Here is a 288,358-nt window from a genome sequence, read left to right on the forward strand (position 1 = left end):
GCCCACACCCTGTGCTGCCGTAGGGTCCCTGGCAGCCCCCTCCAGCACCTGTATCGTGCACTTTCCCTTTGAGTATCATGTGCCAAGGAAGTGTGACATTATATAACAAATAAAAACCATGACAGGCAGAAAGATAGACCACAGAAGAAAAAAAATGGTTTGCTATTTTAGGACCTTCTTCACTTTTCTCTTTTTTCTCAAACAAGTTGTTCCACACTTTCATTTTACTCTGGGCCCTTGGCAAATTATTTTACCAAATGAAAATCCTTCAACCTCCTTCACCCTTTGTGTCCCTCTTAGCTCCTCAGCAACCTGGCAAATAAAATGCAAATAAAATGCAGGTGCTTTAGCCCGGTATCAATTGACTCCCTGCTCTGGACTGGTGAGCATCTCCAAATTCAGTTTGTTCTGTCTCTTTCCTTAATCCCTAGAGTTTCCCTTGCTCATGCCCAGCCTCCAGCAGCCCCACCCGCTTCTGCCTACCAGCATCCCATTTCTCCTCCAGCCTGGTTAAGCTCCACCTCCATGAAATCTCCCTGACTTCCCAGTGATGTTCTCTCTCTCGGAATTCCTCTATGGCTCCCAGACGTTCGGCAATTTCATTTCCCTTATATCGTGTGTTATTTGTTATAGGTTTCTAATCTTTCTTACTACATCATAAACTCTTGAGGGAAGCACCTGGATCTTAAGAATACTCGGGTTGTCTGGATTTTAAGCACAGTCTTGCACACAATACTCAGGGAAGGAATGCTGGCTCCTTGCTGGAACATATATAAAAGACAGGGCAATCCAAGCCAGGTATACAGGTGAGATTGAGCAGAAAGGAAAAGCAGGAGGGTGAAAGAAGAGGAAGCAGAAACTCGTGAAGAAGTGGCTGCGTTAGAAACGAGTCACACATCACTGTATCTAACTACCGTGTCAGAATGGTTCTTGAATCCTCAGCACAATTTTGCATTCCCACTCCAGTGGCCTCCGGTGCTGTTTTCATACATTGATCTCCTTAATTGTATCTCACTGCTCCTCTGAAATGTGATTTGCAAATCCAGCCCACTATTTCACAGCCCAAGTCCGGGTGACTGTCTGCTAAAGAGACAGACCTGAGGCTTCATGGAAAGACTCTCCCTCCACCCCATGCTGCTGGCGCTGGTCTCAGCAAGATGCCAGCCTGTGGCAGGGGGGCTTCGTGCTCCTGTTTTACCATAATATTTTAGGTGCAATTTTTAGGTGCAATTTTCAGTTGCCTTTTCATGATTCCAGCCAGCCTGAAAAGATCTGAGCTCAGTGTGAGAGAAAGGGCAGAGGAGCTGTAATTTTCCTTAAAATGGTTCTTGGCCAGAACCCTGGTCTAATTTGTATGATGCATCACACGACAATCTTAGGGAACACCACGCTGGCCTCCGGGGCTAATTTATGGAAATTACAAGCATGCGTGGAGGGGATCTTGTTTTCATACTATAAAATGGTTTGATGGTTTGAATTTGTGTTGGCTTTTTAGTCTCAAAGGGATGAGTGAGCCCAGAAACTTCCTAACATTCCCATACATCAGAATCATGCAATTTTGGAGGTCTCTGAGTCCAGAGGCAGCAGAGCTTTTGAAAAATACCTCCTACGTCCTGTTTCACATTGCATTTCAAAGTTTCTTTCTGATGATTTTGTTTTTGTGTTACCTTCAGAGTTCTGTTTGTGAGTTGGTTATTTTGTTCGCCTCGCTTCACATTTCGCTAACATCTCAATAGATAAGATTTTCAGCCCAAAGGACCCTGAACTCCTGTCAGTGAAATCCTTAATGACAACACAGCCTTCGGGCTCTGACTTCAATCAACAGAAACATGTTGCGACTGCAAAAGATTTTAATTGAAAGGATTTTTTTTTTTCCAAAATATATGTAATCATCTGATCTTGAGGCCGAAATACATTCAGCACCACAAAACCCAAGGTTATCTTTATAATGAAACAAATAGCTACTGATTTGCTTCGCTTTGATGATAAATTCCATTTTTCTGGACACTCGATAAACTATTAATGATTTGCCTACCAGGAAGTAAGGATGCTACAGTGTGTTTGTCTTGATTTAATATGTGAGTAATTGCTATTTGAGATAATATTTACATGAGTCTTAGATAAAGTAACCTGTCATCATTTTTTTGTTTAAATCAAGAAGATTAATAAATAATAAAAATAAGATATTCACCTCCTTTAATAGAGCCCTTCTCTGATTTTAGAGAGCACAGAAACATAAAACAAAAGCAAAAGTGTTTCTTAAAATCATGTATTATTCTCTCACCTTCTTCTTTAAAAAAACATCAATCAATTCCTTTCCTAGAATCTTCCTGTAATTAAGGCACAGAATGTCTACTTTTTATTCATTCATTCATACAACAGACATCTTCCCTAGGAATTCTCATTTCCCTGTTCCAATTTTGGCTTTGCAAGCAAGCCTGCTATTTATTTCTGGGACTGATCGATGTCTCTCAGCTTAATCCTCAAATAATTCTATTCAAACACCCAAAGAGCACAAATGTTTAACTCAAATTCTAAACCACTAGTTATTCACGTTAATGGTGATAATGAGTTTTTAAAGCATATATTATCATTCTTTATTGTACCAGAAAGGACTTCAGTGGTTTTTTTCTCACTAAATTTCAAAATTCGCTGGCATTAAATCTATGCAAAACCATTTGGGCTGACCTGTGGGTATCACAGGGCAACTGTTGACTCCTTCCCACCTCCCCACCGCCTTTCTCCTTTGGTGGCAGCTTACATTACAGCGTCAGCAGCCACAGTGGATCAAATGAACTATGTACATTTTCCATGTTCTTCTGCAAATAGCTGCAACTTGTGCCTATACTGCAGCAGGTTTAATTGGCCAGATTGTAAAGGTGATGACTGCTTTCAAAGAGGGGAGGGCTCACAGCCGTGGAGACATGCTCTGTGCAGTCCACACACACACACACACACACACACACACACACACACACAACACAATGCACATGCACACCTGTGAACAGCAACTACTCTCTGATCTCTGGCTCTGATGTAGTAGCCCCGGCTTTTTATCTGAACCAGTAGAAGAAATATGTAGGTTCACTCTGCCGCAATTCAGCTCATGAGAGAATGAAAGAGTGGAAGTTAGAACTCAATGTTTGTCTTTGAGCTCCTCCCCGAAAAAATCCCAATGGCAGCCCTGTCACCAGGCTCTGACCCTCCCCTCTACCCATCCCCATCTGCCTGCCTCATCCAAGTCATTTCCAAACCATCAGGCCATGAGAACACAGTGTGGGGCACCACAAATCAGGGCCAGGGGCTCAGCCCAGTGGGGGAGCCCCAGGCATGAGGCTCCAGTCACAGTTTCAGAGGGTCATCTCACCCTAGCCAACTGCTTATCTTTCACTCACTCTCACACTCGCGTTTGCTCTCTCTGTCTCCAGCCAGGGCTCCTGTATACTTGTCCTGGAGTGCCAAGCCTCTGATTTCATTTAGACTGTTTATCTGCCATCTGTTCCCACCTACTGCTTCAGGAATCTCTCCTACTTCTGTTTTTGGCCTTGCAGAATCCACCTTGTGGATTCATCCCAGTGAATCTTCTCCTAAATTTCTGGTCTGCACAGTGGCAACTACACCTGTTACTCTGGGAAGAATCCCTATGTAAAATGTCTCTTCAACTCGGAGCAATAGCAGCGGCAGGCTATTTTGTGAAAGAGGCTCTGGTGAGGATCATCATGACACATTTTATCTCATCATGTGGCCACTTGGATGTCTCCTTCTGTCTAACTCCAGGCAAACACATGAAGTAAGCCCATAGAGCCAACTTTCCCAATATTAAGTCTTCTGTCAAAGATCTACCAGGTCCAGGCTTTGGTCATGTCAGGTTTTCCCTTTCACCTCGCTTACCTTCTCAAGATATCGTCTCTGAGCTAGACACTAGAACTGAGATTTCCACTCATTCAGAAAGAGCTGCCCTGCTTGCCTGGCCACCAAGGACTCAGTGGGAGTTCTTTCTGTCAATGACAGAAGGTCTTCAGGAGGCTCCTGTGGCTAAATCAAATGACATTCCCAAAAAGGGCTCCTCTGGCACTGTCACAGAGGCCAGATTTGGCATTCACCAGCACAAAGACTTCATTCCCCTTCCTTGCCAACTGGAGGCATCTCTATAGCTGCAAAGGACAAGAATAGACAGTAACTGCCAAGACTAAATGAATCAGTCCCCAAAAGCCGTAGTAAAAATTATGAGGGACATAAGAAGCCAAGAACATCCCGTGCAAAACCAGCGTCATTTTAAGTGTAAATTTCACAGTCTTTAAGTTATGAAAGGAACAAACAAGAGCTTAGACCCAAAGAAATTCATCTGGAATTTAGAAACGAAGTGGGACAAATAAATTCAAAGGTTTTAACAAAAATTGCTATTTTTATCCAAAGCACAAGTCTTGTGTTTTGTTAAACTTGTGTTTTGTTCAACTTCTTCTCCTTAAAAGATCAAAAATGTTCCGTTATGAATGTCATGGAAACTTGATGATCTATTGTTTTTGGCTTATTTGCAAGAAAGCAATAAAGGTGCCTTTTCTTGGCTGTTGTCTAGATTGTTGTCATCATCCATGACTTTGCATGAACCTATACAGTGTTATCTTTAATTTGGTTTTTGCCAACTGATAGTCATAAGAAAATCTCCTCTTTTCCATTTGGCAAGTTATTTCGTTTTCAGCCCCTCCCTTGGTATAAATTCAGCTCTGTGGGAAAAAAGGGTTGAGAAACTCAGGAGACTGGCAAGGGCAAAGTGTCAATGGAGACATGATAAAGCCCTGGTAAATCTGTAAAAAGTATTTGTTTAAATATCTTAAGCACCATTAGCACTCAAAATCTGCATTAGCGTGATACAAGTAATGAGGAAATTCCAAGATGTTGGGCAGTTTAATGGACATTTCCATTCCTCTTGTCACCCAGCATTTTTGTCAGCCAGGCCTGGGAAACTGACCTTGCCCATGTAACCAACTATTGTATGGGTTCATAGTATCCCATGTGGATGACTGGCCTGTCATCTGGAGAGAAGGGTTTGGGCCAAAGTGGCTAAATATAGTTCTCATAAGCCTGCCTCATATTTTAAGAAATGCACCCTTTAACGTCCCAATACTTACCTTGGAATCCCAAGGTCAGGCGCTCCAGAGTCTGGCCTGAGCTGTCTGCTCGGGGGATATTGGCCAAAGAACAAAGTGAGGCTCATGATGGCAAGAAAAGGAGAAACGATTATTAAAAACATTTCAAGAGTTTGAATTACATGCAAGAAGAGATGATAGCTCTGAAGCCATAAAAGGAGACAGCTTCATGTCTGTCCTAGAAAAGCATCCCAATGGAGAAGCTATGTGCAGAGCCTAAGGTAAAGTTAAGGCAGAAAATCACCAGGACCTGTGAGGCTGCAGATCAAGAAAAGAGGCAGGAGAAGAATTGAAGGAAAACACTAGTACAGAGAGGTCTGGTCTTCTGGGTCCTTCAGCTTGATGAGTAGGGCTGCTCCCAACCTCGGTCTTCCCTTCATCAGTCAGGGGTCTCCTTCTTAGAGTAGCTCATTTTAGTTAAAATCTTAAAACCAAGAGACCCATTTCACTAAATAGAGAGACCTTCTCTCACTAACAGTTTCACCTGTGAAATAAGACTCCTGCCCCTTCATGGTCCCAGAGGACGCTAAGGGATTGGTGGTAGGAGCTCATAAATTGAGACTAGTACTGGGTGAGGTTTTGCTTGAAATGGACCAGAAATCATGAAATTTGACTCTAACTTTACAAACAAGGAGGGAAGGAGATTAGTTCCCCATCGCAGGGATACCAGAAGAACCCAGGTCTTTTGACTCTCCATTACAGAGCACCACTTCTCCAGAACTCACATTTCTGAGGAAGAGTGAGGCTATTGGAATTAGACAAGCCATAGCCTAATTTCTCGTTCCTCAATGAGACCAGGAGGGGAAACAGGAAATCAGGACATGTATGACAACAAGACAGGGTCAGAGGAGACGAGGGGAGACGGGTTTGTGCTGATGCTCTCAGTAAGGCCACACGTGTCCAAGCCTGGGGGTCTGCAGAGGGGTATGGGAAGGGCTGAGTTCACAGCAGGCCTAAAGGAAAGGTCACAGGCCTCCACCACAGCTAGGGAGACCAAACTGGCACCAGACACAGATTATACACTTATCCTTGATCCAAGGCTTTTCCTGTCTTCAGTTGTGTGGAAAAACAAGAAAGCATGTCCTGATTTGGGGTTGGTCCTGGAGAGAGCCTGTGCCTCATCGGTGCTGATAAATACTGCCTAGAGCAAATACTGGGCACAGGCTTCTCTGAATGAGGGTTTTGAGAATCAAGTAGATGTTGCCTTTATAAGCAATTAAACCATGTTTAATTATTGAGAAGAATGTATGTATGTATCCGCTGGGTCTTTGGATACAAGTATAGAAACTAATTAGAGCTATTCTTCATCCAAAAAGGGGGATAAAGGGAAATATACTATCACAGGCTTGGGCCAGACTCTCCATTTGTGTCTCAGTTCTGCTTTGTAGTGTGGATCTGCATCCCTGCTGCCTCTCCCCAGCAGTCCACTGGGACAAAAGGTGGCCACCCCATTGTCCCCAAGTCCCCAGGTCACAGAGCAGCCATAGCAGATTCTGAGTGGGAGAGCCTCAGACCTAATGCTAAAAACTCAGAAAGGAGAAAATGTCCCTTCCAACCATTCCCACGTCCACCCATGGCCTGAAGAGCTCTGGCCAGGTGGCAGAGATGGGGCTGAGAGGAGGGCAGATAGTTTCCACAAGAGAGGTGCTGAAAGACTGTGGAGAACAGTAGGTGCTCACCGGAGGAATTCAAGGCTGGGATCTTGAAGATCTTCTAGGCCAAACCAAGCATTCTGTAAATAAAGAATCTGAGGCTCCAAGAAGTGAAAACTTGCCCCAGTTTCCCAAATTTGTAAATAGCAGAGCTGGAATTAAATTAAGGTCCTCCAATTCCATCCCTCTTTGATGACTTACAGCTAGATATTCTTCCACACGGCAGGCCCTTGGCTAAGGACTGGAAATGTGCCTGTGCTGTAAACCAGATGAGGTCTCCACCCTCTTGGACCTGCAGGTCTGGGGGGCCAGATCACACAAATAAATAGAAAAATGTAATCCTGATAAGTGCTGAGAAAAACATATATTGTCAATCCCCAGTTTGCTATTATTTAGTGTTATTAGCCAGGTCAACAGTGTAGGTCTGAGCACTGGAGACTCAAAAGAAAGAGGAATTGCATCCAAAGTAAGTTTGACACTTTATAATTTTGGTCTGTCAACATAGCATACGTAAATACAGGATGCCATTCTAGAATCTTGAGGAATGGTTTAAAAGCATCTGTAGCTGTGTCCCAGTCCCCAAACTGTGAATTGTTCACCACCTAACAGCTTTTTATCAATGGACCTTTACTTTGTGTAATCAACATTGGCTAAACCTTTAAAAACGATGGAGATCTTTTGTCAACTCAAAATATACTGCCTTTTTCGAAGATCGTTAGAATGCAACGATCCTAGATATTTCTTTTTCAAGCATTTGTGACTCTTCAACTAAGATGCCATCAAAAATGGAAATGCCTATGAAAAATTAAAATGGCTTTGCTTTGGCTGTGACCCTCAGCTGGAATGCCATCACACATCTTCACCTCTCTTGTGCATATGGAATTGGACCTTGGGGGGAATTTTTTTTTCTGTTTTTCTTCTCAATTTCCAAGTCCCCAGCTGCCTTTCTTCTTAAGGAGGTACTTTTGATTTTCATATGTCATTGTTCTCTCCTGTTATAATGCAGTAGGCTCCTTCTCCAAACAAGAGGCCTTTGGAATCTTTTCTTCCATTCCATGAAACACAAATTGAATTGGAAAAAAAAAAATCCAAAATAGCACCCTTCTATTTTTACAGTTTTATATGATTATAATAAGCTAGAAATGTCACTATAATTATAGCAACAAATTATTTCAACAATCCTCTCAAATGATGCTATTTATAGAAAATCTGAAAAGTTTATAGGGGAGGAATCCACCCTAGCAGAAAACCTGCTAATGGCTGTGGGAGCCAAGGTACCCAGGACACTAGGTGATCAGATGTATCCTGTTTGGAAACAAAAGGTTCAGGGAGTCTTCACTCAAATGTAGAACATGCCAAATGGAATGATAAAAGAGGACCTTTAATGATTTAGACTTGGCATTTACTGTGCATTCCTAGTGTGTCGAGTATTATGTAAAAAACTACAATCTCTGCTTAACTCTTCCTCAGAATATAAAACTGACTGCCCTACTAAACCTGCAGGTTCAGAGAGAATGAATATCAAGAGAGTAATGTTTAGATCAGGGAAAAAATTACATATATGTGTGTGTGCATGTATATATATGTGTGCGTGTGTGTGTTATATAAATGTCATAAACATTTATATACTATTAAAACTGGAAAAACATACAATTCAATCAGTTATTATGTGCCATGCTCACTTTTTTTATTTCATTTTGAGTAGGGTAAAAGAATTGGCTGGAATGGCTTGTTTGTTATTGGTTTTTACTTTTTTTTTTTTTTAGTCTTTCATTTTATGGTTTTTATGTAGTTTTGCTTAACAAAGCTGTAAATTCAGGGAGAGAATAAATTTCACAGTGGCTCTTTAACCTCCACTGCTAGGATGCATTTGCAAAAACTACAATTTATCACAGAATTAGGCTTGGGATGGGCTTCACAGAAGAAAGAAATCACTTAACCATTAGCCCCTCAGTAAATTCCAATTGGCTTCCAAATTATCTGTATTTTTGCATATTGGTGGATGCAACTGATGGCCTGGGTCACTGATTAGAGTTGACAGTGCTGCATTCTGAGGACAATGGGTAAGTAACTCACCACCTCTGCCCCGGAAGCTGATCACAGGGTCCTGGGAAACCTCCCACCAAGTGTGAGCACAGCCTTGATGCTGATGCTGACAATGGAATGTTTGATTATTTTCAGCTAACAAAAAAGAAGTCCCTAACCATCCTAACCTCTTTGTGAATCCCTGCCTCTGTGTCATTAGATGTTCAACCTACCTTATTTCTGATCCAATCAGAGATTGTTTTTCCCCCCTAGCTATATTTTTCTCGTGTGGATTATTGCCTTGAGTCTCTAAGGGTGGCTCTAACATTAATTGGCTGTCACTAAGTCATGAGAGCAAATGTGCAGGGTGATGCATAATGCAAGACACAAAGCTGAGCTCCAATGATTGATGCCTGGTACCCAGAGATGACCGGAAGACACACCTCACAGGTAAGTGGTGAGGGCTGAGAGGTGCCTCAAAGGCAGAGGACAAAGATCTCTGGAGTTAATTGCCAGTCGTTTCTTCTGATCCACATGGAGAACCAACCTGGAGAGGAAAACTAACAACAGCAAAACAACCCCAAAAGCATGTATGCAGCAGGGACTGTAGCCGGAGCTCATTTGGAGTGAATAAACATGTGTTAATCATTAGAGTTTGAAATGGATCCCAGAGCATGTTGCATTAGAGCTACAGATGTGAAAAATGAGGCATTGCAAAGAAAATAGCTGTAAATACTTAGATGGTGACCAAGCCAGCCCTCAGTTTGTGGAGTTCAGGATGGGCTGGGGAGGATGACGAGATGTCCTGGGTCACATTTAAGGAAAGAGGAAATGAATTTTCTTCGGAGGCAGCAGGATGTTCTCTGGCAAGCAAGCTAGCAGCTTTGTGAGGGAGCTCCAGATGGGTGCTGAGAGTAAGATACTAAACACAGCCACGACATACGAGTTGGACAGCTACCTGACAGCACTGGAAGAAACCTGCAGAAAGGGCCCCCTTAGTTAAGCTAATAATACACTGGCTTATGTGGTTAACTGAAGCCAAGGGCTGGGGATAATTTTACAAAAGGAAAAAATTTAGCTGCCATGGCAACCTGGACAACGACAGATCTTTTGGATGTGACAAGATTCCAGTCTGAATTACACAAAGTCACCATAAGCCCAGAAAGCAAAGTGGATTTAATTAGTTGGTTAAATCTGCAACACAGGAAAGATGGCACCATTTGTCCTTTCTTCTCTTTCCAAACTAGCAAAGCATTGCTAGTTCCTAGAAAAGGGACATTTTTTAAGCTCGGCTTCAGATGGGAAATCCCCAAATTTAAATTCCCTCAAAATTCCAGAAAATGCTCCAGATCCAAATTAGCCATGACTGCTTGACGGCATAGAGAGCAAGCTTCATTATTTGTCATTTTTAAACATCAGGTTTTCAGATATCCCTTCCCTAGCTGCAGATGCCAAGACTGCCATTGTCTAATTTTAACAGTCTATTAAGATAATTTTAGTACAGGAATCTTCTTCATCTTAATAATCAAAATATATTTGGTAAGTCCATATGGCATTGTATTGAGAATTAAATGTAGCAAATTTCAATGGCGCAGACTCCTGGGGAGACAAGTATTTATTATCCAAGTTAACATCCACGTCATCATAGACAAATCTGTGGAGGGATATTAGGGGCCCTGAAAATTATTCTAAAATAGGGGATTTTTAGGGCTTTTGCACACTTATTTTTGCAATCCTTTTATCCTCATTTCCTAGGTGTCCTGACTGTGTTTAGACTATTATCAGCATCTGCTTTATTTTCTGATTTTTAAATTTTTCTCTGTCTTTTTACTTGCCTCCACCCCATCGACCAGCCACTCCTGGGTCACATTTGTTAACTCCTCTTCTTTAGTCTCTAATGCAATCCATATTATAGGTTGAATTTTATGTTCCAAAAAGGCACATTCCAGCCCTAATCTCTGATTCTGTGAATATGACCTAGAAACAGGGTCTTTGAAGGTGTGATTGGTTAAATTGAGGCCAAACTGGATTAGGGTGGACTCTAATCCAGTGTGACTGGTGACCTTATAAGAAGGAATTTGGACCCAAACAAAGACGTGGGGGAGAAAACCCTGTGACAACGGAGGCAGAGACTGAAGTACTACAGCTGCAAGCCAAGAAACGCCAAGAATGGTCGGCCAACTTCAGAAACCAGGAAGGATTTTTCTCTACAGGTTTCAGAGGGAGCATGGCCCTGCTAAACCTTGATTTAGGACATCTGTCCTCCAGAGACATGGAATGATACATTTCTGTTGTTTTAAGCTACCCAGTTGATGGCACCCTGTTATAGCAACTCCAGGAAACTGATTGTCCTTGCACTCACCTTTCTCCAACTTAGCAATTTGATGTTTTCATGCTGCCAGAGTCATTTCACATAGTCTAAAATCGAATTCTTGTCTCCTTTTCATGGATTTCCCTAGTTTTATTTCAATGCCACCAGCATTTTGGGGGGACTTCCAAGCTTGAGACCTCACAATTGTTTATGTCCCGTATCTAATCTGTCACCATGTCCTGGTAGTTCTTCCTTCTGATGTTCCCTCAACCCTACATACATCTTTTACCCTTCAGCAAGTGCTTTATTCAAACATCATTAGGTAATAAACAATAGAAACTAAAAACTATTCACAATAAGGGAGGATTGATTGTACAGATTCAAAAGAACCTCATAGAACTCAAGGCAGGAAGTAAAATCCAGCTCCAGGACTGGAGCTGAGGATGAGAAAATGTCAGGAACCAAGACGGTATTTCTGTTTTCCCAGTGGAGGCTGCATTCTTTTGCTTGGCTTGAAGGCCAGCTCTCTCTGGATATTGACAACATGCAAATGGCCTCCAGGCATCAAGACATGACTTCTCCACTTTTTGTTACCACTTGGCAACAAGCCTGGGTTTCTACATTTAACTTCTCAGGAGAAAGAGTTGACCAGGCCAACACACCTGTGTACCAAGACCATGAATGTCTTTAGTTATTGGACCATTGGTTGGTTGCCTTTGGGTCAGGTACCAGGTACGCAGCCCTTATTCAATCATCCTGGCTCAGGAAGTGGGAATGATTAAGGACTGCTACTGTGTTTAGAGATGGTGGGTAGAATTAGTCCTTACAAGGCCCCATGGGGAGGACAGGTTATGAAATGATTCTCATCAAAAGTATTTCCCTACCCATCCACTCAGAGCACCCTTCCTCTTCATTCTTCAAAACCCAGAAAGAGTCACTCTTTTGTTCCACATTTCACTCATTTTGTTCAGCTCCCCTAACCAAAAACAATCACACTCTGCTCTACATTTTTACTTTCTTGAGTTCATTCCATGTCCATAAATCAGTAAATGGTAATTCCTTATTTGCATGGATGGTTCCCCTACTAGACCATGAGTCTCTTAAGGTTAGGTTTTGAATTTTAGACTTCTCAATATTCCCAATATTGAGCACAGTGTCTGGTAATGAATGAGTGCTCAACAAATGTCTTGTTGACTGAATTGATCTCAGCATGCTAATTGCTTAATTAATATTTATGAATGATGCCTCCCAAGTCTGCCCCTTCCTTTAGGGAATGTATTGTATATAACAGAAAGGGCAGAAGTTGCAGTTAAAGACAAAGAATTAGAAGCACACACAAAAACATGGTTGTATCATTCAAATATAGTCCTAAGTGAAAAAAGGAAGGAAGAAAATGGGATAATCAATATCATTTACCTACATTAAAAATATATGCACACAAAATACTCATACTTATCTTTCAAGAACATGTAAAAAAACCAAATACACATCAAACACACACAGAATTGTTGCCTATGAGATGAGGGTAATGGAAAGGGTATGGGGATCCTAAAAAGGGATAAAAACCAATAAAACAAGACAAGGGCCTTGAAGAGATTAAAGATTATAGTATGCCTTGACCTGAGGAGAATGATTAGTTCAACCATCTATGTTTGATGTCAAAAAATGATAAAGCAGGTGAGCTTTAGTGTTATAAAGTTCTAGATTTATATTCCAGTTTTTATTTGTTAGGGAATTCGTACTTGGAAAGTTACTTAAATTTGTTTCTACATGAGTTTCTTCATTTATAAAATCAGGATATTATTATCAACTTCATGGTGTTGCCTTGAAATTAAATTATAAAATAAATAGAGAACAGGTCACATAGTAACTCAAGTAATGTTAATATAAATGGATTTCTACATAGTCTCTGCTTGCATTTGTCTATGGGTTCTTCCAGTTCAAATATAGCCACTACCAAATCAATCTTTCAAAGACATTATGCCCCTGCTTCAAATTTTTCCATTGGTCCTCTCTTCTTATCATATCAATTTCCCAATTTATTGGGAGTTCCGTGGATGGTGGTGGCAAGATGGTGGTCTCTTTGGTCTTGTTATTTGTGAGTTTAATACAAAGTGGGTAGGGGCAGCTGAGGAAGATGTCTGGAGAAGGCAGGGACAATGTGTCTGGTCTCAAGGGATCCATGGTGTTGACTCTGGAACATCGAAACTTCTTCCACCATTTGAGGAATAACCTCAGCTGTCACCTGGTGATCCAATGGCCAATGCTTAGCAACTCAAAACCATTCTTAGCTTCCATTCACAAACCTTTAGCTCTAGATAAAGTCATCCTGTTATAATCCTCTCTTTAGGAGCCTTATGATTCCCTAGATCTGCAACTGTACTGAAGATGCTCCACATTTGTAGTGTCTTTTCCTCTTGTCCTCTATATCAATAGTAACCATTCTTAAGGGCCCAGCTACAACCCCAACTTCTGGAGGAAGCTACCATAGATCACTACCAACTCAAAGTAATCTCCCCTTGGACACTATCACACTTATTTGGTATTACATACTAACTTATATGTTGGAGTCATCAATTCTATGTGAATTATAGCTATAAATGTGCAGACTTTTATTTTTATGGTAGCTTTGTGCTTAGACAGTGATTTTTACATAGCAAACCTTCAAGAAAATACTGTTTACTGAAGAAGCTGGTTCAATAATTTATAATGATGTCATATTCAGGTGAATTAATTGAGGACTAAAATCTCAACTTGCCCTATCAGATAGGAGAGAGAGGACAGAGGAGATAACTAGTACATCTGTGAGTAAATGGAAAAATTGTTCCCTTTAATTTTGGGTTTCCCTCTCTGTCCTTTTCTTATTCTATAGAGGTTTGGAGGTGGGGGTGGGGCGGTGTGCAGCATTATCTTGGGATAAATAGCAACTACACGGACCTTAGTTTCACCATTTGCAAAATGAAAGTGTCCAACTAGAACTTTCTTCATCTAAAATCCTAAATGGAAACCCAATGTGTAATGCAGGAAAAAAATGCAAACTGCAATGACTGAAGTGGGAGAGGAACTGGGATTCCCACCTTATCACAGTTGCTGATTCTATGAATTCAGGCAACTAAACACACTCTTGCTTCTTTCGTATCATCTTTTCCATCAGCCTGGCTTTCAGCATAGTACAGATTACTTAGTAGGCTGTTCAAAGTGGTAGGTGCCTCTTGACTCTCCCAAGGTTTGGTGAAGATCAGCTAAAATAACATGGGTTAAAATGGTTATAAACAATGAATCGCAACAGAAGGGAAAAGTGGTATTCTGTGTACTTAGGTGGTGATGGTTGTTGTTTTACTATTTTTGTTGCTACTTTGAAGCACTATTTAGAGATGATTATTATTAGTTTCACTTAAAGATGAGGAAATGAGGCTCAAAAAATGTTAGTCCAAGCCAGGCAAATTAAAAGCAGTGAGGAGAAATTCAAATTGCAAGGTATTCTTACTCCAAAGTTCATGATATTTTCACAACACATGCTGCCTCAAGCTGAATTAAGAAAGGCTACCTGTAATAATAGATGATTTTTCAAAATCATATTTAAAATTGCATAGCTGCCTTATTACGTTGTCCTCCAATGGCAATACTGGCTACCATAGGCAGCATTGGGTGATGGAGTAAGAAATTCTACATGAATCTTTCAATAAAAGATGTCACAGGTGAGCAAAGACCACCCAGTGGGATTTACCAAACAATTTATCACCTGGATTTTTTCACTGATTCTTTTTTTAAAATATTTTTATTGTAAACAGCAAACCAATATACAAACATTCTTGACATGGTTACAATCGATGTCTCAAAAAATCATCACATAGTTGTGCATTCATCACCATGATCATTTTCTTGAACATTTGCAGCTCTCCAGAAAAAGAAATAAAAAAGAAAGAACTCATACATGCCATACCCCTTACCCCTCCTTCTCATTGGCCACTAGTATTTCAATCTACTCAATTTATTTTAACCTTTGTTCCCCCCCCATTATTTGCTTATTTCTTATCCATATTTTTTACTCATCTGTCCATACCATAGATAAAAGGAGCATCAGACACAAGGTTTTCACAATCACACAGTCACATTGCGAAAGTTATATCATTATTCAATCATCTTCAAGAAACATGGCTACTAGAACACAGCTCTACAGTTTCAGGTACTTGCCTCTAGCCACTCTAATAAACCATAAACTAAAAGGGGATATCTATATAATGTGTAAGAATATTCTCCAGGATAACCTCTCGAGTCTGTTTTTTTTCACTGATTCTTGATCCTCATCTTCCACTTTTGATTATAGCTTGACGTATTTGTATGTTTGCTTTCTAGGCACTTCCAAGCAAATGCCAATAAACTTAATCTTTGCTTCTCCTAGACCTCCGAAGAATACCTCTCACAGAACAGATACAATCCACACACATTCACATACTTATTCATTACTTTTTAGTATCAAACATGTATGCTTTTTGTTTTTTATTCTGCCAACTCAAGGCCCACCAGTTATGAGAGAGACATGGCAATAATTATGCCTACATTACTGAGATGAAATGACTAGGCCAACATCATGCAAACATGGTCAAATTTAGGATCCTGACTCCAAATCCACTGCCTCATCACTGCAGAGTTTTTGGACAAAGCATTAAAAACCAGTCTGCATGTTACGGTATTGCCATCTGATCCCATTAGCGACATATGGGTTGGGGGAAATACACCATGTTCCTCCTCAGAAGTCATTTGAACCTCATATAATCAAACACTGAAAACGTTATGTTACGTGTCCTCATCATCCATATATGCTGTGATGGAAATGCAGCATGAAGGCTTGTTTGCTTTTAAGAAATATCTATATGAAGAGGGAAGGGGAGAAGGGCATTGGCTTTGCTTAATGTGTATGACCCTTTGTTTTCTTTCTTTCATGAGTTCTTTAAAGTAATTGATCATGCCCAATAAATGACCCTTTCTCTTATTCTTCCTGGACTCATATTTCCAGATCCTCCTCTGGTTTCCAACAATCCATTCATAGATAAGAACCTCAGAGATATAGAGGAGTCTGAGCTTGGGGGAAGGTCTTCAATATGTATCCTCTTATGTGGTACATAATAGTTCTGTAACCTTACTTCCAGGAGGTGCTGGGACTAGAATTCAGACTCGGAAAAGAAATTCCAAAATCTAGACTCACAACTCTCCTTTACTCCTTTCAGTTAATCTAGTTCACTCATCTAAGGTTTAATTTACTTGAGTCCAATACTTCAAACAGAGATGTGTTTTCAACATCCCTCCCGAAAGCCAATTACATTTGATAAATTATTAGTGATTAAATTTTAGTTCAACGAGATTTGAACCCAAAATCATTAGGCGATTTCCACTTAGAATTTATATTAATTATTCCTATTTAGTCTGAAACAAGTATAAAATATACTTACAGTTCAGCAAATTTAAATCTTGTACTTCAATTCAGGAGGAGAAACAGGGAAGGAAGAGGAATAAAATTATTACTGTTCTAAATCTCTAAAAATGTTCAACCCCATTTTGTTGTGTGTGTGTGTTTTAAATCTTGGTTTTTCATTTCATTCAAATCAGTGTAGGAACTGAGAATAAAATTTTAGAATTTAGACAGAAGGTCTGTGAAGCATAAATTATAGGTGCTTTCCCAACTGGTTTGTATGGAAGAACTGTTAGAATAGAAAAGTTTAATTCACTAAAATTCAATTCTTTGCAAAAATAAACAACTTGGCTTGAAGAGTGGCACTCATTCATTTAAGAAATTTGCTCTGGGTACCTAGGTTGTGCCAAGCATTGAGTTTAGCACCATGGAATATACAAGTGTATATAAAACATACTCTCTGATATTAACAAGCACACAGCCTAGCAACCTGTTTGGTATTACTTGAAGACGAAAAGGAGAAAGATGGAAAGATATATCTACTACATTGGAAATGTTGGGAAATCTGGTTTTTGTAAACATGATATATGTTGAGTTGTCTCTGTATGTATTGGTTCTATGTGCCCTACCTATAAAACAAATATTGGTCCAGTGTTTAAGCCTTAAGAAAGATTTAGTGATGGATAATCCATAATCTCTGCCCTCAAGGAGTTTACAAAATCTTGAAAGCATTTTGGTAAGTAAGTAGTTCTGTAGCAAAAGAGGAGGTCTCTCTGGCCTCCCAAAGCAAGAACGGATGATCCTGAACAGAGGAATTGAGGAGAGAAAAGCACAAGGCAACATCTGGGTTGGATATGGTAGAAACAGGATGACATTAAAGAGGTTCACAATTGACTTTTGAGAGACAAGCTCAATACAGAAGAAAAACAGACTACAGGTGGCCAATCCCAAGCCCCATGGCCAAGAACAGCCTCTCTATCTGTACAAAGCTGGATACTCATCTATACTAGGTGCCTGAATTTTGTTAGTAAGGACCTCATACCCCTATCTAGTTCATAATAACATTGAAAAAGAGGTTCAGAGGTGAAAGATTGCATCTCAGAAGCAGGAACCACAGGATCCACTTCCATACCACCCACCCAACCATACCCCATCTTCAGCCCAGCAGCACAGCCTCTGTCCTCAGCACTGAAAGCAGCAACACTGGGCCACTGGAAGGACTACATCAGCAGCAGCAGTAACTGCCACAACCAACTTAAACCCCTAAAGAGTGTCATCTGTACTTTTCCACTTATGCAGAATATAGACAAAATAACAAATACATCAGAGATGAGGTAAGTGAGAAATCAAAATCATAAACTTGGACTCTAGAGACTGTATACCTTGGTGAAACTTTTAAACCTTAGCATTGGAGATTGTCTATTCATAACATAAAACTAGGACACCAGTAAACTTTTTAAAATTCTAGATCAAAATTTTCTTCATGTTAATGGAAGCTGTCACAAAGGACCCTCTGAAAACCTGGGAATCGCTTAGTGAAGACTCTTCTAGAACCATTAGAATCTCAAGGTTGGAGAGGACTTAGGAGGTCCTGGCCATAACTGATTAATGGAATTCTCCTGTGGAGTCTCTACTTGGGAGGACCCACTTTATTGATGGTTCTGTACTGGAGATTGAAAGTTAGCTACCCTTCTATATTTCCTAACAATCATTCTTGGCAATATCTGCTGGTATAGGAAGATATGCTCCTCACATCTCTTGACCTAATTTGCAAATGCAATTCTATGCTTGCCTCCAATAGACAGGACAAGGTAATTTTAACAAAGAACACATTTTAATTTTAACTAGGAAATACATGAGACAATCTGGCCAGCCAAAGCAGCAAAAGAAACGATGCCAAAGGAGATTTCTCTTTCACTTAGTTTGGACAAACACTTGAACTTCTGGGATAACTTGTTTATTCTTTCACTTCTTATGACCCACAGTCCCTTCTTACCTTTTTCTGTTTTACTGTGTGTGGTAGTTAGATTCAGTTGTCAACTTGGCCAGGTGAATGTACCTAGTTTTGTTGCTGCGGACATGAGCCAATGGTACGTGAACCTCATCTGTTGGTAATTACATCAGCAGTCGGCTAGGAGGTGTGTCTGCTGCAATGAGTGACATTTGACTTAATTGGCTGGTGCTTAAATGAGAAAGCGCAATGTAGCACAGCCTAAGCAGCTTGGCATTCCTCATCTCAGCACTCGAAGCTCAGCCCAGGCCTTTGGAGATGCAGAAAGAAGTCACCCTGGGGAAAGTTGTTGGAACCCAGGGGCCTGGAGAGAAGACCAGCAGAGACCATCCTGTGCCTTCCACGTAAGAAAGAACCTCAGTGGAAAGTTAGCTGCTTTTCCTCTGAAGAACTAGCAAAATAAATCCCCTTTTATTAAAAGCCAATCCGTCTCTGGTGTGTTGGTGTTGCATTCTGGCAGCTAGCAAACTAGAACACTGTGTTTCTTAAATATCAAGTTATTCTAGTGCCTATTCTCCCTTCTTAAAGCTCAACATGGCTTTAAGTAATTTGTTCAAAAAGTAATTTGTTCTAAATAGAAATAAAATTTGGATGGCATATACCAAAAAAATTTCTAACTTTTATGAATCAGATATGTGAAAAGTAAAGAAGTTAGTACCTTGCTTGAGGTTTTATACGCAAGTACATCAAAAAACCAGGATTCCACAGGGAATCCCCTAATACTGTGTCAAACTTTAGGGACACCCAAATCAATAAGCCATGCCCTCGATCATGAGGCTTACTCTTGTGAAGCTTATATAGGTAGTGGAGAAGCTTAGACTACCTATAAGCATGCCTAAGAGTTACTTCTGGAGAACCTCTGTTGTTGCTCAGATGTGGCCTCAGTCTCCCTAAGCCCAACTCTGCAAGTGAGATCATTGCCCTCCCGACTACGTGGGACATGACATCCAGGGGTGAAAGTCTGGGAGATGACTCCCAGGGATGAATCCAGACTTGGCACCATGGGATCAACAATTACATCCTGACCAAAAGGGGGAAAAGAAGTATAATTAATAAAGTATCAGTGGCAGAGAGAATTCAAAAAAGTCAAGAGGCTACTCTGGAGGTTGCTCTTACACAAGCTTCAGGTAGACCTTGCTATCTATCATAACCTACCAACCCACAACCAAGACCATTGCAGCCAATCCTAAAGGTATCTTATATACCTAGGGCAATATATAAGATTCCACAAGGGTTTGAGGCACTAGAATAACTTTCCAGAAACCTACAACCTCCAGATGGGTCTCTGGTCCAGATAAGTCCTGAAACCTAACCCATCCTCTCCAGAACATCAGATAGTTCCATCTCCCTACCCCATATTAGTGACAGACTCTTCCATATCAAAAATTTTGAATTGCCATAGCCCAAACAACTCCAAACAGAGGTATAGAAACAGCAAATGTGATAGTGGAATTAGATATAGAAGATAGGACTTAACAAATGAATATGAATGCTGAATCGATAAATTGATATCTCATTTTGTCTTTAATATTTTAGAGTAGCTAGAAGTAAAAACCTAAAATTGTGAAATTGTAACCCATGTCAAAAGTCTGAAGTATGTTCTACAACTAATTGTGGTGCTGTGCTTTGAAATTTATAGCTTTTTTGTATATATGTTACTTTTCACAAAAAAGAAGGAAAAAAGTCGATTATGATGATGAAAAATATATCTAAGCCCTCTAGCCTCCTATATTCTGGAGCAGCTAGAAAGAAAAGTATGAGAGGATCATATGGTAGCCCATGACAAACACTGGGATCTGTCCTATAACCACTTGTTGAGGAGTACTTTAAAAACTATTGTTTTTTTTATTTCTTTGCTTTGTATATATGTTGTACTAGACAATTTAAAAAGTTAAAAAAAACACAAAAATAGGGTTCCAGCTTTTAGGAAGATAGACATTAACTCTGGGACACAGTAATGAGATTATCATTATAAAGAACTTAGTTCCAAACCTGTTATATTATAAATACCTTAAAGAGCATCATTATAAGTTTCTGTCCTCAAAGACCTCAGAGTGATAAATGATATGAAGACAGTAAAATAAGTTTAAGGGAATGGGAGGTGTTGAGCATTGGAGGGCTACTAATTTCATATAGTGTGGATCCTATCACAGTAACCCACTTCCTGACCCCTTGACCAGCCCTTTGATTTAAATAATTTTCAGCCTTATTTCTTTTGCTTCCTCTACTTCTCTTGAGACTAAACACTGAGTATCCATTAGCATCAAAAATATCAACTGCACACTCAATAAAGAGGGAGGCGAGTGACAGGGATACACAAACTGCTTCAGAAGGCTTCATGGAATTTAGTCTAATTTTTGTCAAATGCAAAAGGCAAAAATATTTTCAAATTAAAAAAAAAGGCATGCAAGAATATACAAAACAACTAAACTTGCAGATTCTCTAGGCTGTGCTCACAGATCTTTCGTTTGTCTCTGTAGAGTTCCAGGAGGATGAAATCCATTCAAAGACCTGACACCACCTCCAAGCCCATCTGCCAACAACTGGTTAGCCTCCTCCTCTTTCAGTTGAGAATGATCTTCCATAATCTGGATCTTCCTTCTGGAAGATCTCAGTAAACCTAAGATGGCAGGATGAAGTAATGGGGAAAGCTCTGCCATCAGACACTGGAGGAAAAACAAACAAGCTCAGTTTCCTACTGCCAAGTAGACCAAATCATCCATAATTTCCTATGTGATCTTTTAAATAAAGAAATTTCTCATCCTTCCAGATCTCAATTTCCTCATCTACAAGATTCTGGGGTTACACCAACTTTAGAATTTTGTGAAACAATGTGAATATTTGTCATCAATTCCATTTCCTAAATATCTCTCTGTGCTGGTTTGAAAGGAAGTATGCCCCCTAAAAAAGCCATGTTTTAATCAAAATTCCATTTCATAAAGGTAGAATAATCCCTATTCAATACTGTATGTTTGAAACTGTAATCAGATCATCTCCTTGGATGATGTGATTTAGTCAAGCGTGGTTGTTAAACTAGATTACGTGATGACATGTCTCCACCCATTTGGGTGGGTCTTGATTGGTTTATTGGAGTCCTATAAAAGAGAAAACATTTTGGAGAATGAAAGAGATTCAGAGAGAGCAGCACCACAAAGCAGAGAGTACACGAGCCAGTGACCTTTGGAGATAAAGAAGGAAAACGCCTCCCGGGGAGCTTCATGAAACAGAAAGTCAGGAGAGAAAGCTAGCAGATGATTCCGTGTTCACCATGTGCCCTTCCAGCTGAGAGAGAAACTCTGACTGTGTTCTCCATGTGCCCTTCCACTTGAGAAAGAAACTGTGAACTTCACTGGCCTTCTTGAACCAAGGTATCTTTCCCTGGAGGCCTTTGATTGGACATTTCTATAGACTTGTAATTGGGACACTTTCTTGGCCTTAGAACTGTAAACTAGCAACTTATTAAATTCCCCTTTTTAAAAGCCATTCTGTTTCTGGTATATTGCATTCTGGCAGCTAGCAAACTAGAACACACTCCTATGTTGCCCTCTGTCCCAATCTAACATATTCTCCCAACATTATCCACCTCATAAATGAAAAGACAATTCACCGTGGTGCTCAGACATAAAACCTGGAAGATATTTTTCATGCCTTTCTTTCTCTCATACCCCACATTTAGTCTATTAGTAAATTCCCTGAGCCCTACTTTCAAACCGTATCTTGAGTTGGACTCTTTCTCTTTCTACACTATTATAGTTTTGTTCCAAGCCATCTCACTTTACCTTCTCTCATAACTTATTTCTCTGCTTCAACTTTTGCTCTTTTAAGTTTTAATTCTGTACACAGAAGCCAGAGCAATCCACTTAAAACAAATGAAATCCTGTCACTTCCCAGAAAAAAAAACCATCCAGTCTTAGGATAAACTGTAAAATTCATACCACAGTCTACAATAGTCTTTGTGACTTAGATTCTGGCCATTTTGCCAACTACATCAACTTTGCTTACTAGTCCCCAGCCACAATGGCCCTCCTATTGTCCTGTAAATATGTCATGCATGCTCCACCCAGGGCCTGTTCCATGCTGCTCCATCTGGCTGGAATACTTTCCCCCAATGCCCGCCTGGTTCACTACCACATCTCATTGGTCTTTAATCCAATGTCAACTGCTGGTTTGAAACTGTTATGTACATGTTCTAAAGCAATCTTGAGGTGCAGTCCTACTGTGGGAGGGACCATTCAACTGTGTTGTTGCCATGGAGATGTGACCTAACCAATTCAAGTTGGTCTTAATCCTTTCCTCGAGCCCTTTACGAAAGAGAACCAAGAGCAGCTAAGTGAGAAAGAAAATGCCCCAGGAGAAACAGAAAGATCACAGGAGCTGAGAGAACCATTTTGAACCAACCCAGGAGAGAAGGACCGGCAGACATCGCCATGCCCTTCCCATGTGACAGAGGAACCCCAGACACCATCAGTCTTTCTTCAGTGAAGGTATCCTCTTGTTGATGCCTTAGTTTGGACATTTTCATGGCCTTAGGACTGTAAATTTGCAACCTAATCAACCCCCTTTGTAAAATCTAACCCATTTCTAGTATATTGCATTCCGGCAGTGTTAGCAAACAGAAATACCATGTATCACACTCTTTGCAGCCACACCCATAAGTAGACCCTCCTACATTGTCTCTGGGCATCACCATATCACTTTCTTTGGCTTTAACATGCCCTGATGCAAACGGAGGCCTGGTAAACGTTCTTTGGTGCTCGCTGCCATGGAACTCGGAGAAACTCCCACCTCTGGGAAGGGAGATCACGTGGACAGAAGGGTTCAACAACCTTGAGTTGAAAACGGCTGCATGAGGGAACCCAGGTGAGACCATGAGAGGAACCATCTGGCTAGCCCACAGAATTGTGAGAAAGAATAGACAGTTGCTGCTTTAGGCGCTCCATCTACAGTGGTTTATTTTAACCAGGACAGTCTCATAGCATACACTTTCATTTCTGTTATCTACCCATTGCAATGTAAACTCCATGAAGCTTAGGGACTTGATTTTTTCCCATTGTTGTAATCCTATATCCTCCTGTTTGGAGCCATGCCTGGCACTGAGCATATCTTCAATAAATATTTGTCAAATGAATGGATGGATGTGAACTTCAGAGTCAACAAATGAATATGCTGCTTAGCCCAAGCAACCTTTCTCATAGAAAGAGGGATAAAGATAATTTCATTTTCCTGTGGTCTTTTTTTTTTTTTTTTTGCTCTTCTTCTCATAATTAACCCTTCATGAAAATGGAAGTTTTCTTCATGGAGTCCCTTGGAATCTGGGATTTCAACAGCCCATTCCTGACCTTTGCACTCAACCCCACTGACCTTTAGGGACTCTTTCAGTTGGTTTGTGACTTCAAGGTATGTGCCTGCAAATATCTGGTTAACATATAACTGAAACAAGTGTTTAGCTGGAAAGCTTTCCTCTGCACACTGTAATAAATATCAAAGTAAGCTGTCATGGAGGGTGGCCAGGAAAGAGAGGGAAGGTCTGAGCAGGTGAGCACGTCCAGAAGGAAAGCAGGCGATGGTGAGAAGTGCCCTACATTTTAGTTCGTTCACACACTGGAGGCCCCCAGCCAAAGGCACTGCTGCACCAATGCAATCTCCCTGGTGAGCCAGGCAGAGTGAGCTGAACGCTTGGCTTGCTGCATTATCGATTTCAAAAATGACCCATTGCTGAGCCTCTAGGTCCATGTACAAAGAATACACCTTTTAAGTAACAGTTGTTTTCTATGGGGTTTAATTATAGTTATAAACCTGCCATTTCTCCCACGCCACTAGAAAAATACCTTTCCTACACTCGGCAGCTTCAGGCCCTGACGAGTGGGGATGGTTATGTACTTTTGAGAGCTCATTAAATTATATTGGTGAGAAAGGAATGCAGATTCTGGAGGCCAAACCTAACATCCCAGACCCTGCACAGTGGGCTTCGGCTCCGCCTATTCCCAATGAGACCAAGAAAGATGGAACCAACCCTAGAAATGAGGCACCAGAGTTGTAAGTAGAACCTTTAGGTGAGCCTCAAATGAATGGAGTCTGAACAGGCAGCAGATAGGAGGTGTCATTTGTTTTGTACAACACTACCCCTAGGAAGAGAGCCTTGGGTCACCAAAGGCAGACTTACCAACTGGGAGCTGGCCTGCTTGGCAGCTGCTCTTGACTCTGTCCTACACTGGCGGTACAGCCAGGAGCAAGTTCATTCAGCTGTCAGGATTGCAGTTTTCTTATCTGGAAGAGGAGGACATTCATTGTACAAAATGAGCTCTAAGGTTGTTTCAGCCTTAGAATTGTTCAGGCCTGCATTGCTAGCACGAGAAATGTACCTGTTTCCTCTACCACAAAAGGTGAGCCTTGAGATCCTACCAATGTTAAACACAAATGAATGGTATTACAAAGCAAGTATCTTTTGTTTATGAATTTGGCTTCTAGGTGTTCTGTTATATTTGTCTCCAAAGCCAACATCATGAATTGGTCTGTTCAGCAAATAGTTTCTGAATACTGCTTTACGTGTCACCCAGCACTGGGACTGCACAGAGGACAAGGCAAGTGAGGTCCCTGCCACTGGGACAGCACCGAGGACAAGGCCAGTAAGGTCCCTGCCCCCTGTGCTGCAGCTGTATTGTAGAGGGTCTTGCATTCCAGGCCAAGGAGTCTGTATTTGTGTCTGTAGGCAATGAGACGCTGAAGAGTTTAAAGCAGGGACTTACTGCTCAGGCTGATTCAGAGGAAGCTTTTTCCTGCTGGCAGGATAACTGGAGGGAGAGGAGGCTAGTGGTAGGGAAGTCAACAAGGAAGTTGCTACCATAGGGTGAGGAGACCTCTGTGAATCGGCCAATCTAGGCTAGCAGTTGTAATAAATGGAGGCAAGCACATAATAGTTCAACACACAGACGGTTAATATGGACAGAGAAGAGGGTGCCCTGTATGCATTCATTCAGAGGTCCAGGCCCTTCCATCTGTGACTCCACCACCCCACAGGGCCTCATCACCACCAGCACTGAGCTGGCAGAAGATGAAAGAGCATAGAGGAGTGTGCGTGGCAGATTTTGTGGACCAAGCCTGGAGTGGACACAGACCATTTCTCTTCTCTTTGCATTGTTATGGCCACATGGACTATGATAGGACCTGGGGGGGAATATGTGCTCAGGAGAGCCCAGGAAGACAAACAGAATGGATTTTGGAGAACAGTTGGAAGTTTCCATCACAAGACCTAAGCTAAGTGGATAGCTGAGAGGATGAAGATGATGGGATGGTATTGGGAGACTTTTCTGAAGTGTAAGTGTGGGATATGGTGACAATCTGGAAGAGGAATAGGAGATGAAAGGAAGTCTGCTCATGACCCTGAGTTTTCTATCTTGGAAAACTGAAATTTTAAATTTTGCAAATAAGTTATAGCTATTTTGGAGGGAAATTTGGTGTTATCTATCACAATTTCTAATGGAGCACACTTTTCACACATTCAACTCCAGAAACATATCCTACAGGAAAATTGACACAATAAATATGCAAAGACACTGGCTGCAGCATTGCAGGGATGAAAAATGGAAAAGTACAAATGTCTATCAAGAGGAAGCACTATAATAAATGATAATATAGACACATAACAGTAAAGCATTAAAAATTGTAAGACAGTTCTATAGGTACTTTCATGGAAAAATGTCTAAGTTATACTGTCACATTTAAGAAGCAAATTGCAGAGTGATATGTATAACTGTATTTTGGAATACACATAAGTGTATATGCATGCATCGAAGATAAATTCTAAAACTATATGCCAAAAACAATTAGTGACTATTTGTGGAATTACTCACTGTTTTAACTCTGATGCTAGCTCCTCATATGTAATAGTGTGTGTGTGAGTGTAAGGGCACCACCATTGTTTTTGTTTTTTCCAAAAAACTTTGTAGCTTCAGCAGTTTTTCCATTTTTAAAAAGGAGAAAGCAGAAGCTCAAAGAAGCTAATGTTTTTTCTCCAAAAACACAAACACCTACAGGAGCTTTACTCGGGCATCATATGAAATAGAGTTTCCTGGGGCTGCTGTAACAAAGTGCCAGCAACATGGTGGCTCCAAACAACAGATATTTATTGTCGCACAGCTCTGGAGACCAGAAGCCTGAAATCAAGGTGTCAGCAGGGCCGTGCTCCCTCTGAAACCTGCAGGAGAGAAACTTCCAAGCCTTCTCTTGGCTTCTGGTGGTTTCTCGACAAACCATGGCTTGCAGGCACAGCACTTGAAGCCCTGCCACCGTGGTTCCACCTCTGTCCCCTCCTTATGTGGATTCCACTCGTGTTGATAATTTTAGGAGGTCCACCCTGCACCAACACGCCCTCATTTTAAGTTATCTAATTCCATCTGCAGTGGCCCTATTTCTAAATAAAGTCACATCCACAGGTACCAGGGATTAGGACTTCACTGTATCTTTTGGAGAGACAGACCCTCCTTCTGCCACCATTTCACTACAGCCTCCAACAGTGAGGCATTGGTGGTGGCACGGTGGGCTGCGAAGTGGGCAGCAGTGGCAGGGAGGGGAAGACACTGAAGGAAACAGGAGGGGCTGTGTCTCTTTTCCAAAGAACATGTGGACTGTCAGCTCAAACAAAACCCTCATCTATCTCCACTTTGCCCCTTCCCTCTTATTGACATCAGAGTAGGAGGGACAGTGAGGAAAGAGCACATCCAAATCAAGACACGTTTCAGTGGTTTTCTATATTGAACAAATGGAGTCATGGTTTTTTTAGGTTTTTGTTTGTTTTTTAGTCACAAACACTTGAGAGACAAAGACTGTCGTTTTGGTTATTTGGTGCCAAGATAGAGTCATGCCCATACAACTCTACTATTAAGTTTATGATCAAAGGTAACATTTGAGAAATACATGGCAATTGTGGACATTTTAAAAATTATATCTTGACGCTAGTAGCAAATTTATGTTTTTCTTTCTTTTCTTTTTCTATCGAGTCATCTTTCTCAAATGCATTGAGCAAAACAAAGTAACAGATGTAAATTTATTTCTAAACGTTTTGTCTATTGTCTTATTTTTTGGTGAATCATGAAAGGATTCATAGTAAAGAATCTAAAAGGTATTTTATTTGTAGGAGATTTCATATTTGTATAAGCTCACAGAGACGTGCTATTTCCGTGTAATAAACTACACATGAAATCTTTATATTCACTAGATGTGAGCACACATATACATATGGAAATGTGCTTTATCAAACATCACGATCTAATACCAGTATTATTGCAATTTTGCCCTTATATTGTTTTATTCGTAAAACTAAATGTAAGCATATGTTTAAGTAAGAGGATATTTTGCATTTAACGTAACAATGAGTTTTGTTATAAAGATGATTATTGGAATGCAGATGGTGATACTTCATTTCTAAACAAATTAACCATGATTACTGAGAATGACTTAATAGTTCTTTTTGTAATAAATATAAATAATAAGCTTCAATCTCTGCATGTGTTGCATGTGTTTGTATGAAGCAGGCTTAATATAGATGACCTCGAAGTTATTGCAGTGTATTCGGAAGAAAAGAAAATAGGTATGATATTTAAATCTGTAATAAAAATTCCTGCAATATTATATTAAAAGAATATTATTGTATGTGAATATTTTAAATGGTTATCATTTTTATGCTTTTCTTCAACTCTCTCTGCCCTCAAGAACATCAAATAAATTAGACTAGACCAGAGATTAATTGGTTACTAAGATTCATTTCTGTAAAAATAATACTGGAGTTGTAAATGACCATAAAGAGACTAACTGCAAAGTGGTTTAAGTTATTATGATGATAATTTAATTGTTCAAAACAATTTTCCCTTAGGATTATTTTTTCTCAGTCATTTATTTTACTTTACCAAATGACCTTTTAAGAAGTTCTAGAATCAGTATACTTGGTCAGGACATGATAGAAAATGTGCAGATACAGAGGCATGGTTAGCTTTCTTTCCATTCTTTGTTTCTTTTTTTCATTATGAAAATCATGTGCTTATTATTAAAACAATTCTAATTATATAGGTACTTCTAAAGTAAAAACCAAAAGTTCCACCCAATTCCGACACGTTAGCTTAGCTTTATATGAAAACTGAAAAACTATTTTGAAGTAGTATACTGAATGTTTAATATGAAAAAGAATATTAAAGAATTTAGATCTATTATATAATATAAATGTTATCTGAAATACAATATATCATATACTGTAAGATATACAGTATGAATAGATATTTGGTTTTTTTTGCACAAAGTTTAATTTTGAGTTCATTGTAGCATTTTTAATTTATAGTCTCATTAAAGGAAATATTTGACAACCCTGGAAAATGACTCTTTACACTGAGCACAATTTGTAAAGTTTAGTTTTTGTGTACTAACTGGTACCCAAGTGTTTCAATCATCCAAATATATACAGAAAAAGAAATTTAACAAAGTATATTTGCATTGGCCTCATGAAAAGTTATATTAGTTAGCTTCTGAGTCTGCAAGACTGAGATGAGGATTAGAGACTAACAGTCTAGCTTTGCCTCCTCTACTTGCTATCCATATCTTGAGCCAGAATCCATTGAATCAATACCAAAATATGAAACATTTGACCTGCCAATCTTATGAACTTGAAAAAAGTAGTAAAGGTGTCAAACAGAGAGGGATTCACCACAAACAAACTACACATTCTTTAATGGCTAGAAACTGTGTGTATTTAAATCACAATTCACCCTGAACTCTATTCATGTAAAAGTTTCACCTACATAAAATAAAGCAAGAAAAACACAGGATTTTCTTTTAAATCAAGTCTCACCTTGAGCTCTGATTCTCATGTAGTATAAGGAGTCTTCTACCAAAGAGATAGAAAGCAAAGCGTGGTCAGCTTGCATGGCATGTATTAACTACTCTATAAATATATGGAGCCATGGTGTAGTATGGAAGGGATGACAGGAAGTAGAAGGGAGGCAAAGGAAAGGGTTTAAAACATATTTCTATTCATGCCAATGATAGATGAATGCAAAGGAAAAGGTGGAAGGCATGAGAGAGGACTGATAACTAAGGGAATGAGGTCCCAGGAGAGCCTAGAAGTTACAGGATCCAGAACACTGGTGGCTTCCATGAAATAGACTAATTGCTCTAGAATCCTGTAGACATTGGCTTAGAGAATCTAATGTGCATTTGGACTTTTGGTAAGTACACTATCTTAAAAACAGTCCCAAAGATATGCCTTTTCCCTTTTATCTTAGAAAAAGAAATGACCTCCCTTCTTTCCCAAAACTAAATCTTCCAATGCTACTCAGGATTTCAAAACTTCTCACCACCTGACAACCTCTGGGTCTTGTTCTCTTAATTACCTTCCCAGCTGTGCTTCTTTTTGAGCTCCCTCTCCCACTGGTGTCCAGTCCATGTCCCCTGTGCTCCAGTCTGGCATTTTCCAGTCTCTGACAACTCATGAAACCCTTTTCATACTAATCTTGCAAATCATTTCCCTTAAAATTTTTTCCTGGTATAAAATGAAGTCATTTTAAGTTAAAAAATTATGTTTTTTAAAAAAATTTTAGGTCAGTGTTTTATTAAAGATCATAATACAAAATTCATTTTAATGTAATATTCTATAATGTTCATTTTATGCAAAAATTTTTTAGCCTTTTCCCATTTATCATGTGACAACATATCATTTGATTTACTTTAATTATGTAAGAGGATAGGATGGCTTAATAAATTTCAAAATGATAATGTGTGTGATTTGGGACTAATGTATATTAAAATATAGATTAAAATTTAATTACATGTTACATCATCAGGATTTGACTCACGTTACTTCAGCAGCTGATGTTTAGAATTCCTGCATTCTGTAGTTTTAAAAATTAGCTGGTTCATTTTTTATAATTGTTCCGTCCTAATGATATGAAAGGAGTTTTCAGGCTATTATTCACAAGTACTTTCCAAATAACATATTTTTATTAGATAAAAACTAGATATGATTATTACTTTTTCTGTTTATTTTTTCAACATTGGAGACATCTGTATGAGCTTTCTAGAAACTTTTACAAATGACTTATGGATCTGATTGAGATCGCCTTGAGGCAAATTTGCAGAAATATCATTATCATGCGCTTCTCAGTAACTTGTATTCTAACACCAGCATTGCTTACTCCTTGAATCAATATTTGACTTAAAAAAACCCATTAAAACCTATGATTATTGAAACCAGTGGTGTTCAAGTCAAGATCATCCTCATTCTAATGTCCACCAACTGTCACCCCTGCTTTTTGGGTGTGCCTTGGGGACTCTTGAATTGCTCTTTTGTGGTTGCCTCATGAATCCCTTGGAGCATCTTTGTGAAACTCTGGATGTTCGTCAGTTAGACCCATGGCCCTCAGATTAAACTGACCATCAGAATCAGCTGGAGAGGGGTTGTTAAAACACTGATTGCTGGGTCCCAACCCACAGAACCCTCTGAGTCAGTAAATCTGGCATGTTCACTCAGCATGCACACAATAAGCACAAAGTAGGGGCTAGTCTCTCACAGAATGCCCAAGATGCAAAGATGTGTAGCCTGCAGATCTTGCCTTTGAGAAGAATCCACTTGGGCTTCTCATTCATTCGCTGAATTGAAAACTCTTTGATTGTGAAAACTGTACCTTATTAATCTTTACACCCCTAAGAGTCTGGTACACATTTAGGCACATAAAAGGTTACTTCTTTTTTTAATTGACTCATTAAAAATATTTACATATTCAACAAATATTTATTAGATGTGCCACGATGAACGAACCAAACCTGATCCTGGTCTTCTTCATTGTAGTGACAATTCTGATGATCACTGGAGCTTATTCCTTGCCAGGCACTATTCTAGTGCTTTACATTTATCAGTGCATTTAAACCTCAAAGCAAGTCTGTATGGCGGTCACTGTTATCGCCCTAGTTTTATATTGTGAAAATCTAATTGTTCTACTCAACTTCCAACAGCTGTAAGAAAAGGCATTAGAATTGTGAACCTGGGATATCTGACCTCTGGAACTGTGCCCTTTGCAGCAAACACTACAGCTAATGAAGCTTATGTTCCAGCAGGGGAGATGGACATTGAAGATGAAGGATTAGTGAACTTCTAATATGTCCTGTGAAAGAGAATCCTAGGACATTATGACACTGTATGATGAAAGGGGTGAACCCAGTCTTGTGGGGAGAAGAGATGGCAGGGGAGGCTCCTTGGGAAACTGATTGCCAAGCTAAGATGTGAAAGATTAGCAAGTACTATGGAGGCAAAAAGGAAAGGCAAAAACTGGCATTACCCAGAAAGGAAATAGCATGTGTTTAGTTGGAAAGAGGTGTGAAATGTTTAAGGAACTGAAGTAATACTTATGTAGTGAAAGATGCAGCTGGAGAGAAATGTTGGAGCCAGATTATTCAGGCACTTAAAGATCTTGTTGACTTTTATGAATTGAATCATATCCCCTCAAAGACATGTTCAACTCCTAAACCTTGCTTCTGTGAATGCAACCTTATTTGAAAATAGGGTCTTTGAAGATGTGATTAGTCAAGATAAGAACAAATGAGATTATGGTGGGTCCTAATCCAATATGACTGTTGTCCTTTAAAGGAGAGGAAAAGTTGCACAAGGATGCAGACACAGGCACAAGCACAAGGGGAAAGGATATGTGATGATGGAGACAGAGATTAAACAGCTGCAGCCACAAGCCAAGGAATGACAAGAAGTGCTGGCAAACTACCAGAGGCTAGAAAGGGGCAAGAATTCTTCCCTACTGGTTCCAGAATGAGCATGGCCCTGCCCACACCTGGAGGCTCTCAGCTTCCCGAACAGTACAATAAATTTCTGTGGTGCTTTGTTATAGCAGCCCTAGGAAACTAATGCAGTAGGGATCCTAAGATTCCTCCTAAGAGCACTGGAAAGGCATTGAAGTGGTCTAAGCAAGACACTGATGTAAGATATACACAGATTAGAAGGGAGCAAGTATGAATGTGTGGAGGCAGATTGGGAGGCTACTGCAATAGTCTAAGCTAGAGAAGAAGGTGGCTTATATTAGGGTGCTAGCAGTGGAAATAGAGAGGATAGGAAGGTTATTAACTAGATTAAGGAGAAAATATAAACAGAGCTTGTTTAATTGGAGTGGGGGCTGAGAGAGATGCCAAAAAATTATCCCCATTTCTATCATGAAGAGAGATGCGATAGCAACCCCTGTATTTTTAAAAACTGACTGATAAAGAAAACCAGCCATGGAGAAATTTAGGAGGGGAATTGTAGGCAGAAAAAAAAAATCAAGTCCTTAATTAAGTCCTGATTTGGGAACGAACTTGATGTGTGGTGGGATGCAAAGGAGGAGAGGAGAGTGCAGGAGGAGGCAGGGCCCGGTTCAGAGAGCTTGTCAGCCAGTGCAGAGAGTTCCCAATTATTTTAAGTGAAATGGGGGGGCCACTGGGGAGTTTTCAACAAGACAGAGACATAAAATGTGTGTGCTTAAATATTGTGTTAGCTGCTATGTAGAAAATCAATTATAGAGAAATAAGAGTTTACTTGGAAGATATGCAGGAAACTGCTACCTTAGCCAGGTGAGGGACACTGGTGGCTTCAACTGGAACCACAGCAAGGGCAGCAGAGGGAAGGAAATGAAATGAGATTATTTCAGAGATACAGTTGGTGGGACTTGCTGATGGATTATGTTTGGTAGTTAAGAGAATGAGGAGGTTATATTTAGGCTTGAACTGGTGGATGGTGGTGCTTGCTATTTACTGAGATGGGAAATGCTGGGAAAGAACAGTTCAGATGGGGTGAACGTCAAGAGTTCTGTACTTTATGTGTGAAGTTTGAACTCCTACTAGACTTCCAAGTGAAGACCTACACTGACAAATAGATATATGAATCCAGAGCTCAGGATCAGGGCTAGGGGTGTAAGTTTGGGAATCTTACTTAAAGCCAAGTGGTTGGATACAATCATCTAGTGAAAAAGTGGCAGGAGAAGAAGGCATAAAACCAGGCTCCTGGGTACTTGAACTTTTAGAGGTTGAATTAGGTACCCCAGAAAACAATATGTTCTTAATCTTAATCCATTTCTTTGAGCCTCTTTTAGTTTGTAAAAGCTGCCAGAATGAAATATATGAAAAACAGAATGGCTTTTAAAAAGCAAATTTATTAAATTGCAAGTTTACAGTTCTAAGCCTATAAAAATGTCCAAACTAAGGCATCCAGGGGTATATACCTTGATTCAAGAAAGGCCAATGGGTCAAGAATACCCCTGTCAGCTGAAAAGGCACATGGCAATGTTTGCTGGGGTCTCTGGCTTCTTGTTTCAAATGGCTTCCCCAGAGACTTTTCTTTCTTCATCTTCAAAGAGTGTGGGCTCTGTTGGGTCTGCTGGCTCTTTCCCAAATGGTTCCCTCTTAAAGGTGCAGTGGGGACCACTTAAAAGGCTCTAATAAGCAACCCCACCTTGAATGGGTAGAGACACATCTCCATGGAAACCATCTAATCAAATGTTACCACTCACAATTGGGTGTGTCACAACTCTATGGAAACAATCAAGAAGATCCCATCTAGCAATATTGAATGAGAATTAAAGGACATGGCTTTTTTTGGGTATACCACAGATTCAACTGGTACAGGACCTGATCTCATAAATAGGAACTCTTGAAGAACTTTTTTGTCAAGGTATGGCCCAACTGAATGACATTTGACCTTAATCTTATTACTGGAGATTCTGTGAAGACAAAACCAGGTGAAGGAGCAGAAACTGGAGTCAACATAACCTGAAAGAGAAACGAGAAGACACTAGAATGTGATGGAAAAGCCAAGGACCCCCTCCCCCAAGGATCACCAGCAGCCAACCCCAGAACACCACAGTCTTTGGGGAGAAAGCATTACTTTGCTGACAGCTCAATTTCAGACCTGTCCTAGCCTCGAAACTATGAGGCCATAAGCTCCCATTGTTTAAGCCAACTCATTCCATGGTATTTGTGGTCATAGCCAAGAAACTAAGATAGAAGGCAACAAAGGAAGTGAGAAAAAAATAACCGGGAAGGTCAGGAAAAAGAATCTGAAGATGATATTGTCACAGAGAAGAGAAGAAAGCACTCCCAGGAGAGAGGGGCCAAATGTGTGACAATCAAAGGTTAGGATGAGGCCAGGGAAATGACACTGTACATGGTCACTAGTGGGCTTGACAAAAGCAATTTTAGTGCTTTGGTGGCAATGATGGTCTGATGGAATTGGAATGAGGAGACATGAAGGAAGTTGTGATGACTTTTTTAAAAGCTGTACTTTGAAAAGCAGGAAAAAAAGTATGATCCATGGACACGATACAGAAATGCCATAGCATATTTGGGTGCAGGTGGGAAATAGTCAATAAACTGATGATGTAAAGAAAGGGAGAGGGAGAAAAATTACAGGAGAAATACTTGAGAAGGTCAAAGGGGCTGACATAAGTGGAAGAAGAGCATCTGATAGGAACAGGGATAGAGAGAAGGAATTCTATATGGGCACAGGTTAGGCTGTAACCTGTGGTTAGGCTGGTAGATTTGGTGGGCAAATTAATTAGTATTAATTTCTGCCCCAATTTTTTCAATAAAGTATGAGTTGAGGTCATTAGTTGAGCAGAATAAATAATTCTATACAGACATTTTAATGAGAAGATTAGAAGATATGGCATAAGTCATATAAGCAAACAGCAAAGAGAACTCCCAGGGAAATAAAGCAGGGCTGAACAGCACTGTCCACTAGAGATTATGGTTAGCAATGGTAAGCAAGACCAGTCAGCACAATTATGTGATTTTTCCAGCAACATCCAGCTGTTCTGGTGAAGGCCTGGAGTAGATGGATAATTGGTTGAAACAGGGTCAGAGATCTCCCAGGCAACGCACTGAGAGCAGAGTGAGAGTTCCAGCCATCTTCCACTCACCCCATGGGTGAAGCAGGCAGCCACCGCTGCCAAGTGTACAAGAGGGTCTAATGTACTGGGCAGGTGAGACTGGCAGCACTTTGTTAGTCACGCATACCCACAGCCCGGGGGTAGGATACCACACTCAATTCAGGGCCATACAGGGGCTGCACTCGGGAGAGAGCAGACTAGCAGGGGCTGTGGGAGGCAGGCTTCATAGTGACATTGGGGAAGGATGCGCGTGGCTTGCCTGAACAACTCTGTGGGTTGGCAGGGAAGTGAGCCCCGTTAGGCTGAGGACCGGATGGGGTCCAGTTGGCCCCAGCTGGTGGGGAGCCTTTTCCTCGGTGGGGGCCACATCTGATGAGAGCAGGGGCACTCCCAGTTAGTCCTCAGCGGTCATGGGAGACTCTTAAGGATGTCGAAGCAGCACATGAATTCCAAACATTAAATACAAGGGGCGAGAAAATGAAAAAAGTGATTGCAATGATAGGCTATGGAGTCAAGAGTGGGGAAGAAGGGAAGAGAGGGAGATTTCTAGATGAGATTCAGATAACATTTAAGAATCATTGCTGGGAGCATCCTAGAGTACGTAAGCCAGAGGGATAGGATTGCCATGGTTAGAGATGGTGCTTGAAGTCAAGTTGTATTTGCCACAATCACTTATTCAAAGCCCCTTTGACCAGATATGTTCTCAATTCAGAATGTTTCAAATTTCACAAAAGAACTATGGTCTATGTGCCTATACTACATAACATCATTTGGGAGTGGATCCGGGCAGGACCCTGTAGGCAAACACATTATTATTTCCATAGCAAACTATGAATTTTCATACTAAGTAGGATAAATAAAGACTATAAATAGCCTTGCAACAAGTCAGGTCAGATTTTCTTGCCAAGTGAGTTTCAATCTCTGTAAAGTTTTGCCTCCCAAGGAGTGGCCAATACATAAATAAACCGATGTTTCAGAACAATTTGAGTTTGAGGATTGCAGATAGGAGGTTGTGAATACAATCTGCAAACCTGCAGTTTCCACCATAGTCTGTGCCCCAAGTGGTTTGATTATTTTGATTATTTCTTTTCTCTTCTTCTGCAGAAACATCACACAATCTAACAGCACCAGCCCTGAGAAAGAGAGTGACAACGCTCAAACAATAGGCAAAATTTTCATATACAATTTCTCTGAATGTCACACATGGGCCATTGCACATGCCATGAAATTAAAGTCCACTTCCAAATTTTACACACAGTCCATGAAACAACGTTCTATAAAAATATGTGAACAATAGTAGAATTGCTTCTGTGAGGATGGGAAGAGGGGGGCATTATCCCAGAAAGTGCCAGCTCTGGAGAGGCCCTGGTCAGCCCCAGCCCTGGTTGCCATTTGTGAGGAGGATCCGCCCCACAGCTGTGTTTCAGTCATCTTTAGAGATTGTCTCTCCCCGCACTGAAGTTACTGAATTGTAATCAAAAAAACAGTTGAATGTGCTGTGAAGTATACATCATGCTCCATTGTGCAACTGTGTAATTACTATACATACTGGACCCAGATTGACTGAAAACTAGGGAATTAGGCAAAGTTGTGGCTAGTCCTGGACCAAATCCAATTGCAGATGAGCAAGATCCACCTGACATTTTGCCAAGGTCAGGCCAGTAGGTAACTGAAAGAGGCAAGGAGAAATTGAAGGAATTATTTGAGTGAAAGTTGAAATTAGGAGGCTGATGAGAGTGGGGAGTTTTTCAGAACGATCCTTAGTTTTGTTCATTTGTTCGAAACAAACGAAGAAGCAAACAATAAACCAATTTCAGTATCCTTATGCTTTTAGGATATCCTTATGCTTTTAGCAGGGTTTCTAAGGAGTTGATAAGCGTACCAACCTTTTCCTTTTGTTTAATTTTATTTAATTTTAGTTGTTTTTTTTAAGATAATTTTTCTAACCCAAGTCTCCCTAACCAGGCAGAGAGCTACAGAGTTTACACTGAAGGTTCATTAAGTATTTAATTTTCCCCAAAACTTAGGACAATCATGTATTTAATTATGATGAGGCTAAGCAAGCTAATGACAATTTCATGAATATTCTTGACAAAGTACATTCCAGGTGGGAGAAAGAGCGTGAGCAAAGGTTTAGAAGTAGGAAGATGCATATGTCCAGAGTGTCACAGGTCCAGCTGGGCAGAGACAGGAGGTGGAGGGAAAGGGACAGAAATAAATATTGCTGCCCAGTCTTGAGGCAACTAAACACCACCAGGCTGAGGAGTGGGAATTTTTAACGTTTACAAAAACAATGCTATTGAAGGGTTTTGTTTCAGTTTGCTAAGCTGCCTGAATGCAATATGCCAGAAATGGATTGGCTTTTATAAAGGGGATTTGTTATGTTACAAGTTTACAGTTCTAAGGCCATCAAACTGTCCACACTAAGGCATCCTGAGAAAGATACCTTAACTTCAAAGAATGGCTGGTGTCTGTTACATGGGAAGGCACGGGGTTGGCATATGGTGTCCTTGCTTCCAGCTTCTGATTCCAGTGGCTTTCTCTCCTAGGGTCTGTGGGTCCTCACTCAGCTGCTCTGAGCAAAACTCTGGGTTTCATCTTTTAGCTTAGCATCTCCTGGGGCTGGAGATTTTTTCTCCACAAGCATCTGTGTCCGAGTTTCATAGGGCATCTGTAAGCATCTCTGTCAGCCCTCCTAGCATCTCTATGTGTCTGTGTCTAAGCTTTCTCCAAAATGTTTCCCCTTTTAAAGAATACCAATAAACTAATCATGACCTGCTTTGAATGAGTGGGGCCACAGTTCCCTGTAAATAGACTAATCAAAAGGACACACCTACATTTGAGTATGTCATATATCCATGGAAACAACCTAATCAAAAGGTTCCACCCTAAACAATAGGTCTGTCCCTACAACATTGGATCGGAATTAAAAGAATAAGGCTCTTCTAAGTTACATAACAGTTTCAAATCAGCACAGAATTTAAATAGGAAAATGGTATTTTAATATTTATATTGCTTGTTCCATAGAACTCAAACCATTTTAGGTTGGGTGGAGTCATTATATAGTCTATGGCTTTAGAGTAACATCAAGTTAACTTGAGTCTTAATCCTATTTTTTTCTGACTCCCAAGACTTGGAATCTATAAATTCGAGTTTGCCAGAGATTCAAACACTCTGCACTTCATTTTATTTATATGTAAGTAGAGGTAATAGAATTAATCTTACAAAGCAATGATGAGGATCCAATGTAAGAATATATAAGCCACACTGCATAATACATGACCCAACATAGAAGCTCATTAAAAATCAGTTCTCCTTTTTTCTCTATTATCATTTTATTTAATTTTCCGTTGTCTTTTTGTTTCTTTTTCTAAATCGATGCAAATGTACTAGGAAATGATGAATATGCAACTATGTGATGATGTTGAGAGTTACTGATTGTATATGTAGAATGGAATGATTTCTAAATGTTTTGTTTGTTAATTTTTTTAATTAATAAAAAAAAAATCAGTTCTCCTATCTTCCAATCATTAAAATATCAGGAAGAAAACATATCTCATGAAAATCTTTTCATTATTCCTTTTTTTAACTTAACAACTTTTATGTGACAATGTTCTGGACCCAAGAACACAAAGAGAAATAAGACAAGCCCCTCTTCTCAAGGATTTCATAACCTAGTAAAGGAGGCAGAAACACATCAGCAACTAGAAAATCATGTAAGGAGAATTAACAAAATACTGGGGACCATAGAGGAAGGGAGAGCAATCCTGGTCAATTGTGCCTGGGAAAACCTCACAGGGAGTTAGTATTTGAGATGGGTTTCAAAGCATGAGGAGGTGGAAGTTTGAGCAAATCTCAGAGGCATGTATGTGGGAGTTCTTAAAGCAAAAGGGTAAACATAGTGAACTAGCACAACGTGAGCCTAGAAAATATATGAGGCCAGATTAGTAGAATTGTTTTTATCCTACTATAAGCGCACTTTAGTACTTTATTTTGCACACAAGGAGAAGAAACCAAAGGCAGAGTTAATATTATAGACAGTGGTAAAATATGGCAGGTTAGAGATGGAAAGAGAGGAGAGAGATGGCAGAGCAAGGAAATTAATAAAGAGGTCACAAAAAAAACAGTCCTGATAAGCCACACAAAAAGCTAAAACTTGATCAACCATTGGGAATGGGCATGAAACAAGCTAAAAGTAGAACAGGTCTTAGAGGTCAGAAAAGGAAGGAGGAAGATCCACAGATGCCTCTAAGATCCCCAGCTTTGGTGATTCAATAGATGGAAGTTTTAATGAGGCAAAGAGCCCTATAAGGAGAAAAGTTGGGTTAAGTAGACTGAGAAAAGTAATGTTTTGAAGCTGTATGTACCCCAGAAAAGATCACATTTTTAAAAATCCATTCCTGTGGGTGCAGACCAATTGTAAGTGGGACCTTCTGATTAGGTTATTTCAATTGAGAGGTGATCCACCTCATTCAAGGTATGTCTTAATCCTCTTACTAGAGTCCTTTATAAAAAGGTAAAGGGCTGATAGAAAAAGAAACACACAGAGAAGTTGAGGGAGGAAGCTACTGAAGCCAGAAGCTGAAAGCAATGAAACCCAGGAGAGAAGGACCAGCAGATGTCACATGTGCCTTGCTATCTGACAGAGGAGCCCAAGCTCACTAGTAGCCATTTTTCAGGGACAAACCATCACCTTTTGATGTTTTGTGGGCATTTTTATAGCCTAAGAACTGTAAGCTTGTAAGTTATTAAATCCCAACTGTAAAAGCCAACCCATTTCTGGTATATTGCATTTCATCAGCTTTAGCAAACTAAAGCAATGAGTGAAATGAGATTATTTGGGAGCCCTTGGATTTGAACTGGTTGTTCAATCCAGATGAAAATAGGGGTCTGAAGTTCAGTGGAGAGATCACAATGGATTTGAGGTACCAAAGTTTATAGATGATGATTGAAGTCCAGGATGTGACCAGGTTCAACCATGAAAAATTGTAACATGAAAGAAATAGGGCCAAGGATGGAATTATAGGGATCCATGAGGAGCATAGTATGAAAAATATCAAAGGAGCAATATCAGTAATATAGATAGAAAGAGAACTAGGAAAAGGGTTGTTTGGGAAGTCAAGGGAGAAGGCCAGAAAAGACCAGCTATACTTTAAGCATAAAGAAGATCAAAACATGTTTAGGGGGGAAAGCACATTCTTTTAATGGCATTTTAAAAATAAGATGAAAAGCTTGTCTGAAATGTTATTCCCCATGTCTCATTGTGCAATGGCTTCCAAATAGAAAAAAAAATTCCTGAAGACAATACTGGATTCCCCCATTCTCAGATTATCTCAATGCCACCATTTAGACTTCCTGTCATCAATTCTCTTTGTAATAAATCAATCCCACTTAATGACATAAAATACATTTTCCTGAAACTCTATCAAACATGCTATTTCCTACTCAAAGAAGCTTGAGTACTCCCCCTTGTTTACAGAATAAAGTACAAATCCCCTTTCCTTGGTATTAAAGGCCTTCCATATGCAAGCTACAATTCTATGAGTTACTCTCTCACGTGAATCTTCTCTTTCTTGTCTGCTTACTGTCAGCGAACAAATCTTGCACATTTCTGCCATTAATAATTTGTCAATTTGTGATATAATTCCCTCTGCTCTCCAAACAGAAACAAACAGAAACTCTGCTATATAATTCCTATACATTCTTGAAGGCTCAGCTCAAATTCCTTTGCTAATGAAGTCCTCCCTGTCTTCCTAGACCTCTTAAAGTTCAGACCAGAGCCCAATAGGCTTGAGCTGAATCCCCACATGATTGTGGGACCTTTGGAAATGTCTTTGGCCCTCAGTTTCCTCCTCTTTAAAATGAGGTAGTTTCTAAAGTGTGCGCACAGCTGAAGGCATAGAAGTCTCTAAAACAGAAGGAAGTGAATCAAAACCAAGACATGGACACACACATATGCACACAAAAAATAATCCAGTGAGAAATGAAACTGGAATTCTTCCAAAGAAATGAATGTGCTAACAATTAGCACTTCACCAAACTAGGATTTGGGGAAAAACATACTTAGGAGAGTATGGTAAAATAGGTATGGACCAATTCAAGTATTTCACAAAACTGGAAGTTAAAGTCCAAAACAAACTTAAGTTTCTGGGAAAAATAAGTCAATAAATGGACTGAAGGTTCCTATTACCTGATTTCAGTAGAAATCTTGAGATTCAGCTCATATCACTCCCTCTACCCCCCTGCCCCAAGGTATATGGCTTCATCTTGAGGTGTAATAGCTTATCAAATCTTTCTGAGGATACTAATTATAGTTGTGTGCATTTTAAATTTCCTCATCTTTCCTGAATTATCTCTCTTTCCTTTGGGGTCAATTTTCTTTTCTGGGGTTTCTCTTTAATGCTGCAGATTTTTCTCAAATGCCTAGTGACCCATGGTTGGTCTTTCACACTTAAGAACGAGGGAAGAAGAAAGCTGTTTATATGTCTGCCTTTCTACTGTACAATGAGCTCTTTGAGAGAAAGTGCTGTGTTTTGTTGACCATTTTTGCTAAAATACCCTTGCAAACTTGGGATACAGTATTAAATGTTTCATACTTAGAACATGGTAATTGATCTACTCTTTTCTACCCATCCAGTATTCGGAGCAAGCATGACATTCAAAACCAAAGGAGGACTTGATCAGTTAGGAAATCATATTCTGTGACTAATAATTTTCAAATCACTTACCTTTGTATTGCAGATTGCAAGTCACAGACTATAAGAACAAATGGAGTGGTTTCACCTGGAAAAGAACAGGCAGAAGAAAACAGAAGGGATGATATGTGAAAGGTATATTCAAATATTTGAATGGTTATTGTGAAAATACTATCTAACATTATGGCCACTTACCCAACTATACTAGACACTCTTCTTAAAAAACTAAATATGCAAATCTCTCAACCGTGTAATTGGGAATAAGTACTACATTTTCCTCTGTTTCCACTCCCATTTTACTAATGTGAAAGCTGAAAGACAAAACTATTAAGTAAATTACCTAATGTTACACTGTCAATATTGGTAAAGCCAAGATTTATATGCATGCTGGTTATTTCTAGAACAGCTATTTAATGTCTATAGATCACTCATGCATTCAAGGCTTTAGGATTTAGAAATGTGTGAAATTTATGAACAATTAGAGTTTCCCGGTGGTGGACTTACGGGATCAAATGGCAGAAATGTCAAGAGGGTATGTTTGTAACGATTGAGAAGTTAGATTATGAAGATCTCCAAATTCAAAAGTCTCAGATGGCATTTTAAGTATGTATATTTATCTACTCTCTCTAAAAGGAATTGATAATGCCTTATATTTTTCAATGTTCTCCCCTCCATACTGTTCCATGTACATAGGAAGCACAAATATTTGTTGGTTGACTTTGGGATACTTTCCACTGGCTAGGCTTTTAGAGCAGGGTCGATTATCTCTTCTCTGTGATGTTTAGCATGAAGGCAACAGAACAGATTGATGACTTCTAAGGCTCCCTTCCAGGGCTATGATTTGGTAGAGGACAAAAATAGACAGGAAAAAGCACCAACATCCTTATGTCCTCCTGTGGCACAGTTGGAGAGTGCTATGCCAGAGTTTCTGATTTTAAAGGTTGCTTTAAAAAAAGATAAAATGGAGTTCTGAGTAATTCTTAAAATGGTTTATTGATCATATCACCCAGGTTTCCTCAACTCCACCCTAGACATACAAGAAATATCAAATTGGTGTTGGGAAAAGGAACCAGCCTTTCTGATGGCCTCAAGTACATGCCAGGCTTAACAGCAAGCTATACAAATATTTCTGGACTACAAGATTCAAAGACAAGTGGAGCAATCATGAAGATTTTGCCAAACAACTGTCAGCAATATGAACAAATCTGAAAAATTATAGCCCCACTCTAGATAGTTGAAACCATTTCGAAGTGCTCATTTTGTCTCCAAACAGTTTCAATCTGATATTATAATTAGCACAATGTAATAATTTTGAAGCTAAAGCTACTGGGGTCACTTTGCAATTGACCTTATGCTTGGGTATATTATTGTTCTGTTTTTTAATGTTAAATGAAAAAGTAAAAAAAGTTATTAAGAATTGTGAAAGGAAGGTGGACAACGGTGGCTCAGTGGCAGAGCTCTTGCCTGCCATGCTGGAGACCTGGGTTCGCTTCCCAGTGCCTGCCTATGTAATTAAAAAAACAAAAAGGAGAAGAATTATGAAAGAAAAGGAGTAGAGGGAAATCATAATAAGCATCCAAATCTACTCTTGAAAATGTAAAAATACTACACTATACGCAATCATTTTCATCCAAACAGCAAAAACATACCAGCATTGTTTGAGGAAAGAGAAACATATGCCCTGGCTTTAAGACAAAGTGCTGAGAGCACATCAAGTCTTTGAGAACATCAAATGATGCAGTAATAGTGGAATATGGTTAATTTGAAAGTTGTAATTATGCCCATATTGAATAAGACAGCCCCTAACTTCCAAAGAAGTTTACAAATAAAGCCCAGTTTTGCCCCTTACTTGCCGCCTGCTCTTTACCACAAAGCCATCCCGGATCCACTGTTGATACCCTTTCTCCCTGATCCTCTTCTTGAAATTGATGAGCTCAGCTCTGAGGATCCCTCCTTCCAGCAGCTATGAATGCTATTAAAACCCCAACCTAGCCACACTTAATAGCCCCACTCTCTAGGGCCTTCCCTTTGCAATCCCGCAAATGCAACACACCTGCCAAAGCCAGGCTTTCGCTAGTCTACCCCTATTAGTACCCCTTGTACTTATCTTCCTTTACTCTCTTCAAAAAAAAAAAAATTAAAACAGGGCTTACGGCTCTGTCTTAAGTTATGAGGGGCCTCAAGGCTCAGAGGTACCACTAATGACAGTTCAGCTATGTGTGAGTTTAGACTATCTCAGTGGACTGCCCTATGATATCGCTTCCATGGGCAACCGTGAGGAATCCTAGCCAACTAATTCTGAAACAGATACTTAGAGCATAACCCATTCTTGGGCTGTGGACCACACATGATAATAATCACCCAAAATAAGCAGCAAGAGCCAAAATTACAGAAGTAAAAATATTCCACGAGGGAAAGAAGAGGAACTAAAATATTGAGAACATATTTTTAATGGTTATAGCTAGAGAAAGAGAGGGTCCATTGGAAAGAAAGAAAAAAAAAAAAACCCAGCACATTAAGAAGGCTTTTAGGTGAAACCACTAGCTGTGTAGGAATGTCATCAAGGGAACACCTGTGAAATGCTGCCAGTCAGTCGAACAGATCCCAGAATCCTCTACCAGTTTAGGGAATCAAGTTATTGGAAGTACAGCATCTTTGGGGTTTAGACTATCCTTTCTGCTTTCTATTAAAAAGTGTGTCAGCAGCAGATGTTACCAATAACCAAAAGGAAAGAAAAGAAACAAACAGAATCCTCTTAGTTCTTCTTGTAAAAGTTAGTTCACACGCACAAAAAATAACGAGGTTAGGGCTAGTGCCGATTTAGCTGGAATTGAGAGCCCCATGAAAGGTCACAATTGTGTTGAACATGTGATCTCAAGACCAAGAGGATTTGGAAGCCATTCAGCTCCGACTTTATACTGTGAAAGTGTTTGCACTTAATTACCAAAGCTCTTGGGGGCTCTTCCTCTTCTCTTTCCAATGTGGGGAGTCATCAGTAATGGAAATTACCTGGTTGTGAGATTAAAAAAGACAATAGGTTGGACCCCAACCAGGGAACCAACATGGTTCTCACAAATGACAACCTAGCCTCGGTTTAGGGCAGCAGGAGCTCACTCTGGGGGATTTTTTTTCTATCAGCCAAAGTATACCCACCTGGATCTTTGTAGATGTGACCTTCAATTAAGGCAATGATTTCCTCATTACCCATTTTCCACAGGCTTATTTTACAGAGCTACTCCCAGGGAGCATGAAATGGGAAAACTCAGAAGGAGAAAGAAAAGGGATTTTAAAATCAGGAGAGTCTTTACAGCCTCGGGGGGAGGGGGGTGCAGGGCGGAAGGTGGAATGTTCAGGAGCCATTGCAACTTTATTTTATTTACTTTGTATTCCAAGGACAGCCTTTGCTAAGGGAGTGGGTTGTCAAAATTGTGGCAAATCTATGTTCTCTTAGATGAAGGAGCTCCTCTTGCTTTGGATCAGCAGGCCACTGAGGCATGCTTTTATGTTAGCAACAAAAGCTATCTCCTGGATTTCATAATATTGAGAATGTTTGCTGGAACCATGGCTTCATCTGTATGAGCCCATCCAATATCTTTATGAATAACTGAAAATTGCCCCCAGAAACCTTCTCTGTCAAAAGCTCGGTACTCTGTAGGTAGAGCTCCCAACGCATGAGAAGGTCTATTAATTCAAGCCTGGTCTGAGCAAAATCAGGACAGAAAAACCTCTAAAAAAAATAACATACCCCTGGTGCCGAAACTGGAGATGCCATAAAAGGAGATGCATGATCAAAATATGCTACTGTCTCCCATTTTGCTTAGTACCAGCAGCCCTCAATCCCGAACCCCTCATTAGAAGTGGCATGAAGGGGCAGAACTCCAGTTTGCTGCAAGTGCTGTTTGCATTAACAAGGATATCTAGAATGGCGGAATGTTTGCAAAAAACCTGAAGAGAAACAGGCACAGGTTTGACCCACGTTTTCTCAATAAATCATGTCCTTTCTTTTTTATTTAGTTAACTCGCAAAGGGCTTTCATGATGAATATTCCCATTCCCAGCTGAATAAGAATAGTGACTTCGCCTACACTTACCAGAACTCAGAGAATGCTTTCTGTGGTGCGTGCACATGCATACAGATATGTGTTTTGCAGTTTTCTTGCTTCGCTTTGCTTTGTGTTTTTGGTTATCTCCTGCCGTTCTCCTGATAGTCCTTCATTTCATTTTCTTAGTTGTTATTGAGAACGGACAGTAGGTCCCAGATAGACATAGGGCATGATTTCCACTTCAGAGTTTCATGGTCCAACTTAGGAACACAAACAACTTAAAAGAAAATATACTGAGAAGGTTTCAAATAGCAGGTATGCAAAGAAACCAATATTAGCATAAGCTCCTTCATGGGATGTCCTGGCACAGCACCCCAGACATTCGAATCCTTACACAATACAGGATGATGACAAGCCCATTCTAAAGCTTTAATAATCCAGGCTTATCAAAAGAGTAGAATCATTCAGTTTTACAACTGAGGAAGTCCTGAGAGATCACTCGCGTCAATGTCCCTATTTTACAGCTGAAAACACTGAAGGCCTAGCAAGTTGAAGTCATGTCTTCCAAATTGCGTGGGTGGCAGGGGTGTAAACCTCCCTGGCAACATGGGACAGAAATCCTGGGATGAGCTGGGACTTGGCATCAAGGGATTGAGAAAATCTTCTAAAACAAAGGGGGAAGAGAGAAATGAGACAAAATAAAGTGTCAATGGCTAAGAGATTTCAGAGTTGAGAGGTTATCCTGGAGGTTATTCTTACACATTATATAGATATCCCCTTTTTAGTTTATGGTGTATTAGAGTGGCTAGAGGGAAGTACCTGAAACTGTAGAGCTGTGTTTCAGTGACCATGTTTCTTGAAAGTGATTGTATAATGATACAGCTTTCTCAATGTGACCATGTGATTGTGAAAACCTTGTTCCTGATGCTCCTTTTATCTAGGATATGGACAGATGAGTAAAAAATATGGATAAGAAATTAAAAAAATAATAGGGGGAACAAAGGTTAAAGTAAATTGAGTAAATTGACATACTAGTGGTCCATGAGAACATTTGCTGGAGAGTTGCAAATGTTCAAAAAAATGATTATGGTGATTAACACACAACTATGTGATGATATTGTGAGCCATTGATTGTAACCATGTCAAGAATGTTTGTATGTCACGAATGTTTGTATCTTTGTTTGATGTTTACAATAAAAATATTTAAAAAAAAAAAAAGGGAATGGCATGGGTGGGTAGAGTTGGGTGGGACTGGACTCCCAGTCCAGTGCTCTGACATTGAGTTGTGTTTTCTGTTACATGCTTTAATACTTGGGACTCCTCCTAACACTGTTTCCAGCCATTATCCAGAATGTATTTTAACATTTTAAAAATGGGTAACATTTTGTAAAAGAATAAGCTGGCACCACAGACACATGTGTGCCTGTTCCAAGTGTATTTCAATATACTCACCCAACTCTTTTGTTCCAAGAGGCTTAACATATTTCAAGAAAACATACCACAGAAGATTTGCTAAAGAGCATGCTGTTCCAAGCCTTTTCTTTGACGATGCAATAGCTGCTAGATTACAAACTCCACTCTTGGAGACCACCAATCAAGACACCTTAAAAAGTTTTCATTTGCTGGAAATGACAAGGAAACTTGTCATTTTGTAAGTGATTCTTAGAGTGTATCTTTATGGCAATCATCCCAAATAAAACATCTCATTTTCCCCGTCAAAGGCAACTTAAAATCTCTGAACCCGAAGCATTCTACTTGGAAACTGTTATCCGTAGGCACATGTTTCCTATTCAGTATCTCCTATAGGATATCCTGGAAGCCCCTCTGCCCCCTCAAAACCCTGCTGCCCCAGTTGAATGGCATGGGGCACCTGCAACCTCACCATTCTGTAGGTTCAATATTGTGCAGTCATATATTTCTCAAAAGGCAACTAGCCCGTGTGAGGGAATACTCTTGAGAATGACAATGAAGGACATACATCAAAAAAGAAGATGGATTTAAAAATGAACTCTTTCACCTGCTCTATAATTTTACGCACAGCTGACCTTTGATGTAGCACTAGCCTCAGATTGTGATGTTAAAACTATAGATGTGTGTTATCTGCCAAAGTTGTACATGTAGATCTAAAACTAAAAGCAAAGAAAAACAAAGCAAAGAAAACACACTACCAACCATAACAAAAACTAAGAATGGAAAATTTCATAAGCTGTCACTTGAAAGCAACTAGCATTATTCAGAACTGCTAAGCTGTGCAGTTTTGTGGCTTTTGACAGCTTGACACCCCTTTTTTTCTGGTCCCAGAATCCAGAGACCTTCTTTTCCTCTTAGAGATGGGCTCTCTGTATTGTGTCTATCAAGTGGCTTCACACCATAGCAGGGGGCGAGCCTCCCAGGCTGGCTAATAAGGGTAGCCCATGTCCCTTGACAAGTGACTGTTCCAGGAATGGACACATGACCCAAGAGGAGCCAACTGGAATTTTATTAAAGGCGGCCATGTAGCCTCTGTGATCACAACTTCTAAGGATCATTAAGCCTGGAATTGCCATATGCCATGTTTGACACAGTAGAAAGGGCTTGCTTGACAATGAAGTCAACTCAGATGAAAACCCAGAAGGTATCCTGTTGGTGGGCATCAGTTCAGCCTTTAGTTCCACAGAGCCTAGGTCCACTTTTTGATTTCCCAATTATAACCATTAGATCAGTGTTTTAATTCAGATTGTGTTTCTTGACGTGAAACTGAAAAGCACTCACTACTGAATTATAGCTCAGATACACATTCATATGAGATGGTTTCTGTTATCAGCGAAGGGAAAATGTACATCTCATATCTATACAATAAAATACATTCACTTGACATAATTGAAACTAATATCAGATACATTGATATCACGGTTGACCTGCTTAAGACAGATAACTGTTTTGAAAGTCAGGGCAAATGTTCTCAAACTAAGGTCCAAAGAACCTTTAAAATCAATGAGACAGGAGTTTGCTTTAGAAGACAACTGTGGTAGTTTGAAGCTGTTGTGTAACCCAGAAAGTCATGTCGTTAAATTAATCCATTCCTGTGGATGTCGACCTATTGTAGGTGGAATTTTCTGTTCAGGTTATTGCAACTGAGATATCGAGGTCCTTTATAAAAGAATAAAAAACAGAAGCTAAGAGACACACTAGCTGAGAGATGAAATTAAGAGAAGCTCATGGAAAAAGCCCCAGAGAAGTTAAGCAACAAGGACACACCTGCAGAAGCTGAGAGAAGATGCCACTGAAGTCAGAAGCTGGCAGCAAGGAAACCCAGGAGAGAAAGACCAGCAGACATTGTCCTGTCCTGACTATGTGATAGAAGCATCCAGAGTGCCAGCAGCCTTTCTTCAGGAAGAAGTCACTATCTTCTTGATGCCTTAATTTGGATACTTTCACATTCTTAGAATTGTAATTTGTAAGCTGTGCCGGTTTGAGACTATTGTATACCCCAGAAAAGTCATGTTCTTTAATCCTCAGTGAATAATGTTGGGTTGGATCTTTTTGATTAAGTTGTTCCCACGGAGATGTGACCCACCCAATTGTGGGTGGGACCTTTTGATTAGGTTTCCATGGATACATGTCTCTACCCATTTAAGTGTGGATGCTTACCAGAGTCCTTTAAGACAGAACCATTTTGGAAAAAGCTGCAGAGTTGACACAGACAAGAGAACTTTGTAGATGCAGAAGGAAAACACCCCTGGGAAAGCCTTATGAAATGAGAAGCCAGGAGAGAAAATTAGTAGATGTCTCCACATGCCTTCATAGCTGACAGAGGTGTTCTGCACCCATTGGCCTTTCTTGAGTATTTCTTGAGTATTTTTCCCTGGATGCCTTAGTTTGAACATTTTATAGCCTTAGAACTGTACCCTTGCAACTTAATAAATTCCCCTTTTTAAAATTCGTTCCATTTCTGGTACATTACATTCCAGCTGCTTTAGCAAAGCAAAACATAAGCTATTAAGTTCCCATTGTTGAAAGCCAATCCATTTCTGATATATTGCATTTTCTTCAGCGTTAGCAAACCAAAACAACATTAAATTGGAGTGTTTTTTTACTACACCTAGGCCATGCCCCCAACATAACTCTTAAGATGGTGAAAAGACAAAGGGGGTTAAAAATCTAGAAAAAAGAACTCTGGTGAAGATATGTACCTTTGCACATTGGGGTAGAGAAAAATAGCACATTATGAATTTAAGGCAGCTATTTGATCATATGAAATGTAGAATAATGGAAATTCCTATGAATTTTCAAATGAATAAATCAATTGTGATTTTTTTTTTGTATGCTATATGGCAGAGGTCATATTTCATTCTGCTTCCATGTGAGTATCCCATTACTGCAGCAGCATTTGTTGAAAATTTTTTGTTTTTGGAAGTTTGATCTTTTTTGGAATCGAACCAGGGTCTCCCACATGGCAGGTGAGAATTCTACCACTGAACTATCATCACACCCCCAATTGAGTTTTTTTTTAAATAAACTATATTTTTGAGCAGTTTTAGGTTTACAGAAAAAGTGCACAAAAAGTATGGAGTTCCCATATGCCTCCTGGCAAATACATTGTCCCAATTATTAAATCTTGCTTTGGGGTGGTACACTTGTTACAACTGATGAACCGATGTTGATACACTATTAGTAACTAAAGTTCCTCCTTTACATTAGGCGTCCACTCTTTGTGTGTACAGTCTTATGGGTTTTGACAAATGTCACGTATATAATTGTGATGTTTACCTTTATTACACATTTTTATTTCCACCTTCTTTAGGATACAGATTCAAAACATCAATTTTCCATGTTATATTGCCTCATAGACTTGCTGCATTAACTTTTTCTTCTTTGTACTTTATCCTCCTAGAGATGGCCAAGGAGAATTTGAACTTCCAAAGTGCCTCAGTTTCTCCACCTGTGGAGTGAGGGTGAGAAGTAACACTTTCAGGGGATGTTAATATCAGTGTCACTTTGGACTCTATGAAAGCAGTTTGTAATTAGAAAGTCCAAATGTGTGCTTGCTTTTTTGCTTTGTGTTTCAAAGTACAAGCCTAACTGTCCTGATTTATAAGCTATCACTTTACTATTTTGCTGTCTCAACTTTCACATTTCTATTATTTCCCTTTTCTAACAACTAAAACTCTGGGAAAATTAAGAAGACAAAGTCCAGGAGTAGCTCTTCGCAAATATTTGTCCTTTCTGTCTACACTGGTATTTATTGTCTCTGGTTTATAGCATTTGAACAAGAGGAAAATGTGCCTGTGCAAAAGGCAACTTGTTGAACTGTTATGCTAAAGATTTTCTTAAAATATGAAAATTCCAAAAAGGCCCGTCCTGTTGTGCGTGACTTCCCTGTGTCACAGAAGCTTATCTGCGGCATTAGGACAAGTTCAAGGGGACAGTGTATTTTATAGCTGAAAGTCAACTGAGGAGTATTAATTTGTCACCTCCTGTGAGCGAGGTACATTGACAGTCTGATACTCTCACATAGTAAATTGAGAAAGAAGGTGTTGTTGAAACTAATGCCCTTTGACAAATAGTCTAGTGTTTTACTATTATCAAATGTGTAACTGAACTTCAAGGCAGGAAATTATGTAACAATTCAGAACAAGAAAAAAAAAACACATGCATACCTATGAGAAATATGTGCAATATTGATTTTAAATATTGACTTTATAGAACTAAAGAAACATTTCAGTTGTATGTCACATGGATTATCCAAATCAGCCAGTCTATGGACGTCTCATATAGTCTGTAAATGAAAATTTTAAATGCTTCTTTGGCCATCTTTAGGAGAATAGGGCACATGGAAGAAAATGGAGGAAAAAGGAAAAACATTATTTCCGAGGGTTATTTGTGGTGTTACTTTTCCTGTACAACAACAGACACACTCAATAATTTGTTGCAAACAATGGTTAGAAATATTGCTTCCTGAGAACCTCCTCTGAGCCACTAGAGTTGATATAATACCATTAACTCTATAATTACTACTTAGCTATGAGTTAAGCAGATCTTTGTGTTTCATGAAAACTAGTTAATTTTTCTAGGAAAATGTATTTATAGTGAAACCATTGCAACACAATGGTAACGCTTACTTATTATTATAACTTGGGCCCCTTATCTTGACCTCCCCCTGTGGCTTCCCTGTGACTTGGGCCCCTTATTGTCAATCTCTCCTAGCCCCAACTAGTCCTAATCAAGTCTCAGGGGCTCCCCAAGATGAAACTGTCAGCATACTAGAGCACTTTTCCACTCTGCTCCATCACTCCCTTCTGAGCCACCCAAAGCAGGCAGAACCTTGCCAGATTGGCGCTGGACTCTTAATCCTTAATCATTGTTGTAACAGGTCACTTCCCAGACCTCCCTATCACCTCCCCTCTCTATGGCCTTCCTGTGACCTGAGCCCCTATAAGCAGTCTACTCCAATTCCAATGATTTAGACTCCCCGAGACCACGCATGCACACTTCCCATTATGTGACCAAAAATAACCCATTAAAAATATCTGCCCTGATAATCTCCACCTCCTCATTATGCTAAAGATGCTCTTTCTAGTCATGAGATGTATGAAATAACATGATGCCCATCTATTCATGTTCCTTACTTTCATACCCAAACTAGGATCTTCCATTCTCCTGATCAAGTGTTTAGGAGACAACTGATCAGGATATGTCAATCCATATTTCATTACTCTCCCCACCTCCCTTTGTCCCAATCCCTTAAAACTTCCCGAAAGTTTCACATTGGTGAGACAGACTTGAGCACCACTCCTGTCTCTTTGTCAGTCGACCACACAATAAAAGTCTTTTCTCAAAATCCTGGGCTCACAGCATTGACTCTGTGCACATCGGGCGATGAATCTTCTTGCTCGGCAACACTAGCTCAAATTTTCAAATTATAAAATGATCACAACAACAACAATTAAAGCTTCTCTGGTCAGCTTGTCTTCCATTTCACCTTGCACTGATATCTGCAAACTTCTAGCACGTCTATCTTCACTTGACTGTGTGATCTACTTCACAGAGAACGTGGAAGAGAGTAGACAGAAAGTCCCTCCTTTCACTACAAAACACCTACTTTCAACAACACACACAAGCTCCTCTTTTCCTATTTTGTATAATGGAGGAGTTAGCCTGCTCCCAATCTAGGGTATACCTGTCCATCTAGGCTCTAGATTACTTCCCCCCACCCCTTTTCAGGCAATTTACACCTAGATTACTTTTTCTCTGCTTTAATCTCACATTTTCCCTCAATACTTGATCCTACCCAGGGACAATTAACAATGTTAATGAGGGCCTCCTCTTAAAAGCAAACAAAAAGAAAGGGAACCAATCAACCCCCTTAGGCCCCTCTTCCTCCTAGAACTGTTATTCTTTCTCTTACCCATCAAAGGCATTTTCAGTGAGAATGATCTTTACCCACTGTCTGTCCCCATTTCCTAGCCTTCCATTCACGCCCAGCCCACTCCAACCTGGGGTCTAATCTGCCCTTCCACCACTCTGCTAAAATGGCTTTTGCTGAAATCGACTCTGAGTAGCCACCATGGCACTAAATCCAACCACTTTCATCCTCAGCCAACCTGAATTCTCGGCAGCATTCAATGCTGTTGTCCTTTTGGAAAGAGCCTTTCTACTTGACTTTTATGAGAAGACACTCTGCTGATTTTCTTCCTACCTCTCCAGCTGCTCGTTCTCAAGGTTTGCTCTTGAAGCAACTGCTTGAAATTTCCAGTGTCCTGTCCTGGACCTCCTTCTCCACACTACATATCTTCCCTAGGCAATTTCATCCATTTCTTTCCCCAGATGATCTTTATTTACATTCAGTGACTTACAAATTTGCATTTCTAACCCTAGGCCCCCCTCTAATTTCTAACTTCATATGGTTCTCTCAAAGAGACTTGAATCTGAACCTAGACCAAATCAAATTCATGATCTTCCTTCCAAACTAGTCTTCTTTAATCTTCCTTGCATGTGAAAGCTATGACTACCTGTCCATGATGGAAGCTAGAAATTCAAGAACCAACCTTGTCAATGCCCACTTTTCACTGGCATATTCAATTTACCATCTGTCCTGTTGGCCATACTTTCTAAATATACCTTGAATACACCTTTTAACTAAGGCCCTAATTTCTACCACCAACAAACATTTTGAATCCCCAACATAATTGAAAATTTAACATTTCATAAGTGCATGGACTGTATTTTTTTTTAATTTTTTTCTTTTGTATGCTATGTGGTGGGGGTCATATCTCATTCTTTCTCCATGTGAATATCCCATTATTGCAGCACCATTTGTTGAATTTTTGTTTGTTTGTTTGCTTATGGGCCGAAAATTGAACCCAGGTCTCCGGCATGGTAGATGAGAATTCTACCACTAAACTACCCATGCACCCACTGCATGGACTGTGTATTTAAAACACTTGGTTTGGTGGCTTTATTTCAAAACTTTAGAAGGGTATCTCCTTCAATATTTGAAGAATTTTCAAGATAACTTTTTAAAGGCCAAGAATCATTAACTATAGAGTAAAGGCTCTTTCTTAAAAATTTTTTCTTTCTCTTTCAATTCAAATTAAGGAGACATGTATAAGTGAGATACAAAAGATAGCTCCTGCATGACAGAGACATTTGATATAGGTGCCATTTTTAATAGTTATTTTAAATTATTATTTTATTAATTTAATTAATTTAAATTCCAATTAGTGAGATACAAAAGATACCTCCTGCATGATAGAGACATTTGACATAGGTGCCATTTTTAACAGAGTTATTTAAAATTATTATTTAATTAATTTAAATTCCAATTTTGGATCTTTTTCCAGTTTCCCTTCTTCCATTCTTACGTCTCAAACATAGAGTAGATCCTACTAAACATGTATTGTTTTACCGCTCTTCTGAAATATATGGGTTTGATAACTCTAAAAAACTTAGCTAAGATAGATCTGACAATTCCGAAATAACAACTTGAATCTCCATATTGCATCAACCTGGAATACTTTGAGGAAGTTAGTGACTCAAATGGCCTTCTGGGAGCAATGAATCTCATCTTACTTCTGACAAATCGATAAGAGTTTGATGAAAGGAACCAAGCATTTACCACCCAGTCTATTCTTAAGGCTGCACCAGCCTAGAAGCTTATCCCAGCAGCGGCTCCTGGGTGGGAGTCCATGGGGCTGGATTTTGCTGACTGAGCCTCAGCACTGCATCGTGGCGTGCGGTGGCTGAATCTTCCTCTCAGTGCAACTGGGTCCTCTCTAGTCTGGGGATATGTGGTGTCAGGGAAGAATGATGTGTCCGTGAGACCAAAATAAAATCAACCTTGGAACCCTGCCAAATTCTTCCCCTATCATTTATTCTTATATAAAGGTTAGTCTGTCTCCCTTGCCGGAGAATTGCAGAAATCTAAAACTGGCCCTTTTCTGCACTTAGTGGAAGGTAACAGTAGAGGAAAGAGGTTGTTAGCAGGGACAATTTACTCTGTACCAATCCACTAGCCCGCAATTGTCAATCAGCGTGGTAAGGCTCTGTTATCTGAACTGTGTTGGAAACCAAGGAGTCTAGAAAAGCCTCGAATCAGCTAAGACCAGGAAAATTAGTGGCAGTACTTAAATATGGTATTTTCCCCAGTGTGCATACTGCTGCCTTATTAGGTGGTTGAAGAAAGCAAAAGTGCTCAGCTGGTGAGCAAGGAAGGAGACCGACGTTTTCTGTGCACTGACCCGCTGGAAGGGCCTCCCCGTGGGAAGGCAGGAGGGAGCCCGCAGGGCTGCAGTCGCCAGAGCCCAGAGGGGGACAGGTCGGGGTGGGGGACAGTCTCTCCCAGAGTGCACGAACCGGTGGCTGTATTTGTTGGCCTGGCGAATCCACGCTGGGAAATGCACACTCAGCAGGGAAAGGGGAAGAGAGACTGGCGGCAGTTTTCTAAAGAACAACACAGCTCAAGTGTCCCGCGAGTGCCCCCTCGCTCACCCCGCCGAAGCTCAGACTGTCAGGACAGACTCCCCGGAGCGCGCTCGGCCACCGGCGTCCTGTTCGGAAGAAGGCGATTCTCTGTGATTCCGGGACGGCCCCGGCTGCTGCACCCGCCCAATTCCCCTTCTCTGTCAGCCTGCCAGGTCCTACGAGCCGCCTCTCCCGGCGATCTTAGGACTGAGGTCGCTGGGGGTCACCCCAAATCTGTTGACGCTGACCCTGATCAGCTGGGAACTGGCTGGCTGAGCCTAGCGGCGAGAGGAAGGCGGGGACGCGGCAACGCGCTGCAGTCGCAGCCCAGCGCCCAGGGTTACCTCCGCGCGAGCGCGCCCTCCGGGGGGTCTGCGCTGGGCGCGGTCGCTCGCCGCTCCCCCTCCCCTCCTCCCCTGGCCGCGTCCTCCCTCCCTCTCCTCGCTCCTTTCCTCCCAACGCCCGCCCCAGGGGCGCAGTTGCTCTCGGGTCCTGCCACTGCCCCTTCCACTGGACCATGCTTTTGACTCCCGGTCGGGTGCCACCATCCCACCCCATGCCTCCCTGGGAGCGCACACTTCATCCCCGCTCCCAGGGATCTGGAAGTCGAGAACAAGGCAACTGGCCAGGGGAAGGAGGCGCCCTGGGCGCTGGGCTGCTTCGGGGCGCCGGGAGGGCTCCGTCTGCAGAATTGCCGCTGGGGTCCCGTGGGCGGAGTGAAAAAAGAATCTTGACCCGTAGTGGCGAGCACCCGGCGTTACCCACCAGTGCTAGAGCCGCGGGGCGCATATCAGAGCCGGCTAGGGGTCCGCCTGCACCTCGAGGGCGCGCGGCGGGGCGCCCCGCCGTAACCCCCCCCCCCCCGCTTGAAACCCTTGGCCGGGGGCCAAAGAGCCGGGGTTGCCTTTCTCCCAGCGCGCCCCAAGCTCTTCCGCCAAAACCTCTGACCAGAGTCTCCTTCCAAACATTCCTAAATCTTCTTTGCCAGCTCTTTGGACCAGGTAGGAATTAGGCTCTGATTTCGGGGTGTATAAATAAACGCCAATTCCCAGACGGTACAATGACCTTTTCACCTTCCCCCACCAACCCCTTGGGAGGGAGCCAGCTGGCATTCACCCTCTAAAGGGCGGATCCCTGGCCGCAACCTGTTTCTCCGAAATGTCCTTGCTTTTCCTATCCGCAGACGCACTCGGACCGCAGTTCTGAAAGCCCTGGGGGTTGGGGGTGGGGTGGGGGTGGGGTGGAACTGGGAAGCTTCCAACCCGTAGTGAGGACGCGCCTTCGCGGTGGGAGGGGGGGAAGGTGGGGAGGGAGTGGTGGGCACGAAGCTAGAGGACCTGCGTGTACCATTGCCTGTTGCCGGGAGCCGGGAGCGCCCTGTCAAAAGTCGCCCTTTCCTATCCCCCCACTCCCACGTCCCACCTTTCCCGGGATGCAGAGAAACAGGGGCCACTGGACCCTTAATTTCCAAACCACCAAGCGCCTGGACACGGAGACAACGCGCTGGGCGGGGTTGGGCGACGGCTGCCCCCTAGCTGGAAGGCACATCACCTCTCACCCTCCAGTGTCCCCGGTGTCCCAGAGAAGAGGTCACCAAATCTCGGGAAACAATGGAGGCCGGCGGCTCGCGGAGGGCACCCGGGCACCCAGGAGCGACTGGAACCCGGCGGCGCACCCTGGTGCCGGGGCGCGAGGTCGGGAGGACAGCAGCCGGGCCTCGCATACCCGGGCGCGTTGCCTCGGTTTTACGTGGCACCTTCGAGACCGCCCCTCGCTCGGCTTTGCGGGGGCGTCTCCCCACTCCAGCCGAGTTGTCCACCCCGTGCCCTCTAGCCCTGGGCCCGAGCGTCCAGCGAGCGCCCGGCTGCTCCGGGCCACAGGTCTCGGGGCCCGCGAGGTGGGCAGCTGGACGCGGAGAAGCCGCGCTCCTCGCCGCCGCCGGCTCCTGCACGGGGATTCCGAGTTGCAAGTGGCAGCCGCCACCTCCCGGGCGCTCGCCACTGCTCCGCCACCGGGGTCCTCGCCGCCCCGGAGCGGGCCCGGCTCTCACCCCGGGGGTTCAGGAGCTAGGCCCGCCGAGGTAGGCTAACCCTACCCTGGCCTTGGCACCGACCTCGACACCCCCTCCCGAAACGCACACGAGCCCTTGGCGCAGAGCCTCCAGCGCCTCCCTTCTCCTGGAGAGCTCTGCAGGGCTTCCAGAGAGACAGACAGACGGAGGGGGAAAGCACACGGAGGCAAACTTGTTCCTCCCCGTCTCCTGTCAGGCAATTACTGGCCAGCTAGTGCGGGGAGAGGGGAGGGAGGAAGCGAGGGAAGGGCTCAAGAAGGGGAGGGGAGGACGGAAGGAGGTGGGGGAGGCGGGGGTGCAGTTGGTGAAACTCCTTCGTCTCCGCTCATCTTTTCATTGCTTGCTCCTCTCCTTCCCGCAGACACTCCGGACCTCCCCTGGGCGCCAGCTTCTCGGCTCCATCGGGTCCAGAAACAATCCGGATTTTTTTTTTTTCTTTCTGGAGATTGGCTTTGCTGTGTTTCCCTCCCTCCCTCCCTCCCTCCTCCCCCGCCCAGCCCCCACTTTTTTTTTTTTTTTTTTGAGACATGGCCCGAGCAGTGGCTCCTGGAAGAGGAACAAGTGTGGGAAAAGGGAGAGGAAACCGGAGCTAAATGACAGGATGCAGACGACTTGAGACACAAAAAGAGAAGCGTTTCTCTCGGATGCAGGCATTGCCTCGCCGCTTTCCTTTCTCCAAGACCGGCTGGAGGATTTTACGGTTCTAAGCGGAGTTGGAGCACTTTGGGTTTTTTAGATCACGCCCTTCGCTGGGTTTTCCTCGCACGTTCTCGTTCTCCCGCATCTGCCTGGGGGTCCGGCGAAGGGAGAATGGAGAAGGGGCTGCCTCTGGTCTGCGCCGCGCTTGCCTTCGCCCTGGCCGGCGCTTCTCGCAACGGTAAGTGACAGGCGGAGGCGCGTCTGACAGCGCCGCGTCCCCGTCCGCCCGCGCGCTTCCAGCCGGGGCTTCGCTGCTGGGAGCAACGGCGAGCGGGCATTGCCCCGGGCGAAGGAAACTTTTATCCCGGCGCAGAAATTAGGAAATATAAACAGTCTGTTTGAGGCAGGAGGATTTCCAACCCGCAGGCTCCCTCCCGAAGTTGGTTGTTTGCTTGTGGGGGTTTTCCCACCTCTGTGACAAGGCAGAGCCTCCAACCTTCCCAGATCAGCACACCAATTATCTTAATAATGTTTCCTCCCAAAGGCAATTAGACGAGACTCCCTTTCAAAAATCTGATGGCAGATGAAAGTTAATGAACACTTTACCAGGAGAACTTCCTGGTTCTCTTGCAGCTCCCCCGAACTATTTCCTCTGCCTGGTGCCTGCTGGAGATACCGGTTTCTAGGTTTAAGGAGCCCCCTCCTACGCCTTTGTAAATCGTCCCTAATCCAGCTGGAGTTTGAATGAAAGTTGCGTAGTGTCAATAAAGGAATCTGATATATACAATGTAAGACACCCGGAGATGTGAAAATCCTTAGTCTACTTGCAGTTTCCACTTTGCTTTTAAAGCCACTCATTGTTAAGTAAATGAAAGACTGTGAGAGGGGATAAACAGTACCATGTAACATAAATAACGTGTTATATAATGTGATCTGACCGTTAGGCATGTTTGACTTCCACTGTAGAGTAAGTGAAGGCAAGGGATATCAAATTATCTTTACAGTGAATCTTCAGCAATTATTATTAACTAATGAGCAAATATTTACTTTCATCTGGCTTAGATTTCAAGCAAAGTAATTAGAAGAAAAGGACATCCACTACTTACTGTTGTATACCGTTCGAATAAGAGACCACAAGTGGTCTCTTATTCACTCCAAGAGCAATTTTAATCACATCTTTATGATGAAAGTTAATCTCTCTAATACGTTTTTGGAGGTTTTACATTTAAGCAAGCCGTTCCCTCAACAGCTACCAAGGAGAGTTAAGGAGAGTTCTAAAAGACACGCTTGGAAATAAATAGAACACACGTACAAACTGTGAATGTGGAGTTTACCTTGCTGATGAACCTGAGTTGGCCTCTTTCTACGCTCTGGCAAGGAACGAAATCATGTTCCTCTCCAACTCAAAGGGCTCAAATGATTAGGCTTTAGGAATCAGTGTAACCCGCCCACGGCCCTCCACAACTCCTGAGAATAAATCAGCAGGGAAGATGTTCCCAAGATGCATTTGAAACCTGATGGAAAACGCTTTCAGACTTCAAGTTGTGAATTCCATAAATTATATACATATGTATGTCAATTTCTTAATTTTCTTAGTGAAATCTGGGGGAGGAGACCCTAGCTCTGCCAGCAAGCTTGACTAGCTTATAGCTATGGTGCTATGATTGGAGGACCCAGAGCTGGTAAATGCCACTGTTGCACAGCAGACCTCTGAAAGCCATGTCCACCTCCTCTTAGTACCAGTGTCTGCTAAATTAATTCATTAGCCTTATTTAGGACTAATGGTCCAGAGTCATTAGAAATTGTTCTTTCTTAATCAACTGTTAGAGAGATTTAACAGAGTCAGGGAGTCTAGCCGTCCACATTATCTTATTACACTGTCACTTTCTCAGAAGTCACAGATTAAAGAGCTCTGGTGTGGTACTGAATCCACCTAAATGTCTTCTGAAGTGACTCTGTTGAGTGACTAGAAGCAGCGCTGTTTTCTTTCACTCCTCTAACAGATGCCAGACACTGCCATGTTTGAACAGAGCTGGAGGAGACTTAATGAGACAGGGGCACTTTCCAAGTTTTCTGCACCTTTAAAATAATGCAAGAGTCTCCACAGGATCACATAACGGAGTCCAGTATGATCATTAGCTGAGATTCTGGACTCCAGTTGCAACATCATTTCTTCTTGGCAAATCTCAAGCTTTTGAAAGCCAAGGCAAAGGAAACCAGCATAAGACTACTCTGATCTAAGAAGCATAGTCAGAAACCTCCAGCAATTGAGAAAATACAGTATAATTTATATTGTGTCTTTTTGATTTATGGGAAATGATTTCTGTAATGCATGTAGCTTTATGCATTTTTGATGTGCACTTCATCTTTCATTTCCATTTGACCTGGTTTTCCTGTAATAAAATTCTGTAGATTTATAAATTCACGCTGAGAGCAAAGAATGCCATTCACTTTCCACAGGGAATCTATTAGATGCAATATTAAAATCTATATATACCATTACTGAAACTTTGTGATTGATAGGCTTATATATTTCACTATTTTCATACCTGTTCCTCTTACATAGTTTATGCACTGACTTTTTATTGCTCAAAATTAAGCATCAATAAATGTGGCGGCATTGCAGACTAAGGCTCTCCAGTAGGAAATCCGTCATAAAAAGTGACAATGAGAATCCATGCTGAACAATAAAGCAGCCCAGAGCCGGGTTTATTTGGCACTCAGCGAATCGCTTTAGCTTTTTGGGTTTCTCGAAATGAAAGCTCAAAACTGGTAGGCTCACCTTTCCCAGGATGTGAGAATGTGGCTTGCCATATGTGACACCCGGGCCTCAATGTGGCAAAATTTTTTTTCAAAATTTAAGGTAATTAGAATTAATGCTGGGTGACTGTTTATTTTCCTTTCTGCCCCCCAGCCCCACCCTGTGGCTTTGATCTGGTCTCCAAGCCTGAGCAACCAGAGAAGTAAATCAGAATTATTTCTGCTTCACCAAATATACTCTGTTCTCTGTTGATCAGCCTCACAAGAAGAGAGATAACTCAAAATTACTTAGATTTGGGGGGAGATAAAACAACAACAACAAAAAGTTTGGGCTTTAAGTCAGTTGAGGTCTTGGAAGACAATCCCTGCTAATCAATGACACAGACCAGGTTTATCATCAAAAAGCGACACAAGGGGTCAAACAGCATCTTTTAGTCACCTTCCACTTAGAACTTGCTGCTTAATGCGATTACACTTCTTGGGGCTAATTAAGTCTAGCAGAGGCTCCCCAGGGACCATGTTAACATCAATTCAGGGGATTTAATGTTTTTTAATGCTGGAAGACCTTTTTCTTGGGAAGGAACTTTAAGTGGGATGAAACAATCCCCTCAGATCTCAATTTGATGTGTAAATGCTATGAGATCAAAGAGTGGCCCTTGGAAGGGTGTTGCTATCAGTTTCACCTGAAGGACCTGCGGGTTCCTCTCTGAGGTCCCTTTAAAAAGTTACGGAATGTTTAATAACTGCAAATTTTTATATAAAACTAGAATACTAACTGGGGTGTGAGGGAAAAGAGCTACTAAAATGCTATTTTCATTGCAGATAAATGTGGCGATGTTATAAAAATCGAAAGCCCCGGGTACCTTACGTCTCCTGGTTATCCTCATTATTATAACCCAAGTGAAAAATGTGAATGGCTGATTCAGGCTCCAGACCCATACCAGAGAATCATGATCAACTTCAACCCCCACTTCGATCTGGAGGACAGAGACTGCAAGTAAGTGAGAATGTCTTTGAACAGGGCACCACAGCACCATCTAGTGGTCATAGACGGCTATGGTGGAAAGTCATGTGTGTACAATACGTGGGGTATAAATGGATCCAGAAGGGATTCAAATCTAGGCCAGATCATATGTCAGTGGCATGGAAATTAAATTATGTTAAGTGATTTCTGAGTTGCCCAAACTAGGAAGGTTATATTGAAATATGCAATCTCTCATACTCTTTTTCCTGTTAACACTTTGGTTTAGGAACTCTTGTTACGCAACATTATATATATATATATATATATATATTATATTTTCTGGAAGGGGAAGAACTAGAAACCTAAAGTCTCCCTTGCTTTTTCATGAAATAATGTGGGCCGCTAACATATATTGCATACACAGACAGTTAGGTTGGATATTTGTTTAAAACTTTGTAGCACATGTCATGATTTAAGACTGTATCTATCTTACTGGATTTGACATGGAAAATGCAAATTGTCATTGAATAAAAGTGAGGCATATGAGGGTGACTCAGATGAAGCTTTTTATAGTAGATTAATGCTTGCAAAACTCTTATGAGAAATGCTAAAGAATAATTTTTAAATGCACAATGAATACAAAGGGAACTCAGATATGAACGAGTTGTTTGTCCACCTATCTTTAATCTTACTATCACCTACTATTGTTAAGCTACTAAGCATCAAATTATACCAGATTTCATTATTATGAAAACATTCTCACCATAGAGACAATCTAAATACCATTACTTCACCTTGTATGAAAGAACCAGGGTGTGGGTTTTGCTTTCCACAATAGTGGAAAGTACATTTTAACATAAAGTGCGGTGGTCCACTCAGACCCCAGTTTATTCTTCTCTCTTGGATGCCTGTCAGGCCATCTGTCTCTGCTTTTCCCCATAAACCCATTCTATTCCACAGTACCCGTTGTAGTCTCCAGAGAGCTGAGCCTACATATCAATCTTGTATAAAATTTAGATATATAAATCATTTTATCAAAGGAAAATAATCTATTTAAATGCCAATTCTAATAATTTATTTCTCATGAAATGATGTTTTCCCAAGTTCTAAAGTGGGCCAATTTGATGTAATTGTATACTATTATATAGAATGTATATAGGCTACTACTTTTGTTGGATATAAATGTTATTATGCATGCATATCCATTATTAAAGATATTCTGTTTACACATACATGCCTTTTAGGGAAGGACAGAAAAATATGAAAATGTACCCACCTGTAGGAAGAAACTCAACAACCTGTTGAGTTGGTGGAGTTTTTCAAGTTCAGGGAAATGAGATCATCTGATGAATTCAACACCCTGGTTCCTAGAGAATCAGCATAAATCTATATACTAGTGCCCAATTTCCAAATAATCAGCATATACTGCTCTGCAACATGATTATGCCGATTCCAGTCTAGTCTTTGGTCTGTGATTCAGAATACTTCAGGGCATTATATTGACTTTTTAATCTTGTGTGGAATTAATGGAGTGTTCCAGTGACTGTTAGGAAACAGGGAGTTCATTATATGGTGATTGTTGGTTTTGGGGATTTGGGGGCCACTCTTCTGTATGGTGGTTATTTTAGTGTCAATCACCTCTCTTTTATTTTAATTTACTTTTTTATCTTTTGCCTTTTAATAATACCTCAACTGCTATAGGAGATATTTTAAGGAACTCTGATAAAACGTACTCAAGTAATAGCATTGTTCCAGAAAAGAAGGTGCTATTTCAATCAACTCATATTCACTAATTATTAATCTGTAAATTATTACAGTGTATATGGGTAGTATAATAGCTAAAGAATCCAAAGCAGTTGCTAGCTATTAGCAGTGATGTGCTGATAATTATCGACTGGCTTTCTTGAGTGTAGGGATAAAGTCCTTATTTGTATCATTTTCCACTTTCTGTGGTGTAAATATTCCCTCTGTGGCTGATTTTAAACTGCCAACCTGATGTCACTGTGCACAGAGTTGGGAAGAGATGGCACAAATGGCTTTTTGAGCTGGTCCAGATCTGGAGTAGAAGTTTAAGAAAGGGATGACAACTGAATGCATTAATATATTACAACAGTGCCTGGCACACAGTAAACCCTAAATAATCCTTTGCCATAGGATGGTGTGAGTTGATGGGTTTGGTAGATTACCTTCTTGGTTAGTTTTTGTTCTCGTGGTTGTTGTTGTTTTAAGATGATGAAGAAAAGGAAGATTACAATTTATAGGAAGGGACAATTTAGTGAGATCAGCAAGGTATTTGGGAAACTGATATTCCTAGGAAGATTGATTCTGTAATTATGACAGCAAGATTTATTTTTTAATGCTACTGAGTAAGATGACTTCTTAGTTGTAGCAACTGAGGGTTTGTTCTCTCTGAAGTTTGTTCTCTCTTTGAAAAACTGATATATTTATCCTGATTAAATCAATGAGATTGTGCCAGTGGAAAACATCTTTCTGCCATGTTTTGAAGTGCTGCCACCTGATCTTTTTATCAGTGAAAAAATCCCAAAAGATATTGCAAGGCCAATTTAAGACATTGCCATAGCTATCTCTCCAGTCTGGCCACGTGAAAAGATATTCCTGGTCATGGTCAAAGACTGCAGTTGAGACTCTACAAATGCAGCACAAGTTTTACCTTCTTTTGTAAATTAACAGTTTTAAAATCTAAAGTTGGTGGGTGGGCCACAGTGGTTCAACAGGTAGAGTTCTCGCTTGCCATGCCCGAGACCCAGGTTCAATTCCTGGTGCCTGCCCACGCAAAATAAATAAATAAATAAAAATTAAAATCTGGAGGTGGTTAGGAGTCCCTAGAAAAAATTTTTAAATGCTGGAAATTTTTTTTGAATTTTTCTGAAGTTTTGAATGCTCTTCAAAAGACAAATTCATAAACTTTACATGCTTACATTAGATGCCCTCAAAACATACATAGCAGGCAGGCCATGGTGGCTCAGCGGGTAAGAGTGCTTGCCTGCCATGCCCAAGGACCCGGGTTCAATTCCCGATGCCTGCCCATGTAAAAAGAAAAAAAATACATAGCTTTTTATTTTATCTTGGGGGGAGGAGTTTTTTTTCTTGCTTTTTGCTTTTTTGCAATTTTTATTATACTACTTCCAAACACGGATTAGAGATGACACAAAACTAGGTATAGTAAGCCACCTTCTGAAAGCTGGTACGCTTTTAGTTATCACTCCCGATACATGCAGTCTGTATGTCTGAAGACATTTAATATCTTTCCATGATTCAGATATATTTATCACCTGTCTAATGACAGTAAAAGTACTTGTCTTACTTACAAAATAGGATTGCTGTTAGTATAACAGGAGGTAATGAATATGAAAGTCTTTTGAAAATTTGAAAACTTCTTAAAATAAATTATCATATTATGATATTTTTAACAACTTGATCATTGTTCAAACATTTGGAAATATGAAACTAAACATATATCAAACTAAATATATTGATCCAGGAATGGAATGATCTTCATAGAAAGCTCCATGTATTTTTCACTTGAATGTCAATATTTGCAGTCAAGTTTCAACATATGAAAGTTCAAGAAATCAACTTCTTAGCACATCTGCTGCTTGAGAAACATTCTTGAGACCCAAGTAAGCAATCTTCTTTAGTAGGGTATGATAGATAAATAATTAAACAGATCAGCCAAATAATTCTGGTAGGAAAAATTTATTTAAGTTTTATTTTCTTTATAAATAGGCAAAAATATTTTCATAAATTCAGCAATATGATAAGATGCATACAATCACAACTTTTCATGTGAATAGCACTAAGATGGACTTGTTTTGTAAGTAAACTATGAACCTCACTTCACAAAAATGGATGTACAGTTTTTAGGGTGGGTATCAATGGGGTTATTTTCTTAGGAAAAATAAAGATGTAAGTTGTACTTGATAGTTTTAAAATGCAAAAGTCTATGTTTATTTCACCACTGAACTTTGCTTTGTTACAAATAAGCATTAAAAGCATACTACTATAATCTCTCTGATTCTTTCATTGAACAATGTGTGGTATAAATCAATCAATCTATAGAACAGTAGAACATTTGTTTGCAGGGCTAACATCGGGCTGGGATTTCCAGCTGGTTATACTGCCTGTTTTTATTGTTTTGTTGATATAAGAGAGGAGTCTAAAGAATGTTCTGAGAGGAGAAGATGCTGAGTGTGTGGAAGGAATGAATGATTTTTCTTTTTTTTTACACCATCAAAATCGAACATGTTCATGGAGTGTAGAAGCACAGCTAAAGGTAGAAGAGAAAAAAGAAGTACCCTGCTGAGGGTAGTTCAGAAAACAAGGTTCATTGTACCTTGCAAATGCTTTTTGGTATTTACAATGAGTTAGCTGGATCCACTCAAGTTTCTTTTGGTGGAAAGGTAGACATCTTGAATCTCATAAAACTTTATACCTGTATAATAAACAAGAATGTCATTGATACAGTAGTTAGAATTTATGGAACTTTTCCGGTTTCCCAGCAATGCAAACTATCAGCATGATAATTTATAATGTTTTGTGACAAATACTGCTGAGCAAAGAGGTGTGTGGTTACATTCAGATCAGATGTCCTCATCTGGGGAGCAATAAAAATTTCACAGACATTGGGTTAAAAACATTAAGAGAATGAATGTGAAGCTCCAGAAAAAGAGTCTAAGAAGTGGTAGTGTTGGGGGAGAAAGTCCAGGAGAGGTCTTTCTATTGACAAGTTCCTGACTTCAAGGCCTGATTTGATGAGGCTGTTTTATAGGATTTAACTAAGAAAGCTCACTTAGCCTAATGCTTTTCTCTTTATAATTAAGATTTCTAAACTCTTCTTTGTGGCGTTAATATAGGTATGTATTTTTTCCTAAGTAAATGCATCCACAGGAAGATTTTGCTCCTGCAACTTCCCATGAAGTTCAATCACAGTGAAATTATGATTAAATAGAGATGATACCCAAGATTTGGGATTCTGGTTGGAATAAGTCACACACTGTTTCTTTAGTGCTACTTTGAAAATTACCTAAGTGATTGCGAACTCTGAAAAAGTCCTCATCCCATTCATTTTTGTGGGGTATAAACTCACTGAATGAAAATTAATCTGCCCTAAATTTCTCAAATCTGGCTATTCCCACTAATAATGGCTATTTAGTAGTTTATTGGCAATTTTTGGAATATGTGCTCCGTTTTTGGTTTCCCTGAGTGATAAAAATTCTGCTTTGATCCTTTCTTTATTAAAAATTTCACTGTTCAGTTCATCATGGATTTTTCTACATTCATTTTTATTTTTTTTTAAATATTGCATTAAAATACTATTTATCTTGATGACTGAGTTTTTGTCACTTAAATCTGGTGCTCAAAGTGAGTGCCTTTGCTTGCCTTACCCCTTCAGGCTTGTGCTTTAGACCATAATTTAGACAAAATAAAGAAAAACAAATGCTCTTGTTTTATGGAAGACAATGGGTGTTTTAAGCCAAAATATTTTTCATTTTCTCTATGAAATATAGAAATACTTGTACTTTTAATTAAAGTATAATATGTATCTAGAAAAACACACAAGCTGTTGAAGTGTGAAGTTTGATAAATTTTCACAAGGTGAACACATCCATGCAACCAACACTCAATCAAGAATAAAATATTTCTAATTTCCTTGAAGGCCCCTTTTGTCTCTTTCCATCACTAACCTTTCCCCTCAAGGATTACTGCTATCCTGTCTTGTGTGATTCCATTTTCATAAATTTCACCATCAGACTAAACATAGTGATAGAAAGAAGTCTTTAACCTTTAAATATAGAAAGGAAAACTTCTTGGAATGGAGGTAGAAGAATATGTCTTGTTCCTTTTCTAATCCAAAAGCAAAGTCTCCCTGAAGCAATTCCTGATTTTTTTTTCCAATAGTGACTATAGAAATAAATTTGTCCCATGTACTATAGTTATATTAAAATAAACCCAGACTTTTCAATCCGGTGCCTGCTTACATGCAAGACAAATTTTTAAAATATACATCTTCTCTTGCTTTATTTTTTCTAATATTTACATTCTCAGTTTTGATCTCGGGTGAATTCTCAAAATAGGCAATATGAGAGGAGCCCTGGCCAAGCCCAGTTTAATTAAAAAATTATTGGGTAGGTAAGAATGAGCTCTTCTTAGAACCACTGTTGACCATAGTTGCTGCTCTCACAGGCAGCATCTGTGGTTACTACTCAGGCAGATAATTATCTACTTTCTTCCTTTTGATTTTTTTCCATTAGCACTGATTTAATTTGAACAGAACCCTGTGTTTAATAACATTAATTTTCTTTATTATTTCTTGCTATAAGCAATCACATTTAAGTATAGTGAATTTTGAGTATGCAAGGTTATTTTGTTTTGGGTGTTTCTGTTATTTAAAAATATATAAAATAAAACAGGCTTCATAAGAAACTGAAGTTGATGTTGGTTGAAATCTTAGCAAATTGAATCAACATGTGTGTGGCATTTCCAATCAGATTTCATTTTGGGAAGCAGGCACTTAAACATTGATCCAAAGGGGACATATGCCTTCAGCTGAAATGCATGCTCTCGGCTCCATTCTTTCCAGCATAAAATGTGATACTTTCATGCATGCTGATATACTTGAGCAGAAGTGCACAGACAAACACATATGTGCATGTGTGTGTGTGTGTGTGTGTTTGTAAAGAAGGCTCAAAAATAAGCTCAACTAATTGCAGTTGGAGTGTTCGTCTAAGACTGATAATTAAGCCTGAAGAAGAACAAGAGACAAGATTAGTGTTCATATCAGGTTCCAAATGCCTCTTAATTGGGTGTTTGTAATCAATCCTGATTGTAGGAGCCTGCAACTTGGCAGGAAGTAGCACCTCCAAAGAAGGTTCTTCTTGCTAGTCTCTGGTCAACTGACCCGTGCCTAGCATTTAGGCCAGTTGGGGATGGCAGGAGGTCAGCGGTCTAACTCTCAAATTGGCCATGAAGAATGGCATACCCATTATGTTGTTATGAATTAAACCATTTAGAGCCTTTACAGATAACACAAAGTGAACAATCTTCATTTAGAACTCTACTAAACTCTGCAGGAGAGAAGCAGTGATAAAAGATGACCACTCTTTGGCTTCCATCCACTCAATTCCTTAAAAGGGCTTCAGTTCACCTAGGAGACCTGATAACATGGATTTCTTCCTGGTCAAGCCAGGGCCTATCTATACTGCCCTATCTTACTCTGTCCTTTAATTTGAATAATTAGAGGGTGTTTAGAAGGGAATGATCATGGCTGACTTTTACCATTTGCCTCTCAGCCTCTGCTAATCTGAGCACTCCGGGTGCATGATGTCACTTAATCTTCCTATCATCCCATTTTACAGATGACACTACCGAGGTTAAATGAACCCAGCCCAAACACTCAGCTGCTAAGCGAAATGCCTTTCCACCTTTGTGATCATAGGGACCTGCGATGTACCTTTCGAATGAGAACAGTCTTATAGAAGGTTGTCTCTTGTTTTTATTCAGGTAGTCATTTTCTTCCATAAATGCCTCACACAGAAGTTTCAAAATAAAACAACTAATTCTGAGGAAGGACTTGATTTTTCAATTTCTGGTTCAGATTAAATTAAGTACTTGTGCAAAGTGCACAGAAACTTCCGACCAGTCTGTGATTTTTTTTTTTTAATTCAGTCAAAACTTGCCTTAATTGGGAATGGAAATCCTGGGAAAGAAATATCTAAATTCTCAGTTGATTCATGAACTCAATTGCTTTGTGGAGTTTGAAATCACAAAGCACATTGTAAATACAATATTTATTTGAAGGCTGATAATCAGGCAGCACTTGGGTTTGATTTATAAAACTAGTTAAAGGGACATGTGAGATAACAGTTGCACCCAGCACCTAAACTGGGTTCTCTTCCAAGCACTCATTTAGTTAATCTCAGGCAAACATCAGGAAAGATTTCTCTCTCCTATAGCTCCCCCATTTGTGAAAGTTTGACAATTGTATTTGCCACAGAGGCTCTGTAAAGGTTAAAGGGAGGATATTCCCTCGGGTGCTGGGTTCCAATGAGAAATGTAAGGGTGTTTTTTGAGAAGAAACAGATGCTACAGAGTATTTTGTTTTTATCTAGGCAGATACTTTGTACAAGCAGCCGACCAGGTTTGAGGTGATTGCTTGCTTGCTTCTGTAATAGATTGGACGTGTCACAGAAGGGCTTCCAGTCTGGGGGTGAAAGAGGATGCTAAATGCCACATTTTTCAAGTTCTTAAATTCCTTTAAAGCAGCCAGAAATGGCAAAGGCCAGTCAATATAATCACAACTCCAACTCCTTGTCTGATTTCCCAGCCAACAGCTGCCACTATCAGGATAGCTATTCTGTAAGACATAAGCAATGGAAGAAATGGCATGTAAAAAATTAAGATGTGCTCAAACTCTTAGTATTAGATAAGCCAAAAAAACAAAGAACCAAATTTCTAAATTTAAAGCAAAAAAATATACACTCAAACCAAATTTTTAAGAAAGGCACAAAACCCAATAATTTTGATAGCCCTGAAGTTGACTTGGTCTGATTTGTGATTGTTGTGTTTTAATTGTAATAGCTGTGATTTGATTAGAGCCCCTATTTGCCTTTTATCTTTGTTTCATACCCGTCCATCCATTCTTGAAAAACTTGAGAGGATTGGTCATTTATTGGTCATTAATGTGGTCACTGCAAAGATGATTAAAATAAATTTATACTTCAATTTCTGGGTCAATCCATTCTTGAAAAAAATGGCAGCCAGTAAAAATTCCTTAGATGAATAAACCCAAATAATTTTACAGTTTGCCATCTCCCTCCTCTTCCCCTCTATTTGCATCTCTGTTCTAACACCCAGCTCCTTTGCTTCTTCATCCTATTTGTATGAGTAAATGTTTGTTTTCCCACTGGGTAGTGAGCTCCATGAGGGCAGACACCATGTCTTCCTTATATTTCTACCCTCCACAATCCAAAAGTATGCTTTGCATTTATTAGGCCGTAATGTAACTAAACATCTGACAGTTTATTGAAATTGAAATCTGGTTTATGGCAAGTAGAGGTGAAAAAACATATAACATTTACCTGAGTGGAGTCCATGACTCCCAGTAAGCAAACTGGAGAGGAGCCTAGGAGAATTCAGTGGAGAGCGAAAGGAGTGATTATGATGACCTCTCAATGGGACAACTTTTCAGAAAGGACTCGGAGCAGCAACGACCCCTCCACAGACATGGAGGTGGTAGCTGTGGTTATGCATTCAAGGGATCTGGCCAGCATTTTCCCTCCCCTTCTGTCTCCACCTCCGCCTCCAGTCTGGTCAGAGGCATCAGAACTTGGGTTGTGGAACTTCCGGCACCCAGCAGCACAGGTGAGGGCTCTAGGTTTCTTGGAGAGGTGGCAGAGCAGTAGGGACAGGCTCTGACACACACAGCCTGGCCCCCATCTTCCACTGTGTGCATGCGAGATTAGGTCATCAGCCTTGCCTCGGATGCTTGGAACATAGTTCAACCCTGGGAGGACCCCCTGGCTTCAGCCAACCCATCCCAGCAGCTTCCTCACTTCTATAAAAGGGCAGCCCGTAACTTTACTTTTCATGAAGGCTAACAGAAGGCTGAGGAAACAGTGCGTTTTTTAAGCACTGATAGGAATTTACTTTTTAACAAGAAAAAAAAAAAACTTTGTGTTTCCCTTATCCTTTATTCCAGTGCCAATAGCTAAATCCATAGCTGGGGACACTATGGAGTAACTGCTAGAATATATTGGTTCGGTCCTTCAAGACACCGTCATTTTCGTCTTCAGCTGTTCTAGCACCAAACCTCATGTATGCATTAAGTTCATTAAAGCAAGCTGGGGATTTCTGGTTGTCAGGGGACTGCGTTAGCAGCTCCCTGTGAAAAAGTATGCTGATGAGAATTAGGGACATAGGTTATAATTGCCCCTCTGCCACTCATCCCCATCTGTGAAGGAGCCAGGTCAAGGGGGCTGGATCTCAGTGTGTGAAGGGCGTGATTATGACCGTGTTAATGCTTGACTTTGCCCGTGTGCAGTGAGGAAGATGATAGCAAGACAAGGTTGCCTGCATCAGGGGCTGGTTGATCAGCATCATCTAGCCACAGCTTTAACTCATCTTTCTCCCTTCTCATTCTGAAGACAAAAAAATGTCCTTCCTTCCTCTACCTATCTTAGTACCACTGTGTTGATGAGATAATGTAGGTGGAAGTATCTTATGAATACAAGAGAAATAAATTAAATAAAGCCTAGGTATTACTCTAACAGGAAGTGCATCCGCAGGTTTTGTTCCTTAAAATAAGTTCAGACTGTAAACAATAATGTCTGCATCCTTGGGAGGAGGCATTTATAAATATTTCAAAAGCACTGCACATATCCACGAGAGAGAGAGAATATAATGCTCAGCAGCATGTATTCAGCCAACAAGAATTCCTGAATGCTCTCAGATTAAGTTCATGGGCTAAGCCTGTTATAATTGGGGTCTTCTAAAAATCTGCATGGGTGGAGTTTCTGGAAAATCTCATGGAAGTTGCCATCTCGATGTTTGAACATCAACCATTAATGGCTTTAAAAAAACAATCATTATTTCCCCAAGTGTGCCTGAGGACTTATAACCATGCTTAGTTCATTCAGAACATAAATCAGCCCATACTCAAATAGTGAAGCTGGAAACAATATCGGGGTACTTGTTGCAGCTGTAATATCAGTTCTTCCCATCAGTGGAACCAAGAAGTACCATTATTTTCATTTTCAAAAAAGAGTTAACCACACTGACTGTGCAGCAGAAATTCTCAGGCAAAATCAACTGGGGAAATAAACATTTTAAAACTGATAATTCATTCCATTCTCATGCCAGATTCCTTACACTTGCCTTCTCTTTCCCCCACTTCCCAGTACTTGAGAGGGGATTCTTAATAGGGATGCCCACAGGGAGATTTGCAGGAAGGGTCTTGGGATACTGGCAGGGAAGAGGTTACTGCTTTAGTTCCCCCTGCCCTGGCCCCATGAATGGCCTTATGCCATAAATTATATCTTCAGTCCTTCGAAAGTACACTCAACTCTCTTCTCATTGGAAAACATCCCAGACGTACCTGGGAAATCCAGTAGAAGAGATTTTCTTTCCTTCTGGTAAGACCATCGAGGGCCTCCAGGTGTCAGATATTTTCTGTAGACTTTCCCATTCATGAGTAAATGAGATCCACCTTGAATCTTGTTACCCTTCAGATGAAGATCTCCTCTTTCCTGCTACTGCCAAATTTACTGAAAAGTGGCATCTGCACTCCAGACCTCCTCTTTCTCATTTAATCCATTTTAGCATAATTTCTCTCCCCTCAAGCTGATAGAAACTGCTTGCGTGAATATTATACTCCAGTTAATCTTTGAATACCCCCAGCCATTGGCCTCTTCTTGGCCCTAATTTCTTCAACCCTGGTACAACACTATCCACGATTTGCTCTCCGCTTATCAGAACTTCCTTCTCTCCTGCATCTCGTGATTCTGCACCATCTTGGGTTTTCTCCCTACTTTTGTGACCACTTCATTATTTTTTTTGCTAGTTTCTCTTTCTTCTCCAACTTGAAACTACAAGCATTTGCTCAGGTTTGCCTTTACCCTGAATCTCTTTTCCATGAACAAGCTCTCCTTTTCTCTTTCATCTTTGCTACTCCTTCTCACTTTTTTGTAGGTAAATCCCAGATTTCTCTGGCCAACGTGTTGCATTCACACTTCCCTATTCTTTCTTAATGGTGTTAACCTAGATGATTGAATATTGTCTCAAGTGAAACATAAAACTTTTCACCTTTCCTACAAACTGACCTCTCTTTTCACTTTCTTTTATTGATTCCTTTCCTATTTATCTAGACTTTAGACTCTGGAATGTCTCCTGATTCCTGTTTGTCCCACAAATCTAATTAGTGTAAGGATCCCAAATCTTATCAGTTTGAAGTCCTCTAATTTCCATATCTACAACATCCCTCCTATCTGTCTCTTCTGATGCATTTATTGCTACCACCCTCACTGGAACACTTTTCACTCTCTCCCCGAGAGCTATTGCATTAGGCCCCTAAAAGGGCTTCTTCATTCTTACCCTTTGCTCTAGATTAATCTTGAGAAAATGTAACTCTGAGCCTGCCACCTCTCGGCTTTGAAAAGCTGAGAAGTCCCCAATTCCTTTTTATTTCTGTCCATACTTCTCAGTTCCACAAGGCTGCTCCCTCCCATCTCCCTCACCTTATCACCTTTCCCTTTTATGTTTTAACCAAAATGGTTGCTTTGTGGTTATTCAAACTGCCCCCTGCTTTCCCGCACCAGGCCTATCTTTATGCAATTTCCTTCATCTAAAGACCCTTCACCCTCTTGTGTCTCTCTGGCAAACATCACCACACATCTGCTGAATTCCATCTGAAAGGATGCTTTCTCAGTAAGCCAGTTCTGGTTGCCAGCTAGCTACCAATTACCTGTGATATCTCTCCCTCTTCTCCCTCCCCTCTCTCGCTCTCTCCCCAGTATCCCCAAAAACCATGTCTATGCCTCACTCCTGAGCAAGTGTTCCGTATCGCATCATAATTAGTAGTATTCTTCTACTGTTCACCCAGCTAAGTCATAAGATACTCAAGAACAGGAATTGGCTACTGCTTTCCACCACTTGAAAAGCCTCGCATAGTGCTTGCATTTAGTAGGTGTTCAACTAATATCTGTTGAATTGAATCGACCATTTCTCTTGTCCCGTGTGTTCCACAAGCACAGGAGGACCAAGCCAGCTCTTTGGGGAATGTTTTTAACTTAACCAGACTATTAAAATGCACATTTATACTTCTCATTTCCATGGTAAACCCTTTGTTTTCCTGGGTAGTGGAGTCAGACTTACAATTTTCCTTTAAAAGCCTCTAATTTAAAAAACCTAATATTTCTAAATGTAAGTAGCTTTAGCTAAATCTCTAAAAATATGCAGAGGTAGCATTTGACTGAAAGCTTCTCTTTCTGTTTCATAGTCATCTGCAGAATCTGTTTTGGAGTTTGAGGCATAAAATGTATTAACACTGTAGGCATATGTCCTGATTGTGGAGTGTTTTCTGACATCCCCACAACTCTCAGGACTTTGTGTCACAATTCTGTAAACTTTGTCTATTGTATATTCATATCTGGGCTCACGTCCAAACCACCTTTACATAAGTTTAACACAAATAATTTAGATCTTTCTTCCGCTACAGCTGGCAACCCCAATAAATGCATATGTTAACTTCCAAGCAGGTTTGCCACAAGAAGACTTTAAAGTGAACTTCATTGTAGAAGTTCACACAGGATGTGTGCCCTGCAGAATGGGATAAATCTGCTAAGCCATATGGCCAGATAAATAACAAGCCCTACTTTTTAGTGCAACTAAATGAAGATGCTACTCAAGAGAAGAGGCAGACCTAGCTAGCCTGGGATTACTGGGGTGTGGCGCTTTCTGAAGTGCACCAAAGCTGAATTTCACTATGGGCCAGCTTTCGACCCAAGAGGAAAGGGATAAAAAACTAGCAGGTGGATTGTGCACAGAGGGAATAGCAAGGAAGCCCAGCCACCATACATACTTTTTAAAAAATCTTTCTTTCTAGCTCTATAGGCTATTCCCAAATGTTTCTGTTATCTATTCTAGAAACCCATAGTATTCCCTATTGTCACATCCTTAGTTTGTCAGCAGCCAGAGAACAGGATCACATAGATGACAAACTCTTCCATTTACATGGAGGTGAAATTCACTGGGGCCGAGGCAGAAGTGTTACCCAATCATAGCCTCCATTTATTCTACTTTGTGCTGGTCTTGTTTCAACCTTGATGTTTGATGTCTGCAGGACCTCAGTGTGATCTGACTTCTAGAAGTGACTTGGCATTTGATTAGCTGTGAAATCAAGTATTTATCTTTTGGGACCTAAGTTTCCACATTTGTGAAATGAGTTAGATGACTCCGCTCTAGTAGAATAGGATTCGACTTGTCCAGTGGTGGGGTGGGGGTGGTGGTCCTGTTACCATAAAAACAAATTCCAGAGATGTTTCCTCTGTTGGTTTAGCCTGTCCTGATCCATGGACCTTTCTTTGACCTTTGACGAGGGCCCCTGCCTTTTCTTTCTTCTTTCCTAGATCTAAGCTCCCCCATCCAAACCCAGACACTCCCTACCTTTTTGCAACACAGTTCCTTTCCGCCTTTCTAATCTTTCACCAAAACAAACATTTTTTGACAATTTTCTACCCTTCAATTCTTAGACTCTATTTTGGGTTCAGTTTATTCTGAGGAATTGTTCACTGGTTCGCCAAGATTTCCATCTCACCCATGAATAGATACATTTTATACCTAATCAGTATTTAGAAGAACTGGGAATGTGATGTGATCCACAAAATCACTCAGGTATGGTTCTGCTGCTGGATTATAGCATTCGTAGTCAGTGGAAATTCCATACAGAAATGAGATGTTTGGCCTTGAAACAAGATGAGCTGCAAGCCAGTATGAGGTATAATTTAACTGCAGCTGATAACCTGAATATTAACCCAATACATCTAACACAAAAGTAGGTTTTACCTTATCTTTCTGTTCAACATAACTTGCTAAAATTAGATTTTGAAGAATAAGAACTACATTGAAAAAAAATACAAAAGATTGACAACAGCAATTTTGTTAATGAATCCCACCTCACTCTTTATGTCTCAAAGGCAGTGTAAGTTATGTAATAAGCTATGCATCTATTTTGTACAGCAGTCTCGAATTTAGGAGCTTGTTCACATGTCATTGTAAAAAGAATTTTCTGAAATTGTGGTCTATCAACAGGAAATAAGATGATACTTCATTGTCACCTGTGGAGGCCCATTATGAATATTCTATTTGAGAAGCAAATCACCCTGTAAATAAAATGTTCAGATTCACTGATTCCCACAATAGCATTTTTGCAAAGGTGCAATTTCATAATTTGGCTTGGCATTGTTAGCACATCATCATTTCAAAGTTCTTTATAACCATAGGTTATTTCACACATCCTTGGGAAATTCTTTATTTGTGCCAGACCCATTTCTAAATGAAATAACCTAAATGTGTAAAGATAAAGCAATTTGCCAAAGGCTAAACAGGGACAGGGATGTGACTGAAACTTGCTGTTCTTCCACATCTATGTCCTATAAACATCTGACTATGCATTTCTGACCACTTTCAATGCAAAAATGTGACCCTTAAAGATGAAAGAGCCATATTAATGATTCTATTACAAGCAGGCAACTTGGTTTTTAAAAATAATAGCAAGTCCTTCAAGATGCAAATGTCAAAAAGACCTGAAATGACAAACACATTAATTGTGGTTTTCTCCTATGTGGTCCTTCTGAGCCATCATTTTCTTAGAGTTAATGATCAGTGGTGGACAAATGTCTAAAGTATTTGGCTTATTCCCAGAATTAATAGGAAGAATGTCCCGTTTTTCTAAACATTAGGATAAAAAAGAACTTGAACTGCCAACTCACATCATTTTTGTCATTGCATCTTTCCAGAGGCTCACCTTGAAAATTAAGCTATTCATGTTTCTTGTCAATGTCATTTTAGGGTTTGGTTTATATATTGAATATTTACAGGCCCTGGAATTGATGGTGAACATGAACTCACTGTTAAACATGCACTGCAACATATATTTAGAAAAAACATATACAGAGTAATAAATTCAGAGCTCACTGACTTGGAAGTTGGGCACCAAAATATAGAAAATTCTTTTAATTGTAGTCCCCATTCATAAACAAATTGTTAATTGTGGTGACATACATGCAACATAATAGTTTCCTTTTTAATCATCTTCAGACCTACAATTCTGTGGCATTACTTGCATTCACAATGTTGGGCAACCATCGCCACCCTCCATTACCAAAACTTTTCCATTAGCCTAAATAGAAGCTCTGCATCCATTAAGTATTGTCTCCCTATTCCTTCCCCTGCTATATCCCTCCAACCCTGGTAACTATAGTCTACTTTGTCTTTTGAATTTACCTGTTCTACATGTAAATTCTACACATAAATCATACAATTTCTGTCCTTTTGTGCTTGAGCATAATGTCTTCAAGGTTTATCCATGTTGTAGCATGTATCAGAACTTCATTCTTTCTTATGGCTGAATAATATTCCAATGTCTGTATATGCCACATTTTGTTTATCCATTCATTTATTGATGGATGCTTGGGTTGCTTCCACTTTTTGGTTCTTGATTCATTAAGTACTTATTGACTATCTTACAAAACAGTATATGCTGATTATTGTTTTGATGGTAGAGAAGGGAATAAAACAGGCATCAATACCTGCCCTCATGGGTGCATGCATTCTATAAGGCTGCATGCAAAAACAAAAGAAATCTGCAACTTCTGGAGCTACCTTTGTGCTCCCTCTGCCCCCTTCCAGCCTCCCAATCCTCATTATCTCTACCTGCAGGTTCCAAGCAGACCCACTTGGGACCTGGCTCTTGTCCTAAACAAGACACATATACTGGGTGAGGCAATTGTTGGCTGAGGGTCAAGTTTGTTCCTGGTGAATGCTCTATACTTAGAATCTTCTGTTGGGGTCCAAGACCCTCTAGAACTGAGTTCTTGACTGGGTTTTGGACCTCATACAGAGTATAAGCCACATTGCTTCTAAAATGCCTCTTCTGTATCTTCTAATCTACCCATCTACTCTTGTTTCTCAAGTGCACCGTAAGACCTGAATCCAAATACTTGATCAGCAGGTGCTCCATGCCCCATGCTCACTGGCTAGTTCTGATTTCACTTCTTTTCTTCTTTGCTTTTATTGGTCCTAGTCACCCCTCATACCCTCCAGCCTAAGGCAGCCCCAGGCTCCAGAGTGACAAGCCTCAGTAAGCAGTAGCCCCAGACAGAGTGAAAACAGGGCTTCCGAAGCTTCCCATGGTGGTTTTGGGTCACTTTAAAATATATCTTGGTCTGAAGCCAACTCAGTAGGGGTACTGAGATGTGGCTTCTGGGTGATTCATATATAGGATTCTCTCAGTAGGAGACTGACCAGAGTCAGCTGTGACTTTTTGGAGTTGGTTTATAGTCACAGCAGCCATTTTACTGGCTTTTTAAGTGGCACAGATTTACCAGAAAGGATAATAAGAAACTCTAGGAAATCTTTTCTCCCTAGCTAGAGTCTAAAAATAATCGTTCTTTGATAAATATTAATGATTAAATAAATGAATGGAGTGCTTTATCATACCATTCCATATTCATCTCTTCCCTCTATGAGGCCCCAGCTACTCCCTGAAAATGGCCAGAGACAAGTAAACTAGGAAGAAAGAGACTTTTTCAAGGAGCCATGGACAGTGACAGGATTTGGGAGGAGATGGATGCTGGGACCTTCATGATTATACAGGTGACTCCCACTCCAGGTCTGAGAATAGTGGTATTAGTACATTAGTCACACAAATAACAAAACGGAAGGCTATTAGTCCCATTTTGGCAGCCTAAGATACTTTTGAACCTTTTATGTAAAGATGTCCAAAAAAGGAACTTGGAAATGGGAAACTGGACACAGATGGATATAGAGATCTGGGAATTGTCTGATTGCTGAAGCTGTAGAAGGGGACATCTCTCAGAAAGACAAGGAGATAAAAGAAAAGAAATGAGGGGCTTGGGAAAGAGCACCCTGCATGTCATGGGGTAAGTGTGGGAGGGTGCAAAGAGGAAGGAAAGTAGTTAGAAGGGAGGTGTTAAGGTTAGAATAGGGTCTCGCTACAAAAAGTTGCTGAGGGGAAACTTTCACAAAGGGTAACGTGGTTCAGTATATCAAGTACTACAGAGAAATAAAAGAAATTATGTACATGGACTATGCAATAACTTGAAGTATGGAAGAAGCAGTTTCACTCAACTCTTGGCATTAGTCCTGACACAGGGAATCAAGCATTGAATACATATGAGGAAGTAGAAAGCATGCATGGAAATCTTTCTTTGTTCTTTTGGGTTTGGGAGAAATATGCAAACTATTCCATCAACTTTCAAAGTAAGATGGTCAAGTTCAATGCGGATGAAAATGGGCTCCCTATTTAGTCTTAAGGGAAAGAGGACAACTAGAATTATTATCTCACCAAAGCTGTCACATAGCTATGTCAATGATGATAACTATATTTGCTATCATATCTTAACTCTGATTGATTAGTGGTGGCTGTCTGTCATACAGTTAAGAAAACTTTTGGGAAAGAAGTGGCCTAATAGATTGCAATGCCTGCCTTGGGCTAGAGAAAAACTGGCAACACACATGCCAAAAACAAGCCATCTCTAATCCATACGCATGAATGGCATCCTTTGGAAATAGGCTAGCCATAGAATAGTAGAAGAGAGCTTTATTTGAAACAAAAAACTTCTGTTAATTTCATTAAATTGCTTATACATTTGTTTTTCTTGAGCACAGACTGATCAGAAATAAAGTTTAAAATTTATCTGCTATATGAAACCAATGACAATTTTTTAATTTATTTTTTGTTGTCATTTTCAATAAAATCTAAATTATGTGTTCTATAGAACAACACGGGTCTCCACTATTGCAGGCGAGAACTCTGCCTGCTGAGCCACCATGGCCCGCCCTAGAACTTTTTAAAGCTCAAAAGTTTGTGGATTCTCATTTTTTTAATTACTAAAATTTTTACAGTTCTGAATAAAAATGTCCTCTGCAATTTGGTAAATCCCATATCTATTTTGCAAGTAAGCCTTTTATTTAGGCCATGCTGAGGTTTTATGTATCTGATGGAACCATACTGCATCTTTTCTTTAAACAAATATTTAAAAAGTACAAGAAAACAAAGAAGAAATAAGTTATCCATGATCCTACCACCCAGAGATAAAAGCTATCTATGTTTTGCTGTTTCTTTTATTTAGCCTACTGTCTTTGCATTCCAAAATATGCATCTATAATGAAGTAGAGATGATAATCTTTTATCCAATCATTTTCTCTTACAATTACATATATATAGTTTTATATCATTGTCCTATATAGAGTTAAGCAGTTTTATGTCTATTGTAGATCTTGTCTTTCCAAATCAATAAATTTTATGCAAACTTTTTCATATTTAGGTTGTTTCTAATTATTCAAAATTGTAAATAATTGTAAACAATGCTGGGCTGGGCATCCATGAGCATAAGTCTTTTGTATCTTTGAGAATGTCTTTAGGAGTGAGCTCTAGAAGTTGGGTTCCTGAGCCAAAGACTAAGGACAGTGGTAGACTTTTGATACGTATTAACAACTTGCTTTATTTTATTTTATTATTTTTTTTTTGGCATGTGCAGACTCCGGGAATTGAACCCGGGCCTCTGGCATGGCAGGTGAGAATTCTGTCACTGAGCCACTGTTGCACCACCCCCAACTTGATTTAGAAAGCAATTTGAAGGGCTGAGTGGAGCAGGTGAAGTTTCCTATAAAACCACATCTACATTCTCAAAGAAAAACACTTTTTTTCTGCATAGCATAAAGTGATCAGTAAACTTTCTTAGAAAAAGGACAGACAGCAAATATTCTAGGTTTTGCAGGCCAGTCAATATTTATCTTAACAGTTCAACTCTTCTCTGTAGCGTAACTGCAGCCATAAACATGTAAAAGAATGAGCGTGGCTGTGTTCCAATAAAACTTTACTCACAAAACAAGCAGAGGGCCAAAATTTCTTTCATGGGCCATAGTTTTCTAACCTTGGTCTTAAATGATGGAAAATTTTGCTGCTGTGTGAAAAAGGCTGAATTTGTGGCTGTCAAGAACTGGAAGGCCTGTTTTACAGTGTTCTCTGTACTGAGATTTGAGCTTGTGGGATCCTGAATTCCCCCTATAATTTACAGAAGAATATAAATCCGCTTTTGTTGCACACGAACTGGAAAATATGCATGGAAGCTATGAATCACCCTGCTGTTTTAACATTAAGTAGAATATGGAGATGTCTGTAAAGTTAGGTGTCTGTTTGACTCTATCAGGAACCTGTAGTTCTGCCTTTCATCTTTTCTTAGTGTGCTTTCTTGGAAAATTCACTCCATCACCTACAAAAGTAGTCCCATCAATGTTATATAAACCAAATCCACCCTAGATTGATACAATCAAAGACTCTAACACTCATTAATTCTAGCATTTCTACACAATTCCTAGGAAAGCAAAGCTGGAAGCTGGACCTAAAAAAAATCTGAGAAATAGCTTTCTCTTGAAATCTGCCCAACAGGGAATATTTTTCCCAGATGTTATGCATGCAACTGCTTTTCCTTAGATGACCCTGTATAGAAGCTAAAAATTAGTATTGACTATCTTCAACAAAAGTAAACAACTGAAAAGAAATAAAGTAAACTTTAGTTTCCCAAACAATGCCATTGTCTCATAAATAATTAGCAATGATCTGTCAAGGAAACCTGTAAACTGACCACAGAGATGAAATATGTTTTATCATATTATTTTCATGGTTGCCTGTCCTCCTTTCTTATTGCTTCTCAAGGTACTTTAAATTCAGAATCTTTGTGGCAAATCTGAGCCTGAATGAAGTTGCTTTCAATGACTGTGGGCTCTTATGTAGTTATTGAATTTTACGTGCATGCATGCACCCTGCTACCCACGGGATGCACAAGCATCTGCCTTGGTAAATACCACATCTAAGTCCACCAGTGGGTTTATGCTTATTGTCCTTGTCACTTTTATTTATGCTGGAGAAACAGTGTGAGCTGGATATGGACAGCTCTCCTCCAGTTATAGAACTGTGTTTGCAGGCTAGCCTAAGTAATGATGAGTTGAAAAAAAATGGATTTGACCTTAGCAAATTAATATAAAGAATAACTTTTCAACACACACACACACACAGCACATGTATAGCAGCTGGAGTTAAATTTTTGGTTATAAATACTTTTTCAATAAAGGGCTCCAAATTGTGTCCCCATCGTAAGTTTATCGTAGGCATAGTGCATGTTTAAAAAATGTTTATGAAATTTTATAAACATAGACATACTGTTTGGCAGCTAGCTGCAAAGATAACTCTAGATTTGTATTCTGACCCTGCTGTTTCATGGATGAAGAAATTGAAATAGACAGTGTATGACTTACTCAAGGGGCGGGTCTAGGATGAAAGCTCATTTCTCCTGATTCCCTAGACAGTTATCTTCTTGCCACATCACACGTCATCTTAGGCCATATTGCTTTCCTTACTTCAGTTGTTTGTTCCAGATAGTACATATTCATGATTTGGTGTTTGGGATACGTATATCCCCTTTGCAGCTAGTCCTTCAGGGATGTTGGAACTTATTTTGTGCCATCCCAAAGGGTAGAACAGGAATCAATAAGTAGAAATTATAGTCATAATATACCATAAAAACTTTCTAACTTCCATAAAATATTGGGTATCTGGGATACTCAAGCTCAATAACGAGCTATTTTAGCTCTAAAGGTGCACACATTTTAAAAAATGGTGTTAGTAAACTATATGTTTACAATTCAGCATGTTAAAGTAGTCTCTGTCTACTTAAACACAAAAATGGCAGAGTGCCTTCAGATCTGAGTTACTGGCAAGCTCCCCCAACATCGTTGATTTACTCTACTCTCCTTATGTGCTGTGGATGAGTCCATTGTAATTTGTAGCCTTGTACAACATAACACAACACTCTATAGTAATTACAAATATTGATTTTTTTTCATTATTTTAAATCAGCCTGTTTGTAGGGATGATTTTGCTTATGGGGTTTTCATTGCTGAGACTCAGGTTTACTGCTCTCTTAGAACTTTCTGGTGATGGAACAGACTGCTTTGAAACACAATGAGCAACCCTTCCCCAGAAGTTTTCAAGCCCTGGTCAGACAGCGTCTGTGAGGTGGGTGGTGCACGAGACTCCTGCATTGGTTGGGAGGCCAAGTGAGGAAGCCTTAAGAGTCCCATTTAACTCTTCCATATGTCTCTGGTTTGTCCCATATTTATGAATCCTGTGTCAGAAAGCATATTGTTTCTGCACGAACACCAATGCGTGTACCTACCCATCTCGTCCTAAGTACACCCCAAGTGCTGTTTGGGCTCTTCCCACTAATGTGGCATCTTGGAGCCTGCACTTGGAAGGATTTCAACCCAGACTGAGTGGGAACCATGAACAAATGGGGGTGAGCAGATTACTGAGTGCCAACCATATTATGGCCATTGGTTTAGATGGAGTCATTTTCCTTTCACTCCCCAGAGCACATAATGAAAGGCATAGCTTAGCTCAAAGTTCAATTTCTATAGGATAATGGCATCAGGATGGCTGCTAGGGGACAGTTGCAGTGCATTAGGCTCCTCGGTGACCCTGGGTGCTAAAGAACAGAGAGACTGGTGAGGCAATCATTGGTTTAAAAATAGTAAGGTCCTTCCTGCCAACAGGGGTCTTCTAGAGCTGGGCAGAGATGGCTGACATAGGCTGCCATAGGAGACAAAATGCTACCAAGGCTCTCTCCTGGTGATGTTTGTTTCTTCCCCATTCTATTCTTAGCCTCTCTCTGCGGTGATGACATATCTCCCAGGGTTGGGGGGAGATGGAGAGGTAAAAATTCTTTTCAAATAGAAGAAAAGTAAATCTGTGAAGGAAGAAGGGATGGAGACCAAAAAAATAGAAAGGGTTTTAGTGAAAACATGTCTTGGGTCCACTCCTAAATTAATTATTTTGATGTGTTTCAATTATTTTCAAATGTTTGGCTTTTGTTTATGAATTAAGCAAATTACCTTTAATCATTTTCCAATAGCCATTAATTATCACACAGGAAATACTTGCCCTCTCATGTGATTTGGTTGAATTTCCCATTTTTACTTTAAAGGAAAAACAGATTCTCAAAATTTAAAAAAGATCAGAATCTGCCATTTCCTTCTTTCTCATCACCACGCCAATATTATTTGATCTTACTCATTGCAAAAAATTTTTGGTTTGACATACCACAGTGCATACTGGAGATAGAAAGATGAATATTAATAGCATACTTATGGTCCTTGAAGGGGTTACAGTCCATCAATGGGGGAGATGGGATTTATAAATTAAGCCAGATATTTTACAACTGCTGTATGTAAGTGTAAATCAAATATTTTGTACGTTGGTGCCCAGTTAGGTTGTGTGGACAAAGCTTCACTTTCCTTCTGCCACCAGCATCATGTTTAAGGTTTTACTTGCTGCCCATTGACCCCCAGCCTGATTTAGAGGCCCTGAAACTGAGCATTCAATCTCACTGACATGTTTTGGCCTCATCACTTCTTGCCCCTCGTATAATGAAATGAAGCCCTGGTCATTGCCAGTTGGAAATGAAATAAAGTACAGCTTAAACATGAAAGAGTTATTGATCTGCTACCCATCTATGGATGTGAAAGAAGAGACGAAAGAGTGATACTAAAATTCCCTGGAATTGAAAAGTTCATAAACTATTTCAGAAGATGAGTTTACATAAATAACGAGAAAGCAAATGAAACAAGGCAGTGTATAAATGCCAGCTGAGTGGGAGAGAGAAAAGTGTGATAAGCATTCAAAGCATCCCTTTTTCTTGTCAGGTAATTAAAAAAGAAGGATGAGTTCCATAGATAAGAGCTCTAAGGAAAGAAGGTCTTCTAAAAATGTTTGTTTGTTGTGGTACTTTGATCTATTCGCCCAACTTGGAAGGGAGTTAAAGGATAGCTTTGATTGCTCTCCCTCTCATTTAACTCTTACTTGATGGTGAGGTTCACAGTCAGAACGTGGAGACACTGTTCACTAGAAAAGAATGCAAAATATTGTGACTGTTGTGCAGATTTTGCCTGAATTCGATAGATTGTGGTGAAATCAGGGAGAGGAGATTCGTGGTCTTGGACACGTATATACCCAATTTTGAAAATACTCACTGTGATCTTAAAGTAAAAAAGTTGACTCTAAAAACAAATGTTACCGGAACTCTTATATGGAAATGGTATCTCCAGCTAATAAATCCTTGACTATGCCTCCATTGTTCAAAAACTGTCTTGAAGTGGCCTCAGGTCATCTACTAGCCACAAGGATAAAACCAATCGATCTTGTTTATAGTCATTATTCTTATTTGCAAAATTTGGGATATTTTCCTCAAGGTGACCAAGGACCTCGCCGGCTCTGCTCTTTCTCCACATTCTAAGCTGGAGCATGATCAACTTGCCCTGCCTGGCCGTTAACCAGGAGGGGTCCCCAAGCCTCAGGCCCTCGCTTGGAATAAATCTTTGTGTTCCTCCAGGCCCACCGCCTCATTAGCCGACAGGCTAACTTCGCCTTATACTTCCTGCGGCTTGTGTGTGGTCACGAAACCCCTGGAGAGATGGCGGACCTGCTGTGCCCTCCAAGAGAGCATCTGATCTGGAAAGGGCTAATGGCTGAAAACTGAGGGGAAGTTCTTATCCAAGAGGTATCTTCAGATCAGGGAGGGGCCCAGAGCCTCAGAGGAAATCTTTCCTGTTTACAGACTTCTGGGCCTTTGAAAACCCCTGGCAGGTCGTGATCAGGCTCCTGAGCTTTTACGCAAAGGGGCCAAACAGGAAGAGACCAGGATAGAAATTGTATATCATAGGAACCCAGAAGGGCAGGATGTAGCAACATAAGAAGGAACTCTTGATTACAAGTATAATTGTAAACGTTTGTTGGGAGGGTAGGCGATAATGACATTAAAATATGTCTAGTCTTTGTGTATGTTTGTAACGAGAAACCATCAGCTTAACCTTTTTCTCGTTCCATTGTGTCCTCCATCACATTATCCTCCACTTTGGAGAAATCCAAAATAATTTTTCTACATACAGATTCAATGCAAAATCTATTTGGGAGAAAAACAATCAAAACTTAGCCCTTTCTGTTTTTTTGTGTGTGTGTTTTTTTTTAATTCTCTATATGAAATTGAGCCTGGGAAAAGATCACGTTTTCCTTTGCAGAATTAATGATTCTAGAAGCAATAATTAGGAGATTAAAAATTACAGAAGTGAGTGAAGGGTGAAGTCGAGTTCAGTATGCTCTTTTTATGCTCTTATTCCCCACAATGTTTGGGAACCTTTAAATAATAAAGGTTCAAGCGAGGAGGCATGACTCTGAACAGAACAACTTTTGCTGCTTCAGAGCTCTTTGTGTGTGCGTGTGTGGCAGTCACTGTTGCAATCTCCCATGTGGACTGGGGATCTCCAGAAAACAACATCTAATTTTTTAGTTCCTCTCCTGATGCCACGCAGGATGCAGGTGGTGGGTCGGGCCACGCCCACTGGGTCCTATATCCACGCTGTAGGGTTAACCATGAACATCTGTTTCCAGACAGAAGTCAGTAGTAACATGTTTTATAATTGTAGGCCTATGCCAACTAGACAATAAATCGTCACTACCAGATGGTTCAGTGTTGCAGAAAATGTGTTAGCACAGAATTCTCTGCATCGGCTTCCTTGACTTCCACCCAGCAGGTGATATTTATGGACTGTTTACAAGTTGCTCACATATGGCATTCTAAAGAGGTTTGTAAGTTTTATATGCTGTCATCCAGTTTATTTATTTTATGAAAATCCCACACCAAAGGTCAGCCTTGTTCCGCCCACCTCCCTAACTTCGGGCTCCAGGAAAAAAACGCTGAATATAATCTTAGGACAGAGGAACTCAATCAACCGGGTTTCTGAGGACTCTCAATTGAGCGCTCCCCACGCGAGACCGGCCGCCTCCGCTTGTCTTGACTGGAGGCGTAATCCAAATGAGAACTGAGCCGAGCGTCTTTCTTATTCAAATGATACAACATTCATGTGCTTTTGTGGGGAAGCGTCTGCCTGCTTTGGACCTTGTTCAATTCACACGGAGGAGAGCATGGAGGGAAGGGCAGAAATCCCACGGAAAGGAAGCGTGGTCTGCGCGGAGGTGGAGCCAGGCGCGCCCGGGAAAACCAGCCGCAACTTCCACAGTCCCGCACGCGCGTGTGGGCCCGGGGCAGCCAGGCCGGCGGGCAGGAGCTCTTGGCTGTGCACTTCTGGCCGCGGTCCAAAGCTCGGTGTCTGAGCTCCCCACCTGCAACAGTGAGGGATCTGGACCTCAGGAAAGTTCTTTCCAAGGCCAGTGCTGGGTGTTGGTAGTCCTTTGCATCTCGGCCTTGTGTCCGTTCTTCCCGGTGGAAGCGTGCAGGAACTTCATCCAGGTTGGAAAGCCAGTGAGAGAAGGAGAGGTGGTATTTTCTTTGAAAGCTGTGTCAAGGAGTGACCTTCTTTGGTAATTGAAAACCCTTCAATAGCAGAGGTTTGAAGGGGAATTCTGGTGGAAATGAACTCAGGGGGCATCTGTGACCGTGAAAAATATCGGGAAAAGGAAGCCGAGTTTTTAATCTCGATTTCATTGAAATAGGTGTGAGCAAAAAAGTTCAGAGTTTAGAACATGAACTTTTCCAAGTGACTTTTTTCAGGTCGCATAAGTGATCTTTGCCCCTTTCACAGCCTTCTCTTTAGACAAGTGGACAGCATTTGATAATCTGGAGTTCAGTTGGGGAGAGGGGAGAGGCCCAGTGATTTTCTCAAGCTCTGTGCTTGACATCGAGGTGCTGTGTCTCAGCGGAGTGCACCCCTCAGAAGCATTTGTCAGGAGCGATTTTCAAAAGATATCTAGAACCAGGCGTGCTCATCCTGAAATAAAATCCCAGGGGTGAGGCTCAGGCAAAGTTCACAGGCAGTTGCGATGGGCACGCCAGGTGGAGACCTCATGTGTGGGCCCCCAGGCCCACACACTCAGAGGCTGGTGTGCTGTGTGCAGCCTGCAGGGCTGGCCACCTCTCAGGAAAGCTAGTGGGTAGGAGGAGGGCTGATTTCAATGGAAGAGGGAGGCATATTTTCGTGGCCAGAGCCGGGATGGAGTGTTCAGATTCAGCTCATTCTCTAGAAAGAGGTGTGGCATGGTTTGAAGAGCCGTCATTTTGGGTCAGACCGACCCAGGATCAGCCACTTACTCTGTGATCTTGGGCAAGTAATCTCATTAAACCTTATTTCTTGCAACCACAAACTGGTGTTAAACATAGTATGTATCTCATGGGGTTATTGGATTATGAAATGAGATAGTGCCAGGAAAGTACCTAGGAAAGTTCTTGGAGCAATTAAATGCTCACTGATTGGTAGCTAATAGTAGTGAGAGTGGGGGTGGGGCGGGGGAGTGTTTTGATTAGTGGGAAGAATACGAGATTGACATTCTGATAACATTCCAGCATAGGCCTTAAATAATAGCAGCTACAGTGGGTGAATGTTCACTGTATATCTGGTGGTGGTGTGCGTGTGTGTGTACAAGTGTGTATCAGTCATTTTTGCTCCTCACAAGCACAGTGCAAGATATTTTCATCCTCAGATTACAAAAAAAAAGTATTAAAAGGTTGAAAGATCTGACTAAGACTACAGAACTTTGAGTGGCAGAGCCAGCATTTGAAGCGACGTCCGTCCATGCAGAAACTACCGCATATTTTTTATGATGCCTGACCAATTGCTAAACTGTTGGAGCTTGTCTTCCCCAAGCAGCTAAATGGAGCTTACAGGGTCGCTGCCTGCATGGTTGGGTTACTATGGTTGTTTCCTAGGTAGTAAGCGAAAAGCACTTGGGGATCATGGGACTTAAGGCACTGTGTTATGGTTAAGACATTACGTGGGCTCTATTCTCAAGCTTAGAAGGTGAAAATTCATGAGGCATTTCTCAGGGTAAAGAGCGGCCAAGAAGAAAGGATCAGAGGGAGCAGGGAAGGACAGGAACCAGTCGTGTGCACCATCCGTTCTCTCATTCCACAAGCCTCTCTTCAGTGCAGACAGTAAGCCACCAATGAAACAGAGGTCAGAGGAGGGGCCCCTTGCATTTCTGCCCAGTGAGTGAGTCCCTGGCTGTCCAGGCTACAAAGAAGTTTAATGGCCCTTTGACGTGCTGCTCCTAGGGTGAGTGCTGAAAATAGCATGCCCTCTTGCAAGTTTCCTTCCACCAACTGAAAAAAAAAAAAAAAAAAAAAAAAAAACGACTTCTGCCTCCCCCCGCCCCGCCCCCAGATCTTGGAAAATCTGGCTCCATAAAAACATATCCATTTTTGTGCCTGCCAGAGTGAGCAAGACTAACAGAATAACTGAATTTTGATTGTGAACTGAAGTTGATAAGCACATTATCAACAGGAAAATGTGGTCCTGGTTTTCAGAGGACAGTGCAACTCCATGACAATTATTTTCTTAGGACGGCATCCGAGGGTCTGATTTTCTAGGGCTATGAGGCCCTGTCCCATTTGACTCCCAGTAAATCACCAAGGGGATGGGTAACTGTTCTTCCCCACCCTTCCCTTCACCTTTAGGATCTGTGTGATTTATGATGGTAAATTCCACTTTTAAGCCCCAAAGGGTTTGAAGGCAAAGCAGCATCCTCGGAACCAGGTATACTCTGACCACATGAGATTTAGGGTAGGAAGTAACGTTTGCAGAAGACCCAGCAATAATATTTCAGAACCTTGATATTCCATTTAAATCTAGAGAAACTGAGAAATCCAAACCAATGGCTTCCAGGAACATCTTTGAATAAAGAGTTAACTCATAGGTTACAAACAACATATTTTCTCTTCAAATATGATAATAAACTAAATCTGCCATAAATTATCTGCCATGCAGTATGGATGGCGTCATTTTAGTGTTTAGTTTGGGCTATGGATTGCACGGACTGCCAATTTGTGATATATAATCAGTTTGTAGAGTATTTGAAATTGTGCTGAATGAAAAGATTTTTTCTTTGTTTAAATTGGATTATTGAGATTAAAATGCTAAACCCCTCTGGGCTCTGGTGGTCCAGTGCTTTCCGGGGAATTGAACCCTGGAACACCAGCTGCTAGCCTGTCTTTTTTCCGTCTCACTGCTCAAGCTCTAGGGTCTGAATGGGGCCTTGTGCCACCAGTGGGGCAGTTATTGCTTGAGATCAACTGTCCCAAGTGCTCTGTCTGCATCTAGACCCATTTAGGGTCCAGAGACGCCTTGTCCTTCTCATCAAAGAATCACTGATTCTGCATATCCCAGATGGCTCTGGGCTGGCTTGGGTGTACGAGCAGAAATATGGTGAAAACAGCTCTTTTTCTTAAGTCTACTTACAGTAAACTAAAAAGAAGAACAGAGAATTCCAGAACAATTAAACTCTTCGGAGAGGTCTGGGGAACAGGAGGCAGCGTGGCTTAAAACAGACCTTCCTGTCTGGCTGCGAGTTTCCTGCCCTTATTGAAAGGCCCAAGGAGACAGCTGAAAGAAAAGGAACGTGTTTCTCAAAGTTAAGGAATAGAATGATCCCCTTTTAAATGAAAAAAATTTTCCAAGGACGATTTAGTGTTGGAGAATTATTTTTTTTGTAATCTTACTTCCTATATATGTACAAGAATTATTCCTACATTACTTATGCTTAGGGCTCCCATGTAACAAGTAAAGCACAGCAAGTTTACACATCCCAACATAGGTACAAAACCAAGACACTCGGATAGCAGCATTAATTTGATGTGATCAGTGAATGGCATTTTGCAGAAACAACCTCCTTGTTACTAGGTAACTAATAGAAGAGCATATTTGCACTTCAATGCTCTACTTATTATTAACCTAATTCCCTTCAGTTTGGGCATGATGGACAACCCTTTTGGCTATTATCACTATCTTTGTTGCTATGTTTTCCCCGATTTTTTTCCCTTTTGATTGGTTGATTTAATTGGTTAGTTGGTTAACATGCCAATCAATTTAATAGCAGATTCCAAAATACGATATTGAAAAAAAATCATTTAATGAAAAGTTCTTCATTGCCTATTTACCTGTAGTGACTAATGAGGAACTATTGTTTGTGAGTCTCCTAAATGCTTGAAAATGGTGCCAGCAGTAAGAACACAGGTTCTTTTAGCTTCCCCTCAATGGTTTTCCTGTGTTCTGAAGTGATGATTCATTTATCTGACTGCTTGTCTCTGAACTACTAGAGAACTTTGTCCTTAAGGACAGCCATGCTGTCCTCCGACTTTCATTTGAAACTCTTTTTCTCATGAACCCAAATATGCATGTGTTTCAAAAAAGGCTCCCTTATTTGGTGGTTATCCAGGTGATCCAGAAACATGTTTCCATACCAGATCTTACAACGCAATCATCAAAATGAAAATCTAAAATTTTAAAATTATTTTATAACTGTTTGACACTTGAAGAGTGCCTGGTTTGAGACTCACTGCCCAAATACAAGGCTCTACCACTGACCTTGCATAAAGCAGAAGGAGATATCGGGATAAGTCAGAGACAGGCCGGGGGCTAATGCGATTATGAAATCAGAGCATGACGTGACAGTGTTTGAGTGACTGTGCGTCATTAATGGAAAGAACCTTCAGCCTCTTCTCTGGCAGTCCCCTTACATTGTGGATTAGGAAACAAAGGCTCAGAGAGGAAAAGTGACTTAGCATCAACCTACTCTTTAGGGGGCGAGTGTGATTTGGAACTCTTCCCATCTGATTTCTTGGCCAAGACCATCGCCATCTCTCAGTTGCTTCATCTGGACATTGAACAGATTGGCTGCTGTGGCTCTGAAAAAAATGGTACTAGTTTAATATCATTATTGAAGTTTAGATGAAAAATGGTGGCTGGTACCTCTCCCAGGTTCATTGGGCACCTTAGTTCTTTTCTTCCTCGTTAACTTTCAGATTCTCTTCTGGACCCTGTCTCTCTCAGTCCAGTTCCTAGAAATAGGTTTTGCTGAAGCATTATTCTGTAAAAAGATGAGGTCATGTGAAGGGGAGTGATCCTCATTCCGAGGAAGCCAAATGCCACATTAGGCATTTGTCACGTTCTTGAACGTTCTGAGAGCTCACCCTCAAATCTGATACACCCTGAAGCATTTTTGTTATGTAAGCTTCACCACTACATAACGTTGAACATATAAATAAAAAGCAGCAAGTGATCAACATCTGATATTGAAAGAAAAACACTGATTTTACCTTGATAACCTCACTCCAATTTTACATAAACAATGTCCACTCTGTGGAACTCTGTTTGCATATGGTATTTTTCAACAGCCACAGGAAATAAATAATATCTTTAACTGGTGTAAGTAACTAGTTCAGGTTACCCTAGAGTTAATTCTGAAGAACATTATTCCCATTACAACTGTGATAGAGCAAAGAATATACGTTGGGTAAGGATGAGTGAAATTTGTTCATTCATGTGGACTTGCAAAAATTGATAACTCCATAGTGTGCTAATAGTGCCATACCCTTATTTTGCAAATAAGCCATGACTGGGGAACTTCTCTGGGCTTTGAGTGCATGTGTGCTGTGTTTTTGTGTACGCACAGGTGTGTTTTTAGCAGATATCAAGCATTCTTCCTTTGAAGAAAGCGAGCATGCTTTCTGTTTTCCTGTCTTTGCTAAATTCTAGATTAGTGTGTTTAGATAGAAGCAGCATTGGATTTGGCAGGGGGATTCCAGACCCCTGGACTGATTCTGTTGCAGACTGAGTCCAGAGACCTCTGAAAAACCACATGAGTTACTGGGGGCTGCTTCCTTATCAGGAACATTCAGAGGTCAGAGAAGATGCCCTCTAAATTCCCGCCTGTGATTTTGGTTCATTATAGTTCTCTTTGTTCCAAGGACAGTAACATTCATTTGCTGTGACCGAATGCATGAAAAGAAGTTCACCCATTCAAAGCACTAATGGGTTGTAAAATTCTGGGGAAGTACCTGTTTCTGTTTTCCTCTGCCTTAGGTGCTAGGATTTGTACTAAAGATGCGAGAATCAAAGGTTGCTGGGGAAAAAAGTCCCTGTCTGGATTACTGTGCTAAAGTTTATGTTTTATATATGTTTCTTACCTCATCTGATAAAAAATAGAGACTCTAAGTATTCTGAAATAAAAATAGAATGTTATTTTAGTATATGTGCATATGTATATTTAAGTAAATTCAGAGAAACAAGAAGAAATTGTCGCAAACTAAAGCAAGGCATGGTGGAAACTCTTCTAAATTTTTCTGGAAAGTAGGGTTTATGGTATACAGGAATAAATATTAGGAAGACTGGAATTTCTTTCTCTGGGAGGTTTTAAAAACAAGGTAGATGCAATTCTCTTCCTCTCCCTAACCTGGATTAGGTTGGACAAATTAACTCTTAAGGATCCTTCAAGCCCTACAACGTTATGACCCACCAAAATGCTCAGATGCTTCTCTCTCACCTATTGGGGTTCAGTCTCAAAGTCAACACCTCGGCAAATGCTTATGAAACACCTTTGAGAAGGTATTTATTTATTTATTTATTTATTTTAATTTTTTATTTTTTTTTACATGGGCAGGCACCAGGAACCGAACCCGGGTCCTCTGGCATGGCAGGCAAGCATTCTTGCCTGCTGAGCCACCGTGGCCCGCCCGGAAGGTATTTATTTTAATCACTCTATCTTTCCAAAATATTCTAGAAATATAAGAGGGAGCCCCAGACCAAAAGATCGCCATTGTTGAATCCCATTCTTCAAAGAAATTAGGAAGAAGTCTATTATCAAAGGTGATTTGCATTCTTAACCAATGAAAACAGAAAAAATAGATATGAGATGCCTATGGGAAAACATTGGATAAGAAGTCAGAATACCTGTGTCTTCTTGACACGAAACCGAAGCCCATGATCCTGGATAACTTGCTCACTCTGACCGTCAGTTTCCATATTTTAAAATAAGGAGCTTGAACCAGACAATTTTCATGTTCATTTCCAGGCCTACCAATCTTCTAATTCTTTCCCTTGTTTAATTGACACTTTGCTTGCAGAAAATACTTTGTAACCTGCGTCTTAAATGTTTATTCAACGAGTTTGCGGGTTCTTCGAGTATTTTCTAGAAATTGTGCCAATGCCATCTCTTTGGAAAATTGTCTGTTGGTATCCCCTGTATGTTCTCCTACTGATTTCTTACTGCATTCCTGGTTTCCATGACACGGTTCTGTTTCGTAACATGTTATGGTTGCTGTTATTTGTCGCCGTCTGGAAAAGCCTTGTCTCCAAATTACAGTGGCTCTCTTTTTCTTGCCCTGAAGCAACAGATGATGGGAGAAATATGTGTTTGTTTCTATTCTTCAGTCACAGCTCCTTACAGTGCAAAATTCTTAACCCTCTAGCTTAACCCAAATGCAATGAGTCACAAAGTAAATGCAAACTATGGGCTGCATATCATGGGGATGGTGTAAGTTAAATTCATTTTTAGAACCAGATTGTATGAGTTAAACCTGAGATCCTAATTTGTGCCGGCAAAATTGTCAAATCAGCCTACCAAGGAGCCTTAGACCTATTGCCCAGATAATAGCTGAAAAGTTGAACTTAGCAGGTTTATGGATTAGTTTGTGTCTAAAAAGCAGGCAGCTCTTAAAAGCCCCAAATAAAGGTTGCTTTCTGTGGACACCTACGGCGTGACTATTTATAAAAGTACCCAATCATTTTCCCCCTCCTAAAAGTGCAATTGGCAGAATAAGACTTGGTATTTAATCCATAACCTGCTAGGCACAGCACCCTACAGAGGCAGAGAACACACAGCGCCAGAAGAAAGAGATCAAAAAAGCATTAAAAATGTCAGGCCACAAGACTGTGTTAAATTATTAGGTGAGATGCTGCTGGTTCTCCCCAATGTACACCTCGAGGGTCAGCTTCCTCTCCACTTGCTGCTTCGATGGGTTATTGCAAATCTGTTCAGAAATCAAATTTCAGTTGGTTTCAGTAGCATTTTCCAGTAAATACGAGGGACTTTGGTATCACGTTTGTGAATCTTGATGTGATAATCAGAGGTAATTGAAGCATGCATGAGCCGCTGAGTCTTATGACATGTTTCTAAACACGTATTGACTGATATGAAACTGATTTTGCAAAAACTGGAAATCGGAGAGCTCTGAGAAGTGATGCGTCGAATACAGAGTTTGTTGACATTGTGCCATTTGGCTTTAAGAAATTGCATTTTCAAGTCTTCTTACCTTCCCTAAAGGGGTTTGGGTGCGAGTTATTGACAGTCAAGGTTGTGGCCCGATGACTAGAGCTAAACATCCAACGACTGGAGTTAATCATTTGTCAGTCCTGAGGTTTGGATTAACCAGGGTCAGTCATCCTCTCCTGCCTCGGGGGTCCCCATGGATAAGAAAGCTGCTTGGTCACAGACACACAAAATCAGCTCAAAATGCAAATATTTTGCATTCACTGACATAGATTTGGGATTCTTTTTTTTAAAGATTTTTTTTTTTTATAGGCTGTGTGGCGGGGTCACATTTCATTATTTTTCCATGTGAGTATCCCATTATGCAGCACCATTTGTTGAATATTTGTTTGTTTTACTTGTTAGATTTGGAATCTTTTTATTTTGTAAATTCATTTTCTTTAGACGGATAGAATTGTAATAGTTTATATTTATGCTCACACATAATCAAATATATGCGGATTGAAATATATTCCCTATAAGGCATTATATGCATCCTTACCTTGTAAAGTACTTGCTGGACTTGTATCCAATTTTAATGGAAGTTGGATAATAAAATGGAGAAATAAAAGAACAAAGCCTGGCATTTACATCTCTAAGCCGTACATCTCTAAGCCGTTCAAGAGACAGAGCTTTATTGTGGCAGGTTGCACTAACCTCCCAAGGCTCTGGATCTAAAGAGGGCAGATGAATTTGTGGATAAGAATTTAAAATTGAAATGATGTAAAAAAAAATAAAAATGGTCATTTTAAAATGTGGCTTCCACAGATGCTGACTGTAAGTACAAATGACAGTGACATTTAAAATAAAATAAAATAAAATTTAAAAACATGTACTAAGGAAAAGGAGATGAATCGTGTGTAGTGCACTCATGATGAGTGGTAAAGATAAGGCATATGAAACCCTTCCATGCTTGGCACCACACTGAAGGAAGGAGAAGAGACTGAGAATACAGACAAGGAAAATAACAGGGAAAAAAATAATTAACAGCATCATTAGGCAACACTTAGCATTTGTGTGCATTTCTAACATATACTAGTGACAGTTGGATTGAAACTTCATGTGGAGCAAATTTCTTTACAAGAATAATGAATTACAGCTCTCCAGCATATACTTTGAAATGTGTAAATGTCACCCTTATTCATAATAGTAGCAGGGATTGGCAGAAAAGTTGCAGCTCTGAACATTTTATTTTTCTAAACAGAAAGCTTGAAAGCGTGGCCCTCGTTAGAACTGTCATTCCACCTGTGGAAACTGAAACAGATAGGATTGACATAAATGTCTAGGGATTTACAGACGTAATACTTATTATCGCTAATAGGAGTTCTGTACCTAAATCCCAGAACGTCTAGATGAGATTATGCCCCTAAGAATTTGGTGTGTTCTTCTGAAGAGATGTTATTGTAACAGTAGTTATTTTTAAAAAGTCTAATGTAATTGGAACATAGGGTAAGACTCAGCGTCGTAAGTTTTCCCAAACGTGATTTGCAGAAAAAATTTCTGAAAGTATAAGATGTTTTCTTCCAAAATCATTCACTATGAATTGCAGAAGATTCCATTTAAATGTTACTAAAAGCATAAATATCAAATGGTTTGCCTACCTGACTATATTTATTCTAGTTTTCTTGTATATTCATTCATCTCCTCAATGAACATTGACTTATTTCCAGGGAAACTATTGTTTTTGTGTCTCATAAAAATACAAGGTAAATAGATATGTTTTCTGCATACAAGAAGTATAAACTTCTCAGGGAAATATAGAAGGCATTATTCCTGAAAACAGCTGGAAAACAATCTCAGTGCAACCTTTGGCAAATTCATAATTATTTGGTCCATACCATCAAAGTAAGGGTCTCAGAAATCCAAGTGAAGAAACCATTCAAAGATAAGTGAATATAAGAAAAGCTTCACAATGAGCCTTCAGTTGTGCTTTAAAAAGAATGGGATTTGAATGAGCAAAAACAAGAAAAGAGAAACTTCTAAGAAAGAGATGCAAAAACAGCTCTGTGCAGTTCTCCTTGGGTGAGGGACATCAGGGCAGTTGCCCTGACCTTCAGAAAACCTAATACTTTCTCAGGGATGGCGACTGGGCAGGATCTTGGGACAGAGACCCACTGACTCCCCAGGGGATGACCCCTCTATGTGCTTTAAGTTGAAAACCATGTCTCTAGTACCTGGATGTGCATTTGAACTCCAAAGACCCATTCTAACTTGCTTTTTACTCTGCCATTTAGCTACTAGGATGCATTTTTACCTCTCTCCTTTTTTTTTTTTTTTAAGGCTATCATCAAAATTCATTTTAACCAGACTTAAGCATAGCTTTTAAAAGTATGGGTTAGTCAAAATTTATATTTTGATTAGTGCATTTCCTAATGTAACTTATGTAGATTGTTGGATTGAACACCATAAGTACTTGGAATCTCAGGTAGGACATGAGATTTTGTTGATTTGTCCAGAGTGATGCCCCGATGAATCCCAGAGTGATTCGATCAGTGAGTGGAAAAGTATTTGCTAAGCCCCTTTCGGGGAATGGTGAGAACGGGGAGAAATTCAACTTCCCCAAGTTGAATTCTTGATATTCTCACAAGCACAAAAAAAAAAAAAAAAAAGTTTGGGTTAGAGTACAAAGGAGCAGCACCATGTGGTTTGCAACCCCTAGAAAAGTCTGGGCTTCTACCTTGCCTTGGAATGGCTCTAAAATTGGGAGTGAGCAGGACACGCTCAGGACACAATGGCAAACATGCTGCTGTGCAAATGCTCTCAAATGATTGTCAGCTGGCACAGCTGCTATGTTCTTCTATCCTCTGTTTACTGTTCAGCCCGGTACTTGGTACTTACGCGGCTGATCCACTTCCTGCTCACTGACATTGGGGTCCAGAGTGAAGGATGAGGACCTTGCTGTCTGTACCGCTCACTCTAACTTTAATCCCCTTCTAGTCTCTTCTGTGGGACTCTGGGTTAGGAAACCAGGAGTTGAATCAATCGATTTGTCAATTCAGTAAACAATTGCCTGTGAAGCCCATGGTTCTGCAAAATCTTCTACCTGGTCCAAGAGCCATGTGACACAGCAGTTCCAGTTCGCTCTCTTTGAAAACCTATGAAATAATGATGAGCAGAAAAACTCTCAGCTCTCAGAAAAGAATGCACTTATAAAAATAAGCTACTACTCCTTTTTTTCACCAATACCTGCATTTTATAAATATCGCACATGCTAAGCATATTTTCCTCCTTGATTGCAGAGCATAATAGGAGTACAAATAGAAGCTTTTGCTAATAGTCTTTTACCATTTGTGTGGAAACTTTCCACTGAAGAGATCAGTATTATTACTGTTCAAACATTTACTCAGCCTGTGTTTAACATGTCTGTCATGTATCGGGGGAAAGTATTTTCTCAAGACATTGGGTTTTAAAGAGGAAAAATTAGAAAAACATGAAGTTGAAGTTATTACTTTTAATGACTGTCAAATATCAAACATTAGTCTGCCTCAGTAGGATTTGAACTTCTTAACCTATGTTTCTGAGTGTGTATTCATCAGAAAATAATTAGGGGGAATGTCTTTTGTAAGTAATTGATGTAAAGACCACTTGACTTCTAAATTTACAAAAGCCCATTTTAAGGTTGAAAAGAATTATGAAGGTTATGTTTGTATTTAATTAGTGGAAATGTGTGTTTTGCCTATGTCTGGGAAGGAGAATTGTTACAATCTGAGTCATTAAAGAGAGTATCCTGAATCAATGACATTTTTACAGTGCTGCAATAATCATACTATATTACACCAAAGATGTAAAGGAACTATAGGATTTAGCATGAAATTACACGGAAGTGTGAGGAGGGAGGGAGTAAGAGAAAATTCATATTAAATTGACAAAAATAGGAATGTTCTCTGTTCAGAGGTTAGAGTTCTTGGCTGGCATGCCTGGTTTGTAGAAGAAAAATCAGCAGAATAAATTCATTTCTTTTTTTGGCATCAGAAAGCCAACGTAGATACCTCATAGTAGATGTGGAAACTGCATGTGTTCACTTGTCACCCAGGCACTTCCTTGGCCTTCTGGCTCCTGGGGGAGAACAGGTCCATCCTTCCTTCTTCCCTACACTACTCTCCACTTCCTGGATCCTTGCCCCAAAGATCTGATCCTTCATTCCATAATAAGACCCTAGCTCTAGTTCACCTAGTTCAAGAAGGACAGAAGGACGGAGGGTGTAGGAATGGAGGGAGAAGGTCGATATAAGAAGGCTTTGGAAGAGAGAGAATGGATGTCTAGCTATCCATTCTGCCCTCCTCGGCACAGCTACCTGCCCACGTTCCCAAAACATGGTTATGGAGTCTGTGAAATACATCTACTCTTTTCAAAGTTCTTGCCATCCTTGTCTTTCTAAAATAATTATGCCTCAAGAACCTTCAAGCAGTTCGAGACGCGGTTTGTGTACTCATCTGTGTTTGTGTCTGTTTTTTTAATGGCGGTCTAAGAAACAGGTTCTTTACATTTTTCTCCTCTTGAAATACTAAAAAAGTTGGAGACTCTTGATGAAGAAGTAAAATGTAACAGCGTGGACAGTGATCATCAGTTCACTGAAGAGCTGTCAGGAAAAAGAGGGATGAAATATGGTCTTAGGATCAATGGGGAGAAGCTACATTAAATGCTGGGGAAACAGCTGTTGAATTCCAGCTGTTTGCCAGAGGGGACAGATCCAAGGCACAGGAAAGATGGACTTGGATAATCACCAAAGGCAGTCAATGATGGAATGAGCTCCCTGCCTGGACTCAGTGAGTTTCTCTTCTTGTAGGTCTTTGAGCATAGGCGGAGCAAACCTTGGTAGGATTTTCAAACTCGGGGAAGACACTGAACATCTCAGAGACTCATCATCAGGGCCTAAGGAATGAGATGGAATGATTTGTCTTTTATCACAATGCAATGGCAAGTCCTGATTCTTCTAGGAGGGTGTGAAGTATCATTCAGTCACTTAAACTTCCTGGGCTTCAGTTTTCTCATCAAATGCAATGTTGGTCTATTTTCGCTTGGCTCTCTTCTCACTGAAAACTTGTGCTTTGTTCCCCCCATGGTGGTCACCTTAACTCTAAGTCATGAAAACAGGATATTTTGGATCCCAATTCTCAGAAACACAAATTAGAGGAAACTGTGCTAAGTGCATCCATCAGCTAAGCCCATTTTACCAAAGAGAGGTGCAGTTCTAAGTTTCGGCATGGTACTTGCTTAGCCAGAAACAATTGCTAAAATAGTTTTTCACATCACTGATTCAAATTCAGTTCCTAACATTTAAGATAGATTAGGAGAAGGAATGAGTTGCCAAACTCATCTCCATCTTCTCAAATGTATTTCATCATTTGCAAAGTGGATTCCTCCCCTGAATTTTTTATTGCTTCTGACTTGTGGCTACTGTGCAAAGTAAATGGCTTGCACACACTGCCCTTAAGAAATACTTTCTGAAGAACACTAGTCCCGCAGGCTTTTGTGTAAAAAGGTCTTGTGATCAATTGGGATATGTGGTTTAAACCAAGTCAAATCAAGATTTCATAACTGTGTGACTATTTACTATTTACTACACTGTTATAAATCGGGAATATTCACAATAGGAACATTATGTACGGCATTTCTCTAATGAATTGACGTAAAATCATTTTTGCCATGAAGCATTTCATCAGACTAGTATTCTGAACAATATATTTTAGGAAATCCAGTTCTCTGCTATTTCTACTTCATACTAAAAAAATAAAATAAAATAAGAGTAAACACAACGGATTAGAAACTGATGAAAACGATAATAAAGTGAACTCAGATATTTAGCAAAACTAGAGGAAAAGGCAATCAGAATTAATGAAACATCTGAAATATGGGGTATTTTAAAAGAAAAACAACATTTTCAAGAGCCTGCAGTGTTTTAAATAAGTTCCACCTGAAGGGATTCCCAAAGGGCCTGCTTTAATGTACGTTTGTATGTGAGCAGGTATTTGCCCAAAAAATAATTCAAGGACTAAAGTGCCGAAAAACTGGATTGCTGTTTGCTCTCCCTGTGACTTTATCTACACTATCAATTATCTTAATAAACTTTTCTTCACAGAGTGCAGTAAAATTTAGCTCTCTGCATTAGAAGAATTCAAGAAAATTAGGCTGCAATATAATGAAATGTTAAATCATTGTGTATTCTGGTTTTGAGTGAAAATAAAATCCTCTTCCCTTATGGAATAATTAGTCAAAAGAAGGAAGGTAAAACACAACATTTCTTCTCCTTTGCTTACCTGTCTTGTTTTTACAGCTGAGTCTTCAGTATCATCAAGGGGATCTTTTCAGACCTTCCTCCAGCTTACAGTGTACTTAGGAGAAGAGTGCCTTTGGAAATGTTCGCTTTATCCTACATTTTATTTTTGCTAACTTGACCGTATTTCCTTTTCCTCTCTGTTAAGCTTCCCATAAAGATACCTTGGGACTGGGGAGTCTTTAGATGGTGGAATGGGGGCTGTGGGTCCTCACGGTTGAGTGAAACCCATGCTCTGACCACAGAGTCCTTTCCTCTGTGCCGGCTTTTTATTGGTCATATGGTTAAACTTAGCTAACAAGGTGCTTCTGCTTTTAGGCTACCACTGATGTTTACAGCCACTGCTTACCTTCCTTCTAAACACATACTTACTCCTTAAAGTACGTGTAAATCATGAGGCCACCTAGGTCATTAAAACCCTTTCTTCTCTCCATGAGCTTGTCCCTAATACAGAGATAGTAAATGGCTTGCACTACCTCAGCCAATTACTCAGTCTGTAAGGCAAGTCAGTGAAAATCAACTCGTGTAAACGAGCGGTTAGTCCAGATCCCCAACGATTCTCCCTATAGCTTGTCTTTCAACTGGCTTGTGTGCTGTCACATAGAAACAGCTCTAGTTGACACTGAAGTATTTTGCATCCCAGGTGATATAAATTCACTGCGTTACAAATTGATTTTGGTTACAAAACATATGCCAAGGGTAGTAAGACTTCCAGTGACCTGCCAAATAATGCCAAAACAGGGCAAAGAACAAATAGTCCGCGTGTAAACACATCAGACGCTTAAGGTGACTTGCAGCAAACAGCATGTTGCTTTCAATAAACGTCAGGGATCAAGGAAAAGGGAAATCTCACTATGATACTATCTATTTTTGTCATGTGTATTTCATTCTAGTATCAGGAAAACATTAGTCCCATATCTAAAAGATTCATGTTTCTCACTTGTGGTTAGCTTTGTCATTTGAACTTGAAGAAAACCCTAAAGCGCAACTGAACAAAATAGCACAATTTTTGCCTGGGATTTGTGCCACTGCCCATTCTGGAATTGAGCCAACCGTTTTTTTTTTCTTTTTAACCACTGGTGTCACTAAAAGGAAGAGACATCTAATCGATGATCACTGGCTTCGTTTTTTTTTGCTTTCCATTTTTTCAGAAAAATTAGTGACTGTTTCAGTATAAGGGACTGCCCTATTCCAGCATAAATAATCTCACCTACTTGATGAAGAAAATATTTTCCTGTAATTACTGGGGGGGAGGAGGAATCTTTAAACCACAAGTATTTGCCAACTTTATTTTCTGCAGCTCTGATTAGCAAAATACCTACGTCCCCATGGAATAATTACTAATTAACCAGGAGGGTTTTTTTTTTTAATTCTTAAAATGAGTACATTAGGGTCTGTAATCTAAAAGATAATTATTGTTCTATTTCTATTTTCCAAAGAATTAAAAAGGAAACTTGAGGATTAGGGTGCCATGATGCTGTAAGGCAGACGGCGCCTTCTCAGAATTGGAAGTTGCACCCCAGTGCTTCCACCAGGCCAAGTAAGGGGGCTTTTTGAGCAAATTCAGCACTGCTTGCTAATAGCACTAAACCAACTGCAGATCATTAAATCAGTAGGGTACATCAATGGAAACACTTAACGGATTTAGTGATTTTTTTAAAAAATACCATGTTATACATAAATTACTTTTCTTTTCATTACTGAAAATTGCCTTAATTGGTTGATTTTGGCCCTTAGTTCTGGGGCACGACCTGCTGTCATTCTAAAGAGTATTTTTCAGAATACAGTTACAGCTGTATTCTGACAGTCGTTGTCTTCTGACTGATAGATGGCCCTGGGAGAGACGATGGCTCAATGCCCGTAGTACCTGGACTAGAGCTGAGAGCTGGCTAGTGCCCATTCTGAAAAACAAGTCAAGTCCTTACTTGGTTTAGTTTTCTACATATCTGACTTTTTCCATCTCCCTGCATTCCAAACTCAATTAGGAAGGTACGCTCAAGCTCCTACAACGGCCATTGCGTATGTTATTTCACTTAATTCTCTCTATTATACTTAGAGTTAATTATCACCTAGTCTGTTTCTGTTGAAGCAACTGAGGCTCACAGGGGTTACTAATAACCTACCAAAGGCACCCAGGTGGTCAGAGGTAAAGGGTGTGAAGATGAAATGGCTCTGGTCACCCTTGTCCCGTTCTGGCTAATGGATCATCAGACAGATGCTACCTCCTTCCCTCTGTTCCCTTTGATGCTTTGTGGGCTGTCAAGAGATGGTGAACTTTCTTGATAGAGAATACATCTTTTTGATCAAAGGCATGGAAATATCCCCCAAGGTAAAAAGCAGGGACTAGAACCCAGATCTTACATCTTCAACTCTCTTTCCACTGGACCATGTTAAAAGAGACTCAGTTAACTTTAATTTAAAACAAACAAAACAAAACTGAGCTATCCCTTTTGGAAAGAAGAGGGGAGAGAAGCAGAGAGAAGAAAAAGTATGTTTTAAAGACAAAAGAAAGAAGCTTAAATATGTAAGGATTTAAAGTAAATGAGAAGGAAGTCACCATGTACAGTGGTCCCACTGTCACTTCCTGATGGTTTGACATGCTATATAAACCTATCTTGAGACAATCCATAAAAGCTGTTCTTTTTTTTTTCCTGGAGAACAGTGGAAAGTTGGCAAGAAGTAAAAATGTTCTATGAAATAGGGAGGTGAACAAGTTGTAAATGATGTTAATATCTTCCAGATGGCACAGTTTTGCTTGGGAACCAAACTGAAAGTAATTAAAGGCATGTGAATTTTCTATAAATACTGAACTTTGCATGTCTAACACTGGAAAACTCCATCTCTTCTGAACCATCATTGTTTTGAAGGAGGCTCTCTTTCCCTTCCATTTAAAATGCACCATTGAGTTAAATCAAACAACTATTTTCCCATGCATAGGTGTTTTATTTTCCGTGGTGATAAGCCTTAATTATGATTTGAAATCCTCCAAAATAAGAAATGGAGACTCCAAACATTTTACATCGAGGTTATATACTTTCACCATTACTCTACCCCATATATCTTGAATTCTCTTGTATATTTATTTTTGAATTAAGCCATTTTCATTTTCCTATCTCTAGGTGTTGAACAGTCTTGGATTTTCTGGTTTTTGCTTTAGTCGGGGGAGTATGTGTTCCTCCTGACCGTGCCTTCCTTTTCTGTGTGAGTCATGCCCTGGGACTCAGGGCTCCCAAACCCATCCACCATTGATTCAGTTTCCCAATGCTGCCCAGGAAACCCTGAACCTGGATCCTTCCACTCTTGGCTCTGTCAGGTGATGTAAGTGGATGACACCTCCTGCTCTCAATACCTACTCCCACCTCATCCTCCATCTCTTCCACCAGAGCTTGGTCTGGGAAGTAGACAGAATTCTAAGATGGTCCTGAAGATTCCCATCCCCTGGTATACAAACTCTTCTTTCCACTTAATCAAACACAAATCAAGGTGCTGCTGAAAGAGGATTTTGCAGATTTAATTAAGGTCCCAAATCAGTTCACCTCAAGAAAGGAAGATTATCTGGATGAGCCTGACCTAAGCAGGAGAGTCCCTACCAGAGGTGCAATAGAAGTGTGAGAAGAATTTGATGCAAGGGAGATTCTCTTTTGCTAGTTTTGAAGCTGCAAAGAGCCATGTGGCAAGGAATTCAGGTGGCTTCTAGGTTTCGTGAGTAGCCCTCAGCCGACAATCCTCCAGGAAATGAGTGCTACAGTCCTGCATCTTCAAGGAAATGAACTCTGCCACGTTGATACTAAGATCAAAATGACAAAGAAGCCCCATCGACACCTCTATTTCAGTCTTGTGACCCCTTGAACAGAGAACCCAGCCCGGCCAGAATTTCTGACCTTTAGAACCATGAGCTAATAAATTTGTGTTGTTTTAAGCCACTAACTTTGGGATAATTTGTAATGCAGCAATAGGAAACTGACATTGTGTATCCCTGCTGGATGTTTATCATCTCAGTTTCTCTCCTGCCTTATTGGTCCTGACCAGCCATGTCCCATTGCAGCACTCAGTTCCCCGGTGCAATCAGGTCTCCTTTACACAGTGAAAGCCTTTTAATATCTCTTTTTATTCAACTCCAGTAAAACCCTTTTCTTTAATATTTACTTTGTCACTTTTATAATACCTTCCTGGGACTGTAAACTCTTCCCAACATGTGATTATCTAGCCTATTAATCATTAATTTTCTATAACTGCAATAAAATTACTGATATTTGTTATTATGACCCTGAGGCATTACAAAAGCTTAAAGATGACGTGTTTAGTGTCTGATATTAGCTTGGTGAATTTTACTGTATTCTGATCATTTGGGTCTTGGTAATTTGAATACCATATATGGACACCTCACTAGACTCAATCAAGAGGACCCACATTCTGGGAAAGATGGTAGATGGATTGATCATATGGTTTTAGGATTCTCTGGAAGAGAATTATCCGGAAGTCTGTGGACAATCATAAGGGTTACACAGTTTGGGCCTTTGAGGAGGAGGATGACATAACAAAAGACAAAAGCTTTGGAAAAAAAAAATTGCTCCAGTAGTGGCGAGGAGTTTGTGTGCCATTTACAATCAATGGGTTAGTTGCAGAGAGATGGTTTGGCGAAGTGCATTCAGCAGCCTCTTAGCAAATTGCTCTGGTCTCTTGAACATCATGCTGTACTGCAAGAGCCCCACAAGCTGCAGGCATAATCCCTGCACTTTGGAATATGTGCTCATTTGGAAGCTATGCAGGCAGCAAAAACTTCAGCCCCTCAGTATGGGTGATAAAGTTAGTGAGGGAACACAATGGTGGGAAAACAGAAACGCTACCAAAATAATCATTCCCCTACTCGAATGGGCATACCATCGGTCCTTGATAGTTGCCCCCAGGGAGAAAATGGCATCACACACCCTGACAGTGTCCATAGCATACTGCTTGGTGCAAAGACAACATAAACATATTACAAGTTTAGAACTAGGAATCTTACCCATCAGAAGTGATAGCACGGGGGGGTATTAAAGAGACTACTAAAACAGCAGTCAGAAAAACTGAGTTTTAAAAAATGTTTTAACAAGTAAAATTGAGCCCCAGACCCAAGGTCCATATCTTACAACCCTGCTAATCACACAGAATGTATATAGGAAATACATATATATATATATATATATATATATATATATATATACACACATATATATGTATTTATGTAAATATAAATTTATATTATATATTATATAAATTAGCATTATACTATATATAATTTAGTATACTATACTATATATTATAGTATAGTATATAGTAGTCATAGTAATTATAGTGTATATTATACTATAGTAGAGTATAAATATATAACTTTATATAAATAAATAAAGTTTGGAAACAAATTTTAAGGGGTATATGGCAACCTGATAGAGCAATATTCTCTTAATAGTGCAAATTTTATAATTTTTTACAGCTTTCAAATGGGTTTCATTGAAATTTGCCGTTTGCCCACAGGCTGGGAGTTGGCTTCTTTGGTGCCCTGCAGGGGTCCTTGGGATTCTCTGGCAGTACCCCACGCTTGGGCCCACTACCCGGTCTGAATGTGGGGCTCTTCAGCTGCTGGAGGGGCGCACCCTGCTGGCTCAGCCCTGGCAGTGGCCGGGGGGCTGCCCTTGCCCCTCTCTCATCGTGGGGAGGGGGATTCTCCATGAATAGGCTCTGCCCTGCCTCCCCACCCCAGATCAGGCCCAGGATGCTGCCACCAGGAAGAAGACAAAGTGTCCGCAACACTGGTCAGCACCCCTGCAGTGTCCACCTCATTTCCTCCCTACTCCCCGTGGCCCAGGGCAGGCCTGGGTGCTAGACACGGGGTCCCTGAACCCCCAGCCAGAGCTCGAGGCCCGGCCCAGCCCAAGCACTAGGCCCATGCACTGGGCAACACTGCAGCGTGAGAACTCCTCAGCCCAAGCTCTCTCTGTCGCTCTCTCTCGCACAGAACCTCACACACATGATCACACATGCACACTCACGTCTACCCATACCCTTGCACATGCCAATGCGTTTATTTGCCCAACCCAAAGAACACAGTTAAAGAAAAATCAGTGCGATGTCAGTTGAGCGGCACTTTTCTAGCAACAACAAACAATTGAAAAAGAGAACAACCTAAAAAATTAAGGCCAAACCCACGGTCAGCCATCCCAGTGAAAAAAATTATAAAGAGGAGTAACAAGGACAGTTATTGGAATCAAATGTGCAAAAGCAGGCAACATTGAGAGGCTGCAAATTACCTGGTGTGTGTCTTTCACCCCCTGCTTCCCTTTTCTAGAACGATGCTGCCCAATCACCACCTCCTATAAAAGCTAAATAGCACATGTGACAGATAGCACGCTGTTTGGAACCTGGAAATTACTGTGTACATATATCACTGCCAGCATTTCAGAAAGTATGAGAGCAAATCCATTTTATTTTAATTTTCTAGCACTAAAAAAACTCAGAGACTCATTGATTTTTTAATATTTAAAAAACATAAAAGCAAAGCTTTTGATTTGCTTCCAAATAAAACATAGTATTTTCTACCAATATTTAAAAAAATTGTATCTTAGGCAAACCGATATTGATTTGCTAATATATATAAACCAGGTTTTATGAAATATAGTTTATATATATGATCTTATATATGTTAGTTAATGCTTTACAAAATAATTTTTATCTGATTATAAAGAAACACTGTACAACTTTTCAAAAATACAGACATGAATAAATAACCTAATCTTACTACCCAGAGATAACCACTATTAACAGCTTGGCATATTTCTTTCTGATTCCTTTTCTGCATATGCATAAGAATTGAGAATATACTCTATAGAGTTTTATATTCTGATTTTTTACTTCTTCTATCTTAAGCATTTTTCCTAATTTATAGAAACATTTTTTGCTGAACATGATTTTTGATGGCTATATAATATTCCACTGCATAAATGTACCCAATTTCCTTAACCATTCTTTCTCACTTCCTTCCTTTCTTCCTTATTACCTTCTTTTTTGATTATTATAAACAGATCTCCAGGCCATACTTTTCACACACAAAAAGGTTTAACTTTATTGCAGAGTATTCCCTTAGAATAGGTTCCTAAAAAAAACAAAAGTGCAATTACTAAATGAGAAGCTATGAACATTGTAAAGCTTTTCGTACATCTTGGTTAGAACACTGAAAACAAGCCAGAAGTGTATGAGGGTGCATCTCATGTAAAATAACCCAGAAACACAGATGCAGACTAATCCTTCTAGCACCATCATTGCATATTTTTATTTCCAAATCTTCTTTCTAAGACTTTGGGGGGAAAAATCTGTTCTCTTTTGGGGGATATGTAAGATAATTCTTGGACAGGAGCAGACTAATCATTTACAGGTTGTTCAGTTGGAATAGCTATGAATGCCTTGTGCAAAATAAACCAAAGTTCCAAAGAAACACATTTTTACAGGCGAAAATTATGTTAGCCAGTATAATTTCTCACTCTGGTTTATGATGTCAGGTATCATGTTTCTCCATTATTAATGTATTTTATGCACGTGGGGGTAGAGCCTCCTGGAAAGAGATTAAAAAGACGCCACCAGGTAAAATCCCCCTTCCTAATAATGCAAGAATATCCAGAAGCCTTAAGGGGGTGGAACAGTAGCTCAAGCTATCAGACAACTACTCTGCAAGGGATTAACTTTCTTTCCATTAACAGTTCCACCATAGAGAGTCAGGGGCCATTTGTACTCACGGGAGAAAACCTGACTTAAGTAAAGTACGTGATTCCTCTATTCTGCATTGCATACCTATAAAGCCTCTCTTTAGTGACTGGATGCATTTCTCATTTTCCCATCACTTTCCCTCTACTTGGCCATTTTCCTAAAACCATAATTCAGACTTTCCAAAACCAAAAGAATTCCTCTCAAGAATCCTTTAGAAGGAACTCTTTATTCTTTTATAACTCTTATGGGGAACCTAACTCGTGATGAGTTTAAGGATTCAACATGTTTTCACCACCCACATATACCTTAGGTGGGGTGAGGCCTGGGGAATAGGTAAGCAAGATGTCTTGTGATATAAAAGACATGGCTCTTTAGCTTAAGAAGCTCAGATTCTAAAGCCAAGGATGTGGGTAAAAAGAGCAGTACAAACATATTACTCCCTAAAAACAAAACCATTTTAATTGCAAAAGGGTTAGGTAGTGAGCTATCTGTGCATTACTTCCCAGGAAATGTATACCCACTTTCCCATTATTGGTGCAGAAAGGGAAAGCATGAAGGTACAAGATTTAAGAAAAGACATTGGAGTCGAGCTTGGTTGTCCTCTGAATATTTTTTCAAACCCACATTGCATTTAAATTCCCAGGATTATAAATGGGGAAGGCGAGGCACGGGAAGGACCTTTATCTCCCTGTGGGCAAGGAGAGAGGCCCAGCTCCACCGACCCAGCCACCTTGTCACCTGGAGTAGGTGTCACCTCCCACTTGCAAGAATCAGATTCCTCTAGATGTGATTCCCCCCACCCCCACACACTCTCCGCTACACGAGGAGTCGAACAAGTGCCTTGGCGCTCCCCTTTGCCTGCCTCTGCTCTCGCTGCTAGGGGACTCTTGACATCTCCGGAAATGCAGCGTCGGCCCCACTGGCAGCAGTTACCTCAGGATGCGCAGCAGGCTGGGGGATGGAAATTTGCAAACTCAGTATCCTAGGCCTCGGGCCAATGCAGGCTGGGTGCGTTGCTGTGGTGACACATTGAGTCTCCAGAGACGGAGGCTGGCACACCAGCTGCATTCCTGGCTTCTTGGCACCACGTTTGCCAGTGAGAAACTTACGGAGTGGAACTGGTATCAACTCCAGAGGGAGGTGCAAGCTGCCTTCTTAACTTCTTTGGCAATACCACCCTTTGCACTCTGCGTGCACACACCCTCCTGAATATTTACAAGAACTGCTATTTGTGATACTCTTTGGGGCCCTATTGGATGGCACTTTGAAGGAAAGTGCTAAAATGATAGCAGCATTCCAGTTTACAAATGTAAGCTATTGTATCTTCTGAATAATTCAATTTCCTAAAATTGGCGCTTAACGATGCAATGACTTATCTCTTGCTGGGAAGGAATTCTAATCCTTCTCCCCCTTTTAAAAATAGCTTTCGCTGTTGCCAAGAGGAGAGCCTAATATTTACCATTGGAGAATACGTGAATTCAAATACTAGCTTCTTTACCCATTGCAATCACCGCCACTATATTAACTGAGTTCTATTATACCTGCGAGAAAGGTCTCCTCGCCGAAATGTCCTTGGCTCTTCAGAATGTCTGACCCACCTCTTATTTGTGACTGGAAGGCAAAATGCACTAGGATTTGACCACTTAGTATTCAGACCATGTCAGGATTCAAGTAAAAAGCCTATATGGCAAGGCTGGATGCACAGCAGCCAAAACAGTCAACAGTTCAAATCCCTTTGAAATGATAAGGCAGTGTAGGGCAAAACCCGCAGACCTGTCCTGTCCCAGGAGCAGTGAAGATAAAAGGAATTTACTACATAAATGCCAACTTCTGAGGCTTTCATGGATACAGCCATACTGTTCTTTCAGCTGCCCCGGGTTGAATGCAAGAGGCTAGTTAGGATTTTGAATGTAGTGCTTCCTTCATCATCCTCCTCCTCATCTCTTACTTCCCTCCTCCTCCTCCTCCTTCATTTAACATGCAAAGCATCTTCCAAGGTATTAAGAAATGAACAATTCCTCTGCGCATTTCCATAGTTTAGAAAAGGGACAGAGATGCTAGCGGGCTGAGCGGTTCCTACTGGAAACATCAGATGCACCGGAGGAAATGCAGTTAATACAGTAATTCACATATGCTAATGCTTAGCTCCATCAATGTCAGCTTTATTTTCTTCTTGATATACACAAAGCTGGCACACAATTTTAACTGATGAGGTAATGTCATTTTTAATTTAAAGAGCCCTAAGCTGTCCACTCTAACTAGTGATATCATCTTTGCCATTGTCTCTTGAGACTTTCTGTAAACATTACTAATATGCCCTGGACAGTTTGGAAAGGGATTGTTTAAGATGACACTGGTCATCAGGAAGATTTCCCCCACTTTGATCTCTTTTAAATTGCCAAATACTGTTTATGTTACTGCTATATTTTAGCCAATCCTGAAATTAATATATCCCAGGACTTTTGAACCACGTTAAACACAGAAATAAAATAAAGGTTTCAGATGAATGGCTTGTAATGTTGTCATGTCAGTTCTAGAAGAAAAATGGAAGTCAAATCAGATTATCTGGCTCCTAGGTAACTTGGTAAATAAATGAGAGGAAAGAGCAAGATACTAAGATACGTATCACACCAGAGAAATGAAAAACTTCCTATTTTCCAGGGGACCCTCATTGTTAGTGATGATTTTGCACTTGTAGGGATAAAGTCTGAGTGTATCTGTCACCTCAGTGCAATCTTTAGAGTAATATTGTCCCTTCACTTATCATTTGCATCCTTAGTGTATCACTATTAAGCTTGAATTTTTTTTTTCATCACATCATTTTGACAATTTCCAGTGTGTCATTTTCCTTTGTCAAACAGGATATTCCTTTCATAATTCAGGCTGGTGGGTGCAAACAAAGTTCCTTTCTATTTTTAAATAAACTTTTTTCTTTGGAGAAATTATGTGCTATTATCCAAGAGTCGTTTGGGGGAACACGGTCTGTGTTTTAAGGATGGGATGTGGACACCGAGAGAGTCTTTTTCTAAGAAGTCTGGAGTTTGCGGAATTCAGTTAAATAGTAAAGAATCTGTTTATTATTCCGTGGCCATATGTTCAGAGGGTCGCTCGCAGAAATCAAAGTATTGTTCATGGAGCGCCCCAGCCAAGGAGACATTTTGAATTCATAAAAGAACTTCACAGTTTGAAAAGAATGCATAGCATTATGTATCGACGCCCCACCGCCCTAGACAAAGGAATACAATTTAATAGTAGAGAATTGTGCTCATGAGATTTTCTTTTTCTTGTTAATTGGTTACTTTAACTGACATTGTCTGCAAGTATAATGGACATCATTATTCTTAGTAGTTCTGTGTTGCCAGATGATGTGGGCAGACATGATGCAGTCCATTTTAATGATTTCGTTCTGCTAGATTTTTTTTTCCCTCTGTGTAAGGCAGTGGTCAATGTAGATGGGCCCTTTTTGTCCCTGACAGGCTATGCTGGAGCATGTGGTTGCTAAATGATTGAAATTAAAAGAACTTTTCTCACCCAGCTAATGCTTCCTTCGCCTTCGTGTGCTAGGTATGACTACGTGGAAGTCGTCGATGGAGACAGTGCAAACGGACGCTTATGGGGAAAGTTCTGCGGAAAGATCGCTCCTTCTCCCATCGTGTCTTCCGGGCCATTTCTTTTTATCAGATTTGTCTCTGATTATGAGACACATGGTGCAGGATTTTCCATTCGCTATGAAATTTTCAAGAGAGGTGAGTAAGCAACTTAGAACAAATCTGGCTCAATGTTCACTACCTTATTTGAGCTCACAAAAGACAAAGTGAAAAGAAAGACTGGGGACAGTGCATTCCTCTTTTCATTATATATATAGTCCCATTGTGAAATGACTGAAAGTATGTATTGTATGGGGAAAGAATGCTTATTTTCTAGGGTCAGACCCAGTGAGGAGGCTTAAGATGTGAATGCATCGTCCTTGGATATAGAAGGCACATGTGTGTTTGGTTTTTTTTTTGGTTTGGTTTTGATTTTGGGTTTTTTTTTGGCATTGGGCAGGCTCTGGGAATCGAACCCAGGCCTCTGGCATGGCAGGTGAGAACTCTGCCACTGAACCACCATTGCACCGCCCAGAGGAGGTTTTTCCTTTCTTTTCGGCATGAGCAGGCTCCAGGAATTGAACCTGGGTCTCCCGCTTGTCAGATGAGAATTCCACCATGGAGCTACCCTTCCCCCGGCCTCCACATTTGTTCTTTGATAAGAAAAACTCTAGCCACACCAATTACAAAAGTCTAAGGCCTTCTAGGTTGGCAACATCTAAGAATAAAGAAAAGGAGAAAAGAAGCGCCATTAGGAACAACTTCTGGGAGCATTAGTACAACCTCTTTATATGTCAAAGAAATCTCTCCCTATCCCCTATAAATGTGGATAAATTGAGAGAACATTCCTCAAAAATGCTCTAAATTCATACTTACAACACCTTTAATATGAATAATAATGTACATATGGCATCATATATACAGATAGTAATATATGTACATAATTTCCTGCGTTGAAAGCTGTTTGACATGTTATAGAATCACATTATACTCATATGTATATATGTGCATTTATACATCTAAGTTTGCCTACAGGCAGCACAATATTAAAAAAAAGGTGTCAGAAAGGGGTTCGTAGCCTTTCGTTTTCAATGTTTCTCAAAGATTGAAGATGTTCAAAAGAGAGAGAGCTCTGGCACTAAGACATTAAAAATTCTCTGTCTTCCTTCCAAATAAACTCAGCTCCCTCCATCTCTGTTAGTCTCAGAAATACCACAATCATCCCACCCTACTTTCCAGCGTCATCCTTGAGACTTGAAGTCTTGTTTTGTTCTCTTGCTTCTTGACTCCCTGTAACTGAAATGGCCTGTACATCATTCAGATTTCCACCTGAAGGTCTCACAGAGTCACAGCTTCCTTTCTATACACACTGTACTCACCCAATACCCCCAGTTGCAGTTGTCCCCATGTTACTTTACTCTACACAGCTTTACCAGTCATAAGGCACTGTCCTAATGCCCAGAGCATGTCTCTATGGCCTCGTGTGACAAGCCACAGTGGCCCAGCCGAGGCTTGACATCTAATTGCTCCCTGCACTTCTCCAGCCTCAGCTCCCAGCGCTGCACAGCCTGCACCCCCGACTTCGCCCCCAACTCAGAATAATGCACTTAGAGTCCAGTAGACTGGATTTGCATCTTAATTCTGCCCCTGCCTACCGTGTAGATGTTCAGAGTCTGTCTCCTCATCTGGAAAATGGATAACAATATGCCTTGTCCCAAGATCCATTGAAATGAAAACACAAAACACATGTAGTGTGCACCTGTCACCGCAGATGAGTTCCACAGACAATAGCTGTTCCGATTACCTTGGATCATGCAGGCGCCTTCAGATGTCATAGCGCTTGCTCCCTTCCAGTTTACATCCCTTACCTCCTTGGAAACCTGGCTCTAAATGTATTCTTCTCAGGAACCTCCTCCTAGTTAATCTGCTTGTATTTTTTCTATACTATATCAAGTTGTGCATAAATCAGCACACACATATATACAATTGTGTACAACAGTGTTCATACACACATGTACATATCCCACTTGCCAATATGTTCTCCCTTAATATTTTCAAATTTCTTCATGTGCACATGTTTCATTTCCCAGTTATGTGGGAACCACCTGAAAGATGCAAAGAATGCATATTTTATTTTTATTTCCATTGCTGTACATACTACAGTCTCCACTGATACTTCATAAATTAGTCATTACCTAACTAATGTAGTATATGTGGGCATGCAGATACATACAGGCTCGTAAACTTTTTCCTCAAAAGCCAATTAACGATACTCTATACCCCATGAACTGATGTTCTTCTGAGAATACAGCACTTTTAAGTTTTTAAGCTGAGAATGCAGCAATTTTAAGTTTTCTCAAAACACATGAATGATACCAAATTTCATTTCAAACAACCAGAAAATTAATCTTTCCCTCATGGACCTCCAGGTTTTCAGGTACTAGCTTACAGTTCTAAGGAAGCTTGGATGATTTCTGCATCCCTGGGGCTCCACTTCTAGAGAACTCTCTGTGTCTGAGACCAGCAGATCCAGTTCTCCACCTTGTCCGGCTCTTCCTGGGGCCACCCTAATGCCCTTCCCAGGCACCCACTTTCCCGTCTACGTGTCTCTTCTCAGACGCTGAAACCAGGGGCCTTTAGCCTGAAAGCTCTTCCCATTCATTTAAGGAACTCTCTCTGGGAAATCCAAGCCTCCCCACCTACAACTCCCCCCTTCCCCTCCCTTTCGCCTAGAATATCCAGGCCCAAATCCAAGTGCTGGAATAAGCTGTCGCAGTTTTCTGTGGGTCTCAGGGCAGGCAGTTATGGAGAGCAGAATTGGTGACTTGCTACATGACAGTTGAATAAGAGTCTTTACATTTAATGATAATTCCAAATAGAGTATTTATTACTATTATCAGTCCTTATTGTCATTCACAACTAACATTGCATTCTGCCAGCCACACAAGTTTCTCTCGGTCTCACAAACAGCTTCAAAGGCCCAAAGTTCACCAGCTCCCAGGGCTCGTGTGTGCAGCTGTCATGCCAGGAGCTTGCTCACTCCACTCACACGGGGCCAGGAAGCCCTCACCTCTGCTCATCGCTGGGTCCTCACCATGGAATTCCTTAACCCTTCCCAGCCACTGGCCTTTTGAGGAGGTGCCCATTCCAATTCAGTACTAAGGAAGCAAAATATTAAAGCCAATTTTGGTAGTTTGTGAATGAAATAGGAAATTACAAAATTTTGAAGTCAGAAAGGATCGGTTTTGAAACCCTAATGCCCAGCTCCCACTCCTTATACCCAGAATCTGAAGACCAGTTTAAGAACACTCCCCAGGTAATGCAGCAAGCTAGTGGAAAGGGAGGGCGAGAATTCCAACCTGGATGCTCAGTCAGGTCTCATTCTATTACCCCATGAATTTGCTTTCCAAAACCCCATGTTTTCTCAAAACTCATTAGAGAGCTTGGTCAAACTTCCAAAGGTATTTTACATGATAAGGATATGGTGAAAGCTTGGAAATTCATTTCTACTTTGAAATTATGCTTATATTTCCTATCATTTCTCTCCTCCCCACTTTCAGTAAGTCTTAATCTCACCTGGGCAACTACATTTTTTTGTTTTTCAAGAGAAAGTATTCTTCTGTGCAGTAAGCCACACTGCGTGCTTTGCCTTGCAAGGATACGCTCAAACAATTTTTTCCTCCAGGGACAGGATTGGGTGTCTCCGATATGGCTGCTCCTACATTTTTGGAAATAAAATCCTAAAGGTTCCTGATATCATATATTTTCCATTGGGTCCTGAGGACTTCAACTGGCATAGTAACTACCATCTTGGAAACCAGCAGAGTAACTCAGAAGCAGATGATAAACTATGAAGCACATTGCAGAATCCCTTTTCCTGGAATTGATGTGGCAAAACACCACATTACTAACTTTTTAACCAGGACTGAGTCAATAAGTATTTGAGGACATTCCAGCGAGAGAGGAAAGAGTCATAAAAGTGGGCAAAACCTCCATTTAATGGCCGAGAAAAAGAATCATTCCACCGCACATCCCCAAGTTTGCTCCTGCCATCCAAAACGTTCAAGTCATCTCTGATTCACGCAGAGTTTTGAATTTAGATATTTGAAAATCATGGCAGCTGCAGCGGCAGTGGAGGGGTGGTGGTGGGGCTGAGCTGATGTGCCTGGGAGCCCACGTGGGTCAGCGTATCTCAGTTGTGAAGTGAATACTGTCCTTTTAGGAGCCTCATACCATGAATTGAAATTGTGGCCATTCACACGGCCATGAAGTCACGTTGCAGTAGGTGTCTTCCGTTGGCCAATGACAAATTGCAACTCGTGACAGTCTGCAAAGCCCTACAACACTGAACAGTCATTAGAATTATATACGCTATAAACATATGCACTACCTATACCTACATGGGTGCTTTGTAACTCTTCCTGACAGCATCTCCACAGTGAGTGATTTTAGAATGGCCTACCGTAGAGTGGCAGACACTACCGTAGAGTGGGGAAGGTTGAGGTGTCAACAATGATATGAGGTGGCTTCCAGGGACACAGGCTGTAATCACACCGCTAACAGCACACTTTCCCGGCACACCTGTGTCAACACCACTCGGAATGAGTCACTCACCCTCCGTACATGTGCGAATTACCTTTCACATTTAGTTTGTCAAAGAGCCATAGGTCACATCTGGCAGAGTTCCTGAGTCGCTGGTGGAGGAATCTGAAACCCACACTCCCTCCACTGAATTCACCCGCTCGCTTTTGTAAATGTTCTATTTCACCAATAAAGGCCTGTCAGCTTTAAGATTTAAAGATGTAAGCTTGAAGGGGCTATAATTATTTCTCTAGGGCTCTGTCGAGATTTCTGCAGCTTACTCATTCATTGTTCCCACATGATTTTATATTTGTCAGATTTTCCCCCCTTGCCACAGCAGAAGTTTTTTTAATTGCTCCACACAAATGGAAAACGAGGATGAACACAATACATCTGAAGTTGATTTTCTGTACCTATCACTAATACGAAAAGGCTGAATGCTGAGTGATTCGGACAGCGATTCAAACGGCTGGCTTTTCTGGGAAAGATGTATTGTCTTTGGTCAAGGTATTTCTTGGTGAAGTCATCTGAGCAGAGTTTTCACTTTGTTCCTTTTCTCTTTTACTCATAGGTCCTGAATGCTCCCAGAACTACACAACACCTAGTGGGATGATAAAGTCCCCGGGATTCCCTGAGAAATATCCCAACAGCCTGGAATGTACTTACATTATCTTTGCACCAAAAATGTCCGAGATCATCCTGGAATTTGAAAGCTTTGACCTGGAGCCGGACTCAAATCCTCCGGGGGGGATGTTCTGTCGCTATGACCGGCTAGAAATCTGGGATGGATTCCCTGATGGTAAGAACGACAGGAAGCGTCCCCAAAAAGGGATGGCCTGCAGGAAGGGCACTGAGATTCTTTTACAAGCTCCGAGATTCATGCATCATTAAAAAAAAAAAGCAATAGCTTCAAAAAACAACTATCTTTATACAGAGCAGGGATAAAAAGCTTGCTCTCAAGAGGATTTTAGCAATTATCTAGTCCTAGTCCTTCATTGTATAGATAAGGAAGCTGAGGCCAGGAAAGAATATGTGAGGTCTCATGCCTAGTTTTGGGACAGAATTGGGACCAAAACTTAGATTTCTCTGCTGAAGTATTTTTGCTCATTTCACTGACCTGCCTACTTATCATTAATTGATAGTCTGTCAGAGGATGAGATTTTAGAGAGCAATATAAATCAACCCTCCTATTTTACAAATGCAGAGACTATAAAGACCAGAAAGGATAAGCACTGGATAAAATTCAAAGGGCTAAATATGCATCCATTATATGCTGCCAAGAAGTTTAGAAATCTAGGAAAAGAGTGAATATGTTTGGACATTCCTAATTTAGATAGATTCCTGGTCTGCCCTGTAGGGGATTTTCATCTTTGACAATGTAAACCATCTCAGTGGATATTTATATTCATGTTCGTACAATCGAAATTCCATGATACATTTTAAAATGTATATTAATAGTATATTATTTATATATTAATATATCAGACACTCTTCTAAGCACTTATAAACAACCCCCCCAAAAAGAAAAAAATCAGCCAGGGGATATCAGACAATACAAATACTCGTTAGAAATAAGTGAATTATGTAGACATAGAATGTTGCGTGGTGAGGAGTGCTTTCTTAAAAAAGTAGAGCAGGGTAAAAAGTTGAGAAGTGGTAGAGTTAGAGGAAGGGGGTATTTGGGTTGAAATTTAAAATAGGATGCTCAGGTTAAGAAAGTGACCATTTGAGCAAAGATTTGAAGGAGAAGAGGGAAGGAGCCACGTGGACATCTAAACAAAACTTTTCTGTTCAATCTTTGTGAATCATAAGGTGAATAGCAAAAATATACCTGCAAATTTTGAACAGAGGGAGACAGTATCAAATAATCTGTTGTAGCTGCATTGCTTGTCTTATGTTTAGTCTGCTTTAATATTAAGATTTCTCTAGAGAACACATGCTACCCAGATCAGAAAGGGTGGTTTGGAAATTCTTATGAATCCTGTAGTTAGAGATGTATAACCATCTATTAAAATAACGTCATGTATTATTATCAAATAGGAAGAATTTAAAATAAATGTGAAATGAATAACAAGTATAACAGGAAAGAGATCGCCTTGGTCTTTGAATTGACTTTGAAATTATCAATGTAATTCAATTGAGTGTGCTCCTCAATAGTAAACATTACTAGAGAGAAACTTGGTTTAGAGAAAGCTTATATTGTCATCAGGGTAACTGGATGAGTGAATGTCAGTTTAATTTCTTCCTTGCTCTTTTACAATATAAATAGAGTGATGATGATCTTATCGAAACGCCTTCATTAAGTAATGAGATGTGCCCAAACAGAATGCTGATTGACTTCCAAATATTCAATCTGATAATTACAAAAACAACATTTTAATAATATTGTAACAATAGTTGAGACATATAATAATGGGTTTATTTGTTCACCACCCAAATTTTCAGCCTTCCCATCTAGAACTTTCATTTAAATTGACATCTGAAAGGAGGTCCAATCAACCAACTTATTTAGGATTTTCAGAAAGAAGCACATTGTTATTAATGTCAAGGGTTTTTCAAAGCTGTAATTTTCTGGTTCTAGAAAAGCACTGAGTTGAAGCAAGGAACAATTAACAATGAGAATTATCAACCTTGCAATTCACCATGTTTTAAACCATGGTGCATTTGACTTACTCCCAGAGAAAGCTGGCTTTGGAATATGAAAAAATGCATTGGTATATTTGTTCTTATTTACCTGACCTCATCCAGCCTACGCCAGTGTCACAGGTTTCTCTGTTTGGGGCAAAATGAGAGGCTGCATTCCCCTGGGTTTTTTGTCCATGGCACTAGAAGCATTTTTGTCATAGTAGTTCATTGCCTTCAGTTCCTCTGCCAGCAAAATTGCTTTTAGTCTTTGATATCCTTTCCAAAAACAACAACCAGAAGGCGCTGAAGGCTTTTAACCATCAAGTGATTTGATGTTGCCATTTTATCATAAACATTGAATTAAATGACTATGTAATTGAAAGCTACCCATTGATTCAGATTGACTTTGAAGAAAAGCAGTTTACTCCAAAACACAAAATACAAGGCATGCATGTTTGAATCGCAAGACTCCATCCGTCACTTGCTTTGAAGATCTATGGATTCTCAAGTAGCAACTCTGAAGTAATTTGTGGAAGTTTACACATGGTCTGGCAGCCGTGCGCTTAGCACGGCTGCCCTGGTCGATACGACAAGCGCTTGGGCTGGAGTATGGAGCCAAACGTGAATGTTTCACTCACACCCTGCTGCATAGATGAAGTCACCCCTCCATCCAGGCTGGGGGTGGGGTTTGAACTGCAGCCGCTATCTACACTCCAAAAATTGCAAACTGTCGCTAGTTTAAGTTTCATAAAAGCTAGGTCGAGTTCTATTTGTCTTGTATTTACTGGAATACTAAAATTAGGCTTTTGAAACCACAGGGAGAGATATAAATATGCAATTTGGGAGTGGGGGGGTGGGAAATAGAAACGTTTATTTTTGGAACTCTAGGAACACTCCACCAAAATGTTTATTTATTTAAGCCAAGTATACATGGTCTATCTCATATCTTTGAAATGATTCCCTTTTTTGTGTCTGCAAAATATCTCATTTTCAAAGTAGCTTTTTTATAGTGGATTGCTGCTTACACACACACACACACACACACACACACACACACACACATGCACACACACAAATACATGTGTGGCTGAGAGCCTAAATGTCTAATTATGAGGTCAGACTATAACTATTGGAGAGATTAGTGGGAAATTAATGCTATCACCATTCCCTATTGCAGATATATTTTTAAATATATAAATATATATTCTATGACCTTCACACCTGAGAAGATATAGTCATTCTAATCCTACTCTCCTCCAAGTCATGACTTGGCATATGCTGCTTAAATGCTCCACACACTTAAATTATTCCTCAGTTCTTGTGGCATTTTTCATTCATCTCTGGTCCGCAATAGCAGAAATAGGAAACCTAGTAGTAGTGTTCATGTAAATACACAAACGTGCGCAAACAGGAAGGATACCCACCCTTCACCCAGAAGATACAGATCAATATTGCATTAGCTTGCTCGGCTAAGGTCTCACTGTTGTTCAGGAAAATTCAATGCATCTTTGTATTAGAGCGGAAAAGCCTTTTGCTCTCGTATCTTGAGGGCTCCTAAAGAGAGTAGCATGCTGCTGTCCGCAGGCAATGTTCTAAAGGACAGAAGGCAGATTTACCAAGCATGTCTTCAACATTATAAACCAGTGAGTCATGGAGACTCTCTAAATTATGAGTCTGCATTAGACAAGTTCTCTTCTGTTTGCTCTTTCAAAGAGTCTCCCCTCCCCATCCTCCTCAAAGGAACTGGGTGACAGTGGAGGGGACATGGCAGCCTGAGCTTGAGCAGGGCCATCATAGCTTTCCTTCCTCACTTACATTCTTGAGAAGGTCAGCAGCTGTGATGATCAGAGAATGATCCCAAGGATTAGAAAGACGATGAAACCAAAATAATGGAATTTAAATGGGGGGAGCAGGAATATGAATGGATTCTAAGCCTCCCACTTCAGATTACAGACCCAAAGAGTGATCCTTTTTGAAGAAAGGAAAGACTCAAGTTTATGACTCTAGAAGGATATTTTCATGCATGTGCTATGCTATAGGATAAAAGTATTCAACTGGCGATGGAGAATGAAGAAAATACAGCAAAGAACTAGAAGAATCTGAGGTCAGGATTAAAGCTGAAGAGAAAAATAACAACAAGAATTCCATCTTCTGAGATGTCTTCCTCTGCCAACTGAGAAGCCTAATATAGCAAAATTCCCTTCCCATAATGCAAAGTTATTATCCATTACAATGTGATGCCCTTCAGCCAATCTGTATCAATTCTACACACACAAATGTTTGGATTCTGGACAGTGAGGCATGGCAGGAGAGAGAAAAATCTTCAGATTCAGCCAAATCAGTTCCTTTGAACAAGAAATTACCAGTTAAATGCAAAGTTACTAGTTGTCATGAGCTGAAATATGTCCCTCAGAATGATATGTTCAAGTCCTAACTCTTTCTTACCCATGAAAATGACCCTATTTGGAAACAGGGTCTTTGAAGATATGATTATTAGTTATGACGAGGCCAAAACAGGTTAGAGTTGGTCCTGATCCAATAAGACTGGTGTCCCTACAAGAAGGGGAGAGGAGACACAGACAGACAGGCATAGGGGAGAAGGCCAAATGAAGACGGAGGCCTCAGAGATGGCAGAGATGCATCCACAAGCCAAGGAAAGCCACAGAAGCTAGAAGAGGCAAGGAAGGATTCTCTCTTTCAGGTTTCACATGGCGCGTGTCCCAGCTGACACCTTCAGTTTGGACTTCCAGCCTCCAGAACTGTTGTTTTGGACCATCGAGTTTATGGCACTTTGTTGCAGTGGCCCTAGGGAACTAAGAAATCAGATGTTCCAAGTAAACCATTTTGCACTCATTCAAATGTGTAAACCACTTTGGTTTAGTTACATTTTAGTTGAAATTTTCTTTTTTTAAAGATGACTGCCCAAGAGCTGAAAATCTGTAGCTAAGAATCTGTGCACTCTTAAAATCAGAGTGCTAGGATTAGCTGCCTCCTGGGAACTCAGCTCATACATGAGGCTCCAGAGAGATCAGTTCTCGGGTCAGTCCTCGTGGGGTTCACTTTTTTATACACCTGGAGCTTCTGCTAACCCTTATGGGCTGCCTTTTGAATCCGAGCTGCACACGCAGACTTTGGAATGCTCTGAGGAGGACCCTGTCCAAGGTTCATCCCTCCAGGGAAAGGTCTACCTACTGGGCTTTCTTTCACAAAGCAGTAACTCTTAGTTGGAATGCAGAGAACCATGGATTTCTTGGAGGGGAAAACAGTTCACACCAGATTGTCCTTTGAAGCCCAAACCATCTGGTGTGTTTTCACCATATGTGTAATGAAAAAAAGCCTAAGGAAAAGGGGACTTCTTTTTTCTTTAGCTATTGATCTGGGCAAGGAAATCCAAAGATTTTCCAAGCCCAGGAGGTTTCTAAAAAAAAAAAAGAGAGAGATAAAATTTACAATTACGAATTGCCAAAGTTTGCCTAAAAGTACACAACAAAGGTGTGACTGGTTTAAACCTAACAATGATTGGACACTAGCACAAATTTGTCAGAGTTCCAAATGGTCTACCTTCTCAATAACTATTATATTACCAGCATGCAATGTCAGATGACTGTTTTGGGCCATCCCTTGGCCACTGGACACGTGTAATGCCGTCACATCTCTTAGGTTTGGGAGCCATTCTCAAAAAAAAAAAACAGAAAATTGGGACAGAAATCAGAAAGAGGCATTTTCATTTCGTTTTGATTGCAAATTTCCATTATGTGTAAATTACTGGCATCTGTGGTCTCTAAACATTTTTAATTGTTACAATTAGTCCTCAGCTTAAAGTCTGACTAAGAAATGATCCACTGTCCTCTATGAAACTCTATGATGCTTAACATAAGAGTCCAGGACTCAGTGAAGGAATGAGGGGAGATTGAGTTTACCCAGTGCTTGGTCAGAGTTTTGCTACTTCTGTGGTTACTAGGTTATCAGCCTTCCTCACAATCTCTCCTTGGGCAGGTTAATCCCAGAGGATGTGGTGCCCACAGCATAGCTGGGGTCATTTGTCCCTGGGCTACGTGCACAGTTTTTCCACGGAGATGAATGCCAAGGTGCCACTTGAGAGCCCAAATCTCATTCTTTGCAACTGAATCAAGCATTTTGACTCTGTTCCTGAAAACCATCGTGCTCTCGGGGCATGCGGTTATGCCCGTCACTGCCCTTCTGAGCACACTTTAAAATCCTGCCTGCAAATCTGGTTCAATCTGTTCACTGCAAAAACCAGTTAACTGGGGGGAGACTTGCTTTAGGGTGGAAAATGCTTCTGGGTTCTGCTGGGACTCATGTTTGCAAATGGTTATTCTTGCACCTGCTGTAGGGGAAAAGCCATTTGATGTCGTCTGCATTTTTTTCCTTTCCAGTTGGTCCCCACATTGGGCGTTACTGTGGACAAAAGACACCAGGTCGGATCCGTTCTTCATCGGGCATTCTATCGATGGTTTTTTATACTGACAGCGCAATCGCAAAAGAAGGCTTCTCAGCAAACTACAGCGTCTTGCAGAGCAGCGTCTCAGAAGGTCAGTTCTTTTGTCATCTTACAAAGCCTAATGGGAAACCCTGATTTCCTCCTCACACACCTGCGCCACGTGAAATGCTGTAGGAATATTTGGTGATGGAGGTACCAAGTGGTGCTTTTCTCTTTTAAAATGGCTTTTATGAATGTCAATAGGAAAAACAATTTAGTGTGCTTTCTCGATAAGTTTGTGGATGAGAGGGCTGATAGTAAGCCTATAAAATTAGGGGAGGAAACAGTTCCTTGAAATGATAAAATATGGCCAGGCCATCCACCTTGCTCTCGTGAATATGTAATAGGTTGAGAATCATAAAAAGAAAAAGCACTGAAGCTGGATGACAAGGATAAATCTGCAGGGAGTTCATTGACATGGCAGTCACACAGAACGCACGGAGCATGGTGGCTTAGTCTGCTGAGAGACCTTGGAGAGAGCCATTTGCGTGTTTTCTTACATGGATGGAAATGGATCTTCATGTAAAAAAAGCACATTTTAATTTCTGTTATCCCTTACCATAAAATAAAAAAAAAAGCAATGTATTTTTGGATCCTAACAAAATATTCAACTAATAACACTTTCTCCAGGCTTATGTAGTCTCTGGTTCTTTTAAGGGCTTGAGGAAAAATAGAAACTGAAAGAACAAAGAATATATTTTTTGTGTTTTATCAGTTCTAGCTGCCAGGTTGCAAAGTAACACAGGGAGAGGAGAAGGGGTGCTTGACAGACCTGTTCCTTGGATATTCTAGTATCTTCTCTACCAGATTGTATGGGGTAGGGGATAGACCAATTAAATTTCAAAACCTTATTTGTAATTAATTTAATTTAATTTTGTAATATAAATACTTCTGTTTTTTCTTTTGCATGGGCAGGCACCAGGAATTGAACCCAGGTCTCCGCCATGGCAGGCGAGAGCTCTGCCATTGCACCATCATTGCCCGCCCAATATAAATACTTTTTATATTACAAGTAGCAAACCTAAGCTGAAAAGTATGTCGCCAATGGAAGGAAAATTTTTTATACCATAAAGCTTTATCTATTATGATAGAAAATTCAAACAAGTTTTCATTTTGGTTACATGTGCTTTTCTAGATGGTTGAGACTTCCATTTAATCTCTAAATCTTTTTTTCATTTTAGCTACTTTGGATTGATATTTTCCTAAAACTGATTACTCATTTCCCAGGATTGTCAGCTTGAGTATGCTGGGCCTAATGGATTACATGTTTGGATGATTCATGGTTCTCATTGTGAGAATTATAATTTTATGCTGAAAATCTGTGATGCTTATAGGGGCCATGTGATACCACAGCTTAAGCCTGGTGGATACTTTTTGCTCTGGTCCAATAAACTGATGATATCAACAACAATAGCCAGGCCAGGGGTATGAGGTATGAGCAGAGGGAGTTAGGGACAAGTAGTCTAAGTTCCATTCGAAGGGAATCTGAAATGCAGAGGGCTAAGACCTACTGTCCACTGACTATGAATTGTAAACAGACATAGAAGAAGTCACTAAAATCTTATATTTTATTGAAGTATAACATTTGATGGGCACCCATATGGCATTCCTCTATACAAACACCTTTGAAAATAAATCAGAATTTCCCTCATTTCCTGATCAATTTCACATGGTACTTCTGCTAAACAGTTGGGAAAATCATCATTGGGTTCTGTTGGGAAGATGGTCAATCATTGGGATGATTTTTTAAAATGATCACCATGAAAATGCAAGTACTAGTGCTATGTTCCAATACTTTGTCATCTTTTTTAAGACTCTGAGTGAACTTTGGGATGAACTCTTTAGTTTGACAGTGTGGAAGGGAAAACGCACCTCAGTCTTAATGATTTGGGACCATTTCTCCCCCTTTCAGATTTCACGTGTATGGAAGCCCTGGGCCTGGAGTCAGGAGAGATTCACTCTGACCAGATCTCAGCTTCTTCCCAGTACAGCACCAACTGGTCAGCAGAACGGTCCCGCCTGAACTACCCCGAGAACGGGTGGACGCCAGGAGAAGATTCCTATCGAGAGTGGATACAGGTATGTAGCTAAGGCCTGGTGTCTTCAGTGCCGAAGAAGATTTTGATCATCTAGAAAAGGTTGTTGGCGAGAAGCAGGGCCATGCCACGTGCCCGCAAAGGAGAGAAGGAGGAACATCAGGCACCAAGCGTAACCACTGCGGGACAAGTAAGAGAAAGGCAGGCCTGCAGGAGGTCCCCCCAGATCCATTCATTTCTCAGACACTTATGTCCTACTCTTCCCAGAATGGAGCGGCAGGTGTCTCATTTTTAACTAAAGACCTGGATTTTCCTCAACAACTACACATTTTCTTTTGAGATAACAACTACTTCAACATAGTTTACTTTCCTTGATGAAATATATGAACCCTATGTATAGACCTTCATGAGACCATCGATTCCCAGTGTAGGGTTTTTTGTTTGTTTGTTCAAATTAGGAGAAGGGAAAGACAAGGTTGGGGTTTACTGTTCCATACAGGTCTGTATGGCAAACACCAAAGAAGGGGCTTAATTGATGGCACTGGCCTTGTCAATTATGTATATACATTTGTGTATGAATGTACATGCGTATACCTTGTTAGTGCCTCACTTAGCTTGGACACTCCCTTCCCCGCCAGGAGCCTTACACACCCACTGAGTCTTTGCCCGCCCCCCCCCCCGCCGCTGCCACCCTGCTCCAGCACTCTAATCTGAACCCTGCTCAGCCCCAGAGCCACTCCGCTTGCCTACACTTGCCTAGCCTTGGTGGTATCTGGACACTCTCCCACCCAAGACTTGATGCTCCCCCATTCTTGACTGCTTCACCCATTGTCAAAGGAGACATCCATATCTAGATATGAGTTCATTTGTGGGCAAATTATACAGAAGGTATTTGCTGAGGGAACCAGGCTTCTCTTGTAGTCGAGTCGGCAGACCCAGTCTTACATTCATTGCTAGATATATAAAAATGACTAATTCCCAGAGAGAATGTCTAAGGAAGAGAAAACCGAGAGATTAATCCTCTACTTTCTACAGTTATTGCTGTCTCCGTCTTTCAAGCATAAATGCCAGATTTTGTTTTACTTTGGAAAGGTCAATATTAGTTTAACATACACTTAAAGTGAAATGGGCTATTCCAGGAGACTGTGCTCATGCTAGCCTGTAAATGATAGCTCTGAGAAATGTGTGGAGGCTGAAAAGAGATGAGACTTTTACCTTGGGATCGCCAAATCCCGCTCTAGATTGAGTGAGAAATGAAATGAATTTGCCTGTGTCAAAACAGCTCTTGGTAACTTGTTTTCCCACATCCCCCAAACCAACAAGCGGTTCAGTATGATTGACAGACCTGCCTCTAGAGGGATGCTTTCTTTTTGCAGTGCTAAGCATGTTTGAATGGTAATGTAGTCCTATTCTTGGTAATGCGTAGAGTGCTCAATAATTTAGGGATCGTAGTCTTGCAAGACTTCTGAAATTGCAACTGTAGCAATTCTTCAGTGCAAGGCAATTCTACGTAAGTCGGAACATGGAAAGAAAATGGGCTCTCACGCAGCATTTGTCGACAGGATTTACATCATTCTCAAAAGTTAGGCATAATTTGAGATTGCCCCAGAAGGAGAAAATCTAGAAAAGTTTTAACTCATTCTATAAGTGATATAGAATGAACTGGATAAGGAGGTTTATTTTTCACTCCCGCTGCACGCTGTCTCTGGTTGGCTGGGGTATGTCTTCTCACGCCAGGACTCATGCTGATGAAGCAACAGTCACCTGAAATGCTGCCTGTCACCGAGGCAGCAAATGCGGCAAATGCACTAGCTCTTGAGGTTTCCCCACCGCACTCCCACCGACATTTCCCTGACCAGGGCGAGGTGGGGTCAGCGTGTACCAGTGATGGTGGAGCTCACAATACTTGGTGAGCAGCACTAATGATCCCAGAAAGTGACTAGACTTGGAGCCGGGAACTGCCTGACCCCTAAACCCAGTTCTTCATACTTTGTTAGGCTGTATCTTTCGGTTTTGTTACCATCCACATAAATCCAAGAACATCTCTAGGCATGAGTCACCTCCTCTTCTTAGCCTCCCTCCTGCTGGGAGGACTATGCTCACTGTCTCTAAACTGAAAATACAGGGACCTTGCATCCCAGTTGCTCTGAAGCTGAATGGCAAAGAAAGGCTCATATTAAGGGGAAATATTTGTTTTTTTTTCTCCTTTGAGGCTCAGCGGGCTTACCGACACCTGGCTCTACCCATTCTGTTTCTTGACTCTACTCTAACTTTCCAGATTGTTTGGAGGGCCCCTGAGAGGCCTCTCCTGGAGCAGCCCTGGACTCGGGGAGCATGCAACCAGGCTCTGGCATTGCCTTCTGGGTGGTGCGTCTGTGGAGTAGTGGGAGCTGATATCAGCCACCCACCACCTAATTAGGAATAGCTCCATGTGTTTCAGGCTTTTCTGAAACTCCTTGGAAATGGTGGACTTGTTGTTTTCCTTGGATAGGTGCTTTATAAATTAACCACCAAGTACAGCATAATTTAGAGCAAAGGGAAGAGACCCATACCTTTCTAACCACAGAAACATTCGCACACCAACATTGCCACTGATATGCACCAGTGTACATGGAGAGTGGTTGTTCCCCTCTGCAGCCTTTTCACGTCACATGAAGCATGCCCCCCAAAAAGCAGGTTGCGGTAGCAACAACAAGGACAAATACTTGCATGTGTTAAATCAATAAGGCAATATTGGCAGCTGAGTTTCCTTCAAGACAGGAACCGTCTTTGGGTTCCCATTGTTTTCTCTAGGAAATTACTGAGTGACATAAAAAAACAATGCATCATTAACCGTCGGTATGAATGTCCACCTCAGGTTTTCCTGTGAGATCGGTCGTCTGCCAAAAAGCTTAAAAACAAGTCAAGGAGCAGTTTAGTGAGAAGGGGCACGAAGGGAAGTCCCGTTTTGGACAGTTGCACACAGGCATATCCTGCCCCAAAGGCCACTTCATATCCTGAGCTGCTAAAAACTCCCAATTGTCAATGGTGGAGTTAATCATACTTTTTTAACTTGGCCTTTTTTTTTTTTTTAATTTTCATAGTATCCCATTCTAGATTCTGTGTTCTAGAGATGCTTATCTTCTTATCAGTTTAATCTTTTTTTTCCCCTTTGTTCCTGCTTAAACAATTGAGGATTCAAAGTAAAGCCTGAATCTATCAGTGGTGCTAGAGAAATGCTTCATGTTCAAGCATACCTTTATAATCTAAGCCATGAACTTCATTGAAAGTATGTTTCTTTTTCAATTAAATGAAGATAATGCAGCCTTGGCTCCATTCAAGCTCTAGCAGTCCAAAATATGATGATCTCAGAGAAATACTGTATCCCCTGGTTCTTCTCATCCCTTCACACTAAAGACATGACATAGTGTGTCTGTTTAGGACACATGCTCCCATAGGTCCTAAATGTAGCCGTTCACACACAAAGCCGGATTTAATTCGTTGATTATTTCAGTGTTTTATTAATGATACTGTTCTCCACACTGTAAACAGATTTATCCCTCTAGCTTTAATTAAAGCTCTTGGGAGTGCTTTGCTCAAAACAACTGTGACTTTTCCCTGATTAAAATGCCAGGAGACATAAAAAAAAAAAAAGTCGAGACTAAATGCCTGGGTGGAATATGAACTTTGTTAATCTGAGGAAATAAGGATGGTGCTAAGGATTAATCAGTTACCACACACTTCAGTGATTTAGAAATAAAATTACTTGGCAAATCAACTTGGGCTGAAAGTCTGCTCTTCTCCAAATTTGGGTACATTGTCTTTAGCGGGAAAAATTTTTGGCACAGGATTTTTTATGCCTTCGCTTATTCCAGAGGAGCAGAAAGCAGTTGGCTTCGAAACCACATCCTGTTTTGTTTGAGAAATCAGCTCTATTATGGATTAATCACACAAAAGAAAGGAAACTTCCAAGAAGACAAGATACTCTGTAACTGTAAGAATACAGCAATGAATTGCTTCTGAAGCAAAAGCCTCTTCTTTCTCTGCTACCTTTACTAGTGCAGAGGTTAACTCTGAGGTGTGACTTACTAGTGCAGACGTTAACTCTGAGTGTGAGGACACAGAAAGTTCCAGAAGGGAGGGACTAGGGCTAATCTTCTGGGGAACTTTTTCTGTGTTTTACTTTTTTATATTGATCTTGAAAGATAGTAAAGTCTTCAATGTTCCCTAACAAAAAACCCTTCATGTGAAAGGGAGATGTGCTGAGCTGAATCAAAACACAGAGTAAACACACACTATCTCTTTAACTTATGATAGCATCCAAAAAAGTAAGTGCCCTCATTACCTGTTCAGCACATGAAACTAGTGAAATTCAAGATGGCTGGATTTGATTGCTTTGTATATTTCAAAGTGAATAGCAAGGCACATGTTTAACGACAAAGCCTTATGTTTCTGTAGCCCTTTTCCTTTTTTAAAGCACCTTTTCATGCACAATGCATTTGAATCTTAGAAGGTGAGACTAGTAGATCTGAGATTATTGCGCCCATCTTCATGTGGGAAAACTGAGGCCCACAGAAGTTAAATAGTTCACTGAAATCTTGACTTCAGGAAAAGATACAACTTCTGGGAAATCTCAGTATTACACGGTTGAAGTGGACTTCCTTCCTAAGGCTTGGTTTAGCAAGTGGGCAGTGAACAAGAAGTTTGGACAGTAGACAGCAGATGAATCATCATTTGTGCTCAGATCTGACACAGGCCCTGGGTGCAGTTGATGTCCAGCAGTTTGATCATTCTAGTTAGGAATTTTTTCACTTCACGCTCCCTCCATTGAGGTAAGCAAGACAGATACCATTATACCAATATGCAGAGAAGAGCCACAAAGCATGGCAAGCTCTTCAGGCCATTTGGATCACAGAGGTAGACGCTCTCTCAAATACCCAGATTCCTTATACCCAGCTCCAGCATCTCTTCCTTAGTCTGGGAGGTTTCCAAGAGGTCAAGCAGTCCTGTGAGAACCATCCCCACCCTCATTGCCCAATCCAGTCTGTGGATTGTTCCTAGTAGTTCCTTCCAAAGTGGCTTAATCACGATGCAAAACTTGAATTGCCTGAAACAATTTGACGAGAATGAGGCATGGACCTGATTCCAAGGAGCTAAGAAGGGAATGGCTGGGCCTCCCTTAAATGTCCAGTGAAATGACTGATAAATCCTTGGAAGTATTCCCTCTTAACTATTAAATTAAACTATTATGAGTTTTATCAAATTTTAAGTGGGAGAAGTGAATGCATGCTTATTCAATTAGAAGAATGTACTACTTGAATCTCTTGTCTTAGTCTTTAAAATTAGGGTCTGCTAGAATTGAAAGTATTTTTAAAGCTAAAAATTAAATTTAGAAACTGAAGCAATTCATCTCAACGCTATAGAAGGTCATGTATTTTAGCAAGTTTCTTATATAATTTTCTTTCCTCCTAAGCTTTCTGGACAAATCTTTCATTCTCTTATATTAATGTGTTGAGTGTGGAAACAGGTATCTCCTATCACATGGTGTTTTGTTTTTTTTTTAATTTTCATAAAATTGCCAGTTTCTAGCAGGTTTATAATTTATAATGCTGGATTCAAAATCAGTTCCATCTGCTAAATGGACTAATCCAGAACATACATTGCGCCAGGTTATCCTGACTGTAAACACTTTGTGGTTATAAACCAGACACTTCAGGGGGCACATTAACTCATTCAGATCATTAGTAAATTGCTGAAATTACAATAAAATGATACTTAATAAATCTGGAACAAGATGACTGACAAAAATAGCCCACTGGTTTACCCAAATGTGGAATGATGCATATAAAATATAACACTGGCAAATTTAGGGAAAATACAGCTGTTCAATTGAATGTTTATTCTCCAGGTGTGCTGTTGTGTTCTGTATGTATGTGTGCGTGTATGTGTGTGTGTGTGTTTATTGCAACTAATATCAGCGTGCTGTTTTAGTGAAAACATTCATCTGCAAGGGAGACAATTTGCTTCAAAAAAATTCCCCAAGAAGAGTCATTGGTTATGTTACCCTGAATCCACTTTGAATTCTACTTCCTGCCTAAAACGAATGCTTTACATCCTACCCTTTTAAAGGCCTTTTACCTGGAAAAAAATGGTTTCCATCCAGCAAGTCTGTGTTCCAGAAGCTACTATGTCCTAAAGAATGTTTCCTAATTCTTGGTTTTTCACCTTATGTCATTTAAGGGAACTATATAAAGAATTCAGAGGATTGTTTTTGTGTGCTGTTAGTTTTGAAGGATGGCACAATTTGGGAAAAACAGAACGCACATGTGCCGGATAGATGTTTGGCTATTTTTCAACTGATGGTTTTGTCATGTGGAAATTACCAAGGCTATTTTAACCACTTTGATTAAACTGACCCTTTTAATCCAATTTTTAAAAATCAGTCAAACAGTTTTATTAATTAGCATTCCATGTCAGCACACCCTTAAGTATTAAGTAATGTGTATGGCATTTGAAGAAACTTCTTACATTTTTATGATGAAGCACCAATCACAGGAAAGACAATATTAGAAGCATCACAATTGGTTAGACAGAATTACACTGAAAAATAAATTTATTTGTAGAGTTTGTGAGTTCCATTTCGTTCTTATTTTATGCCAGGATCTGTTTGGAGCCAACATTTACAATTATATTCTGGAGGAGATTTTTTTTTTCTTTCCAGCTTATCATAACTTTAAATCACTTGATTCAGCCATTAAAATACAGTACTTAAAAAGAATGCAATCTTCACTTGATATAAATCGCTAAATTTGCATAGATCCAGAGGTTAAGTAATTTGCAAAATTCCATAGCAAGTTAGTGACAGAGGCTAGCCTAGAATCTCAGCATATCTGCTCCCACTTCCTTTATATTACTCAGTTGCAACAAATATATGAAAATTGATTTGGGTCCATTTTGAAGGTGGTGTCCTGAAAACAATCCTTTCAGGGTCATCAACCAAGCACGTTTAATTGCCAGTCTGTTCCTACTTACTTGCTGCTTGGTAGATAATGTTTATTAAATTGAACAATCGTTGCAGAAGCTTTATCTTGAACAAATGGTTGGACTACGTCTAGAACAGGGTTTCTCAGTCTGGGCAATACTGACATTTTGGGCAGGATAATTATTTGTTGTGGGGCCTGTCCTGTGCACTGTAGGATGTTTGGCAGCATCTCTGGTCTCTACCACTGAAGTCAGTAGCTCCCCCCTCACCCTCCTACCTCCACACCCACCAAGTCATGACACCCCAAGATGTCTTCAGACATTGCTGAATATCCTCTGAGGGGCAAAATCACTCCCAAATGAATACCTTTGGTGTGGAAGATTCTTGAATTTCTAATCAAGCCATTTTTAAAACAAACGGATCATTATTTTGAAAGAAAAAGTAACCTGTTGCTTGACAGGCCTTTCAACTACTTGTAGATATTATTTAACCAGAACCTTCATTCTTTTGTTTTCCAAAAGCATAGATGTGCTTGTTTATCTTATGCAGGAAAATAGCATCATGGACCTCCCCACTTGTTTATCTTAAGCTTCACTATTTTTAGCTTTTACAAGTGAACTGTTTTTAGCTAAATAAATACAGATGCTATTTAAGAAGACTGTACCAGTGGGTTTCAAAATGCACTGATTAAGAATGAATTAAGGAAAAGAAACACAAGGATAAAAATCACTAGTCACTGTTGACAAGATAGAGAAAAAATAAGACCAAAATTAGCTCATCTAACACAGGGACCTGTCATGTCACTGTGTCACTGACCTTTTCGTACTTACTCTAAATTTTTGTTTTTTTAAATTTTTTAACAGTATGAACACTAAAAAGGTTTGAAAAAAACACAAAACTTCAAATGTAATCCAAGAGTAAGGAACTGTGGTTGAAAACTCTGTCTATTGCTTATTAACTTATCTTTTCATGGGGAAAATAATATTGAGTTTCCATTTCTGTAACCTAAACAACAACACATTAAGAGCTATCAATTACCAACCAGTTTCATATCTGTGGGCCAATAAGAAGGCCAGGTTTAAGGTTTCACATCTGTTTTGGGTGAAAGGCTGTTCCTGTCTGTGGTATTTAAAATTTAAAGAACTCCTGTTATTATACAATTGGGAATCCTAAGGGAGTAAAACGTTAATGAAATCCATAGCATGCACAGATTTTATGATAGCAGTTTTAAGAAATTCCTTTAGTGAGGTTTGTTGATTTCTGTCCTGGCGGTAATAATTGTACCTTTTACGGAGTACGGGAATGTTAGCATTTAGGAGCAATGGTTGCATTTATGCAGCGTGTAATGTAACACAAAAACTCCTAGGCTTTAAATAACTTTCAAATCGTAATCCGAAAGCCCCAGGGCAAAAATGTTCGTTCTTCAAAATTGGCAGACCACGCGATCTGAAATTTTTCTAGCACGTACCGAGCAACCTTTCCAAAAGGTGAAAGAGAAGAGCACCCTGAAAACCTCAGAGCCCCAATGTGGGTGGATATTTCATGCCTTAAAATATTCCTCCTTTAATGCACAATCTGAAAACTCCACACCAAAATGGCACTTTTGACCCATATCTGAATGATAGTCTGAGATGCTGACGTGTAACACCGGAGCACACACACACCCACACCCACACACACACCCACATTTATTTCCTTTCTCTCACTCCCAACCATCTAACTTCATGCAATTCTAAATTCAAAGGAAGAAAATAGATTAAACTGGAAATCATCTGTTAATCCTACTACTAGTAAAATGCATTACACCTTTCTATTTCCAGCTAATGAACAGAGTATGTACATGGGACTAATCACACATGTTGAACCAAAAGAATCATGGATGTGTTTGTTTATGTGACTTGTGCATATTTTTTCCGTTCTCTTTGTCTCGAGGGTTAAAAATACATTTATTGAATTCTTTTAATTGTCACTTTTCAGAAAAATGAAATCTCAGTTTTACCAAAGTTTTCTTTTTCCCACAATTCTTATTCTTTAAAATTCTAACTACCTTTTCTGGGTTTGGCATAAAAATAAATGTGCTCCTTTATTCTTTAAGCAAGGCTGAATGGGCTATAGATGGGGTTCTTCAGGGAGTGGATGATTAGACCAGACACTTTCTGAGATCCTTTCAAGCATTTAAGATTCCATGATTCCACTGAAAATAATTTTACTCTATCAACTTGTGCCCTGGGCTTGTCTAAGATGAAAATATAAATATATGAGCATGACTGGAATTCATTTTCAAAACTATTACTCATCATGTGAGGCAGCACATGGAAATTTTTTTTTTTTCATTAAGAAGATATGTTTTCCTAGATCAAGTAATTGTTTAGGTTGGCCTCACCATGAGGAGTATCTGAAAATTTCACATAGAAATTTCCCTAGTGGGACCTGTTTTACTTGGTTCTTTTCTGTTAGCTTGTAGGGAAATGCACTGGATGACAAGAGATGAGATGAACCCTACACAATTCATCTTTCATGTCTCTTGTCTTTGAAGGAAATGTCTGTAAGGCACAGGCTTTCCCACTGTTACACACTGTTGACACCTCCAAGTCCTGCCAAATATCCAATTTTCTTCCCTTCCTTAAGAGAGAGAATGTCTGAGACCTTAACCCTGGACAGGCTAACTCATGGCCACAGGTGCAAGAAATCTGACAGAGCGCTAAGTTTGAGGATTTGAAAATGAAATATAAAATTTCCAGTGGGAAATACTCCTGACAATGAAAAGAATTTAGAAAATCATATGAAATGTGAAATAAGGGAGAAAATATTTCTGACATTTTTGGAGGCATCCCAGAACTTAAGGGGAAAAGAGAAATTTTTTTTATAGTTCCCAATCTTAAAAAAAAGATGAAGAAATCCTATGCAGAACTTTACTGGCCTAGTTAATGAAATACTGTTAATGAAATTCTTTATCTTTAACTTATGTTTCTGAATATTGCAATCATTTAGAAGGATGCTTTCATTTCTTCAGAAAGCTCCAATACCAAGATGACAAGAATTCATCTATTTGAGAATCATTTACCATGTAAAGAGAAATAAGTCTACACACTTGTGGGTTTAATGTGGTTTCCTCTAATTCAATCTTTACTAGTAATTAATGGATCTCATTTAGAAAGCCAAATATGTAATGCATCTGACTCAACCTTCTGCTGGACGTTCTTTATGTCTTCATAAGGACATTTCTTGGTTTGACAACAAAGAAAATGAAGTGGGAATAGGTAGTTTGGGGGTTCAACCTGTAGATGCTGAAATCCAGCTCTGCTTATCCACTTCTATAATACGATAATCCATTTCCCTTCATCAAACGACCTTTTGTTTTCAGAAGGGTTTATATGAACATCAGTTTATCTACTTATCTTTCTTTAAAATGTCTAGATATAGAATGTTCATGTGTCTCATATAAAATGAATCTCAATTAAAGTCTCTTTATCAAAAGTAATTCAAACAGATTAAGAGCCAGTTCATTTCATTTCTTTTTAGTACTGACAGCTTTATTAAACCACGCAAAGTAATGTGTTTTTATCCCTTACTTTGAATCTAAAAGTTAGTGACAACATTATAGGATTCTTGCTGCCTCAAAAACCTACAAGCCTGCATGAAAGGAAGGCCTGTTACCACATTTCTAAACAGCTTCCTTTGCCCTATTTTTCTGTTCCAGGATTTCCTCGCCTGCCCCCACACACGTACACACACCAACGTGGCAATGTTCACCAAGAAAACTCTTCACCTCTCGTCACCTCTAAGTGTGTGGTTGAAATAGATGTGTCCAATCATGTGTTAAGAATGGTTCCAGTGGATAAATGAATGTTAGAGCTTCCATTATGTTAAGGACTTAAGGCAGTGCTAAGGGAGGAATAACGTGATGTGTTCAGTGCAGCGACATCTGTGCTTGTTCTCCTGTGGTTTGAAAGTCGTCGTGCAGATGCATTTTCCGTTGTCTGAGCCAGGCTGAAATGCATGAAATTAGAATAGATAGACTCCTTTTTCAGAACAGGAAAAGAATTTGCAGTTCTGTCCACTGACTGCATTGGCGTGGCAAAGTAGCGTGTCTCCAGAGCACAGATTGATGTCATGCCTGTTCATTTATTCATGTAGGAACAAGACCATCATGTAGGCATTTTTCCCTTCCTTGGTTTTCTTTGCACCCCCACCTATGGTGTATCCAGACTGGCCTGTATCTCAACAATAGAACATTGCTCATTTTGCCAGAGCTGCTGTACCAAAGTACCACAGACTAGTTGGCTTAAACAATAGAAATTTATGGTGTGACCATTTTGGAGCCTAGAAGTCCAAAATCAAGGTGTCAGCGGGACCATGCTTTCTCTGAAGTCTGTACCATCCTGCTGGTGGCTTGCAGTCAATCTGTAACTCAACCTCTGCCTCCGTCACATGGCCGTCTCTCTCCCAGGCTGCTTCCTACTGCTTCCTCCTCCTCCTAACTGTGTCCAAATTTCCTCTACTTATAAGGGCTCCAGTCAGACTGGATTAGGGCCCACCCTGATTCAGTTTGGCCTCAACTTACTTACCTAAAAGCATCTTCAAAGATCCTATCTGCCCATGGGTTCACATCCACAGGACCAGAGGTTAGAACTTAAATCGTGTCTTTGTGGGGGACACGATTCAACCCATAACAGACATCAGTTGTGACTTCTCATCACAGATGATTTTCTTATAGAAGAATTCTTGAAAATGTGTACTTCCAAGGCTTCCCCACCCCTTAGGAGTGATCTTCAAAAATGAGTCAGTTTATACTTCCTGGCCAAATGGTATGTAGCGCTTCCAACAGGGCAAATGCAGTTGGCCGAATATTAAATCGCAAAGTTCATTTCATCTGTTTACTGGAATGACGAGCATCTCTTCGGAGACATACTGTTTACACACAATTTCTGACAAACAGCTGTACCTAGGTAGTCTGTTCTTCTTCTTCTTTCTTGTCTCCAGGGTAGCATTTGTTATAACTTTAGGCGGGTGGCAGGCTTTAATCTTGGTAATCCCATCAGCTCCTTGCAGAATTTTTTAAAGCCAAGTACAGGCGTTTTCTTGGACACCTGCACGTCCTGATTCTTCATCAGCATATGAAACTCTCAGCAATGCGAGAGGTCCGCCTCCAGCACTGAGAAGTACATGGAAAATCAGTTTAAATGGATACTGTCAAAATTTATAGGCCAAACGATTGTTTTAGGCTCTCATTCCCATCTGTAAGTCTTTAGTTTCCAGAAACTCATCCCTGTATTTATTTTTGAAACCAAGCTTTTAGGAGGCAGGGGAAAAAAAATTAAAGGGGTGACTTACTGCAAAACTGATAATAAATAAATCATTTTGTTTGTGCTGGAATAGACAGATGTTGTTTGAGTATAGTTGTATGTTTATCTTGAGTCATTTAGGAATCTCCCCAACAGTGCAGACAAAATTTTGTAGGTAGCATAGAATAACAGCTTTTAAAACAGTGATGTTCCTTACCTGTGCATTCTGTTTACATGTTCTTGGTCTTTTAGGTTTGTAAAGCATCTTAAGCTGCCAACAAACTGGAAAGATGTATATCTGTCCATAACTGGTAACAAGGAAGGTTTTGTTTCATCACCTTCGATGTTTCTTCTTGTCAGGCTGCTTCTCAGATAACATGAGACAAACACACAGAAAGATCGCGGAAGACCTGAAATCCGTCTCCATTTTCTACTTACACAAATCTAGAATCCCAACATCGTTTAATGATCATATGTTAATTAACTGAAACTATGGGAACCTACAGGGATGCAGAGAAATTTTTATTTTGTTACTTTTTTCAAAAATATAGAAAGGATACAGGAAAAGTCTAGGATACCAGATGCCTAAACATCTAACTCATAACTGTCCTGTAGACGTCATGCTTGCCAAGAACTTAGCTCTAAAAGAAAGATTTAGAGGAGATTCAAGTGAGGCACTTGAGACTGTGATAAGCAGAGTGCAAAGAGATAAGTAATCCCTGCTGTCTTTGGGGGGCAACTTCTGGGAGGAAGAAGATCTACTGGGCTAATGAGTGGCTATTTGAAAAATAAATACAAAGTAATACTTCTTCACAGAGCACGGACCTGGCCAATGACACTCATTATTCAGCACACTTTAGATTTAAGTAGTGGACTTTTCAAAGGACTGGAAATTTTAGGACTTAGTACAATATTTGCAGTTTCAAATCTCAAGATAAAATTTATCACATTCCTTGCTTAAGAGCTCAAGGTAGCTCTTTTCTACTTGAGTTCAGGGATGGGCATTTGGCTTTCAGTTGGAAGAAAGGGGTTTCAGATCCTACCAGCAATGTCTGACTTGCACAACTTTCACTTCAATTTTATGAGTATTCATTGAGTCGCTGCTTGTTATTTAAGATCAGGTGAATTTAAAGGTAAAGAAGCCGCAAAAACGTTAGAATCTGGGCACTGAAGGTAAAGCTGTGCACATTTGTGCACACAGACGCCCTGAATACTCAATGGGCTGATGAAGAAAATGTCAGCGTCCCCTCCTTCTGGGAATGTGTGCACATCTGCATGGTTGTGGCCCTCAGGATGACCTCAAAAGTGAGAGGGAGGAGGGGACTAAGGCTCGGAATGGTTGATTAACTCACTCAGCATTGTCCAGATGATTCTTCATTGGCAAACCTACAGAGACAAGTCTGGGCCCTGTATTCTTGCCACCCCTTGCCGCCCTGCAGCACCCACATTTTCTTCCTGCAGGGCCAGAATTCATTGAGTAATTTTAACACAGCCTACCCACGGGCACTGGGATGTATGGTTTACATGGCTTTCTGCCTCACTGACTAGAGGGCCGGAGTTTCCAGCCTTCCCTGGCTTATGCCCAAGCACTACTTCTTATCTGTGTTCCGAATGAATAATTGCCAGTGGCCACCTTCCCTCCACAGTGTGATGGATATTAGAAACAAAAATACCAGTCATTTGAAGCTCAGGTTCTGACCTCATGGCCCTCTCCTTTACACGTCTGAGGAGCAAGCTGTGGTCTCCTCACAGCACGCACTGTTGGTCCCAGAAGAGATGTCTCCTCTGACTCATGCAGACTGAGACTTCAGGCTCATTCCTAAGAATGCCTGGATTCCCAGAGGCATTGAAAGCAAACATTTTAGCTGAATTACCTCAGCAGTACGGTGCAAGATCATGAGCTGAAAGTTTAATTACAAATAAGATTTCATTGTCTCTCTGTCACAGCCAAATGGCTTTCTGGCCTAGACTCCTGAATTACGTGAAGGCTGACACAAAGGATGATGGTCAGTGGGCTGGACCCTTCTCCTTTTTCTCTAAAAGAATTTTGCCAAGAGATTTTAGATGGAAGAGAAAATTTCATCCATTAAGTATTTTGAAACAGAGGCAATCGGGTAGATAATTTTTCCCATTTCTTCTGTGTTTATTCCATCAATCCCATCCCTTTCCCCCAGCCAAACCCTTATCTCATACTAGGAGGTCCACTTTGAATGGTTCAGATGACCTCTTTTCCATAAAACCTTCTAGGTCCCCTTGCACAAGCTATCTTTTCTTCTTCTTGAATCCCATAGGATCTTATCTCTCTCCAGGATGGCACTTTTTCCTCTCAGCCTTATAATACCATCGTTTCTGTGTAGGTCTACTCACTTACAGATCCCGGTCTGTGATAGGTGTGAGTTGAATTTCCAGAGATCAATGTTTTCATCAGGACTTTGGGCATCCTTCTGTTTACTTTAGTCTCACACTTGCGGTTTGCTCATCTATGATGTGTAAACACCGAGGCAGGGCTTCGGGATGGAAGGGGCATGACCACGAGCCCAGGCTCATTGCTTACTAGTGGTTAGACTCTGAACAGGAGTCCTGATTGCTCTGTGTCCCAGCTTCCCCATCTGCAGAGCCTTCCTCTTGTGATTATTTAGGAGAATTGAAGGACACGTGGTATATAAATTGGGGGCAATAGTGGTTGCCCCCAAAATGTTCTTTAATCATAACTACAGTCAATACTTAATTTGCATAATACCGCCCTACTGAAATAATCAATTCTGCTATTAAAGAGATGATCAATTCTGCTATTAAACTTGAAAGCGGTTGTAACCCAGACCATCCATGATCCATTGTTCAGTATATCACACCCTCTTTGTTCTGCCAGCGACAAAGAACAGGAGCCAAAGGTGTGTCTACACAATCCACTTGTCTTACAGAGTCTCTTGAGCTGCATCCCTGTAGCTCTAACTAGGTCAGTAATGCTCAACCTAGAAGCTTGCTCATGCTTACCTCATGCGCTCCTCACCCCTCATCTTCTACTAGGTAAACTCTTAGCTAGTTTTAGTGCATACTGCATGCAAAAGATTACTCAGGATGGAAGCAAGAGTACGGGCAGGAGAGCACTGCACCAGCCCAGTACATGCAGTAAGTGCTTGCTGAGATTTTATTGAGTAAATCCATCTGAGGACAGGCTCAGACCCTCGTGAAAGGCATTTGACTAGGAGATTTATATCACATTTATATGGATTTGAGGTTGGATTCAGTTTTTTCTTAAATGAAGCATGATTTTTTTTTCCTCATAAAAAATTCCAGTTAGACCATTGTTACTATAGAGTTTTGAGGATAGATAGAGCCTAAACCAAATTTCCAGGAATTATGTTTGTTCTGTCCTAAGTACTTGTCCTCTTTCCAGAGGAAAGGATTAGGCTCGAATTTTAAATTAAATGTAAATTACAAAAAGCATTTTTTTTAAATGTTCATCTAAAATATTAAGTTCCCGAATCTTTTACTGCCCAGTGAGAGCTCCTGACAATCTTAGTGGGCAAAAGGGCCATTTAAATGTCATCTTCTTGACCGACCTATTAAAGAGTTCTGAGGTACCATCTGCTAGTTAACATGGCATTGGAGCAAAAGATTTCATTTTAAAAGAAAAAAGGTTTTCACAGATCAATGTACATCTTTTAAAAATGTAAAGCGGTCTTTTCTAAAGCATGGGGATTTAATCTGCCTTCCTCTTTTAACTCTACGTGGGGATTTCAAATTGCTTTAGAATGCTGATTATTTGTATCCCAGGGTCTAAGGAAACCCCAGTACTATTTCATTTTCTCCTGTTTTGTTATCAGAATACATTATATCTTGGTGGCCAGATTTTACAGGTATATCCGGTAAGAGAGGAATTACAATGGAATATTTGTCCGATCTTTCGGAATACAGTTGTGTCTGTTCTAGAAAATATGGAAGGTAAAAAAAAACACTTAGCCTTTGCTAAGTACTTGAAGACTCTCTTCCCAGATTTATCTTAAATATGTTTCATAAATAAGTTGAGCATTTTCTGATGGGTTGTCGCAATCCCATGCTCTAACTACTCTCAAACCCTTCTAATGTAGACCAGTGGTATCGTTTCCACCCCAGAAACAGCTTTCTTCTTCCATTTGATCTTTATGGTTTCCATATTGGAGCGATTTGGGTAACTGGATTCTGGAAATGTCTCTGGTTGAAATGCTAGTGTATTAACCTGCTACACCGAGTCCCTTTTGTTTCTTTCTGCCAATGCTGCTTGCCAATTTTAACAACTACAGCAGATTTTACTATTCAAATAGAACCAGATGGAACTCCAGTTCAAAGAACATGTCAGAATTAAATATTTCTTTTTTAATTAGTTGCTTCTGATTTATGCAAAAATAATTAACATGAGAGTAGGAGAATGTGCCAGGAATCCAGATGAGGTGTGGCCCACAGCAGTGTTATCTCCTTTTTTCTGCCCCAAAAGACAAAAAATCAGCCCTTGTTTGGGGACTTCATTTTTTTTTCCTTCTTTCCTTGTTGTTCTTTGTGCTACAAGTACAGTGAGCTTTTCCCCTGCATCTGTGCTTTTACATCCTTATCTAATGTTATTCTAACTGGCTGGTCCAAGGCTTTTGATAGGAAAATTCGTCTGTTCATCCACTTGGGATTGTTTTACTATCAGCAAAGGTTTTGTTGCAACCAGCAGCTTGTTTCCACCCAGGAAAAGGCCTTCCTTCCATTTTAACTGTGGGGGAAAGAAGGATTAATTCAGACAATTAAGACTAGAAAAGGAAATTGCTCAGGTTCTCCCACTATTGTACTTTTCTTGTATTTGACATTTTTATTCTTTGTCAGAATTTTAAAATGTTTTTGCATTATCTTTTGCTAAAATGATCCACAACCATGGTCATGTTCTTCGAAAGCATAGTTAAATCATTTGCAAAATTTTGCTGTTCAGGAGCCAGTATAAATTTTAAACTGACCATCAAAGTAATCTTAAGTGAATTTTGTCTTCTATCATTACTAGAATATTTACTTTCCCAAAAGACTGGCTATCAGGTTTCATTGCTATTTGCTAAGAAATTCTAATAGTTATGGTTTTTTACATATAAATTGGGAATCAGTAAGGGTGTTGTGATTCATTTTGAATTCAGCAGCTCTGGAGTAAGTCCTAGCTCAACCATCAGTGTGTCATGAGACTCCAGGCCAGTACATGTATGTCTTAGTCCTCAGATTCCTCATACACAATAACTTTCTAAGTATGATTATTGTGAGAATTGAAGGAGATGATGCGTGGAAATGTAGCCCCTAATAAAAAGCCTGGCACATAGGAGTTGCTCCATAGATTTTTCCATTAATGGTAGTAATTTCAGCCGTCAGTGTTTTTAGCTGTGTGATATGGCAATAATGACAACCTACCAAAAGAGATAGAGAATTATGCAATTGATTGTAAAGCATCTATAATCCAGGTGAGCAAAGTTAAGGATCTTGGCTAGGTGCTGTGCTTAAGCTCACAGCTCCTGGAATGGCAATGATGGGCCCCTGCTCAGGGTCTAACAGAAAATACATGTTTCATCTGAGAAAACCAAACAACTGCTTAACAACATTTTCTTTAGCCTGTAGAGTAAAATGAGGAATGAAACTTCTTTTTGAGTATAAGAGATGCTCTAAGAAAAGAAAAAAAAAAAATAAAAACCCGACAACCCACCCACACACCACCACCACTAAAAAAAAAATTTCCTGTTTTTAATCAGACCTCGCTCAGTTCTTTGTCCTTTATTTTTTCAGGCTGTTGTGTTGACCTGCCTTGGGAGTGTTAAAAGCTGGTAAATGCTCCCTTGCCAATGCTAGCCCAGTGGGCAGTGTTTTATTGAGCAAGACAGATTTTCATTTCAGAAATGAGGCTTTCCACATTATGACCTCCCCAATAGCTGGTTATGTATTATTATAGGAAGCAATGATATTCATTTCATGGCTGGAAGGCTGCACGCTGGTATTTAACCAGTAGTTTGCAAAGATTTGCCACATGATTTACAACCCCACGCCAAAACGTGCTGCTTTGTCCTCAAGTGTTTCCCAGTAAAATGTGTGCCTTTCATTGCCTCTCTTTATCTGGGGAATGTGTTTCCTGTCATTATTAAGACAATGCCATAGTCATAAAGTGCACTTGGGTTGTTTCCGGAGGTGTCTTACAGGTAGCTGGTCAGACGTGCCCAGGGGTGTCCTCCCTGCAAGGAACTGCTGTGACAACCCCACTCCCAGAAGTGAGTGAAGATAGCTGTTTTCTTCTACTAGGGTGCCCTTCCCCACCCTAAATGAAAAAGGCTTGAGATTTCGTCTTCTTTAGCTGCCGTCTGGCAACAATGTCTTCTCTTTGCCAACAGCTATTGGCGTGGAGCGCAGTGGAAGTAAGATGTGGGAAGCATTCCACCACCAGTGGTAGCATTTTGTATTTATATTGGAACCAGAGTTTCGTGTTGGGTCATTTGTGCGGATGGGGCTAAGAGAAACGAATGCAGAGAGTGGCCGCTTGAACTCAAGAGGAGTTTGACGAAGTTCTATCAAATAGTCTACACACCAGCAGATAAATACCCTATGTTTATGTTTGTCACACACAGAGTGAAACGCCCAATAATTTTCGTGAAGGCATTTGATGTTCAGCCTGTCTGCACGGCCTCCCGGCTCCACACCCCTCACCCTTAATGTAGAACTCAAGTACACCCGATTCAAATGCGAAATCACAGCCATTTTCTAATTAGAAATAGAGCAGCTGTGAAATAATGATATTCCCTCAAGATAAGAAAATGATGATTGCAGAGGAGCGATTGGATTTAGGGAAAGCAGGTTAGTTAATTATGGTCATTGTGTGTATGGATTTTTATGGAAAGAAAGAGTACGGTATTATTTAAGACTACGAATCCTCCAAAACATAGAGGGTAGCATTATGGGAAACTGCTCTGGAGTTTTATCTTTGTCTTTCCAGCTGCTTGCCTTGGGTCATCGACCTTGCCTGCTAGAATGTGAGGTTGCTGAGAGCTCCTCATGATTCAAAAAGCAAAGCCGCCAAGAGGATGGTCAATGGCTGATTTCAACCAGTTTTCATAACAACCGCTTATTTTTACTTCAAAATGATCAGAGCCCAATTCTCTTTAGAGAATTTCTTGACAAACAATATTTAAAGTGGCGAGGGAAGCAGAATATATTGTTTACTGTCCATTATTTCATTCATTCATTCATTCATTCATTTCTTCCTACTTGCTTCCATACTTCCTGTTCCTCGTTTGTTGAAAACACTCTTTCTCTTTGTGCCCATTTGCAAGCTCCTACTAGCTAACCTTCAATATGTATCTTCAGTATCAAAGTCTGATAAACTTTTTATTCCTCTCTGCTGCATCATACTTTGTGTTTACTGCCCATGTTGCAATTATTTGTTTGTGTTTCCCATACTCTTATTCCTCTGTCTACTCTACCCACTTAGCAGATAAGAGGTGTTCAGTTAGGTGTCCACTAAGTGAATGCCAATGTAGTTGTGTGAAATAACAGCAATACCTAAATGTTCATAGGCAGCAGGCTGAATAAGTAAATTATGGTACAACTCCACAATAGAAGGCATGAAGCTATTAAAACTGTTGATGCAGAAATGCATTTTTGGCATTGAATATGTCCATAGAATTAAATGAAAAGCAGACTATCGGACATTTTAATAATACTTTAGATAATAACAAAATGTACACAGATATTCACAAATCCTTGCATAGAAAAAAGTTCTGGAAAGCTATTTTTGGTGGTTATTTTCCAATAGTGGCCGTATGGATATTTTATTCTCTTCCCTAAACTTTTCTCTATGCTATACATAGTCAGTAAGCAGCTATTACTTTTCTATATAGAAAAGAAGAAATTATAAAAGTCTAGGAGGTATAGCAAAAACACACGATGATGAATTCAGTGACAGACATGAACTATGCATTAGAACTAACTGCCTACCAGGCCAGAAAGAGGGCAAAAAGTCTATTCTAGTCCAAAAAGAGGAAATGTTTATTTCAGAATCAAAAACTTTACCTGCCAAGGTAGTGCAGACATATAAAAATGTATCATGTGTTTGGAGTTACACAAATTTTGATGTGGCTAGAAGTTGCAGTTGTAGGGTACTAGAGGCAGGAGGTGAGACTAGAAAGGTGGATGTCATGATTAGCAGGGACAGCCACCCCAGGGGTGAAAGTAGAACAACCAGGCATGAAATCCTGCTGGTTCTTCCCAACGCAGGCACCAGCAGAGCCAGCTGTGGCGCTCAGGAGTGGGCAGGTTCTCTCTCTCTCATCCCAAACTCTCTCCGATACATTAGGGGCACTGTAAGAGAACTCACCAATAGGCACTTAGGGAGAAAACTTATGACAATAACTTCAGGATGTGGCCAGCAAGCGTTCCCCTAGTGCTGTGGAGCCTGCCTCTTGTTAGAGCTCTGGGTATCATCTGATTCTAATTGTAAGGGTTCAGTCCCATCCCTAACCATTTTGTGAAGCTGTCACTTATCCTTACTAAACCCAGTGGCAATAATATTAGGAAGAAAAACGAAATGAAAGTTCAAGTATCCCAATGTGGAAAATAAGAGAATCTGCAGAGTTTAAAAGCACAGCAGGAAACTTCATGCAAATACTGGGGGAGGTTGCTAATGCATTTCATTGCTGTGGAGAAAAGAAAACATCTTTTTTTTTTTTACGAGTGATTCATGCGGATGCTTTCGGACTTTTATTTCTGGGACTTTGGACATTTCCTGTGTTGGGTACTAGTTAATTTTGGTCAATTGCTCCTTTTAAAGTCAACTGTTTCAAGAGACTAGGACTCTTCTAGTTGACCATCCACTTAACTTCTTTTTGACCTACGACTAAATCTTACTCTATAAAAACAAAATTTTTAAAAAATTAGGAAGAGGATAGCCAGAGAATGAAATTCTAGAGTTATTTCAAATCAGTCTTAACTGACTATGTAGTCTTGGGAATTTAATCATTTCCCAGCTGAAGAGCCATTTGTAAGTTTCACAAGAGGAGTTTATTTAAATAGCTCTGCTTCATGCTTCCTTAGACTTCAAGATTTTAAGAACCCTTCAGCCAGAAAGTGGATATGGCATTGGGCACGATTCAGTAGACAATCAGGGAAGTACTAAGTGTTCTGAGAAGTTGAAATTGTTCAGTGCAGCCATTTCCAGAGTTCCTATTGACTTTCAGATTCCAGCATTATAAAATCAAAGGATTTCGCAGCAACTTAAAATCACCTGATTATTTGTTTGAAATAGAGTTAGGTTTCGGGTTGCCAGATAACATACAGAACACCCAATTAAATCTGAGTTTCAAGTAAACAACGAATCAGTTTTCAGTACAAGTACATCCCAAATATTATATGGGATGGATTAATAAAAAACAATAGTCGTTGAACTGAAATTGGACATCGTATATTTTTACTTGCTAAATCTGATGGGAAGATTTAAAACATTTACAAAAAGCGTCATGGTAGACTCGAAAAAATATAAATGTCAGTTAAACAAGTGTAGCTACTTGTTGGTTAAATATCTGCTGTTGGCTAGATTAAAATGTAAAGTATCTGCCATAATTATCCTAAAATATTAATTTCTATTAAAGCCTTATTTCTTGTTCTGTTAAATCTGGTGAAAGCATAGAATCAGGGAAATGAAATAAAGATTGTTTTACATTGAATGGACCCCCAATCTTTTCAAGATGAAGTCTCCTATTGTTGAATTGCATAACACCAAATAGGTTTTATGTGCCAGGGATAGTGAAGTAGCTAGTTTTTCCTGGATGTGATTCTTGATTCAGTTGTACAGAAAATTGGCAACTTGTTGATTTAAGGGCACCAAGGGCCTTCAGGGAAAAAAGCAGTTCCTGAAAGACAACAGTCATTCTTCAGAGGCAGGCTGTACATAAAAATGGAAATTCTCCAGGTGCTAATGGCCTATAGGTATTGGAGGGTTAATTGAAATACTGTTTGCTGAAAATTGGGCTGTCATGTTGCAATAACGAGAAAGCAGGATTCAGAAGTTGTGTGGTTTGCTTTCGTTGTTTTGTTAGTTTGTTTTCCATGTATGTGTTTTTATTTTTTGTTGTGGTTTGCTCTCGGTTTCTCTTGCTGTTTTTAGGGAAAATGGCACATTCTGTTGCCTCTTAATGATAAATGTACTGACGCAATAGCCTATCAATGTTGACACATAATGTTTAATTACACTGTGTCCTTTAAAAAGTATTTACCATACATTTGTGTTTCGTTTCTTCAGAGTTTCTATATAATCCCGGCTTTATAGATAGAGGGAAAACATTTTCTAGGAATAATCAAATCTATTATTAAAAGGAAATTGAAAAGAGTCCTAATATGTAGAAACTAGTAATGAGTTTTAGTCTAAGATTCATAGCTATTAATGATAGAAATAAAAGAAAGGGAAAAATATTTTACTTTACTGAAAACATCTGTAAGGCATATGAAAAAAGGAATTATAGGCAGTCATAGCTGGAATGGACATTGCAGGTAATCTAGTGCAACTTTTTCATTTGACAAATGAGGAACTGGGAGCCTAAAGATGAAGTGACTTATCCAAGGCTCAGCAGGAAGCTAGCTCCTGAGCCAAGACTAGATGCTTAGCTCTGTGTCCTCCCACTAAGGGCCATAGGATGATTCAAGCTCCTGCATGTCTCTGGGATGAAATCATGGACCTTTGAAGATTTGGTCACTCTCTGGTCACCACTTTGATGCCCTCAAAGTACAATTCTCTAATGTGGCCCACTCCTCAGGGTCATGAGCCACATTGAGGAACTTCTCTGTGGGAAACATACAAATACAAGTTTGCAAACCCTAGCAGTCGTGGCATTGGAGGTTTTGGTCCTTTGCAGGATGATTCTCTGGATTTCACCTCCCTCTCCAGCTGAACCACAAGGAGAAAGGCCCCAGGACGATATGGAGAGGGACGAAATTTGTAGATGCATTACAACCTTTACCTTGCTTTCCTCCTCTCCACTCAATTCTAGATTATCAATCTCTGGCCCCATTACCCAACCCACAACACTCATTGCCTTTAAATTCAGTATTGTTCCAGCCTGCGTTTTACTTGCAAGGAGGTAGGATGTTGAATTGTGATGAAAACTGAGATCATGTTAGACTTGAATTCTAGACCAAGCCTCTCCAAATTTCCACATGTGAGTTTATCTGCTTGTCTTGATTCTTTCATTTGTAAAATGGGGTAAACTATTCATCTCCTATTTGGAAAGTATTTGTAATCTCTTAGAAAATAAAATAAGGTGACAATGAACCCAGTTTCTGTGTTTACACCAGGTATCAGGAACCTTTGCTGGCAGCGATGTGTAAGGTCCCTTCTTGGCTGTCCCCCCAACAACAGAGACCAGTTTAGAGCATCTGCTGTCTTAGCATGTTAGTGCCTTGAATGGAGAAGTAAGGGCTGTTGACACTTGATGAAGTTAGGGCCTTTGATCCCAGGTGGATGCAAACTACATGTGGAGCCCACAGGAGAAGATGCTTCAGTTGAGGGTGGGGGATGGATGGATGTGTGGCCACACTTTGTAAAACCCACTCGTAATTGTCTTGCAGGTAGACTTGGGCCTTCTGCGCTTTGTCACAGCCGTCGGGACGCAGGGAGCCATTTCAAAGGAAACCAAGAAGAAATATTACGTCAAGGCTTACCGCATAGACATTAGTTCCAATGGGGAAGACTGGATCACCATCAAAGAAGGAAACAAGCCTGTTGTAAGTTTGGCTGCCACCCCCTCAACCGATTCAGTCTTTTAAACGGACCATCGATTTGTACTTGTTTGTATGGGTCTTTCTGGCCAGCTTGGTTTCTTTCTGAAGTGATCTAAAATGAAAAGTGCAATTAGAGGTTTAAATCTGAACAATCTGTCTCATGTTCCCAGATCCAGAAGCAAAATGGAAAATATATAAATCCTTCCAAGAAAAGTCAATACCAGCCAAATTAAGTGTCAGGATCAGGAATTGCTTTAAATACCCCACAGGGATACAGACTATACACAGGATATCATCCTTGCTGTCCTTTCAGAACCTTAGGGTTAGGAATTCGATTTTCTTTGCTGTGTTTCTTCATTGTCTTTCACAGATTCATTCTTTCTTTCTCTCTGTAATGGACTAGTTTCAGAAACCTCTTTTTTATCTATCCTGTATGGCTTACCAACTAGTTCACAAACATGTTTGGGTGTTTCTTGTGAGAACTAGGAAAATAAGAAGTACTTCTTCCTGCTCCGCGAGATCACAGGAGCAACATGCTACCTCCTTACCGCTTTCAACCCAGAAGGCGACACTGACATGCCACGTCCCTGGAGCTCGCTGCCCTGAATCATTTGGAACTAAAATGTTTTTCTCGGCCTGCCTGTTTATTTGAAGTTATATATACTTGCTTTGATTAACTAATCAAAGTATTTCTGGGAACTCACTATTTCCCCAAAATTAATCGCTTGCCACTGGAGGCAGAGTGAAACCCAGGGAACAGATAACAACAGCAGTGAAAGTCCAGGTACCTTGAAATCATGGGTTTGAGAAGAGGCCAATAAGTGTGTCCTTGTCTCTCTTTTGAGCACTCGTGGCCTTGCTTTTCTCCTTCTGGCTCCGGAACTGAAAAAAGCTTCCTGGGTGTGAAGGGAAAGAAGGACTATTAATTCCCTTTGATTAGCTGCAAATCACCACTTTCATTTAGGGCCAGCGAGAAGGAAGGAGACAGGTGCACAGCTGCTGGTGAGAAGAAGGCTCTCTGGGTGGGCAAGTACAAGGCCACTGTCTAGCCCGGAAGGTTCAAGATGGAACCAAGTTTCCCTTGGTTCGTGGAGATTAAACCAAGTGAATGTTGACCCCAAGTTTCATGACTCATTCTTGTTGTGAGGGAGATTTTTGGAAACCTGCTTTACTTTCAACAAACAAACAACAGAATGTTAAGATGAGAACACACCAGCAACAAAAGCAACCAGAGAGAGAGAGAGAGGAGAGGACAGATTCTCACCTCTCAGGCCATTCCTTTAAAAATTAAGAGCTCCTTGGGCAAGATGCCCTCCGCGGCGGTGCATGGCATTGCCTGCAGGGCCCTGGAGGGGGCGCGAGCGAGCACACGCAGGCTCCGGGGTATCCGACAGGGAACATAGCAATACAGGGAAGAACTGGGGGTTGGGGGAGTTGGGGGGGGAGGCGGAGTTTCAGCAGAGGTGAGGGCCCGGGGTCCAGCTGGGGTCTCGTCCCCGCTGCCCACCCTGCCTGTCTCTGTCCTCGGAAACTTCCAGCCCCTGCAGTCTGTGGCTCTCCATCCTTCCTCAGGGAGAGTTGTCCACGCCAGAGCGGGAGCCGGCGGGGACAACCAGCAACTGCAGCAGCCCTCTTTGTGTTGAACTGAATTTATGCATTTACGTGGTTTTCAGCCACTGTGACATTCCCTCAGTGTGAACAAACGTGCCCGGCCTGAGCCTGTGTGGGCAGCGCTCCCCGCTCTCGCTGGGGCCGACATGGCGACCTTGGGAGGGGACAGCCTCCTGGTGGCGACCACCCTCTATTATTTATCAACCCGGAAATGCTCCCACACGGGTGGTTTCCCAGAGAGGGATGTTGAAAGCAGGATAGAAACCTCCAGACCGCCACACGCCGGCATAAATTATGATCCTTAAATTGTCTCTGGAGAAGAAACAGGCCAACAACTGACTTTGCAATGCATTTGACCGCGCTCAGCTACGCAGCCCACTTAACCTCGACGGAGTGAGAGCACCAGCCCCACTTTCGCAAACCCTCTCTCCCAAAAGGGACGAGCAACCCTGGGGATACGCTACTCCTCCTCCATATATTGGCCTGGGAAGGTGGGGGGAAGCTCCCCTTTTCTGGTGGCCCCTGGAAAGCTCTGCTTACCCAACCGGAGCGGATGAGCCTGACGGCTGTGCAGACACACATCGTCCTGCGTCCTCGAGGCCCGGCACTGAGAAAGGGGAATTTCTGGTCCAGGACTGAGGTCAAAACCCAGGAGTGGGGCAGAGTGGAGGCTTTCAGTTCCTCCAGAGGCCGGTCTAATGCTGGAGTGTCCCAACGCAGCAAGTAGTCTCCATTCCTTGAAGACCCTGCCCTGCACCCTGTGGCCCAATAGGCACTTGCTGGGAGACTGACTCCTGTCTGGCACCCATCACCTTTCTTATAATAAAATGATTCATTTTAAAACTAGAAGCCCTGGAAAGTTGATTTTCAGATGAAAATAACTGATAACTGAATTTTGATCTTAACCACTGTATTAGAGATTTCCAGAGACTTCCTGGAAGATGGCGGCTTAGTAAGACGCGCGGATCTTAGTTTCTTCTCCAGGACAGCTACTAGGGGAGTAGAAACGATACAGAAAGCGCCCAAAGCCACAACAGAGATAAAAAAGACAGCGTACCCCATCCTGGAACAGCTGGCTGGCTGAGAGAAGCAGCTCGGGTGAGATCGCCGAGGCGCGCGGGCCTCACCGGGTGGGGCGGCAAGCGGCCGGAGTTACTCCCTTCCCCCTTCCCGGGCCGGCTGGGAGAATTGGAGAGGCGGTCCCCTGAAACCAAGGTGGCTGGCGCCCACACCATGCACGGCCCCCCGGACCAACTGAGAGAATTGGATCGGAAACCCCCAGGCCGTGGAGAACGGTGACGGGTGGGGGAGGCCCCTTCCAAACCCGTGACTCCCGGGGAACGTGCACTCTCTCGGGCGGGCCGCTGCCGCTGGCGCCCTCCCGCCACACTTGTCACCCAGGGCCAACTAGGAAATTTGGACGGGCTCTTTCCCGGGCTGCGGCGACCAGCAACCCTCCCTGCGTTCGGACCCCGGGCCGGCTCAAGCCGCTTCGGCTAGCGAACCCCCCCGGACGGCGAGAGTTTTCCAAAGTTTAAGGTCCCACAGCACCTTAAACACCTGCGGGTGGGACCCGCAGACAAACGTGTGCCACGAGCGCCACCTACTGGGCAGGATAAGAAAAACAGAACCCAGAGATTTCACAGGAAAATCTTCCAAACTTTTGGATCCAATACCCAGGGAAATCTGTCTAAATGCGCAGACGCCAACAGAAGATAACGGATCACGCTCAAATAATTGAAAATATGGCCCAGTCAAAGGAACAAACCAATAGTTCAAATGAGATACAGGAGCTGAGACAACTAATGCTAAATATACGAACAGAAATGGAAAACCTCTTCAAAAACGAAATTGATAAATTGAGGGAGGACATGAAGAAGACATGGGCTGAACATAAAGAAGAAATAGAAAAACTGAAAAAACAAATCACAGAACTTATGGAAGTGAAGGATAAAGTAGAAAAGATAGAAAAAACAATGGATACCTACAATGATAGATTCAAAGAGACAGAAGATAGAATTAGTGATTTGGAGGATGGAACATCTGAATTCCAAAAACAAACAGAAACTATCGGGAAAAGAATGGAAAAATTTGAACAGGGTATCAGGGAACTCAAGGACAATATGAACCGCACAAATATACGTGTTGTGGGTGTCCCAGAAGGAGAAGAGAAGGGAAAAGGAGGAGAAAAACTAATGGAAGAAATTTTCACTGAAAATTTCCCAACTCTTATGAAAGACCTAAAATTACAGATCCAAGAAGTGCAGCGTACCCCAAAGAGATTAGACCCAAATAGGCGTTCTCCAAGACACTTACTAGTTAGAATGTCAGAGGTCAAAGAGAAAGAGAGGATCTTGAAAGCAGCAAGAGAAAAACAATCCATCACATACAAGGGAAACCCAATAAGACTATGTGTAGATTTCTCAGCAGAAACCATGGAGGCTAGAAGACAGTGGGATGATATATTTAAATTACTAAAAGAGAAAAACTGCCAACCAAGACTCCTATATCCAGCAAAATTGTCCTTCAAAAATGAGGGAGAAATTAAAACATTCTCAGACAAAAAGTCACTGAGAGAATTTGTGACCAAGAGACCAGCTCTGCAAGAAATACTAAAGGGAGCACTAGAGTCAGAACCGAGAAGACAGAAGAGAGAGGTATGGAGAAGAGTGTAGAAAGAAGGAAAGTCAGATATGATATATATAATACAAAAGGCAAAATGGCAGAGGAAAATATTATCCAAACAGTAATAACACTAAATGTTAATGGACTGAATTCCCCAATCAAAAGACATAGATTGGCAGAATGGATTAAAAAACAGGATCCTTCTATATGCTGTCTACAGGAAACACATCTTAGACCCAAAGATAAACATAGGTTGAAAGTGAAAGGTTGGGAAAAGATATTTCATGCAAATAACAACCAGAAAATAGCAGGAGTGGCTATACTAATATCCAACAAGTTAGACTTCAAATGTAGAGATTTCCAGAGAAACAGAGGCAACCGGATATATAGAGAGAGAGAGAGATTTTTTTTTAAAGGAGTTGGCTCACGGGACCATGTGGATTGGCAAGTCCGAGTTCTGTAGGGCAGGCCACGAGTTGGGAACTCAGTGGAGATGATGAATTCCCCAGGAGAAGCTGGCTGGCTGAAGTAGAGATAGAAATTCTTCTTTCTGACAGTGAAATCATCAGTTCTCCCTTTAAGGCTTCTGACAGCTTAGATGAGGAGATTCCTCTCACTGCCGAAGGCAATCTCCTTTGTTAGTTGTAGATGCACCCAACTGACTACTAACTTAATCCATCTAAGCAATAGCCTGACAGTAACAATCAGGCCAGTGCCTGCTTGACCAAACAACTGAATGCCATAATAACCAGGCCAAGTTGACAAATGAAACTAAAGTATCACAACCACAAAATGTAATTTTACCCATAACCAACAAATTTAGACTCGTTAATAATGTCAGGGATAAACTCTTCCATCAAGAAATGGAGTCAAAAGGGAGGAAGAAGCTGAAAATATAAACTAGAATTTCAAAAGTCAAACTCTACAGCATTCCTTTGGAGAAAAGTAAAATAGCAAGCATTCCCATGGAATGTCTACAGTATTTTATTGGTCATTATGGTAAAGTTAATAATTTCCCACTTTATAGATAATAGCATGTATTCTTTAACAAATATTCTCATTGTTATATTGCTTTCAGGATTCCAATTGCTCTAGTTTCTCAGAAAATTTAATAGAAGATTGGGGAAACATTCTATATTAGACACGATTCTTTCCAATTGCCTATGCTTGGTAGACAATGCTGAAATTGTAAATAATTTTTACAAGCACTTGAGAAAACAAGTGGAATTTTTTAAAATCCAAAAAGTCTGTCACTTAAAGAATCCTTTCTTTTTCTATATAGATATTTCAGGGAAATACCAACCCCACAGATGTTGTGCGTAGAGTTTTCCCCAAACCACTGATAACTCGATTTGTCCGAATCAAACCTGTGACTTGGGAAACTGGCATATCTTTGAGATTTGAAGTATATGGCTGCAAGATAACAGGTAAGTTCCAGCTTCAAGATTGCCCAGTTTTGATATACGTAAGCTCTTAGGTATCAGTAGTGTAATTTTGTGTAAACATAGTCATTTTTAAGTGATTTTAAGAACATATGTTTTGGAGTTAGAGGAATCTGGGTTGAAATGCTACATGTACCACTGAGTACCTTGTTTCTTTGGTGAATATACTTGTCTTTCAAAACCTTTCTTATCATATGGAAAACAGTCAAAATCCTATACACCATACAGGGCTGTTTTGATAATGGATGAGATGACATAGGTAAAGCATTTAGTACAGTCTGGGATGTAATAGCTATTTGTTAAATGGCATCTTTTCCCCTAGCTTTTAAGTTCCATGAAGTCAAAAACCATGCCTTTTATTTCCATTTCCTTGGTGCACAGAACACTGACTGGTAGTTCATAGATTTACAATAAATACTTATTTCATAAAATGTTTTCCACATGCTTTAAAGTTTTAAGTCTGGTGTCCAGAAATGGTCTCATCATCTACATGTAAGGAGGAATTAACTCATGAGAATTTCTCCTTTTACTCACTAATCACCCCACCAACTTTCTCGTAGGTTTTGACTCAATAAGTACCTATCTTTGGTTGAATGAATATCCTGAAATTAGAAGTCAGTTCATAAATATTTCTACTTTGTTGCTTTTTGATAAGACTTTTAAAGTCTCTTTTAAATTTGGGACACGGAACTGGCATTTCTCCCTACTTGAGATATGAAAACCTCAAGTTCCTGAGAGAGATTCAGTGACTATAAACAAGCAGGGCGGTCGGGACGAAACAGGAAATAAAACTACTTATTATTCTCACTGTATTTCTTTAGCTAGTGGTGTTGTTATTCCTTGCCCACTGATATTCCTGTAAGACTACTTTGTATTTTAAAGTAAACAGCAGTCATATTAGGATTCCTTTCCATGTAAATAAATACATTACAAAGCTTTCATAACAAAAAGCAATACAATGTAAACTTCATACTCAGCTAAAAAATTCAAAAGCAGAGTCAGGAGGCTGAATTACCAACATGTAATTAAAAGTGAACAACTTTTATAAGTTTGTGAAATATCTTGTAATATTACCATTTTAGTATATATATATACTTAGGGCATTTAATTTCTCATTCTGTGAATACCGGCACTATTATTTTTATTTTTATCCTCTCGTGATACTATTATTTTTAGAAAAGGGAAATGCTGACTTTTGACAGATTTAACAGACTAAATAAGGAAAAAACAAATCGCCTGGGCATTTTTCCATGAAATTACAAGCAATTTGGGATAGAGCTAACTGAGAAAAAAAATAAAACCACATTTATTTGTAGTAGAGTTCATTTTAGAAGATAATATATGGCATCTTGACATCTAATTTCAAACCAAAATTTTACTTATTTCCTTCTGGAGATTTTTTTTTACTGTTTTAGGATCTAAAACTCAGAAAGCTTAAAGCCTAAGGCAGGAATTGGGTGGAGAGGGGGTTGGAGGAAGAAAGGGCATTGAAAAACTAGGTATGCCCTTGGCTTTATTTTCCAACAGGAGTTAAATGAGAAAAAGTTCTAGGTCACTTTCAGAGCATAACAAATTTGAGAGTCTACTCATAAATTTGTAGAAACAAGGCCACTTGAGGTCAGGGTAGAAATTTCTGGCCCATTCCTCCAACCTTATCTCATGTCAGCGTAACAGAAAAAATAAAAAGATTTATGGTACATCCTTTTGGTTAAATAAAATACCTTTTAAAGCCCAAATTGCCCTTTTTTATTTTCACAGAGATTTCTCTGAGAGTTAATTCTAGTGGTGTAAAGATGGGAAATGATTTATTGGATTAAAAAAATGATAATGAAATGATCCAGTTATTTAAACATAGATGTCTAAAGCAGCATCCTCTAATACTTTCATTAGTATGCTATTTTATAATTGTTCTAAGTAGCTCATTTTTTTTCAGATAAGATTATTGCACTGCTTTTAAGCCCATAGTATTAATCTCTTAATCATGACCTCTAATATATTTTAGATACTTTCTCTGTAGTAAAATATCAGTAATCTCCAAATAATTGGTCTAGGAAGGTTTCTGGAGAGGCTAGTATGTTTAGTGATGGTCATATGGACAGAAATTACACAGACATACCTGGGTTTGGCTCTGGATTGTCCACTTAGCAAATATATAATCATGGCCGTATCATTTACCTCCTGTGGTCTCCATTTCTTTAACGATAGAATTAACATGGATGAAGCTGTACTCAGAATTACATGAAAGACATTTTGTAAAGCACCTGGCTTAGAATAAGTACTCAGTAAATGGTACTTAATAAATTAAGGCAGTACACAGAACTCAAGAAATTGAACCTAGACTCAATCTCAGCAAGCAGAGCCTCTAATAAGACAATAACATCAGAGTTTTCTTCTTGATTACCAGAAACTAATAACTTTCTTCTTCTCAAGGCCACGTTCTCCCCCATCCCCCTGCCCCAGAGTTGAGATTAATGAAAGAAGCATGGGACTGTGGTGTCTCAGCTGGATGGGGAGATCAGAGGTCTTGAGAGCAAAGGTCTTGTTTGCCATATTTTCTATTGTGTCCTATAGGCCTGGAACATCGTAAATACTTAGTGGTTGTTTTTTGAATGAATGAATGATTTCAGTTTTATTTATGCCTTCTGACACCCAGGTGGCTGGACCACAAAATCACACCTTCTTAATTAACACTGAGTAAGGAAGTCCTAATTCAGTCTACTTGACTTAAATATATATATCTATAATTAAATATAATATATATATAATTAAAAGTTTACTGTGTGAGCACATCAGTCGACTTTCAAGGTATCCAGAGACCCATGTTTTTAACCTGAGTTTTGAGACCAGAAATTGTCTTTTAGAAAGATAGAGATGCTGGAAAATCCAGAGTATACAGTGGTCTGTCAGCATAGATATAAAGAAAGCAAGATTGGTACAAACCATTCTACTTTATAGGTGATTGATGGAGGATTTTTGGAAGCAAGCTTCATCATTTTGGCACAGATGGAACTTTATGAAAACATTAAGAGAGGTACTGCTTGATGTATGAGATCACACGATGAATCCTCTTATCTGGTGTTTTTTAGCCAGAAGTCTGTTGACTTCTGCACACACCGCTCTGTGCATGCCCTGATGTTAATCAAAGTTTGCAATATAATCTTAGGCACCACAACATCCAGAGGTGCTTTCTGAGTCATCAAGGGAAGATTCAATTATGCTCATTCAGGTTCTCCCATCAAATTCTTTCTTTGAAAATTGGCTAACTGGGTATTTGATTACCAGTATATCTCTGTTTTCCCATTGAAGCTGAGTACAGAGATTTCACTGTAAATGAATATTACTGAAAATAACCACATTAATATCCCCTCACATCTAGAATAGGTTTTGAGCTTTCCAAATAAGATTGCCAGATAAAATACAAGATGCCCAGTTAAATTTGATTCAATTAAACAATGAATAGTATTTTAGTGTAAGAATGTCTCATGCAATATCTGGGACATACTTACACGAAAAATTTATTCATTATTTTTCTGAAATTCAAATGTAGCTGGGTGTTTCCGTTTGCTAAACTGCTGGAATGCAAGATATCAGAAATGGGTTGGTTTTTACAATGGGGATTTATTAGTTTACTAATTTATAGTTCTAAGTCCATGAAAATGTCCAAATTAAGGCTTCAAGAGGAAGACACCTTCTCTGAAATCACATGGGAAGGCACATGCCTGGCGTCTGCTGGTCCTTCTTCTCTGAGCTGAGATGGCTCTGGTATTTCTTCCTCTGTGAGCTCTCCCAGCTTTTCTGTCTTTTATCTTCTCATAAAGGATTCAAGGAAAGGATTAAGACCCACCTTCAGTGGGCTGGGTCACATCGCAATTGAAACCACCTAATCAAAAGGTCCTACCCACAATAGGTCAGCACCCACAGGGATGTATTAAAAGAACACGGCTGGGCAGTGCAACGGTGGAATTTGTGCCAAAATGATAAAGCCTGCTTTCAGTCTCTGTACACAGAATTCTCGCCGGCCATGCCTCAGACCCAGGTTCGATTCCCGGTGCCTGCCCATGTGAAAAACAAACACACACACAAAAAACAATGCCTTCCCAGGGGTACACAGTAGCTTCAAACCAGCACACTGGGCATCCTATTTTTTGTTTTGGTTTGTTTGTTTTTTTACTAAATATGGAAACATTATTTCCGAAGGGTTTGAATTGTAGCCAAACCGCATCTGAGCTAGCCCACCATGGACCATCAGAGCGAGATCCTAGCATTTCATTCAAACACTGAATTCTTAATACACATTTTCTCATAATCATGGTGAGTCAAGAGGCAGATCACGGTGCCTCTTCATTGTGACTTTGGATGAGGCAGACATTCAGGAGTAACGTTCTAGCCTGCACCCCAGGTAGGGTGACCAAGGGGGGCTGGTTATCTCTAGCTGTGTGGCTCTGTAAACTGCTGCCCCAGCCAGCTCGCTACTAGAGAAAGGACATTAATCTGGTGAAGGTTCTGCTTGCCTTACAATATTCAAGTTAATTATGTTTTCCTCCAAATGACAACATCTGCTCCCCATTACCAGCCAAGCATTGCCTTTATAAAAGCTGGTTTTGAATCAGGCAGGTGTGACCACAGTGGCCAAAAATGTGACTTCTATTTTTAACACTATAGTTTCATAGTCACTTGGTAAAATCGTTTTCGTAGATCTTTTTTTTAATTCCCAGTGAGTTCATTCTTTACTTCCAGATCCCAGCCTGGAGCTAACACTGTGGCTGAATTACAGGAAAGGGCACTTGAGAAAATTACAGCTGCCTTTTATTGTATTAATAAGTTGATTCATTTAACAAATATTTGTTGAGCAAGTACTATGTATAAAACAGGGCATAAGGAGTCATAAGAAATGGAAAAATATGACTTGGTGCATGTCCTTGAAGGACTTCAAACCTGGAGAGGTTAATAACTAGCAGCCCAAGGAAATAAATACAGACATCAACATACAAGAAACAGATAAAATGCTGCAAAGAGGAAGAGAAAAGGAAACCCATGTCCAGTTGGAGATGAGGAAAAACTGAATAAATGATTTAGCATTTGAAAACAAATTAAAACTTTAAGAGGCTCAGATAGTGGAAAGGGCAGGGTAACTGGGAATTCCTAGCGGGGGACAGAATGAGAGAAAGTTCAGAGGTGAGGAGTCATCTTGTCTCGGTCGTACTAAGAGGTATGTGTAGAAAGACAGAGGAGAGGCCTTGGAAGGACATGATGGGAAAGGCCTTCCATGGGTGGTTGAAAGGTACATGCGGAGTTCCTGAGCAAGCAGACTCTCAGGGTTTGAGTAGAGAAATGGCATGATCCAAACTGTACAACTCATGCGAAAAGTATTTAAGTAATTATTTTGTGAAGTTCAACTGGTAACACAAATGTATTTTAATTGCATTAGATGCATGCCTCACACTGCAGAGGATTATATTTTTAGGCTCAGCTTTGATTAAATAAGACACAACTTGAGTTGTTTCAAAGAATAGTAAGTTATCACTCCCATGCATGTTCTTGATTGAGAGAACATTTTTCATGCACAGTTTTGAAAAGAGAATAATTGACACATTGGACATTTGGATATGAAGCCACCAATCAATGATTGGCAGTCTCCATGTGCTTAGCATTCTGTTGGCAGCTGCAGAAGACATAAAAAGATGTCCAATATTGTTCCTTGTAAAGGAATATATAATCTAGCTGTGGATGCAAGACTAACACACCTAAACATCTCAAGGACAGTTTAATGCTAAACTCTGTGTTACTGACTGTCAATGCCATCATATTTTTGAGAAAGAGGGGTTCAGAATAAGGCTAAAAAGATTTTGAGAGAACTTCATGACAAGTCTTAAGCTGAGTCTTAGAGTTTGAGCCGAGTTTGGGCCTTGTCAAATGAAGGAGAGAGGACATAGCAGGACCATTTTGAGCAAAGGCAATGATGGGAATCAGATCTATAAGAAGAAAATAGATTTACTGCAATATACTCTCAGCAATAGGGAATAAAATTAGCTAGACAGGGAAAAACTAAAATAAGGATCTTGAAAGCCTTCAGCATCATTCATAAAATGGGACCATGGGAGGTATGATACTAAGGTTCAGGTATCAACTTGGCCAGGTGATGATGCCCCATTGTTCTGTTTCTGTGGACTTAAATCATCAGCATGTGAAATTCATCTATGGCTATCACATTTTTGTAGCCAGCTAAGGTGAGTGCTTTCCCCAATGAGTGAGGTTTAATTTAATTAGCTGGAGGCTTAAAAGAGAGAGGTCAGAAGAGAGCTCAGAAGCTCAGCATACCTCATCTCAGCACTAAGCAGCTCAGCCCAGAAATTTGGAGATGCAGAAAGGAATTGCCTTGGGGAAGGCTGTTGGAACCCAGAAGCCAAGAGAGAAAGCCAGCAGACACCACCCAGTGCCTTCCCATATAGCTGAGAACATCAGACGAAAGCTATAGCTGCCTTTCCTCTGAAGAACTATAAATTTTTAACTAAATAAACCCCCCTATTAAAAGCCATTCCATCTCTGGTGTGTTGCATTCTGGTAGCTTTAGCAAACTGAGAATGACATGGTGAAGACAATGTTTGGTGAAAAATCATATGGCAGTTATGTGGAGAATGGATTCAAACATAGGGCCTCGAAGGCCAGCTGGGAAACCATTTCAGCACTCTGGCCATGAGAGCTGGAGTCGGGGTGATGCCACAAGAAATGCAGACCATGAGGTAGTTCCAATACATATTTTTTTAAAGAAAGCATGACAAGATTCATAGGGATAAAAAGAGTAAAATATAAAATAGGGCAGGATAGATAACTGGTAGGTACTAAAAATTGGTGATACCACTTATTCAAATATATGGTTCAGTAAGCATTTCAGTGTCAAGAGGAAAAAGAGTATTTGAGTTTGGACATGGTACATTGAAGATGACAATGGGATATTCATGCTGAATGGTCCCAATGCAATTAGAAATAGGGGAGGGAGAGCAGCTGAGCACAAGATTGCACTGTCCTTCAATATTCAATCCAGCTGTCACCTTCTCTGGGAAACTCCCTCTTCCTCCCAGATGAGTCAAGAACTTTCTTTCTCTCCACTTCCTCATCATTTTTTTTTTTTTTCCCATGGGCGGGCATCAGGAATCAAACCCGGGTCTCTGGCATGGCAGGCTAGAATTCTGCCACTTGAGCCACCATCGCTCTGCCCTTCTCTTCATTTTTTTACCTTTGTTTTAGCAGCTCTTTTCTTGGCGGAACGACTTATTTACATATCTCCAAAGCCACCGTAAACTTTAAATCTTCAGAGGGTAGGGCCTGTATATGATCTAAAGATAACTTCTGGATGCCAATGAGAGTGGGGACATCCATAGTTTGGCATTAAACTTAGAAGATTGTCTTATTGATGATTTTCTTTACCTGAACGTGAGCGTAGGAAGAGAAGTTCTGAAAGTGGAAGCAAGCAGGATTTGAAGTGGGGACCGCTCTAGTTTAATAAAGAATATTCCAAAGATGTTTTAAATTACATGAATGGTTGCGAACAATGTTTATACTCAATGTGTTGTGACCTCTTTTTCTAAGAGTGGAGGCTCCTAGAAAATCATCTCATGTTATCAATTTCATTCCATCCCCTAGATTATCCGTGCTCTGGAATGTTGGGCATGGTGTCTGGACTTATTTCTGACTCCCAGATTACAGCATCAAACCAAGGGGAGAGAAACTGGATGCCTGAGAATATCCGCCTGGTGACCAGCCGCTCGGGCTGGGCACTGCCACCTGTGCCTCACTCCTATGCAAACGAGTGGCTCCAAGTTGACCTGGGAGAGGAGAAGGTGGTGAGGGGCGTCATCATTCAGGGCGGGAAGCACAGGGAGAACAAGGTGTTCATGAGGAAATTCAAGATTGGCTACAGCAACAACGGTTCAGACTGGAAGATGATAATGGATGACAGCAAACGCAAGGCTAAGGTAAGGGCTCTGGGGTAAGGGGGGTCTCCCCAGGGAGGAAGTCATTCCTCTTGTCCTCAGTTTAAATCAGGGGCCTCCAGCATTTCCCTGAGGAAACGCTACTGCCTATTTCCTTTGAGCCTTGAGATCAGTGGAAGTGGATGATCCCTCATGCTAGAATGGGGTGCTGACAGCGATGGATAAACGCAGAAAAGGATAGCACTGCTGGTGGCCTTCCCCTGGCTGGGGGAACCCCAGGTGGTCCATCACTTCTCATGGGAGGGGGGATATGATAGCAGTGGGAGGGGGCAGGGTGGGGGGCAACCAACTCTCTCTCTCTCTCCCCATCACCCATCCACCCCGGCTTTAAGGGTAATATTTAATGCTGTGGAACCTTTTAAAATGCCATTGGCTCTTGATGATCCAGTAAAAAAGGAAAGGAAATCGCAATTTAAAAATTCACCAAAACACATGGTATGATTTTTTTTTTCTTTAGCCAGACACTTCAGTAATTATGTTTTCCTTAGGCTGACAGTAAACTTATTTGCATTTCTGAGCACACATCAGCAACTAGGAAAGGGGGGACCCACTTTGGGGTGGGTCCACGACACTGGGTGGCCAGGAAGCCTGTTTGGAATTAAAATAAGTAATGAACCCAGAGACAGGCAGAAGTTTTCGTTTTTTATGCACTGTGGGAATTCTGTTCAGCGGACAGTACTTCTCATCGCCAACATAATTGGCCTTTTGCTCCCAGGCCTTCCATCCCTGCTTGGGCCCTGACTTACTCCCCTTGTGAAAAGAGTTTTTAGCTCATTGGAGGGAATATTAACCTCACTCCCACTCTGAGAGACTGTGGGAAGATGGTTTTAAATGAGACCTTGGGCCAAAGGCCTTGCAGGCGGGCTGCTTAAGCCTGCAGGCCGCCAGCTCCCACTCACTCCCCAAGCGGGGCTCCGCAGAGCCTCCCTGCCTCCCCTGTGCTGGAGTCTACACCCGCTGTGGGCTTCTACTTTCTCAGCCCTAACCATTTCTCTCCCATCACTTCTTCAGTCAACTTTCACCTTCTAAAAGGTTTCCGATGTCATCTGTATCTCTGTGCAGCCAGCTTCTTGCTTGTATCCATCCCATCTCCTCTTCTACATCTGCCCCTGATGCTTTTGTGAAAAAACTGAAGGAAAAAAAGGGGGGGGGGTGGAAGAGGGAAGAAGTAGAATAAGCCTTAGAAACTGGAGTTCCCTGAAGAGCCCATCTTTCCTGCCACGCGGGGAGCGCTGTGACTTCATCACTAAGTGTGAATATGCTGCAAATCAACAACTTCTTGGAACTGCTGTCATGTGGAAGGGTGTGCTGTTTTGACATGTTCTTCAACACTGTGGTTCTAAGAGAGGAAGAAAACAAATCACCATATGCTTTTGATAGGCTGCATCATATGCTTCTCGGTCTTTTGTTATCTAATCCAAGCACCCACAGTCAAGTCTCAAGCTCTCACTCTACCGTAGTTAAATTCGGTATATATTCCACCTGAAGCGTACACCTAGTTCTCAACTTTAGCAAAAGACTCCACTCAAGATGGGTTGGATGCATTCTGTTTTGTTGCTAAAATGTCATTTTAACCATCATCATCTTCCTATATTTAAATCCATAAACTGTACAGATTATATTTATAGAACCTAAGCTATAATTCCTAGCAGACCTTTCCACTGAAATAAAATCTTTAAAATGAAAAGGGAGACTGGTAAAACCATTAATTTAGGAGCAACACCTATTTAAACATTTTGTAATAATGATATTTAAAGTATACCACATTTAAATGTATAAATGAAATTTAGCTGCTTAGGATGCCAAGGGCCTTTTATGCAAGCATGAAATGAATAATAGATTTTGTGAAATAAAGCAACACTTTAATTGGAGTTTAAATCCTTTTTTCCCTCTCCTCACCCCTTCCTCCAGAAGTACATAATAGAAAGAATTTTTGAAATAACTACACTTTTCAGGAAAAGATAAACAGTCCACACACTCAAAGCCCTCTTCTTCTAAAAAAATGGTTAGTAAAAGAATGCCGAGATAAATCATAAGCAATCTTATGCTATCAAAGTTCGCTTAGGTCTGTATGGGTTTTCATTGATAATATTCTTCTGAACTTATCACTGTCAGCTTTTATGGTAGATTTTACATTTTGTTAATCCTTTCCTCGAGTTAAAATTAAAAGAAGAGCCTGGGATTCCATATGTTTTCTCCTATGATCTCTAGACCTCTGTTAATGTAGACAGAGCTTGCATGTGTGGTATAATGATATTTTCATTATAATTAGTATCTTACTGACAATAACTTAATTGAGCCTAACAGTAATCCATTTCAGAGTCTCAGTTAGGAATTCCAGTTCTATCAAAACAGTGTGGATCCCGGTGCACGGGTAGTTCAGTGGTTAGAGTGCCCGCCTTTCAAACGGGAGACCCGGGTTTGATTCCCGGACCATGTCCCCTCCCCGCCCCAAAAAAGACTGTGGATACCCAAAAGTGAATTTACTCCTGAAGACAACAGAAGGGAATCTTTAATTGGGAGGAGGTATCTATGTTCGCCATGTACTCTTGGGTGCCTGGAAACTTTTCAGGGTTAGAAAAGCCAATGGATTTACTTCCAGAACTTGGTAACCTCCCAGCTGTTTGGCTGTTTATGTGGCAGCCTGCCCAGTCTCTCTTGCACTATTTGCTCACATTTCCACCACTGAATGAGTCTACCTTTGACCTATGCATGATGTTTTGACGCAGAGGTTAGGCATAGTTTCCACTCTTAACAGATGTGGCCTTAGGCCATCAGATTTGGTAGCCTATGTTGCACCAAATTTAAAGAAAACTTAATGGAACTAAATGTGTGACTTTGAATAAAGGTATTTCCCAGACCTCAGGATTCCCATCTACTTAAATGAGGAATGATTATTTCTCAGGGCAGAGGCAACACAGAGGTGTCACCGGGGCACTAGTTAAGACTGCCTGTATTTGAATCCCGACTCTGATACTTACTGTCTGCCTGGCTGAGAGCAAATTACTCAGCCTCTCTGTGCCTCAGTTTCTCATCTGTAAAACGAAAGTAGTAGTAGAAATTGTCTTGAGGATTAAATAAATGTGCATTTTTAAAGCACTCAGAACAATATCTGGCACAATAAATATTATAGGACGCTTGAGACATAAAGGGACATTCCCAACGAAAAGACAATTTTTCCAATATTACCCCATCTCCCATTTCGGATGGGATTAAAAATGTTGTTGGGAAAACAGTATTAGAGAGATCTAGCCATTTCTTGAAAGAAAAAATAGGCCAGTCATTGCTCCATTTTCCTATGATTCCACTGAAAGATTTTGATCTTCCTGTCAGTGTAAAAAAAGGAAATAAAGTAATCGAGGAGCAGCACTGGCGATGGTTCATGTAGCATCTGAAAAATGTCACAGTGACTTCAGATTAGGAATACACTGAAAGAGATGCAGATTTATAGTGAAGTTCAGCCAGGCCTCTGAGCTTACAGACCGGACACGTGTTACTTGCTTCCAGTTGGCAGGTACTTCGGAAGTAAATGGCAATTTTAGTGCGTTGGAATAACCCAAGTTCTTGAATAAACAACATTTGCATTAGGTTAAATTCACTAGCTCCTACTTCAGGGGGTTAATCTCTCTCTTCTAGAGGGCCAAGTTTTAGCAAAACCAGTACGCTCTCATTTTAGAGAATCTAACAGGAGTGCTTATTGCAAATGCAGTGTCTTTCATAAACTCTGAAAAATGGCAATTTCTCTTCCTGAATTATCTTCCACCACCTCAAGGAAGTGATAAAGGTGTCACCTCACCATGGCACACATCAGCATATCATTTTAAAACATGTCTCATTAAATCCTCAGCTGCTTGTATAGTTTCAGCGTGTACTCTGAAATTTCTAAGAAATGACATCTGTCACTTCCCGAGGAAGATTTAATTGGTTGATTGATTTTGTTGGTTTTTTTTTTTTTTCCTTTCTTGTTTATTTAAGAAATATCAGCCATTTAAGGAGTGGTAGAATGAGGCCTATTTCTTTGCCCTATTAAGAGCCCTGAAGGAAGGAAGAAACAGAAGGGAGACTTTTTTTCTTAACGACCCATGTTTTTCATGCTTCACAGTCTTTTGAGGGCAACACCAACTATGATACACCTGAACTACGGACTTTTCCACCACTTTCCACGCGACTCATCAGAATCTACCCCGAGAGAGCCACTCACAGCGGACTAGGGCTAAGAATGGAGTTGCTGGGCTGTGAAATGGAAGGTAATGACATTTTCAGAATCTCTTCTAGTTTTCTAGATCCACCCCCCCACTCCCCCACCATTTATGTCCTTACATGTCACCTTTTTCCTCTCTGTCTGCAAGCCAATGGACTCAGCATCCTAACACACCCTAAATCACACCTTTGTCTTGGTTCTTTGCAAAACTCTCCTCCGATCCAGTGGGATTGTCTCCTTAGGTTTTTTTAAATTTCCTTACAAGCCTATTTCCAGTCCAAGTTCTTGTTTGCAGAGCTGGCCACCACCACATATTAGTGGGAAGCAGTATTTGACAAACTGAGATGCCAAAATGTCATCTTGGATGATTTTCTTAAATTGCTACAGGGAAACAAGACTTTACATGATATAATGGATATGAAAGTGCTGTGAGGCCTGTTTAAAGATGTTCCTGCACAAACATAGATGATCATATGAAGGACAAATGCAGTTCACACACTGACCTCAGGACTGCGATCAACTCTGCATTTTTAAATACATAATGAATGAGATGAATGCTTGAAAATAATGATACAATGGTTGTTCATTGCACCCTTTATTGGTTTTGTGCATTATAATCCTCATCTGCCCTAGATTGGGGCATAAATGAGTAACTTTAAACCAGCTTTTCCTTCCCCATCAAGGTCTTTCTCCAGGTTAGCTGAAAGAATGGCTGTTACTGGTGCCCAGATGTTAATCAATTGAGCATATGCTCAGAGTTGTTCTAAAGAAAGCTTTTTAACATCACCTTCTTCTGCTGGTTTCCAAAATTATTTGTGTTTTAGGCTACACAAATATAATTACATTCCTGAGCATGTGAAATGCCATAAAACTTTTCTTATGCACTACAGAATCTTAGGCCATAAATCACCCTACTACTGAATAATTCATAGCAACTTTTCTATGTGTTTATTTTAAAACCAGGCCATTATCTCCCAGTCTTTACTGTGTAGTTGTTTCCATGTTTGTAGTCATGTTCCAGAACTCTGTATTATCTAACTATGATCAACACAGACCAAGAATGGCCCTGTGCCAGGGCTTTGGCAAAGATGCCAAGAAAAAGAAGGGCTGGGCAGATCGCACCAACTGTGGACACATTCATTTAGTTTGCTGAGAAATGTGGTCATCGGAAAAGGAAGTCTGCTGCTAAAATCCAAGCCTTTAGCCTAGATTCTGGAAAGAACCCTGATTTAGGAGGTAGCATGACTGAATGGTTGAAAAGACTGAGGCCAGTGGCAGTTTGCCAAAATAAACTCTGTAGCGAGGTAGAAATTTTTGGTGGAGTGATTGGCCTGTGGATGTTTCCAAGGACTCACAAAAGTGAGGAAGTTGCCCCTAAGCCTTAGGAGAAACCAACATCCGGAAATCAAGGTCAAGCTTTGAACACAACTGGCAAAAGAGAGTGTATTTCTTCCCCCTTAAACCAATTAGCAGGCCCTTATTAAATATTTATTTTGTGCCTTGTTCGACAGAAGACACCAAGGGATAAAGAAAGAGGATAAGAAGCAGCCCCGCCTTCCATGATCTTCCATCTTGTTTTGAGTTAGCACTTACATTTAAGAAACAATTAGAGAAACACAGAAAGTAAAATATTTTCAAATAATAAAACTGGGGTGTAAAACTCATTCATTCTCTCCTGTTTTCAGCTTTGATCTAGGTATTATCCAGGGACACTTACGCACTGAAATCTCTCCTTTATAAACAGAATAAGGAACAGAAAAAGCAGTTAGACAATGAGTTTAAAATACTTAAAAGTGGCATATTTTTGAGAGCTAGGACAACTTAGTAAAACAAGTCCCTAGACTACTAGAGAGGAGTCTTTTGATTCAGTGGGTAAGAATTTTACAAAGCTTAACATGACTGCCTCTACCTGTACTTGGTAATTTCCTAGTTATTTTTGGTGTATGTGTTTGGGCCATTGGGAAAGTTGAAATTGAGCTACCTTTCCACATTTGTCATAACGCTACTGGGTACTTAATCACAAGAGCAAACAGTGTCAGATTTTTATTGAGAAAGCAGCAGTCACCAGCACATTCCTACTGGCCAGAAGCTGTAAGAGAACAGACCTCCTGCTCCCAGCATCTTGCCTGGTGCCCAAATATCAAGAGAAATGTCCATTATCTCAAGTCTTGTGAAATGTAATGCCGAAAACTGTAAAATATTAAACAGATTGCAAAAATGAGTAACAGGCTGAAAAAAAAAAAAAGAACTGAACTAAACGTAAAGAACTTCAAAAGCAGTCTTTGATTAATGTTGGCTACCTTTCAACTACAAATGCAAAGATATGGGAATGCCTGCTAACAGCGGTATGCAATCCTGTGGGAGTTCAAGTAAAATGACCCCCAGCTAGCTGAGTCAACTCCTCTCAGACACCTGCTGTGAATACGGGGCTCTCAAGTTGGAAGCTTACGTAGAGGGAAATGGAATGGCCCATTAAAAAGGATACTATTGCACTAAAAATGAATGTTAGGACTCCCTTTTAAGGAAAAAAAAAGTTATAACAAAAATTTGCAGACTTTGTAAATACTGAGAATCTAACAGGATTCATGACACTTGAATTCTCTAGCACCTTGAAAGTGAAAAAAAAGATAGTGCAAGCAAAATCTCTCTCATCAAAGTTCTCAACTCCAAGGTCATGAATAAATAATCAGCGAAAATTTAAGAGCTTTTCAGAAAAAGAACGTTTATGAAGATAACAATGTGCAAAATGGGAAAGCAGCCAACTTGACTCAGCAGATATGGATCAGACACCAAAGCAAAGTGTTCCCTGATGCAGTCTGCGAAATCCAAGTATATTTAGCTCCTGAAAGAGAGGCAAACCGTACGTGCGCCTGGCCTGCTTACGACAGATTGGAGTTTTCTCCGAAAGTGCTAGCAGATTCAGTAGGCTCGTGAGTACACTTGAGAGTATAATGTGAGATAATAATCCCTGGATCTTGTTTCAGTGCCTACAGCGGGGCCGACCACTCCCAACGGGAACCCTGTGGACGAATGTGATGACGACCAGGCCAACTGCCACAGCGGAACAGGTGATGACTTCCAACTCACAGGTGCAGAAACCATCTTCATCCCATTGCTATGCCATTTTAGCTCACGTCTTGGTAGAGACCCACTAATGCCTATTTGTGTTCGCCTAACACCTCATGGCAACAGAGCATCAGGGTTTCGGCAGAGCTGACCCAGGAACAGAGACAGCCTTGCCAGAGCATGTGTATCTTCATCTCTCTCATGCCTTTCATGTAAACAAATTGATCATAATATCCACAGCCATTTGCAACAATGATTTTAGCCATTTTCAGAGCCAAAAGCTAAGAACATCTCAATTGAATGAGAATTTGTGCATGGCTGACTGTGCTAAATTCATCCTTAATCTTACCCACTCACCTCCTTTCTACCCGTAACACATGCATGACCCATATGCAACCACATACTTTAGAAGATCTCATTTCATTTTCTAATGAGGACAAAATTATTTGAGCAGATCCTTTATTAAACTAATTGATAACGTCAGGTTTTTATTTGAAATGCAGCTTTTATCTTAGGATATTGTACATCATTTTACATTAAAATTTACAAAGGCAGAATTCATTGTTTCTTCACATCACCACCAATCAGTAGATAGATCAGCAATGGTGTGTGCCATTGGTTAATCGGAAGTATTACTCCACCGCATTCTAAAACTCTGAATGCTAGAAAGTGACGTTCTCTTCCACTTGGAATGGCAGAGGAAACATTAAGCAAGTAGGGAAATGGGATTCCACCAGTTGGAAACTGGCCCAGGCCCTAGGATTTTCACCCTGATTGGTGCAAAGCATGTCGTGGAAGCCTTGCTTGGTATCTGGGTCAAAATGCAATTTTATATAGCATCTGATTATCATTTTAAGAATCCCAAACCCCAGGTATTATATGTGAGCACTTGGATGCAGATCTTTTTATTTTTTATCCAGAAGGGACAAAGTGAGTCAATATAAGTAATTTCCATGGTTGAAACTGAGGGTGTAGCCACGTAACTTCACAATACCGCCATGTTATCAGCTAAAGCATCAGTGCAAAATCTGGATGGAAATGTCCCAAAGTACATTTTCAATTACTTCAAAAGCTCACCTCTGAAGGAGGAGAGAGCTCTGCATTCTGAGATGAAATAAGGCATAAAAAAAAAGTTTAGCTCAGAAATTTAGTACCATGAACTGGGTTTACATTTATATCCCACCTTCCAAAATCCATCTCCCTCTAAATTTCCAGGATAATCACTTACATATTCAATAAATTACATTTTTGTGACCTTTTGAATGCAAATCTTGTATTTAAGTAGCCATAAGCCACAAAAATTACTCCAATTAATGCAGGGATATTTTCTGCATAAGATAGCAAGTTCAAGTTGAAAACCCCTAGAGCTGATGTAAAAATGGAGTCCCATTCCATGAATGAGGTTCTTTGGAAACTTCCTGGGATTTCCTATAAACACCGCCACAAACCCCAGACTTCTTGCGGACCCCATCACACATCCGCAGTGAAATTCCTCATAAAAGGGAATAACTGCAGCAATCACTGAATATCCGTTTCAATTACACTCTTGTGGACCGGGTTCTTCTTTTTATAAACCCTTAAGTGGTCAGTTAATATTGATTAGAAACAAAGCCTCGGATTTACTCCTCATATCAGAACAACCAACCTTCTCATTTTTGCATTAGTTCATGACTGAATCAATTGAAACTGAAGCCTTTGAATGAAATAGGGCAAGTATGTTAGCCTGGAGCAAACTGTGTATGGCAACAAGTAACAAACCACAGAAAATGGGTCATTTATAGTGGAAACACTGACAACCCTTTAAAAGTACAAGGTTTTGCTTTAGCTAAAGTGTTTAAAACCATTTCTTGGGTACATAGAAGAAAGTTCATTCTATTATTTTATTTATTTAATTTTTTTGCTTATTTCCATAGCAAAAAGTCATTTTCTGAGGCCAGAACATTTGTCTCAGTAACTCTATAAGTAGATACATATATTAAGAACCTCTGGAGGTGCTGCTAATGTCTTCCCCACACCCCATCAAGAAGAAGTGATTTTAGAAGACATTCTCATGATTCCTATTCATTTATTGCATTAAGACTAATTTCTCCTTTTTTTTTTTTTTACTGATTTTGCTTTATGAAACTATTCATTATCCTTTTCAGAAAGAGGAAGCTCTTTCCTATGTAAACATTTGCAAGGAGACACGTCACCTCACCCAGCTACCTCTTACATCTAAACATCCTGCCTCCTTGGCCCACAACAATCTGCTCTCTCTCTGCTAATTCTTTCACCGTCTTCACTGTTAGACCCGCAAATGTGGGATGTTCAGATTAGTGAAACCCACCCAAGAGCATCCTCACTTTATCCCTGGTTGGTGGGAACATGGAAATTGGGTTCAATGTACTCTTTAGCAGTTTTTAGCTCTCTAACACAGATGGTGTTGATTTAATTTTTCTCCTGGGTTAACCCATTTGTATATAGAGGGGGAGAAATAGTGTAGCACAATGCTCATTACTGCCAAGCAAGCCTGAATTCTTGGTGAATGGTACCAAATGCACGGAAATGTGGAGAGATTCTGCTCTCCCTTTCTTGCTTGCCAAGGTGAAATCTCACTCCTGAAGTTACTCATTTGCAAATGCCTTTGAAGTCATTAGATAATATAATTGGCTTCAAAGGCATCGGGAGACTAAATTTCACTTTGGAGCTGCTGTGTACCCAACGGTGGAATTTGGCTGCCCACCTATAACAAAAATGATAATGCAGATCAGTTTTTAAAAGTGAGTTTTCACCTTGAGTCATTCTCCTTGGGAGGCTACTGGGAACAGAATGCTAATGTATTCTGGCCTCCCTCCAATTCTGCCATTATAGATTCACCTTCTTAACCCATAATATATATAATTCCTTCTTCCTTGTGCCTGCCTCAGTGAGGCCACATTACATATGTGATTACTCACCCAGCATATTTACTGAGAGAGCGGGTAGAGTATGTCTTGATACTGCAATTGATTAGCCCAGAAGTCTTAAGACCATTCCAAGGGCATGATTTTACGGTTCTCTGATTCATGATCTGGAATGTGGGAGCTGCAAGTATAGGCTTAGAGCCTGGCCAGAATAAAGATCACTGCAAATCTTTACTGAATGGCACTACTGGAAGGTGTACAATTACAGCTCTTTTTATCAACCCCCAAAATTTTACATGGGCCCAGTCCATACCCTTACCTTGAGCCAGTTCTTTATCTCTTGGGATGGCAGATAGAATACCTTAGCCTATGATCTGCATCCCAGACACTTATGGGGAGAAACGGCCTTCTCAAGTGACTGAGTAATAAACAGCAAATCAGTTTCCCAGCATAGGGGACTATGAGACTCATCTAAGCAGCTTACACAAATACAGGTGTCAGGGCCTTAACCCTCAAGATCAAGGTGGAGAGGTGGCTGGGATCTATGATTTTGGTAAGCGTTGAGGTGATACCTTATTATGATTGGGCAAATTTGGGAACCCTGCTTTCAACCAGAAGTAGAATGAAGAATGGAAAAATGGAAGTGCTGAAATGCAGAAGTATAGAGGGTAACACAGAGATTTGAATCAGTTCCCACCTGTCTCCTGAGCAGGAATTCCAAAGTCTACCCATGCTGATTGAAAGCTCATATGTTCAAGGAGCTATTTGTTCTATCCTACAGTTCCATGGGACTATGAAGAAATATTTCTCCTCATCCCCTCTCCCTGCTGCTTCCCACAGCTTCTCCAAACCACATACCCGGCAAAATATTTGCCCTTAGGAAAAATAAACTATAGCCCCATAAAAATAAAGAAAGAAGGAAAGGGAAGGAGGAGAAGAGAGGGAGAAGGAAAGAGAGAGAGAGAGAGAGAGAGAGAGAGAGAAGGAAGGAAGGAAGGAAAGAAAGAAAGAAAGGACGAAGGACAGAAGGAAGAACCAACCACTGCCACTCACATTGAACATTCAGTTTCTAAAATAGATTGTGAAGATTAACCTTGCACTTGGCCTGCAGGCCCACATCTGAGACCTTGGAAAGCTATCTGAAGCTTAGAAGTCTAGGTCAAGTTAATACCCACGTCATTGAGGCCACCCAGAATCCTTTGCCTTTGGCTTTTGCAGTTGTACGCCATGACTGGGAATCAGAGAATGCCCTTGTAACAGAGTCTCAAACCCACCATGCCACCTGAATACTTTATAAGAGATGCATTGGGTGGAATTTACTGGTTTATTTGAATCTGACATTTGAGGAGAGTAAAATTTAAGTAAATACTATTGCTGGAATGAAATGATAGGCTTTTCTATGGAAAATGGTTTCCTCCAGTAGACATATGTGAACATACAATGTTTCTGGGTTGCAAATTAGCTACCGTTAAGGCTTCTGTTTTCTCATTGTTGTGATGTTATTGTTTTTGCTTTTTAGGTGGCACCACTGTGCTGACCACAGAGAAGCCAACAGTAATTGACAGTACCATGCAATCAGGTATCAAATTAAATGTTTAGAAGCACTAGATTCCATCCATCCCCCTCCTGTCCCAATAGTGCTTTGCTGTGCGTCTTGGTTTTGAGTTTCCCTGAAAGTCCTAGGAGAGATGCCGTGGAGCATCTGGTCTCCAAGCATGAGCCATAAATATTTCTTTCCTTTCATCCACATGTATATGCAGCAGGGAGGGAGATTTCCTTCTCCATCAGTAATTGCCAAATGGTGACAATCCCAGCTCTCAACTGAAGGAACTGAGTAACATACTTTGTTTAAATGCAGCACATCTAGGACATAGACTGTGTTTGCAAACTACAGGAGAAGGAAATCTCACAGGCAACAGCCTGACTATTTATTTTCATCACAATCCTGCAAAACTGAGACAGGCAAAGTTTGTCAGTTTTGCCTGCCATGGAGTTGGCAGTTTTACAATAGCGTTTCCAGTGGGCGTGCCACGAAATGGGGTTCAGGAAACCACCACGGCTATAATTGTGCACGGGAGAGGAGCAGGCTTACAAACGGCATCCTCTCTTGCTTCTTTTATTAATAGAAAAGTGTGATGACTTTTAAAGCCCTTAGCTCTTTATCAGAGGTCAACCACAGTTAAACGGTGCCCTCTGCCCTGCACAACCTCTTTTGTTTCGTGTTAATACTCTATGAAATTCTTCCCCACAGACACCCATGAAGGGAAACAGTCAGTATAAGCAATCAGAGGTTTTAAATACCTTTAAAGTTAATCATTAGAGTAAGGTGACCAGGTTAGTTTTCCAGCTTCTCCCATTTCCTCTATTAAAGCCCACTCAGCCTTAGCCTCCACAGTCATTTATTAATGGGGCATGTGGTATATATCAATGTTTCCTCAACTGTAAGATGCTCCCCAGCTAGGCAGAAAGTAGAAAGGACTGCTCTAATTAGTAGGCTTCCTTAAAGGAAACTGTCACCGTTGACCTGATTAAATTAAAAAAACAAACTTTCTTTTGAGTTGAACTTAACCCCAGGTTCCCCTATGGTATGCTCAGGTTGACAAAATTCCTACTACCGCAAAGTTCAAACACTCTGAAATACCAAAAGATAGGACAGAAGAATAATCGCCTAAATTCCTAAACTCTGTAGACTTGCACACAACTTTCTAAGGTACAAGATGTGATCTTCTAGGATGGTGCAGCTGCCTCCAGTAGCTGAAGCTACTGAGTGAGGCTCTGCCTCCTGCTTGCTTCTCTGGTTCCCCACAGTTCTTGGCCCTCAGGCCGGTTTTAGTTGGAAAAGGATAGTAAGGGACACATCCTCTATAACAAGGAAGAGGGTGAGATGAATAACGAAGTTCTGATACTGTAGCACTCATTGTAGCTGTTGTTTTCCTTTCTTCTTTTGCCAGACAGTTATTTAAAGCCACTCCGAAGTTGTTAGCGAACTTGTTTTATCTCATCTCTCTAGAGCTAGGGATAATTAGAAAACAAAAAGTGAACAGCAGCTGTGAAGAAAATGGAAAGTTGTCAGATTCAAAAACTAGATAATTCTCCCCAGAATATTGCAGGTTTACACTATCAGAGCAGAGATGCCTTTGTTTACTCATTTGGTTTTTTGCTCAGTGTGAGGGCTTCACAGAGGAACTCTAGAACAAGTAGGTCAATTCAGTTCATAGGGGTCTACTGTGGTCAGAGGGCACGCGCACATGACACAAACCTGTAAGATCCATTGGACTCCTACCCGAGTAAGTTCAGGGCTGACCACATAGCTTACTGATAAGGGTGGTCTGATTGATTTTTTTAATTCCAGGGTCAGCACAGAATCCTTTACAAACCCCCTTGGTTTCCTAACTGCTCTTCCATCATATGAGTCATGAATCCAGGCTCCAAGTCTTCAGCTGGGGGAAATGTCTTGTCTGACCTTGCTCCGAGGCACTCTGTTCATTGTCGTCTTCTAGCTATGCCAATGCACGGACCTCTGCCCAGGGCAGGCCTGGCATTCGGTCATCAGGTCTACCTGCTGGTTGGCTCGGACTGGTCTCCCATTGGTCGACTAACCTGATTGATGCTGGATAAGCCTCAAAATTGCTCTGCAGGTCTCAGGTCCATCAGGCATCTTTTCAAGCAGCAGCAAGTCAAATACTTCAACCTTTGTCATAATCCAATTTTGCCAAAGTCATATAGACTCAAACAGAGCCTTAAGATTTCATTTTGAGGATTCTTAGCAATATCGTAAACTTAGTAGGCATATAATATTCATAGACTGTCAAAGTTGTAATCAGAGGCATAAAAGTCTATTTATGCTCTGCCAGGAACTGATGAGAGCACTGCGTTTTTGATAGAGCTCTCGCTTGTAAGGCCTCTTACACTCCGATGAGCTTCAGACATCACCAGGGCCTCCCAGCTATGGTCAGAACCTATGCTTACAGGGGCCTCCGAACTTCCAGTTGTTTGAACTGAAAGACCAGTCCAGGAGGAAGGGAGTTAACATACTCAATGCAAGTTTTGAATACCAGATTTAAAAATTAAATCCTTGGGCATATATGGTATTAATGTTTCAAATACAAGCAAGATAGGGTCAGCGAGCGCAGCTGGCACTTGCTCACAGAGACTATAAATTTATTTTAAGTTTAGAATATTGTTTCCTGCTATTTTTAAGAGTCAAGAAGGGATTTAGCCAGATTAGTACCATTGAATTTAATGAGAATTGTGAAGCTACAGGGCCTGGTTAATATTTTGAAATTTAAAGGTCAGGAGTCCTACATATTTCTTTTGGTCATTCATTCATTTTTTTCTTTTTCTTCTTTTTTCTCTTCTTCTGTCCTCTCTTCCTCTCTTTCTTGTTTTCACTTTTCCTTTCTTAAAATGTTTGTGGGTATTTTGTGTGTTTAATTTCTTTTCTAGCCAGGCTTGAATTTTCCACATTGAGCCATTCACTCTACCACCTCCACCACAAAACGCATTTTTAAAAAAAGAGACATTTCTGTTAAATAAATGAGGTTTCTGTAAGTCAGTAAATAGTAGTAAAGCTCAGAAAGTACGAGCTGTCTGCCTTATTAAATTCATAGGATTGGAAAAGACATTGGAAGATAAAGGCTGACCGTAACTCTGAGAATTACTTACAACATCCTTTTAGGCAAAGCCATCCCAAGTTCCAATCATTATAAAAACATCAAAGTTCAAATATTTTATAATATCATCAGAATATTAATGGTCAAAATAACAGATGATGTGCCTTTCTGTACTATACAATAAATTTAATGTATTAGCAAGGCAAATATAACCAAGAATATGTGAGCTGTTTGGCTTATTGACTTCCTGTACGTTTGAGAAGAAAACAGAAAATCACACACATTCGCATTTTCCAATGTTAACATTTTCTAATCTGAGATTATTATGCAAAAGAGCATTCCACTGCCATGGCCACCTAATATCCAAGGTTGCTCAACCATTCAGTGAGTGTACTGCATCTGCATGATTCGGTCTTCCTGTGCAGAAGTGTGGTGCATTTTGAAGAGGGCTTCTCATGCTTTAAGAAGTCCTATTTCATGGTTACGGTAGACTAGACATAAAACGTATCTCTCCAATGACACTATAGCTGTGAAATACAGTCCCTTCCCATGAACTGAAAGTGTTCGCCTTATATACACATGTATCACATTATATCATATGATTTGCTAGTTTGCTTTCCCAAACTGACCCTGCTCTCCCTGTGAGAGGTCGTGTTGACGTTGGTAGAGGGAATTCATCCAGCTCAGTTCTGACAATGCATATGGTGCATTCCTTCCAAATTTTGACATCAGTTCCTTGGAAGCTAGAAATGCAGAGAAAACCATCTTATCTACTTAACAAATCTTTCCATTAAAATTCCAAGTGCCATCGTTAAAGTGAGGGAGGGGCAGTAAGAGGAAGAGTCAGAGGAGAAAAAAACTACTTTGTGTGAAACACTTGGGCAGAGTTAAAGAAAAGTTCAGAATAAGATCTCAGCCTGACCCTCTTGCAGCATATAATGCCAGACTTTCCTTATTGTATGGGGCTGGTTTGGGGGCCCATTTCTTATATTTAATTGGCAGCAGCCTAAGGTGACTTTCTTCTTTCTGTTTCAATGCTGCCATCTTGTGGACTGCCCACACTCAGGGAGAGTGAGCCTCTTTGATTAGAGAAAATAAGCCCTTTTGAGGCCTTCATTTTATTTGGGGAAGAAGGGTAGGAGTGAGATGTCCAGAAACATGAGAATTTCATCTTTAGAATTATTTTTATTAGCTTAGGTTTATTTTAAAAAACCCCAAACATCAGTGATTTCTCCCCCCATGCTTAAAAAGTCAAGCAATTTCCAAACAAAGTAGTGTCTGTAAGTATAGAAAACATCATAATGAAACAGCACCTTGGAGAATACAGGAGAGAAATCATTCCAGGGAATCCACTCATGTTTCCAAAGGAAATGTTTTAACATGAACAAAATTAAAACGTATAGCTATTTAACTGGACTTGGCTTTACCTGTCATGGTACTTATTGAGGTTTTAAGTGGGGCAAAAAAAAAAAAAAAGTATCTGCTAATTTTTTAATTCACTAAAAAAATAAACTTACATTTAAACTAACTGACCTGTTACAAAGTTCAGAATATAACAATAATCTCAAAGAAAATGATTTAGGAATTCCTGTCCTGATACTAAAGACTTGAAAACATAAGATGGTGGTGTGAGAAGTAGACAGACTCTACCCTAAGGCAGTAAGCCAGAGAATATTTCTAGACTTTTGAGGTTCACGGGTCAATCTCTAATCAAGATTCTTTATATTGGTAGATATGAATTTAGAGGGTTCATCCTAAAGAAACAGAATCTCTTTCATTTTAAATATTGTGGAAATAGGCAGAGATCTGAGATATAATATATATGCTTTTGAAAGTAACCTTCCTGGAAATTTTATGTAAAACCAATTTGATAGTCAGTCCATAATTATTTTAAAACTGAATAAAGAAAAGATTGCTAAATGTGATTTTGCAAACACTGTGACATCTCCATGCATCTCTTGGGTTTCCTGGTAATCCTGGATTTTGTGGCTTTCCCAGAATTTTCAAACAAAAGTTAAGTTGTATAAATCATGCTTTCCCTAAGCGACTGAAGGGCCTTTCTGACCCTAAATGATTAAAATCTGCCTTTCTCTGCTTGTCTCTATTTTCCTTCCCACCCAATGAAGAGTTTCCTACCTATGGTTTTAACTGTGAATTTGGCTGGGGCTCTCACAAGACGTTCTGTCACTGGGAACACGACAGCCACGTGCAACTCAAGTGGAGTGTGTTGACCAGCAAGACGGGACCCATCCAGGACCACACAGGTAAAGGAGAGATCACTGTGGGGCTTGTGGTTTTGGCAGATCCTCGACTCAGAGAAGGTTGTGCTGGGGAGGGTTTACTGGTGCCTGTGGATTTAGGGGGTTAAGATGCTACTACTGTGCACTCACTCAGGCTTCTATTGGCTGGGGTAGCGAGGTCTCTTTTCTATAAGAGATATAATTAGGGCAAATGGTAGAGAATGCTGATTTAACCACCCAAGGATGTGTGAATTGACTCGTTTTTTTTTCACTTTTTCTTAACTTTTTATTATGGAAAATATCAAACATATTCCAAAGTAGAAAGAAACAAGTATCATGAATTCTAGATGTACATAACCCAGCTTCAGCCCATCATGGGGAATCTTCTTTTGTCTACAGCAAGCCCTCACCTCCTGACTCTGGATTATTTTGAAGCAAGTCCAGACATATATTATGTCATCTCATTTATTTTCACAGCTTAAGACATAATGTTAGCCTAGTGCTTGCTCTCTCTTGGCCCTTGAAGTGGAGATAGAAAAAGGTGGGGTGTGATTCTCATTCCTTTGGGGAATTAAATCTAGCCCATTTTCTCTGAGCAGGTAGAAACCACCCAAAGACATGCACACAATGTATCCCACCTCCTGCCTTACCGTCCTTCTAAAATCAACCCATTTTCTGAAGTTGGGGGTGCGTGGGTTTAGGGATAGAGGGGAATGGCAACCATCCCAGAAAACTCTTCCTTCCACCCCAGTGTGCTATTCTCCTGGTCATTTCAGCCCCTCACTTGGGGTACAGAATAAAGAATCTGTAGTATCCTACCAGAAATACACACACACACACGCACACACATACACACCCCAAGCACCCAACCCAGAAACCACTATCCTATTCAATGATACTTTCAGAGCATGACTCATTCAAGTAGTAGCTTCCCAAAATATATCCCAGAGGGGCATCTGCTAATGCTGAGAAATCTCATTATGCCAAGTTCTCCCCATGCCGGTGCTTTGGAGGTGGGGGTCAGTAGGTCAGTCGATACGCAGAGAATACTTCGCGCCTTCTCCATTTTACTGCTCACTTTTATCCCAGAGAATACAGTCATTAAGTAGGTTAAATAGGCCTCCTTCCACCATGGCTACCTCCTTGTCTAATGAGAATGACAAGGAAATTGGATAAAATTGGACTCCTTCAATTCTGAGACACTTTCAATTGAATCTTAAGACAAGCAGTTTTAGAAAACTTAAAATACTTTGACTGTAAATGGCACTGTACATATAAATGGCATCAAATTAACTAAATGCAATTAGCTGAAATGAAGGCAGTAATGGTGGAAAAATTGATGCAAAGTGAAGCAAAATGGCTCAGTAGGATCTGACATTCAAAGGAGGTTAAAAGCTATGTTAGCCAGAGACAAAAGCTAAAAGGCTTCCAGAAGTAAAATGCTAATTGAGAAAATGAAGACAGAGTTCCTGACCCAGAACTGTGATAAAACCTTTGAAAGGAAAAATATCAGCACTTTGTGTGTTGGGGGATCAGAAAGGAGATCTTGTCTTAAACTAACAGCTGAAGAGTGCTATTCCTTAAGAAAGATTTGGCTCTTTTGTTCTCCCAGCCACCCGGTTTTACTTGGCTCTTGTGCCGGTGCTGCCCTTCCTAGAAATAGCTTCCTGGAGCTTTAGCAAGAACAATCATACCCAGAGAGAGATGGGGGGAACCAAAGTTCTGGAAGGTGAGATTTTTTTAACATTAAAAAATCTCAGTGGAAAGAGCCTTACATGGCATGCATGTACACCTACTGACGTTATGTATCAAACATCACTTCTTATCATCTAGTGGATGAAACTTTGCAAATCAGACTGGAAAGATTTTTTTTTCTTAATTAACACTGAGTAAAATAATTTGCTACCCAATTTTGAATTGATTTAAAGGAACTCTGCTTGGTTTTCTGCATTTGACCTCTGAGAATGAAACCATGTGCCTTCTTACAGAGGATTCCTGAGAGCCAGCATCTTTCATTCACTTATCGAACCAATGTTGCCTGGGCAGAGCTACTGAATGGCAGAGGCTGTGCTGGGCACTGGAGATGCAGGGATAAGGGAGGCTTCCCTACTTTGAGGAGAGCACAGTCATGGGTAGAGGTGGAAAACAATGACAGGGCATTTGGGTGAGGGGTGCAATGGTAAAAGGGGATAACAATGGTAATACAGGGACAAGCAGTCCTGCCTTAGATGAAGCTTGCATCAGCTCAGGGAAGGACATGTGCAAAGTCGGGTGGAGACAGAATGCTCTGATTGGACAGATTCCCTACGGGAAAGCAGTAGATATTTGGCAGGGTGTTTGTGGGTTGGGTGGCTATGGATAGGTGGAAGGTGGTGACGAGCCTCCAGTGAATTTTAAACAGAGAAGCAACATCAGCAAATTTTAAAAATACTACATTGGAGCACAGCAGAAGCCAGGAGATACTTCCAGGCAGCCTTCTTCCTTATCCATGTCCAGCTCCGCACCCCTCCTTTCTACCACCTAGTCTCTGACTAGCCCAAATAAAACTCATGGGCTCAATAAATGTGTTTCCTCTCTGCAGCATCTCCCTCAACATCAGTCTTTTTCCATATGTTTAGGGGAAGAACAGGGGCAAGTAGGGGGCATTTTTTTAAGCTTTCTTGGTGGACTGATACAATACTCATCTCTATAAAGTGACACTGTCACACAGACAAGTGACCATTCCTTGATAAATTAGCAGGGTAAAACAATCCCCAGAAGTGACTGAGTCTGCTCTGCCAAAGGTGGATGCCTCATAAAGAGATCCCTCAGCATGGGACAAACTGCCAGGGCTGTGACTTACGTCAACCAACCTTTCATTATTCCATTTACTGATTTTGTCAGGAGCATTATGTTGGGTTCTTGTGTAGGCAGCTGAGGGAGTGAAGAAAACTGCCCATGAACGCATCCCACTAGCACATGTACACTGTTGACCCAAGGAGATACAAGAATGGGGCCACATGTGCATAGTGAAAGCGTCTCTCCCAAATATACAAGACTCTTGGGCAGCAAACAAAACACATGGGCTACCCATTGAGGCCAGAGTAGCAGATTCACACCTACACCAGCTGAGGCATAAGAGCTGATGATTTCTATTTGTAGAGTAAACAGGGAAGCATGAGTTGTGGGTTTAGACCAGGTGGTGGCAGGAGTAAATGCTCCCACTGGGGGTAATTAAAAGCAGAGCCAAGAGTAAGTCCTCACAGCTCACAGATCCACAAATGTCTATCTATATAGCTAAAATGGCATGTTCTAATGAGCCTTAAAAATGCAACCTTGCCTCTCCTTGAGCCAGAAGCCCAAGGCGAACAGTGTAGTGCTTACAGGTGACAATCAAACTCTCAGATGTGCTTGAGGAATTTATAAGCCATTAAAATTGACTAGCGAAAGAAATAATCGGAATGTGAAAAAAAATTGCTAGATTATTTGACAAAAACTATAGCCTGATTATTATCAAGCAGCAGCTACGGTCCTGCTTTATCAGCCAGAAGTCTTGCTTTTCTAATCATAAATAAGAAAACATCTAAATAATTGCATTTAATGTTGGTGTTCAAATGGCTGGTGCTGAGTGATCTTAAAGCTGCATGAGAATAGATTTCCTTCTTAGAGGGGACAAGCATTTCCTATCCGGTCTGCTCTGTGCTTTCAATTTGCTTGCAGTGGCATAAAGGACTAAAGTCACAGCCTGTTTCCAAATGACAGTGCAGTCTGAAAGTGTAGCATCCGATGTCAGGCTGTTTGATTCCACAGCCTTTCCCTAATCCAGTGTTCATTCAAAGAGGCCGAGGGGATTCTCAGGTGCCGGAGAGATCACGCAACACCTCCGCACACTATTCTTTCCCACTGCTTATCTGGGTTCTTGGAGCCCTGCCCAGGAGAGATTCTGATGAGCAGAATGTGAAAGAAAAGAGGCAAAGGAGTTGTAAATGTGGCCACATTCCTAACACAGTCTTTGCCGCAGCAGGAGATGGCAACTTCATCTACTCCCAGGCTGATGAAAACCAGAAGGGGAAAGTGGCTCGTCTGGTGAGTCCTGTGGTCTATTCACAGAACTCAGCCCACTGCATGACCTTCTGGTATCACATGTCCGGATCCCACGTTGGCACGCTGCGGGTCAAACTGCGCTACCAGAAGCCTGACGAATATGATCAGCTGGTCTGGATGGCCATTGGACACCAAGGAGACCACTGGAAAGAAGGGCGTGTTTTGCTTCACAAGTCTCTGAAACTTTATCAGGTATGATCCCTTAGCTAGGTGGGGGAGGGCAGCTGCTCCAGGGACAGGGAGATGATATTGTGAGAGTTATGCAAATGAGATGTAGATATTATTCCAAAAATTATTTCAGGTGCTTCCTGAACCTGAGACAGTGTTGTAGAGATGGTAGCCTTGGTTGCATATTTTAGTCTCCTAGATTACAAGAATAGAAGCAATTTGCTGAGAGGGAAGGAAAAATGTTGTTTTTCTAATCTATTTCTGGTCTGTCACAATGTATCATTCCTTTTATTTGCTGCTCTTTCCAGTTTTGAATTTTGTATTTTAAAAGGAGAGTAAGAGGAGAAGTTTTATGCCATCACCAGGCAGCTAATATTGATTGATGTGCAATCTGTGTGCTTATGTGAAATCTCATGAATTTAATTTATGTACCATAGCTAGAATTGAACAAGCATTTGTAGACACTGCTATTTGGGATGAGCATTTAAACCCTGTGAAAATGATCTCATTTTGTTAGGTGATTTTTGAGGGCGAAATTGGAAAAGGAAACCTTGGTGGGATTGCGGTTGATGACATTAGCATTAATAACCACATTTCACAAGAGGACTGTACAAGTAAGTATGTGTTGCTGGAGGAACCAGTGAAAGCACTTGCCGAGAGCCAGATTCTTTCCAAGAGATGGTCTTTGTCTTGGTCACTGAGACCTAGAATGTCAGTATTAGCTCTAGGCACAGCATATGAAATATATATTCTGATGCAAGAAGGTATAAAATCATGTCAATTTACCTTTAGCCACCCTACCACTTAACCTAGTGTATTAGATTTTTTGGTTGATACCTACAAAACTGCATAAATAATGTAGAATCCAAACATCATAGCAAGGAAGAAAGACTCACAGCTTACATACAGGCTGCACATGCCATACGAAAACATTTTGATGCGAACTGGAAAGTTCAGACATCTGGATAATTCCAAATACATGGATGTATAAACAAAAGAGCAGGCCTTTCAAAAGTTTGATCACAGTGAATTTAATTAAGATGACGTTTTTAGTGAATTGTAACCATAATTCTCTGCTTTATTTCAAATAAGCACACGTTTCTAACTAAAATAGTTGAAATGACTCAAAAACATATATAAAATTCAGAGATTTTGCTGAGTATTTTCAAAGTTGCTCCTTATCAGTCTGGAAGTATATGGATAGAAGTCTGATACAGTAAACCAATACATATTCTCTAGTTCTTTATATATAATTATAAATAGCATCACTAATGGCAATATAATAGCACAGTAATTAGTCTTAAGCTTCATTTGCTCCACTTAAGCTTATGTTATGTATCGTTATGCGATAGGATGTTAATTATAACAAAATGGAATTAGCCTATCGGGCAAATTTAACACAAAGAAGGTCTGTTGGCTATAATGGGTTTTTGGTCATTTTAGCCACTTACAGAAAGCTTTTACTTCACAATATATTGAATGTACTCAATTCTTAAAGTGCATTAACTTGATAGAATCAATTGAGGAAGTTGGGGAACAATAAAACAGTAAATGAAGGTCTCCTTTATATCATGTAAGGAAATCAAGTAATTCCCCATAAATTAGCAAATCTTTACCAAAAATGATAAAGCTTAATATTTCCATTATTTTCCCACACCCAAATCTCCAAAGGTGTTAAAATATGTATTTCATATAATTGCACTGTGTTTATAATACCATTGCTTCCTATTCAACAATGACAGTGAGGGGGCCAATGTTTGCAGAATGTGAGAACAAATGCCACAAACTAAAACAAAAGAAATAAAATGCAATTCAGCCCAAAGAGTTTTAACTGACTACACACCACATGCAAAGCAGCATGTCAGGTGACTGCATAGATGGCTAACACATTTCTAAGAGCGTTTTTTTCCTCATATGATTGGTCTACTTAGCGTAGTTGCTGCTAGGCATTGTGCCCAACAAGTCACAATCAGAGACATTTATGTTGCTATACCAATGAAAAAGTGTCGAAGATAACTGCCTAATCATTTATCAGATATGTATTCAGTAAAACGTGACCTTAGATGCTGTGAGATTATCAATTATTTATTAATCATTAATTCATTTGTCCCACAAATATTTATCGGAGCACTCATATGCTAGGCAATGTTCTAAATGCTGGGGATACAGCAGGAAGCAAAGTTTCCCCAAGTCACTGCCCTATACCTAGTAGCATAAGGGATAGCAGGACTTCTTTCCTTCCACAGCCTTTTGTTGTTGTTGGTAAGACACAGGGCACAGCCTCTTGCCTCAAGTAGCTAGCAAACTGTTTGAGAACTCATGATCTTAGCTTGTCAAATCTTCTATGGCAGATGCCATACAATGGGTTGGTTTAACACTGGGAATTTAGTGGCAAATGGTTTGGAAGGCTAGAAGTCCAAAATCAAGGCATCATTAAGACCTTGCTTCTGGTGCTGGCTTACACAGCCCCTGGGGCTCCTTGGCTGGCATTTCTACCTCCATCGTACACTGATCTCTCCCTGCCTGTCCACTCTGCCTCCTCTCCCTGTGGCTTTCTCTCTCTAAGACCTCCCTCCAGTAACACAAATTAAGGCCCACCCTGATTCAGTTGGGTCACACTTATATAGGGTCTTAGAAGACCCTCTTCACAAATGAGTCCACACCCTGACTCATCTCAACACCTTCAAAGACACACAGCCACAGGAATGTGAATTAAGATTAAGAACATATCCTCTCTTGAGGCACATGATTCAATCTCCCACACTCCTCAACTTTGGGAAGCAGTTATCTACAAAAGCACCCATGTAGCCATATGTACCCCACTTCTGTCCCATATTTTCACGAGATTTTTCTCATTGTCCAGATACCAAAACCCAAGTCTCTCCACCCTTCTCCTCTCCTAAAACACACTCTGCTAACAGCAGAGCTACCTGGATTTAGATGATACTTTAAAGGGAGTTATAACTCTATGTCACCAATATTATAGTCATTTAATATTGCCTCTCTATAGCTCTACAGCCACTTGATGGGGGTCAGATTGTACGTAAAACTCCAAAGGAAGCCCAGCAGAAACATCAGTGTGTCGGGGGGGGGGGGGGGTAATGTGTCTGTATGTGTGTATAGGTGGCTTGTGCAGTTTGTGCATAATGGATTTTGTTGGCATTTCAAATAATCTCATTTTATTTTGTTTGACTTGTCAGAACCAGCAGAACTGGATAAAAAGAACCCAGAAAGTAAAAACGATGAAACAGGTAATTGTGTGTTGTTGGCAATTTTCTTTAATGAATTTACCTATGGCTTAAGTTGGGTTTATGAAGATGCTTTCTAATACCTTGGTATTTCAGTGCAGTTCAAATAATATAAACACTCCTGCCCTGCCCTGCCCTGAGCTCATGGATTGGAGAGCTGCCACAGAGGGCCCTCTCCTGCCCACCCTGAGACTGCTGGGGGGGCGGGTACCAGCCTAGTTTCCTGCCTACAGGGTGGTCAGGTGACAGGCATTCATCTTACAGCTATGGAAACCGAGAACTAGTGCAGAGAGGGGCTCACCCAGTGACCTATGATGCTTTCATGCTGTAACGGAAACCAACCCAAATTCTTACATCCAGTCAATGTCTTACAGATCATATCTTACAAGATATGATCTGTAAGGCACTGGAGTCCATTACATTAGATCCATCTTTTCCTGCCCTTATCTACTGGAACTGATTTTGAAATACTGATGGCAAGGATAATAAGAAAGTATAAAGAAACTACATTCCAAATGCTTTATATACATTACCTCATTTAATCATCACAGCAGCCCTATGTGGCACAATTAACCCCATTTCATAGACGTCACAGACGATGGGACTGAAACACAGAGGGGTGATTTGTTATACGTAAGATATCTTCTTTGATGTTAGTGACAGACTTTAGACTAACTACGAAATGTGTGTTTGCATTGAACATTACTCATGACATTTGACCCAGGTTAGGCTTGCCTGATACTATTTTATCCCCAGAGGTTTCTGCCGCTCCTGGCTAGCCATTCTGGGCGCTGGACAGCATGCCCCAGCCACGCTCGCTGCTGCTGCAGGCAGCTCTGCCATGGCTATCAGTGCATATCAGCATCTGCTGCCATTGGAAATGTGGTCCGATTATAGCTAGACACGGGTGTGTTGGGCCAAATAAATCTGGCGCTATGCTGTTAGGGGCTAACACGTGCCTCATTTAGCTTAGTTACAAAGTCCGCGCCGAGATGCAAACTTTATTAGAGGTTGTTTCGAAACACTATTTCGCCAAGGGAGAGAATATTAATATGCCCCCTTGGCTCCCTTTCCCCTGCTCAGGGACTTGCGTCTCATATTTTTAGTTCCCTTTGATTGGAATCTTTGTTGATCAGAATGCCATTAAGTAAACACCTCGCGTGTTGCACATTAACATTTTCGTCCTGTTTCTAGTGCCAGGTAATTAGGCTCAGAGCTCCCTTGTTAATAATTCCTCATGTTCCACTCTAAAGAAAACATTTCCCCAGTGACTAAACTGCAGAGCAGCGTAACTGGCTCCAGAGAATCCACGAGGACTGCAAAGATGCTGATTGTTAAATGTGTTCTACTTGGCATAACACAGGCACTGTCTCCAGATTTCAGCTGCAATCCTTTTGAAACCTTAGCAGCAAGCATTCCCATGCTCTGAGAACTCGCCCCTTGAGTGAAACCACTGTAGTCTTGGGGGGAAAACATCGTTTGGCTTGAAGATTTTACACACATGAGAATAACACATATGTAAACTTGTGCCAGGACACTGCGAACGGCCGCCACGTGGAAGGGCCCTGAAGGTTTCCCCATGTCTGGCTTTGAAATGTTTAAACCCCTCCCCTAGACAAATGTGTGACTAAGCAGAGCTGGGCCAGGACCACATTCACAGATTATAGTCTGGCACAGATGGAGGGCCGTGTGAAATCTGAATTAGATTAGAACATAATTTCCGTGTGCTAAGCTATCTGTCAGAATCGCAGCCCTGGCTCCCCAGCTCTCCCACCAACACACACACACACACCTCAATTCCCAACAAGGAGCCAACGTGTACCTCGGGGGCGGCTCCAGGCGATGGGGGAGCCAGGCCCCACTTCCCAAGCCCAGAGGGTTTGTCTGGGGAGAGGGCGGGCAAGCTGGAGGGTGTGATTCACTCCTTTCTCTGTGCTTCCCTTTCCCCTTTCCTCCTGCTTGCTGTCGCTTGGTGTGCTGGCACGGCTCACCGAACCGCCTTGGCTCGGGTCCTCAGGGAGCACGCCAGGCTACCAAGGCACGGGAGAAGGTGACGAGAACATCTCCAGGAAGCCAGGCAACGTGCTGAAGACCCTGGACCCCATCCTCATCACCATCATCGCCATGAGCGCCCTGGGGGTACTCCTGGGCGCCGTGTGCGGGGTCATGCTGTACTGCGCCTGCTGGCACCACGGCATGTCCGAAAGAAACTTGTCGGCCCTGGAGAACTATAACTTCGAACTCGTGGACGGTGTGAAGTTGAAAAAGGACAAACTGAACACACAGAGTACCTATTCGGAGGCGTGAAGGCGGACGCGGCTGGAAAGTTGACGTGGAAGGACGTGGCGAGCGCGTGCGGGGGTGGGGTGGGGGCTGGGGCTCATCTTCCTTTACCGTCCGGGCTGGAGAGTGCGTGTTCCACCCTGCGCCAGGCTTTTCTCAGGAGCTTCAATGCGTGTAGCCGACAGACATGAGCAAGTGAGCCGTGGGAGCGGTCGGAATCATGTACAGTCCGCTTTTCTCTGTTGGTTTCATTTGAAGAATCAGATGCTGGTGTTGAGACCAAGTATGATAGACTTATAATTCATTTCAACGCCCCACCCCGCCCCCCACCTCCCCTTCCCTCTCCTTTTCCTTTTTATGGCTTCTTTTCGGAAACTGTGCAAAATCCAAGATGCTGGCACCAAGTGTACTAACTCCGCGGGGCTCCTCTGATGGACAAGCTACCTGTAGCCCAGTGCCCAGAGGACAGAAGAGTGGCCGCCTTTCAGTGGACTCCTGCAGCTGTCCGTGTGTGTAACTGCCGCGTTGTGCATAGGCAAAGAAGGATTAGGATGTTTTCTTTTAAAAGTACTGTAGCCTCAGTACCGGTGTAGTGTGTCAGCTCTGTTTACGAAGCAATACCGTCAAATTTTCTTGATGTTTTCCAGTGTTGTACTAAACCTCGTGCTTGTGAACTCCATACAGAAAACTGTGCCGTCACCAAACACTGCTGGCAACTGGGTGTGCTGCCGACAACCGAAATGAAAAACCCTGGCACCGGCTTCTCTGTGTCCTCTCAAGTGCCTTTTTGTTTGTACCGGTTCTCGTTGTGTTACATTAACGACCCACTCTGTTTCGCGCTGGCGAAAGCCCTGCTCTTTAATCAAACTCTGGTGGCCCGCTGACTAAGAAGAAAGGCTGTTTTAGGGCGAGACGTCAGCCCCGGGAAGTCAAGGGCTCGGAAGATTTTGGCAACGTGGCTTAATTGTTCTGCTTTTTCTGGAGTTCAGTTTCACGTCTCTTGACCCTTTTGTATAGAGCTGCAATATTCTCTCTTATCGTCCTTTCATACGGAATGTATTTTCAAATGTAAACTCTTTCTCTTCCTCTCCTATCTCTCTGTCGTTTTTTCTCTCTTAGAACTTAAGTATTTGCCATTGTCCAGAAAAGAAACTTGCAGCTTTAACCTGCTGGTCATGGCAAACGATTTTACTAGACTTTATGTTGGAAAATAAATAAACAAGGGAAATTCCTAACTTTGCCCTCCAAAGTCTAACTTTGGTTTTCTTGTTAACTGGTTAAAGTGACAGTATCTTTTTTCCTTAAGCCATTGTCTACACTGTGCTAATCATTGGCTGTCTATGCTAATCAAAATGATCATCGATAGAAATCATAAGTACCATGGAAGTAGGGATAAATTGAGGGAAGGAATAGTATTCATTGGCTTTCAAGTGAGACCTGAAGGAAGGACTGAATAAAATCTTCCAGATAGTCCCAAACATGAGATTTTACATCCAACTGTGCAAAAATGGCCCAGAAGAGCATTTTTATTTTAGTATTAAGTCAGACAAGGGAAGTGGAAGGAAGAACAGTTAATTTAAGAAAGGAACTATAAATTCTGATGCTTGGATGTTAAGTATTTTAAGATGGGGGGAGAAATGAGCAAAGTCAAAACAAATATTTTAAAAAGTACATGCAACAGCAACCCTGAAACAAAACAAAAGAAAAAAACAGAAACTTGAATGAATGTTTCTAGAAATATTTCCAGTGACTCACAAAGAAAACGCCTTCCTTGGAGGTGGTGAGACCTAAGTCTCCAACGACAGCACAGCCACGTAAAATATCTTATCAAGGCAGCATCAGCCCAAAGAAGCCTTGCTTGTTATCAGTATACTTGTATCATGCCATATTGTCCATAATAATTTTTTGATCTTCCTGCCTTCCTGCATTGTTCTAGGTCTCACTCAAATACATTCGTGAGAGTCACATTTGCATTAGAGACAGGACAGTCCATTCATCTTGATTTAATTGGATTGAGAATGCCTTTTGCTTCCAGGAAAATATTGATCACCAGGAATGAAGAATAGTTTTTTGTCCCCAGGGGCATTCGTTCCATTGTTAAAATCATACCAGGACTAAAGCACTAACTAAAACTCGATTTTTCTGAAGGCAACAAACTTAAGGTTGTCCCCACCAAGGAAAAATGATACTGCAACTTTAAATTTTAAAGTATCTTGCACTGATAAATATATTTAAAAAAGTATATGTTTATAAAGTTATTAATTTGTAAAGGCAGTGTTACAAAATGTTCAGTTTATATTGTTTTAGATTATTTCGTAATTTTTAAAGGTGTAAAATAACATTTTTTTCTTTATTGAAATCTATAAAACTTTCTGTAGTGAAATGTTTTCATTTTACTGGTATATTATTGCTTCATGTTTTGTACCATCATAAAATTTTGTGCAGATTTTTTTTACAGAATTTTTATTTTCTATGACAATATGACACTTGTAAATTGTTGTTTCAAAATGAACAGCGAAGCCTTAACTTTAAATGACATTTGTATTCTCAGACACTGAGTAGCATAAAAACCACATAGAACTGAACTGTAACTTAAATTCCAAACTATGACTACTACATTCCAAAGAAACAGTTGAATTAAACATTTTCACAAAATATCCCAAACCTGATGGCTTTTATTATATTAGCTCTGTTTTTTGTTAAAGAAGTTGGCATTATTCCAGCATTAAATAACTTTGCAGATTTTTTTAAGTTCTCTGTTAAAAATAACATCCTAATAAGGATAAAGATTACAAAGACATTCCCTGAAAGGAAAGTGTCAATTCAAATTGAACAGTAAAGAGAAGGTATACCAACTTTAGCCTCATAAATGGACCATTTTCAGTCTCAAATAGTGCACCAAGCATTCCAAATTCCATTATGTAACTTTAAAAAATCATATCCACAAATATGTTAGTAAGTTTTGTTCTTGTGCAAAATCAGTAATAAATCTGATTGTGTTTTTGCACCTATGGTGCATGCCATACTGGTGGCCATTTGGTAGTTTTAAAGAAAATTTCTATGCCCTTTGGGACCAAATAATAGTAATGACAACAACAACAACAACAACAAAAAAAGAAGTCTTGGGCCAAAGTGTGCTGCATAATATTTAATTTTAAAAGATAGATTTTAGAGAGTTTATTAAAACGGAATTCCCCTACTCTAATTTCCATTACACACAGAGCAACAATTATTTCTCCGCGTCCTTCCAAGTGGTGGGAATCTTACTCCTGAAAGCATGGGAACTCCATGAAGAGTGGGCCACTCTAGACATATTTTCTTGCTCTTCTTGCTTTTCTCTGGATATTTACACCTTTCTGTTAAGATTTAATGAAGAATGGACAATTTTCCCTGTTGGGTGGGTTTTGCTTAGAGAAAAGAGTCAGAGGTGGAGACAAAGCCAGGTAATCACTTGACTGAAGTTAAATGCAACATATGGTCATGGATGCTTCTAGAAAATATGGTGGTCAGCAAGAAATCCATTGACAGAACATAGACATACATTCTGAAAAATGATAAGGGGCATGAAAAATGAAGATAACATTTCTGCTTCATTTTCTGAGAAGACCTCAAACATAGATGCTTTTCAGTCTTTCCCTTCCTTTAGTTAGCTGCTAGGCATTTCTTATAGGATTTTGTGAGCTAAATTCCTGTGCAACACTTTCCAAACTCAGGAATTAAACATATGAAGATGGAAACATTTAACTTAAAATAGAAAAGTCATTTATTGTTCTATATCTTCTTTTTCTAATAACTTAGTAATTGCCACTGGCCGAATTGCACTATATCTTTGAGCAAATCAAATAGATTCAGTAACTTTCCATAAGGCTTCTGTTTCCCAATGGTAATTATAGCTATTTGTGTTGAATTAAAAAAGTACTTCTGCCAAAAATTAGCTCTATTTCCCTGAAATATATCCACTAGGGTACCTTAAGCAGAATTTCAAATTGGGGGTTGAGATACCTGAGTAGAAAGGAGCCTTGAAGAGAGTTGAACTCAGTCTGGAGAAGCCTAAGGAGACCAGAATGATAATTGGCCTTTCTTTTTTCAAATGTTCTAAAGAAATATTGCAAAATGGTACAGGTGGGAACATCATATTATTATGACATACATGTCACTTCTTAGCAATAAAGGTCCTATGAACTAATCCTGCCATTTTAGGAGACAAAGAATAAATTCTGTTTCATAGGAATTTTCTATGGTGACCCGATTGTACCTCTTTTTGTGAAAAGCATTAGCTGTTTTCACAACAGCTCTGGGAGATAAGTTTTGTAATTCTTTCACTTAATAAATGAGGAATCACTTATAAATTAGTGTAATTATTTCACTTTATATGTGAAGTTCAGAGAGGTTAAATGACTAATCAGTACTAATCTGGTCTCCTTTCCCTTTCCACCACTCACAGGCCTGCATTGTCTTGCTAGGTACTCATACAAGGCCTGGTGACTCAAAAGCTTGGCCTAAGAACCACAAGAAGTGGCACCCAGGAGCTTATTGGAAGTGCAAACACTCAAGCCATACCCCAGACCTGTGAAATCATTTTAACAAGATCATGTTAAATCATTTTAACATTTAACAGATGCCATGGATTCACATTCAAGTTGGAGACACATCAAGGGGTTATCATCTGTTAAATTCATTGCAGGATCCCTAGCGCATAGAATAGTCCCTAGCACATAGAATAGTCCCTAGCACATGGCTGATGGCAAATAAATATTTGTTGAATGAAGGAGCCATGGTGAGCAGCTGCAGGGAGAGAAACTCTGGAAATGGGAAATCAGGAGATGAAGTTAGGTGTAGGTTTAAACTACCAGGAAATTCTTCTAGAAGAAGAACTTGGAGAGAGAGGGTGTCAGCATTTTTTCTTAATAAAAGAAATTTCATTCACACCTTGCTTGTTCTGGACTTTCTCTTTAACAGGATGCCACCTCCTCTGCTATTTATTTTTTTCATAGGGATATAGATGCCAAAATTTCTCTTTGTCTTATCTCTGTCTTCTATCTATCTAGCCAATGCAAAATCTTCACCACACAAGATTTATTAAGTGCAAAATCACCCACGGTGTCATAACAGCCCATCTTCCAGCAATTGAGGGAAGGTGAACTTTCCAGATACCTTATTGAAAACATCACAGATGTTTAGCTCTGTGGGATGCCGATATTAAGAATAAATTTGGGGAGCACAGTTGGGCACTCATAGGATCAGTTAAGGAAGCAGGCATCTTTCTAGGTGGCATCATTTGAAGATTACTGAAAGGTCTCCAAAAAAAGCTTTGACCCTAATTCTGATACAAAACGATGGCTCTTTTCCCTCCTCTAAAGATTTTATTTTATACGCAAAAATGATAGTTTAAAATAATAAAATTATGATAGAACTAAAGAACAAGAACTATAGCAGATTAGAAAGTTTGAAGAAAGACAAAAATATAGAAAACAAGATAGACTATGGGATTTTTAAATTAAATTGGTGAGTTGAGACATCCATCACACAGGTGCACTGGAGAAAAATTGAGCAAAGAGGGAGGTAGGAATTCCTGGAAGGGAGTTATAAATAGAAAACAGAGAAAAACAATATTAAAAAAAAACTATATCACAATCTTCCTATTGATAACAATGAAAATTAATTTAAAATAGTAAAAACTAGCTTAAGTAATCATCAAAAGCAACAGAAAAGGAAATGGCTATAACCTCGCTAAACAAACTTCAAAACATGTACCATAGAAACAGAAGGCTAGAGCAGGACAAGATGTGCAGTACAGCCAGCTTCTCACCTGTCTCCACCCCCGAGAAGGGAGATGTGATGGGGAGATTGAAGACTTCCCAAGAATTCTCACTAACAGTCCCACACCTGGAGGTAAGCAAACTGAAAGAAGGTCCCATATTTTTCCTTTTCTGACTGAGTAAAAGTAGAAAACTACTGGGAAGAAGCTGATGGGATGGGGGAGCAGGGCATCATGGAGCCAACTCTCTGCATTGGGAAACCATCTGAAATCCAAGGGTACTGCCATCTTGGGAATGAGTCTCATCCCACCATTAGATGGAGGAAAACCTGGCCCTGTGTGAGTACCTAGCCAGACAGTGCAGAACTATTCTCCCTTAATAATAGAATCTCCACCTGCATACATGACCGCCCAGAAGGAAAACTGTATTGCCCAAGCAGGCTGCTTTGTGTGGCCATGTGGCTATGTCCTAGCCAATCAAATGTGAGAAGAAGTGATGTTTGAAAACTCACATTCGTGTCTTCAAAGAAAGGCCATGCTTTTTTCTTCCTCTTTCCTCCTCCCATTGGCTGAAATGGGAAGCTTGGGTAGGAAGCTAAACTTCCTTTCTGAGGAATATAATCTTGACAAACAACCAGATAGAAGAATTCTGGATCCCTGGCTCCACAGAGCTGTTGACATATTAGCCCCAGACTGCTTACATTCAGTTATGTAAGAGAACTATAAATGTTCTTTCAATCACTGCTATTTTGACCTTTGTAGAGGTAAACCAACATCATATCTAATACCTGATTAGGTATCTAACTCGGGATATTTAATAAAATCCTAGAGAGGAGAACCAAACCCAGATATTCTACCAAAGACTGTACATCAACCAAGATGGCCTTGCCTCCTCCCTTTATATGTGATAGCCCAGATATAATGGGAAGAGAGTCAAGAATAACCCACTACATATCAGAGCGAATAATGTAGTGGGTTATATGTTATGAGGACATATCATGGACTTAAATCATGATCACGTTGGCTGCATCCACAGGTGATTGCTATTGTAATCAGCTAAGGGGAGAGCAAAGGGAATGTGCCAGCAGAGTGGCCCAAGAACAGCAAGATGAAGAGAAGCATGTTGGCACCAGGCAATCAACAGCACAATGCAAAAATATCATGAAAAAAAAATAACAAGATAGAAGAAAACACAAATCAAGAAACAACGATTTACTCACAATTGATATTATATAGAGAACATAAATATAATAACCAAAAGGTCATAATTAGATAAAATAACAGGATATAACAAAAAATAAGGCTTGCAGACAAGATAAATCTAGGAATGAATAATAGCATTACTACGAAATTTAGCAAATAACTTAAGAACAAGTGAAACTGCTGAAAACAGAATTACTGTCATTACAGGAAATGCTTGAGGTAATTAATCATGATGACTGCAGATGAAAAAGCTATTTAAGCAATTTGATTAAACTACATAAACTGAAGAAAAAGGTAAACCAATATAAAGATATTTTGTGCCCCTAAGTTAGAGACCCCACCTAAAGTAACAGAAGATATACTGAGAGAAAGTTTTCTTGAAATAAAGATGATACAGAACCTGCTGATTGAAGTGAGTACAATGTTTAGGAAAATGTGATATAGTATGTTAAGCTTTGAACTCTGTCCTTGTTAGACTTCTGAACTACAAGAGTACTAAAACAACGTGTCAGGCACTCAAAACAATAAAACAAATTACTAAGAAATAAGGACAAACAATTAGTCTGGCCTCAGTCTTCTTTAGAGCGATATATAACACTCCATTCGAAACAATAGAGCAAAACCCACAAGGTTTTTAGAGGAAAAAAAATGTAACACCAAGAAAACTATTCCCATCCAGCATGTAACTGAAAAGGAAAGGAAATCGGCTGGCATTCTAAAACACGAAGGAATACAAGGAAGGTCTACAGTTCTTAGGAACTGCTACCAAAAGAACTGTTAAACAATCAGATCCACACAATTTAAAATGAGTCAAAAATAAAGGAAATCAAGAATGGAGAAAATGGTAAAAGTGTGAAAACTAAGTTATGTTGGGAATTAAAGTTATATTACAGGTTATGAATGTTATAAATTTGGATAATGAAAAATATCATTTTTATATAAATAAAAATATATATACCAGGAAATGGGGAAAGTGAGGTAAGAGAAGGTATAAAGACTGTATTCTTCTTTCCAATCCCCTCTTCTTTCAGAGCAAGAAATCAGTATACACTATTTTTAATTAAGACACTGGTTTGTTTTTAACAACTCTAATGCCTTAAAATTTTTGCTAATCTCCTTTGTTGAGCATAAAGTAGCCTTTTAGCAGTTGATGTTGTTAATAATAAACAATCACTTCACTTTTTTTATTCTGGTAGCATTCATATAACACAAAAATTTCCCATTTTCACTATTTTTAAGGGCACAATTCAGTGGCATTAAATACTTTTACAATGTCCTGCTGCCATCATCACTATCTTAGTTTACCAGTGGTGCTAGGATAAATGCCCTACAATGGGTTGACCTAAGCAACAGAAACCGATTGACTCATGGTTTTGGAAGCTACAAGTCCAAAATCAGGCCATGGTTTTTCCTAGTTGACATAGCCTGCATCCATGGTGATCTGTCCTCTTGGTCTCCTCCTGTGGCTTTCTTTGACTTCTGGCTCCTACTAACTGATATTTTGCGAATTACCTCTGCCTGATAAGGACTCCATTCATGTGCATTAAGGCCCACCCTTCAATTTGGCCTCATTCTAATAAGATCTTTGAAAATCCTATTCACAAATGAATCCACACCTTTAACTACTATTAACATCTTCAAAGGTCACATTTACAAATGGGTTCATACACACAGGATGGGGCTTAGGGCTTGAACAAGTCTTTGTACAGGATTCAATCCCCAATAACCACCTTCCATTACTAAAACTTTTTCATCAGCAAAATAGAAACTCTTTACCCATTAAAGCGGAATTACCCATTTCCCTTCCTCCAACCCTCTGGAACCTCAAATCCACTTTTGATCTCCGTGACTTTGCTTATTCTAGATATTTCATATAAGTGGAATCATACGATATTTGCCCTTCTCTGTGTGGCTTATTTCACTTAGCATGTTGTCCAGGTTCATCTGTCTAGTTTGTATCAAAGTTTCATTCCTTTTTATGACTAACTAAAGTCATAAATAGCTCCATACATTGGGTAGCTCTACCATATTTGTTTGTCCATTCATCCATTGATGGGGAACTTAGATGTTTCCACCTTTTGACTGTTATGAATTGTCATGGTCAGGCTCACATGTCAACTTGGCCAGGTGGTGGTGCCCATTGTCTGGTCGGGCAAGCCCTGGCCTGTCTTGTTATGAGGATATTTCATGGACTTAAATCATGATCACGTTGGCTGCATCCACAGGTGATTGCTATTGTAATCAGCTAAGGGGAGTGTCTTTTGCAATGAATGATGCTGAAGCTAATCACCAGAAAGCCTTTAAGGAGGACTCAGAAGAGACAATCACACTGCCTCTTTAGCCAACCAGCTTCTCCTGAGAGTTCATTGAGGACCTTCATTGGAGCTGTCACTTTGTGGCCTGCCCTACATATCTTGGGCTTTTACATTCCCACGGTTATGTGAGACACTTTTATAAATTTTATATTTACAGATATCTCCTGCTGATTCTGGTTCTCTAGAGAAACCTAGCTAATACAGCTATAATGCTACTATGAACATCAATATACAAGTGTCTGTTTGAGTCTCTGCATTCAATTCTTTAGGGTATATAGCTAGAGTGGAATTGCTGTGTCATATGGTAATTCTACATCAAACTTTTTGAGGGAATGCCAAATTGCTTTCCACAGTGGGGGCACTATTTTAAATTCCTACCAGAAATGCATGAGGATTCCAATTTCCCCACATCCTCACCAACACTTGCTATTTTCAATGTTTTTAAAAATAGCCATTCTGGTGGGTGTAAATTGTATCTCATTTTGGTTTTGATTTGTATTTTCATAATATCTAATGATGTTGAGCATCCTTTCATATGTTTTGTGGCCATTTGTATATCTCCTTTGGAGAAATGTCTATTCAAATCCTTTGCCTAATTTTCTTTCTTTCTTTCTTTCTTTTTTTTTTTTGCCTAATTTTTTAATCAGGTTACTTATCTATTTTTGAGGTGAAAGATTACTTAATATTTTCTGAATTTAAACCCTTATCAAATACATCATTTACAGCTATTTTTCCCATTCTGTAGGTTTTCTTCTCACTTTCTTGATAACATTTTTAATTGATTAAGTCCAGTAAATCTACTTTTTTTCCTTTGTGCATCTGCTGTCATATCAAGAACCCATTGCTTAATACAAAAGCCTAGAGATTTTCCCCTTTGTTTTCTTCTAAGAATTTTATTATTTTAGTTTATCTATTTAGGTCATTTAGCACCATTATTGAAGACACTATTCATTCCCCATTGAATGGACTCAACAGCCTAGTCAAAATCAATCAGCCATAGATGTATAGGTTTATTTCTGGGCACTCAAGTCAATTCCTTTGCTCTATATGTCTCTCTTATGGCAGTACCACACTGTTTTGGTTACTGTAGCTTTGTAGTAAGTTGGGATATGTGTGTCCTCAAAGTCTGTTCTTCCTTTTCAAGAATGTTTTGACTATTCATGGTCCCTTTCCATGCCATATGAATTTGATGGTTGGCTTTTCCATTTATACAAAAATGTCTCCTGAGATTAAGATCAGGTTTGAATTGATCCAACATATATCGATATCTTAACAATGTTAAGCCTTAAAATCCATGAACATGAATGTCTTTCCATTTATTTAAGTCTTTTAAAAATTTCTTTCAGCAATGTTTTGGTAGTTTTCAGTGTATGTGTCTTTTACAGCCTTGGTTAAATTTATTCCTAGATTTCTTTATTGGTGTGTAGAAACACAACTTATTTTTCTGTGTTGATCTTATACCCTCCAATTTTGCTATACTGATTAGCTCTAGTAGTGCCCTTGTTGATTCTTTGGGAATATATATATATATATAGCATCTGTGAATAGAAATAGTTTTACTTCCTCCTTTTCAGTTTAGATGCCTTCTTTTCCTTGCCTAATTGGTCTGACTGGAACTTTCAGTACAATGTTGGATAGCAGTGGTGAAAGCAGACATCCTTGTGTTGGGCCTGATCTTCATGGGAAATTTTCCAGTCTTTCACCATTGAGTATGAGATTTGCTGTGCTGATTCAGTGTTTTTTCTATCTTTAAATAAAGTTAATGCAGTCCTTTTTACTATAATTGCACCTATAAAAAGTCGTTTAAGTAAAAATACTTCTCTTTATCAATCTATATTATATCTTTAATATTCTAATAGTAAGAATACTGAAGACTATTATTTTCTCACCTATAATTTTCTGTATTTAAAAAATTACAAGAAATGAAATTGATACAGTGAGGGAAAAAATAGACGTGCCAAAACAATTTATTGAATAGTAACTTGTGCTTCTTTTATATATATTTCTTTTCCCCTAATTTTAAGCAACAGCCAGACTTGTAATTCCTTGCCTCCAGCATTTTTGCTAGATGAAAAGCAGCTGAAATTCACTTTGTAAAAGCATAAATCCATCTAAACAATAACATTAAGTATCTCAGAGTGAGTCAGTTGAGAGAAAACATTTCAAGGCATATTGAAAGATAAATTGAAATTATTATAGACAGGAAATGGAAGAAAAGTATCTGGTTCTGTACACTCCTGTGGCAGTCCATAAAAAGGGAGCTGTGATCCTACTCACACGGATCTCCCACCCTAAAGTTTCCCACACCATTAGAGTGGGATCAGGAGATATATTTTTAATTCAAATTACTATCTGTTACTTTCTAAGTAAAAAAACCCTCATTTATATAGTTATAAGCTTAAATTCCACATGCCCACTCTCCTTAAAGTACTTAACACTGTATCCCCAAAAAAATATGGATTAGCCAGTTTAAGACATTGGTACTAATTGGTTTATTTCATTATCTTAGCTCTGCCCACTCTCCCTGAAGGATAGCATGGCTCTTAAAGACGAAGCATCAGGCCAAGAAAGCATACTGAAAAGGGAGGCCAGGAGCAGGGCGTGTTCCCAAGTCAGAAAGATGAAACCGCTCTAGCTGGAGGAAAGACGCTTGGTTACCTGGAGAAAGTCTTGAAAAGCAAAAAAGGACTCCATAAAGGAGGAGGTATGAAAAACAAAATTAATAGATAAATTCCAGGAAGATGGCAGAGTAGAGTAGGCTGGATTCACCTCTGCTCCATGGAACCAGAGGGGGACAGAAAAAAAGACTGCAACTGCAGTCCAGGGAGTGAGTGATTGAAGACGGTCTTCATTATTTCATAGAGAGGTCCTAAATGAAAGAAGTGGAGAGATCAGGACAGGGAGAGCAGAGTGAGTCTCTTTGGCTGCAACCCTACCAAGGGAAGGCAGTGGCCCATGGGGATGTGTGGATCAAGGGGAGTGGACCATGCCTCTGCTCCAACCGGCCCCAGCAGCTAGCTGGGGAGACCTTCCTGCACAGCTCCACAGCTGGCAGCACCCCTGGGGAGCCCAGATGTGTACTTAACCACCTGCTGCAGAAAGCCGCAAGCACCCGGTGCTGGGATCAGCGGGCCTGCTGGGCACCGCAAATATTGATCCTTTCAAGTACTATGAATGGCAGGTCTGCCCAGCACCAGGTGCTGTGATCAGCTGCTCTGCTGGGTGTTCTAATCACCTGCCCCATCCTGCATGCTGGGACTGGCAGGCTGGCCACCATGCACTGGGTGCATCCCCCCCAGCGCACACACCATCTTGCCCAGCTGGCCACTGCAGTCTGGGAAAGGCCGGCCTGAGAGCAGGATGTGGTTCTGCAGCACCCCTGCTGGGAAGAAGCAGTGAGTACAGTCTGGCAAACTCACTGTCAAGATTTTTTTTTTTTAATGTTTATTTTTAATTCTTTTCTTTTCTCTTCTGTGGGCACCAGTCTAAGTGCATTCCCAAAATGCCTTGGGGTGTTTCTTTCTAGCTTCAGAGTCTGCTATTGCTGAGGTGTCTTTTTGGGGGTAGAGGGGGAAAGCACAGGCCAGGAGTTGAGGTCGTCTCCAAAGTGGTGAGTGGGCATTCTGCTTTTAACAGATCTTGCACCTTCTATATGAGATCCAGGCTTTGGTTTGGTAGGGAATTAATGACAAACCAAGTGCAAAAGAGGACCTTCAATGCAAACCCAAATAAATACGAAGCTTTAGAAGAATGAAGGAAACAAACTTGCTAGATAACCTTATCAAGATTACCAAATGTCCAGAACACAATGGAAAGTCACAAAGTACATGAAGATCCAGGCAGAAATAGCCCAGCTAAATGTCCAAGCAAAATACTGGAGGGGACATAGAATATGAAACAACTACTCAAGGATATTTACAAAGAAATAAAAGATAATCAAAAAGACACTAGAAAAGCATAAAGAAAAATTCAAAAGATTAAATAGAAAAATAGAAGATCTCATAGGGATGAAAGATACTGTCAGCCAAATTAGAAATATACTAGAGAAACATGATAGCAGCTTCCAAGAAGTGGAAGGAAGAATAAGTGAGCTAGAAGACAGAACAATTGAACCAGACTGCACAAAAGAACAAAACAGCAAGAAATATGGGGGAAAAAATAGAGCTGCATCTCAGGAAAATGATGGAAAACAAAAGGTGTACAAATATAAGAATCACTGATGTCCCAGAAGGAGAAGAGAAGAGTAAAGGGCTTGGAAAGTTAGTTGAAGATATAATTGGAGAAAACTTCCCAAACCTTATAAAAGACATAAATATGCAAATCAAAGAGGCCCAATGAAACTCAAATAGGTCTACTCCAAGACACATAATAATTAGACTGTCAAATGTTAAAGAGAAGCAATAAGTCCTAAAAGGTACACAAGGAAAGTGATCTACTAACTACAAGGAAAACCACATAAATTGAGTTCAAACTTCTCAACAGGCACCATGGAAATGAGAAGGCAGCAGTATGATATATTCAAGATTCTGAATAAGACAGGCTTTTCTAGCCAAGATTCCTTATCCAGCCAAGTTGTCCTTCAAAATTGAGGGAGAAATTAAAATCTTCAAAGATAAATAAAAGAGGTGCAAAGGTAGTTCAGTGGTAGAATTCTTGCCTGCCATGCAGGAGACCCAGGTTTGATTCCTGGCCCGTGTACTTCCCCCACAAAAGAGAAAAATTCAATAAATGGTGCTGCAATAATGGGATAGTCACGTGGAAAAAGAATAAAATGGGACCTCCACAATACAGCATACAAAAACAAACAAACAAAAAGATAAACAAAGACTGAGAAAACTAGTCAGCAAGAGACTTATAAGAAATACTAAAGGGAGCCCTGTCAATTGAAAAAAAAAAAGACAGGGGAGGGTTGGTCTAGAGTAGGCCACAGAATCAAGGCAAACCAGTAAGGGTAATTTAGAGGATAAAAATAGAGAGGGAGAAGAATTTATAGATCTGGCAAATAAAAACTAAAGGATAAGATGGTACATTCAAGAACTGCTTTTACAGTAATAACTTTGAATGTTAATGAACTAAACTCACCAATTAAAAGATACAGATTGGCATAATGGATTAAAAACTATAATCCATCTATTTGCTGTTTACAAGAGATACATCTTAGATCCAAGGATATAAATAGATTGATTAAAAGTGAAAAGATGGAAAAAGAAGCTCCACTCAAGTTGTAACCAAAAGAAAGCAGGAGTAGCTATATTAATATCAGATAAAATAGGCTTTAAGTGTAAAGGCATCATAAGAGACAAAAAAGACACTGCCTAATAATGAAAGGAAAAATTCACCAGGAAGGAATATCAATCATAAATGTTTACAGTACTCCAAAGCACATGAGGCAAATATTGGTAAAACTACACCACTCTCCACTATAAATAGTACAATCAGACAGAGGATCAACAAGGAAATAGAGAACTTAATGTAATACATTAATTAGACCTAATAGACATATATAGATCATTACACCCCCAAAACACCAGGATATACATTCTTCTCTAGTGCTCATTAAATGTTCTCCAGGATAGATCATATTCTGGGACACAAAACAGGTCTTTATAAATATAATAAAATTGAAATTATTCAAAGCAGTTTCTCTCACCAATAATGGAATGAAGCTGGAAATAAATAATCACCAAAGAACCAGAACTTTCACAAATATATGGAGATTAAACAACACACCCTTAAATAATTAGTGGGTCAAAGATGAAATTGCTAGGTAAATATCTAGAGATGAATGATAATGAGAATACAACATACCAGAATTTATGTAATATGGCAAAGGCAGTGCTGAGAGGGAAACTTATTGCCCTAAATGCCTATATTTAAAAACAAGAATGAACAAAAATCGAGGACTTAACTCCTCACTGGGAGAAATTAAAGAACGAACAGAAAACTAACTCCAAAATAAATAGATGAAGAGAAAAACAATGATTAAAGCAGAAATAAACAAACTGGAGAACAACAACAAAAAAATACAATAGGAAGAATCAACAAAAGCAAAAGTTGGTTCTTGGAGAAAATCAATAAAATCGATGGGCCCCTAGCTATACTGACAAAGAAAAAAAGAGAGGATGTACGTAAATAAAATCAGAAATGAAAGGGGGGTTATTACCATGGATCCTGAAGAAATTTTAAAAATCATAAGAGAATACTATGTACAACTGTACACCAACAAACTAGACAACTTAGATGAAATGACAAATCCTTAGAAACATATGAATTACCTTTATTGACTTAGATCTCAACAAACCAATTACAAGTAAAGAGATTCAATCAGTCATCAAAATCTTACAAAGAAAAGCCCAGGGCCAGACAGCTTCACAGGGGAATTTTATCAAACATTCCAAAAAGAACTAAGACCAATCCTGCTCAAATTCTTTTATGAAACTAGCATCACTCTAATAGAAACCAGATAAAGACACTACAAGATACTCTCAATAAAATACTAACAAATTAAACCCAATGACATATTAAAGAATTATATATCATGACCAAGTAGGTTTACAGAAGGAATGTAATGGTGGTTAAACATAAGAAAATGAGTCAATGTAATACAGCACATTCACAAATTGAAAGGGAAACATCATATGATCATATTGATTGATGCTGAAAAATCATTCAACAAAATTCAGCATCCTTTTCTGATAAAAACACTTCAAAAGTTAGGATTCAAAGGAAGCTTCCTCAATATCATAAAGGACGCATATGAAAAACCCATAGCCAGCATTTTACCTAACGGTGAGAGATTGAAAACAGCTCCTCTAAGATCAGGAATGAGACAAGAATGCCCATTGTCACCATTATTATTCAGCTTTGTACTAGAAATCCAAGCTTGAGTGATCAGGCAGGATAAAGAAATAAAAGAGGGGCTGCTGGAGAGAGGTGGCGTCTGAGGAAGATGAAGATCAAGTTTCAAGCATCATTTCATCGAGATCAACTTGAATGAGCAGGTGAAAAGTTTTTGCAGGAGGAAGCTGCTGTGTCTGAGGCAACTCAAACTTTTTTCTTGCCAACTTCTACTTCTTTTGATTCTACAAAAGAAACCATGTCTCCAGTAGCCCCTAAAGCCCAGGAGTCCAGTGAATCATCAGACAGACTCGTGAAAAGTAAACAGCAGGAAGAAGCAGAATGGGAAAGCATAAACGTGCTGTTGATGACACATGGCTTAAAACCTGTGTCCTTGGTCGAAAGAACAGATCTAAAAGATCTGATCATTTTTGACAAACAGTCGTCACAAAGAATGAGACAAAATTTGAAAACATTGGTGGAAGACACGGCACGTCAACAGATCATGATACGGGAACTCATAGAAACTAATCAGCAGCTTAAAAATGAACTTCAGCTAGTACAAAACCGAGCAGCAGAGCAGGAACAACGAGCTAATGACTTGGAACAAATTATGGAAAGTGTGAGATCCAAAATTGGTGAATTGGAGGATGAATCCCTAAATAGGGTTTGCCAGCAACAGAATAAAATAAAAGATCTTCAGAAAGAACAGAAAGCTTTACAGGCAAAATGCCAGCATTATAAGCAAAAACGAATGGAGCAGCAAGATACTATTGCTTCTTTGCAAAAGGATATCTACAGATTAACAAAAGAAGAAGAAGAACGCATTATTACTCAAAACAGAGTGTTTGCCTATCTCTGCAAAAGAGTTCCTCATACCATCTTGGATAGACAGTAATATTTTCTAGATAATTTGTTATGGTTATGTAGTTATGTACATAATATACTTGAAAAAAACTGATTTCATCTTGGGAATAGTTCAATGGCTCATAAACTTGAAAAGTCTTTCTCCAATGTAATTTTTCCTTTTTTTTTTCATGTCAGTGACTTGTTGAAGAAACTGGTCAGTTGCCCTGGAGAAGCTATCCACATTCTAGATTTATATGTTGCTTCCTTTGATTATATCATTTATTATTCTATCTCCTATGAACTCATGGGGTTTTAATAATAAAACCATTAAAAATATCTTTGGCCAGTGGAAACTTCTTCATGCTGGCCTCATAAAAAAAAAAGAAATAAAAGACATCCAAATAGGAAAGGAAGAGGTAAAGCTTTCATTATTTGCCAATGACATGACCCTTTATTTGGAAAACCCTGAGAAATCTATGCCAAAGCTACTAATAAATAAATTTAGCAAGGTGGCAGGTTACAAGATTAATGTACAAAAATCTGTAATTTTTCTATACGCAGGTAGTGACCTAACTAAAGAGACAATTAAGGACAAAATTCCATTCAAAATTGAACCCCAAATAATCAAATATCTAGGAATAAATTTAACTAGGGATATCAAGGACCTATACAGAGAAAAGCACAAAACACTGCTAGAAGAAATCAGACATAAATAGTTGGAAAGATCTACCATGTATGGATAGGAAGGTTGAATGTTGTTCAGATGTCAATTCTACCCAAATTGATCTACAGATTCAACACAATACCAACCAAAATTCCAATAATGTACTTTGAAGACTTGGAAAACCCAGTTATAGAATTTATTTGGAAAGGAAAGAGACCCCAAATAGCTAAAGATATCCTAAAAAAGAAGAGCGAAGTGGGAGGATTAACACTTCCTGACTTTAAAGCTTACTCTAAAGCCACAATGGTCCAAAGAGTATGATACTGGCACAAAGATAAAAGTATTGGCCAATTGAATAAAATCAAGAATGTGGAACTAGACTACCAAACTTATGGTCAAATGATCTGTGACAAGACCCCCAAATCCTCTGAACTGGGACAGAACACTCTTTTCAATAAATGTGCATGGCAGAATTAGATATCAGTAGCCAAAAGAATGTAAGAGGACCCCTAATTATACTCTATACAAAAATTAATTCAAAATGGATTAAAGACCTAAATATGAGACATTTGATACTGAGACAGTATCAAAAAACACCTAGAAAAAATATATAGGGAAACATCTTCAAGACCTAGTAATAAGAGGTAGCTTCTTAAACTTTATATCCAAAACACAAGCAAAAGAACCAAATTAATAAATGGGAACTCCTTAAAATAAAAAATTTCTGTGCCTCAAAGCACTTTATAAAAAAGATGAAGAGGCAGCCAAATAGTTGGAAACCACACATCAGATAAAATTTTGATATCCTGTGTACATAAAGAAAGTATACAACTCAACAACAAAAGAACAAACAACCCAATTATAAAATGGAATAAAGATAGGAATAGACATTTTTCTGAAGAGCAAATACAAACAGCTCAAAAGCAGATGAAGAGATGCTCATTCTCATTGCTATAAGGGAAATGCAGACTACAGTGAAATACCACCTCACACTTATAAGAATGCTGCTATTAAGCAAACAAAAAACTACAAATATGGAGAGGATGTGGAGAGATTGGAACGCTTACTTATTGCTGGTGGGAATGTAAAATGGTGTAGCTGCTGTGGAAGACAGTTTGGCGGTTCCTCAGAAAACTAAATATGGAGTTGCCCTTTGACCCAGCAATACCAATACTCAGTATATACTCAGAAGAGCTGATAGCAGTGGCATGAACAGACATTTGCACACCGATGTTCATAACAGCATTATTCACAATTGCCAAAAGATGGAAACAAAGTGCCCATCAACAGGCAAGTGGATAAACAAAATGTGGTATATACATATGATGGAATATTATGCAATAGTAAGACAAAATGATGTCCTAAAGCACATGACAAGATGGATGAGGCTTGAGGACACAATGCTGAGTGAAATAAGTCAGACACAAAACGATAGATACTGTATGATTTTGCCTGTATGACTTTGGTAAAGGTAATCTCCGAGGTTGAATTCATTTTAAAATACCTTAAATCTTTCATGAGGTTGAACTTAAATATAAGGGAACAGACAAAAGTGATGATAACTAATTAGTGGGGTTAGAAGTAACATTGCCATATTGAAGGTAAATATGATGAAAGTAGATGTATAGTGCCATGTATTCCACTGATTAACTCTGCACTTATAAGTAAGTTCTTGAATGAACTTCTTCAAAGATTTGATCTTGTAGAAAGAGTCAATAATAGAAGGATATAAGGGAAAAACTAATATTGCATGCTAGGGCATACAGTTAGCAGGATGACATCAACAGTACTACAGCAATACCAGGGGTAAATAATTGGGACAGTGGGACAAGAGATTAGGGGAGATTTTGATTTGATATTTGGTGAAGCTGTGTTTATCAGCACTTTGTCTCTTTGGACTGGCTAAAAATGTCTAAAATTGAGAATGCTGATTGTACAACCAAATGAGGATACTATAAGACATAATTTGTTTATTTTGGGCATTAGCCATAATACCAATGGATGGAGGGGGCCAAAGGGTACAATAACTGAGAAGCTAAAAGGCAAACATATGAATACATATGCAATTATAAATAAGTTTTATAACTTTATAAATTATAAATCATATAAAAATATGATGAAAAACTGTGCAGCTACTAAAAGGAATGATGTCACAAGCATGCAACAAACTGAAAAACTTTGGGGACAATGTGTTGTGCAAAATAAGTGAAAAATAAAGAACAAATATGCTATGGTTTGTTTCAGAAAATACTTATAAGAAAATTGGAGCCTAGTTGTAAGTTCTTTTAGCAGCCATAAAAGCTGTAATGAAAAAATATGGAAATATTAAATTTTCCCAACTGGGAAACCCCTGGTACTCAAACATTAGGGTCTCCCAAGGACATAGGCCAAGCCCTTGATTTTGAATGGAGAAGTTAAGACTATCTATAATTATACCTAAGTGTTACTTCCAGGAAACCTCTTTGGTTGCTCAGATGTGGCCTGTATCTCTCTAAGCCCAACTCTGCAAAATTATTACCCTCCCCTATACATGGAACATGACATTCAGGGGTGAAATTCTCCCTGACAATGGTGTCTTCACTTCCAGGGTTAAGCTGGCCCTGGCACTGAGGGATCAACAATGCCTTCCAGACTAAAAGGGGGAAAAGAAATGTAACAGAATTAAGTATCTGTGGCTAAGAGAGTTCAGATGGAGTCAAGAGGCTATTCTGGAGGCTACTCTTAGGCAAGCTTCAGCTAGATATTGCTAATTGTCATGGTTTGCCATACCCCAATAAGCACCATTCCTGTTAACCCTAACAAACACCTAGGGCTCTAACTGAGACTCTACAAAAGTTTCACGTACTAAGTTTACTTTCCTGAAACCTCTAACCTCCCAAGGGTTCCTAGGCCAAATAAGTCTTGAAACACAAAGGAACCAGCCTCTCCAAGGATATCAACTAATTCCATCCCCCTATCCCATATTGTTGAAACCCCCTTTCCCAACATGAAAAAGTTAGAATGGGCATAGCCCAAAGACCCCTATAGACTGGGAGTATGATCAAAGAAGTAGGAGTTACAATGGAGAAGATAGGATTTAACAGATGAGCATGGCTGTTGAATCACTGTACTGATATTTCTTACAGCTTCCAGTGTTTTGGAGCATCCAGGAGGAAAATCCTGAAAATGTGGAATGGTAAACCATACCAAACTTTGAAATCTGTTCTGTATTTCTTAAAATGCATTTTGAAAATCATTGCTTTTTTTGTATATCTGTTCTTTGTCACAACAAAAAACATTTTTAGAAAAGGAAAAAAGTGGACACTCAGAAAAAAAATGTATATATATACATAGCCTATATAGTTATTTCTGAAATAGTTCTCAGTAAGAAGACGAAATTTTCAAAGCTGTAAATTATCAATCCATGTGGATTACATAGTAAATAAAAATATTGGAATTGTCTGCCACAAAGTAAGAGTTCAGTAGGTTAAGAAATGAATGATTAAAAATGGCATAATCCATAAAGTATAACATACCATGAGTTTGGTCTAGATGGCTACATTTGGCTGGACAATGCTATTGACCTGCATCAATCATATGAAAGTAACAACTGCCTACAAAAACACCCACGTGCTAAAAGTGCTCAATAGCATTTCTGTCTTAGGAACCACCCTAGAAGCAGCTCACTTCAGACGGACATGTCTGCACCCTTAGGACAGAATTAAGGCACTGGTGTCTCTACCTGACGGCCTAGAAACATCTCACGCCTCTTGCACTAGTCCACTCAACTGTCACCGGCGGATCTGTTAGGCTCTCTTACAGGTCAAAAGAGGATTCAGGCCAGGCAAGCTCACTCTGTTGTCTCACCTTGCAGCATTTTGGGCTTTCAAGGTCATCTTGAAAAGTGGCATTAGTTTTCCCTGTACTTGACAATGTTACCCCATGATGTCATTCTGATTTATAATTCCCTGTTGCAAGTCCCTCCATTTGCATGCCCTTTAGCTTGTGGGGGTATATATTAGGCAAAGCACTTCGCAGCTAAGCACCTTTGAAAAGGAGATTTTTAAAAGGAAGTATTATTAGGTCCAATTTTCCCATCATGCCCAGAATTCCCTTTTCATTTAATGAAAGCCCCATGTGGAGAAGCCTGAGCCCTGAGCTGTGCCAACACTCAATGTGACTGCTTACCTTGGGAGCCAGCCAGCCATTCCTCAGTCCCAGGGGGTGCAGGGGATGGCGCAAGTGTTATTAAAATACAGAGCCGCAGATAGACATCTGCAAGTGCAAAGTATTCTTTTTATGGAATCGCAAGGTAAAGTGCACCTCCTAATGCAGAACAGCCTATTTGTCATGCTGTGTTGCCATCACTTGAGGCTGTTACTCTGAGCTCTGGAGAGCATGTTCTGCAAGGCACATGTCAAGCGTGATCATTAAGCCCCTCTCACCATTCCTGAGGGGAATTGGGCAGAAACCATAAGTGGAAAAAGCTTCAGAAACAGTGATCTATTACTTAAATAAATGAGAGTGCTCTAGATCTGAAAGGAATTCCATTTTACTTGTGAAATAAGCAAAAGACTATGAGATGAAATAAAACAATGCAAAATTATATTTGTCTAGTAACACTTCAGACAATTCAGTCAATTCTCTCTCCTACATAGCAATGGGTATCTTCAATGATCTGCACTGGATATGTTTTTATTTATGAGTTCATATGCTTCTGCTTAAGCAATGGAGATCATTTTTTGTAGAAACTTTTCATTAACTCTATCCCTACAAACTTACGAACCAACAAAGACCAAATTAAATCAATACATGCATATTTCCTTACACAAAAGGAGGGTAGAAACCAGAAATACATCGAGATAGAGTCCATGTAGGCTTGCACTTTTCATTTTTTTCTGATTAATAATATTCAGGGATTTGTCTAGCATAGAGGAGAGGAACAATGGATTTGCCCTAAGGAGACTCTGGTATTTGTCCAATTCCTACCTTCATTCCTGTCTTCCACAAATAACCACTGAGCACCTATCTGTACGAGGTATGATGTGATAAAAAAAGTTATATAACATTCAGTTTATGCCTTCAAATGGTTTGTAGATTTTTATGGGAAATACGAACAACAGAATGATAAAGAAGATATACTGGTTTCCTTGTTCACTCACTGCACGATATTGTCCAAGTTACTTAACTTTGCTGAGCCTCAGTTTATTCCACTATAAAAATTAAGGTAATAATATCTGACTCAAAGACTGGTTGTGAAGACTCATTTGGTAATATATCCAAAATACCTAGAGTACTGCACATTTTTTTTCTTTAAAAAAGAACTGAGATCAAGAAAGTTGGGTACAAATTCTGACTCTCCTTCAGGAATGACACTGGGCCAGTCAAGTAATCTCTCCAAGTCCTAGGAGGCTGTTAAGGAAGGGCGGGGGTGAAGTAGCTGATAATGAAAATCTCTAAAAATGACTTTTACCTATCCCAATGGAGACACACTTGAGATTTTGGCAGAGGAATTACATGGAATTCTTTAGAAAAAAACCAATTTGGTAGCAGTAAGTTGACGAGTGTGTGTGTAGAGTTAGGAGCAAAAGACAAGAATATCTGTTAGGGAAAATGTCTGCAAATTCTGAACTGGTGATGGGGGAAAAAAGAGAATAAGTGTGAAGGACATGGTGGAGGTGAAATAGAAAGGAAGTAGGCAGCAATGGATATGGAAAAGAGTTGAAAATGATATTTATTTTTAAGTTTGGCAGGCTCAAAGTATGGCAGCACAGGACATTCTAAAAAGAAGGTCAGAGGGAGAGCTAATTTGGAGGGAAAGAAAGCAATGTCAATTGGAGACATAACGAGTTTGAGGTAACATTCTTTTATCTCATTCTCCATTTTTCAAATGCAAATTGAACTATCACTCTCCTGCTTTGAAATATTCACAGATGTCCCATTCCTTTACAATAAACTCTGGTCATCTTTCCGTGGTGTGGTAGGCTGTCACATTATTTGTCCTCAATGAGCCACACCTCCAGGTATTCACACCCTTTTGTATTCCCCTCTCACACTGACTCTGGGCTTAGCCACGTGACTAGCAAATAAAGGCCTGACAAGTGGTTATACTATGGGAGTCTGTCCTCTTGGAAACCAGCCACCATGCTCTAAAGAAGCATCAGCTAGACTGCAGAATGATGGGACGTCAGGCAAAGAGAGAGCCTAGAAAGTAAGAGATCACCTTGGACCTTACACCACCAACTGAGCTCTCAGATAAATTCAAACACATAAACCATCTCAACCACCCACCATGGAGCAGAAGAACCAGCCAGCTGACTCAGTCAACCTATTGAATTGTGAGAAAGAATAAACCATTCTTGTTTTCAGCCACTAAGTTTTGGGATAGTTCACTATACAGCAATAGAAAAATGAAACGTATAAGGTGCTGCATGATCTGAAGCTTTATAAATAAAACAATACAGCTATAATTGTATAATAATAAGGGAGTTGTCTGAATTTTTAGCTTTACCTCATACTCACAGAAGTCTAAGTACGCTGGTCTTTCAATGCCCCAGATGGATCAAACTCTTTCATTCATCAAAAGTATTATATATGCTCTTTTTGTCTTTGAAAAGTCTCTTTAAGGGTCCCCATTCTTGCCCCACATGACATTTAGTAGGCTATGTAACTATACAGTTTATTTGAGTAATTCTTTAAAGTCTATCTTTGAGGCACGACAGCAGAAATCATGTCTCTTTTGTCCTTCACTTTATCCCCAGCCCCTGGCACTGTGCCTGGCACTTAGCCTCTGAAATCTTACTTGAATGCATAAACCAAAGGCAGCACAGATTAGCAGGCAATGCAAATGCAGATCCAGAGCTCAGGAAAGAGGTTGTCGTGGAGAAAATGGATCTTGGAACTGTCTGCATGGAGGTGTATCACAGTGAAATCCGCGGGTAGGTGTCAAGGCTGATAGCAGGGGTCTATGGGAACAGGATGTCTGCCAGAGCTGCCAGGACAAATATCACACAACGTGTTGGCTTAAACAATAACAATTTAACTGGCTTACGGTTTCAGAGACTAGAAGTCCAAACAAAATCAAGGCGTAGGCAAAGCCATGCACCCTTGCCAAAGTCTGTAATGTTCTGAGACTGGCTTGCATCTCTGGCTCCTGTCATATGGTGATGTCCTTGATGTCCTTCTGATGGCTTTTTCTGGCTGACTGTCTGAATTTTTTCTGCTGATAAAGGACGCAAGTGATACAGATTATGACCCAACTGTTTAGACGGGTCACACTTAAATAGGACTGTAGAGGATCCTAGTCACAAATGAGTTCACGCCTTCACTGATGATGCATATTCAAATGGTCCTATTAACGATTGGGTTTATACCCACAGGAATGTAGATTAAGATTAAGAACATGTCTTTTGTTGAGGTACTTTATTCAGTCTGTCAAGGGGAGTCCAAGGACAGGCAAGGGTGAAGGAGCAAGCTAACAGACAGGAGTTTCAATGAGGTATGACAGCAGATGAGAAGATGTAGCTTCAAGGCTGGGAATCCTGTCTCCAGGAAAGAAAAGAAGCAGAGCCTGTGTCAATCAAATCCCCACCTTCAAGCGGTCTTCCTTCCTGAGTATCTCATTAACAAGAACCCTCCTCCCACATACAGTGGAATTTCCAGTCACTCTGAGATCTCTCCTGAGTCTCTCTGAGATGCCTCTCCCTGTGATTCCGCTTCTGCTGAATTCCCCATTTCTCTGGAGTCTCACTTTCAGTTCCCAGTGCCTTCTCTCCACATCACATACAGCCACTTAAATAGGCAACACAGCAGCTTTCCAGTTGATTCCCCAAGTAACCATGCACATGGGCAATTGTTTCAGCAGTTTTACCAAAAGTTTTGAAAAACTGGATGTGTGTGTTAGAGATGGGATGGTAGGGAGCTGGCAGAGAAGGTTTTAAAAGTTACGTCCTATCAAACAACTTAAAACAAAATTGTATTTTATACAGCCCTTATAACTCCCTAAGAAGCTATTCCACGCACTGAGAACTCCTCAACGGGTAGCTCTTATCAGAAAGTCCCCAGCTGCACTGCCTTATATTGAATCATGCCCCCACAAAGATAGAGCCAAGTCCTAACTCCAGGTTCTGTAGTTGGGAACTCTTTTATACATTGGATCTTTGAGATCCTATTTGGATGGAGCCCAACTGAAATAAGGCAGGCCTTAATCTAGTATGACTGTAGACCAAAGAGAATTTGGCCAGAGGAGCAGAAAGTCACAGGAGGAGACCAAGGGGACAGATCACCATGTGACAGAAGCAGAGACTGATTATCAACAAGTCACCACCAGTTACTTGCTGCAGACTTCAGAGAAGCATGGCCTGCTGTTACCTTAATTTGGAACTCCTAGCCTCCAAACTGTGAGCTGATAAATTCCTGCTGTTTAAGCCAACCAGTGGGTGGTATTTGTCATAGCAGCCCTGGCAAACTAAAACATTCATACCACAGCCCATTCCACTCCACCACTGCTAAAGTATCTAGGAACATTTTCTCTTCCTCCTTGCATTTCCCATGCTTTGCTCCTTCCCCATTCCAAACCCCTAATAATAGCTGATTAGAGCTGTTACTTATTTAATAATGATAATATTATTGATATTTGTTAGGAGCGCCTTATGTGCCTGGTGCTATCGTAAACAATTAACACACACATATTATTTAACCCTTACAACAGCCCCATGAAATAGGTATTATTATAATCCTTATCAACATCTCCATTTGTAAAGTTTACACTAAAAACCCCTCCCATTTTTTGGTACCTAGCAATTCAGCTTTCTTTCTCTTGTCCTAGCCTAACCCCTTGGGCAGGTCTTCTTCTTAATGCCAAAGCAAGGCAAAGTCATGAGTCTTTGACTGGCTTTTTCCTTGCGACTCTTCCAGGATGAAGTGATATAACACAATCCCTGCTCTCCCTGGGTAGAAGGATCAGGACTGGGTCGTTCCCAAGGTGCCCTGACCTCTGGTCCAAATCCAAGGTCAGGCAAACGACTATCAAGACACAAGCGATAGTGCGTTGATGTCCCCTCTACCAAGAGTTGCAATTGTGCCATCACCCTTTTCAATCTGAATGTCATATGAACCCTTTTCAATCTGAATGTCAATAACTTGATTAAAGCTGACTTACAGCCATGCCACCCATTAATTTACACTGAAGATGTGCCATTTCCTAGAATATATTATAAAAGGACTAAACCTGTACAATGTCTTTCATTATCAGGGAAAGAATCAATGGATTAACTATGAAATTAAAAACTAATAATATTATTAAGATCCACACAATTTTGAATTATTATATGGCTTTACATTTTTGTGGGTTTTGTTTATTTTTCAAACTTGCTTCCTAACAACTCTATGTGGCTATATTAGCCCTTTTTGACAGAGAAAGCACAGAAGTAGAAACAACCTGACCAGTGGTCCCCAGAACACACAATGGCCAACACAGGAGTGAAACACAGCTTCTTCCTGAGAACTGGCACCTCTGAAATTCACAACCATTTACTTTAACCCCTTTTGCACTAAACCCTACCTCATGCACTAATTTTTCCTGTTTTTGCACAGCTCCAGAAGGGACACAGGATAAAGTAGAGAAAAAGATTTCAGAGGGAACTAGGAGGAAATTCAGGGTCATGTAATATTAAATCGTGGATTTAATATCTCACATTTCATTAGCTCTTAGAGAAATAGTATCACCATCTGATGTAGTCCCAGTGGAACTGAAAATTTGTCATTTCCTGCAGAGGAACAATGAGTTTTATTTATTAAGTGCCAATGTGTCTGCCTGCTGTTCTAATGTGTAAAGATAAAATACATCAGTAGGACCACTGCTATTAAAGAAGACTTGGTTATGCTCAGGAACATGATGTCTCTACGACTTCCTTGTTCAAAGTTGCTCAGAAAGCCAGCTGGTGGCCATCTCACTCCAAACATGGAGGAAGGGTAGACAAAACGTTGCAGAAGAAACCCAGTAACCATGACTAGTAGAATGGCCAAAAAAGAGAAACAGGAGAAAATGTGTCTTCACAAAGAGACTTCTAAGCAGTGTTGGCTGCTGAAAACATTCCTGTTAAAAGGATTCTGTGGGGGCGGGCCGCGGTGGCTCAGCGGGCAAAGTGCTTGCCTGCTATGCCGGAGGACCTCGGTTCGATTCCCGGCCCCAGCCCATGTAACAAAAACAAAAAAACAAAATACAATAAAACAAGAAAATGTTTAAAGATGTTTCCCTTTCTTCCTTCCTTCCTTCCTTCCTTCTCTCTGTCTTTCCTTAAAAAAAAAAAAAAAAAAAAAAAAAAAAAAAGGATTCTGTGGACTAATGGATTTGGGAAATGCTATATACAACCATATTCCTTCTGAAGAATCACAGTGTGCCTTGTGGACTAATGGATTTGGGAAATGCTATATACAACCATATTCCTTCTGAAGAATCACAGTGTGCCTTTAGCATGTTAGATTAATTAATTTAATTAATCAATTTAAATAAAAGCAATTAATTAAACTAAAATTAACTAATTAAAATGAATTAATCACAGAACTCTCCAAACTTACTGGGAAATATTTTCGTATGCAATACTTTTTAGATTATCTGCATTCTGAGAAACGGTGAGATATTAATAGACTAAGAAGTGTATTTGGCTACATGAACAGAACACAAGAACACTGAGACAACCAACCATTCAATGAGCTAAGTTATTGCTGGAAATGTTGCCCCAAGATTTGTAGAAGTAGTCCTTGAGATCCTTTGTCCTACTTGAGCAAACAAAGGGCCAAAATATCTGAGAGAATTATTGATATGGAGGACTTAAATATACAGGATTCTTGGGCAAGAACTCTTGACCGGAATGCATAACTCATTCCCTCTCCCTTTCTTTCAAGGAATTCTTTATGTTAATGAGCCTGGCATTATTGCTTACCTTCATCTCCTTGCTTAATCACCCTTGATTGCTTCTACTGTGCTTTTATAACCTCAGGTTAAACACTGCAGACAACCTTTTTCCTTTTCCCTGACTGCGACTATGTATCATAATTGAGCCATTTCTGCCTCTCTGGTCACCTTCATATTGCATAAAGTGCATTCTTTGTGCATTAATCCACTAGTTAAATATTGATAGCCAGGCTCTCCCTTAATATTTACTTTGTTGCTCCATTATGGCTACATACAGGATGATTATTTGTTTCTGTCTTTCCAGTCTGTTTAATCAGGACTGAGTCAAGGCTCTCTGTGTTTAACCTTCTTGTCCAATCATTGCTGGAAATGTTCTGACATCAGCTCTGAAATAATTCCTGACGCTCTGTGTACACCCCATCATAACCAGCAGGGGTCAGAAGGCCATCTCTCTCTGAGGTCAAGTGGTTCACAGAGAGAAAGAAAAGCTCTGGAGGCACTGTCTTTGGTTGAACATCTCTCTTTGAACAGTGTCTTCCAAAACATCACCGAAGAGAAAACTTCACCATGTACACCCTGGCCACTTTTGTGTTTTATTGCTGTTGGCGCTGGAGTCTGGCTTTATTTTAGCGTATGAACTTACTACAAGAGCTTCCATCCCAACGTGGATTCTGGAATGGTAGGAAACAATCACCCCCAAATAAAGAGACCTGGGTGCAAATGCTTGTTCTGTAAAGAGTCTATTAGAGGCCCCTGGGCAGTAATGAACTCTCTCCATTTGCCTCAGCTGCCTAACAGGGTCATGTGAGAGTATTAAGTGATAGGTGGATTGGAAACATCTTTTAAATATATGTGTTCCTACTAAAGAAAATTATATTACAGCATAGAAATGTAATTATCTTTCTTTAAGGCGAGCAAATGTTTATGCTTCAATCAAGAATGGGGTGGGGGGAGCAGTCTTCAGGTCTCATTTCCAAAACTGGAAGCTGTGACTCAAGCAAAAGGGACACCATTGCCTTGTGCATCTGTGTATTTCAGGGAGGGGGCAATTATTAAATTTCAAATACCATTTGTGTTACTATCAAAAGAAAAAGATTTAAACAGATACAGTCGGGGCTGTATCTAATTCCTGACACCTGTCATCTGGGCTTTAGATGAACTGATGAGTTTGTTCATCAGCGACTTCCAGGATTTCTCCCCTGCCACCTCCCACCAGCCCACCCCCAACCCTTCCACTTCCCCACTCCCACCACCCCCACAAAACAAGGGCAAACAAAAGGCGAACCCTCGAGAAGGGGAATATCTGATTTTTGACAATAAATTATCTTATGGTTTAAAGACTTTATCTAAAATAAGTCCTTTGTGTAAAACTCTTTTCAAAGTTTCCCTAATGGTCTCTAATAAGGCAAATAGTTCTTTAAATAGGTAGAGTAAGAGGTTGCAGTCCTATCTTCCATTTATATCCAGGAGATTTCTTCTATCTTTCAAGTCCTGGGGAATTCACAGCTTCTTGGACAGTAGCAACACCCACGGTGATTGAAACTACAGTCTGACTAACTAAACCCTGAAAAGCCAAACTTGTTTTGTGCCCAATCCAATCAATGGTCAATGTTTTCTGAGTATTTGACAGTCCTCTAAAGCCCCATATCCTGTGCCCATGCCATGCTTTTTGCAAATGTCTAGAACTCTCTCTCTTCCTGCTTCCTCTTCCTCAGACAGTTGCCTGGGAATTTCCTACTTATTCCTCAAGCTCCAGCTCAAATTTCCTGTTTTGTGGGAACCTTCCCAGACCTCTCAAGTAGTGAGAGCTGCCATCTAGGCCCTTGGAGCCCCTGCACAGACTCTGTGTGTAGCAGGCATCACTTGAACTTGGTGACTGTTTCCTTTCCGTACCAGTCAGCACACAGTCAATTAACCAAGCCCATTCCAGTTAGTCCAGTGGAAGGAGTTTAATGCAATGATCTGGTTACAGAGTGTTGGAAGGGTTGATAAGCCAAAGAAGTGACAATGAGAGAATAGATTTATGTTACACTAGGAAGCATCTGGCAGTCTCAGGGAGGAGGGAACAAAAGTAGACTTGATATCATGGTGTTCCAACCAAGCTCTCGGAGGGCTTGGGCCGGGACAGCTCAAAGATCAAAGGACACTTCAGGCACTGAGTTAGACGTGAATTTTAATTAGGACTTACAAACAAGAGAGATACTTCCCAATGGCAGTTGGCTGGGAAATGGAAGTCAGCACGCCACAAAAGAGGCACAGAGTGCAAGGCCTATAAAGGTTTAGGACTAGGGTGTGACAACAGAGTTTCAGCAGGCGTTTGGAGGTTTATTATCAAAAGTGATCATGGAAGGGGAGTTTCAATGCTTTGTTTACAATACCATTTGTATATTCTTTCCCCCTGAGGAGGTCTGATGATCTTTAATGTCTGTCCCAGCCATGCAATGCTGTCAGTATGGAAAGGATTCCAGGGCCCTGGGTCCCCACATGTGTTCACTGCCCAAAGCAGGGAGAGATGGGGATAAATACCCTGGCACCTCCTTAATACCCTCCCTCCAATCTCCATCCAGTACCTACCACTGCCTTAATTTGGCTGGAAGCCATTTGGCAAAGGGAGCTAGGAAATGTAATTTTCAGGGTAAGATCTAGGGTAGGACCTAAGAGCAAAGAGGCAAATGACTGTCAAACGTACTTAGCTCTCCCAGTGGACAGCGAATTTCACTTTGGTATCCCCAGCACAAGTCTGTTGAATAAAGTGCTAAGAAAATGAGATCCGTTTTCTTTGAATTTTTGTCAAAGGGACTTACGGTTTTTGGAAAAATAATACCAATCTTCTTAGCCTGCCTTAAGCCTTTTCCTTTCTCTTCCTCCATCAAACAGAACATTTTTTTCCCTTTAACTCCGGTATCTCCATCGTGGTCTGTAGGCTTTTCACAGTTCCGTATTCCCAGAGTCCCAAGAGGATGATAAGAAGCCTCTGGTAATCTTGTTTGAAATGTCCATTGAGTTCAGGCATCTGTTCCCTAGAGCCCTACTCTGTAGGTCAGTAAGGCTAAGAGAGAATCTATCGTGCACTTTTCATGTCTTTTCACTATCAATTCACTAATCCAGCACACAAGGAGGTCTTGTAGTAGCTGAAAGGGAATTCTTTTCTCAACCAAGTAGCTGAACTTTTTAACTATACAATTATGGACAATTATCCATAATTACTTCATGGGCATTCCATAAAGCTAATTCTCTTTGTTGGATTAAAAATGTCAGGTCTTGCAGGAAGCTTTGTAAATTCAGCCCTGGCCAAAGCAAGATGAGCTGGTGTCGCTAAGAGGAGGTGCTTCTCTTTTCTGGAATGAAATCATTTGACCTCTGCCCTAGCGATGAAGCCACGGACAGTAACTATGGATGTTACCGTGCAGTGCCTGGACTCTAAAACTCTGGGCCCTGTGCCATTTACCAATTTTTATATGAGAGTTCTCTGTCAGCAAAAGTTTCTATTTCAGTCATGACGTTCCTCAGAACTTGCCAGGTGCCAGATTTCTCCCACTAATTCAGGGAAAGAAAAGAACATAAGTACTCCACGGAGAAGCAGATTGTGGGAAAACTCAATGGGGGGTGGGGGAAGATCTTGGTAGAAGAAGATGGAAGAGGAGGTGGCAGTGGCATGCTGAAATAAACGCCCCAAAGCTCGTGCGTCTGTTCCCTACTCCGTGACCAGGGAAATCATGTTGTAGCTTGAAAGGGAGCAGGGTGGAGTAGCTGCACCACACAAATCAGCAAACAGTTACAAATCAGGGCTTTTTTGTTGTCTTTTCAGAGATCCAGTTGTAAAACCTAAACCAGTGCACCCCTGGGAGGGAAAAATCCTGTTTTCGCCAAACCCTGTCATCTGATAAAACCCATCAGTGAAGGACCACCAGAAACCCACCTGTGGCCACACAAAGTTTATTAGCTTGCTAACCAAAGGTGATGGAACACCTGAGGAACCGCGAGGCCGCTCCCTGAGAGAGCTGGGAGGGGCTTCTTACAGGACGTGGCCTTGTGGAAAATGGTTTTCAAGAGGGATTGGGGAAGGTGAACCAGCCCTACATCAGACGCTGCCCTGAAGGAGGCGAGGCTTAGAAACTGGGTACCTAGCAGTCATTATTCAGGAGAAGAAATGAAGCCTGCCTGAGGACATCGTTGGCAAATGAGTTGTCACAGAATAAGAAAGCAGGACTCACTCCGAAGGAGAGCCATCGCCCATCGTTTTGCAGCTGTAGTACATGACCTTAGGAGAAATGCTGTTTACATGGTCTCAGTCACGTCCTATTAGAAAAGGTTCCTTTTTTTTTTTTTTTTTTAAGGTTTACTAACTGTCTGATTACCAGCAAAATTAAGAATTGGACTCAGGGTCCCGTTTCCTCAGAAACTGCCAAGTTAAGATAAATGTGGGAAGTTGTCTGCAAGCTCTCTTATCACCTGGTTTGGAAACCAAGGCTGCTTCCCTGTGTCCAAGTGACCCCCAAGGCTCAAATACCCAGTCAAAAGCCCGGCATCCCATGCCCACTGAAATGAGTCACACAGCAAAGCTTCTCACAGTCAAAGATTCTAGAAAACAAGCTTTCTCAGCACAATTTCTTTGAGAGCAATTAACAAAGGCAGTTTTTACCAGTTCACCCCTTCTAGCTTGACTCTCTGCTCACTGTCACTCACTTTCCACTGGAAGCTACTGGCCCCCAGACTCCTGAGTCTGCCCTCTGCATTCAGAGGGACCACAGTTGCCTTTTCACCCGAAGAAAGTACAGACACAATGAAAGACTTGAAGAACTCTGCCTTACCCACCCTTAGCCTGCAGAACCTGGCTCAGTGCCTAGCCCAAAGTAAGAGCTTAATAAATGTTTATGGAATTAAATCATTGGTATAGGGGAACACTGGGGAGTGAAATGGGGCATTTGGCACTACTCGTGCCATGCTATGTAGACAGCTGCACATCTACAGGTTGTTTGCAACCCTGGTTTTTAAGTTCCTTTTTCTGTAGAAAGCGCCACTCCAACTTCGTGTGCATAGGAAGGAAAGTGTGGTAATCTGCAGCTGTGCCTCTAGGTGTGGTCTTTGCTGCAAGTAAACATAAAGCCTGGTCTTATTCTACAGGTCAAATCCGTAAAGGCGCGTGTCAAAAATTATTGGCACCTTCCAGCAACATTTCTTCTAATGTGGTCCACAAACCCCCTGCACCAGAATTGCCTGAGATGCCTGTTAAAAAGTGCAAATTCCTGTCTCCACCCAAATCAATGAAATTAGAACCTCTAGCCTTGGACACCAGGGATCTGCCTTCTTCATAAGCGCCCAGTTGATGCTTCTTCGGACTGGGCTTGAGAACAGCTGGTCCAGATAGTCTGATGAGCTTCCGTCCTGTCAGTTCCTTTAATAAATCAATGGGAAAGTATTGATGCCTGACATTCATTCGTTTGTCCATTCAAAAGATATTACTGAGTGTGAGGTACTGAGTGAGGTAGCTACAGTGAAAAGACCCTCAAAGAGCCATTTGTCAAGAGTATTTGCCCTGGTCTGAGAGAGATTTTGTTTTGCATTCTTTAGGCAAAAAAAAAAAGCATCACACTTCCTAAGCAATGATCAGAATTGCTACTACTTACAAACCAAATTGTTTACAGGGGTTCCTTCTCAGAAGGGGTATTGCTTGGGAGTGGGAATGGAAATATACTTAATTTTACCCCACCCTCAGCCCTGGTTTTTATTGGCCACCCCATCTGTCCCCCACTCCACCCTGCACCTCCCAGGCCCTCAGGTGCTAGCTCAGTGCAAAGCTGACATCTGTGCCATTGCTTCTTGGCCCAACACTGCCAGCTGTCTCAGCCTCTCCTAGGATGAGGGCTGGGCTCTAGCAATATTTGTGTCACGCAGCCCACAGTGGGAATCCAGCTGGGTGCTATAGCTCCCATGGGTTCCTCCTGACCAGATCCTGGTCTGGGGTGGTCCCAGCACTTCCAGCCCCGATAAGGCTTCCCACAGTGAATAGACTCTGGCTTGCTCAAAGTTAGTGGGGATGGGGTGTCAGGCCACACATCTCCCACCTGGGACAATAATGGACAGAGACAAGCAAGAACCAGCAGAGTAATGCCTTGCCCTCTCCATCCCAAGCACACACCCATGGACTGTTTTAAGCACAGTGGTTCTTGAAGTTTGTCAGGAGATGCCTCAGCTGGGCTGTGCTCCACCTTTCCTTCTTTCCCTGTCCTTTGGTCCTTATTGCTGCCCTAGGATTGCACCCTATAGGCATCAGCACATCGGTAGGAGGTCTTCTAGGGCACCCAAGCTAAGGCAGTGCCTCTACAGAGCTTTTAATACAAATTCACTTATTTTTCAATGTGTCTATTAAAATAGTTAACGTGTCTAACTTTGCTGTTATGGTTAACTGCATGGCCATCTTGCCTTGAAAATCAGGAATCATGCCTTGTTCACATTTGTTCCTCTAGGCCAAAAACCACACCTTCAACATGGTAAGTATTCCATAAGCATGTGTTTAATTGAGTACTGCATGGGACTTAATTGTCAGACTTGTCTGACACTTGAGGCCATCCTTGAGATGGACCTAGTCCCCTCAGTTAGAACCCAGAGGATGAGCAAGGGCTCTCTGGTGGGACTACATGACATCAGGTGTAAGAAGTAAGTGGGAGGGTGGTGAGAGAAGAATAGCAGAGATTACTAATTATCCCTTTGGGATTCCCAAAATGTACTGCTGAGGACACCATGATTTTCTGGCTGCAAAGGAAGGTCTGGGCTATGACAGCAACCTGTGTACCACAAACCACTCTAAGCCGCGTCCATGCCAAAAGTCCTCAATTTAAGTCATAGGGGCCTGATCCCCTACTAGTGTATCTCTAATTTTTAATTTGCAAATTACAGACTTATCTATCAAAAGGCTTTTCCTATTTCACAGATTGAAAAAACTAATTTTGGTTAATTTATAGTTTTTTTTATCAAACACAGATATTTGCATCATACATAGTTTAAAAAAAAATCAAGTAGTTCTAAAAGGCAGACTTCTGCCCCTCCAATCCCAGTGTTCTAGGTGTGTTCTCTAGAGTTAACCACAATCAACTCTTCTGGTTGTTCCCTCAAGTATTTATAAACATATTTCTAAGTAATTTTAGACATTAAACATTAACCACTATGGTATATAAGAATGTACACATCACAGACAGTATCGCTACTGCCTTCCCCACCCTCACATTATTTAGTTATAGCAACAGTCAGTTGCATATGGTTATGCAATTATTGTTTGTTGCTAAGCCAATTGGCATGCAAGATGAATATGCCTTTCCTAACAATTATTTTCCTGGAGTTAATAATTGCTCTATTTAAGTCATTTGTTTAGTTGTCTTTATACATATCTCTATTTCTCTCCAAATACTCCAATTAATCTGTTATATACCTATAAATTTTCCTCTGTCATGCACCTATAAATATTTCCTCCCACCTGGAGTTCTCCATTCTGTCTCCACCCAGCCTGCGTCCCTCTAAGGTGGCCTAAGTACACAGCTGTCCCTCCTCCTTTGGATCCTCTGTTTCTTAGATTATTTACTATAAGTAACAATAAATTTAAGTGTAGAATAAAGGCATGTTCAGATATGTAGGGATTCAAATTTTGCTATTAGAGGATGTGCTCCAGCCAAATGAAGGAATAAACCAAGAAACACAAGATCACAGAATCTAGAGTATAAAGGCTCAAAACCAGGAGAATGGCAAAAGAAAGTTGAACCACTTCAGTGAATTCCTTCTCTGCTGTACAAGACAAGGCTGTATTGAAGAATGCTTTTCAAATGTGTCTGACAGCAAAAAAGATCCTTTCTTGGTCTAAGTGGCCCTGCAGAGTTGGGCCTCAGGGAACAGGTAATCTTACACTGAACTCAATGCAGACTGCAAACAATATTACCAGCATTTTCTTATTGATTGTTTGGCTAAGCATAGAATGTTAGGTCAGAAATCATTTTCCTTCAGCATACTGAAGGAATTGATCCATTGTTTTCGGGCTTCCTGTGTTGCTATTAAGAAGTTCAGTGCTATTCTGTTTCCCAGTGCTTGGTATGTGAACTGTTTTCTGGAATCTTTTAGGATCATCTTTATTGTCACAAGTTTCGTGATGCTCTATGCCTCTACATAGGCCTTTTCTGGTCCTTGACGAATTGTTCTGAGCCTTTTGAAACTACAAACTCAGGCCCTTTGAATCTAGAAACTCAGGCCTTTCAGTTCTGGGAGACCTTCTTGTATTACTGCTTTGATAATTCTGTGCAGTTTCTCTATTCTCTGCTTCTGGAGTGCCTATCAGTCAGATATTGTGCTTCTTAGTATGAACTTTTATTTTCTAGTTCTTCCTTTCCAATTCTCCATATGTCTTCTTATCCTTTTTTTCTGGGATAGTGCCTTCTTTTCTCTAACCTTTCTAATAAAATGTGGGAAGAGGTGTTTATCCTATTTTTAATTTATGTGATCTCTTCCTTGTTCTCTAATTAGTCCTTTCCTTTCTAATAGTAATACCTTCTAGTGTCATGGATGTGATAGCATTTCTCATCTTGCAAGTTATTAATTGCAGTTTTGTTTATCCAGTGCTTATATTTTCTTTTATTCTCTGCATTGTTTCTTTTTTCTTCCATGTCACTATTTCTGGTTTTTATTTTGGTTTTTGTCTTTCATGATGGAGGTTTGCTTTAGATGCCTGGTGAGCTTTAGTAGTTATTTAGGTTTAAAGATGAGGCAATAAAAGCATGACAGGAGCTAGTGAGCATGGGTGCTGATTGATGGAGCAAATAGTGGGCTTTAAAGTGATCAAATGGCAATGTAGCATTTTTGTTTTTTTATCTTTTTAATTTTTGCTTTGAAACAATTTCAAACTTATAAGTTGCAAAAATAATACAAAAAGGGAGAACTCCAATATACCTATAATCCAGATAAACAGATTTACCAACTTTTAACATTTTAGCACATTTGTTTTATCATTCTATCTACAAATCTGTTTTAGTTTGCTAGATGCCACAATGCAATATACCAGAAATGGAATGGCTTTTAAAAAGGGTAATTTAATAAGTTGCTAGTTTACAGTTCTAAGGCTGAGAAAATGTCCCAATTAAAACAAGTCTATAGAAATATACAATCAAAGGCATCCAGGGGAAGATATCTTGGTTCAAGAAGGCTGATGAAGTTTAGGATTTCTCTCTCAAGTGGAAGGGCACATGGCAAACACAGTGAGAGTTTCTCTCTCATCTGGAAAGGCACATGGTGAACACAGGCATGTTCCTTCTTCATCTCCAAAGATCGCTGGCTGGTGGACTCTGCTTTTCGTGGCTATGTCGTTCTGCTTGCTCTCTTTGCATCTTTCATGCTCCAAAGTGTTTCCTCTTTTATAGGACTCCAGAAATTTATCAAGACCCACCCAAATGGGTGGAGACATGTCGTCACCTAATCCAGTTTAACAACGACTTTTGATTAAATCACATCTCCAGGGAGATGATCTGACTACAGTTTCAAACCTACAGTATTGAATAGGGATTATTCTGCCTTTATGAAATGGGATTTAGATTAAATCATGGCTTTTCTAGGGGACATACATCCTTTCAAACCAGCACACTATCCATCGATTCATCTCTTTTCTAAACATTTGAGAGTAGGTAGCACAGATCATACTCCTTTACCACTTAATACTTCCATGTATATTTTCTAAGAACCACATCAAATCTGTAACCACATTAAGTATAATTATCAAGTTCAAGAACTTTAACATTTACATAAAGCATACACTCTATTTTCCAACTTTTTCAATTGTCCCAATAACACCCTTTTGGATAGTTTCTCCTCCATTATTAGATCCAGTCCAGGATCGTGTATTGCATCTAATTGCCTTTGTTTCTTTGATCTTTCTGTTTTTTAAATTGTAGAAACATATATGCAACGTGAACTTTTCAATCACAACTACTTAAGTTGAGTTATCCCAAGCATACAATTCAGTGGGATTAATCACATCCACAATACTATGCTACTCTAACCACCATCCATTACCAGAACTTTCCCATCTTCCTAATCAGAAACCCTGCCCCCTTTATGTATTAACTCCCCATTCCCCCTCCACACTGCTCCTGGTAAGCTGGAATCTACTTTTTGTCTCAATAAATTTGCAAATTCTAAGTTACTTTGTATAAGTGGAAATCATATAATATTTTCCTTTTGTGTTGGTTTATTTCACTCAACACAATGTCTACAAGGTTCATCCATGTTGTATCATGTATTAGAATATCATTTATTTTAAGGCTGAGTAATACTCCATTGTATGTACATACCATATTTTGTTCATCCATTCACCTTTGATGGACACCTGGTTGCTTCTACTTTTTGGCTGATGTGAATATTCATAGTAGCAATGCTGCTATAAACATTGGTATACAAATATCTATTCAAATCCATGCTTTCAATTCTTTTGGATATATACCCAGAACTGGGATTGCCAGGTTGTGTATGGTAGTTCTATGCTTAATTTTTGAGGAAACGCTAAACTGTTCTCCACAGTAGCTGTACCATTTTATAACCCCATCAATTATGTACATGGGCTCCTATTTCTCTGCACCCTCATCAGCAGTTGTAATTTTCCTTCTTTAAAAAAATAATTTCCATTCTACTGCATATGAGGTGGTGTCGCATTGTGGTTTTGATTTGCATTTCCCTAATGGCTAATGATGTGGAACATCTTTTCATGTGTTTAATGGCCATTTGTATATATTCTTAGGAGAAATATCTACACAAGTCCTTTGCCTACTTTTTTTTTTTTTTGCATGGGCAGGCACCGGGAATTGAACCCAGTTCTCCAGCATGGCAGGCGAGAACTCTGCCTGCTGAGCCACCGTGGCCCACCCTGCCTACTTTTTAATAAGGTTGTTTTTCTTTCTTTCTTTTCTTTTTCTTTTTCCGAGTTCTTTAGAGTCTTTTATAAATACTGGACATTAAACCTTTAACAGATATATGATTTCCAAGTATTTTCTCCCATTCTGTAGGTTGTCTTTTCACTTTCTTGATAATGTTCTTTGCACCAAAATTTTTAATTTTGATGATGTTCCATTCATCTATCTTTTCTTTTTTTGCCCATGCTTTTGCTGTCATATCTCAGAATCCACTGCCTAATCCATGCTCATACAGATTCAGGCTTATGTTCTCCTCTACGAGCTTCATAGAGTTTTAGCTCTTATATTTAGGTCTTTGGTCTGTTTTGAGTTCATTTTTGTATATTATTAAGATTGAAGCACAATCTCATTCTTTTACATATGAATATTTAGTTTTCCCAGCACCATTTGTTGAAGAGACTATTCTTTTCCCAGTGGGTGGACTTGGCACCTTTATTAAAAAGTGATGGTCTATAGATGTATGCTGGCAAGACAGCTTTTTTAAGGGAAGAATCCTAAATGCCCATACATGTAGGCTTTTCTCTAGAACTATTGAGTTCTCCATAGAAGAATCCTCTAATCTTCCAACCTCCTGCCTGGGGGACATTACCTTGGCTACCAGTGCTGTGGAAACAGGGTGGAGGAAGGGGATAATTGAGTTCTTCATTCATTTAAAAAAAATGTTTACTTGATCTTCTTGCTCTCATCCTTCAACCTTTCCACCCTTCATACCTAACTCTTTGTCTTAAGTCCTGGACTTTAGAGCCTCTCAGTTTCTATTTCACCTAAGAATAACAAAAATTTAGTTCTTGATTGGAAAGGGTCATGGGGTAGGGGAATACATCTAAGTAAAGTCAAAGGCATATAGACTTTCTAGTGGTTTCCTTATTTTAGCACATCCTTTTACCAACTATGTTTCAAAACAATATCTTGTGCTTCCAAGTTCTGAACCTCCTGAGGACTGAGGGTTAAGTCAGCTCACCTTCAACAGTATCTCTTCTTCCATATCTAGATTTTAGTTCCCTCTGTTCTCTTAAGCCATTGTCACCTCCACATGCCTCTCAATTTCCCAGGAATGTATGGTAATCCCTTGCCCTCTGCTGTCTTCTACTGCTGTGGATAGTTTATATCTTTTCAGGCCCTTTGCTGACACATTGGGAGGAGTAAAACAGAGGCATGAAGTCAATTTCCCCTTTTTACCTAAGGTCCCTCCTGTTGTCTGTAGGATTCCTGCATGCCTTTTTCTTGGTGATTGTGGAGATCAGCATTTTCCAAAAGATGTTCTGAGGAACAGCAGTTACAAGGGTTGTTAATAAAAGTTATATAAAGAAAAGATCCCACAGTCAAATAAGCATGTAAAACATTAAGCCATAGGCATCTTCCAGCAATGCAAATATCTTTCAGAACAAATTGGCTAGCACTGTTCAAAAACTGCCTTCAGAGCCAGGTTAAAATTCACATAAAAACACATCCCCATTGCCTTATTTGCACACCTCCTTTGTGATTCAAAAATTTTATATATACACACATACATCTATATAAGTAATAGTTTGTGCATCCACCTTATTCTACGTATTTGTCTATAAATTATTTTAGAGCTAAAACACTCAAAATAATATGCCTCAGTCTCTGGATAGAAACTCCAAAAATGTTTTGAATAACGACATTGTCAGGTTTAAGTCTACAACCACCCAAGAAGACAGTATTCAATTTAATGTGGAGCCCCTATTTATCAATATATGTTGTCTTTTGATTTTTTGGTCACATCTTATATATTCCAATGAGGTAATCCTGAGCAGTGGCTTCCAACTTCCAGAAAAACAAGGATTGATCTCTTTTAATGACCAATGAAGTCTTCTCCCTTGACAGGCATCAAAACTGCAAAAGTCTGGGCTTCTGTTTTCTTTATTCTTACTGTTAAGCTCTTCCTATGAAGTTGTCCCACATCTGATGTGTTCTTTGTTCAAACACCACTCATTCTCTGCCAGTTTAGAAAAACATGCTTTAGTTCTACTGCTGTAGCTGAAAGAGGAGGATAAAAGAATTCTGGGTTGTTTTTTTCCCCCAAAGGGGTTAGGAGCAGCATTTCCAAAGCCACCCAGTGATTTTCTCCATTCCTGCTTTTGACATTTCTTTCATGGTTTGTCTCTTTTCTGAGGGAGGACGCTTCTTATGTGTCAAACTGCCACTTGTTACCAATGCAGTCAGCGTCCCTGAGACACTCCAAGGGTAACTTCATGATTTGCTGAAGTGTCTGGCTGACACACAGTGCAGCTCAGCTGCCACGACCCTAAATGAATGCCGATTACAATTAAATGCAAATTAGTTGCAGCAGTACATACATAATTTCTTCAGCTGCCTCCATATTCCAAGGCGTAAATGCCATTCCAGACGGTTATAATTAATTGTCCCAGATAAGTGTAGGGCAAGAATATCCCTATCATTTCATCTTTCATCATTCATTTACACATTTGACATGGGGAACATGTAGTTAACCAGTTAGGCAGTTTAATTAGGTTAATTGAAGCAGCCACCAGCATGGTGTGGAAGGCACTAGATTCTTTGTTATCCATCTACCTCGTCTTTATGGGCCACAGTGCACTTGGCTGAGCTGCCGCTGAAACCACGCACAAGCCCTGCTTACAGGATGGCTCTGCCCTTCTACCAGCCTGCTTTCCAGGGTTTCACTAGTGCTTAACACAGTGCCTGGCATGGACTAGGTACTCATTTCATTTGCTGAATGAATGAAAGAATGCCCTTTGGCCTTACTCTCATCACTGCAAATCTTCACCTCCATAGGAACTCGGAGTTCTAAGAGTGATGGAGCCAGAAGAGATGCTGAGGAGTAACCGGTGAGGTCAGAGACTGCGATCAGCGTTCCACCTTACCACATCTCTGCAGCTGCCTAGCTGAGCTTCAGGCCCTCTGCGGCTTGTTTATTCTCTACTGGACTGTGCAAAGGATGAAGAGTGTAAGAATGCCATCTGAGAAACACAGGGTAGCACTTTCCAGTCAAGGAGGATCTCAAATACTTATGGCATGGTGTTGATTCTCTACAAAACACTCTACAAAGCATCTTACAAATGTTTTCATTTGACCTGGGAGTATTATAATGGGTTCATTTGTGATATAAAAAAGGTCCTTCTCATTGCACATGGGGGCTTTCCTTAACATTAATTGGCACTTTGATGTGGCTGCCAAGCCAAGTACCATAGTTTCTACTTTTTCTTGAATCTAGGTGGCTCCAAGAAACTAGCTCTTATCCATGGAATTGTGGCCAATTGTATTTTCTAAAGACAGCCACACCAATATGCCCATTTCACATGGTCTTATGATGTGATGTGGCACTCCTGTACCCAGTGGTGGAGTCTGTGTTCTTTCCCCTTTAATGTGGGCAGCCCTGTGAGGCTTAGCAGGCCATGTCATGAATGCTGATACTATGTCTGTGCTGTCCTCTTGGGACACTTGCCCTAGGAAGCCAGCTGCTATGATATGAGGAGCCAAGCCATATGGAAAGCCCACATGTAGGTATCCTGAATGTAGCCCAGTTGAATCACTAGCAGTTAGCCAGCCTTCAACATGAGGAAGTAAATCGCCAATAATTTCAGTCCCCACCCTTCAAACCACCCCAGCAGACACCGAATGGAGCAAGACAATCTGTTTCCACTGAGCCCTGCCCAAATTGCAGATTCATGAACAAAATAAATGTCATTGTTTTGAGCCATTAAGTTTGGGGGTGATTTGTTATGTATCAGAAAAGACCAGAATAAGAATATGAGTGGAAATGAACTGTGTTACATCCAGTCCAAGGCAATCAAGAACTGGGGATGCCTTCTCCAATCACTCTCTTTCTCCAGGGGGTGAGTGAACCACAAGAGGGAAGGAGAAAGTATCCTAAATTGACACACCATAGCAAGTCTTCCATCATTCAAGAATGCCTGCATTGAACTGTTCAGAAGCTAGAAGTAAATTTCTATTGTGTCAAGTGTTAAAATTTAATAGTTTGTATTTTATAGTATCTAGAATTATCCTAATTCAATTAGTTTTTTCTAGTCTGTCCCATATCTTCTCTTACCAACTCCTCCCCTTTTTTTTGCCTGTTGTCTGAGTAATACTAATTGTGGTTACTTGGTTTTCTGTTTAATCATCCTCATACCAATAGATGAATCCTATACATTACCAGACGGACAATACTTAAACATGTTCAATCTCCAGGGTAATGTTAAGTCAGAAGGCAAAAGAAGGGTATGACCTTGTGCTTATTTCTTCTCTTCAGCACTTGATGACAAGAGCAGACTTAGCTCAAGACATAAGAGGGAAGGAATCAGCAGGCTCCAAAGAAAAACCCAAAACAATCCAGCAAACTAGATTTCCAAAAGGGTCTCCAGAGGCAGCCTTGTATGGTAAAGATTAAAATAGCACACATGTACTTTATGAAGTAGACCACTGTTGAAGACTGAATGATGTCCCCATAAAAGACATGTTCGAGCCTTAATTCACATTACTGTAGGTGTGAGCCTATTTGTAAATAGAATCTTTGAAGATCTTATTATTGAGGTATAGACTCATTTATGAATAGGATCTTTGAAGATCCTATTTAAATAAAACTAAATTGAATCAGAGTGATCCATATGATTGGAGTCCTTATAAGGTACAAGAAATTCAGACGTAATTGGTCAGAAGCAGCTAGAAGTCAACAGAAGTCAGAAGTAGGAGAATGAAGCTAAAGAGAGAGAGTGCCAACCATAACTCGAAAGATGTTGGAGAAAGCATGGCCTTGCTGGCCCCTTTATTTTGGACTTCTAGCCTTCAAAACCATAAGACAGTAAGTCCCTGTAGCTTAGGTCAACCCATTAAGTGGTACTTGTCACAATAGCCCTGGTAAACTAGGATAAGCATTTGACGGTCTTACCACACAAGTATCTTGGAGGGAGAAGTTAGATCTCTGGTTTCCATGGGTTTTGATGCCAGATATAGAAAAGCTAAGAAAATTAAGGGCTCAAGGCAGCACCTGACCCTGTGTCCAGCCCATTTCCCCAGGAGTGAGGAATCTGGGCCTAGTGCTGACTTCTTGAGCTCTCCGTTGACAAGAACCTCACCACTTCCATGGTTCTGAAAGCCCATAAGCCACCAAATCCTCCTAAATCATAATAGCAGTATATGCAAAGTCCTAATACATCAATTCTGAGACTGAGAAACACAGAAGTAGAGAGTATCTGCTCATGTTAAATATAAATACGACTATACTACAGGAAGCAGATGACAAATTTCAGTTTGTTTCTTTCAGCACTTCAGGAATCTAAGAGACCCCAGAAGTCCTTGCCCTCTGCCTAGTATTAAAATTCACTTCCTAACATGACTGAAACACATTTGGAAAACATTGGAGGAATTCTGCCAGGGGAGTTCAGATTGTGTTCCTGATGTCTTAGATGGAAATCTTAGTGTGAACCTGGTATTCCAGGAACTGACATTTTTTTAATGTTCCACATAAATAGCAGTGCCCCCTGATCTGATCTCTGACCTGTGCATCCCCCTAACACCAAGGGACCTGCTCCATGTCCACCCACAACTTCCTTACTGATTGCATCTTTCCTAAATTATTTATAGCTTCCTAAAGCGTTCTTGGCTTAATTTCTTTTTGGGGGGAGGTGGGGCTGGGGTTGGGGGTGGGGTGCACAAGGCAGAATGGCAGCTGCCCTGAAAGCAGTAGGAATCCAATTCAAAATGCAAACGCTTTACCACTAAAGGGGAAAGTACAATAAAAATAGCCTCAGTGGATTCCAAACACCGTGAACTCACCATTCCATATCGTTTCAGGGCATAATCACAGTCTTGTGAACCTGGACTAGAGCAGAATGAACCATGTGACATTTCCCCAAATGACCTGTGGGAGAATTTTTTTATTTTTATGCTTCAACCGAGACTTCAGAGTGGAATTCAGCTTTTCACAGCTCATTCCTAAATTGAAAAAGCCCCTTTTCTTTAGGGACCTCAAGAATGTTAGCAATTCCCTCATCTCAACATGGTTTCCAGCTTGGTCTAATCCCTTATCTCTTCATGAGCTGTTTGGCTCATGCTGTTTTGATTTCCCCTGAACTGAGCCTCAGAGATCCCTGGCTCTGGCCTCCTCTCTCCAATGGGCCCCTTTGGGCCTCTGGTCTTAAGGTCTTCAATGGAGATCTTGTGGGATAATGTTTCCAAATTTGTTTTCCAGAGCCTCAGCCCCTGGGAGCATACTTGCCTGGGTTGTGTCAGTCCCCTCCCGACCCCTCCTTCTTCCTTTCACTTCTCTCCTCCTCCCTTTCCTCCCTTTCTCCTCCATCAGCAGCTCCCTCCCTGTTGGCTCCATCATTCACTGCTGACTTTGGAGAAGAATGGAGACCTTCGGTGGCTCGTTCAGCTGGGGAGACTTAGAAGTACCAAAAGCCAATTTCTAGTTTTCCGTCTCCTCCATCTTTCACTAGTTCTTAACAGCTTTGGAAATTTTAAGGGTTTTGTCAATTCACAAAACGTCTTTTCATCCATCCCAGTCCTTGAAGCTCCTCACTAGAGGACCAGACCCTGGGGATGAGATTCCTTTTTCTTATCAGAGCCAGGCCTGACCTACTTTTGTGCTGCACTGTGCTGCTGAGCAAACGGTGGCCTCACCACATCCCCCAGGACTAGGGAGACCATTAGCTTCACTTCTCATACCCTATGGAGCCTGAAAAGTAGGTGGGGATGGGGAGTGTCTCCAGAGACAGTTCCACCCACCAGCCCTATTCCCTCCCCTCCTACAGACCCAGCCCCTGTTATAACTCCCTGGATTGCTAGGCAAATAAGTGCATCTGCCTGAAGCAAATGAACCAAGATCCTTGACAAATCCAGATTCCCTAGCAAATCAAATGATCAGGAATGTAAATCGGGTTTGAAACACACAGTGAGCTTTAATCCACTGCTGCTCAGGTCCCAGGCACAAAGCTGAGTAATGATTTTATGCCTTCAAATTAAAATCAAATTTCAAATCTGACCCTCCACACAGTGACTAGTATGCTTCACATGTAGGTGGTCTCATAATCTTAGAATTACAAAGGTAACTAACGACTTAACATTCTAACCAACATATTGCACAGATGTAAACACAAAAACCTAAAGTATATGAATTATTCAAAGCCACATTTGAGTCACTCCTGCACTTGATCACGATGCATTTATGAAACAAGTGCTGGTGGCAGGAGTATACTCCTCAAGAAAGTTCCAGGCCGATCAGGGAAATAAGCTCGCAAACTTGTGATTCTCCCTTCCAGCTCTTAGCCCAGCTCTGAGTTAGAACCTCTGTGGCTGAGCTTCAGGGATGGGGATTTTTTAAAGACATCATAAACATACTGATTGGTGTCCATTCAGGCTTAAGAAATCCTGGAAGTAAGCACAGAATGTGACGGGAATCTCAAGGAACATCTCACCCACGCAAAGGGAAGGAAGAAAGAGTGGGGAGAATCAGGGAATTAATCCATTAATCAATGTATTGATTCTTTCATTCAGCAAATATTTATTGAAAGTTGCCTATGTGCCAGCCACTCTTCTGGGTGCGGGGGCCATGGCAGAGAACAAAACGGATAGATAACTTGTAGTCATGGAGGTGATGGGCCCTGGTGTCCTAGAATAGGATCCAGATGGGTGGAGAACAGATAAGAGGGAAGCATATGTTATCCTCTGTGATGTTAAGGAAACAAAGCCTTTGCCACTCACAAAGTGGCAGATGTGAGTTCAAACACAGGTCTCCCCAATTCTACTACAGAAGCTTTTCCCCAAGGGGGCCAGCAATGGGCGAGGCGGGGCAGGGAAGGCGCTAGGGGGGCATGCAGAATTCTGCTCGGGCACTGACTGACACCGGCACCAATGATGCTGCCATTGTAAGTTTGGTCCTTCAGTTAGTTTCTCTTCTCACTGGTGTTTCTAGGGAAATAAGGGTTACAAATGTCATCTTCTGGCTATCAGCTTACAAGCCTATTGGGTAGAAATATCCATCATCACAAATAACATAACTTCCTTAAGAAATTCAAGATATTTTAGTAAACCGCAATCAAATTTGTAAAATAAGGCAAATCGTAGCCCAACCAAACACCAGCAACAAAAAATGCCTGTCACCATGTTTTGGTATGTAAAGCTGACATGAAGAACAAGGATTTGATACATACACAAGAAGAGATCATAAAGTTTATCTTCAGGACAAATTATAAAAGCAAAAGATGTGTATTTCAGGGGGGGTTATATGTAATATATTTCCAGTCTAAGACTGAAATTTCTGTACTGCAAACCACAAAAATCACCGACTCAGTTAGCTAGAGTAGTGGAATAAATGGAAACTTTCAGACAATTTCTTCTCTTTTATTTTTTTCACTTCCATACTAGTTACAGGAAAGAATATACTTTGCTAAGGAAATTCAGAAACAGCTTGGTTTTCAGAGGGAAACTGAGATACAGGCACCTACCCATGGCTTACTTCCTTTCACAGAAAAAGAAAACAAACCCCAAATGCTTGAAGTGGTGACAACGTTAATTTTATTTCACAGATGATAACACTTTGTCCTTTTATAGGCTGAAGATGCATGAACAAAACAGGGCTGTGGATTTCTTCCTATTTAGAAGATCTCTAAAGGCTGCCCCTGCCATCTTGCTGGGACATGGCTAAGCTCTGATGACTGTCACCTCCTCTTCAATGTACCACTTCTATAACCAGCAACAACCCAAACCTTGTCATCTTAAAGGAGCTCTGAAGTCCCAAGCTTAAGTCTCCCTGTCCCCTTCCTTCTCCCAACTTCCTCCACCCATGATTCCTTCTGTATCTTCATCAGAATCACTGGTCTCTGGAAGCCTACCTCCTACCCCATCCTGGTTCAGTAGAGCCATTCTTCATCCACCACAAAAGCCTTTCATCTTATACATGTTGTTCCCTGCATTTAGAACACCCTACTCTCTTCCCACACTCTGGCCATCTGGTTCCTATTCAAGGAGATCGAGGTCCATCTTCTCCACAACAATAGGGATGTTGATTCTGTTTTGTTCTCGCCCATGATCCTGGCACCCAGAAGACTGACTGGCATGTAATTGACTTGCAGTAAATATTTGTTGAATTAACAAATTCTCCCCACTCATTCCTCCTTCCCTGTGGATGCATGAGATGCTCCTTGTTTCTTGTCTCATCATATTCTGCGTTTGTTTTCAAGGTTTCTCAACCCTGAGCGAACATCAGGATAAACTGCAATACCTTTTTTGAAATACCCATCCTGGAGGCCCAGGATTTTAACTCAGTTCTGGACTAAGGGAGAAGCACAGTTCACAAGCTTGTCTCACTGATGACACTGGGACTTCCTTGAGGGTGGGGACCATGTCTATTGATGTCTGTATTCCCTGGCTCCTGGGACCTGTTAATGAATGCTCTGTCTCCATGGCTGTACACACCAGGTGCTTACCAAAGGCAGCAGTACGTATGTTAGGATCCCTCCTCTACAGCCTTTTCTGCCCCTCCCTGTTTAGCAACTTCCTTATCTGACCTTCATTCACATCCTGCCTTCTCAATACTTTTAGAACTTGTAGTCCATAAAAGTGCTACCCTGATTTAAGTCTATGGCATCACCCTTTAAGGAATTTATCCAGGTTCCAGAGGACAGGGGCTTCCTGACTTTTAGACTCTCTGTAAAGCTCCAGACAGTGAGTTCCAAAATGGGGCATGCAGACAACCTGCCTACCCTGCCTCTGAACAGGAAGTGTTTCTCTTTCTGGTCACCATTCTCACCCAGGAGCCCAGGAACCTGACAAACAATTTCCAAGTTCCAGCCACAGTCTCTTCCAAACAACCTAGGACCTTCCAGTTTGTGGGAAACTAACATTCTGCCTTAACATCCTAGAGCTCCTGAAGCAATATGGTCATATGTAGAAGGGACCCCAAATCACCCTAGGTCAGGGGAGAGTCTTGTCCCCAGGATTTGCGTGGTTTTCCAAAGGGAGCCAGTGTACTTTGGAGGAAAGAGCTTTGGGTTTGGAGACCTGGGGTGGTGGTAGGGGTCGGTCTCCATCTCGTGCTGGTTTTGTGACCTAGGGCACTCATCTGACTTCTCTCAATTGTACTTTCCTCATCTGCCAGCAACAGCCATCTCCAGGGTTTTTGTTAGAATCACCTATAAGCATAAAACTCTACGTAAATACTGGTCAAAAGAAATGATAAATCAGAGGATAAGCGAGACTCACTTAATGGTTGCTAATTAATCTGTTTATGCCTTCCCTTTCCTTCCACCCCTTAGCACCCCAGCCCAAACCACTTGCCATTTCATTCCATCCCCCAACGAAAAGGGAAGTCAAAGAAGCATACACTCTTATTTTTAAATGCTGATAAAATTACTAGAGGAGATTATGTTTGGGGTGGGGGGGGCGGAGAGGGGGAGTGAACAGTTTGAAATGGACGTTGTAAGCAAGGGCAGGTTTGCTTAGTTAGCCATGCCTGCCCTCCAGTTTCCATGGAGAAGGAGGCTGCCCTACAAACACACACCTGTCTCCTGTCTGGCTGCATCCGAGTCAGCTCTTCATTTCATGTTAGCAGGCTTTCTCTCCAAAACACTTCCATTTGCTACTACATGACCCCCTCTTGTGCTGAGGAGTTTGCCACACACTACTCATCAACATGGGTCCCTGCACATAATTGCATCCTCTCCCAGGGTTGGCACAGGGACTGTAAATAGCTTTGATTAGTTTCAGTCTCTCTTAATAGTAACAGTTGTGTCTGCCAAGGGAGGCTAGACTTGAGCTTAGACTAAACTAATTAGCAGCAAGACCCTCACTCCCCCTGCCTTTCCACTCCACCTCTCCATCAATGCCTGAATTTGCACATGAATAATCTACGCAGTGTCTGTGCCAAGTTCTCAGACAGACTTCAAAGTCCTCCCTTGTGGCTGCCACCTCTGGGTACTTCCTCTGTAGAAGGAGCTGCTCTGGCCAGTCTGGGCTGAAGCTAGCACTCTCTGCCATAAGCCAGCTGTTCCATAAGGGCCTCTTCTGATGGCCTCCACAACTTATGTCTCAGTTGAATGATGGTCTCTGATTTTAGCTTCACCCAGTAAAGCAAACGTACATGATTTTTAAAAACATCATTTTACTTATGTGATATTCTCTAAATTCTGAAATACACAGAATATGCAAAAGCCACTTATTTTAGCTCAGTGCCGAGGAGCGACTCCAGAAAGAGTTGACCATGGGGTATGTGTAAGTCGGCAGATAATGTGGAAATGAAGGAAAACCAATCTTTTGTTTTGCCACCTCCAGTCCCTTTGGGTGGCTAGGCCTCAGAGTGAGGGCTCTAAGCATCTGCAATAAGCAGAATCTAGAGATGACTAGTTATCTCCTGTTTATTGGTATTCATTGGGTGGAAAATATTACTAAATGTTAAAGTGATATGACTTTACCTTGAAATGACTAAACTTTCATATACAAGGTGAGTCATGGGCACTACCAACCTTCAGGCATGGGCCCTGGGTTTGGATTTTAATTATCTTGCTTACAGTTCAGACCTCACCCAAGCAGGACCTAAAGGCTACCTACCTTCCCGTCCTCCATTAGGAAGGAGCTGACAATGTTGAGTGCAACAGAAGGTGGTTGAAAAGTTCACCCCCGGAGGATGTGGGTTTTGCCTTCTGCTCATTCCTTCTGATGGAGATGTGGCAAGTCTATGGGTGCCTTCACTCCTCATTCACAGCCAGAAGAGAGAGTTCCATCTAACACTTGGAAGGTCTGTTTCATTCTTTGTTTGGTCACTAAGCCCCAGCACTGAAGCCTCAGGAGGTTTACCCATACTAGCCAGCATGTCATCCTTCTCCTCTCTTTTGTATTTTATGTCCAAGGGGACAGGATGGCACGGTGCAGTACACTCTTATTTAATTAGCTAAAAGGCTCTGTGTCTACCTCTGTCATCCATAAATCAATGCCTATTGTAATGTGCCATGTACAGAAATATTCAAGGAACAGGATTAGCCTGCTGAGAACCAGAGCTAGTCTTCAGACATTAGTCTTTGTCTTGCCCAAAGAAAATTGAATAGACTAAGATAAAGGATGTGGAAATCATGTTACATCACACACCAAGGCAAAGTAGGCTGTGGAAAAGGTAACATTCTATCACCAGCTAAGATGAGCTGTTGCTGTACTAAAAGTTCCAATTGCTCTAGAAGAGGTAAACTAGGGTGCTGTGGACACTAAGAGACATCCAATCCAGCATGTGGACAGCATGATGGCGGTGGTCCTTGAGTTGAGTTCCAAAGTGCAGCAGGAGTGGCCAGGTGAGAGACATGAATTTGCCATTAGGGGAGCAGCAGATGTGAAAGCTCAGAGGGGAGAAAAGCTGTGAGTAATTCAGTGCAGCTGCAGTGTGAATATGAGGGGGAGAGAGGATAAATAGGACTTTGGAGCATACGGTAGGGAATGGATTAGAAAAGAGGTTGGACTTTCCATCAGAGGTCAGGGGGAGTCATGAGAGATCATAAGCTGGGGGAGCAACATGATCAAGAGTGCACTTTATAAAGATCGCTCTGGTGAGAGAGTGGCAGAAGGCAAGAGTGGAAGCGGAGAACAGAGAAGTCAGTAGGAAAGGCTGGAAAGAAATATGGATGATTTGACATACAAGGCAACACTGATAGTAACAATGAAAGGAGACCGAGCAGAGGAAGTGTGAGATAGTTGGTGAGAAGTGGGTGTTGGCAAGGGGCAAGACAGTCTTTTTACTGCTAGGTTTCTGGCTTGGGCGTCTGGGTAGACATCAGAGTCATTCACCAGGACAAAGCACACAGGAAGGGGAGTATGTTGGCAAAGGGTATGTGAAGATAGGATGAAGTGATGGGTTTGATTTGAGACCTGCTGAACTTGAAGCTTTTGGGTTCCCCGACTTCTGGGCCTAAGCAGCATGCATGCATACGGTATGGTCACACATGTGCAGGTAGTTGTTACACAATCTGTGCCTCTTGAGACCCTTCTCACCACCCCACCCCCGTGGTGACATAGCAGGGTGAACTGTAGATAAATGTAGTGCAGGATTGGAAAATCTGGCTAGCTGGGATTGCAAATCTTTCATTTCATGCTAACACGAAGGACAATGCATTTGTGCACACAATGAAAATGCTACCTAGTTCACAAGATTCAATTTCATTTTAAAGGACTACAATCATCTTAGTCCCATGAAGCCAAAACCATAGCTCCATTATAAATTTGGAAAGAGCTGACTGGTAGTAATCAATTTTGCTACATTAGTTAAAGTATCAAGTTCAGATAGTCAAGCAATAAGTAATGAATAGCACCTACTATGTGCAAAGACATCTAGAACATGTAAGGATGAATATGATGACCCATATCCTCAAAGAATTTGTCATTTTGAAGGGCATTCATGAACACAGATAATGATCATTTAAGGTATATAATTCACAAATATCATTAGCTATCAGAAAAGGGAAGCCCAGGGATGGAGAGATTAATTCTGTTCGGAGTGCTGGGCAATCACACAAGGCTTCACAGATCGCCTAGGGTCACAGTGGCTATGGGTGCTCTCTGAGCCAGACTCGACACTGGAGTATGAATAGGATTTCATTCTAAATTCCACATAGGAGTCTCCCTGCCACTATGAAATGAAAAGGTCACACTCAAGTGTCAAGTGCATGCATCAGGTTGAATCACACGAAATTGCCATGTTTGTAGGTGAAAAAGTGGTTGAACATCAAGTTTCCTGTAATTTAATTTAATGATCCTGTCTGATCTGAGGCCTCAGTTCAAAGAATTTCTGATATGTGCTATAAATCCCATGGCCTTGCGAAAAGCCTTGGTTTGCAATTATCATGATTCCCCACATTAACTTCCAAAGGAGCAACATTCCAATGATCCCAGTACTTCCCTTGGAGAAAACTTAAAGACAGTGTGGAAAATCCACTGGCGTTACCTGCCTCATTCCCCAGATTCCTAGTCTTCCGGAAATTAAAAAAAAAATAGTTCATATATACACACATGTAGACATATATGTCCTCTGATAGCACATGATCCTAACAAGCCTTGAATCTTAAATTCTCACTGCAACTGAGGCTCTTAAACTTGTGTTGCTTCTGGGGGGATCCAAGTTAACATCTTCCTTGATCTTTCATGGAGGAGATTATTGCAAAAGCAGTGCCACCATCTCAGCCCTACTTTGCTAAAACTTGCCCAGAGTTGAAAACCTCAATTTGAACTCAGACCTGCATCCGCAGGAGAATTCTCTAAAGACTGGGGCTGAGTCAGACTTTTAAAAGCAAACATGCTCTTTGGAGCTGACTGATTACTGACAAGGGTGTAATGATTCCCTGAAGCTGTGGCCGAGAACCAAGAGCATATTTTTTAAACTGTATTAGAAAACTACTCTGACATTCATGTGTGGATGAGAAAAAAAAATATCTTGATAAATAACTGAAATGGTTTACATTCTGGCCCTAGTCTAAGCGTCAGTATGACCATGGGGTCATTGGGTACAGCGCATTTCATTGCACCCCACAAATGGCCTGTTCTATTTTAAGGGAAAGCCTCATTGTAGAGCTTGAAAGAAAAATGCTTTGGAAGCACAAAGAGCTCACAAACATTTTCAGACATTACTTCATTGGTCCCTGCACCCCGTTTTACAGCTCCCACTCGGCTCAGTTAGGATGCAGAGGCACAATGGGGAGTTTGCCCAAGGTCACACCCAGCCTGGGCAGTGTGACCCTCATATCAATGACATACACCATGTAACAGCCACGGGAACACACTGCCTGCTCGGCACGGGTGAGCCGCTGCTTTCCTTATGCCGTGTGCAGCTAAACGTGGGCAGGTGGGGAGAACCCCCTCCATCGAAGGAAATAGTCTATCTTGCTTTGCTTGCTTAAGTCTTCTTTCTTTGTATTTTGTGACTCCCAAACTAGGTGACACCCTTCCTGAGGTCAAGAATCATGATCGTTGCTCCCTGTTTCTGGAGCTGCTACAGAACCAGCTCCCAGAGAGTACATGTGAGCTCCCCTTATTTTGTCTTCCCCATTTTGTCTCCCACCACAACTCGCCCCCCACCAGCCACAGCAGAGACCTGAATGTGGGTTAGAACTATGAAAGCAAGAGACAAAAGCTGAAAGTTGGGCTTCACTGGCAGGCAGAAAACGTGAGCTTATATTGGACGCCTCGCATGGCCCAGGGCAGGCAGGATGTGACCAATGCAGATTTATAGATGAGTTAATGGGGAGAAAGGGAGAGTGGAATGACTGTTTTCTGGGCGTGTGTCTCCTGCCCAGGGAAAACCCCAGAATGGCCAGGCTAAGCCCTACTTTCTTTCCCTACAAAAAGAATTGGCTGACCCACCTCCTGACCTGGCTATAAATTCTGATTTGACTTCCCAAGACTATTTCAGACCTCAGATAGAGAAATACAGAATAGGCTAAAAGGAAGCACTGCCACATGCTCCCTTCACAGACATGAGCAGGAAACGGAGGCAGGGATACGATTTTTGGAAATAGGTCAAGCAAATGGCCTGGAAAATCACCTTTCATTTGCCTTCGGAGGCTATTAAAGATTCAGGGAAATTCCCAGAGGAAGAGGTGAGAAATCTGTTCCTGTCAATCTCTACAAACAGCCTAGATACGCAGCCCTCTGCAATGATTCAAAGCAGGATCAGCCCGGGCTGAGGGCAAGGGTTAGAAGGAAGCCACTTTTCACAAGCCTCCACTCACAGAACTGCACACTTACACTCTGATTTCATTGTTTAAGTCAAACTCTCAAGGACAAGTGTTCCACTTGGGCATTATCATTCATATTGTCTAAGTAATTAACTTTGAAAACATTACTTGAATTTTCCTGGTGCTTTGAAAATAATGGCCCAGTTTACACATTTTCCAGATGTGCCTATGAAGGCAGGCACCTCTGCATAGGGGCTTACCCCCTTGGCTGGGGATCTCCTTGCCCAGCACCCCCTTACCAGCCCTGAATGTCTAGCTCCATTTTTCTGCTTTATAATCTCATCTGTTCATCTTTTGCTTTGTCTCCAAGCTCTGATTACCGGGCAGTGCACCTATTAATCTTGAATGGAATGACGTCTCCGCCACTTCCATTTGAAAAAGAAATAGCTTTGCCTTTTCCATTTGATTCGACAGTATAAAATATTTATGATGCCTCTGGCACCTCCAAACCTCCCTCTCTCCCATCGATTCTCTGGGTCGGCACTAAGTGCTCACTTTGAGGAAAGTACTTCCCGTTCATCAGGGACAGGCCCTGGAGGACAACATTCAGTAAAGTCCCAGCTGCTCCCAGCCCATCGGGCCACTGGTGGGAGCTCCTGTTGCTCACAAGAGAGGCTCTCACGGGTTTCCAAGCCCCCGACAGCCATTCTGCAGGAGACTGATTTTCCCTAGGCACTCTGGAGTCCTGCTTTTCCTTCTCATTTTCTTCCACCTGAGTGTTCCTGCTACAATCACACACAAACACAACTGACATCTTTGGGTCTCCTGTGACTTCAGGGGCTGAAGTCAGGCTGAGAGTGATGGAAAGGATTGCAGATCCCCAGGGGACTGTCATCTCTGAACAGTCTGATTGACCCAAGTGGGGTAAGTAAATTTTCCAGAGGGGAAAGTATCCATGTTCTTGCAGCTGACTAGCATCTCAAATGTGACTCCTGCCCACTCCTTGCTGGTGCTTACTCAATATTCCTGCATTCAAGTTTATCAACAATGCATCCAAACTTACTCACTGACCTAGGGACAGAAAAGAATGCAGGAAGTGGTATGAGTCACAGATCCCAACGCACCAAGAGACAGCACAGAGCTCTGTAAATTACTAAACATTTCTGTGCCTCAGTTCATCTGTAGAATGAGTGTTGCAGGGGGGGATTACCCAGAGCATGTGTCAAGAGCTTAAAACAACGTAAGTCACTTAAGTGCTCTGTGAATATGAGCTATTGTTGTTGCAATCATCATTTTCATTACATAAAGTAATATCAACTGCAGCCATAGAGGGATATGTCTCTTGCAGATGGCAGGGAAGTACAGCCGGCTAAGTGCCAGGGAACTAGGAGACTGGAACATGGGGGAACCTGCTACCTCAGCTGGGAAGCCCTTTCTCTACTTCCTGCTGTGAGCCCAGAGCCCAGTTAGCCCAGAGCCAGCCGTGAGAAGCATCTGAGGGTAAACACTTTGCCTTGGGTACACAGCTAGATAGTGACAGTGCCGGCATTTGGATTCCAGTCCATTTTACTCCAAAACTCTTGTTTTTAACCACTACTTAATTGGTTAACTTGGCTATACCCTATTTCCCCAGCACCTAACAATTCTCTATAGATAGTAGATGTTCAATTTTGAAAATATTGATTTCTGTTCAGCACCCCCTACATCCCGTTTTTGCATCTTCTCCATGATCTGAGTTTGGCATCTCCCTTAAGAAACAGCACCATGCTCTTCCTTTCCTTCTGCCCCACTCCTCACCCCAGCATCAAAGTGAACTATCAGGTGTCCCAGCCTCCCAGCCTCCTACCCTCTGCTAACTGTGTAATAGTTAAAAGCAAGAGTTTGGAATTCAGAGAGACTTGGGCCCAAGTCTGGCTCTGATGCTATCTACTTGAGTAACTGGGCAAGTTATTTAAGCTCCGTTAGTCTCAGTTTTCTTATCTATGAAATTGGGATCACGATATCGACTGAGTCACAAAGCTGTCCCTCACAAAGGGGGAATTTTATGAGGCACTGAAGAAGAGTGATCCATAAAGTGCCAGGCACACACTAAATGCTCAATAAATGTTGACCACTGTGGTCACTACTGTCCAAGGGTTAATGTACTCAACCAGAGAACTTGTGAGTCTCATTGAACCTTCTAGAGACAGAGCACCCAAGACTATCACAATGGCAATTAATGTGGAACTGCTTAGATCAGAGAGAGGTATTTTTCCATAAGTGATTCTCCCAGCACCCTTCCAGAGCCAGCAAAGGAGTGCCAAGACTTTCTCTACCCCTGACCAAAGGAGCAAAACAAAGCCAACTCTGCTACTGGGCTGGAAGGTGGCCTGAGCTCATTCAACCCTTCACTGTGCCAAGGGAGGAAGGATGGGGAGAGGCAGAACAAATAGAGAACTGATTCTAAGTCAAATGTGGTCAAATTGGCAATGGGGCCAATTTCAGTCATGAAGTAAGTTATTTTAAGTGGTGGTGGTTTGAGGTAGCATAATTGCATTTTCAGCCCTGCAAAGATTCCAAAGCTAGAGAACATAAAAAAAATTATTAAAGTCACTATTGCTGAGCTGGTACATTCCGCTGGAAGCTCATAAATGGGCTGCTCCTCAGATGTCTACTGAACTGAAATGGTGCTGCCCTAGGCTCTCCTGGGTGGACTCAGAGAGGCTGGGGCATTAGCTGTACATGTCCCTGATCTGAAGTTTCTGGGCCATGCTGGATAAGGTTGAGCAAATACAACTGTTTAATGCAGCTACAGTTGCCCAACCAGTGTCAGCATGTTACTGCATTAGAATGTATTACACTCGGCCATGCTGGCACTTTTGCCATCTGTTTACATTTAGAATGAGACTCACTGCCAAAGATAAGGAATCCCAGGGCCCACAGTCCAGAAAGCACAAGCCAAGAGGTAAAAATAAAAAACAAATTGAAAAACTACTTGTTGCATGCTGGCTTAGTTGGATTCAGAAGTATTGGGAATTCTGTTCAGATCCAGAGCATTCAGTTCTAGAGAGGGGAGTCCTGGTGGGGGGAAATGTGAATGGGGTTCACAGGGTCCCATTCCAAGTACTGCACCCTGATTGAGACTACCTTCTCAACCATTGTCAGGCTCTTCAAGGCAGTAAGGGACATGCTGAATTCTTCTCTGTTTTTCCAGCTTAGAGCCTGGTACCTGTGCATAAAAAAATGTTGGTTGCTTGACTGAATGAATGAAAGAACGAGTAAACTGCAGATAGCTCTTTGTGGCAATTTTCAACCTGGTCAAAATTCTTTGATGCTCTTCCGTTGACAGGTGAGGTCTGCATCCCCTTGAATTTGGATGGGTCTGTGACTGCTTCTACCATTCAAGTTCAGCAGAAATGACATCTACATCACCCAACCACTCTGAGGCTGCTATTTTGGAGAAGCCAAGTAGAATGAGCCCATGATGAAGGTCATGAAACTGTAGAGAGAACAATGCCAGGCAAGGCCCCAGGAATTTGATATAGGAGTGAAGAAACCTCAGGTTGATTCCAATCCCACGTTCTTTAGATTACCCCTGGCCCTTTGAGTCTCCCTGGCTGAAGACCCCATCGTTGCAGAGCACAGACAGCCATTCCTATCGTTTCTGATCTGAATTCCTGAACCACACAATCCAAGTGCCTAAAAAAATGAGTTGTTGTTTTATACCACAAAGTTTATGGTGGTTTATACACAACACTACAGAAATGTAACATTCTTCAGGACTCAAGGCAAGGAAATCTATGCTGTGCTAACCCCCTTCTGGATACTAAAATCCCCACATCCAGAAAGTTAATCTTAAAACAAATGTAAATCCCCTCTTCAGTATAAACCCGTAACTTATTTGACCTCTGAAGAGATGGAGAACAGCTGGTTCCCACTCTCACTTTATCATAGTCTGTCACATACTTGAAGCTATTTATTAAGTAGTCTTTCAGCTTTTTCTTGTTTGGGTCAAATATTCTGAAATCTGTGTAGATCCTTTTATCTTTCTTCATTTTACTTTGTACTCAATACCACCTAAAAACAGATGTTTTTGGAGAGAAGAGAGAACATAGCCATGAAATGAAAGCCTTAGATGAAAACAAAAACAACAAACCTTTGGGCATTTAAGGCACTTTATAGTATGGAAAGCATTTTCACCTGTATTATCTCTGGGTTCTCTAACTACCCAGTGATATGAATAAGGAGGACATTTATTCCTACTTATCAAAGTTAAGTTACTTTCTCAGGGTTATACTTGTTAGTGGCTAAGCTGGGACCAGAAAACAACCCTTTCTGAATTGAAAGTATATGAACATGAACAGAAAAAGAAATGGAAAAGAATAAAATCAGTTGAGGTGTTTTAATAGTAAAGTCTTTTCAATTTTCCTTTATTATAATTTTGTCATTTTAATAGACAAAATTAGAATAAGTTTTAAAAGGAAAAACTATTTTTGCTTGAAATACTGGATATTTTTAAAGTGTTGGGCAGTTTTGAAATATTTTGAAATTCACCATTTTTAAACATTAATAACTCAAGGTGTAAGCACAACAGAAACTAAATAGTGAATTTTTTTCTCATTTCTGACACTGACTTCAGTTTTTCTAATTCTAGGAAACTGGTAGAAAATTAGCTGTGCTCAGATTCAAAAATAAAAAAATACTGACTACTAAAAAGTTACAGACATTTGTATTTAAATGCCAGCTACAAACGTGTTCCTTTAGTGAACAATTTTAAGTATTAGAACTTAAGAGGCATCAGGATTTTATGGGTACCATGAAACATCTTCCTCACTTGAATGAAAAACCCACTTGAATGAAAACCCCATCTTATCTAGTCCTATGCCAGTGGTAGCATATAGCAAGTTAAGCCAGGTGGCCTATACTCTGTAAAGCAGGCATGCGATCGCACTTACTGTCCATGTCAAACCTTCCGGTAGGAGCATAACAAAGGCGAACACCTAGACCGAATGTGTACTTCTACGCCATGAATAGAGACAAGGGAGGAGAGACAAGGCGGTGATCCAGAACAAGGCAGCCCAGAAGTGAAGAGTGATGAGATCGAAGACAACATGATTAAACTGATTTTTATTCCTACTTATTAAAATTAGGCTGTTATCTCAGAATTGTACTTTTAATGGCTCAGCTGGAACTAAAACACAAACCTTAGAGGGAGAAGAGCACTAAATGGAAGGTCAGAAACACTGGGCGCTGGGTAGCTGTGCTACCATGAGACAGCAAAGGCCATTTGTCTTCATGATGTGCCACAAAGAGCCTGAATCAGAATCTCAGGGGGCAGGTGGGTTTGGGATAGTAGCAGAGCCAGAATCTGCATTTTTAATGTGTCCTGGGCAATCCTGAAGCACACTAAAATATGGGTGCTCATTCGTATCATCTTCTCAAGAATTCAAAAAATTACAAAAAGTAATTCAAGACTCAGAGAGGTTCTGAGTGGCTGAATGAGCCACATCTGAACCCTTTAATTTTAGAATGAGATTCTTCTATTGCCCTCTTCTCACTATCGGCAACCTGGCAGCAAGTCTTTACATTCCTCTGAGCTTCCACTTGAAAAGTTGGACTTCATTATCTCTAGGATTTCTTTTGCATCTGACATTTAACAATGACTCCAGGTGAAAGAGTGGACTGCATCCAAGGTGCCATTTTGGTTCAGAGAAATGTGCTCAAACTTCTAGCCAGATGGTTTTATAGCAGTCTCTGAATCCCCTGGAATGATTTAAGATGTACGTAAGAAGAATAAGCATATGGCCCACCTGTGTAGAGATCCAACCAAATTCTAATTGGCACAAACAACCGCCAGAACTGCACATGCCAGCTCTTGCAAAGGTGATTGCCACAAGCGACCCAGCTGCAGCGGAAAGGATGTGGGCATAAACCTTTCAGACTTGGGTGTGTCACTCTAGACCAGGCCAGAGCCATCAAAGCACCTTGCTTTCCTCCACCCTTTCCGACTGCCCCAAGACTGGCACAGTGCTGACTAAGAACGAAAGTAACACGTACCTAAGTAGAAGCCAACAGTCTTTTCTAGGTGGTTGATTGAGGTGCCAGACAGGGCCTCCAGAGACATGAGCTGTTCATTGCCCCAAACTGGTTCCTTCTCATGCCCATAAGGCCACACATCCTGGGTCTCACCCTTAGGCTTGAGCCGACCACACTGTAACACCAGTGAGAAGGGCATATTTAATGACAGTGCCTGACCGCAAATACTTATCATCTTGTCATTCCAAAATACAAAGGTACGTCCTTAGGCCATAAGGCCTTCTTTTGTCGAAAACCTCTAAGAAATAAACTTGAAATGAGAGCCTACTACTTTACAGGCTGTTAGCAGTTGGTTCCATTTATCAATTCCATTTATTAATTAATCAGCACCATGTTGTCAGAACTTATCTCCACTTTAGGGATGACACATCATGCATAACTGGGTCTGAGTCTTTCTCCACTGATGGCACATTACATAATAGAACATGTCACCAGGCCTCAAATGAAGCAGCAAGACTGTGCGTGCAGGTGACACCAAAGCCAATATGTACTTAGCTAAAAAAAAATGATTTGATGCGTTCAGAACATTAGATGCAAAATGGGGTCAGTGGTGGTAGAGTAAAAAAGGGAGATCTGACAGCTCCCAATCTATTCTCAGTTATCTAATGGTAAGGAGGGAACACCGTAAATTGAAACTCTGATAACCACAGAATGCTTGAGGCAGTTTCCCTCTTTGGTTTGATTTTTGTGTATCTACTTTCCATCCCTCCCTCACTTCTTCTCTGAACTGCAGAATGGGCCTCCTTAGTGGGTTGGCTTATCAGTTAGCAACTTTCACAGAGACAAATGGCAGTTATGGGATGGTGTGGAAAGAGATGCTGCCTATGAAGTCCTGGCTAACCACCAAGCCAGACAACGATCCCTAATTACTCAAGAGCAAGTGAAGACTGTTATTTTTAATGCAAAGCTGCCATTTCCCTCCAAGCTAGCAAAGCACCCAGCATATGATGCAGGAACCCTGAGTTTTCTTTCTAGCTCTATTCTTGACTGAATGACCTCAATCCATGCAGCTAACCTCTCTGGATCTCAGTCTTCGAAAAGGAGAGTCTAATGGGTCTGGCCTTCTGCAGAAAATGATTGCGAGGAATAATGACCAAAAATGATTATGAAGCCCTTTGCAAATATCAAAGTGGTGATGAAGCAATCATGAGCTTTGACCAAGAGCCATATATTACACAGGAGAGTTCCCTTAATTGCTTCTGTTCCTTACTGAACTGGTGTCGGGAGTGTGGAAGGTGGCGCGAGGTAAGTGCTTTCGTGGTCTTGAGGAGAGTGGGCTTTCGCCGACAACCAACACTGCCCTCTATCGGCAGGCAGCATAGTGTAAGCCCCTGAAGCTGAGCACCCCATTTTCCTCAGCCATGTGTCCTTGTATACCCTAGTGGAAGCCCAGAGCTGGTGTGCAAGGGCCTGTGACCACACATCTCAGCATCAGGCTTTTGCTTCACAGAGTGTGGTGCATGTCCATTAGAAAGCTGCTGAGTGGAAATCTTATTCCCCAGGATTTTAAACAGCCACATTTCCTGGTATTTGACATCAATGGGACATTTAGCAAATGGAATGCCAGATGGAGCTTCTGGCTCTATTTTCTGTGAGACACTTGAGAGTCAGATTCCTCCAGATGTTTGTATTTGATAGGCTTGCTCACCACAGGGCCGGCCATGGCTCAGTGGTCATGGGGCATTCTGCTGGCTGCAGAGCCAGGGAGAGAGAGGGCCCATGGGGCAGCCACTGGCAGCTCTACCTTCAATGCTACGTACAAAAGCTCAAGTTCAGCATCCTTGGTTAATTCCCTTTAACAGTCAGATGCCTTCTGCTCTTACATTATCTGACTTTCTTACATGCAAGAATGCAGATAAAATTGACTAACATTTACACAAACAGTATCTCTTCTGGGCCTCCCAACTTCCTAAGGTAAGACAGGACAGACACTAGTGCCACCACTTTAGAGATTAGGACACTGAGGCCCAGAATGTTGGGTGACTGGCACACAGTTACACTGTAAATCAGCACACAAATTACAGGAAAGCAATGGAATCTTAGGTTTTCTCTAATACCTAAGCATTGGCCCTCCTGATTTCTATGTGACCACATCTTCACAGACAAATCATTTTGGATATTTGGTGTTAATAATTCACACAACATGTGAATCAAAGCCCAAGATCACAGTCCCTGAAATTGTTTTATTAATCATTATATTTATGAAGGCTCAGAGTAAATCTCAGTGGTGATACCAAGTTGCCATGTAACTATACTGAAGATGGCTGACACTGATCAAGTCGATGAAATAATTATTCTCTGAGAATGAACATTTGGATTTTTCCCCATCAAGTTGAAAATGTCTTTGCTGTTCAAGTAGATAGAAGTCACACTGCCTTATTAAATCGGTGCCCTATATATAATGGCTGCTGTTCTTTTGATATTTTCATAGAAAGAGATTATCCAAGATTCCATTACTATGATTGACCCCAGAGGGTTTGTCAGTCATACTGTACACTCACTATGGAATATTTAGGACTCATATTGCTGGTTAACAGACATAGACCCTCTCCTCCTGAAGTTTGTATGCTGTTATTTTTTTTTACAGATGTTATCCCCTGTTTTCACATTCATTCAGGTCAGGGGTGTTACTGGGAAATGAAACCACTCCTCCCTGCGTGGTTGACTTGAATTTTAAGTCACACACATGCTCTGCTGGTCTATACTTGAGTTGTTTACCATTTCACCCAGGAAATGCAAGGATTAGCCACTTTTGCCAGCTTTTAAAAGTTACTTCATAAAGAAATGGGGAAATATTCTGCGTATCTGGTACATCTGACCTTTGCCTTAGACTATACACTGGCACCTACTTCCTTAACGATGAAATGCTAAACCAGTCTCAGATTGTTCTTACAGAAGCATCCTTGCAAGATGTGTTTAAGATACATTTCCAAACACCTAAGCAAACTAAACTGTTCTTTGATAGTTCCAAAACAAAAACGTATCCTTATGATTCTTTATGCAAAAAAAAAGAAAGAAAATGTTTACTTTTTCAAGTAACAAAGCTCAAACAAAAAATATGTATAATTATTGCATTCTATTGGTTATTCTACATTAAACTAAGTATTTGAGAACAGTTTTCAACAAATTTTGATTTTAGGAGTTTTAGAAGGTACTTATTCATGCCAATCTCCCATTCAACATGGAAATCTATTCTCTTTAAAAATTCTTCCAAAAATACCGAGCACTCCCTTTAAAATGCTGTCCATCCCATTTCTGAAGTGCTCTAATAGAAGATAATCAAAAGAAAAGGCCTTGCTTTCACTGGAATTTATATCTTAGCAAGTGTTCACTTCAGATATATTCGCAAGTAAAAGGAAGGTGAACTACAAGACTCAGAAATGGGCTGCATCTCTCAAATAACAGCATCATAAATAAAACTTAAAATGTGTGACCAGTTTTATCAATTGTGAAAAGAGAAATACCATAGAAGGAGCCTTGGCAAACCCCCAAACTGACTCTTTTACATGTTCTGTGATCATATGGTTGCAGTTGTGGAATGTGGCACAGGATAACATGTAGCATATACCCAAATGAAGTGAATCACTAGCAAATAAGTTCTAAAGTCTACAAAAAACAACCACAGGATTGTAATGAAAGAAAGTGATGACAGACAAGTTATAACATACAGCCAGCCAATTTTTGAATACAGCATTTTGGCTGACGAGTCTTAGACATGGGAAGAATTATGTAGCTCAATTTACAACTTATTAAAGAGGTAGAGAAGCCATGGATACTGCTGGCAGAGTCTATATCACAGAAGTCTGAGAGGTGATGGTACTGAGCTTCTATTACACCAACTGGCAAGCAGTACTTAATTCACTCTTTCCTTGACCTAATCATTAGAAAAAACGAATTTTCAAAAGGTAAAGAAACTGCATATTCTTAGCAAGACATGGCTCTTCTCTCTTGTTATCTGCAAAAGCTTAGGCATGCTGATAGCATCAGCTTCATTCTTTAGGCAAGGCAGTAATTACTTTTTCACATGGTGCACATTCTTTACAAGCAGTTGCCTATGACATGCAGCCTGGAACACCTTTGTTGGGGTGAGGGTTTAAATTGGGGAGTTTAATACAGTATTTTATACTAGAAGATGAAATCTGCCCCCAAATATAACATAGAAATGACTTTTGATTTAACAGGAAAAAAATGCACAGTACCTTGTGTACATTCTGTGATCACTTTTCACAATAAGCCCCAAAGTAGGCATAAAGAAGTGTCAAGCATGAGAAGAATAAAGTTATCCTAGCCTAAGTGGGCTTTGAATTTGATTTTATACCATAAATGAAATTCATAAACGAAATGGTGTTCTTTACACCATAAATGAAATGGTATAATGTAAGATCCAGCAGCTGAGGGTGGCTGTTTTGCCATTAGAACATGTGTCTGATTTGGGAAAGTTATTTCATCATGCAAAGGCCAATGCTGCCCTATCTGTAGAAAGAGAAAGGTGGACTGAACTGTCTACAAGACACATTCAGTGCTATATTATATTCCAAGATATTATCTTCTTGGATGAATAACTTCACCACTTAGCAGTGCAGCACTAAAGACACAGAAAACCCTGGTAAATCCTCAGAAGTCAGGGCTAGCCTTTGGTCCACAGAGAGCTCTGGATAATGAATTCCAGAGGAGAAAGTGAGTGTTAGTCCCCTGGCTCTCATGTGAATGTGACCTTAGAGAAGACTTCTATACTTCTTTCACTTTTATCCATTTATAAGTGGCAATAACTTGTCCAACCAACCCTCTACTCAGCCAGGTACTATTTATAAAACAAATTAGATAACATCTTAGGTTTTCTACTCCATGGAAGTAAATGTTCAAAAAATGTAACTAATATTTATTTTTTAAAACATTAACATGTGCCTAACAACACATTGGGCTGTCATATATAACTTAAACTTCCAAAAAACATATTTTAAATGCATAGTGACTCATTATTCAATTACCACTTTACAACTGTAATTCTCCTGATTTTTGTCTGAATTTACAAGCTGTTTATCAAAACAAGTCATCACCTTAGATCATTTCCCTTTCTTTACAAAAGGTATTTAATATAGTGAGCCAGAATGTCATTTATTTAACATGCTAAAAAATCTGGAATGGTCTCACTGGCTCATTTCTAGAGTGGGAGTCTCCAACCAAGAGGCCAACACTGACATCATCCCTAAAAGGTTTCTTCAGCATGACAGTAATTTAAGTTTCAGATCCTACAGGCTAATGCCAAGCAGTTGTTCAACACACGCAAAACCAAATTCCACAAAATAGAAAGTCCTGAGTCAGGAGCATGTGCTTCAAAACTGAGTAACGGAGTCGACTATCTTAATCGACCAAGATGGCAGCATAAGAGACTCCAGGGTGCTAGTCCCCCAAACAGTGTTTGAATAACTAGCAAGAAAGAAAGCAATCTTTCTCAGAACTCCAGGGTTAAAGTACCTAGCAAGTGCCAAAACAACAGAAACAGGGAACTCTATTGTAAACAATGGACTATAGTTAATAGTACAATTATAAAAATGTTCTTTCATGAATTGTAACTAATGTTCCACACTAATGCAAGGTACTAATAATAGCATGTAATATAGAAAATTTGTGTTTTATCCTTTATTTTTTTCTGTAAACATATAACTTCCCTAATTAAATTTTTTTTTAATTTAAAACACAGCTTTAAAAATGGTAGACGCTGGCAGTATCCTTGCTAGCCATGCCCCATGCTCTCCCCAGTATGGTATAAAGCCAACTGTACTCCCATTGTGGGTCCCTGGCCCTGTTCTAGGTGAAGGAGAATAACCCCCATGCACATATTTCAGAACCTGCTATGCGGGTGCCAACCTACTAGGTGAGAGCCTGAAAGACTAAACCAGGAAACTCTTCTCGGGCTCACCCTCCCAAAACTTGCCATGCAGACAGAAGCAGTACGTAGACAGCTACAGCAGTATAAGAAACAATTAAGTTAGAGTAGCCTGGAGCAAAGGATTACTTGCTTTAAGCCATACAATTGAGTACCTGGGAGGGGAAGAAATTCTATTTCATAGGGAGTAGAGAAGACAATTTTCTGTTAACAGAGGAATTCATAAGGCCACAGCAAGCACATATCCAGGAAAAGACACAGGCTCAGAAAGACAGAGTGAACCTATACTTTACATTGGCATCAGGCTGATCTTCTTAACAGGAGGACTAAATTAAAGTAAATGCAGAGCCAATTTGCAAAGACTATAAAAAGTATGTTGTGCAATGGTTTGTTTTTGTTAGCTCCTGGCACTCAAGGAAATCTCTGGCATACAGAGATACTAATTTAAGGAACAGACAGTTCAGAGACTATATACCAAAGTTAACACTTTAAAGTTTTGAAATGTAATAACTGGCAACAAAAGATTACAAGACAAAGAAACAGGAAATGAAGGCACCTTCAAAGGAACAAGATAAAAATCCAGAAACCATCAACAAACACCAGACTTTAGACATACCAGACAAAGACTTTCAAAAAATGATTCTCACTGTGCTCAAAAAGATAAAGGAAAACATAGAGAAAGAACTAAAGGATATGAGGAAAATAATGAACAGTATGAGAAGCTCAACAAAAAGACAGAAATTTTTAAAAGGAACCAAACAGAACTACTGGACATGAAGGCCACAGTAACTGAAAAATCCCTTAGAGGGTTGTAACAGCAGATTGGAACTGGTAGAAGAAAGATTCAGTGAACTTGAAGATAAGACAATTGAAATGATTCAGGCTGAAGTACAGAAAGGAAAAAGAATTATAAAAGCAAACAGAAGAAAATAAAAGAAAAATAAAACAAAACAAAAAAGCAAACAGAGCCTGAGAGACCCATGAGACATCATCATGCATACCAATACACCTATTATGGGAGTCCGAGAAGGAGATTACAGAAAGGAGCAGAAAGAATACTGAAAGAAATAATGGCAGAAAACTTCTAAAATTTACTCAAACAACAATACTTATCCAAACAGGATATACTGGAAGAAAACCATGCCCAGACACATAGCAGTCAAACTCAAATGCCAAGGAAAAGGAGAGAGTTCTGAAAACTATGAGAAAAGCAACTGTCATGTACAGGTGAGTCCCAATAAGTTTAAGTGTTGATTTCATATCAGAAGCCATGTAGGCAAGAAGACTGTAGGACAAAATATATAAAGTTCTGAAAGAAAACAATTGCCAACTAAGGATTTTATAACCATTGAAAATGTCTTTTAAAAATGAAAGAGACAGTACTCACTTCAGCAGTACGTACAGTAAAATTGGAAAAATACAGAGATTAACATGGCCCCTGTTCAAAGATGACATGCAAATTCATGAAGCATTCCGTATCTTGTCCCCAGAAGGAAGAAGAGTGGCAACACACCTAGAGGCAGGCCCTTTTTTGTAAATCTCTGCTGCCAGAGCTCAGAAGCCAGCATTTATAAAAGATTTAACAAAATGAGTGGTGGCATGATCATTTTTCATAATCCTGCTCTCAAGACATTTTGCTCCCTACAGTTTTCACTCAGTTTTGGTTTGGGAAATCATCAGGGGTATTTATCAGGTGCTAGTATCAACCACAAAGAAAAGGTAGTGACCTACGAGAGCCTTGTTTGTACACATGTGGCCAGTGGTTAGAGCAGCTCTGGAAAAGGAACAAGGAAGGTATCACATATGGCGCTCTCTGGGTACAAAATGCCTAGCCCATCCCAGCTGCTGTGCACCTGCCTGCATGTTAAAGACCACCACTGGGCTTCTGGGTACCCCACAGAACATACTGCAGGAATCCTGACTGACTCTGAGGATCATTCTAAAATGAGCTGTATATGGTTATGAGCTCCTCCGCAAGAAAAACTTTCTCAGAGTAGTGTTGGGGCCTGCAAAGCATTTTAAAACTTTCTCAGAAGACCTCTCAAATTTATTCTTAGTGAAGTAGGCTTTTGCTTAGATGGGGAAAAAGTTTTACATCTGATGAGTTCTCAAGAGTTGAGCTCTTCTTTGTCCTACCAAACTATTTGGGGTCCTAGCCCTACTCTCCCACCTGGACAAGATCAGGCTAATCAACACAGCTACCTTCCTTTTCCTTTCTGATTCCCTGGGAGAAGTTTGGCAACTAAATTGATGAGTGTGCTACTCCTGAGGTGTCATGGTTAGGGACAGGTGTCAACTTGGCCAAGTTGTGGTACCTGTTCATCTGATTGGGCAAGCGCTGGCCTGTCTGTTGCAATGAGGACATTTCATAGGATTAGGTCATGATCACGTCAGCTATATCCACAGCTGATTCCATTTGTAATCAGCCAAAGGGGAGTGTCTTCTGCAATTAGTGATGCTAAATCCAATCATGGGAAGCCTTTTAATGAGGACTCAGAGGAGACAGGTTCCATTCCTGCTTTGGCTGGTGAGCCTCTCCTGTGGAGTTCATCCAGGCCATCCATTGGCGTCATCGGCTTCGCAGCCTGCCCTGTGGATTTTGGACTCTGCATTCCTACAGTCACGTGAGACACTTTCATAAATTTTATATTTGCAAGTGTTCCCTGTTGATTCTGTTTCTCTAGAGAACCCTAACTAATACATCTTGGTACCAGGAGTGGGGTGCTGCTGCGGTTTGCAGATACCAGATCTGTTGGAACTGTGTTTTGGATGGCTAAGGGGAAGACTTTGGAGGAACTGTGAAGAGATTGATGGAGAAGTCCTGGAGGGCTTGAAGAGACTGTTGGTGTAAATGGAACCACTGCCAATCTTGGCAAAGTAGGACACAAAAGGGAGAGATTGGAGTTTGCAGAGTGAGAACCATGGAAGTTCAGGTCTGAAGCCAAGAAACCTCGGCCAGGAGAGTGGACCCACCTGTATGCGTGGAGAGGGTGAGTTTACCCTGAAGGGCGAGGATGAGTCTCCCCTCTCATTGCAGTGGAAGAGTTGTACAGCCTCAGGCCTTGGAAAAGGTGTAGCATGCTCCTTGGGGGGCTGGGAGAGCCTGGCTGCCACCATGTGGAGGGGTTGAGCGTGTGCCCCAGAAATGGCAGAGAGCCCAGGAGTGGCCCTGATGCCTGGAGAGAGTGGAGCCCAGAGGTGGTCTCCTCGATATTCACCGAGGTTGATTTGGAAAGAGGCGGGCCACTGCATAGGCCCTTGGAAGGGGTGGGACTGCCACTTTCTAAAGCCAAAGGATAAATGACTTTCAGACTTTGAGATCCCACTGCGCTTGCCCTGCAGGTTTTACATCTATGTTTCTTCCAATTTCTCCCTATGGAAATGAAAATCTGTATCCTGTGAATATCCTCCTTTGCTTATTGGCACCGGACTTGTTTTGAGATTCACAGGTCCACAGCAAGAGAATTTTTTACATCTGTGTAAGGTGATGCTTGAAGTTGCCAAGTTGACAAGGGGTGGACATGTGTTAGTTAGATTCAGTTGTCAACTTGGCCAGGTGAGCATACCTAGTCTTGTTGCTGCGGACATAAGCCAACGGTACGTGAACCGCATCTGTTGCCAATTACATCTGCAGTCAGCTAGGAGGCGTGTCTGCTGCAATGAGTGATGTTTGACTTAATTGGCTGGTGCTTAAATGAGAGATTGCAACATAGCACTGCTAGCAGCTTGGCATTCCTCATCTCAGCACTCGCAGCTCAGCCCAGGCCCTTGGAGATGCAGAAAGAACTAACCCCGGGGAAAGTTGTTGGAACCCAGGGGCCTGGAGAGAAGACCAGCAGAGACCATCTTGTGCCTTCCACATAAGAAAAGAGCCTCAGTGGAAAGTTAGCTGCCTTTCCTCTGAAGAACCAACAAAAATAAATCCCCTTTTATTAAAAGCCAATCCGTCTCTGGTGTGTTGCATTCCGGCAGCTAGCAAACTAGAACATGAGGGAAGTTAAGTTGCTGAAATTCTAAAAATAATTTCAGTTCATCTTACATATTCGTACACTTCAATCCCTCCCAAGTAAGTTTCCTATAGGGCCAGCAGCAACTCAAATAGGTTTCACAACCTTTCTCAGTCAGTCTATGGCCTATGGGAAGTATTTCCTTTGACTTTTTGAATAGTCCTGAGAAGAGGTAAAGAAAGCAAAGAAGGAACAGTGTATGGTATAATTCTCTTGTGGCATGGCTAACCCCAAATGGTAGAAGTGATCAAATGTGAGGCCAATTCCTCATTTATGGCTATCTGGTTCAGGCTACCATTTAAGACAGACTGGGGATAGCTTTTGGATGGGAAGATTTTTCTTTTTGTGCAGATAAATTAGAAGGATACTGGCCGTACCCATTGTTTCCCATCACCCTCTGTCGGCCAGTTAGCATTTATTGAAAACTGTCCCGGTGCAGTGAGCAATTAATACTATCTTGACAATCTTTGCCCTCAGGAGACTTATCCAGGGGGCCGAACTCCCCATAGGCTGAGGCCAGCCTGCTTGGGTTCAAATCCTGGCTCCTTTCCTTAGCAGCTGTGTCCCCTGGGTAATCCATTTAACTCTTTGGCTTCAGTTGCCTAATCCATAAAAAGAAAGTAACAAAGTACCTACTTCACAGTTTTGGTGATGATTCAAGGAGTTAACGCATGTGAAGCTCTTAGGTCCCTGCCTGGCACATGGGAGAGCAGTTCAAGCCAGCAAAGAAGAGAACTGTGTAAGGTGTGTATGCAAACACCCATTTGCTGTATTCTGTTGGAGTATGGCCACATGGTAACCTTCACTAAGTGTGGCAAGCACATGTATGAGTGTTCCACCTGCCAGCAGTATATAATCCAACCAGTATACATCTTCCAATCCTGAGGGCTTGTACTGACTTCTTCAATGGCTTATAGGGACAAAGCCCTGGGTAGCCGGGCTCAGGGTTGACCAGCTTGCAGAGGGGTAGGATAATAGAAGAAAATCTGCAGACTGTTCTTGGGTTACATCACTAGAGGAGTGAAGGTCCTAGGGAAAGTCCACTGGAGAAATTTAGCCAAGCACAAAACACACATGCTGTCAGAAGAGCTATGAACTTTTCCATTACTACTGGAAGAACTATGCAAGCCCTAAACACCTGAGGGCCCTGGCAGGGCCCAATATGCAACCAAGAACTTTTAGATGAAGAGAACCAATAATGACTTTGGGAGGCACTGAGAAACCCCTACTTAAAGGATCTTTTATATTGGTACTGACATACTTATACTTCCCCTCCATCATCAACCATTAATTTTTGGGGGGGAAATGAAGTAATTTCAAGTAGTTCATCAGTTGAACACTGGGATAAGCCATAGGCCACTTATCTCAGCATTATAGCAAGTCCTGGATGATTTGATTTGGGATCAAAGCCTTTGTAAGAGTTGGGAGAATCAAGATTCCCCAAGAAGAGATATATCATCTTTTCACCTTTCTGCTGGACAGTAAACACTACCATATTTCACAATGCCTGTCAGCTTAGCAAAAGAACATTCACTTAGCTACTTCTCAATTTCAGTGTGAAATAGGTGCATATAGATGCAACTTAGTTAAGATCTAGCAAAAACTTCAGGCAGAAGCTGGCTCTCTGCCTACTCATAACTCAGCTGTCTCTGCTGAGGCCTTGTCTCCTCCACCTAATCCCTGCTATACCCTCCTAGTCATAGACTGAAAATAAAGGCCCTATGGCTGGTTAGTAACCTCCATTAAATAAATAAATAAATAAATAAATAAATAAATAGACATAAAATTTTAAAAAAACTCATGGAACTTGTGCTGGTTTGAAAGGATAATGTACCCTAGAAAAGCCATGTTTTAATCCTAATCCCGTTTTGTAAAGGCAGCCATGTCTTCTAATCCTTATTCAGTACCACATGCTTGAATCTATAATTAGATCATCTCTCTGGAGATGTGACTCAATCAAGAGCAGTTGTTAAACTGGATTAGGTGGAGACGTGTCTCCACTCATTCGGGTGGGTCTTGATTAGTTTACTGGGATCCTATAAAAGAGGAAATATTCTGGAGAAAATGAGAGATTCAGAGAGAGCAGAGAATGCTGCAGCAGAGAGTCCACCAGCCAGCGACCTCTGGAGATGAAGAAGGAAAACACCTCCTGTGGAGCATCATGAAATAGGAAGCCAGGAGAGAAAGCTAGCAGATGACACTGTGTTCACCATGTGCCCTTCCAGCTTAGAGAGAAGCCCTGACTATGTTCACCATGTGCCTTCTCACTTGAGAGAGAAACCCTGAACTTCACCGGCTTTCTTCAACCAAGGTATCTTTCCCTGGATGCCTTAGATTGGACATTTCTATAGACTTGTTTTAATTGGGACATTTTCTCAGCCTTAGTACATTAAACTAGCAACTTTATAATTCCCCTTTTTAAAAGCCATTCTGTTTCTGGTATATTGCATTCTGGTAGCTGGCAAACTAGAACAGGACTACACTACACAAAGAGCGAAGCTTGGTTAAAACATGGACTATAGTTAACAGTACAATTATAAAAATGTGCTACCATCAATTGTAACAAATGTTCCACACCAATTCAAGATGTTAATAATTGGATGGAGTTTTACTTTTCTAGGCTGCTAGAAGTAGATACCATGCAATGGCTTTGCTTAAACAATGGGAATTTATTAGCCTATAGTTTATGTCCATGAAAATGTGCACATCAAAGCATCATCAAGGTGATGCTTTTTTCCCAAATATTGGCTGCTGGCAATCCTTGTCTTCTCACACAGCAGGGTCTGCTGGTCTCTCCCTTCTCTTCCAGGTTCCGTTGATCTCAGCTTCTTGCTTCTGTGACTTTGTCTCTCTCTGTATTCATTTCATTTATGTGGGACTCCAGTAATAGGATTAAGTCCTACCCTGAATGAGGGTAGGTCACATAACTGAAGTAGGCTCATCAAAAGATCTTACTTACAATGAGTTTACACCTACAGGAATGGATTAGATTTAAGAACGTTTTTCTGAGGTACATATAGCTTCAAACCACCACTGGTGGTATGTGGGAATTCTGTATTTTATGCATGATTGTAATGTAAGTACACAAGTTCTCTAATAAAGAAAAAAAATTTAATGGGGGAGAAATAAGACATTTACAGCTAAACAAAAGCTGAGGGAGTTCATCACCACTAGACCACACCTAACAAGTACAGCTAAAAAGAGTTCTTCAAACTGAGACAGTGGATCAAAGTAACCTACGGAAATAAAGAAATCTGGTGAAGGAAACCATATGGGTAACCATAAATACTGTTATTATTGTACTGTAGTGTTTGGTATGTAACACATTTTATTTCTTAAAGTATCTAAAATGCAAATGCATAAAAAATAATGATAAATCTATGCTTTTGAACATGCATTTTATAAAAACATAATTTATAATACATACTACAAAAAGGTGGGGAATACAGGGGTATAAGAACAGTATATGTGTATGCTATTGAAGTTGTCAGTATCAAATCAAACATGATTTTTACAGATTTAGAAGTTTAAATTTAAGCACAATGGTAAACACAAAGAAAATAAAAGAAAAATATATGTAGAAAGAAATGAGAAGGGACTCAAAAAGGTAGAATAAAAAAATTAAATAAATATGAAGGTAGGAATTAATGGGAGAATTGAGGGATAAAAAAGGTATAAGACTTACAAAGACCAAATACCAAAATGGCAGAAGAAAGTCTTACATTATCAGTAACTTTAAATCTAAATGGATTAAACTATCCATTCAAGAGACAGAGATTGAAAGAATAGATAAAAAGTATGACCCAACTATACATTTTATAGGAGACTCACCTTAAATTCAAAGTTACAAGAAGGCTGAAGGTGAAAGGATGGGGGAAAAGGACATATACCATGCAAACAGCAACCAAGGAAGAGCTGAGGTAGATACTAATATCAGATGAAATGTACTTTAAGTTAAAAACTGTTATGAAGGACAAAGAAGGTCACCATATACTGATAAAAGGGTCAATTCAACAAGAATACATAACAATTATGAATATATTTGCATTTAATAGCAAAGCCCCAAAATATATGAAGAAATATTGACAGACTTGTAGGAAGAAATAGAAAGTTCTATATTAATAGTAGGAGACTTCAAATCACCACATTCAATAACGGATAGAACATCTAGACAGGAGGTCAATAAGAAAATAGAAGACAAACAGTTTTCTAAGCCAAATAGATCTAACAGACATACATACATAGAACATTCATCCAACAGAAGCAGAATACACATTCTTCTGTAGTGCACATGGATTATTCTCCAAGATAGGTCATATGATACGTCACAAAACAAGTATCAATAAATTTAGAAATACTGAAATCATGATGGTTTCTTCTCTGACCACAAAAGAATGAAGCTACAAAATCAATGAAAGAGAGAGAACTGGAAAATTTACAAATACGTGGAAATTAAATAATGCAGTCTTAACCAATAGGTAGAAGGAGAAACACATGAGAAATTACAAAATTTGCAACATTTTGAGGCAAATGACAATGAAAACAAAACATACCAAAACTTACAGGATGCATCAATACTGAGAAGGAAATGTATAGCTCTAAATGTTTACATTAAAAAAGAAGAAAGATCTCAAATCAGAGACCTATCCTCATCACTGGAGGATCTAGGCAAAGAAGAGAAAACTAAACCCAAAGCAAGCATAAGAAAGGAAATAAAAAAGATTAGAGCAGAGATAAATGAAATAAGAGAATTAAAAAACAACAGAAAGAATCAGCAAAACCAAAGCTGGCTCTTTGAAAAGATTAATAAACTCAATAAATCTTTATTTAGACTGACAAGGAAAAAAGAGAGAGAACACAAATAATTAAAATAAGAAGTAAATGAGAAAAAATTACTACCAACCCTGCAGAAAATAAAAAGGATTATAAGAGGATATTCTCAATGACTGTTCACTAACAAACTAGATAATCTAGATAAAATGGACAAATTCCTAGAAACATATGGAAAAAGATTTCAAGGGACCAAAAAAAAAGTGAAGAGATTAAATCAGTAATCAAAACCTCCCAACAAAGAAAAGCACAAGGCAGACAGATGATTTTACTGGTGAATTTTACCAAATATTCTAAGAATAATTAACACCAATTAAAACCCTTCCAAAAAAATTGAAGAGGAGGGAATATTTCCTTACTCAACCTATGAAGCCAAATTCACCTTAATACCAACACCAGATAAAGATACCACAAGAAAAGAAAACTACAGACCAATATTCCTTATGAATATAAGTATAAAAATCATTAGCACATTAAAAGAATTATACATCATGATCACATGGGATTTATTCTAGGTATGCTAGGGTGATTCAACATAAGAAAATCAATTAATGTAATACACCACAATACTAGAACAAAGGAAGAAACCAACGCACATGATCATCTCAATTGATGCAAGAAAGGCATTTAGCAAAATCCAGCACCCCTTCTTGACCAAAGAACAAACTTAGAAAACTAGGAATAGAAGGAAATTTCCTCAACTTGATAAAGGTCAAAAATGAAAAACCCATAGCTAACATCATACTCAATGGTGAAAGACTGAAAGCTTTTCCTCTAAGACCATAAACAAGACAAAGATACCTACTGTCACCACTGTTATTCAGTATTTTATTGGGAGTCCTAGCCAGACTAATCAAGAAAGGGAAAGAAATAAAAGCATCCAAATTGGAAAAGAAGAAGAAAAACCTTCCCTATTTGCAGATGCCATGATCATACATAGAGAAAATCCTGAAAATCCACAACAAAGCTACTAAAGCAAATAAATATATTCAGCAAAGTGGCAGGATACAAATAATCAATGGTTTCTATACATTAGTAAGAACAATTTGAAGAGGAAATTGTAAAAATCCATTTTTCCATAGCAACTAAAAGAATCAAATATCTAGGAATAAATTTAACTAAGAATGTAAGGGACTTACAGACAAAACTAAAAAACATTGCTAAAAAAATAAAAGATAAAATTAAATGGAAGGACATTCTTGTTCACAGATAGGAAAACTAAATATTGTTAACATGTCAATTCCACTCAAAGCAATTTACAGATTCAACACAGTCCCAACCAAAATTCCAAAAGCCTTATTTTCAGGATTGGAAAAACCAATCATCAAATTTATGTGGAAGGGCAAGTGGCCCCAAATAGCCAAAATCATCTTGAAAAAGAACAAAATTGGAGTACCCACATCCCAATTTTAAAATTAAATATAAAACTACGGTTATCAAAACAGCATGGTACTGGTGCAAGGTAAGACATGTAAATCAGTGGAATTGAGAGTTCAGAAATAAATTTTCACATCTATGGCAACAGATTTGTTGACAAAGGTGCCAAATCCACTCGATGGGGAAAGGATAGTCTCCAGCAAACGGTGCTAGGAAAACTGGATATCTAAATGCAAAAGAAAGAATGTGGACAACTACACCACACCATATGCAAAACTTAACTTAGAGCGCATCAAAGATCTAAGTATAGGTCTGTATTAGTTAGGGTTTTCTAGAAAAACAGAATCAACAGGAAACACTCACAAATATAAAATTTATAAAAGTGTCTCATGTAACTGCAGGAATGCAGAGTCCAAAATCCACAGGGCAGGCTGTGAAGCCAACAATTCTGATGGAGGGTCTGCATGAACTCCACAGGAGAGGCTCGCCGGCCAAAGCAGGAGGAGAGACTGTCTCTTTGAATCCTCCTTAAAAAGCTTCCAGTGATTAGATTAAGCATCGCCCATTGCAGAGGACACTTCCCTTGGTTGATTATAAATGGAATCAGCTGTGGATGCAGCTGACGTGATCGTGATTTAATTCTATGAAATGTCCTCATCGCCACAGACAGGTCAGCACTTGCCCAACCAGACACAGGTACCACCACTCGGCCAAGCTGACACATGAACCTGACCATGACAAGGTCTTTACAAAACTTTTAGAAGAAAGCATTTTCAGAACCTTGTGTTTGGTAATCATTTTTTAGACTTTGAACCCAAAGCACAAGCAACAAAAGAAAAAACAGACAAATGAGATTTCAAATATTAAAAGCTTTTGTGCATCAAAGGACTTCATCATGAAAGCAAAGACAACCTACAAAATGGGAACAAATATTTGGAAACCATATACATCTGATAAGAGTTTAACATTCAGAATATATAAAGAAATCCTACAAGTCAACAATAAAAAAATAAACCAATTAAAAATGGAGAAAAAAACTTGAATAGTCATTTCTACAAAGAGCATATATAAATGGCCAATAAGCACATCAAAAGATGCTCAGCATCATTAGTCATTAGGGAAATGTAAATTAAAACCACAATAAAATACTATGTCACACCGACTAGAACGGCTACTACTTTAAACATTGTAAACAACAAGTATTGGAGAGGTTGTGGAGAAATAGGAATACTCATTCATTGTTAGTGGGAATGTACAATGGTGCAGTAGCTGGGGAAAACAGTTCGACAGTCCCTCACGTACTTAAATACAGAATTACTGTAAGACCTGGCAATCCCACTTCTAGGTATACACACCCAAAAGACCTGAAGACAGGGACTCAGATATTGTACATTAGCATTCACAATGACACTATTCACAGTTGCCAAAAGATGGAAGCAATCCAAGTGTCCATCAACAGATGAATGGATAAATAGAATGTGGTATTACACATGCAATGGAATATTAGCCATAAAAAGGAGTGAACTTCTGATGCATGAGACAATATGGATGAATCTTGAAGATATGTTGACTGAAATAAGGCAGACACAAAAGGACAAATACTGCATGATCTCACTGATATGAAATAATTATAATAAGCAAATTCAGAATCAGAAACTACAACAACATTTACGAGGGGCTGGGGTGGGGGTAGGTAATGTGGATTTACTACTTAATTGGTACAGAGTTACTCTTCGAGGTGATGGAAAAGTTTGGTAATCAAGGGTGGTGCTGATAGCACAACATTATGAATGTAATTAACATCACTGAATTATATATTTGAATGTGATTAAAAATGGAGATTTTACGTTACTAAAAATAAATTTTTACATAAAGCCCAAAGACTATGCAACATAGTGAACTTAAATGTAAACTATGCACTAAGTTAATATTATAATAAAATTGCTTCATCAATTATAACAAAGGTGCCAACTAATGTAAGTGTTAATAACAGGAAAAAAACATGTAGAGGGGAGAGTATGGGATTATATGGCAATTCTGTATTTTCTACATGAAATTTCTGTAAACCTACAACTTCCCTAATAGGTTTTGTTTTTAAAAGACCTATAAGGATATTCACCAAAGTGTTAAGGCTGATTATCTCTGGGTGGAGGCATTATAAATATTATTTATGATTACCTTAATTTTCCAAATTTCCTACAATGATTATGTATTATATTAGTAATAAAATAATTAAGAAACTTTTAAAAACTGGTTGAAGGATCTAGCACAACTCTAGAACACCTATGTATGTATATGGTAGTTAACCATTGGGTTTTGACTTGTGATTAATGAAAATCATGAACAGTCCTACAGAACGGTGCAAGATTATTTAGCAAGTAATTGGTTTCCTACCTTCTGTTTTATTTGACTCATCAATCTATGTCAGATCCCCTTTACAAAGAATTCTAATATTTCAGGGTAATAGATTTGTGTCTCATATAAATATCAGCAGAAGATGATATAAAACTATTGATAATTTTTTTATTTGAGGCTAATTCTTCCATAACCCATTCTTCACTTTTAAAAATCCAGTCATAATTTAGATGAGAAAATAGATCATTCGGGCCTTCTGCCATTTTTAATTCATTCTGTGGGGGGCTTTTTAGTTGATTTCCCCTGAGGCACACAAAATTGAGAAATATTTTTCCCAGTGCTACTTTTAGCAGCCAGTAAAAAAATTTCATTGTGACCCTGAGTTGTCTGAGATCTCTCTGGCCCTGAAATATAAATCTGAAAACTGCAGCGTGGAGAAACCCCAGGGTGATCTTCCCATTATGATATACTCTGTTCAGAAATGGAAGAGGAGAATGAGAATGTGGAAAGGGTTCAGAGGCAAGCTAAAAATACAACTTAGAGACTAGGACCCCAAAGGGAGAGGTAAAGGCAGAACAGCGCTGTTTTCCGCCTGGAAAAGCGAAGACAGAGGAGTGACTGACTCCGAGTCGTCAAGTTGGTGAAGGACCGTGACACCCAGGAGATGCGGTGGAGATGCGCTCCATCTCCCGGAGGACCCGTCAGGAGAAAGGAAATGCAAATCGCAGCACTGGGGACTTGCATGCTAGGCACGAGGAAGCATTTCCTGACAATGAGGACCGGTAAACACTGGAAGGAGTTACCAGGGGAGCGTGGGCAATCTCCATTCTTGGCAGGTTTAGAAATGAAATGGATTCTTGGCTGCTGGAATCAAAGCTTAGGGAGAGAACTGAACAACCTCGAGAGACCCCTATCAAAGGAAAGACTCTCTACCCCGATGCGGTTGGAAGAGAGCAGAGAATGTAAAAATGAAGAGGCCTCTCCGTTGAGGTTATCTATAACATTTCCCTTTTCAGTCAAACTGAGAAGTTTTTTTTTTATTTCTTTTCTGAGAAGGTGTGTGTTCCTGAGGAAATTATTATTTTTTATTTGCCTTTGATCAAAATAGTGCCAACTGCTGCTGGGTGCTTAGCAGAACCCACTGGTGCGGATGACTGAAGCCCCGGGCAGTGCCTCCAGCAGCTCAGGAGTCCTCCAACCAGGTTTTCAGCAAGGGAGGAGGGAGGCAGCAGGGCTACTCTGTGCTGCTGTTAGCAAAACCCCTTAGGAACTCCGTCTGTATAATTCTTAAAGAGGAAAACAATAACAACAAACACACACACACACACAAAAGAAATTTCAGCTTTCACACAGCAGTTACTTGGTCTGGCACTGTCCTTCCTCAAAATTCTGAGTCCTGGAGAAATGCAAGAGAAGTATTTCCAGGCTACACTTCCTCGTGTTCGCTCAGGGTGCTTCTAAGAAAGTTCATGTGTTTCATATAAGCTTTCTGATAAGAAGTGTTAGAGATGTGTTGTATCAAAACATGTGGCTTTCACACATACTGCTTGGAGATTTTTGCACTTGACAAGAACATCTTGGGGGGAGGCTAAGAAATCTGAGCCCTCTGCAGACTTCTCTTTCCATTCAGTAATCTCAGCTCTGAAGCATTTGTACTTGCTCTCACTGTCCCCATGTCTGTAGACCAGTTGTGCTTTGTTGTAAAAAATAGAAATCCCTCTCCTACAGAAAGCAGCATGGTCACTGCAATAAGTAAGGACAGGGATCGTTTTGTGTCTTTTAAAATACCAAGTTAATGGGGACTTCAAGATCTTTTCTGCAGCTCTTTCGGAGGGAAGCTGAAGCGAGTGCCCCAGGGAGTGATTAATATCTGCTCTCTCTTGGTTTTTGTGTGGGGTACAATATGTAGTTTTCCCCTGACAGCTGGAAAACTATGTTGTGGCAGGAAGGACATCATTCTGCCTGTCTTGAAATGTTTTTCCCAAGGGGTCTCAAGCTGAGGCTGTGTTGATAGAACACACACAGAGAAGAAAAAATGTTTTTCTTTCCTTCTTTCTGTATTTTCTTCCATCTGTTTTTATTTTCCTTCTTTCTTTTCTTTTTTTTTTTCTTTCTATCTTTTGATTGTACACCTTTGGAAGGGAATAAACTAAATATAGAAATAAAACACAGAAGAAAATCAAACACCTGATCTGACAGAAGCGAGCTCTGCTTATGGAGTAAGCGAGCTAAATAATGTCATTTTCTGTGTAAGTGTTGCAGCCCCAGAAAATTGGCCCATTTGTAAATTGAGGAACCTTTGTTCCAATGAACCAGTTTGAACTTACTCAGGATCGTATGTTCACACACATCTGAACCCTCAAAACAACTAACTGTATTGTAGCTAAGAAGGGCTTGATGAAATCCCCAAGGGAACTAGGGTTAGTGCCTTACTAGGCCTGCCTAACTCTGGAAAGCTGTGTTGCTAAGGCTCTCTCACTTCTCCCCCTAATTAACTTCACTGTGCTAGTTACTATGGATATCAGTGATCACACACTTTTCTGAGGTTCCATTCCTAAAGAATCCTACATTTTAGGTAGTTTTGAAGAGTTTCCCCATTGTCTGTGACTGGAGCACTCTGTGAACAGACCAGGCTTTAGGAATAAGTGCCATTAAACAAATTCTTAAAGACCTTTTAGGCAAAGGTATATTTTCCATTGACTACTTCTCTGAGACCCTGGAAAAAGTAGAGGAAAGAGCCTCTACCTTGGTATACTGTGTCAAATTTCAACCTGTCACATATCAGCTGTGTAACTTTAAACAAATTGCTTACCCTCTCTGAGGCTCAGTTTCCTCATGAGTGAAATGGGGATTCTAGTCTCTTCCTTACAAGGCTGGATATTTGTAAGGCCTGTGATGTACACATTATGGTTGCTTCCTTTGGCCCACTGGTAAGGACACATCTATCCCAAACTTGTATGAAGACACATAGAGGAAAATTGGAAAGAAGAGTCGGGAGTCCAAAGGGAAAGGTATACACTAATATTAACAAAACAGACTGAACAAAACCCCAAGCATTTAATCTTCTAATTTTCCTAATCTTTCTCTCACCTTATAGGCTCACAGGAGCAGAAATTAGTTGAATGTCTGAAGCTTGCAATCCTCATTAAAGTGATGCAACTATTCTATATTTTCTTTCCAGAAGAATTCAGAACAGCAAGGACCTCAAGTTCTCCACACCAGTTCCCATATTATGGCTTTTCCCATTCTCTAATAAAAAAATGACCTTCTGACCTGATCCAACAGAGAGGCTGTTGTGAAAGTCTTAGGCCAGGGTCGCCTGGGGTCAGTTACATTAATAGCCATTCCCTCCTCCGATCCTTCCTGGGAATTTTAAAATCCTCCCAGGTCCATGATCATGAGCTTTATGGACAGCACTTCCCACATCCAAAGGAGTGGAATTAGGACTTCATCGAATACTCAGCAGGGCAGTAGTACCCTCCCAACACTTTCCCTTCCAACTCCATCAAAAAACCACAGGCCATTCATCAGTACGAGAACGTGTCAAATCCTCTGTTCCTACAAATTTGTTTCCCATTGATTAAACTGCTCATTGAAACCAAGCCTTTTTCAGGAAAGGGTTCTACTAGTTTATTGATAGGTTTCCAAAGTAATTGGTATAGTTATAAGACACATACTTCATTCTAGACATGATGCTAAGACCATTATCTCAATGAATCCTCCTAACATTTCTATGAGACAAATATTTTTGATACAGATAAGGGAGAAACTGAGGACTTGAAGGTCACAGAGCTGCTGAGTGGTAGAATGGCATATTAGTTTGTTAAGCTGTCAGAATGCAATATACCAGAAATGGAACAGCTTTTAAAAAAAGAATTTAGTAAGTTACAAGTTTATAGGTCTAAGGAAGTGGAAGTGTCCAAATTAAGGTGGCAACAAGAGGTTGCCTTCACTCAAGAAAGGTTGACGCCATCCAGAACACCTCTGTCAGCTGGGAAAGCAGATGGCTAGCATGTGCTGGTCCCTTGCTCCTGGGCTCCATTGCTTTCAGCCTCTGTTGCCTGTGGGAGTTCCTCACTTGGCATCTGTGGACCTTCACTTAGCTTCTCTGGAACACAACTGCAGGTTCTGGCTTGCTTAGCATCTCATGGGAAGGCACATGGTGACGTCTGCTAGGGTCTGCATAACCAAACATCTAGGTCTCGTGTTGGCTCTGTCAGCTCTATTTTCTGAGTGTCAGCTTCTGTATCAGTGCTGAAGCTCCCTCCAAAATGTTTCCACTTTCAAAGGACTCCAGTAAACTTATTAAGACCCACCTGGAATGGGTGGGAGTCAGATCTCCATCTAATCAAAAGGTCACACCCACAACTGGATGTGCCACATCTCTGTGGGGATAATCTAATCAAAAGTTACTGTCCTATACTATTGAATAGGGATTAAAAGAAATGGGTGCTCCCCCAAAATGGTTCAGGATTAAAATATGGCTTTTCTGGGGTATATAACAGATTAAAATTGGCACAGGTGGGGAACAAACTCAAGTTGTCTGATGTCAGAACCTGACCTCACCCAGCAGTTAACACAAACCATTTCATTCTACTGCTTAAGTGGACTCTGCCTTGGTGTTTTAGAGCAACTCTAAAATAAACTGTGAAAAATATTATTTGGGTTATTTTTTTTAATAGGGGATGAGGATGAAGTTACTTCACTTCTAAATAAAACCTACAATTAATTAGCACAGATGCAGAAATGAAGAAAATTCTAGAATTCTCAGAAGGGCCTGTTCCTGTTCGTGCCAAACCATCACAATGTCGGTTTCCAAAAGCCAATAGGTCTTCCCCAGTGCAGAATGGATCCCACAGGAATTTTAAACCATTATTAGGAGCAAAACATAGGGTTCATTTCCTTTTTCCGTGGCAGCTATTCAATTTTGGTGCACAGTTTTCATCTCTATCTAAAACAGATGTGTTCCAGTGTCTCACTACTTTGAGAAAACCAGCATGGGAATTGTATAGAAAATGTTGTCACTGTCAAGTTCTGGAAGCAGTTTCAAAATCAATTCCTAATCTTCTAACACTTAATCTTCACAGATAATCTCTGACTCTTATTGACTGGCCAGCTATGATCTGAGTGCCCGCCTCTTGAGCCACACAAGCTTCTAGAAAGATGCCAGTGTAGGTGGCTGAACCTTGGGAAGAAAACCAGTGCAACCAGAGCTTCAAAGACATTTCTAATGTGTTAAATGTTGCCTGTAGAAGGATGCATTCCTTGATCCCAATAAATAATTGATATTTATTTACTCATTGAGAATGTTGAACTTGAGTGTAAAAGAGTGGTAGCCAAGAGATGGCCACCACCTACATTTGCTCCCAAATGTCCTCCAGTACAGGTGGACTACAACAGTACTTGAAGGCTGCCCTGCAAATACAGTTTAAAGAGTGTGTCTTTCCCCCAATCTGGTTTTAAAAGTAATGCATGATCATTGTAGAAAATCTGTAACAATAACAAATATCCCAGCCATAAATTCCACAATGCACTTAACATATGCTTTGGTGAATATAATTTCAGTGTTTTTCATACATATATCTTAGTCCATAAACTGTTTAACAATCTGGTATTATCAAATAACAATATAATGTAAACATTTTCCTATTTTATCAGTCTTCTACTTCATCATTTTAATTAATGGCCTATATTCTATCACATAGGCATACCATTATTTTATTCTGCCAACCCACTTTTAATGGATATATTAGTTACCTATTACCATATAACAAATTATCCCAAAACAAAGTGGCTTAAAACAGCAGGTATTTATTATCTCACAGCCCCCTGTGAGCCAGAAATACAGGCACAGCTTAGCTAGGATCTCTACTCAGGGTGTCTCACAGGCTGTAATCAAAACGTCGGCTGTGCTTATAGGCTCAAGTGGGGATTAATTTTCTTCCAAGTTCACACATATGACTATCGACAGACCTTAAGTCCTGGAAACATCTATTCATTGTCATGTGGACCTCTCCCTAAGACTGCTCACAGTGTAATAGCTGGCCTCCTCCAGAGCACAGCACCTAAGAGAGAGATGGGAACCATGTTCTACATCAATTCACTTCCATCGCCCTCCTAAACAAAGTATTCACATCAGTCTCCAGCTCACGTCCTCATCAGGCCCTGAGTTCTGAGAGAAGAACAGTCCAACTCCTTTTGTCTGGCAATGGGATCCTTCACAGCACAACCACAGTCCACTTATCCAATATCCTTCTGGTCTACAACAACCCTAAAAATGTGCCTTTGGATTCCCTTCCTTTCCACCCATCTGAATCCTGTTGATCCTTCTAAATTCAACTCTAACACAAAACTCCCATTTTCCTGTCTCAGACAACTTCTACCATTGTCTCAGCAATACGTAAGTCTGTGCCAGGTTGAAAGACTCCAAAATTGAGAGATCCAAAAGCATAAGACTCAGAGAAGACAAGGAATAATAAAGAGAGACAGTCACACATGCATCAGCAACTGTCTTTCATGTAGTAATGGTAGAATGCCGAATACCATTTTGAAGCAGCATTGAACTAATAAAAGACTGAGAGGCCCTCATTTCCAAAACCAGACTGGCCAAATGAGACTCAAGAAGGAGGAAGGCAAACCCAAGAATGAAATATCCAGGGCCAAGAATAAGACCCAGGTCTGGATGGAAATTCCGAGTGAGCGCTAATCCCAGTTATAGGGAAGAAAAGAAAACATCTGAACTTTACATATGTAACAGGATTCTAAAGAGTTTAACAAGATAATGATTTGGTTCTTCTGAGCACGTTTACTTTCTAAACTGCTAAGTGGAAAAGCTCTGCTGAACCCAAAGCACTGAGGACAGCAAAACTCATCCATTTGGAGCCCAGGTTCTGGGACATACGTTCTGGGCCCCAGAACACCAGCCTCAAGCTGTGACTCTCACTATTCCCCTATCTGTTTCTCTGAATGCAGCTTCAACTATACTGAGGCATAACTGACTGTACACAATTAGGAGGAAGCAAATAAGGGAAGATCTTAGGCAGCCTATCACTTAAGAAAAAAACTAGAACACTGATGGGTGTACTTACTGTGCCAAAAAATAACTGTTTAACTGCTCGCCAGCCTCTGGATACATAAGACCATGCAGGATTAATCCAAGGACTGCAGAATTCCTGGCCCTCACATCAGGCTGGGCTTTTTCCTGAAGACCTTCCAGAAACCCCTAGAGCTATGGGATGAAGTTAGAGTATCTCTAAGAAGTATTTCTTGTTTACTTTAGATTTGTATAGCAATTTCTTAGACGCCATGAGAAAAGCAAAGATGAATTTGCTCTAGTCTTTGTCCTCACAGAGCTTACAATCTCACTGTCGAAACAAACCATATTAACCTTAAAAAGGATGTGGTATGTGCTACAAAGTATGATTCATTTCCAAAGGAGAAGGTGATCAAGCAAAGGCATGTCACATTAATCCCTGCTCTGGTCTGCCAGCTACAATTTGCCGCACAATGATGTGAGGCAGGATGCAAGGAGACGTGCTAAACACGACTTGAGGCACTGATAATGTCTATTAACTTAGACAAACAGCTGACCAAATAGGCTGGGGTGAAGGTAGCAAGACAAAAGTGAGCGCACCCCTATTCTGCCCCACTATCCGTCTACAGGATGCTTGCTACTTGATTTTCACCCACTGCAGCCCTTTGTGTAGCAGTACCCTCTCATCTCTTTCCGTCCCCCACCTCATTACAGGAGGAGTTGTATTTAAATTTTTTCCCCCTCATCACATTTCAGTTCTGCTTTTTTGGGTTGTTCTGTCTAAAGCTCGTTAAACATGATTTAAGATATTTTACCCTACCTCTTTATTCATTTAGTTCTTTAAAGTTCCCCTTCCCCACTTGTGTTTTATTATCACCTCTGCATTCTAATCATGTTCCCAGCTGCAAATATCATCACACAATCTTGTTTTTGTGATAGGTTTATTTTTCTTTTATCCTCTAATTGGAATTTACCTTCAAAATCTTCCAAGACTCCTTCCTGCAGGTTCCCAGTTTTATTACCAACTTTCCCTATGATTCACACCCTCTCATGTTAAGTATTTCTCTCTTCAGGAAGCCAAAACACTAGTTTTTACATTAAGGTCTCTGCTCAGTTACTCATTTCTTAGAAAGACTTGTATTAGAACCTGAAATTTGCCCTATAATGCAAGTGTAAGCTGTGACGAATCCAACTAACTTCAACAATGTTCACTGAAATGAGACAGTGTTCACCTTGGTTCAGCCACGTAATAGTTATCTGGAAGTATGGTTGAAAGCAAAAAGAACAGCAGTTCTGTTTTAAGAAAGAAACTATACTTCATTATAATGGTGTCCTATGTTTTTCTAAATAAGAAACTAAAAATAGAAATTCTGTTTGTTCCATTATTCTTTAGGAGCAGTATCCAGATGGTAAGGAACAGTTGACCATTTAACTTCATACAAAAAGAAAGCCACGTGTGATCCTGTCAGCCTGTGACTCAAGGAAAGGCCACAGCTGACGGTCCCCAGCTAGAGGCCATCTAGGAAACAACGAGGAACTTGTCCCTGGCAGGACAGACTCAATGCTTCCAGGAGTAGTGACTGCCAGGACAGACTACAGGGGCAACAAAGAGGGAGTTGATCCTTTCCAGTTATTCTGTTGGAATTTTCCCACTGCTGAGAAAATGGCCCAAGGGTCTATTCCTGAGGAGGCAACTGCTGCATTTAGAATTGACATTTGGAATGGCAGGGTGGGAGGAAGAGGCTGTGAAGTGAATTCTGAAGCATTGTCGAACATGGGTAATGGGTGGGCATGCGTACTAACTGAATTTGCAATTGTGCTTAGGGAACTGAAATATCTTCTCACTGTTTGAAAGACCACAGTCTATAACCAGAAAACTTGACACAAAATAATCAGCAGGTTGATATTCTTCAACTATTGTAAACAATTTTCCCCTAGTAACTGTGTGAACTCAGAAGGAAAATAGAGTACTTAAAGGCACGTGAGTCACAGAAAGAAATTTACACATGTGCTCACTGTGTGGTGGGGTGTGTGTGTGTGAAAAAAAAAACCCAGATTAATGGAAAATAGTTCATGTAGAATGGTGTTGGCAACCATCTTGAAAAGTTTCCCAAAGTAAATAACTGGGCTTCCTTATTTCAGAGCATCCTCCGTATTTTTTCTAACCGCAATTGTTATTCTTTGTACCTCTCACCCACTCAGTCCTGTCTATGGAACAGTGTTCAGTGTCTGTCTCCCAGAAACATGTACTAAAATGATTAAATTCTTCTTCCTGACCACTGGAACCAGAGAGAAGTCCTTATGCATAGCAGCTGTTCAATAAATAAGTATGAATAGCAGGATTCTTCATCATCCCCATAAACTAGTCAGTATTTGGATTCATTCCTAGATGGCTGGATTTTGTTTGAGGGTGCAATTAAAGAATGCAAGTATTCCCCCAAAGTCTAGGATTCTGCAAAATAAAACCACCACAATATGTCATGTATTATAACACTCAGCCAGGACATCATCTCTGTTCTTACAGATGGACGCAGGGGAGCGAGGGGTTTGGATACACAGACTCAGAATGATCACTGCAAGCACAGGAAGAAAGTACAGTCCAGGCGGCACGCAAACAGCTCCACACCAAGTCATGTTCTAGGTAAATGGTTGGCAACAAGAGCCAAGGCAAAAAACAGGGTGTTCCAAGAGTGGAAAAACTCAGGACTAAACCCCTGTGTCTTACTGCTACAAAAACGAAAAGGCAAGCCATAGATTGGCATTTAAGTATACGAAAGACACTGGTTAATGATTAGAGAAATGCAAATTGAAATCTCAAGATACCACCACCGCCCCCCTCCCCAGAATGGCTAAAATTTAAAAAGCCTGACCTACTAACTGTTGGTGAAAAGGTGGAGAAACTAGAATTCTTTAACACTGTTTGTGGGAATATAAAGCAGTATACCACTTCGGAAAACAGTTCAACAATTTTTTACATAAACATACACCCAACCATATAAATTGCCATTCTACTCTTAGATAGAGAAATGTAATCACCTAACAATCCAAAGACTTCTAGACCAATATTCATAGTAGCTTTATTTGAAATAGCTAAAACTAAAAACAACTCAAATATCCATCAACAGGTGAAGGGATAAACTGTAGTATATTCATACAGTAAACTACTACTCAACAGTAAAAAGGAATGGATTATTTATACATGTGACAATAGAGGAATTGCAAAGTAATTGTGCTGAGTGAAAGAAGTTAGTCATGAAAGAGTAAGTATTGTATGATTCAATTATACAAATTTATAAAAAATGCAAACATCTATTGTGATATGAAGTAGATGAGAGGTTGCCTGGAGAGGGGATAGGTGAAAAGAGTAGGAGGGAGAGATTACAAATCAGAGGGAGGAAACTTTTAGGAGTGATGGAAACATTCATTATCTAGGCTATGCTGATGTTCTCACAGGTTTCTATGCCAAAACTCATTAAATTTTACGCTTTCTACATGTCCAGTTTACTGTACATAAATTGTACATCAATATAGCCATGAAAACAAAAATGACTGTGTCCTCACTATCCATCATCAAACCACAAAATCTACAGTTCTGTTCTGATTCAAAAGTTCCAGTGTAAACCCACATAAGTTGTGAAATCATAACTGAGACACCAGAGTAGTGAAATTAATCTATTACACCATACATACACCATACACACAAAAGGTAAGCACACCTGAGTCCGTTATATTTAGAAGATGTGATTCTGATCGAGAAGAAGACAAAAAACCTAGATGACAACAGCAAGCCAGGCAAATGCTGTAAACTATGAAGACCCAGGTTAACACTAGCTGAGGGATGTTAACCAATGATTTCAACATCTGTGAGCCTCAAGAATTTTTATAAACTGTATAAAATAGTAGTGCTAAAAATAGCTATAACATAGGTGGTGGTGAGGGTCAAACGAGAAAATATATGTGAACGATTCTGTAAAACTATAAAACACGTAAGAGTTAACAATTCCTGGTCCGAATTATAATTACTGCTCTATGCCAGGCAGCATCCTAAGAGCTTTTCACTCATGCAATCTTTCCAACAGCCCTATGAGGTAAGTACCACGACTTCTCCCCACATTTCGTATAAGAACACAGGGGCTTTGAGAAGTTTGGTAATTTGCTCATAGACACACAGAAATACCTTGTGGGGACTTAATTTCTGCCCAGATCTTTCAGACTCCAAAGCTCAGAACCACAAACATTGCCTAATAGAGTCTTCTGCAATGATTTAGTGACGAAGGTAATCCAAATGCCTGGGAAAGCCAGATTCCCCACTGTGTTGGCTTTCCCAAGCTCTGTGGAATGTGTTGCCATGTAGAAATTACTATACAGTTCTTTGCTGTAAGGCTGATCTGGTTTCACATGGGTCTTCAAACATCCTCCCTGTACCTATAAGGAGGTAGAGGTCATTTCTGCTAACAGAATAGAGAATGTTGCTAAAGTAATACTGTGTGCATGTTTATTCCTAAATCCAAAGTGGCCATTTTAACAATAAAAAAGAATATGACCAGATGAAAGACGGCTGCTCCTAGGGAGCACAGCTGGGGAGGGAAACCTATAGGAAGGAGGTTTTCTTCTCGGGACACCTGGCTTTGTTTACCGCATACTTTATGCAGACTTCTCTGTTTCATTAACTCCATTCATTTTCCTACTCATTCATCTATAGCTCTGCTCTTCTCACAGACTTTTTCAGATTTCCTCTCCTGCTTCTTACTGTTCTTACACTGATCACTCAGGAGTGATTAAAATGTATCTAACATCTTCACTAGCCTATGAAATAGTCTTGTAAAAATAAAATGGGAATCCAGAAAGAGGCTGGCCTGAAGACCCTGCCGCCATTGCCATCCACCCACACGCTCGTGCAAGGTCATGACCGATGAGAATTAAAGCCCGTGGATGAAGATCAACTTGAACTGCAACCACAAGAGCCGAACTCATTTCTTTTTTGATGCAATCGTTTTTCAAAAGCTTCCCTCACATCTGATCATCACAACAGTCCTAAGTTGCTGATGCTACACACATGGATGGTGATCAAATTGTTGTAGAAGTACAAGAAAATGATTTTGTTTCAGATGTTGTGGACTCAGACGTAACTTTGCATAACTTTGTTCCTGATGATCCAGGCTTAGTTGTAATATAAGATATCATTACTGAGGTCATCGTAGGAAGTTCAATGCCCAGACAGCATGGAAGAAGCACATATATCTAAAACTGTCATCAATTCTAGACCAAGTACTGGATTCAGATGTAGTTGAAGAAGTTATTTTAGTACATTACAGTCCCAGATAATGCTTTAGCTTCAGCCGTTACTTCAGAACACATCTTGATGAGTGAATCTATACATAATGATGGACACATTGATCATGTGGTTTATGATAATGTAACAGAAGCAGAAATTGTCACTGATCCTCTGACAACAATGTGGTTTCAGAAGAAGTACTGGTAGCAGACTGTGCCTCTGAATCAGTCATAGATGCCAGTGGGATGCCTGTGGACCAGCAAGATGATCACAAAGGCAACTGTGAGAAATACCATTCCTGAGATAATGCTGAGAAAATACAACACAATGGTTGCTCCAGAATGACACAGGATGCAGAGTCAGAAAACTGATCCCTCTGAAGTGGATGACACTTTCCTTGAAGTGACAAAGTTCACATTTTCAATGACAACTCTGGCGAGCATGTCTTAGGTAGAACAACACTGTGGAGAGTGAGTCTGAGAATGACCATGGGGTTGAACTACTTGATAAGAAAAGTAGCATTTGAGTTCCAAGGGAAAAGATGGTCTATATGACAGTAAACGACTCTCAAAAAGAAAATGAGGATTTAAATGATGATGAAATTTATATGGAAGTGATCATAGGAGAGGAAGATGCTGTCACAGCAGTGACAACTGCCACAGCACACAGATAGTAGAGAGATGACAATGAAATCAAAATACTCATGCCAACAGAAGGGGCAGCAGCTTATGGTAATATTTCTGTTGGAACTGGAAACCGGAACGGCACTGCAAGTACCCTCTTGCCCATAGGCTCAACAGGTTGGCTATATAAAAACCAAAGAAAAGAAGAATGTATTCCAGGTGGTATCAAACAGCAATAATCATTGACCCGGATGGATGTGCCACTTAACAGTCAATCTTTGCAAAGTTTAAGTTGAGAGATTTCTTGAAAAGGAACACAAGAAACCATCCTGAACATCTTGCCATGAAAAAAATACCACTGTACTGACTGTGATTACACTGCCAAAAAGAAGTTTACACAATCACCTAGAGAGCCACAAGCTGACCAGCAAGGCAGATGAGGTCACTGAATGCGATGAGTGTGGGAAACAAACACTGGGGTTTTGTGGGGTTTACTCACAAAATGGTGCATAAAGAAAAAGGAGCCAACAAAATGCACAAGTGTAAATTCTGTGACTACAAGACCACTGAACAAGGATTAGTGAATCACTCTCTTTTGGCTGCCCACAGCAAGAACTTTCCTCATATTTGCATGGAGTGCTGCAAAGGCTTTTGGCATCCTGCAGAGCTCAAAAAACACATGTGAATCAATACCGGGTAAAAGTTGTACCAGAGCTAGTGTAGAGCATATGGATCCACAGACTCCTTTAATTTGAAAACTTAGGTAACAACTAAGCCTAGTAAAGAGGTGTCAGTCAAGTATGATGTCTGACTTCTGATTTTCTTAGATATCAGAAAGTTGCAGGAACATGCTCTTATCCACCAAGAAAGCAAAACACACCAGTGTCTGTCTTGCAATCACAAGAATTCAAACTCAAGCATTTGAAAGGACGCATAATTTCAGTTCAAAAGAAGGACTAGCCCCACAAGTCCTGCGGGGGACATGTGGGACAAAGGCTTCTGCAGGCCTTCGGAATTCAAGAAGCATGTGGCTGCCCCCATGGGTAAAAAATTGTACCAGTGTAGAGATTATGACTTTAAGATTGCAGATCTATTTGTTCTAAGTCACCATATTCTCAAGTCACAAAGAAGATGCTTCCATTTAGGTATAAAAGATGTAGAAAGGGATTAGGCGACAGAACGAGCTTTAAAAGCATATGAAGACGCAGTGGCAGGACACTGTATCAGTGGGAGCATAGCACTACAGATGCCTCAGGCTTTAAATGGCACTTAATTTACATTCATGTAAAGAACTACCCTCACGGTTGTAAGGACAAGAAGAAAGGGTTCTGAAGACCTTCAGAAAAGAACCAGCACATAATGTAACAGCATAAAGAAGTTGTCCTGCCTGACAATACTTTCACAGGCTTTTGTAGAGATATTGGACTTGAAGCAGAAAATTTATTTTAAAGACAACCAGCCTAATTTACACACAATATTGTATAATGATTTATGTTGTGTACAAATAGAATTATTGCTTCTAGTTCCTTTTTTTTTACCTTTCGTTCAACAGTGTATTCTAAATTTTATTCCATTTGTTTAGTAAATTGAACCAAATCAGAGTCATAAACATACAAAATTAATTCAGTTAATTTGAATTTGGCTATGTTAATATGAATCTTGGAGAACTGAAAACACCCCTTAATCTTAAGGGGTGTGAGGGACAAAAATCAGTCTTCTGTAGCTGCTTCTGGCTTGTTTGGGGGTGTAGATCCTGCCTGATGGGGAAGAGAAATTTCTGACTAACTTACTTAAGTTGACAGGGGAGGAGTCTGGAGGGCTGATTGGAACAGCTGGAAATTCTCCCATCAGTACCAGTTTGGTGTGAAAGGCTTCTAGTCTGGAAGAAATAAACTTGGTGAGAAGCTTAAAAATGCAAGGGCTGGTCAACAGCAAAAGGACAGATGTGAGCAGGCCCAGGAGAGGCATTAGCCAGGCGAGACCAGGGAAGAGGGAAGGAAATAACTGTCTTTCAGTCCAAGACTGAATTCTAGCTGGGTGGCTCATTCCTGCTTAACTGGGGAATAAGAGGGTGCATGTGGCCAAGTTAAGAGGTGCAGGAATGAGGTTTAGAAAGGGCTTGAGTGATTGGGCTGCTTTGGCTGCCATGTTGGCCCAGTTCTTCCTTCAAGAGATGTTCGTATTATTTCTTTGATGGCCTGGGCAATGAACTGCTATCTTTTGTTGGTAAAGGCACGTCACTTAAGAGACTAAGCATTTCTTGGTGTTGTTTAAACGAGAGAAAGTTTTGTGTTTTTTTTTCACTGCTGTATGAGCATGCAGGACTTTTTTCTTATTTTTAGAGCTCAGGTGAGGGTAATTAGTCTTGCCTTCTGAGCCGAAGTTCCTGGGAGTGGGACTTTGCCTTATTAAATTGGGAGCCCACATGCTTAAGAGAATAGAAGGTATTCCCCAGGAGGGGAAGTTTAATAGTTTAAACTACACATCAGCATCATTTACATGTTGCTGCATGGAGTGATGCTGACTTTCAGAGCTGGAGAACTTTAAATTTGAGTTTTGATGTTATACAAATACTTAAAGTCCTAGGTAACTGTTTAAATGAGTAGAGTGGAAATTTTATTATTAAGTCTTTGCCATTTGAAAGCAAATAGGTATAGTGAGTTATGGTGAAGAGGGATACAAAAATAAGTTTTTAAGATTTAGGACTGAAAACCTGAATGCTGTTAGGGGTTATTAGTATATCCTTATATCAATGGGTTTATTTGCTTAATGAGTTCCTTTGGTATGCCAAGAAGATTTGATTTTAGTAGGGGCCTCAAGGCAAACAAGGGGGAAATACCAATTGGGTTCACTGGTTTACGGTGGCCCCCAAGGAGTGAAGAAGATCTCTCCCTAGAAGGGAGGCATTTAAGGATAATGAGCAATTGATGGGATACTTTAAGTTTAGCTTTGACTTTAGAATTCTTTAAGTTTAGCTTTGACTTTACTGTCAGCTTCCACAAGAAGGCAAGTCCGAGTGGAGGTAGGTTCCTGTTTCTCGAGGACTAAAAAGAAGATTCTTTTAAATATTTGCCTTCTTCTACAAAGAAGAGTCATGAGGAAGAAGTTCCTGACAGTCTTCTTGGGCATAACTTAATTTGAGTACTCACCAGTCCAGATGGCTGAAATTCCTCCTGGCTAAAGGCTCACCAAAACATTTATCGGATTTCAGTTTTCCAGGCTCTCAGCTGCACCACAATAAAAGAATTCAAAGGAACAACATAGGCAAAGCAAGTAGGTAGGAAATTTATTATGTACAAATGTTAAGAGAACATACTGGCACTCTCACAAGGAAATAAAGACGAAGGGCGAGAGGCCTCAATTCTTAAAACAATATTGATTAGCAAATCTTAAAAAAAAAAGTGGATGTTTCAGTTCAATGTTTTAAGGACGTAGAGATTTATACAAGGATATCATATGTTATTATTCTGTAGAAATATCCTATAAAATATTGTATGTACCTCCTTCTATACAATTTGTAAAAA

At 40.4% G+C, this 288,358-nt stretch overlaps 1 protein-coding gene, 2 long non-coding RNA genes, 1 other non-coding gene and 2 pseudogenes across 9 annotated transcripts; 4 read left to right on the forward strand and 2 right to left on the reverse strand.

Annotated features, from left to right (window-relative positions):
* Positions 1 to 33,745: 33,745 nt before the first annotated feature.
* LOC143688120 (uncharacterized) lies at positions 33,746 to 56,402 on the reverse strand. Of its 3 annotated transcripts, XR_013177842.1 has the most exons (8): positions 56,167 to 56,402; positions 50,947 to 51,118; positions 47,017 to 47,819; positions 46,246 to 46,861; positions 45,100 to 45,164; positions 42,189 to 42,243; positions 36,492 to 36,593; positions 33,746 to 34,342 (listed from the first exon to the last, which is right to left on the reverse strand). It is a non-coding gene; the product is annotated as an uncharacterized LOC143688120 (long non-coding RNA). The 3 variants fall into 3 exon arrangements; XR_013177838.1 differs by having other exon boundaries at positions 46,246 to 47,819; XR_013177843.1 differs by lacking the exon at positions 36,492 to 36,593 and having other exon boundaries at positions 46,246 to 47,819.
* Positions 56,403 to 58,723: 2,321 nt separating this feature from the next.
* NRP1 (neuropilin 1) lies at positions 58,724 to 213,132 on the forward strand. Of its 3 annotated transcripts, none has more exons than XM_077152119.1 (17): positions 58,724 to 59,087; positions 62,432 to 62,606; positions 114,053 to 114,234; positions 119,228 to 119,455; positions 125,679 to 125,834; positions 127,695 to 127,861; positions 151,660 to 151,815; positions 157,331 to 157,475; positions 165,132 to 165,463; positions 169,584 to 169,728; positions 172,667 to 172,771; positions 177,150 to 177,209; positions 182,370 to 182,507; positions 186,487 to 186,758; positions 187,252 to 187,348; positions 189,935 to 189,985; positions 213,017 to 213,132. In XM_077152119.1, exons 1-17 carry the CDS (start codon positions 59,021 to 59,023, stop codon positions 213,052 to 213,054), a joined length of 2,514 nt encoding a protein of 837 aa, XP_077008234.1. In that variant the 5' UTR covers positions 58,724 to 59,020; the 3' UTR covers positions 213,055 to 213,132. The 3 variants fall into 3 exon arrangements, with proteins under 3 accessions (XP_077008234.1, XP_077008232.1, XP_077008233.1); XM_077152117.1 differs by lacking the exon at positions 213,017 to 213,132 and adding an exon at positions 192,000 to 194,922; XM_077152118.1 differs by lacking the exon at positions 213,017 to 213,132 and adding an exon at positions 192,000 to 194,922 and having other exon boundaries at positions 172,667 to 172,750.
* On the reverse strand, positions 70,678 to 75,119 carry LOC143676799 (uncharacterized). Of its 2 annotated transcripts, XR_013172247.1 has the most exons (3): positions 73,687 to 75,119; positions 71,672 to 71,715; positions 70,678 to 70,947 (listed from the first exon to the last, which is right to left on the reverse strand). It is a non-coding gene; the product is annotated as an uncharacterized LOC143676799 (long non-coding RNA). The 2 variants fall into 2 exon arrangements; XR_013172246.1 differs by lacking the exon at positions 71,672 to 71,715.
* Positions 208,441 to 209,619, forward strand: LOC143688125 (centrosomal protein of 70 kDa pseudogene; annotated as a pseudogene).
* A 47,581-nt stretch (positions 213,133 to 260,713) lies between the features above and the next one.
* Positions 260,714 to 260,817, forward strand: LOC143653505 (U6 spliceosomal RNA). Its single transcript, XR_013161336.1, has one exon. It is a non-coding gene; the product is annotated as a U6 spliceosomal RNA (small nuclear RNA).
* A 23,745-nt stretch (positions 260,818 to 284,562) lies between these two features.
* Positions 284,563 to 286,283, forward strand: LOC143679882 (zinc finger X-chromosomal protein-like; annotated as a pseudogene).
* The last annotated feature ends 2,075 nt before the right edge of the window (positions 286,284 to 288,358 follow it).

The sequence above is a fragment of the Tamandua tetradactyla genome, chromosome 1 (assembly GCF_023851605.1).
Source record: "Tamandua tetradactyla isolate mTamTet1 chromosome 1, mTamTet1.pri, whole genome shotgun sequence".
Lineage (NCBI taxonomy): Eukaryota > Metazoa > Chordata > Mammalia > Pilosa > Myrmecophagidae > Tamandua > Tamandua tetradactyla.

What these genes read in the sequence shown, in the direction of transcription:
- NRP1 (XM_077152117.1), top strand. Translation starts at nt 59,021, where the DNA reads ATGGAGAAGGGGCTGCCTCTGGTCTGCGCCGCGCTTGCCTTCGCCCTG. An exon ending in GCAGAGCAGCGTCTCAGAAG is followed by an intron (nt 125,835 to 127,694) that starts GTCAGTTCTTTT and finishes TCCCCCTTTCAG; the next exon opens with ATTTCACGTGTATGGAAGCC. An exon ending in TGATGACTTCCAACTCACAG is followed by an intron (nt 172,772 to 177,149) that starts GTGCAGAAACCA and finishes TTTGCTTTTTAG; the next exon opens with GTGGCACCACTGTGCTGACC.